Source organism: Saccostrea echinata, unplaced genomic scaffold (assembly GCF_033153115.1).
Source record: "Saccostrea echinata isolate AGI-Se365-2 ecotype Australia unplaced genomic scaffold, CSIRO_AGI_Sech_v1 ptg000012l, whole genome shotgun sequence".
NCBI lineage: Eukaryota > Metazoa > Mollusca > Bivalvia > Ostreida > Ostreidae > Saccostrea > Saccostrea echinata.
In genome coordinates, this window is record NW_026889761.1 from 20971232 (window position 1) to 21212886 (window position 241655).

The 241655-nt window shown below is 33.6% G+C and overlaps 6 protein-coding genes across 19 annotated transcripts; 3 read left to right on the forward strand and 3 right to left on the reverse strand.

Annotated features, from left to right (window-relative positions):
* Nucleotides 1–1731: 1731 nt before the first annotated feature.
* On the forward strand, nt 1732–50889 carry LOC133185519 (excitatory amino acid transporter 2-like). Of its 5 annotated transcripts, none has more exons than XM_061320798.1 (11): nt 1732–1781; nt 12063–12134; nt 28395–28805; nt 32681–32879; nt 33165–33381; nt 41706–41998; nt 42302–42428; nt 44027–44260; nt 47630–47824; nt 48476–48610; nt 49189–50889. In XM_061320798.1, the coding sequence occupies exons 3-11, from the start codon at nt 28662–28664 to the stop codon at nt 49355–49357; spliced, it is 1713 nt and encodes a 570-aa protein (XP_061176782.1). In that variant the 5' UTR covers nt 1732–1781; nt 12063–12134; nt 28395–28661; the 3' UTR covers nt 49358–50889. The 5 variants fall into 5 exon arrangements, with proteins under 5 accessions (XP_061176782.1, XP_061176781.1, XP_061176783.1 ...); XM_061320797.1 differs by lacking the exon at nt 1732–1781 and adding an exon at nt 11721–11859; XM_061320799.1 differs by lacking the exon at nt 1732–1781 and adding an exon at nt 11897–11930.
* On the reverse strand, nt 19722–21831 carry LOC133185119 (mucin-2-like). The gene is made up of 3 exons (XM_061320177.1): nt 21819–21831; nt 21482–21550; nt 19722–21094 (listed from the first exon to the last, which is right to left on the reverse strand). The coding sequence occupies exons 1-3, from the start codon at nt 21829–21831 to the stop codon at nt 19722–19724; spliced, it is 1455 nt and encodes a 484-aa protein (XP_061176161.1).
* On the forward strand, nt 23950–26965 carry LOC133185120 (uncharacterized). Its single transcript, XM_061320178.1, has 2 exons — nt 23950–23977; nt 24255–26965. The coding sequence occupies exons 1-2, from the start codon at nt 23950–23952 to the stop codon at nt 26963–26965; spliced, it is 2739 nt and encodes a 912-aa protein (XP_061176162.1).
* A 3753-nt stretch (nt 50890–54642) lies between the features above and the next one.
* On the forward strand, nt 54643–57692 carry LOC133185520 (basic phospholipase A2 3-like). Of its 2 annotated transcripts, XM_061320802.1 has the most exons (6): nt 54643–54715; nt 54990–55094; nt 55663–55744; nt 55847–56006; nt 56868–56980; nt 57508–57692. In XM_061320802.1, exons 3-6 carry the CDS (start codon nt 55693–55695, stop codon nt 57654–57656), a joined length of 474 nt encoding a protein of 157 aa, XP_061176786.1. In that variant the 5' UTR covers nt 54643–54715; nt 54990–55094; nt 55663–55692; the 3' UTR covers nt 57657–57692. The 2 variants fall into 2 exon arrangements, with proteins under 2 accessions (XP_061176786.1, XP_061176787.1); XM_061320803.1 differs by lacking the exons at nt 54643–54715; nt 54990–55094 and having other exon boundaries at nt 55622–55744.
* A 1028-nt stretch (nt 57693–58720) lies between these two features.
* Nucleotides 58721–154395, reverse strand: LOC133185521 (cGMP-inhibited 3',5'-cyclic phosphodiesterase 3A-like). Of its 7 annotated transcripts, none has more exons than XM_061320807.1 (13): nt 153426–154395; nt 97987–98013; nt 78051–78302; nt 75378–75701; nt 69415–69669; nt 69034–69145; nt 68366–68509; nt 66094–66278; nt 63820–64026; nt 63498–63659; nt 63137–63332; nt 62403–62632; nt 58721–61555 (listed from the first exon to the last, which is right to left on the reverse strand). In XM_061320807.1, the coding sequence occupies exons 1-13, from the start codon at nt 154299–154301 to the stop codon at nt 61436–61438; spliced, it is 3090 nt and encodes a 1029-aa protein (XP_061176791.1). In that variant the 5' UTR covers nt 154302–154395; the 3' UTR covers nt 58721–61435. The 7 variants fall into 7 exon arrangements, with proteins under 7 accessions (XP_061176791.1, XP_061176789.1, XP_061176788.1 ...); XM_061320805.1 differs by having other exon boundaries at nt 68378–68509; nt 75108–75701; XM_061320804.1 differs by having other exon boundaries at nt 75108–75701.
* Nucleotides 154396–164816: 10421 nt separating this feature from the next.
* On the reverse strand, nt 164817–178544 carry LOC133185523 (src substrate cortactin-like). Of its 3 annotated transcripts, XM_061320812.1 has the most exons (16): nt 178453–178544; nt 177865–177985; nt 177078–177281; nt 176579–176689; nt 175648–175702; nt 174994–175104; nt 174587–174697; nt 171537–171647; nt 171148–171258; nt 170362–170528; nt 169684–169750; nt 169145–169293; nt 168705–168836; nt 167502–167646; nt 167358–167413; nt 164817–165742 (listed from the first exon to the last, which is right to left on the reverse strand). In XM_061320812.1, the coding sequence occupies exons 2-16, from the start codon at nt 177955–177957 to the stop codon at nt 165662–165664; spliced, it is 1704 nt and encodes a 567-aa protein (XP_061176796.1). In that variant the 5' UTR covers nt 177958–177985; nt 178453–178544; the 3' UTR covers nt 164817–165661. The 3 variants fall into 3 exon arrangements, with proteins under 3 accessions (XP_061176796.1, XP_061176798.1, XP_061176797.1); XM_061320814.1 differs by lacking the exon at nt 174994–175104 and having other exon boundaries at nt 178453–178542; XM_061320813.1 differs by lacking the exon at nt 171148–171258 and having other exon boundaries at nt 178453–178540.
* Nucleotides 178545–241655: the final 63111 nt, after the last annotated feature.

The following is a 241655-nucleotide window of genomic DNA, read 5'->3' on the forward strand; positions in this document are numbered from 1 at the left end:
CTCAAACTCAATGGGACCAAGAAAACACTTTGACAAATCCAAAGATTTGAGATATCAGGGATGAAATACTTAAAGAATAAGTGGTTGGGACTTCCAAATCACTTTGACATGCATATCCATGGTATTCGAGATATCGGTGTTTGAGATACCGAAGTTCAACTGTAAGTCTACAAAGAGAAGTATGTACTATCTATAGGTAATAACACAGGGTTATATTTATCAGCATGCCTTTTTATCAATCTGCAGAATGAGAATGAAGGGGAGAAAGGGGGGGGGGGGTAAATACTCTTGACATTAAAGATTATAATCAAGATCAATGCACTTTTGAAATTTGACATGCATAACCTTTTACAGTTATCAGCATATAAAAAAATCTCCCTTGAGATGGTGATTATTATGAATCACTACGCCCACTGTTATAGGGAGCTGAATTATTTCCAGTTCTCATTTTGTAGGGTACAGTGTGTTTTGTAATTCAAGAATGAAAATCACAATCATGTGTAATGGGAAAGAAACCAAATATCCTACATAAATACCAGTATTTATAAAATAGATTTGTATTGCCTGTCTTTTCTTCTTTGTTAGATGTACTCATTCTTTACGTGTACAAATGGTCCAATTGTAATCGAAAATAAATAAGAAAACTTATAACAACTATGAAGAGATTTAGGAATAGAGACCCGACTATTTATGTTACTGTTTTCTAGATAAACAGCTAGACTGCTCGATCATAACCAACAAGAAAATGAAATGTTGATTGAAAACCTGAGAAGAATAGTGATATTGACCCAGAAAAGAGGCCTGAATTCATAAGCAATTATTCTAGGCTCAACCTTCTGTGTAAACTTTACCTCATTTTGGACATTGGTATATAATTACAACATAAATATTTTCCTTTTTTCTGTACAATTTATTGTTTTCAAGACATATTTCTTATGAAGTTTAATGTAATTGTTAGTGGATTGTCTAGCTGGTTTTCCCCTTCGGTTAGCAGAACGGTCTGATTTAAACATTTCCTCCTAGTAGTGTTTTATTTTTAATTCATATTCTTTTGAATTTGCAAGGAAATTTTTCATTTAAAAAAAAAAACTTTACTGCAACACTGACTGTGAATGAGATATGGATTTTTTTTTTCAGGTTTACATGGATGATATTTAACACACAAGCTCAATGCGGACATTAATTCTTTGTTTGATTTAGCTTCTAACACTGTAGAGGTAGGTTCCTTTAGTTCACTTTCTGGCCATTTCTTTTTTTTGATTTATTTATTTTTTATTTTAAGCTATATCGGAATTCTTTACTTATTCAATAAAAAGTTCATGGCTGAATTTTCAACAACAAGAACTTATTCAATTATGAATACTGTGGTTAGGCCTTGGCCTGATTGGGATTTTTTTTTTCATTCAGAACTGGAATTTTAATGAACTGATTAACACTTTATTGTAATTGTGACTTCAATAATTAATGAAAGCAGGAGAAAGAGAAATGTCAGAAGTGCTCACTAACTGTGTAAACATTTTTTCTCTCGGTTTATTCTGAGATTGTGTGTTAGATGTCCCCATTTCTATTGTCACAAGCTTCTAATTTCATCATAAAAATCCCTGTACTACTGACATATTGTTGCTGTAACTACTAGAAAATAGGACCCAGCATGTAATGTTAATTTGTTTTCTACTTGTTGTGTAGCTCTCACCTGTCATTTGTTTACCTGTTTAAGTCACCTGTCCTGTGTGTTTACCTTTGGTGAGAGCTGCAGAACTTTTTTCCGAGATCTCGAAGAGGTAAGAGATGACTATCTAAACTTATATATATAAAAAAAATGATAATTTGAGTATGTGTTGTAATGTTTTAGAAAGGAAAAAAAGACTTTGCATGGATGAAAGTTGAATTTGTTCCCTTTGAAATATTGATTTTGCGTGGGTTGTTTTTTTTAAAAAACCTTGGATAATGTCTGCTATTTGATTTGCATAAAACAGATATTTATTTTAATTTAAAAGATAGAACATGGTAAAGCAAACATTGATCTGAATGTGGTTTTTGTATGCCACCAAAAGTTTTACGTGCATTCATGCATTTGGTTGCACTGAGCCGAACATTCTGTTTTTCAAATCTGTTTTTTTAACTTTGGACATTGATAATTATGTAATGACAGTTAACTGAGGAATGCATGAAAAAGGTGGGTTAAGATTAACTTAAATGTACTGCTATCTTTGATATGAAATTTAAAATTTTTAGAAATTGTGCCGGGCTGGGAGTCTTTTCAAAGTGTCTTGCAACTGAAGGTGTATATAATTAAATGGAAAAAGGACATATGGCATAGACTTTAATTTTATGTTTTGCTCCTGTACATGAAAAGTATAAAGGCACCATTTAAACACTCTGCACTCTCTTGTTTGAAATTTATAATTAAACAAGCACCAGTGAAAAGGGGGGGGGGGGTCTAAAGTGTGAGTGTTCTTAAGTTTGATAAAGGGTCTTGTAAAAAAAAAAAAAGAATCTATTTAAAAAAGGCATTGATTAAAGTCTGAGAATCATTATGGGTTATTTCCCTTTGTAGTCCCTCTTCCGCTGTATCAGCTGATTGACATGAAGAACTCATTATTCTTACTGTTTGTTTAGGTTTTCTTTTTTTTTAATTTCAAAACTCTTAGCTTTGAAATTCAAAGTTCAATATTAATGGTAATTCCAACAATAATTTCTTTGTGATATAATAAACTTTTAACTGTAGATAGATATGGTATCATCTGATAAGTTTCAACCCTGTGTTATTTTTGGATTGTGTTACACTCAGTAACCACTGAGACATTCATTGATAATTTGAAGTGAGATTAGTACAGCATTTATCCAAATTGCAGCAAGCACTATTGAAACCTGGTACAAATTGTTATTTATTATATCCCATCATGTCCTAGCTGATATTACAAATTGACAACTGTTCTCATAGAGTCCACAGGATGATCCTATAGCAGTTTCACTCTGGTTTACAGATGAACTTTAATTTAAGGACATACGCAACGTACCTTACCTACTGATAATTTTTCAAGATATTCTTAATTTAAGATTATAGTGCCATCAGATGTTCGTAGACAAAAAATCAGCATGCTTTACCAGGGGTTTTGAAAAGATATCAATTGATGAAAATTCTTGTATAACTCAAAGAAAAATATACAAAAATTACTAAACATATATTCTAGATGTTTTGTTTATCCAAACTTGTTTTAGAAGAAGTGTTCAATAGCATATATAGACATTAAAATGTAGCATGCAGTTCCTTTAAGTATTGGAACTCTTCAACTCCAGGGAAAAAGACAATAAAGTTCAAACTACGTTGCGTATGTCCTTAAGTACACATTTTTCACACTTAAAGAGGCTGGGGGGTTGTGGCCATTTTTAGACTATATTGATCTCCTTTAGAAGAAGAGCTCCATATGAAGATATAGAAAATGATCAAATTTTAAAACTAAAATTTTTGAAATTTTTCTTTGCCAAATGATAGTTGACAGCTTAAGATATCATATCTAAAAAATTAAGTTAAATCTGGTGGTTTAAATTTGTGGTTAATTTGTTGACCCCCCAGCCTCCTTAATTGTCTGTTGTTGTTCCATTGGTTATAAACTTTTGAACATCTTCTCAGAAATTGCTGAACCATTTTCTACCAATTTTGGAATATATCATCTTTCAGTAGATAGGAACAAAAGTGATGTTACTGCCCATCTGGGCCCTCAGGGAGGAGGCAAAAATCCATTAAATTCATTCATTCTTTAAAAATTTTCATGTATGGCTCAGATTGGTCATATGTTAAATTGCAATTGTTATTTTAGGATTTTTTTACTTGTACGTCCAGCAGGCATTTGATGCCTTTGGTTCAAAAGAGCTCTGTGTTTTCTGCTCAAATTGTGAAATGCTGCAGATGAGGGAAGTTGTAATATACTGAAAATGCATTACATTATTAAATTTTTTTTCATTTCCACAACTAGATACCTAGCTGACAATCATTTTGCAAGATTATATCAAGGCACTCCCAAAGCAGTGCATTTCCTTTCAAAGAATACACTTTTTCACACAAATTGAAATAGTGTTCACAACTTGCAATCAGTAGACTTAGGCTAGACACTCTGCATTTCTGTGTGTGACACTAAAGTCAAGTAATTTTTTGAATTGTGTCACAACTTAGTTGAAAGCTATCACATTCTTTGACTTTGAACTTTGATCCTCAAATGTATAGGCCCACTTTCACTGTTCTTTACCACCTCTTAAGCAAGTTTGAGACTGAGGGGTCAATTGTACTCAACATATTCTGCCCACATCACTGTTACAATACTACATGAATTTTGACCTTGTGTGATAACTGAATACTCAAATAGGAATGATTTCTTTAGAATGTTAGATCAAATGGTGCTCTATATTTGATGACCACATATCTTAACATTGACCTTGACCTTTGACCTTTTGATACCCAAAGGAATATGCTTGTACCAATATTCCTACAAGCCTGTCACCTCTGCAGCAAGATTCAGAATAAAAGTTCATATTGTGTCCATATTCTGTTAAGGACTAGGCATTGACATGCACAAACTGATGCACATACCAGTGGCTACTGAATAGATTATCTTGCAACAATGATATGAGAGGATGCTATGCAATGTGCACCCTCTATAGAATTAGTGAATGAGTTCTAGGTTTAGTATTCAGGAACTAAGCCAGGGATAAGTTGGACATTGACTGTTTCAAAAACAATACATGATTGTGGTTTTAATGTCTGATAAGAGAGATATCTTTGTGAAAAGATTATGAAATTTCTATATTTGAAAATGATGATTTTTTTGTATTTTCTTAATGAATTGAATATTCATTGCATACTAGTAATATGTTCTGATACTTTGAGTAAGAATGTAAAAATGATGGGTACTTGTTTCCTTTGAAATGTAAATGGTGCCCTGACCAGGATCATTGGTAAACTGTGTACTATTTACTGCAGTATTTCATAGGTACAGTTCAGAATGGACAGTCCTAAAAAAAGAATGGTTTAATTAACTCATGCCATTTTGACATGAATTGGTTTCCTGAAAGAAAAAAGGGTTGCTTGCAATCGAAGAAAAGTGAGAAATCAATGACAAGGGACTATATAAATCATAATCAACCCACACTAGTTTCCTTTTCCATACACTGCAATGTGTCTAAATGACATAGTGGAGCCATTTGTTATATTGCTGGATGTGTCACTGAGATGGAAAACTGAAGAAAGCATCTGCATGGAGCCAATACAGAGCTCCGAGAGCTTCTAGAGGGAATGTTTGAGATGAAAAATTACTGGTTAAAGAGAAAGATGAATGAGAGGAGACAGTGAGAGCCTGATCCTGAAGAGATGGAGGACCGTGATAGATTACATCAGACACAGTGAAGGTTAGGCAGGTGCACAGGGGGGAGGAGAGGCATCACAGTGCAAGAAAACAAGTATGGGGGAAAGGAAGGGGTGACATCTCAGTGCTGGAAAAAAGTACAGGGGAAGAGGTGGAATTTCAGTGCAGGAAAACATGTACAGGGGGAGGGGTGATATCTCAGTGAGGGAAAAAATTTGCATCACAGGGAGAGGAGCATGTACAGGGGGAGGAGTAGAATCTTAGTGCAGGGAAACAAGTACAGGGGGAGGGATGGAATCTCATTGCAAAAAAATTATACATGTATATAATGGGGGGGGGGCATTTTTTTGCGGGAAAACAAGTACAGGAAGATGTAATCTTAGTGCAGGAAAACAAGTACAGGGGGAGGGGAGGGGCGATATCTCATTGCAGGAAAATTGATACATGTATATATGGGGGGAGTGACATCTTGGTGCAGGAAAACAAGTAAGGGGGAAGGGGGGATGGCAGGAAAATAAATACAGGGGGAGGTGTGGAATCTCAGTGCAGGAAAACAAATACAGGGGAAGCAGTGACATCTCAGTGCAGGAAAACATATGTTTGGGAAGGGGGAGTGGCTTCTCGGTGCAGGAAAACAAGTACAGTAGAGCTTGTCTTATCTTGACACCACTGGTTCCAAAGAATTGGCCAGATTACACAACATTCTAAATTAGATCAGACATTTAAATTTACTGAAAGGGATTTAAAGATTAGATCATATAAGACAAGATTTCAGAAAACACAATATCCAGATTATGCATGCATTACTGTACAGGGGAAGGGATAGAAAAAAAACAAGTTACTAGCATAGAAGGATATTTTAAAAGGGTGTGTGAAATGAAGGGAAAAAAGTAGTCTATTCTGCCAAATCTTTAGTTTTTTCATTTTTCTTCAGGTAGAAATAATTCCACAATTGAGAAGTTAGAGGTATTCTAACAAGACTAAAGAACCAGACTTTTAGTGAGGGATTTCAGTAATTAAACTTATAAAATGTTTTGAACTATTAAAAAAATGATGAAGTCAAATCCTCAGTCTAATACATCTTTTTTTTTTAGCTCACCTCGACAAAGTCCGGATGAGCTTATGCTATACCCCCAGCGGTGTTAGCGTCGGCATCTCGGTTTAAGTTCTAGGAGCAAGTCCATTTCTAAGTAACTATTAGACCTACCTGGACCAAACTTGCATGAATGATGCATCTTAGGCTAGGGATGGACAATAACAGACTTGCTTCGGATGCTGGATCTTACCTAGATTTTCCAGATGAGTGACCAGGTTAATGTTTTGGAGCAGGTCCATTCCCAAGAAACTAAAAGACCTATCTGGACCAAACTTGCATGGTTGATGCATCTAGGGCTGGACACTACCAGACTTGCCTCGGATGCTGGATCTGCCCTAAATTTTCCAGATGAATGACCAGATTAATGTTTTTAAAACAGGTCTATTCTCAGGAAATATAACACGTAACCTGTACCAAACTTGCATGGATGATGCATCTAGGGATACCTAGTCTGCTTCGGATGCTGGGTCTTCAGATGTTGGAATTAACCTACATTTTATGGATGAGTGAAAAGGTAAAAGTTTTTAGAACAGGTTCATTTCTAAGTAATTATATGTCCTACTTAAATCAAACTTGCATGGATATTGATTTCAGGATGCACACAAACTAGGAAAAAAATGGTGTGAGATGTGCCTTACTTATGGATAACATTTGTCGAGGTGAACTTCGTAATCTTTGATTACATATGTTTATTTAAGACATTTAAAAAGCTTTAATCCACCCATTACAGTTAATGTCAGATTACTTGCAAGTGCCTTGTTTCAGAGATACAGCAAGAAATAAGAATTGTTAATGCTTATATTAGTACCAGTGACATTTGAATTTTAAGCCTAGTATTTTAGTATTTAGTTTAATTTTAATATCCCTACACTAATATGTCAGATACTAGGTATATGTCAAAGTGAGTATCTCATCTTAACTTCTGTATCGTGAACCCCTAGATATTCTGGATTTTTAGTTCTGCTGATTTTGAGATATCAAGATTTGACTGTAATAATGAAGTTCACAACCTAGACATCTACGATTGTACTTTAAAAGTAGGTTGTAACAATTCTGGGGTTTTTTTTCATCATGTGTGAATAGTGCTAAAAGATATCTACTCCTAATTCTGCTCTATAATCACCAGACATAAATCGTACACCAATTATTACTGGAGCAGTCTGCCATGATAATATATATCCTCATGTCCTGTCCCCACATAATGGACAGTGAATTTATTCCCGCTGTCAGACTACTGATTTGTCAAATCTAGGAGAAAATGAAGGATAAGGTTCAATAATATAATTAATTTTGATTCAATTATTCCACATTTTGTTCAGTAGGATAATCTGTGTAAGATTTATACCACTTTACCAGTATATAATGTATCAGTATTAATTTTGTGTCTAGTGATATATGAAGACCGAGATATGATTTATGATGATTAGAGTCCCTGTATTATGATTGAATGCTGTGTATGGTTGGTGTATCTCATTTGTACTAGTCACTGACTAGGAAAAGGCTTTCTTCTTGACCAATATTGCTACAATCAAAAGCTGGCATGTCTTACACCATGAACACCTAAGGGCAATTGTGAATTAAAACATTATCAAAATTAAAACATTTTTCAGATTTGAAAGTGGTATATGTATAATCATCATACATAGTTTTTGGCATGTTTATATGAATGGCGGGAGAGGGGGGGTTAACTTTGCATTTTTCAAAAACAACACTTGAAAAAAAAATTGAAGCCTTATAGTTCCCATTTTGATGCAGTACAGAGAGAACATAAGAGATATTTATGCCTTTCGGGAGATAACATCTTGTGAAGTAATTTGCTTTGCTCCAGCAAAAAGGATTGTAATCGCATACTTGTATAATCGCATCTACAGTTTGTTCAGACATGTACATAAGAAACCACAGCAATGTTACCATAATTTAAGACATAAATCTCTCCAATTTTATGGACTGTGTATTTACAACAAAGAGGTCTATTATAAAATGAATGAATGTCATTTTTTTCCTCCTTTCCTTTTTGGACTATTAGAATTTACGCTGACTTTAGCATTGGTAGTTCAAGTATCTACTTTTGCTCTCTTTCATACTTTTAATAATAAGGTCAAATTTTATGTTGTAGAAAGCAATATATGAAGTATGACAATTTACAAATGAGATGCAGAAAAGAATAAGTATTTAATCCTAAGATGTTGATTACTCTGCATGTATAAATTAATTGCACACGTTTTTCTAATGCTGTGTTTTTTGCCAGGTTTTAATCCTCAGGAGTTTGATCCACCAGAATTGTCTATTGTGCTCTTATTAACATGGATATATCCATCGTTTAGGTAAATGACTTGTCTAATTGTGAAATATGGTGACTGACCTTGACCTTCATAACACTGTCCTGTGACAAGGTTAATTAATCTGCTCAGGTTTATATGATCTTTCTGGTATATGAAGATGGATGGAGTAGAAGTAACTGGACAAAAGCTCAAATGTCAGAATTATTTTGACATTTTAATTGTTATAGAATTTTTGATTTGACATTGGTTCATGTAAGCAATGTCAGATTGGATTAGTTTGATGAAGAGCAACATTATTATTGTTTTTGAAAAATATATCAAAATAAATTTTGGGGGTTCTTTTTTTATATTTCTAAGTAGATATAACCACTTCCCTAAATAAAAAATGGATATAATTAGTTTTGGAAATCCTTGAGTGTAAAACTCATTAAATCTAAGCCGATAACTCTATAATAAAGGCGAATTTTGTAAAGCAGTGCGAGATCTGTGCGGATCATACATTATATATAGGAAGCATAGCTAACACTCCATTACTAAGCAAGAGGACACACAAAACTATCGATATTTTTTCTGGAAGAAATAAAAACTCACTTCTCCGTGCCTGAGGGAGAACATTTGGGGACGACTAATCAGATTTGGGCTGTAATAATTCTCCTTACTAGAGATTATTAACTTTGAATTAGTTCCCTCATTTAGTTTGGTCCTAAGAAGTCCCTTCATTCACAGATGGCAGATTCTAGAGTTGGGCATAAAACCTGGACTCTCCATTTGCTTTTTCTGTCAAAGGCTACTGGAGGAGTTTGTTCACCTTTTTCGAGTGATAACCAGGCAGATACCAGCTGTGTTCAGCATTAATCTGGATTGGTTTCCAGAAATAGAATGACAAAAAAAAAAAACAGTTGTGAACATCTACAATGGATGGAGATCATTAAGATCGTTAAGTATTGCATTCTGCAAAATAACAACCAGTAGATTTCATCAGATTGCATTATAGATCTAAAACAGGGTAATGCTGCCTCATGCTGCTACATGCTGTAATGCTGTTTGTTGAGATCATAGATCCAGTATTGCATTCTGCAAAATAACTTAATTTTTTTATCACATATTGCATTAGAGATCAAAAACAGGGTAATACTGCCTAATGCTGCTACATGCTGTTTGTTGAGATCTTAGATCCAGTATTACATTCTGTAAAATAATAGATTTCATCACATTGCATTTAATAGATCAAAAAACAGAATAATGCTGCTACATAATGTGTTGCTGAGGGCAGTATGCACATTGTGGTGAATGGTTCTATTGTTGATTTTGATAGGTTGAAGATGACTGCTTTGTTACTTAAACATACTGGTACAAAGGAGACTATTACTTTCACTTCAAATGGACAATGCAAACACACAGTTGTAAATCTTCCTGCATCAAATTTCTTTTATTTATTTGCATTAATGGAATAATTCAAATGTACGTAAATTGAGATTTTGTTTATATAAAATAATAGATGTTTGCAATATTTTTATTTATATATATTATATATATATATTTTTTAATCTACCCTGCCATGAATATGGCCACGGCATTTATTGTTTGTCATTTCCGTCTTCCATCCTTCCATCTTGCTGTCACCCTTTTTATTTAGCTCAGTTGCAAAGAAACTATTCAAGATATTTTTTTTTTCAAATTTTATATGCTGATAAATATAAATGATAGCTATCAACTGCATAAAAAAGACCTTGACCATCCCATTGATCTTGACCTCACTTTTCTTAAATTTGCATTAAGCTCTGCAGTTTCAGAGGAACTTTTCAAGATATATTTATCAAACTTCATATGCATAAACATTTTGTTGATCAAGAGCTTTTCAATTGCAACATTTTTTGGATCATGACCTTCGATATCACTATGAAATTGACCTTGCTTTTCTTCAATTTGTGAACTCAAGTTCAAAGAAACTATTCACAATATTTTTATCTTAACACACACATATTGGTGAAAACTTTAATATCAACTGTGTCCTTTTTTTTTTACCTTGACCTTCCCTATGACCTTTGACTTTACTATTTGTTGTGTTTAAAACTTAGTTTCAAAGAAACTATTCAAGATATTTTTATCAAACTTCATACACTATTACAAAATGCAATTCAACTGTGCCATAATTTTCTGACCTTAACCTTCCCTATGACCTTGACCTTTCTTTTCCTCATTTACCCTTACCTTTAACAAAGAAGCAAGGTAGATTTCTTTTCATGTTGCATTGCTAATGAACCCAGGGCAGGGCATTCATGTCCCATGGACATATTTCTAGTTTTATATAAAAATGTACCTTGTATCATTTAATGTAACTCATTTAATATAACTCACCTGCTGATCAGAAATATACCTATCATTAATCATTTATATCTGTCTGTTATCTGTCTGTTATTTAGCCATTAATTTTTCACACTTTTGACTGCTTAAGGACCATTTTCAATGTTTAAGGTTGATTCTTGAAAAAATCCTCATCTAATGAACATTTCACCTCAACAAGCAAGATAAGCATCTTCACATAGTGTAGATTCAGGTTACAACTGATTTAGAGATTGCAGTATTATTGTAAGTTCTATTTAGACCCTGATGTAGAAGTTAACTGGATTGATCTCAACTCATTCACCTGAAGTTGATTAAAAGACTTGAATTGTGAATGGGGCATCACAAGTTAAACATGTTTGTTGTAATAAGTATTTTATGGTGCAAAATATCAATTCATTGCTATCAATTAATTCATGGACTTTGATTGATTGACAGTGTGATAATACCTCAATATTACAAAGGGAGCATGCAGCTGTGATATGCATTAGGGCATTGCCTTATCATAACACTATAGTGAGTTTTCTGACAAATGCATCAACAGTTTTATCTCTACAGAAACAATATGAGCAGCTTCCTTAATTCTGTTTACCCTTGTCCTGTCTAATATTTGTTTGCTCCTCACCAGTAGAGGGGGGTGCTTCACTCACATGACTTCCCAACAGAAGCTCTGAGCAAATATTTATCTGGGAAATTTTTTCCTGCATTGTCATGGTCCCCCATTATACCTCCATTATAAATGTGTGAGAGAGGGCGCAATTTCTTCTGGCCACGCATGGTTAGTTTTCCAATTGTAATTGGAGATTTTTCACAAGCTAGTGGTGCAGTTTCATATAGCTTTTTCTCATGGTATAGTGATTTTCTGTTGCATTTTGTGGAGTTTCAGTGATGTGGTATTGATTTTAGAGATCTGCTGCTGATAGACACTGGCACTGCATTTAAAAGAGTTTTGATTTAAATGATTACTTTCATTTTTTTCAGTGTTGGATTAAGACAAGTGGGACCACAAAAACTTTCTGGATCTATTAGCCAGGGATTATTTTCCACAATCAGGTAAACAAAGTCTTACTTTAACAGCCAATTTAACCCAGAAACAAGAGAAGATTGAGATCATTATAAATTGTTTTGATTATTTTCAAATTCAGTGATGCAATCGTTATACACTTGATCATAAATTTTATTCATGACAGGGTTTGTTTTTTTTCAGCAGATGTGCACTCAAAGCATAAATGCATAAATTATCTGACAAATAATCACTGTTTAAAAACACAACAGAAACAACCCAGTCTGTCCCATGTTGTCCATGGATTTTGGAGTCGGGGATGTTACACATTTTGAAGTTATGACTCAGTATTCAATTTTAAATGTTTTTAAGCTTATCAGTTCACTTGTTATGTCCTGCAGGAGATAAAGAGTGATTTTACATTTGAATAATTTTTAAAAATGAATGATTGAGTTAGACAAGTGTATATTGAATTTAGATATTTCAAAATGTAACCAGTTCTGCATTATAAACTTTGAGAAACCCTGTATGTGATCATTTGTCCAGTGGATGCTAAAATGGCTCTCAGTTTACTTACTTCTGTCATTAAAATTCTATATTCTGGCCAGAAGAGGCATTTTTGTCAACAATGGAACAGAGAAACTATAAATATGTTATGTTCTCAATTTTTCTCAGATAAACTGTAGATTATAAACTAATTCTTCATTGAAATGGATATATAATCATTGGTTTTATTTTAATTTTACACAAAATGGTAAGAAGTTAATTTGAGATGAACTAGCTGTGACCTTTTTATAGATTGAAGCTAAATTGCAGACTTCAATCACTTTACATTTATAATTTGTGAGGGTCCCTGGGACCAGAATAAAACTCTCATTGACAATGTCAGATGATTGTAATGCTGACCTTTCCTACAGTTTTAGGAGGGATGTCAGACTTGAAATATTTGGTGCCTTATGGCAACTCCCATGTGGTTTTGTTTAAGCAGAGATAGAAATGGGTTTCCTGAGCATTCAGGATTTAAGCAGTAGTGTCAGAAGTTTTCTAAGTGAAGATCCTGTTTGGAGACTTTGAACAAAGGTCATTGACAGAATGTATTGAAGGAAACATTGTAGACACTGAGAGGTGTTCAGGTCACATTGATGCTCACAGTCTTTTATAAATCAAAGTTGTCAATAAAAACATGAAGTATATTGTAAAGAGAATTAACAAGATTCTATCTGATGATAACAAATCTGAATGAGGGGGATACAGACCGCTAAGTTTGTAAACAGTGGACAGCCATAGTGCTGTCAAATTGTGACTGGTATTCTCTACAGAGAGAGGTGGTGAAAGTTTCAAAGCCCTGTGTACTTAATATACAGTCAAACCTTGTTATCTCAAACTCTATTGGACTAAGAAAAAAACTTCAAGATATCCGTGGGTTCAAGATACTGAGGGTAAAATACTTAAAGAAAAAAGGCTTGGGACTTTCAAATCACTTTGACATATACATGGTATTTGAGATATCCATGTTCAGCTGTATAGTATGGCACTGAACTCAGTCTTATATGTTAGCCACAGTAGGTCAGTCATGCTGCCTTACAACTATATGATGTAAGTTCAAACCCAGAATGGGTCATAACTTCTTATTGTATTTTATACAAGCATCTTCTGTAAGAGGTGGTCTGGGAAAGTAATACACCCCTTGCAGAGTTTTAGACAATTTCACATAACTTTTGAGAAATATCAGATGTGATGCAGTTATTATGCAGATACAATGTTGAAGATTTTATACAGGTATTAACCTCAGTAATCACAGAGTAATCCTAGAGCTGTTCTAGATTAAAACCAGCACACAGCATTTTGACAGGCAGAAAAAAAACATGCTGTTTCCATCAAGAAGGACCCTGCTGTTGTAGATTTTTGAGAGGACCCTCTAAAGCATAAGGCAAAATAACAGTGATAATCTATCATAAAACTCGTAATCTCTCTAGTAATGTATTTGTATGGATATTTTTTTCATGTAAATAAATAAATCAGAATTTTAGAAGATTGTGAGAAAAACTATCAGTGACCTCCAATTGTTATATCTCATCATTGCACTGTGAGATGTATGTTGGTAGTGGAATCTCATTACTAGATTGAGATATATGTTGGTTGTGATATCCCTTTCCCAGATTGTGAGATATATATTGGTAGTGTTATCTCATTACCAGATTGTGAGATGTATGTTGGAAGTGGTGTCCTTTGTTATATCTCATTACGAGATTGTGAGATGTATGTTGGTAGTGTTATCTCATTACCAAATTTTGAGATGTATGTTAACATTGAAAGTGGTGTCCTTTGTTTTATCTCATTACCAAATCGTGAGATGTATGTTGGTAGTGGTGCCCTTTCCTTTATCTCATTACTAGATCATGAGATGTATGTTGGTAGTGTTATCTCATTAACAGATTGTGAGACATATGTTGGTTTTTTATATCTCATTACCATATTGCGATATGTATGTTGGCAGAGTTGTCTTTTGCTTATCTCATTCACACATTGTGAGATATATGTTGGTAGTGGTTTTCTTTGCTAAATCATATATCTCATTTAGCAGGTCTAGGCAGCCTCTGTTTTTGGAGGATAGATTTTATCCTCTGAAAACAGAGGATAGCGGTCTTGCCGCCTACTGGAATTTTCAAAACTAAGGGCAGTTAACTCTAAACCAAACAAATAACAACAACTTTTGCATTTATGAACCATATGCTGATTTCGAAATCAAAACAAATAAAAGGTACAATTTCATATGATGATGATGGATAATTCCAGATATTAAATCAATATAACTATATTTTTGTAATTGCCGTCAATTAGTTATTCAGTATACAGCTTGGAAAACAAATATTGCACTTACCTGCCTGTGACTGAGGTTAATTATACAGTTATAACTACACTGTTTTTCCAGTACCGTAATTATGTGATAAGCAGTTTAGAAATTTTGATAAGCAATTTTTTTTGAAAATATAAGTTTAATCATTTATTATTTCTTTCATTTAATAATTCTTAAGCACATCACTTTGTAATATTTTATTTGTTTATGTATACACATGGCTGTATGAATATATGTTAATTTCTTAGTAAACATGTCAAATTATTTATTTTATTTACTTATGCTATTCAATTTATTTATTTATTTTTATAATTATTCATTCAATCCATTTATACTTTTATTTGCTTAAATTATAAGGCAGAGTATATATTTGCATTTTAAATACGCTTAAAATGCGTTTCCTTTTGTGTTTCCTTTTTTTGAATTAAAAGAAAATATAAAAGAAATATTAAAGTCCTTTTTTTTGTCTAAATAGGGAAAAATCATAAAAAATAAAACAAAATAACAAGAAATATTCAGTAATAATGGAGCGCAAAAAGTGCTAACTTTGAAAATAAATTGCAAAATATCTAGACATAGAATCTCAAATCGCCACATACAATCGATAGTTTAATGTTTGAACTTTCATTTGCATGTACTCTGGTGCTTGCACTTTTTGATTAAAGGTAGGCATGAGGTGTTTGAAAATTACCTGTTTATCCTCTGAAATCGGAGGATAAACTATCCCACAATGCAACGCGGTTTCCATATATGGTAAAAATTTTGGCCGCCATATAGAATTTAGCTATCCTCCAAAAACGGAGGCCGCCCAGACCTGTTTAGATAGATGGTGAACTACATGTTTGCAGATATGCTCTCTTTGATAAATATAGTTTATCTCTAGACCAACCCACCTACTCAACCCGTTTTCATTGAGGTGTTTTAGTTGTTTTCATGCAATTGTGTTTGTTAACTCTGAACTGTTTTATCTCTTTTACCGTAAAGATTTGGTGTGTTGGTGTATCATGGTAAATGATGTGTCCTGTGTCATCATGACCTTTGTAGGACCTTGACCTTTGAATTTAAAAATTTGAAAAAAACATCTCTGAGTATTACTCACACAATATTTGAATTAAAACTGTTTTACTGTATATTGCTCTCAAGCAAGGTTTTAGTGCAGGTGAAGCTGTAGTAGATTACATAGGACACTACAGAAGTCACTGTGTTATTGTTGATAGCACTTCAACAAATCAGACATTTGACACAAATCAAACTTAAACTTTTCTCTTCACACTGGCTAGTAAATGTGTCAATACTTTGGGGATTTGTCCCCAGCAGGTGCCCTGACTTCTGTGCACCAACTCCCAGCAGAGATAATTAACTAATTACAATTTTTCCTCACACCTGGAGATAATGATTAAGGGAGACAGGCCTACAAGACTTCCTGCTTTATTACCCCAGTCTAGCTGTGAATCTGTGAATAACCTACTTCACTGAGACTATCAGCTATTGTAACTAATTTAATCCTGTTGTGATGGCTTTACAACAAATTTTATTATCCCCACTGGGCTGTCAACCAGAGAAACCATTCAGAGTTATTCCCCTTGAACAAGAAAATGTAGTTTCTGTGGTGTGCTATTAGAGACAAGATTAATTTTATCTGCTAAGCCTGACAAGTAAAAACACTGTACAAAGGAACAGGGGAGGTATTCAGAGTATGTCACGTTCAAAATAGTTGACTATAACAATAAAGCATAACACTGGTATGATGCTGGAATGTATCTCGAGGGTTCTATCTCACAACTCGTGTAAACTTCAGATAGTGTGAACTGCAGTCAGGAGAAGTTACTGAGATCAAGAGATTATCGCAGTAGTCTAGAAGTGAATGTAACCTCTGTAAATCACGGAATTCAATGTGGATCTCTCGTCTTAGATTGAGGTGCAATGTAATTCTTTGATTCATAAGTACATCCTTGTCCTTGATTTTAAAGTGCAATATAAAAGTTAATGGTTTAAGTGGTTAAAGGAATGTGTGTTCTTGCAGTTGAAATCTGTGAATCAATTTTATAAGATTTGAGGTACAAAATAAAAATCTGTGAAAAGTACCAGAATTTTTTTATGATATTTCTCTTGGTACGATGTGCAGCATAAAGTGAATCAAGGAATTTTATAAACTATTATCTTGGTTTGTATTTCATTACAATTCTGACAATCCTCAGCATGAGAGAATTTCACCTTCTTAGCAAAATCTAAGCTTGTCTATGGACAGATTTTTTCCTAAATGTACATTTTTCAGAGAAAAGGGACTGTTGGGTGATTGATGGGACTTCATTATGTTGAAGGATCCTCTATAAATCGAAGACCTGCCCTTACCAAAATAAAAGCCTTGTGGCACATAGTTGCAGCAAATTTACTGCAAAGATGCTGCAAGGTTGCGGCAAACGTTTGCGGCAAGCTTGCTGCAAGTAAATTTTTCGTATGCAAATTTTTTTGTGGCACACAGTTTGCTGCACATTTGCGGCAACGTTCTGGCACATATGCGGCAAACAGATCTAATTGTACAGTACAGTTTGCTGCAAGTTTGTGGCACATACTTGTGGTGCATTTCCGGCACAGAGTTAACTGCAACTTTGTGGCACACTTTTGTGGCACATTACTGGCTCACAATGCCATGTTAACATATACAAACTATAAATGATCATATAAATAACTAAACATGGTGACTAGTTAAAAAAAAACAAACACTAAAGTATTTTTAAAAAATTCTTTATGAAATTTTAAGATAAAAGGTAAATTTCACTAACTATAAATCAAAAAGAACAGCACTACAAAAACAAACAAAAACAAAAAAAAAAAAAAAAATTTTTTTATATCAAACAATGTTTCAAAAATGACTAGAACAGCACTACACACAAAAAATTGTTTTTGGAACACTTACATTGTATATATCAAACATGAGACGGACCAAAAATAATATTCACAACCTTTGGTGCATAAAAAATCACCGAGTATAACTAAAATTTAAATTGGTCTTCCTTCAAAAGGAATACACTAGACAACCAAAAATAATATTCACAACCTTTGGTGCATAAAAAATCACCGAGTATAACACAAATTTAAATCGGTCTTCCTTCAAAATGAATACACGAGACAGACCAAAAATAATATTCACAACCTTTGGTGCATGAAAAATCACCGAGTATAACACAGATTTAAATTGGTCTTCCTGCAAAATGAACACAGGGTTTCTGGTAAACAACAACTATTAAACATTTTACAACAAAGAAATTTCACACCTATCAATGAATTTCAACTGCACATATCAATGCAATGTGCTTATGACTATAAAATGGACTGATGTTTATATTTTTTCCAAGAATGTGTGTCATCACAGGTAAATTATTTTCATTAGAGCTATTTAAACAAACTAAATAATGTATTTATGATCATTCAAAAAAGCCATGCTTCCACAGCTTTTAAACAAATCAGACATCTTTTTCTTAGTTATGATGGGAGACCTTAAAAACTGAATTCAAAAATTAAATTTTAGCAATGTTATGACAATGTTAAAATTTTGAACTGACAGACAAAGAGAGAAAATACAGAATAATACATTTACAACCTTTGGATCGACAAAAATTTACTGAGTGTTTTTAAATCAAAATCATTTCAAACATCACATGTTGATGAATTTTCTGGGATTTCACGTCTGCGGAATTTTATTGCCCTCTTTGCTGTTTGTGCTTTCGAGTTAAATGCCATATTAAACTCGGCTTCCCTCATCCCTAACTTCTTGATAGCATAAACTAAAAAAGATCATGAGAAAGAAATGTTTAAACTGCAATCTGTGTGAACCTATTTAAATATTAAGAAAATAAGCAATACTATTTAATTCTTATGCGTGCACATACTTCATCAGGAAAAGATACTGAAGAACCTGTAAGACTGGTAAACTCAAAGTTGTGTAAATAAAGCAATTTTTGCTTACCTTTCAGAGACTGAGCCACTTTGTTCTTGGGAACAAAAGTCACAGCAGTTTTACCGACCAAATCTTCTGGCTCAAAAAATCCATCAATGAATTTCTTAATTGTAAAGGATCTGCCTTTCCCTTTGCATTTCCCTAAAATTCCTGTAAGCCACTGCCTTGGCACCAAAACTTCACCCTCCTCCACTAATCTTTCATAATTAGGAGGGGCCTCCTTTCCAATATCAACAAGAAGCTGTTCAAAAGATAACTTTCATTAGAATTCATTGAAACCAGAATTACTTTAGACTATAATCGTAAGAAAATAAATAAATCAACAAGGGCACCAAAAAGCTTGCAAAGAGCAAATCTTTAAATCAAGGCAACATACGACATCAATCCTGATGCAAATTACGTCACTTCCTTTTTGCACAGGACAATTAACCCACTCACAAACACACACAATTGCGTTACTATATCCCCTCACTCTGTTGATACCTAATTTGGACCTAGAAATCCAATATTTGTATCTATTGTTCTGATAGATGTAAATGTCTTGCTAATGATATAGACATTTTTGAAATAATCTATATTCAATTTCATTTTTTCATCAAATTTACTTACATAGTCTGACCAGTCAACAATGATGCCTCTTTTGGGGGTATAGTGATCCCTCACCTCACTTTCCTTTTCCTCGTGTGCTATAAAATTTGAAAAATAAATTTTCAATTGAAAAACTTTAAAATGAATCTTCTTTTAACATTGCTTTTCATTATTCACATTTCAAAATGATACCCAAGAACAATTTTTACAATGAAATGAAGTTTGGAGCCAAACTCAAAGGTCATAAAAATATTCTTTCTGATAATTACTTGAGCCAGGCTCTCCCCTCTCCCTCTCCAACTCCTGCACCCTTAACAAAAGTTCTCCATTATCTTTGGTGCTTTGGTTGAGAGCTTGCTTTAGACTTTCTATTTGAACATCTCTAACAGAGCACTCATAGCAATCATTATTCAGAGTTATCAACGATCTTCCCAGAACATCTGATGTGTTAGTATGCTGAGAAGAGAAGTCATTAGACAAGGGGGATGGAGATTGATAGACAGTTGGTGGGTGAGATGTATAGCCTGAGGGCAAGTAGAGGGGCTGAGGATGAATAGTGTTAAATGCAGGTGGATAGGAACTGGAAGGAGATGATTTGGCAGCATTAGGTGTAGGTGGGTAGGATGCTGTAAATGAACAGGAAGTAGGAGCAGGAGACTGATCTACAGGCTGGTCAATGAATGAAGGAGAAGAAAGGGGTTGTGCAATGAAAGTTTCTGAAGTGGAATTAGTTGCAGGTGAACAGGAAGGAGGAGTAACACTAGTTACAGGTGGGAAGGAAGATGGAGTAACACTAGTTGCAGGTGAACAGGAAGGAGGAGTAACACTAGTTACAGGTGGGAAGGAAGGTGGAGTAACACTAGCTGCAGGTGAACAGGAAGGAGGAGTAACACTAGTTACAGGTGGGAAGGAAGGTGGAATAACACTAGTTGCAGGTGGGAAGGAAGGTGGAGTAACACTAGATGCAGGTGGGAAGGAAGGTGGAGTAACACTAGATGCAGGTGGGAAGGAAGGTGGAGTAACACTAGTTACAGGTGGGAAGGAAGGTGGAGTAACACTAGTTACAGGTGGGAAGGAAGGTGGAGTAACACTAGTTACAGGTGGGAAGGAAGGTGGAGTAACACTAGTTGCTGGTTGGTAGGAAGAAGGGGTCACACTAGTTGCAGGTGGGTAGGAAGAAGGAGTAATACTGATCACTGGAGGGTTAGCTGAAGGAAGAGCAATGTTAGTTTGTGTAGTATTGGCTGTTGATGGGTAGGAGTTAGTAGGAAGTTGGGCGGCGTTAAGAGTAGATTGGGAGCTAGAAGATATTGGAACTGCTGGTGGGTAGGACTTCAAAGGAGGTTGAGAAGTGTTAGCTGCTAAGGAGTAGAAGGTTGAAGGAATCATGCTAGGTTTAGTTCTAGGTTGAGGGGTAGAATGAGGTTTATCAATGATAGCTGTTGGTGAATTGGAGATGGGAGGTGGTTGCAAGGAGAGAGGAGTAGCTTGGTTACTAGGTGAGGCATTATTATCAAAATTTCTCACATGCTTTAAAATATAGTCCTGGGCATGCAAGAGCGTTTCTGTTCTCGAGTTGTCCCTCGCTTTCTTCTCCTCTAATATTTCTACAAAAGAAATAATAAAGTGAATAACAAACTACATGTATAAATTTTTTTCAACTTTGAGAAATATAATGTTTCTGGCAGTGTTTTCCCAATAGGGCAAATTATGTTATTGTGAGAGAGTCTACGAGAGATATTTTCATTTTAACAGTAACCTTTGATTTATAATTAATACACATGGTGATTTACAGTTCTTCACATTAAAAAAAAAGGGAGGTTACTAAAAATCATAAACAGTGATAGTATTATAATTTCTATTCATTATTATTGACAATGAACAGTTATAGAGGCCAGATAAACCACAATGAAAATGACTGACATGGGGGTCTTTGAAACTTCAATTAAAAAAATTAAGAATCTGTTTAAAGTATTAAAAGCAAATGTACATACCCTTTTTTGTTTTTTTGTTTTCTTGATCTTTGCACTCCTCTGCTTTTGGTCGTTTTGATGACTTCTTCTCTGGAAAAAAAAAAGGACTTGTGGCATATTATTGATATTTATGCACCACACTTTACAATGTAAAACAAGAAATCCTTTAATTTCTGGATATCCTGTAGCCTGTCATATGTTCAGTGTTTAAACTTGAACTCTTTAAAAATTCATTTCACTCAAATTTTGATTTTTTACCCCCATGTTCCTGAATTTTCAAAATTTATTTGAGTTGACTTCTCATTTCTTAAAATATGATTGATACAAGCTTGAATAGTGGCTAAAATTTGTTACGTACCACCCTTTTTCATTCCACTTTTGCTCCCTTTTTTCTCTGCATAGAAGTTAAAAAAAAGGTGACTTTCAAAATGAGTATACTAGAATAATTTATTTATAAGTTTAATGAATACATCATATACTACATATACAGTGTTTTCCCATTACATATATTAAATATATGACACAAAATGTAAATAAGTAGCAGATATTGTTTACTTGTTGTGCAAAAGTCATGCTTCCAAATCTGAAAGATTTTTTTTTCCAACTAAATTAATGGCAACATTATAATTTGATACATACCACGCTCAGGATTGGCTGTCAGTAGAATTTTTCTGTCTTTAAGTGCCTTTTCTTTGTCAGCTGAAAATTCAGTATGAAAGAAAATTTACTAGTCCGAGAATACTATAATTTCTTAACAATTTTGTGTCATAAAATTTGTATTTAATTTATATTTGACCCAGATGATATCAGCAAAACATCTACTGAAATTTTTTTTGAAATTATGTGAGAAAACTACAAAAAAAATCTGCTTTCAAAAATGTTAAATTTAATTTTTTTTAAAAATGAGTAACAAATAATTAATGGTCCTTGCAATTACTTTTTTAAAGGCATTTTTCAACACTTATTTTAATAATTGAAATTAATTAACACTTTTATTTGAAATATTGTAAGTTATACCTGTTCTCAGCAGAATCTTCGCTTTATATAAATGCCCATCTGAATATGGGGCAAGACATATATCCCCCGATTGCAGGTTTGCTTCCATCCCATCCGATCCCGAATTTTCATCGATTACTTTATCTATTCTTAGAGGAGTGCTAAGAATATCATCATCAATAAACCTTACAAGAACCCATTCAACTAAAAATAAAAATTATAAATAATATTTATTATATTACTTAAATCAGTATAAAGAGTATAACGAATTTAATAAATTTATTTAGAATATTGTACTATATGTAAGTCCCTGTTATTACAAATCCTCCGACCCGTGCTCGATCCATGTATCAAACCCTACTATTTCGGCATAGTACACAAAATAACTTTTATAAATAATATTTCACACATATTTGAGCCTCGTTTGATCCTCTTTTTTAAATGAGTTTCTTCGAAACTGGACAGCAGTGTATATTGAAAAAAGTTGGTCAGGGACCGTGGTTTTCAGACACCAATGACCATAATTTACCTACCGGTTTTGAATGGAAGAGTAGCCTTTTTTGTTATATTTACTCAATAGTTATTACTTAAATACAAATACGTACCAGAGTCTGCCTGGACGGCAACTTTTACACGTCTCTTCTCGCTCATCATTCGTATCTCAAGACGGAAATGCGCGCTCTGTGAAATGCCCGGATGGAGTATTATTCATGTGCACTATGATTTGCAGCCACGACGTTTCGATACGATTGAGATATATCAGCTTGGTAATGTTTCTGCATCATAGCATAAAGTGCCTGATTAATATGTTTTGCAAAAAATAAGTAAATAAATTTCTATATAATATTGAAGATGTTGGTAATGAAAGATCAACGTAAACGTCTTTGCTGGTGCCGAATCATCGTGGAGCCGAAACGACTGATACAAAAACGCTTTATTGAATAAGATGGACTTGTATGAGAGTACTAAATCCCCGGATGTACACGTGGTTTTGTTTTGTTTTGTTTCACAAGTAGTATAGAGTACTGAATAGTGTGCATTACCTGATTGGCTGAATTCAGGTATGTAATTTTTTTCATTTTAAAGTAAAAATATTAATATTTGAAATAAATGATGGAATGTAAGAATATTACAGAAAATATAGAAATATCAGGGGAGATTGTAGGAGTGGGGGTTGAAATTTTTTGCAGAGTGTCATTTACTGCCGATCGCTACAAGTTGTAAACAACTGCAATTTTGACCTATTAGGAATATTGCACCACGCGGCCACGAATCATAACATTCGTAGTCTTAGACAGTTTGAGAAGTACCAAATACCAATTATCAAAGGCTGCTGTTCGGGTGGTAAGTTACTATTCTTTTTTTCTCCTTTTTTGGTATTTAACTTTTCTTTCCTGATATATATACATATCATATAACAAGTCAGCACGAATTTACTCTGCAACGTATCACTAGTGAATATTTTTTACTTTTCAGAATATAACAGTTATATAATGCCTCCAAGAAGAAAGAAGCGTTGTGGTAAGAAGCTGAATACTCTTTGATATGCATGTATATTTTTTCTTAATTAAACATGTCATCTAAGCTGGTAGGAAACACCCAACTATGAAAAATTAAATTTATCATTTATGTGTAGTCTGTGCATCTTCTTCTATTTATGAGACTGCATATGCTTTCATCATTAGCTACTGATTTAAATCTGTAGATGAAATACATGTTAGATGTTAAATACATTATCATAAAAAATGAATTTAAGGCAGTTTTTGCAAAATTTATCAGTATTTTTTTTTTCTTTCAGAACAACCAGTGCAATCTGTTAGACCTAAAAGATACAATAAACATCTCCGCCTCTCTACAGCTACATGCAATACATCAGGAGGGACACAAAGTGAAACAGATGAAGACGAAAGAACTGATGATGAAAATTTTGATGTTGAAGATATCGTCAATAGTTTGACATCACAAAACAAGGATAATACAGGTACAAATAATCAGAATAACAAAGAAAGTAGAGATGAAAACAATATTCAAGAAACAGAACAGTCAGAAAATTTCCTAAAATTCACAAAGGATTCTGCAGAAAATTCTGCAACTGACAGTTCCTCTATTGAGGATTTGATTGCTCAGGTTCTTTATCATCATCAAGATGAAAAGGAAGAAAATGACAATAGTGATTATGGTTTGGATTCAGAGTCAGATACAGAAAATGAGCTTGAAAATTCAGGAGAAGACCCATATGATGACCTGAATGATGGAAAAGAAAGTGGCGAGGAACCCATATACTATGGACATTCTATGCCTGTAAAAATCAGCATGTTGTTGATACTTTTGTACTGTGTCACACATGGTGTCTCTGGAAGTCAGTTAGATGATCTTTTGACACTTATAGGAGTCCATTGCCTTGAAGCTCATCCAGGACTGAAAAGCCTTTTTCATTTCAAAAAGTATTTTGCAAATATAAAATCTCCTTTGGTAAAGCACTATTACTGCACACACTGCTTGACATTTTTAGATACAACTATGGAAACATGCCCAAATCAACTTTGCAAGAAGAGTTTAAAGGATATGAAAGCCAGATCATACTTTCTAGAGATACCTATAGAAAGTCAGTTGAGGACTTTTTTTAATCGTCCTGGATTCACTGATCATTTGAAGAGTCGTTTTAAGCGCCAACACAGTGAAAACATTGAAGATATCTATGATGGGAAAATTTATAAAAGGATGTCAGTTGACGGTGGACCCTTATCAGAATCTCATCCATACAATATCTCATTTACTCTAAATACAGATGGGGTTCCAATCTTCAAAAGTTCTAAATTTTCAATATGGCCTGTTTATTTAATGATTAATGAGTTACCATTTAAACTTCGCAAACAGAGTGAAAACATGGTTTTTTGTGGTCTATGGTTTGGTGATGTTAAACCATTCATGGCAACATTCAGTCAGCCATTACATAAAAGTTTGAAGAAACTTGAAGAAGAAGGGATTTTAATAACAAATGGAGAGGAAAACATTACTTGTAAAGCTTTTTTGATTTGTGTGACAGCAGACCTTCCAGCAAGATCCATACTACTTAATATGAATCAATTCAATGGAGCCTTTTGCTGTGTCTACTGTCTAGAAAAAGGCAGAACATTTCAAACAAAGAAAAAAGGATCAGTGCATGTATTTCCATTTAATGCAGAACAGCCTCATGGATATGTACGCACACATGAAGGAAGTATAGCTGATGCTGTCAAAGCTGTTAACACTCGCTCCACTGTACAGGGCATAAAAGGGCCATCATTTTTAATGTGCTTGAACAGCTTTGATTATGTGAGGGGTACATGTATTGATTACATGCATGGAGTACTTTTAGGAATTACAAAGTTGCTGATAAATTTGTGGATTTCTCCATCCTATAGTAAAGAAGACTTCTCAGTAGCCTCTTTCTCTGAGGTGATAGATAGTCGTCTACTTCAAATAAAACCACCATCATTTATTACTCGAGTTCCTCGATCAATTAGCTCACATTTCAAATACTGGAAAGCCTCTGAGCTGAGATCTTGGCTTCTGTTTTATTCTGTACCTGTCTTGCAAGGTATTTTACATGAAAACTATTTGTTTCACTACTCTGCCTTCGTACAAGCTATTCATTGTTTAAGTGGAAACAGTATTACTTTTTGTTCATTAGATGAGGCAGAAAAATTACTAGCATACTTTGTCATGACCTTCCCTGCTTTGTATGGAGAGCGTTATCAAACTTTGAATTTGCATTCTCTTTTGCACCTCTCTGAATGTGTAAGAAATTTGGGACCATTGTGGGCCTATTCTTGTTTTCCCTTTGAGACAAGTAACGGTTATATAACAAAATTGTTTCATGGAACACAGCATGTTGACATGCAGATTCTTAGTTCAGTCAACATAATTCAGATGCTACCTGAATTGATATCATCTGTCCCACAAAAATATCACAGTCTTGTTCAAAAATTTTATCCTATGAGAATTTCAAAGCGTGTTCACAGTTTTCATATTCAGTTTCTAGGAAAAGGCTTCAATGCAGTTTTAACGGAACAAGAATCTGATCAAGTCATGGCACTTCTTAATTTTGAGCCAGCACATTTGATCATGTACAATCGTGTTATTTTAAGAGGTGAACTTTTTCACTCAAAAAACTATAGCAAAGTAAAGAAACGCAATACTTACACTGTAAAATTTTTTTGTCCCTCATCGAATATGTTTTTATATGGATTTGTCAGATATTTTGGAAGTCATACAGGTGTTGTAAATAACAAGGCATTTGCTTTTGTGCATGTTTTGAAGAGGGCTGAATCTACATTGCAGCAGTTTCAGAATAAAGATTTAAACATACTTGGAATATCATTGCCACATATTCACCTTTGTGAGCCTTCAAATGAATTTATGGTTATAGAACTGCATAATCTGATAAGTGTTTGTGTTTGTGTTGAATTTTTGCAGTCCAATTTTGTATATGTATGTGACACACCAAACAAAAATGAAACAGATTAAAACTACAATAAAAATGTTTTCCATATGTTTAATGTTGTGTGTATACTGGTATTGTATTTTACATTTTTGTCTGCCCTTAGATATAGTTTTGATTGTGTAATTTCATCTGAAATATAGATTACAAATAGTACAATGAATGTTAATTATAGATTTGTGCACATTATCTCATATGGTGATGTGTTAGCCATTTAATCTAGTAGTCATTTTCTTTGAATTACCAATTATTTTTCAACTTCATGATTTGACTCTTGATGTACACATACGGTTGCAGTAGTCTATTTTGTGTGCGTGTGTGTGTCCAGACCTTCCTTCTTGTCAACCTTGTCAACTATAGTTCAAACTGGGTTCAAATTGATGTTTTGTCATTCTGTGAAATTGACTACATGATATTTCATAAAAATTGAATCGAAAAACTGTTATGAGTAAAATAGTGTATTTATGTACAAAGTACTATTTTCTATTCAGGAATTCTATACATTGGTAATAGAATTGTTAATTTTCAGAATTGCGTAGAGAATATGTACATGAGTGAACCCATAAAGAATGGACAGTCTACTATTTTTCAGTAGAATATTAATTTTTTTTTTTAATTTTTGTCAAAGAACATGGACTCTACTTGGTTTGATTGTCTTGGAGTATTTTACAAGAAATAATTATAAAAAGCAGACTTAATAAATTCCTGAAACTTAAACTTTGACTTAGTTTTGCTTTTTGTACTTTACCATTCTTTATACTGCCAAGTGTCTGAGTTTAAATACTAGTATTAAAAATGCCAGTTTTCTTAAATTTGATATGTTTATGAAAATTGCAATATATTAGTAGAAGAAAAGTGTAATGTGCCATGTTTTTAAAACAGTTGGTATACAGATACTTCAATAAACATGCAATGTAAGTTAATACTAGTTAATAATGAGTAAGAAATATTTTTGGCACACTTTTGGCACACAGTCTTTTTTAAAGTCTAAAGAAACATTTCTGGTACACTTCTGGCACACTATATAAATGAAAGAAATTTAAGGAATATTTGTGGTGCATTTCTGGCACACATGTTCATCAGATCATTTAATGTGCCACTAGAAATACATAATGTGCCTCTAGCAGCACACACTGAACCGCAAATGGCATACTGTGTGCTGCTAGCTGCATTTACTGCACACTTCTGGCTTACTGCTCTGGTACACACATTTGTTTGCCGCAAACTTGCTGCAAACTTGCCGCAAACTTGCAGCAAACATTTCATTTTGGTAAGGGTGTTTTCTGACTAAATAATTCCCCCTCAGAATTAGTTTGGAATAATGCATTCAAATTGACTGCTTTCTTTTAGTGCACTCTGCAGCTGCTCTGATGAAGACCAGAGATGATTTTTTCTCTTTATATAAAGTCACTATTTTTTAGGGCAATATTGTAATGCTGCTTTTGTACATTTCAGGGTTTGAAAGAGCTAAAGACATTATTGATGGGAAAATAGCTACAAATAGACACCAATACAAATTGAAACGTTTAAATTATGTGATACATCAGTCTCAGAGGACAAATTTCTGCTGGAGACAATTTCTCAGTGTTGTCAGTTAATAGTGGAAGGAACTTAAGAAAAGGAATTGGAATTTTTAACTGATATTGTGTGTGAAAGGCAGCTGTAGAATTTTATAGAATTTTATAAAAAGTGACAAATATTTAAACAAAGACCTCCGACAAAATGTCCGACGTTGAACAGACAAGTCCAATGGTGGAAAAGGAAAAAGAACAAGTGTCTGATGGACCAGACAACAAACCAAGTGATGGCAAAAACAGTCGTCTAGCTCGGCTTAAAAGACTAAAAATGGGGAAGAAAGTCAAATCTGTAAGTTTTTTTTCAGAAGATCATGTTTCTTTTTTTAATCTCAAATTATTTAATTTATGATAAAGAGGGCTTTTTTGATAGATTTTGTCTGCTGTCCTCTTGCTGTCTTATATACAGTTAAACCTGTATTAAGTGACCTATCAAGTGAAATTCTAAAAATTGTCACATATGACAGGTAGCCACTTAAAGCAGGGAATCATATCCTAACAATTTTTGAAGTACATGCATTAATACTAGATAATAATACATTTACTTGTTTTCCTTTCTACATAATAGGTTTGAATCATTTTCACTCTTCTTGATAAGGCTCAGGTGAGCTTTTCTGATGAAAAGTTGTCCATTGTCTGTCATTGTTGTTGTCCTGTCATCATCGTAAAATTTTCACATTTTCTTCTTCTTAAAGTCTCCAGAACCAATGGCCCAATTTCAACCAAACTTGCCACAAAGCATCCTTGAGTGAAGGGAATACAAGGTTATTCAGATGAAGGGCCATACCCTATTTCGAGGGCAGATAATTACGAATTAATGAAAATTGAATGGCATCTTCCAAAAATCTTCTTCTCATAGAACTACTAGGCCAGAAAAAGATGAAACTTATGTGGAAGCTTCATTACATGATGTAGATCCAAGTTTGTTCAAATCATGACCCCCACCCCCATTCCCCAGTGCTAGGGTGGGGCCACAATGGCCAATGAAAGTTTTACATAGGTATATATTGAAAAAAATCTTTAAAAATTTTCTTCTCAATAACAGCAGTCATATTTATATGGAAGCATCTGCAGGGCTGTGGCCCATGGGCCAAAACACTCACCTGAGTCACTATGGCCCTGTTGTTCTTCAACAGCAGATTTTTTTCCAGTATATATTCCTATATATAATACTTTGTAATATATATATAATTTGTAATACTTTGATAACAATTTGGCCCCATGCACCCTTCCCTCCTGGGTCATAATTTATTTGAGTAACCTTGAATCTATCCTTAGGCTAGCTAACTAAAGGTGCTTGTGCATGCATTGAAGAAAACAAATTTTTGATTTTGAAGTAAATCAAAGATCCACAGTTTCTTATGTGTAGAATTCTTGAAAATTCATATCCTGATAAGAATTTCTAAATTGACATTTTGAATATCATTATTTTGCAGAAGCTTAAATAAGAAGTCTTTAGTATGCACTCTACTATGAAGTCCATGAACAGAACTTCATTTTTATACATAATGTACTGCAGAATTATAGTCAAACTTGGGATTTATACAGTCATAAATTTCTGATTGATTGTGGAATAAATGGAAATTTATGCATTTGGTAAAAATTCATGCTGGGAAATTCTCATACCAAGGGAATTAGCTGCTCTATTTATGCATACTGTTACTAGAGTGGGCACTGGAATTAAATTACTAAATCAAGTTTTGCTCTTCAATATATTGAATCAATAATGGTGAATTATCATTTAATAATCTATATTTATGCATGTTATAAGGTTTGGCTAAAAATCAAATGAAGATTTTATAAATCTTTATGAAAGTAACCAAGAAATAAATGAATTATTAAAAGAGAGACTATTTCAATAATCTTAATAAGTTATTTAATAATTGAATACTTTGTTATAATAACTAAATGTGTCATGTTTCCACATTGGAATGCTTTAAAGTGCGACTTAATACTCCGTTACGTAGGTTACACCTTATCAAGTACAAATACTTTAATAGAATTACAAAATGAAAAAGCAAGATAACAAGTTGAAGCAATCCATCATGTTACATGGAGATATCTGCATGCATGTGAACAAATGGAAAAACTAAGCTAATTATTACATCATACATCAGAACCAGAAATCTGTAAAGTTTACTTAACCGTCAATATGTTAATGTGTTCCCACGCATCTATTCTATGAACATGCAATTTTTCAAGGCTTTGCTATAGTCATACATATGTTTTCTCTGAACCAAAACAGGAATCATTCATAGCATATTAATTGTATTTAAAATCTGAAATAATGTGGTGTTTAAACAAATTCTCTTGCAATTATTCCACAAGGGAATAAAATTCTTTCTAAAACAGAGAAAGAAGATATGTGTAGTTTAATACCAGGCTAAAAAAAATATTTTTGAAAAAGTCTTGAATGTCAATTCATGTAATTATATATATAAAAAATCAAATATTATTGAACTTGTAAGTAAGTTTGTATTTGGAATCTAAACTATGTTTCTATGATGTAGACTAAAAATTTAACTTCACAAGTAACAGAAATCTCTGCCTTAATTTCCCTAAATATACCATCCCAGTCAAACTCCCCACCTAACACTGTCTTCAGAGTGGATATCCCCCCCCCCCCCTTGCAAGGTCGGGAACATGCTTTATATGACCTTGATAAAATGTCCTTGAATCAAACTTAAAGCATGTACAATTTACACTGGGTATTGATTAATAATTAAGAAGGGATTAAGTATCTTAATCAATAGTTTAAAATTAACAAGATTTGCATCATAATTATAACATCTTATTTGTTGCCAATTACTTTGAGCTTCAGGATTTATACTTGAAATAAGGTCATGACATACATGTAGGTTATGAAGGTCAGCAGCAGCAACATACTCCAGTTACATTAATTCAACCAAGTAATCCAAAGATATACTCTTGACACAGTTTAAATATCAAACATTACTCCGTGGCCTTGACCTATGAGATTATGACTTTGGGTCAAGATCATGACATACCTTTATCTCATAGGCAACAACACACTAATGCAATAAAGAGACAAGGATTCAAGAGTTAGACCCCAGTCACATTTCCAAAAATGACCAATGGCTGATGGTTTTTAAGGCAAAAATGGGTTTCTTTGGGCAACATTCTGCAGTTCATCTGCCTTTGTGTTGCCCAATTTTTAGCTCACCTCAAGAAGTTGGGGGAGCTTATGTAATACCCTCGGCATCTGTGTCAGCGTTGGTGTCCGCATCGGCATCCCAGGTTAAAGTTTTTGGAGCAGATTTCTTTTCAAGTACTTCTATGCCCTATATTAATCAGAGGTGCTTCTAGTGTGTTTCATTGTACCAGTTAAGGTTTCAGATGCTGTAATTTCAGCTAAAGAATGACCAGATTAATGTTTTTGGAGCAGGTTAAAGTTTTTGGAGCAGGTCTCATTTCCAAGTAACTATAAGCCCTATGTTGACCAAACTTGCATGGATGATACACCTAAGGATGCACATTAACAGGCTTGCTTTGGATGCTGGATCTGACCTACATTTTCGGGATGAGTGACCAGGTTAAAGTTTTTGGAGCAATCTCATTTCCAAGTAACTATAAGCCCTATATTGATCAAACTTGCATGGATGATACATCTAAGAATGCACATTGCTGGATCTGACCTACATTTTTCAGATGAGTGACCAGGTTAAAGTTTTTGGAGCAGATCTCATTTCCAAGTAAATATAAGTCCTATGTTGACCAAACTTGCATGGATGATACATCTAAGGATGCACACTTCTGGAATTGCTTCAGATGCTGGATCTGACCGACATTTTCTAGATGAGTGACCATGTGAAAGCTTTTGGAGCAGGTCCATTGCCAAGAAACTATAAGGCCTATCTGAACCAAACTTGCATGGATGATGCATCAAGGGACGGACACTCTCAAACTTGCTTCGGATTCTGGATTTGACTTAAATTTTCTGGATAAGTGACTAGTTTTAAGTTTTTAGATAAGTCCATTCCCAAGTAACTGCAAGCCCTATCAGACCAAAATTGCATAAATGTTGCATCTAGGGATGCACACTATTAGATTATTAGTTTAGTGTGAGACTTTGCCTTACTTAAAGACAATATTCATTGAGGTGACCTCTGTAATCTCTGATTACCTATGTTGATCTCTTTTTATCAGTGTCACTCCTGGGGGAAGGAGAATCTCCTTCTGGTGCTGACCATTGGAGGGGTGTTTGCCGGGATTATTCTGGGGATCGGGCTACGAGCTGCCGAGCCTTCCAAGGGAGCCATTCGATTGATCGCCTTCCCTGGAGATATACTCATGAGAATGCTCAAAATGATGATTCTACCTCTCATTGTGTCCTGTATGATCACAGGTGAGTGTACTCAACAAATGAACAAATAAAAAAATGTCTGGCTGCAAGTAAACTAGTTTTTATTTTGGTAAAATTCTATAACATGTGAAAGCACTGTGCTTGATATATATCTGCATTTTTCTACAATAAAGGAACTCAGTGTTCTATTTAAAAAAAAAAATTGAAAGAGACATGTTGTAAACTGGTTTATTTTACTTTATAAAGATCTATTTGACAATCAAATATAAAAGGAGCTAGCCTATATCAAATTGACCAAGAACTATTTTGATGTTCTGTTGTGCGTAGGTCTGACCTCCATGGACGTACATTCCAGTGGGAAGATGGGACTGCGAGGTGTCACTTACTACTTTGTGACGACGTTTCTGGCCATCATATTAGGGATTATATTAGTTATAGCAATCCACCCCGGAGACAAATCCAACATGCCGGAGGAGGACGAGGACGCGGAAAAACTAGGAGACGACCGAGTCAGCTCACTCGACGCTTTCCTTGATCTCATTAGGTAACTCGTCACATTGTGAAGTTTGTCAAGAGAGATTGAAATATGCTATTCTTTACAACTTTTGTAAAATACTTGTACGTTACACAATTGCTTGTCTGTCGGGTTTATCTTTAACACGGTATTAGGACCTAAGGTCTGGCTGATTGGTGGCTTAATGAGGTATTAAAGGTGCTTAGCCACAGATGTGAACTTAAAATTTTCTCAAATTTTCTGTATAATATCATGACTTATATATTGCAATAGCATTTCATACGAAAATATAATTAAAAACTTATTTTATCTGGAAATTTTTGGAACTACGAATTCTGGGATGCGTTTGATTAACACATATTTGCACTAACCCATTTTTTAATTTTATCATTAATATTTAAGAAAAGAAGCAATTTTGTTATGTATTAATGAAAAATATTACATCTATAATCCAGAAAATTCAGAATAGAAATGTTCGAAAGCAAAACCAACTCACCGGTATTGTCAGTCTGTGCTCCATGATGTGTACAGAGTTTAACAAATTGAACACACCTGTGAAACATAAACTGTTTTTGTAAACAGGGCACGAGCTCTGTTATTGTTAATGTTTACGATTCACCGAGTGTGTTCAATTGTTAAACTCTGCACACATCACTGAACACGAACTTACAATACTGTGAGTAGGTTCTGCTTTCGAACATTTCTACTCTGAATTTTCTGGGTTATAGTTTTAATATTTTTTCATTAATACACAACAAAACTGCCATTTTTCTTAAGTATTAAGAATAGAAATAAAATGTGTGAAAGCGCAAGGATGTGTCAATCCAACGCGTCCAGAAATTCAAAGTTTTAATAACTTCGAGATGAAATAAGATTTTTATTATATTTTAGTATGAAATGCTATAGCAACATATGAGTTATGAAAATATACAGAAAATTTGAGAAAATATTAACTTCAAATCTGTGTCCAAGCACCTTTAAAGGCTCTTTAAGCCATTTTTAAACATCTTAAGTCCTTAAATGTGATTTGGGGGATATAGATTCTGTCTGTCTGGTGTCCATGTAATCATGTCAGGTCCGTATCTTTGTACTGGAGAGACAGTAGTGTTTTATGATTGTGAGTCAAAGTCATTTTAGATAAATTCAAGTTCACTTGCAGAAAAAAAAGTAGTACACAAAAAATAAAAAGTACATAAAAAATTAGTACACAACTTTTTAATGGAGAAAAACTAAAATCTTGTACCAGAATTATTAGCGAGACGAAAATTTAGTGATTTGTCCTTAAAAGTAATTATTTTATTTTAGCAAGAAGTTATTTTAGCAATTTAATGACGCCTAGAAAAATCTAGAAAAAATTTTGAAATTAAGCCACAACTTAATCTTTAAAATGGAGAAATAATGTGTGATTGAACTTGATACCAAGTTTGTTTTATAAGTCACATATTAAGTGTCTTGTAACAGGAAAGAGAAAAGTTATGGCTGGACCAGGAATCAATCCTGGGACCCCTGCATCACTAGTCAGGTGTTCTACCTGAAAGCCCTGCATTACTAGTCAGGTGCTCCACCTGAAACCCCTGCATCACTAGTCAGGTGCTCTACCTGGGACCTCAGCATTACTAGTCAGGTGCTCCACCTGAAACCCCTGCATCACTAGTCAGGTGCTCTACCTGGGACCTCAGCATTACTAGTCAGGTGCTCTACCTGAAACCCCTGCACTCTACCTGAAACCCCTGCACTCTACCTGAAACCCCTGCATTATTAATTTGCCTTCACCCTCGATGAAACACAACACAGATACTTTAGCCCTTTGACAAGACTTTTGCCTGGAAATTCACGGGTGGTCAATGGCCCAAACTATAACAGAAAAGGAGAAATTTTATGGTTTGACCAGAAATGAAACCAGGACCCCTGCATTACTACCGGTAGTCAGGTGCTCTAACTACCGAGCTACCCAGGCTGATATCCCATAGGCCAAATATTTTAAATATTGTACATCAATGCATTTATTTTAAATGATGGAAAAAGCAATTTTATTGAGTTGGTTCTTTTGTTATGTATTAAAGTAAGGACTAGGGTCTTTTGATCATCCTTTACATTAGATGATTGTTTCAAAAATCTCTGGATCTTTTGGGTGGAGATGCAGGTTTTAATTGCTTAAAAGTTTCAGAGTAACTTTATCATCTTGAGTGTTTTGTCATCATATTTCCACAAGATATCAAAATGTGGGGATCCAGTTCAGCATGATGAAGACGTTTAATGGCTACAGCCAAAAAAAGGCAAACTCCTAATCAATAGGAAAAAAATCTTAAACAAAACTCACTAATGCCAGTCTGAAGATTTATCAGTACATTTAAAACCAACTAATATCATTCAGATTAAGCTGCTAAATTTTGGAACCATTTACTGATTTTTTTCCAATTATTAGTAACCCATTCTGTGGTTGCATGTACAGGCTTTTTACACTAATGTTAGCTAGCCTAGATCAATCTAATATGGAATTCTGTGTTGTACACTACAAAAAGCCTTATTTTTGTCATTTATTATTACAGATGCATCTTTGATTTGTGCCTGTCTGAATTTGTTATTGCAGATCAGACTGAAATGGATTTTGCTATTCAATAAACATCTAGACATTTAAGGAGAAAGCAACATTTCTCAAGGGGCATAACTCTGAAAGAAATATTTGACAATAATAATGAAATTGAAAAAAATTCAAATTATATTTTGTAAAATATCATTGAAAGCCCAGGGGAAAATAATTGATGAAGAGAAGTGCAAGACATATTTATGATGTGATGTGTAGTTCTGGGGTATTTTTTTTTTCCTTTATGGGTTGATGCTCAGTGAAAAGATGGCTGTTTAATGCTGTTTGATGATAATATTGTCACTTTTTAAAATATATGAGCTGTTGTGCAGGCTTTTCTTGAGGGGATTTAATACAGTGAGAATATTGGCTCTGGTTGGACAGTGAAAAAAGCTTTCAAGTTCATAAAACTGCTGGAACCGTGAGCATGAAATGGTGTGCCATTATGGAGATGTATGAGTATTTATTGTGACTCTGTTACATAAAACACTAGGGGGACACCAGACTTAAAACTTGATTGTTGTAGAAATTTTCCAATTATAACTTGTTTATGTATTGCAGCAGGAGGTGTAATAGTTTCAGTGGAGACAATTAAATTATCACTGTGTTCTGTTAATGAAAATTTTTATGGCTATTGATTTTTGTTTGAAAGAAGACAGTTAATTAATTTTGATGACCAAGATATATCTAACATTAAAAATTTTGAACAAGTCTTGAGTCCTTTTCATCAGCTGCTCCTATCATCCTGTTGAAATGGCTTTACGATCCTTTGTAATTTTATCACCAGGAAATTAGTAATTTGTGGGGGAATGGAATATATCATAAAGAATTTTATTTAGTAGGATGTTGTGCCTTTTTTGGAATTAGGTCAAGGACATGCTGTAGAAATGATATGCTCTTGTAGATAATTCTCACCAAATGCAGACCATAAGTTTTTTTATACATTGTAATGTTTAGAAATCTGTGGATATTTTTTTTCCCTTTGAGTAACCATCAGAGATCTGAATGCTAATATTGATAATTTAACCTCTTGTCGCATCTGGGTCTGCTTTGAAGAAAAGCTTTCCCTTCTTCAGAAAAGAACTTCTCCACCATCATCTTATTGTGAACAATGATTTAATTAGCTACAAATGATTTATCCAGAAAAAAAAGATCCATTCTCTACATGGTACACCCATTATAACTGGAGATAGTCACCTCATGGAGAATGTGTGTAATGCACAATGGAGATTTGTAGAAGAGAAAACCGTTTCTCTTTTGTATAGTGAGATTCTGTCTCACTGAAACCTTCCTGAATGGAGACGTGTGATATGGTGTGACAATGTTCAGAACTCGTTATAGTTTATTACAGCTGCTGTCCTTCTTGTTCTTTAAAGACAAGCCAATAAACTGATGAATTTGTTCTGCGGCAGTTTATTGACGATCATTTCATTTGAAAAGGTTTTTCTACCCTGCTAATTGCTTGGTAGACCCATGTGTAATGATACTGTCTCCCACTCTCTCTGTCGCTATTTAAAGCCTGCAGGAACATTTTCTGAGAATTTTATTTCTTTCCATTTGTCTTTGTGTTGTAGCATTTAATGATGTCTGCAATATCAGTAATACATGTCATTTTGTCCTGTTTATGATGTGGGTAGATTTGAAGGTCAAATTGACATGGTAAAGGTCACGGTACATGTATATGTAACATACACATGAGAGATATGCTGGCTATTTCTTTCATATAAAGTTTTCATTTAATTTAGTACCGTAACTATGAATATGTTCTTTACACATACATGTATAGACTGAGATTTTATTATTCAAAAGCTGGATCAATGAAGAACTTTGTATTATATGGTATGTTTTCATAGTTTTTCCATATCCTAAAACTTTATTATTATTTTCTCACCTTATGGGTCTGAGAGAAACTTAATTGATTTTCATGACAAAATTTGGCAATATATGTAAATCTTGGCATTTTATGACTTTCAGTCTTTTGCAAATGCAAAATTCCATTTTTTTTTAATCTCCAAACTTCTCCTCCAATAAATATTGATCACCCTATATTTATAAGAGCCCTGCTTCAAGCAGGTGTCCTTTGCTAATCACTAGTCTGTCTCTCCCTCCATTATTACCCTAACTAGAGTACCTTTGAGCTTACAGACATTATATTTATTACTTAGGTAGAGAACAGTTACTGGGTCATTTGGGCAAAGGTTAAGGTCAACAGTCAAACTAATTGCTATCATCATTGCACATTATGCGATGCAATAACTTACATGTTTATTATCCTGCAGACTTCATACTTACTCAATGAAGAATGGTTAAAGGAAGTCCCTTCATGTGTAGTTCAGGGCTCAACAGGACAAACATCAAGGTCATAGCTCAAGGTTATCATGACTATTGTTACACAGTAACTTGGACATTTTGTAACCATGTAGTTAATAGATGCAGTTATTGAGTGATGCAGTGCAGTAAATCTGGTATTTTTGTTTAAAAAAAAAAATTTTTTACTATATAGCTGAACCGAGGTAAAAGGAAAATGTTTGTAAATTTTGAGTTTATTCAATCAAATGTCAAGGTCAAAATAGCTTATTTTTCCTTGACCACACTTTTATGTAGTATATTTAAGACATCCAGACGTCATATTCACAACACAATGAAGAGAAAATCTTTGTGGCTAATTGTCCGAAGGTCAAGGTCAATACTATTGGCACAGGCATATTGCAGGGCCCAGTATAGGCAGTATACTGGTAAAGACATACTGCAGGGTCTAGTAAAGGCAGTATACTTGTAAAGGCATGCTGAAGGATTCAGTATAGGCAGTATACTGGTGTAGGCATACTGCAGGGTCCAGTATAGGCAGTATACTGGTAAAGGCATGCTGCAGGGTCTAGTATAGGCAGTATACTGGTGTAGGCATGCTGCAGGGCCAAGTATCATCTTTGTCAGTCTCTACTTTGAACTAATTTTGAACCATTGACCTTAGAGAATAAGAGGTAAAGAGACATTAAATACCTTTGAAATCAAGTCTTCACCTTCAAACTCATATAACATATTTGTCTTAAAAGCTTAGCAACAGAAGTGGATTGTTATTACCTTATCATGAACTCATCATGAACCGAGAAGATAAAACATTTTTTATTTGAAAGAAAGATATTGACAATTCCAGAAAAAAAAACAGCTGGGGAGAGAGTAGACCTTTGTGTTGGGGATTTTCTTGATCAATATACCAATTAAAGTGTTAACATAGGACATCTCTTGATTTAATGGCAGGGAAGTTTCTCCACCATATCTTCTATAAATTGCTATCTCTTCAGCTGGTCGATAGATAGATATTGCTGTTTTGTTTTATTGATGAAGTTGTGTTCATGGGTAGATGCACATGCACTTTTTTTAATATCAAAATAACATCCTATCATTAGAAGCAAAGAATTATTTCAGTATCTGGAAATTTGTTTTTGTTCAAAACTGTCAAGAAGCACGTTAACTTTTAAAGATTTTAGCAATAAACAACATTCTATAGTTTAAGTTTGTGGCATTTTTGAAATTTGATGTATTTTGTATGTTACTGTATCAATTAAAGATGCCCATACCAAACCATTCTCACAATTTGCTCATGAGCAGCTCACGTGAGGACTAACCAGATTTCCTCACCTGAGTTGCTCACGTGAGTCTCATGTGCAATTTAACATGCAAATTAGGTGAAATGCTCACGTGAGCAGGGTTCTGCACATTAGCATTTTTTGCTCATGTGAGGAATCATTTTGCTCACCTAGAATATTTGCTCACATGAGTCTCATGAGGCTCATGAGACTCATGTGCAACAAATGCTCACTTGGAACAAGCAACAATAGAACAAAATTCAGATTACAAACATTATATAATTATGTAATTCTAAAATGTGATTCTTCAATTACATTTTAAATACTCTTTAGCAACATGTACATGTAAATAGATGCATGCATAATTATGTTCAGTGAACTTCATCTTTTAAACTTAAAATGAAATAAAAATTTAAATTAAATTATTTTAATTATGTACAGTACACATCAATCAAGGTATTATTATCCAATAGTTCCATTTCCAGTAGATTAACATAAAACATCCATTGTAAATGTCTAGTCAACATTTTTGACTGCACTAGTACTAGATGGTTTTAAGTTGTCTTGGAGGCTAAGTAGATGTTTCTTCCTTTGCTGAATTTATGAGTGGCAGTCATACTTGGGTTTAAAATAATAATCCAGTGGTACGTCATAAGAATCATAATCAATTCATCCTGTTCCATTCTTTTTCCTTGCATTTCCTTTAAATGAGTGCCAACATCAGAACTCCGTCATGTATGCAAGCTCAGCTAGGGTACATGATTAATCTGCAGATCCTTTGATTCCAAATTTTATCTGCAAAAAATTTGAAGTTATAATAAGTTAGTATATTTTCAATGTTCCGTTGGTCATGAAAAGCCAGTCAATAGAAAAATCATATGCATCAATATTTAATTAGCAACTTAAATACTTGTAATTCATAGAATACCACACTGAGACTGTCAATTGTACACTCTGACCTAATCTGTTCTTACCATATTTATAGTTCTTAATTAAACTGTAATTCCTGATAACATTCTGCATTAAATATATCAAACTTAAATACACTGATAATTAACATATAAACATATATTTTTTTTTAATTAGTAATATCTGAAATGAGAGGGGGGATAATAAATTTCAAAGCACTTACCCTATTCTCAGATCAGCATAACTTTGAAATTTTCCTTCATTGTGGCTGCACCATGGTAATATCTAATTGATCTTTATCATTTCCTCATCCAATGGACATACTGGATACATTTGTAACTTTTAAAGGTTAGCATCTAGTTCAATATGGTGATGACATGTATTTCCAAAAGCATATTTCAGTTCTTCACTGTATTAATCCACATACTTTCAATGTCCCTCACAAACATTTTGTATTGAAATTTTGAACTGGTCTTAGAAGGCGCACAAATCCTAACTGGCTCTCCTCATTGGATACTGCCCCACCTTAAGTAACAGTGGGGGACACAACAGGTTGTTTAAGTAGAGGAAAGCATTTTCAAATTGATGGGAGATGAAGATTAGAAGCTCAAGAAATTAAGAATTTATTCCTGCCTGGTCCCCAATCATTTGTGATGCTATCATCAGGAAGTGTTAACACTTAACACATGGTCAATTTGTAATAAAGGCTTGGGAAAGCTTGGACCACATAGAGTGTCAAAGTATTGTATTTCCTCACGTGAGCCTCACGTGAGGAATTGAGACTTGTAAATCTTTGGTTTTGGTTCTACTTGTAATACTGAATTTTGACTATGTCCAATTTCCTCACCTCTTGCTCACCTCTTGCTCACGTGAGAAAACTGAACTTAGAAAAATCACTACCAATGCTATATCTTAAATTAGGCTGTTCTTAGGTGAGCAAATTGAATAGACTTTTGCTCATGAGCATTGAGGTGAGCATAATTTTGCACATGTGCATTTTGGTTAGTATTTTCCTCCCTAACAGAGACTAACAATCTGCACATGAGCAAAATCCAATTCTACCTAATTTGCATACATTTCTTACTAGATTCTCATGTGAGTCTCATGAGCTGCTCATGAGCATTTGTTAGAATGTTTGGTACGGGTGCTGTACGTGATTTAAAACACTTTAGAGAATCATTTGTTTTCTTAGTTCCATAATTCAATTTCCTGGAATTCCATGAAGGCTTAAATCTTGGATTTTACCAAAAGTAATTTTCTAAAATCTCATTTAGAAACATTTTCCCAGACAACATCATCCAAGCTGGTTTCCAACACATCAGAACCACGTACATTGACAAGAAGGCAAAAAACAGGATCTACTTCACAGCAGCTCTCCAGGACGCCCTGGATCTGAACCTGACGGACAAAGTGAACAAGACCCTGGGTCTGGCTCTGAGTGAGAAGTGGCAGGAATTGGTTCGTATGAACAAGTCGGACCAGTTCAACTCTACTAGGCTGTATTACAAGGAACCATATGTTTTCACTACTCAAAAACAGAGCCTCAACAATGGAATTAATGTCCTCGGTAATAATCATAATTATCATTGGTGGTGCTTAATGCAGGCACAGCTAAATCAGTGGTTTACTCTTTTTAATTTGCACTGCTTTGTGATTAAAATTACATCATGTGCAAATGATATGTTAATGATGTCATGAAAATAAACATTAATTGTACATGTATGAACATGCCATGGAGTAAATGATATTGTTTTAAAATTTTAAAACACATATTTATGGTACATATAGGAATTACTGGGTTTTTCTATTTATGGTACATCCATTTGTAGGAACTATTGGGTTTATGTATTTATGGTACATGTATTTGTAGGAATTATTGGGTTTTTCACGGCATTTGGGATGATTCTTAGTAAGATGGGAGAGAAGGGGAAGCCTATGGTGGAATTCTTTGCCATTCTGAACCATATCATCATGGAAATGGTCAACATCATCATGTGGTCAGTCACATGTACAAGATCTGGCCATTTAGTTTGTGTTAAAATTAGTATAGCATTAAGCTAAATATTATCCTGTTTTTATGCCCCCGGATCGAAAGATCCCGGGGGTATATTGTTTTTGTCCTGTCTGTCTGTTTGTCTGTTTATCTGTTTGTCTGTTTGTCTGTCTGTCTGTTGTCAACTTTAACCTTGCCCATAACTTTTGATTGGTTGGAGCTATGACTTTCATATTTCACATGTGTATTCCTTGTGACAAGACCTTTCTTTGGGTACCATCATATTTGACCTTTTGACCTTGACCTTGGAGTTTGACCCACTTTTGCAAAATTTAATGAGACTTTAACCTTGGCCATAACTTCTGAACAGTTGGAGCTTGGGGTTTCAAACTTCACATGTGTATTCTTTGTGACAAGGCCTTCTCTTGGATACCAACCACTTTGACCTTTTGACCTTGACCTTGGACGTTGACCTACTTTTGAAAAACTTTAACCTTGGCCATAACTTTTGAACAGTTGGTGCTTAGGGTTTCAAACTTCACATGTGTATTCCTTGTGACAAGACCTTCCTCTTGATATCAACCACTTTGACCCTTTTGACCTTGACCTATGAGTTTGACCTACTTTTGAAAAACTTTAACTTTGGCCATAACTTTTGAATGATTGGAGCTAGGGCTTTCATACTTCACATATGTAATCCTTGTGACAAGACCTTCCTTTGAATACCAATGACTTTGACCTTGACCTAGGAGTTTGACCTACTTTTGAAAAACTTTAACCTTGGCCATAACTTTTGAATGGTTGATGCTAGGGCTTTCATACTTCACATATGTAATCCTTGTGACGAGACCCTCCTTTGGATACCAACCACTTTGACCCTTTGACCTTGACCTAGGAGTTTGACCTACATTTGAAAAACTTTAACCTTGGCCATAACTTTTGAATGGTTGGTGCTAGGGCTTTCATACTTCACATATGTAATCCTTGTGACGAGATCTTCCTTTGGATACCAACCACTTTGACCTTGACCTTGACGTTTGACTTTTATTTAAAAAACTTTAACCTTCACCATAACTTTTGAACAGTTGTATCTAGGTCTTTCAAATTTCACAGGTGTTTTCCTTGAGACAAGATCTTTCTTTGGGTATCAACATTTTTTATCTTTTGGCCTGGATTTTGACTTGCATTTGAGAAACTTTAACCTTCGACATAAGCTGCCATACGGGGGCATAGTGTTTCACAAACACATCTTGTTGTTCTTTTAACTTTTCCTCATGATCAATAAATAGTTTTAAGCAAAATAAATAGAAGTATGATTTCTAAAATAATATTTCTTTAAAATGTAAAATTTATTGTAAGTCTTTGAATACTGAAAATATATTATATTTGGCTGTGTATTGTATTTATAGTGCCTTTCATGGAAAGCAGCTTCCTCTGAATCAAGTACATCATTAAATGTCTTGTGTATATATATATACTCATATAAAAGCATTTTCAGAAAGCGTTAAATCAAATTTACGCTAACTTTTTGAAAAAAAATTCTGCTAAATGTCATACATGCCAAATAAAGAACATTTACAATAATTGACTTAATATTTTCAGGTACTCCCCAGTTGGTATAATGTTCCTGGTCTGTGGTAAGATTCTGGACATTGAGGACCCGAGCGAGATGATGCAGCGGCTAGGGATGTACATGTTGACGGTCATCCTCGGTCTATTTATCCATGCATTCATTACACTGTCGCTTGTTTATTTTGCTGCTACAAGAAAAAATCCCTTTCACATACTCAGGGGTGTGCTTCAGGCCCTAGTTACAGCCTTTGGTACTGGTTCTAGGTATGTGTTGTTTATATTTCGATTCTCAGAATGTAGCAGTGATAGAGGTGAAATCTTTGTTGTGGTACATAAAAATAAATATACGAAATACTGATTGATTGTTTCTGTATTAGACAGTGTTCGTCCAACTTAGATATTCCTCACAGGCATTTTTGAGTGGTTTACCTATCTTTGAAATTTCCCAGAGTATGACCCATTTTTGTAGGTCATATTCTGGCAAGTTTTATTTTTCCAAACATAAAACAGTTTTGAGCTGATACTTATGAAACATAACTGTTTATGACATCAAGGTCCCAAATATACGATCAATGTCTGGGCTAGGAGTTTAGGACAAAATTAGATCATACAGGTATTAGTGACTAGCTGCTTTTGTGACAGCTGGCTTTTAATGTTGGTACATATTTAGACACATACCAATTGAGCTGTACGAACTCAGGTCCCATGTATCAGTAGGTCCTGGCATAAAAAAGATACCTTACTGCCCAATCCGTACATGTCTATATACATGTACATGTATGCACCCTTCCACCAGCAATTAGTGGCATCCCAACATGAGTGAAAATTTTTTAAAGTTGCATAAAGCAAACAAAAAAATCAACCAACTAGTTCAATTTGCAAAGTCATTGGGTATTAAGACAGAATTTTTTTGTAATATCAATAACTTCTCCATTTAGCAACATTAGAAGCCAACTGCCACAAAAGCAGCCAGTCACTAATACCTGTAGGGTGTATTGTGAATTGGACTCAATTTATAAAAGGGTCATAGAAAGAAATTACTACAGTATAAAAACTTGTCTAATCCGAACACCAGTGGTTCTAAAAAATTGGCCAGATTAGACATTTTGGATTAGACAACATTTTAAACAATTGAATCTATTGAAAGGGACTTAAAGTTTAGATCGTATCAAGCAATATTTCGGAATACACAACACCTGGATTAGACAAGTTTTACTGTGTATGATTTTTCTAGCTATTTATAACAGAGGACTAACTTTGTATAGCAACAATTTGAACACTATTTTTTCATATGAAGGTATATATAGGATCTCATAGGATTGTGGTTGGATATGATTTTTGATCCAATGAGTTGTGTTTTTTTATCCCCGAGTCTTGGCAAGGGAATAAAAACACATGAGTTGGATAGAAAAACATATCCAACCACAGACCATGTGAGATTCTTTTTATCACGTTTATACACATTTCTATTTCATGTTTTAGACTGTTTTATATATGTAGATCCACAATATACGACTTGATCAAATTCACACAAAAAAGCATTGTGACATCACAACCATGGATATGAAAACAATATACCATATAAATAAAGCTATATTCACTGTTACAATTAAAGGAGTAAACATGTGGAAAACTATATTATATACTTTTTTCCAGTAGTATTTTTATAAATTTCACAGTAAAAGCATAGACAAAGTGCAAATTCTGAATCCTGCAAGCATACAAACAATTCTAGTTACACTGGCATGTATTTTTAATATCTTTAAACATCAAGCAAACACAAAGTAAATCATTCTTATGTATACTGTAATTTCCAGCTTTGCTACCCTGCCCATCCCATTATACACAGTGGAGCCTTGTTAATCTAGATGATTGTTTTCCCAACCAAAATGTCTGGATGAAAGAATTATCCAAATTACTGAAACAGACCTTTTATAAGTTATATTTAGAGTACGAGTTTCCTACTGTATCGGAGATACAGGGCGGAGCTTAAGGCGAGAGCGATAGCTCGAGCCGGGCCCCGCCCTGTATCTCCAATACAGTAGGTAACGAGTATTCTAAATGACTTGTGACATGACCTTTCTTATGACCTCGCTAATTTACATGTTTATTTGGGTGTATATCTCTCAACCAATCAGATGATTTTGCAGAAAGATGATTTAGTACCCCATTTTTATCAGTCGCAACTGAAATGCCGAGTGAGGTGGACGTGCAGGTATCTATCAATTTAAATAATTATGATTATGAGATGCATTATGTAATGTGTTTTCCCAAAATTTAATTTATATTTGATTGCGTAGGTTTTTTCCTTTCTATTTAGCTCTTGTTGACTCTTTTTTAAAATCTAAGCTACGAATTTAGTGCAAAACATTTTGATACATAAAAATCATATATGGGAAAAAATGTTTCGGGGAGGTCCGAGGTTGTATTCTGAGAGAAATATCCGACATTGTCATCGACCGGTCATCATACATGTGTATACAAAATTCTTGGCTCCAAATTGAAATAAACAGATGTAAGAAAGGGGGCATTTCTTTCATGATTGAAACAAAATATAGAGGAACCAAAGGCAGCTCCAGCACTCACTCGCGCGTGTCGGTATCCCCCCCCCCTTTTTCCAATTTTTTTTCTTTTTGGCTTTCGTAAATTATGTTTGCTAAACTTGTATACACTTTTAATTTATCAACACGAAACGATCACAAACATTAAGTGTTAGGCCTGATTATGAATCTACCCCCCACGAAACCCCCGATTTTCAAGTTTGGACATTTTTGGGGGGAAGAACTGCCCCCACTCCCTCCTTTCTAAAATTTTTTAATCCGCCACTGGTAACTTTACGTTGTAAAATTCTATTCTTAATTCATTTCAAATTTTGAATAAATACTAACAGCGCTATCATGCAATTTGTTTGATTCTTATGTCTATATTATTTAAGATACGGATTCAGTTTTCCGTCATCGCTAAAAATAAACTGTACTGTATCGTTGATATTTTGCAGATACAGTACAGTTTCTGTTCATTTTGCATAAGAAACGCCCACTAAAAGTGTTCTGTATCGCAGTTATTGTACGACTGACTTCAAAGGAAAACTCGCCGGGTCATGTCACAATTGGTAGATAGAAATATGAATTCTGATTCCCTAAAAGTTTGTCCAGAAAGTGAAGCATTGGGATCATTGGCATCCAAATTAATGAGGCTCCCCTGTATATTGTTATTTCTAGCTTTGCAACCTTGCCCATTACATAATATACTGTATCTTGAATACTAAATATCTCATTTACATTATACCATGGGTATGTCTGTGAACTTCGCAGTGATTTGAAAGTCCCAACCACTTATTCTTTAAGTATTTTACCCTCAACATCTCGAATCCTTGGATATCTCGAAGTTTTTTCTTGGTCCCATTGAGTTTGAGATAATTAGGTTTGACTGTATATAGTTATTTCTAGCTATGCAACCCTCCCCATCACATTACATAAGTTGTAATTTCCAGTTCTGCGACCCTGCCCATCACCTTATACAAGTTGTACATATGTGATTTCCAGTTCTGCTACTTTGGCCATTACATTCTATATATTTTCATTTCAATCTCTGTGACTCGGCCCATCACATTATATATTTTGTCATTTCCAGCTCTGCTACCCTGCCCATCACATTCCGTTGTCTTGAGGAGACTCTCCACATCGACAGTCGAGTGACCCGCTTCATCCTCCCAATCGGAGCCACCATCAATATGGATGGAACAGCCCTGTATGAGGCTGTCGGTCCTATCTTCATAGCTCAGATGAATGATATCAACTTATCCTTTGGACAAATTGTGGTTGTGAGGTAAAGGGCTACATACATGTATTTGGTTAAAAAAATTCTCAGAAGTTGAAGAATTTTAGCACATTTAAATGAATATCAAAACCTATGGTTATAACAGGGACTTACACAAGGGATACAGAATAGGGATTTAGAAAAAAGTTCTTGTTAGAAAGTGAAGTTTCTGATTGTTTTTTATGTTAATAGTGACTTTTTATCCTAAAAGAAGACAATTATTTCATTTTTGAATATTTACATCCACTGAATATTATTTTCTTTATTTCTTATAAAAACCATTGCCGTTAATCAGTCCGTAAACAACACTAAGCAAGCCACCTGCATATTTTTCTTAAGCAACGGCTGTTCCATCAATTATGCATACAATGACATACACATCTATAATACAATATTTAACATATTTAATTTACTTTGAATGTTTTTTTTTAATAAAGATATAAATATAAACAATACAATGTCTTTCTATGTTTGTTAGTACAGGAATTAACGTCACAGCTATTGCAGAAAATATTCAAATAACCTGCTTATGCGGGTTATGTATTTTTTCTGCAACAGCTGCGACATTAATTCCCATACTAAAAACCAAAGAAAGCATTTTATTGTTTAAATGTTGGATTACTGAATGTGTTGATGTTGATTGTGATGTGGTTATTACAGCTTGACAGCGACCTGTGCCAGTATAGGAGCAGCCAGTATCCCTAGTGCTGGCCTCATCACCATGTTAATGGTCCTCACCTCTGTAGGACTGCCCACTGATGACATCAGTCTTATCCTCGCTGTTGATTGGTTCCTGTGAGTATTGTGTGATCTAATTTCCATTTTTCTTCCACATTTCATTTACCATATAGTTTCTTTGCTCTTTGAATTATAATGGGGCCTTCTAACGTATTTGAACTTGGTTCAGTTTAACACCTTTCTTTTAAGTAGTTATGAATATTTTATGAAAGGAATGAATTTAATAGCTACCCAAATTATACTGTATCATAAATTACCTGAGTTAAGACAGTGTATACTTTATAAACCATGAAGTGGTTTATAAAAAAAAATGTAAACTTTTTTAAATCAGCTTATACAAGTATAACTTCAAAAGCTATTAAATTTATCCCTTATAATTTGATTTTCTAACATGTAGTGTAAGATAGAAAACAATTTGTCCTCAAAAATGACTTCAAATTGTAAAAATGCCAAGTGGATTGATATGAATTTGAAGTTAGTCATATTGTGATGTAGGCAACTCAGGTTATACCATATAAACTATTTTTTTTCAGCAAATCAAATGCAGAATTAAATTATTTATAAACTATCCATACACACCATTTTTCCATTGAAAAAAGAATATGCATATAGAGGGTTTATTTTTTTCTTTCCAGTGACAGAATTAGAACAGCCATTAATGTGCTGGGAGACAGCTATGGTGCTGCTATAGTGGCCCACCTCTCTAGGGAGGAGTTGATGGGGCCAGGAGTTTACCCAGGGGACCAGGAACTGGATGTCATTGAAGAGGAACCAGAAAAATCTAATGGAGGAGCCAATGTGTAAAGAGGAACCAGTGAAAACTGGAGAGTGGCACCAAGAAAGATAACTGTGTTCAGAGAATGGGGGGACATATAAACAGGGTTTTTAAAAAAAAGGTTAAAAAAGATTTATACAAGACACATCGAAAGGTCCTCAAGAATGTTCAGTAGAATATGGAGTGTTATAGGTAAAAATGACACAAAAGTGTTGGATTTCTATATTTTTACAACAAATTGTCTATTTTCTTGCTTATATCTGATAAAGCTCATTGTTCATTGTATGAGGTGTTTATTTCACTACGTTGTATTTTTCACTGTCTTGTCTATATATATATTTTACACATATTTCCTCCAAAGTAGACCCCCCACTTCTATTCCCTCCACATGACCTAGTTTTGTTCTGAATGTTTGAATCATGTATAAGGGGACAATGGCTGATTTCCATTGTTTGTGCAGGGCATTTGTATAATTATGACCTTTCAAGTTTTCCATGAAATTTGTCAAAGCAAAAACCTTTATTACTTCCATAGCCAATATGAAAAATTACATGCTTAATAAAAAAAAGTGTCTTCCAGTATATGTATACAACATCCTTTGGATAAACACAACAAGCAGTATTGAAAAAAAACTATATCACATTTCTTTTACAGACTTTTTCATTTGGGTTGCTTCACTGTGTAACAAATTTTGTCTAAGGTTCATTGGCTCAAAATCCATCAACTCGTAGCTGGTATAATAAACCAAAGTCAAGATCTGGGTAAACAATACTGAATATCATTTTGTAAAACTTCATGAAGTTTTTTTCTTTGCATTTTATTTAACTTTTCTCATAAGCTTTTTACTGACATGACACGATAGCATGTAGTCAATTTCTGCATCTCACGCTTGGCGAATCTCAGTTTGGTAGAATGGTGCTACAAATATACAATTAAGTAAACAAGTAAACACACCAACAAATCACTCTTTTCACATCATTGACTTTGAAATATTGTAATGAAACACTTTATTTTTAATGAACTTAATGAATTTTTAATCATTTTTTTTTAGCTACATGTAAATACAGTCTAGCCTTGATAATCAATCGGGAAGCTTCACCTTTCTTAGAAAATTATTTGGGAACAGAATTACCTCATTTAATAAAAAGTATGTTTTAGTAATCTGAACCGTTCATTAATGCGGGCAATTTGCTCTGGAATACAAACATCATTGAGGCTCAACTGTATAAAGGTAAACATTTATCTAATCCTTGTTTCAAAAAAAAAAAAGATACCATCATGATGAAGAAATTTTTACTCACAATTTTTTTATGTGTACATTTTGATATAGAATTTTAGCAATATTATGTATCAGTATTTGGCTACCTACCAAATAGAACATGTGTATATATTTTACGTATGAATTAGCTGTTTAGATGCCCTGTTGGGAATAGGGTGTTATAATGCTTATTTTAGTCATTTTAGTATACACTGTAAATTACAATAGTTTTACTATTTGTTTACATTGGCATTTTTAGAGATGTAATTATTGACATTTTACCAAATAAATAGCTACTGTATATTGGATTTGTCATTTATACGAATGAAAATGGATACAGCTTGAGATAGAGTTGTTGGATAGTGAAGTATTTACAATTTAGCAATATAATAAATATTAAGAATTGATCAACTCCAGTGTAGGTATTCTTTTAAATATATTAAAATATATACAGTTGAACTTCGGTATCTCGAACACGGATATCTTGAATACCATGGATATGTCGAAGTGATTGGGAAGTCCTAACCATGTATTTTTTTTAGGATTTTACTTAAACTTCTATATGAAATATGTGGAGATAACGAACAGTATTCGAGCTCAAAAGTCCATTAAACATTACAAAATAGGAGCAGAAAAAACTCGGACCTCTAAGACATCAGAGGTGGGATCAGGTGCCATGGAGGAGTGAGCATCCCCTGCCAACTGGTCACACCCACTGTGTGCTCCTTGTCATGATCGGGAAATAACGGAAAATCCGTCGACAATTCAGTGTGTAAATAACGGCCTAACAAAAGCCCACCCTATATCTCAAACCCTCGGATATATCGAAGTTTTTTCTCGGTCCCATTGAGTTCGAGATAACGAGGTTTGACTGTAGATTGCTAAATTGTGACTGGATGGGGCATTTTTCCCCCACTTTCGTAAAAGCGAGGGGATATTTTAGTTATCCAGGTCCAATCAAGGGTGTACAGGGATTTACCCTGGGTTTTATTCCATGCACCCTGAGGCCGAAGGTCTTAACTTCGTGAATTTTCAAGAATTAACTTCGTAAATTGGTCATAACTTTTGAATGAGAAGAGATAGGACTTTTATATTATACTCGTATATGTATATTACCTGTGACAAGACCTTTCTAAATATACTATGGCTTCTGACTCTGTGACCTTGACCTTGAAGTTTGACCCACTTTTATCAAATTTAATCTTTGCTTATAACTTTTCATTGAAAAGAGAAAGGTTTTCCTTATTTCACATGTACATAACCTGTGACAAGACCTTTCTAAACATGCTATGATTTTTGACCCTATGACCTTGAAGTTTGACCTACATTTCAAAAATTTTAACATTACTTTAAATTGGTCATAACTTTTGAATGACAAGAGATAGGGCTTTTATATTATACATGTGTATTACCTGTGAAAAGACCTTTCTAAATATACTATAACTTTTGACCCCTTGACCTTGAAGTTTGACCAAGACAGTTACAATATGCCATAAATAATAGCATCCCATCAACTTAGACACCAAAAGCGGGGGACCACAATTGTTTGAATTTGCTTGTACTGTTCTATGTTATGAGACATGATTCATAGGATAGTTAACTAGATGGAGAGTTTTACTGTTCTATGTTATGAGATATTATACATAGGATAGTTAACTAGATGGAGAGTTTTACTGTTCTATGTTATGAGATATTATACATAGGATAGTTAACTAGATGGAGAGTTTTACTGTTCTATGTTATGAGATATTATACATAGGATAGTTAACTAGATGGAGAGTTTTACTGTTCTATGTTATGAGATATTATACATAGGATAGTTAACTAGATGGAGAGTTTTACTGTTCTATGTTATGAGATATTATACATAGGATAGTTAACTAGATGGAGAGTTTTACTGTTCTATGTTATGAGACAGTATACATAGGATAGTTAACTAGATGGAGAGTTTTACTGTTCTATGTTATGAGATATTATACATAGGATAGTTAACTAGATGGAGAGTTTTACTGTTCTATGTTATGAGACATGATTCATAGGATAGTTAACTAGATGGAGAGTTTTACTGTTCTATGTTATGAAATGTTATACATAGGATAGTTCACTAGATGGCCATTGGGGAGTTTTAATGTTGTACATTATTTGACAAGAAACATAGGATAGTTATCGATAACTAGTTTGGGAGTTTTACTTTTATGAGACAGTTATGAAACATGATACGCAGGATAGTTAACTAGATCTTGAGTTTTACTGCTCTATGTTTTGATACATGATACATAGGATGGTTAACTAGATGGAGAGTTTTATTGTTCCATGTTAAAAGACATGATACACAGTATAGTTGACTGTATGCATGGCCGTAGGAACCGGGGGGCACAGGGAGGGCGTGCCCCCCCCCCAATAATTTTGCCGATATATAGAATACTATAGAAAATATAGCTACTATATGCTTGTGCCCCATCAATAATAACGTCGTATGATTTTTTTTTTTTTTTTTTTTTTTTTTTTTTTTTTTGCTTGTCAAGGAATTTTGGTAGTTGATAGTGCCCCCAAATGAAAATGTATAGTTGTGCCCCCTCAAAGTGAAATTGCTTCCTACGGGCCTGTTATGGGAATTTGTACTTGGCTTCATTTATATGAGACATTACTGGAATATAGAGGATAGAAAGTTGGATATGATCTTGTAATTGTCTTTTTTTATGACATCCCAAAATACAGAAAATAGGTAGGTAGAGTCTTTTACTATTCTGTTTTATGTATTGCGCCTAAGATAATAGGATAGATTATATTCAATGGGGCGTTGTTCTGGTCTGTTGTATATATTATGAGATGATAAAAAAAACTGAATATTATACATTTATTGACTGGGTTCGAAAGGCAACATGTGTTTTGTCGACTACTCAAACCAAACTGTTTGCCTGAGGCCTAACGGCCTCAGGCAAATGGTTTGATTCGAGGGGTCGACAAAACGCATTTTGGCGGAGAACACAGTCAATAAATATTTTGTTATTCCTTGAATTTTTTGACAAACGTGTATCTTGTGCTGGCTTCCGTGATGTATAAATTCCTTTTACCTGCACTAAAATTCAGTCTATTCTGTTACTGTCGAACACCAACGAATGCACATAAGGTTTAGCCGATCCCACCCCACAGTGAAACGTAATAAGCAGTCCAACATCTCATTGACAGGTCCAATATCTCACTTAACGTTCAAACATCTTTTTTTATGGCCACTCAGTCAAACATTGTAAATGTTAAATTCTTTTTAGTATATATTTATATGAGAACCAATTTTTAAAGATATTTTTAGAGTGTTTTATTTTATTACTGGTATCTAGGGAGAAAACAATGAATACAATGGTTAAAGATTCGGAGCAACCATAACATTTTGGGAAAGTAATCTTGTTTTATACTGACTATTTTTGCAGAGATCTAAAAAAAAAAAAAAAAACTTGCCACCAACCCTTAGATTTTATCCCGACTTTAACTTTTTTATGAATTATTTGATATATTTTTATTTTCAGCGCCAAATTGATATAACTATGCATACTCCAGATCAATGCTTGTCATTATAATTTTGGTAATTCACACTTAACGTTTCTATGTCGTCATGTAAAGATATTTTTTCAAGTATTCTATACACTAGCTGAAGTTCTGAATAAGGACCAACTGTTTAAGAAAAAAGATGCTGTATTCTAAACACTAGTTACTGGCCTAAAAAATTACAGGACAATCAGTAATTATCAGAATCCACAGTAAAAACGACAGTAAATATCAGTAATTATCAGAACCAATAGCAATTATCAGTAACAACAGTAAAAATATCAGCAAATATCAGAAATTCTCAGTACCAACAGTAAAATATCAGAAATTATCAGTAAAAAGTGGCACTATCAGTAATTTTTTAGGTCAGTAGTGAAACGTCTTGCGCACACATCATCAATTTTGAGCTTTATTCTGTACCCCTCCTGCACCGAAGGACTTCGCAACTAACAAAAGAATGCCACTAGGTATCCGCAATATATTGGTGTATAAAACTCACCTAAGTCAAAGAAGAAGCATTACAGTGTATTGGTAGAACTGAGCGCCAGCGGTGGCTTGTAATTAAGGGTGAGGCCATTTTCTGTGGGTGAGTACATTTTTTTATTCGACAAAGAATAGTACTGACCCAGTTGTAAGATCAAGGAGTGTGTTTATCAACATGCGAAGTGAAATACCAGGGTGCTGTTAAAGGGCTAAATGAGAAAAAAAAATCGTTCATTTGGATGAGTTACAGTTCTCGTAAACAAAACACGTAGACTTTACATAATGGGATCTGCACGATTTTCCGACCCCCATAAGAACTCTTTAACCTTTCAGGGGGAACAAAGCCATCCCCTAATTCACTATTTGTTTTATTTTAGATTGTCAAACCGTTGCTAGATGGATGAACGTCAAAATATTTTACTTTGAGGTATATAACTGACGCATATATTTCAGCAGCACCCATTCCATATATTTTGAGCTAGGTAAGTGTTTTAATTGGAATTCTTTGCCAAAATAATAATATTTTGAATCATAGTTTATCTTATGTAACTTTGCATAATCTTAACATGCCGTATTCTAATTGCACTGAACACTGGCAGTGAGTACGGTTCAGTGACTCGGGCGGTCGTTCACTTTGGGTAACACTTTTTACATTTGCATTCTGCATGCGCAGTTGGTTTGAATTAAATGGCAACAAAAACAGATCTAACGAGGGAAAAAGTTAATTTTATTTGAATATTAACTCTGATCAACTCAAAAATATTTACTGCTGTCGTGTTCTGTGGATTTTTCAAGGTAAATCCGCAGTTATCTAACGAACAGTTACATCCACATGAATGATAGATACTTTGATTGGTAAACTGTTTATCTCCTTTATCTCATAATCAGTCCGAAAGTCCAGACTGTGTCAATAGAAGGGTCCCGTCTGTGTGTAATTAACCTATTGTTAGTTTTCCATGGCTTTCCATGGTGACCCCCATTGATACACTGTGTCTAGTTAAACCAAGACGAGTGACGTATTCGAAGAAGTCTTCTCGTTTTCTCTTCCAGAACCAATAAGAGTGTTACGAGAAAAACAGGATGGCGAATCTCAGACAAATATCCACAACAATTTTTATTGTATTTATCTCAGGTAAATATTTTGTTTATAAATCACATTTTTTTTCATAATTATTGCAAGGAAACCAAAGTGAAAAAAAATCGTGTCGAAAAAAAGTAAATTTTCTTTTACCAGTATACCTCGGGGAAACTAAAAGTGTGCAAAAGCGGAGCGTTTTTCAGATGTGTAACCTGATCCAGTTTTACACCCAGAACTCTTGCTATGACTACAATGATTACGGCTGCTTCTGTGGTTACGGACAAGTCGGTTATAAGGCGGTGGACAGAGTCGATGGGTGAGCACATACTTTTAAGAGGGCTGGGTGGTTGTGGCCATTTTCAGACTATATTGATCTCCTTTGGAAGAAGAGCTCCATATGAAGCTATACAAAAATGATCAAATTTTAAAACTAAAATGCATGAAATTTTTCTTTGCCAAATGATGATTCACAGCTTAAGATATCTTATCTAAAAAATAAGTTATATCTGATGGTTAATTTGTTGACTCCCCAGCCTCCTTAAAGCTATACATTTTTATTTTGTAAATCAGTTGCAAGTTTTGTGCAAAAACAAAATCTGGTCGGAAAGAGAGCGAAAAAAAGCAAAGCACACAGATTGTAATCCAATGTCATTTCAAACCCTGTACACATGTATATAGAGAACGATTATAGGTATTCATACGGTGACATCATACCTGCTGTTTGATTTTATTCATGAGAAAATGAATAAGATTATCTTAAAAAGAAAAACCCTGTATATAAGGACATTTCATTGGTTAAGCAAGAGAGAAGCAACGAGATGAGAAAATTAAGATTTACGCAAAGCTATATTAGTACATAGCTTCTCACATCTTTACAAAGGATACAGGTATACATATATCAGGGCGATGTACCCAAAGTTCAGTCTAACGATGACAGTGTGTAAACGTTAACCCAGACATCAAATGGTCAACAATCAAAGGTTATCAATATGCACTTACCTTTGGAAAGTCATCGTATGCAAAAAAGGTAGCGATTCACTCAACAACAACCCCCCCCCCCCCTTGTAAAATGGGCAACATACACTTTGTTTGTTTCCCACAATTAAACATCATTTTTGTTTCATGCTTCCATTTAAGAAAAAATGAGAGATCTTATACGTTTTTGTTCTGTTGACAGTTGCTGCAAAAAGCATGACTCGTGTTACGGGAGAGTAAATTGCTACTTTGGCGCTCAGTTTGTTCCGTTTGGGTCATCATGCAATTCTACAACACAAGAATGTCAGTGCACTGGTAAGTCTGCAAAAACTTGTCTATTAGTATCTCAAAAAAATGGATTCATCCGTTTGTCATAAACTGTACGTAGGATTTCGCTCACGTCCCTGCTTTTGTGGAATTTTTGTTTCATAAAATATGAAAGTCTGATGTCATGCAGGAAAAAATGTTAACAATGATAGTTCATGAAAATAAAGCATTTTCAATTGTCTAAATGATGGTGTATAAAATCCATGCATTGTGCTCTTACTTTCTTGCTATACAGGCGAGAGAGCGAAGACCCCAGGACAACAATGCTAGGGAGTAAGAAAGCGAAGGCAACAGCGCAATAGAGCAAAGGAGAAAATGACCTGAGGTCAACAGCTCAAAATTTAGGAGGGGGTGCTTATCTCACATTTCTCTTACTCCTTTGCTTTGTTGCCGTCTCATTCTCTCTGTCTCCCCCGCCCAAAAGGTCAGCGAATGCAGCCAAAGGGTTTGTGGACCTTTCAGTTCACCATACTTTATAATTATATATACTAGTAAACTGGACTCTTCTTTGGTAGATTCGCCTGGATCCTGTGCTCGTGATGTGTGCGAGTGCGACCTAGAATTTGCTTCCTGTCTTAGGGGTCAACCTGTACACCCTGTCTTCATCAACTATGATCGGACTCAGTGTAAACTGATCCCACCAAAACTTATTAATCAACACTGACTTTGTAAATTCTTAATAAACACATATCACTCAGCACGGTTAAAATTTTTGTTTTCAAATTTTGTACTTTACAAATCGTGTTTGCAATTAATTAGATCTATTTAATTACGTTGTTTGTAAAAGCCAAAAAAAAGTACCTTCCCTGTGCTCTGTGAAGAACTAGAGTGCAAAGGGTTAAAGGTGAAGATAACAGGCAATTAATTATCAAACAACTCGTAAATTCTATAAACGATATGAATCGTGAACAGGGCAAAAACACAGACGCAGAAACACCAGAGGTGGGATCAGGTGCAGAGGATGAGAAAGCATTTCTTGCTTACCAGTCACACATGACCCTATTGAATTGATCAGGTAAACAAAGTAATCCGTTGTCAAAATTAGTTTTTAAAAAAATGGACTTAGAATTGGCATAAAACATATCAGTCTCAATTCAACCCAAAGATAGGTTGTACTTGAAAACAAGTTTCTTATAATGACCAAAGAACTTGCACAATGCTGACTTGATGCAAGTCTGTTGAATGCCCTACAACATCAACTTATTTGTCAGTAGACTGTCTTGGTAAAAAAAGATGTACTCAGAACATTCTTTTGCCTACCAGGTGATACTGGAGAATTATGACACAATAAGAGAAAAATAACATGAAAAAGTTGGTCATCCCATTTATCATATAATTTAGTTCTCAAGTTTGCCATTATGTCCATAGTTAGTAAAACATCCAAACATGGCAGACTTTTGGTTTCTTTTAGTTTAAGTTCACCAAGGAATTTTATTCTTCTCATGTACAAGTTTTTGAATAAATTCTGCTTCATAAGAATTAAGATATGAACAAGTCGACTCATAAGGGAGAACAATTTGTGCCCACTACAATTCCAACAGATTTTTGGAAGACCTGGTCTCCATAGATATTGTAAACGAGGAACTCCAACATCTTTTCAAAACTTCAGAGTACTTCACTACTTGTGTGTAGAACAAGAATGATCTGAACTTTCTACACTCGTGCTTAAAATGCAGTTTGTAATTGAAATGATAACCATTGAATAAAAAAACACAAACACAACAGAAATAGCAGTTATGACCATTTATTCTTTTATCAGCTATTGTTCAGGAAATAATCCTGTAACAGTTTGTCACAAGATATATATATATTTAACAAAACATTTCATTTGACCTCCAATCACCATGCAAGGTCACCTACATAGTAATTAGGTCATCTAGTATACAGATCAGCAAATCACACACATGGATGATGTGAGCAATTTGTTGGTTGTACAGCAGCTCGGTACTTACAAAAAGTTGATTGGCTTGGGACAGGAGTGAGAGATCCCTGGTGGCAGAATAAACAGAGTCAGCTCAAAGCTATAGAAACAATGTCAACAAATGGAGGTCAGAGGTTATAAATTAAAATAAAAATGGAACCTGAGCAACAAAAAAGTCGTACGGATGACTTTGTAGTGGGCTGACTGAGGCAACACTAGCACTGGGGAATGCCAAATTGGCAAACAGATAATTTAATTTTTTTTTTTTTACAAAATAAAATTTTGGAATGGAAATAAGCAGAAACTGCAGCAACAAAATTTTATCCCAAAGAAAAAATCTCAAATGCAGTTATGAGTTCAGCATGTTTGTTTTCCTGATATGAAAAAGATTAGCACTTGGCAGCCCACTCTTTCCCTATAGAGTTACAAAATAACAATGGATTTTATATATCTATATATAACACATACATATATACACAGACAAAAACAATACATTTCTATCTATCATTAAATTAGGTTATCATGTACATTTTTTATTAACAAGTTGCTATGTACAATACCTACACAAATGGATTAAAAAACAGACACTGACCCTGGAACTAGGTCAAGGACAAAGACACCTGGATTTTTTAAACCTCAGATCTAGCAAGTCTATATATAATATTCTATGAGTATTTTTGTTTCAATTAAAAAAAAAAGGTTTATAGCAGTCAAAAAACTGAAAGCGCCCGACAATATTGTACAAAAAAGCCTTACAATTGTCTGTCATTCAAATTACACCACATAATAAATAAGAGCAAAAATGGCTTCAACTCTGAAAAAAGATGGAGAATTATAACTGAAGCTTTTTCAAAGTATCTGTTGTAAAGTTCAAGCAGTTTTCAGAGACGAAAGCTTTATGAGTGAAGATCATGTTAGATATATATACTTCTGAGGCCTGGGAAGGGGAGAGCATCAAAACAAAGTATTTAATACATCAAGAAACAAATACAACCACACAATTGTAATAACCTAATATCTACAGTTATACAGATTATATTTGCATTGTATGACAATAATATCAGAGTTCTAGATGAAAATGGATGGAGAATGAAGGGAAAAAAATATAAAGACTTTCATTTGACTCTACGACATTATGTATCACAGCTTATAAAAAACAACACAGTTATGTCCCAAAGGTGGGATTTCAACCGTGACGAAAGAAAATCATGCACAGGAAGTGGCTTATTGCTATAGAAACAAGCGTCTGTCATACGACATCCAATCATGTTTAAAACTTTGTTCTCAGCAACTTAAGGCTGAAATGTATTCTTAAGGATTATTTTAAATTTTTATTTCTATTTTTTAATGATTTTTGTACTAGGCCATACTACCTAAAGAAGGAATAAGCTCTCTGTAACTATATGCCTATTTATATACAGAAATAATATATAATTATTATGGAGTCAAAAGAAAGACAGTAAACAGACGAAAGCCTATTTTTATCAGTCCAATGCCGTATGCAGAAAAAGGAATGTACAGACGTCCAACAGAATCACAAAATATTACATACCATTACAGATTATACACTTCCTATCTATCTCAGTACAACTCCAAAATTACAGATCTAGTGTCAATATCTCAGATCTCATCTCTGTATCTCAGTAATATCTCAATATAGCTATAGGGCTGCCTCCTAAAATCTAGCACTTTTTATGTAAAAATCACATCAGATCTACCTCCTCTATCGAGATGATTCCTCTCTACAGAATTCCCTCATTCAAACTTTTTTTTTAATCTTATCTAAGTAAACATCTGCCTATTCTAGAAAAGTCAATATTTAACTGCTGGCATCGATTGATGACTTTCCCACATCTCAAACACATGTGTAGAGACATGTGTAGAGATGTAAATAAGTACACAGAAGTTAAGACTTTGACTAGTACACTAAAAAGCAAGAAAAAACCTCGGATAAAATGCTTCAAGAATAAATACACTTTGCACTGAGTGGAATTGCTAAAAGAAATACTTTGGTCTAAAAAGGAAAAATATATATGTAGTAAAATATTTCAGCTGTTATAAAATAATAAATAAAACTGCATCAATAAAAGAAGTCAATTCTTCACACAGTAAAATTGGAAATACTAAGTACAAGTGGAAAAAGAACAGGTCTAGTGTTGATGTGAAACATGAAGTTGACTATGATTTCCTGTTGGACATTAATTGCTGCTTTGGCTACATCCACTAAAGATTAAATTCTCCACTCTGGAAGAGCTCCACTTTCTCTCCATGTACAAGTGGTGGAAATTTGATTCCACGTCCACCACTTTTGTGTGATGCTGTAGTTCACGCCTGAAATATGATCAGCACAATAAACAACAAACAGGATTGACGTGGGCTCACTTAAGGTGTGTCACACAGAGACAACTTTAGATCCATGCTGTAGATATCATTCTATGGCAAGAGTTTTAGATATCTCTATGATGGCATGAGATCTTAACCACTTTTGAACAAGCCTGTAGAACTAGTGATGGGTGGAGCTGTTACGTGGTTTCTGATTGGCTACAGTCTTTGGTTGGGGTACTGGGTTGGGTACTATTATTAGAAGCTTGAGATTCCACTTCTTCCTTTATGGACTCCATCTCTGTTACCTCTTGTGTTTCCTACAATAAATAAAACACTGTTCATTAAAAGCACTACCTTGGTATATCTTTATAAAAGAACATGTATTTCTATATCTTTTAACCCGATACAGTACCAGTTTTAATGGAATTATCAAGAATTTGAAGAACTACATGTATTTCAATATTGAAACCTCTTTAAGAAAACTTTGGTTTTTACTGGTAGATGAAACTTTTTTCCCAATATGACAATGAAAAAAAAATGCAATTTCAAAATCAAATATGTGAAGCTTGACATGTACATGTAGACTTGTTTTATGATATCTTCATACATTTATTAATTTAACTGACTTCAATGGTTGATTTTTGATATTTTATCACTTGACCTAATGTCTCAATGGTTCATGTACTTGAGAAACATGATATTTGATTCGTTAACTTACTGGTGATATTGCACTGATTGACTTTCTTTGGTTAACTGTGATATTTCACTAGTTGTCTTAATTGTGATATTTGTGTGTTGACTTACTTGTGATATGATTGGTTGACTTACTTGTGATATTTGATTGGTTGACTTACTTGTGATATTTATTTGGTTGACTTACTTGTGCTATTTGTTTGGTTGACTTACTTGTAATATTTGGTTGGTTGACTTACTTGTGATATGATTGGTTGACTTACTTGTGATATTTGATTGGTTGACTTACTTGTGATATTTGATTGGGTGACTTACTTGTGATATTTCATTGGTTGACTTACTTGTGATATTTGATTGGTTGACTTAATTGTGATATTTGATTGGTTGACTTAATTGTGATATTTGATTGGTTGACTTACTTGTGATATTTCATTGGTTGACTTAATTGTGATATTTGATTGGTTGACTTACTTGTGATATTTCATTGGTTGAGTCATTGTTAGCTTTCTGTTTCTCCTCCTCTTGGATTTTTGCCACCCAGTATTCATGGTTCTCTTTTAGGTTTTTGGTCAGTAGACAGTTGATTTTGCGCGGTTTCTTTTTACATTTCTCATGACAGATTGGCCCAGTTTCTCCGTCAGTTTCTGTCTCATCCTCCGAGTCTTTACCAGTGAGGTCAATCTGGTCTGTATCAGAATGGTCTAAGACAAAACAATAGACAAAATCAGATACAATTTTTTTGTTTTACATGTAATAGGAACAAAATTTCAAATGTTTGGTTTACATATTATACTTTCCATGTCTTTTTCCTATTATCATATTAAATCATTTTAGGTAATTTTCTGTGCAGATACAATTTTCACCTATAAAATCTACTTTTTGATAGAATTAAAAAAACATATTTACATCTTTCCTTAATCACTCATTCAGATATACTATTATGCTTTTACAAGTACTGTATACAGGGTTATTTTGGCCTCATGTTATTTTTGCCCTTTCACACTTGCAAATAATTTTGCCCCATCAGAGTTCTGTCTAAGAAATTATACAGTGTTTTTTGAATTCACACCGTTTTAAATTCGCCCACCTGCGAGACAGGCGAAAATAAAATGGGCGCAAAAATTTTCCTGTATACAGTACTTTGATCCTGTGTTTGCTATGTTTTCTATTCCATGTTTAACCCAGTTATAAGGCCCACTTCATACCTTCCCCTTCTTCCTCCTCATCACTGATCTCCTGGTCATCAGCCCATGTCCCCGGCAGGAATCCTGCCGTCACCATTGCATTACACAGTGGTGCCACCAGGTGGTTAATGAAGGTCTCCTGAAGTTTGGCTAGTTGTGGAATTCGCCGGTCCATGTATGGAGATATTGGCATACCTAATCTAGCCTCCTCATCACCCTGAGAGAAGAAAAGGAGAAAAAAATAAACAATTACTTCTCACATAATTATATACAAAATATCTTATAAACAATATGAATGCCTGCTTACTTTTCCTGAACACTTGTATAACAGTAACTGCAGTTCTGGCAATGAAGAATTCTCAAAAAAAAAAAAAATCTTTACCTGTTCATAGAATTCTTCTGAGATTCTTTCTGTCCATCGGACATGAAGGTCATGTTTTTTGGCAGGTCCATTAATGTCAGCTAGTTTGATGACCATTTGCATCATCAGTAGACGGTCAGTTTCAGATGTCCAGTCTATCCCTACAGCATCCTCATCATTTACCTGTCAGGTAGAAAGATCAAAAGATAAAAGTTAGGTATGTCATAGAATGGCCTTAAAAATTAAGAGACTAAGTTAGATCTTTAAAGAAAAAGAATAAAATCCCAGGGTTTTCAAAGGAATTTATGACTTTTAAACTTGCATAAATTAAATTTCATTTTACCTTAGCATTAAATTCTGCTAGAATTTCAAAATGTCTCTTGAGATCAGTGGCTAGGATATTCTCTATAACCAGGAATCGGAATCTCTTGAATTCTGCCGCTTCCAGTCCACACAGGAAGTTGTAGAGGATGGGCTCCTTCATAAAGAGAGACCATGCCTGGGCTGCATGATGGTTCTCCAATACTGACCGATCGTTATATAGCACCGCCTACAAAACGCAAATGTTCACTATATGAAGTATTTACCGACCTATATATATATGTGCAACTCTTAACTGCATATGGGCAATTCAACACCCAATACCTAGTAATTATAGGGATTACCTCCCTTACAATGAGTTCATACATTGTTTGTAACTACATAAACATTGTATGCAGAAAACAATGCCAATACTCAACAAACCATAAGACATAATTATATTTTCCTCCTGACTGAGCAACAAAACAATCAAGGTCACATACAGACAACTGATTAAGAGAATCAAACTTAGAGACTTGTGTTCATTACACATGGAGGTCTTGTTAAGCAATCAAAACTATGTACATTAAAATCTGCAGAATCACTGTGATTGAATGATCAAACAACATTAAAATATTTATCTTCTAAAATATTCTATTGAATTATTGAAATTGATAATAAACATTAATTGTCATCAATCATATCATCTGCTGCAGTGTCATAATAACACAGAAAATTTCATCTCAGATATCATAGCCTTGAAAACTTCCATCGTTTTTCCTAGTTTGGATATATGCTCCACTAACCTTGTGGTAATATGGATATTGACGGATGGGCCTTGAACGCCCCCTCACTGACAGTAACTGATCACATTACAGCAGAGTTTTATAATCAATATCAAATTCGCATTTAAAATGATTGTAATAGGGAATTTTATAAGGATTACGCAGCAGAATGTACATAGCAATTATGTGCTTCTGTTGGCCTCCGAAGATAAAATGACAGAAAGATTGTGTAAAATATGACACATGTGATTAAAGTATTGAACTGAAATACAATTACATTAATTAACCACACAAATTTAATCCCACATATAAACACATATATTTATAGACCAAAATATACAACTCTGTTTACTGTTTATATTTGTAAATTGATGCAGGCTTTAAATGTCTATCAAGACAAAGAGACATCTAGGCCAAAATGTCCATTTGTATGTTAATGGCTTGTCCCAATATCTAGATATAACTTCAGACAATGTGAAGATATCAAATTTGCCATTTTAAATCTGGGGGATTCTCAGCCAACTTGGCACTAAAACTGATTGTTTACCTGGCTTATAAAAAATAACTGCATTTGGATATGATTCAAAATATATTTGAGTGACTTAAATGAGACCCTAAAAACAGCCAGTTTTAAACTTTATTTATTTCTCTGAAGTTTTGAACTTTATAATTTAGTCGTAACTCAAGGATAGTTACAAAATTTTTGTACAATAGCATTGCAGCCTAAGGGTTTAAATTTGTCAATAGATATGTTTTGTGTCAGCTACAAAAACTGCACCTATAACCACTACATTACTTAACCTATTTCAGTAACATGTCACTTCATTCAGAGAGCTAATGTTCTACTGAGTATGTACCTCTTAATTAAGATTTATAACTGCTTGTTTGAAAAGCTTACAGACAATAACTTTTGTGCATCTGTATCTTCTTAACCAAAAGTCATTGAATCCCTCCTTACCAATTAAATTCAATTAAAAACTAGCTGAAATGGTACCATAAAGAAATGTTTAAAAGATGATCAAAATGCCCTCTTATAGTTTTATATACAAGATGCTATGTGGAAAATTTTATTTTAATGTTTTGACCTCTAGGTATAACAATGACCTCACAGTCTGATCCAACCCTGATTAGATATGCAGTATGATATATGTCAGTCCAATAGTTTGGGTCAAAACTGACTGACAAACAAAAAATAATACTAGTATCCCTTTTCTTGGTTAGGTTTTAGCTGCATTAAATTACATAATTATAAACCAAAGATGTTATGTACTAATAAAATTTTTTTGGTTCAACTAGAATAAAAGCCTTAGTACACTTGTACCTGCACATGTTGGAGACAATGTCAACACTACTGATGGTTGACACAATTCACAGAAACAATTACGTGGGTATAATGATTACATCTACGCTCTAATGTAACTATACAGACGCAGTACATTTCCCCAAGCAATTTCCTATATACATATAAAATCTGACACACCCATTTTCTGTGATGGCAAAAACTAAATTTCTTGTTCAGTAAGATGCTTTACCTCTTTAGCATTTGTAGCCACAAGGAAAGCATTGGTGCGACCTGGATGGTCGAAGTCATGCATGGCTGCCGCTGTGTATAATGCCATCAGCTCCAGAGCAGGGAAATTTCCTCCCATGATGCCATAGTCCTCAGAGGCAAAACTGTTGGCTCTATATGTCAGACTCTTTTCTGAATTCTCTACATCTGTGGAGAGGGAATGGGGTTTAAAATTAATCACTACATAATTACAGCAATAACTGATTACATCTCTAAATCTGAGAATATGAAGAGGAAATTTTACACTATTATAAACTGCCAAGTTTCAAGAGCTTAAGTAATTAAAACAATTTTTGAACATTTATTTACTTGCTATGTTTTTCAATTATTTTCTTGCTATGTTTTTATAAATCAATTCATTTTGACAATTTTAATATTATGAATTTGTAAACAGTCCATCCCCTGTAATTCAAGGAGAAAAGATAGACATAATCGGAGATATTTCTAGGAGATACAGACAGCATTTCAAAACTAGGATCCGGGCACTGTACATAACAGATAGTAAGAGTGGAAAAACAGTGTCTGATTTCTCCAACAAATCACTCTGAATGTTTGAAACAGATGCCATCAAGCACGTATGCACTTGCCTATGACATCAAATCTTACACTCAGCTAACAAACCTATATCAAAAGCAAGGACACATGTTTACAAATCAGAGACTTGAGTTCATTAATGACCTCATTAACGTACTTTTTAGTCAAGCTTTTATATCTTGTTTGTGAGGCAGTTAAGTGTGTCATTTGTTGAATGAGTCCATTTCCATAAGAACTGCTATGGCAAGTCAGTAACAATCTACTTGAGACTACGCAATCTACTTAATCACAGTCACTTAATTGTAACCTTCACAAGAACAGCAAGCTGACTTCAATCATTTTTTGTCAATAAATCAATAGATGTAAAGCACCGGGGTCAACGACAGCCAATCAATTAGTTTATAATTGGTCATTCAATCCTGTGAGCCATGATTTTGGGAAGCTGAATTTTCTGTTGAAGGATTGACTAGAAGTATCAGCCAATTTCTTGTGGTCCATGAAAAATGCTGGCATCTAAAATGCTGAAGTAAGGATTGAAAACATTTGCCAAACTATTTGAAATGTGAAGCTACAGAGTGTGATAAGATATTTGGAGGATAAGTTTAGATCTCTTTGTCATCACAATAGGATATTCTCTAATCATCACTCAGTTCATACAAGAATAAATACATAAATATTCCACAGAGGAAAACAGGAAGAACACAGAGAATAGGGCTGGTGCTGAAAATATCAAATCACACAAAAACATCTATAGTTAAACTTGAACATCAATATCTCAGATACCATGTATATTTGTCGAAATGAGTTGGAAGAGAACAAGACTGGTGCTGAGAATCAAACAAAAACATCTTTTCTACTGATAACTAAAGTAAATCACTTTAGGGTACAAAATAAAAAGAATATCTATTGAGAGTTATCTTTGAATTCCTTAATAATCACAGCAAACACTGCTACCTTTGTGGGGAGTGCAGGGGAAGCAGGATTTTGGCAGATAGGAAGGATATATCAGATTATGACAGCTAATTCAGCAAACCACAGAAAAAAATGCCAAACACATATCATTCTTACTGCTTGACAAATCTCAATTTTTTCATTCAATTTTCTCCCAAAACCAACTTCAAAATAAAAACATAACAGCAATGTTTCCATTCATTTTTACAAATAAAAATGTTTCAGAGTTTACATATCACAAAATTGCAAGTAGCCAGTTTAAGAGATAGCTTATCAAGAAGCCATCACAGATGGATTCCAACAAAATAATTGGAATATTTTCTGGGCTACAACACTTCAGATAAAATTTGTCAGACAAAAGGAAATAGCTAAAAGACTACGAAAATAAAGTTGTTGGAAAGACTTTAGGTAAACCTATTGAAGAAATGATACATGTAGAAATGAAAACTGTTCTAGTTACAGGAGGGAATGCCTTAACAGAATGTAGCACCAAAACCTTTTTAAGCTACTGTGGCAATTAAACTGCAGAGCGCAAGATATAACCACTCCTACAACAACTTTCTAGATTAGAGTTATTTCACCATATACACTGATTAAAAAAAAAAACAGTATATGTGACATGTTAATCTTCAATGATTAAAAGAAAAAAATAATGTCCAAGATAATGAGTAACAGTTAAAGCGATGTTTTACCATCTTACAAAATGCCCCCCCCCCTTTTTTTCAATTGTAATAGAGGTTGATCTTCACCTGAGTAAGTACCTGAATCACTCGATGACCCATTACGAGAGAACATGTTTGTACTAGTGTTGACTTGGGTGAAGCCCGGGATGGGCTGGGTGGTGAGGTAGTACACCCCGTGTAACACATCTGTGGCATGTATTCGATTATGATCTGCAAAAATATACATTTATATAAGCATACTGCTCGATCTGTCAAATCAAGTGGAAACTTTTAATTAAAATATAGGCATAGTAAACAATTTCTCCTTTATAGGTTAATAATTTAATTCTAGTTGTAACACGTCATTTGATTGGATAAAGATTTCTTTTATATCGTATAACATAAGTTGTCTACCTCACAATGAGTTACGTCAAAAATGTATTACTCCGCTTGACGTTACTTTTAAAATATGCTCAATTTGAAGCCATTTTTGGAGGAAAAATTGTCTTAATGTCTACACTGAAATTAAATTATAAGGAATGAAGCTTATTTTAACCTATGTTATACGAAATAACATAACTTGGGGCAGTTTACACTTTTTTTTTGTAAACTGCCCCAAGTTATGTTATATCGTATAACATAGGTTGAAATAAGCTTCATTCCTTCAATAAAATTTTGGGTCTCCAATCATCATGAATGTCAAATGCTAACATTTAATCGTGACTGTATTCCACAATCAGCACTAGCGTACTTACATGGTTTATCTCGATATCCTTTTTCTAATGCATGGAAGTAATGTAAAAAGGGTGCGACTGGAATCCGGAATGTCTCAAATAAGCCCACCTCCAGAAATAATTTATACCCAACCTGTCAAATCAAACTTTGCACATTATCAAAACTTCATACAAGTACTGACTTGTGTTGGTAACTATTATAAGAGGCTGAAGTCTGATGGTGATGCTTTTTCTTTTCTGACAGGACTGTTAGCAAATCCAAATTTATGTGTTCACCAAGTCAAAAAACTGCAACTGGTTTGTCAATTTTCAAGACAATTTACAAATTTTAAGATTTTTAAATACATTGACTGATTAACATTTAATGAATCATCAGAAGAATCACTACAAATGAAAACTCACCTTGCTAAGAATAGTATCACTACATTGATTTGCTAAGTCAAAAATGGGGTAATCCCACTCATTAAGTCTGTGTATATGTAAAAGTTCACAATCGTCAATATTTTCAATTTCCCATGGAAGATTGACACTATTGGCAGTTGGTGAAGTGACGGAACTTTTGCCATCTACTTCCTCTGCTGTTAGTTCACTTTCGTCCTCTTCGTCGGCATCTTCGGCCATGTCGACATTTTCCTTCAGACGTCTGTCATGTATAACCTACAAAGATTAAAACAATAAGTCACCACTTGTACAGTGTAGTACCATATAGTGAAGAGGATGACAAGGGGGTCACAGTGTCATAATTCACACGGTGACGTAAAACCACCATTTTTTCATAAATACTTACAAAGTAAAAAAGGAAAAGTACCCTTGTATCAAAGTATCCTCAGAATAAAAATCAATTTCATAACTTTCAGATTCATGAAACATTTTCTCATTTCAAAAAATGAAATACCAGTGTACAGAGTGGCTATTAATTTTCTAGGAATTATAGCAAAACCAATAAATGAATGAATATAAGACGTACTGTTTTTTGTCCATTGTAGGTGACTACATGTGGGAAGTGAAAGTGTTAGAAGAATAACAATGGGTTTTATTAGTTCCTACATCTAACATCTGTAATATCACGTACATTGTGATTCAACGCTAAGTACCATACCACCTAGTGCTGTCAAGTTAGGCAAATTAAACGCAGACAATTTTTTTTCCACTACAGAATTACAGAATTTCTACCTTTTGTTTGCAATAAGCCATAAGAATAAGCTTATTCCAGTTTTCAATAGCTAAATAGCTATATCTGTAGCTAGTGTGCTATTGAACAACTTAGTGTAGCCCATAAACCCCACAAAACCTATTTAAATAGATCAGAAGATTGATTTGATTTTATGAAAATAATATATCCAGAGCCCTCATCCTCCAAGTGAAAGTCTAGAACTGATTCCATTATCACCAAGTACACAACTTTCGTATATGCTGTAGTCAAGCCTCCATCTTCCTGTTATATATACATCACAAGGGACCAAGGAACCACTTCACTTCCCAAGGCCTTTGACATCTTATTTTCTCACAGAATTTTAATTTTCAAATTTTCTTTATCAACAGGAAAAAAGTGTAAATATAAACTTGGGAGACTCTACTACTGAAAATAGACCTAATACATTGCTACGTATACTCTTCATGCAAAACATGCTACTGAATCTATGGACCTGATAGGAAAGCTGAATCAAGACAAAGCAATTATGTGTGCTTAACAAATATAGATAGAAGCCCTGGAAGGTGAATTCACCACCGATTACAGGCAAATCAGAGAAGCTCGACTATGATAAACATATTTTTTTTCTAATCAAAGCACCTGTCTGTTTATTCAAACAAATCTGGGAATGGCCAAGGTGTGAACAACAACGTTCTTATGGAAATAACTGTAAACAAACAACTCATTACAGGTATTCAAAAGGTAACCCCCCCTCTCCTTCAAAAAAATATAGACCCCCCTCCCCCCAAATATACTAAATAAAATCAAAATCTCTTGCATGACATAATAAAAACCTCAGCACTTCTCTTTAGATGTACACTAAAAAAATATTACGACCCCCCCACCCCACCCCCACTCCAGTTTAAGGTCAGTCTCAGAGACTGATGCAACATAACCAGCAACCAACATTGCTCCTATCTACTGAAAAATAGTATGTACCAAATATGTCAACAAGCACTCAAATTCTGACAATGCACACCTAATTTTTCTCTGGTAGCGGAGGTTAATGACCTGCTAGACAGATGACAGTATGGGATGTGACAAATCTGGAGCAACATGGATGTCTCCTTGCCTGTCCTGTCTGAGAAATTTGGACATAATGACAAAGACTGAAGACAAAGATGAGGTGAACATCCTCTCAATGTGTTATGATACAGTGTCAAAGACTGACGTCAGAACTTAAAACCTATCCCTGTAAGATAACTGTAAAAAAAATCCCCCCATGTGTCCATCAACCGCTAAGTTTTTTTTTTTTTCAATCTATCAAATACCAGCAAAAATCTAGCAAAGTTTTACTCAAAAACTGCAACTCTAAATGACAAAACTGACCAATGAGAAAAAAAACTAATTTTTTTCTGCTGCTTTCAGTATACATAATTGATCAAATGTAGTCAGTCACTGATACGACAGAATTTTTTCCTCAATGTGCAACAGCACATAAAACTTTGGGGTAAAGTAAATGCACTTACATTACATTCAAATACAGACAAAAAGAGATGTTGAAGTGATCGTAGCCTGAGTTCACCAACAATAAGGCACTGTTTAAACAAAGAGGAAATGGTTTTTTTTTTTTCTTAACTTTAGAGACCGGAAATAAGTAAAAATATATATATTATATAAAAATCCTTACTTCATTGTTATGAAACAGTAATGCTAGGAAAAGACTGATAATTTCCAACAGCAAATCATTCAATGCTTTAAGTAAACCCAAGTTTGCAATACCTTGTTTCTTTCCTGTTTGCTACAACACCAAAATTTTAGCTTTTTAATCCAGTCACAAAATAGCAACTTTTTCTCTCGTAATTCCATAATTCAATGCATGTATATAAACTGTCAGGGAATGAACAGTCAACATGTATAACACTTTGTTACAAAATTAAAGCAATTAGTTCACAGAAATGTCGCTGGTCTTCTTATTTTAAATCAGCAGGTCCTCAAATTACCAGCTCTTGCGTATGTTGTGGTTAGCTACTTGGACTTCCTATATTTTTGATTTCCGCTTGTTTACTGGAATTAATAACGCTTTATGCATTGTATAAGTCGACAGGTAGGTGACCCTTCACATGAATGAAATCTTTAAACACTTGAAGTTATTTATATAACAAGCAAACACTTCACCAAGTCTTGACAAGTCATCTTAATTTAGTAAGCAGTTAGTGAAATAGGTTGCACAGGGATTGTTTTAATCCATTAATGTTGCAGGGTGATTGCTTTTATTGCTAATTTCTTTGTAAGGGGTCAGACACCTTGTTTGTAGTTTGTGTCGAGTGTGATCTTAGATGACCCCTCTCCACTGAATCATGTCCCCCCTTCAGGATCCAGCACTAGGTCATACAGAATCACTCATTTCTCATGTTCTACACCGGCTGTAATCACTGCCCTAGTCTCATTAATTACTGCACTGTCTCAGCAGATTCACATAACCACTCAGTCCCTGTACACTGTTTTTATTTTATTTTGACAATGCGACTCTCAGACCAGAAAGACTTTAAGTCTGCAGATTAAGACAATGTTTTTTTTGCACTCCGTTTTCCTAGAATACTGACCCCTAAACCACACAACAGAATGAGAACAAATGCCTTAAGGTTTGTCAGTGTCAAATTAAACTGTAAAGCAGAAGATCGTCATCACCATTGACTGAAAGGACAATATCAGATATTGCAGTCGTACTGGAATCATACCATCACAGCGTGTTCTACAAACTACGTAAAAACAGTGTTGAAACTCAGGGGCATTATTCCCATTGGGAGAACTTTCAGTGTAGATTTAAGAGAAATAAACCAATGTTCTTGAGGTTATATGAATCTTTTCTTAAAAATAATGACTATTCTTGCCTGTGACTGTATGCTTTGGAAAATGTTTGTTGTAGTGCCCTCAGCATCTGATAGTAACACCCAGTAATTACCTATCATTAACTTCTACAGAAAAGGGAAGGAGAGGTTTTTTAGGGTAATTTTTCTCTCTATTATTCCATTTCTGCTAGAAAATGGAGCTAAATGTTGAACAACACACAATCCTATAATCTTGGCATCAATACTGGATTACCCTTGGCCAGTACAAATCTAACCTTTAGGTTAGCAACACCACCCCAAAACACGGCATCAGCCCTCAAACAGTATGTGCATACCTGTCATGTGTCTTTCAACTGATCATTTCCGCTTTGCAATAATTTCCGCTCCCAATGGCTACCTTTTATTTTTTGGAGAAATTAATTAACGAGAGCTGATTATTCACCTTACACATTAGTATGGCTTATACCTGCCTTATCTCAGGAAAACATAAATCAGAAGCTAACGGCAGCCACCTCTCTATGTGATGAGATGATTGTATCATTTGGTGTTAAGTCTTCTCTGTCAGATCTCCGCCCACAGATCCCCTATAATCAGCTTTACTAAGCTTAGGTACGAATTCACAAGGACTTAGGAACAGTCATTACATAATCTCATGGTTTATTAAAATTAAACTCTTACAATTGTCAGCAGTTGTTGCATAAAGTATCATTGCTACTCTTTTTCACATTTCATATAAATATCATTTTTTTGTTATGAAGAACTATGTCTATAGATGCAATGTAATGTGCCCAAAACTTCTCCTTTTCTTCCTGTTTTACACATGGTTTCTGTATGTCTGTTTTCTTAAAAACTATCCTCCTTTTTAACCTACCCATAATCGATTATAAAATCATTAAACGCTGTCAGATTTTTTAGGTGTTTGTGTAATCAGATGCTTCTACTGGTACCAACAAACAGATAAACAAAACACTTGACAAAGACACAAACAAACTCTCAGCTGGCTACAGATTCCGTCATCGATTTCCAGAGAAAATCAGTGTGAGGTATGACAACGTTTTATGATGTTTAATCAACTGCTCCTGTTATGTCACTAAGCCTCTCAACATAGATTTACAACAGTAGATGAAGTATTAGGTGTAGGGGGGCTGCACTTGATAATGTGGACCACTGAACCAACCTCAGCAATGTTGGAATATCATTTTATTTAGGATTCTCCTAATTCTTGGTTTGATCACTACATGTTGTGACAACCATTTGCTTGTGTTTATATGACGGTATCTATCAGAGTATGCCAATAATTTTGTTTACATGTTTGGAGGTACATAAACATGTTGTCTTCACAACATGACACCTTTACCACATCAATATCTGACTAACTGAAATTCTTCTAGCACAGCTGACCACTCGACATGCACAAGAATCCCTCTGGCCTTGACATTATCCAAGTATCCTGTTCCCAGGCACCCAAGCAAGCTCTTCTAACACTGACATGCTCTCTTTCTAAATCTACTAGGGACAGCAAGTTTATACTACATTACTACTTATGTACAGCTCTAGCAAGAGATTAAAATAAAGCTAATTGGCTGACCCAATAATGATGCAGAGGGAATGACAGAAAAAGAGGGGTGAGGGTTAGAGACTGGGTGACTGTTACTCAGGATTAAGGAGGACAAACTTCATTCATCTGCATCAGAATTAGTTGTTTCTGCTCCTAAGCTGACAGTTAAAATAGACCAGGTACAAATACACAAGTTCTGTCATTCATTCCACAGCTTGTAGCATTTTACCATGCATTTCCCTTAAAATAATTCATGAGGAAGGGAGGAGAAATAAATTTACTTCCAAAATGAGCCATATTTTTCCATTTTGTATTTTTTCTCTAACTATTCATAAATAGCAATAAAATACAGCTTTTAGCTCTAAATTGTTTATCTTGTGATTTCAAAGTGCTTTTTTTCATTTAATCTCTGGGTTTCCCATGGAAGAGTCAACCTTGGATCCAAACACAAATTATGAGAGTGGAATGAATGTGAACTTGCTCAGCAAGCAGGTAATGCAGAGTGCTCCTGAGTATAGAGACAGAGATACAGTGAACATGGCCACAGACTTACCCATGACTTTTGTGAACTAGATGTAGTCCCATGGCTATAAATAACCTTCTTAGGGGGTGACCCCGCCACTTCATCATAAGCAGTCACATTATCACTATGGTCACTAGAATTAGGAGAGTCATTACTCTCGTAATCTGAAGTCATATTAATTCTGCGAAATGAAGCCGAATTAGTGGACCTTTTGTCCCCCTTTTCCTGAGCATAATCCAGTTCATCTTTAACCAATGGACTTAGTTGTTTGTAATCTGATGATTTGGAGATGCCACTTACTTCAGTCCCCATGTTAGAAGTGACACTCTTCCTTGTGGGTCGCTTGGGATGCGATCCTCCTATTGGTGTGGGAGTGACCAGTGAGAAGGATCTTGATTTGGGAATTGATAGGACCACAGTTGGAGAGCTTGGAGAAGGGGAATTACTGCGACTTCCAACAGGACTGGATCCTGGTGTTCCATCACGGTTGTGACGGAAGCTGGAACTGCGGATCCTACATGGCTCCAGTTCTAATGTGGGCATGCCTGTAGCTGAGGTGGTGGTAGTCCAAGTGCTGGTGGACATTCTGCGGATCAGACTTGGGGGAAGGCTCCGCCTGGACTTCTGCAAAAAACAAATCAATACATCAGTATTTCAGTATCTTCTTACACAGCTTACAATACATAAAACATTTTAACAATGACTTTACATGATAACTTCTACATCTTCTCACACTGAGGTTTCACTTCCTATGTTTTGTCTGCAAAACACTAAACTCTTCAAAAATCAATGCCAAATATTATATAAATGTTTGTGTAACATCCTAAAATCTCAAAATACATAGGAAATTGTAAATACTGAACACAATTTGTCTTACATCATGATAAAGGATCTGCACATAATCATGATAATCTTGAAATGAATCACATTTAAGTAATCTTTCTCTCTTTTCTTTTTTCTTTCTCTCTATATATCTGATTTAAAGGGGGTGATATCAAAATAATATCAAGATTCTGTCATATTTATCATGCCCCCCTTATTAGAGTACAGGGAAACCATCAGACATGTTTTTTACAGATGAAACAGTAATGGTTATCATTCATCAACTTTAAGAACTTCTAGGTCATTGGCATAGTAACATCACCATGGTAATGGAGAGAAGAAATTGAAATGGAACTTCAATGGATAAAGACGTGACTATTAATTAACACAGATCAGATTTAAAGAGAAATGGGAGGGATTTTCGTGTGTGTGGTGGTTGCCAAAAAAATGTTTTTTCCCTTCAGATTTCATAAACTCCTACAGAGCAACAGAAAAAAATATCAATGGAAATTCCATGAAAAGCATTTGCTTAAAGTATTTTACAATTAGCTGATGAGGTGCATTTATGCTATCTCTTCTCCACATCTCATATCAATAATACACTCCAAATGTTTTCACCAATTATCAGAGAGCTTTAACATCACTCAGGTATTACATCAACAATTACAAAATCATTAAAATCTTGTTAATAGTAGTAAAGCATTGGGGAAGATAATTTGAATTTTAATAAGCACTGGAAAATTGTTAAAGATAATTAACCACTACACTAAGTCTGGTTTATTGTCAAGGTACTGGGTAATTTTTTTTTTTTTTTTGGTGACTTGAAAATGTGTCTCCATTACAATAATGTTGTCACACAACACTAAATCAAAGATTTGCAATCAAACAAAAAAACATGACAACTACCGTACACCACTACAAATTCCTGCATGTATTTCATGTTTCCAACCCTTATTAAAATGTACAGTTTGTTAACCTAGAAGAAATTTATGAGAGACATAAATTTTTGACATCATGATATGTCTGGAAATGGGGCTTACTTATTCTGACATAAGCATAATGGGCTGCATCGCCTGTAACAGAGTAAGACATGCAATTACTGAGCTCCTTCAATACCAAACACCATAGCATTTTACAACGTCAAAGCATTAAATGATCTCCACTAAAATTTTATGTGCAAGAATTTTTTTGTTTCGAATTTACAATCCAGTAATTGAAGTGAAGGGTTTGTCATAAAGAAGTTTGGTTTATTGCCCGTACTGATGCAGTATAAAATATCACTATCGATTTTGCTCCTTCCCAGCAGGGTAATACATTTAACTGAAATTTCAATGAGGAAAATTTTTCCTTTTCCCTATTTCTGTGTAACAGCTTGGATCTTAATCAGAGAAATTCTATAACACTCTATTACAGATTCAATCAAAAACTCTATTTATCTTTAAAAAAAAAAAAAATAAGAAGAAATTCATTTTAAACAGATAATGGTTAGCTAATACCTTTAATTGAAAGTTGTAATTTATCTCTTTGTTCTAGTGTTATAAACCTGGGAAAAGTCAAATGTGTATTTACAATGGATTTTCTCTTTATGTTATTGCTTCTCATTATTAATTATTATAGGACTTTGTCAAGAACCTCTTCAGTTTCTTACCCAGAGCAACGATTACTTTGCATCTGATCTATACACAGGGGAATTCAAATTTTGATACCTTTTGCAACAGGTATTAGTGCACATGAACTGTAGCCCTTTTCAGGAAAGAATCTTTTGACAATGAACTCTGTTCATGAATTTCTATGAAACAAAAATGATTATATATTTTTCAAGAGATTATTCACAATATATTATAAGTAATAGAGAATATCATCTATTTATATAACTTACTATAGAATAGATACTTGTTGGAGAAATGGAATTGTTTTTGTCTTTTTGTAAGATATTTTGTGAAAAAGTCTATAATGCATTGATACTTATAGACCTAAGACATGACTGCTCAACCAATTAAAGTGCACAACCTACATCTGCTCTGAATTCCAAACAAAAACCAAACTTGTACTCATACAGTAAAACTGTACATTCTCCAAAGGTTAACAATATCGATGGGATATTACAGTGGGAGTTGACAGGGTAAGTTTGTGATTTGAACATTGCCTGACCTTGGTTGAAGGTCGTTCTCCTGTGTATGGATTCTCCTCCGTGTCAGAACCATAGCTGGTAGATTCCGTCAGAGAGACCAGTGGGCTCACTCTGGTTTTGTGGAAGGATGAATGACTCTCTGGAGGTTTCAGGAGATTGCTGAGAGTACGGAGACCACTGACGATGTTCAGGGGCAGGGACTGATCTGCCAACATGTCTGTAATCAGTCCATGAGCCTCTCCAAGAATAGCAGACTCAAAACTGGATGAGCTCTGAAAAATCAAAAATGAAAATTTTTATTGCTCTGGAGATGGGCTATCAGAAATCAGGTCTAAAATCTGGAAGGATAGTAAAAAATATGTGTAATTTAAACAAGTGGCAATGATATAAAATTTCAAAATTTAAACAAACTAAAATGGAAGGTACAATTCACAGACTTCAAATTTAGAAATAAAAGGTGCACAGCATATTAGTGTTTATATCAATATAAATCAATCAATCAATCTATTATATTCTTCTCAGGTTATACAGTGAAGCAATAGTAACTGTTAAATATTAGAATATAACATAAAAATTCTTCATATTTGGACAAAATTACAATATCTAAGACAAAAAAAGACTAGTTTGGTAGTAAGGAGATGATTCAATAGGTAGGTGATCTTCTTTGAGACTGATTGTCTTACTAGAGGAGGCTACAGATTGATCTTATGGTTGGTTGTTCTGTGACTGAAGTCAAGATGTGACAGACATTACTTTATGTCATATTGTGTCAATGTGTGATGTAAATGAAGTGAGTAGGATTAACAGATTACATCAGTTTAACACTATACACACACTCTCCCTTATCAATACTGTTTCCAGCCCACCAGAAGCAACAGCTGTACCAAATTTTTCATTTCAAGTTTTATCATGATTTACAGGGAGCTGCAAAATAACAGCCCATGTACCAGTAGTGCAATTTTTTAAATAGCCAGAAAGAATGAGATTGATCATACAGTGCAAGAAAAAAAAAGAGCTCTAAGACTCGATCCATGCAGTTACTATTCACTGTTAAAGCACTAGCTTAGCATGTTAGTCACCAGTGCCCCATTGCTACGTCTGAATTTGGTATATATTAAAAAAAATCCTCTACCAAATCTATGGGCTACCATCCTGTTAAATAAGCTCATTATCAGGAGGTCTTGGATAATGTAAATACTAAATTATAGTTGAATGCAGCTTCATCTGAACTTGGAGTAAGGTAATCCTAGTTGGAAACCCTTCTTACCACTTTTTAGCATGATATCCTGAACTAGGACCACCTTAGTTACCCTGAACTCAGAGTAAGCAGGTCTTAGTTGGCAACCCTTCATATCACTTGTTAGCATGGTATCCTGAATTATGACCAGCTTACCCTGAACTCAGAGTAAGCAGTTCCTACTCAGTAGTCAGAAACCCTTCCTACCACTTGTTTCTATAGTGTCCTGAACTAAGACAACCTTACCCTGAACTGAGTAACTTGTCTTAGTTTGATATCATTCTAACAAGTGGTAAAGAGGCCCATGATAAAACCTGGCTGCTGGGTCTTACTGAGCACTAAGAAAATCTCACATGATGTTTTGGTCTATCAATAGAGGACGTTCACAGAAGTGCCCTCTTCAGTCAGTGTACAGGAGGTATCTGGTAGATACCCTGCTAAAACCCTGTACAGTAATTCTCTTTTATTGGAGGCTTGTGTAACTCTAATCCTACTCTACAGTGCAGGCCTGTCACTTTTTAGCTAAGCTTGCAGTAATTGTCATTCCACGGAGATTCCTTTAGAGGACTAGAAATCTAAGCCTTCAATAACACCACTGCTGGTTTCTGTTATGGACTTCCATTTACATTGCTAATGTCCACCTATTAAGACTGAATGTCTTTATCAAAGAAACAAGAACCCTGCATTTCCATACAAATCAATACATGTATCGAGCATATTCTTGGAGGAGCTTACAAGGAATTATGTGTGTTGCTGGTAAGGGTGCAACTATAAACCGTTTGACGGTATATCGCGGTATATTTTTCCACGGTTCAATTCACGATACGCTAAACTGATATCGCGGTTCGGTTCAATCGGTCCAGAATTATCCGTTTTATTTCCTTTTTTACTATTTCAAAATGGCTTCCGCGCAAAACGTGATGTCGCCGATAACGCATTTACGGCAGTTAAACTCATCTCCAGCACCTTACAGACCTCAGATTTAACACGGAGAAGGACTTAATGTGATTATAAGTTATAGGTGTTAAGACAAATGATAAACCCTTTAGATCTAAACATATTCTTGGGTAATACACGATATTTCATCACGGTGTGTATTTCGATGAAAATTCGCTGTCTTGTTGACTAAAACATATTATAACACGAGAAATATGACAACTGGTTTTCTACGTAAATAAAAGGAATAAAAGAATGAATGTCTTCCTTTTTCATTCCAATTTAAAAGGAAGATTATTAAGAAAGGTCCCAGTAGTTCCCTGTAAATGTTCATTATTGGTTTAGAATGTTGTCCCAACTCAAAGATCTACCTAACAATCCAATTCAAGTTAACAAAATGTTATTTTAATTATTATTAAAAAATATGAACATTTTGTATAACTCTGTCAAGTTTAAAAAAATATGATGACAGACTTGAAAGACTTTTTAACCTTGTCATGTATTGTGATACATATCGTATCGTGAACTGAATACCGTGATACGTATCGTATAGTGAAGTTAGTGTATCGTTGCACCCCTAGTTGCTGGCCCTTGTGCTACCAGGGCAAAGAAATCTAAGCACAAGTCACTAACTTAAACCACCTCTGTTTACAGTATTATAACTTTAAATAATCTATAGTTGTCTGCACCATCATGAACTTTGAATTTTAAGTATTTACTTTATTAGGATGATGCACACTCTCAAATTGCATTAGTAACTATGTTATCTGGTTTCATATACGTCATAATTACGATTTAAAAAATAAGACCATTTTTAGATATTTTCTGCTAAACAGTAAGCAAAAAAATACCAGTATATTTTTCAGATAATCATGATTTTAATTTTCATAAAATAAAATGATGGTTGGAATCCCTGACCGATGAATTGACAATTGAGAGGAAAATGTAACACGGAAGACCCAGTACAATTCAGTGACACACAATGTTGAACTCATCTGATTAAAAAATACATATGAAGGGACAAGAGTTAAGGACCTCTTACTTAGGTATATAACCTTATAAGTAATTTTAATGACTGAAGCAATAATGAAAAAAATACTATGAATTATTTTCAGCATCAAGGCATTTTCTTCATCATGAAACTAGGAAACGTCATATTCTATTTTTGTGCAACAAGTAACAAAAAACTTAGATATCAAATTCCCAATACTGTTCAATCTGATCAACTTTTACTTTCCTTATATATTCTCTTTCTCTACTTCACATATATTATTGAAGTTCTTGAGCTGTAAGAATCTCTCTTTTTCTTGCTCTCTCTCTCTCTTTTACAAGTGTAACAATAATTTAACAGATTTTAAAAGACCTTGTGAATACATGATATTACATATTACTACTATATGAATCTTTATAATGTCCAGTACCTGTACTTTATGACCTTGACCTCATGGCCATAATTCCTCTGCTAAATAATTAAATGGGCAGTAATTCAAAAATCAATGCAGTCGGACACCAAAAAAAGAAAGAAAAGAAAAGAAGGATCCATTACTGGTGAAACCTAACTAGCTGATTAAGGGCCGTCACAGACTGTATCGTGACTCTGTCCTCAGATCCACACTAAATAACACCATACTGATCACAAAATATGGCAAACCTCTAATGGCAGATTCTGACCTCAGTTTACTGTATAGGTTTAAAACAAGGCTTTTTACATGATTTATTGTTCATCTGCCTCATGTCATTTCAAATCACATACTCAAAGTTACCTATTTCTTAACATCAAAAGCAGTTCAAATATTTTTTACAATTATATTTGAATGGTGTACTTATGTTCTCCTGAAAAGAACTAAGAGACAGCACTAAGAATAGGTTAGACTGATACATAATCTCCACAAAGAACAGAAGCTTCCTTTGGTACAAAGAAAAATCTCTCAGTGAATGCATTAAAATTATCTACCTCTTGTACAGATTCTTGGCTGCGACTTCGTTTCATTCCTCTGTAAAAAGCATTTGGCACGGCGTAAGTCAATGACGGCCGTAGAGTACATGTAGATATCTATAGCGATTCGCATTTCTGATAGGTGCTTTATTAAATAAAGAATTAAATGAAGAAAGCATGCTTGACTGAGTGAACCGACTTCTGTATACAGACAGGGAACATTGTGCCATGATTCCAAACATTAAATATTTCTAATGACGTAAATACCAATTCATTCTCAAAGGCCTGAGCCCTGCAACATAATAGATATCAATTGAGTGGTAGTAATCGTCTCACATCTCTACCTATCTATTTTGTTCTTTGTTATATGAAGTCTTAGGCTTTTTTCAGCTCTTATAGAATTTCAGAATGAAAGATTCAATGACATTTCAAAGTAAGATTAGACTTATTTGCGAGACATTAACAGAGTGCATGTGATTACCACCTCGCTCTAACGAGGAGAGAAATTTCTACAAATGACAGTAAATTACCAATTAACAAGTCAGAATAACAAAGTAACAAACATACTTAAAGAAACTGTTCTTGAAATTCTTCATTTGGAAAAACCTCATTAAATTGAATCACTATGAAATAGCTTTTGTTCAATCTGTTTATTACCCCCCCCCCCCCCTTTTTTTTCTCAAAAAATTGTTCTTTCACAAATTACATGTATTTGACTGTAGTAAGCACCAGACTCTTTAATGAATTAATTAAAATAAAGCTAATCACAGCTGAGTATGCTGTAAGCAGTGCTACGCCCAAGGTCTTATTATATATATATATATATATATATATGTATATATATATATATATATATATATATATATATATATATATATATACACACACACACAAGAGAAAACTTATAAGAAGAGCAGAAATAACATCTCTGCTCCAAAAGTGACACTTATAAGCTCCTTAGAGGAGATTCATCGACAACCATCACCAATGATGTAAAGACGTCATAATATTAAGAGAGTTTCCTACTCAACCACAACCATTCTTGAGAATTAGAGGCATACAAAGCATATTTTTTGTTTCAATACAAAATAACAAGAACTAAGAAATACATGTAATAGATGAAGTATTCATCAGTCAATCCCTATATAACAAAGAAACTCAAGACTCGGGTCAACACCATACCCTAGAAAACAGAAGCTCCTGAACATAAGTTTTACAATTTCAACAATATTTATGACAAAAAGCAGCACAGCAAATCAAAATTAAAAACTAAACTGAATTTGAGTCTTCATATGCCATTTTAATCTCTGGTCAAAGTATGATTCTGGTTCAAAATCTACAAGATCATTATGGTCAACTTTATCTGCCAAATTGCAATTGATGTTAATTGTGAAGTTTAAATACTGAATTCAAGTCTAGAGCCACTACATACATTACTTATACATTTTTAAAAATCTGTGAAGAAAGTCAGGCAAATTATAATGATGTTCTGTATGTAAAATGGGCTGTATATGATTTTGAATGGAAGACTTGACATCAAATAAATACCAAAACCACAAAAAACAGACTCCAAAGCATAAAATTCAAATACTTATTACACAGTATTAAAACACAGGAAAACTCATTATCAAACACCTTCTGTGACACTTGTCAAATGGTTCTAGGACAGAATGGTTGTACACACTGATACGGGTCTCACACAAGAATTTAATCCGAACACTGGGTTCTCCTGTCATACGACTTCAACAATGGAAATGCACTCACAGCATTCTGTTGGTACAACCACAAGCAAGACTGTTTTAGAATGCATCGCACCTACAACTTTATATGATTTTGTTGTTTTTCACACTATAACAATGAATATGTCAATTAGTGCAAAAAAGAATAGGTACTAAATGGCTGCCATTCGATTCCCACCTTCTGTTGTCTCAGACTGGCAAAGTGTGGTACTCTTACAATACCAGACAGATAATTCTAAGACAACTGCGTTGGCAACACCAAACCTCTTTCAGAAGGTTCAGAGGGTACCAAGGTAAAAAAAAAACAAAACAAAGTACCATCCTTGTGTCTGTTCTTAACAAACTCACATTTTTTGAGACTAAATTATCTAGGAAGAACATATGACAGTGACTGAGAGGCACAAACAAACTGAAAACACTCTAGCCATCCCTTTCTTTAACAAGGAAAACACAAAATAACACATAAAAAATGCCCTTAAGATTTTTATCTCCTCAATAGCTCTAGATCAATATCTATCGAATTTACCTACTCCAAACTTCATTAAATGGCAAGTCAGATAAGAAATCATATACTAAGAATTATTTCAATAAATTGTGTTTCCATGGAGACCTTACCTCACTGTAACATCTCCGAATTTTGTGGTGATCCCTCACCTTCCCCGGCTTCTTGGCAGACATTTCCACTTCCGAATCAAAAATGTCATCCGACTCATAATCATAATCTGTGGGGATTTTCATTGATAAATATGCGATGTCACAACTCAAGGTTATAATTTGTACGGCTAATTCTTCCAATAGTCACAAGCTGTGACGTCAAGTTAACTAACCTTTTCAATTATATCCTTTGGCTCCTGGTGCTTTTTAAAATCATTTTTATTTGACTTAAAATATTTGCTTTCCCATTTGTTGAAAGGTCTTCAACATAAAATGTGAAGTGCTTTGTTCAAGGTTTCCTAACAACAATGCTCTCTAGATAAATATATAATACGTCATAAACAGCCGGGAGAGCCAATTATTTAATCAAAGGAATTCCAAGAAAAAAGGTAGATCTAGTTCAGATAGTAAGTTTCACTGAAGCCTGTCACAGCAATAGTGCAAATTCACTTAACAATGCATTGTAAAATACCTAATATCAGACACATATGCGACATTCTTTGTCCTTCAAACTATATGTATGTTATACTAGAACCTGCACAATTCAGAACTGACGATTACTATCCAGTTACACAGCACACTGGGCGTCCACAAGCTGCTACTGTGGCTCCTCCTCTGGTACTATAACCACTATCACTGAATCCAGGTTTCCTTTACTAGATAAAGGCCAAACAAATGACTTCACACAAAGATTACTAGTTCCTACTTGAGAACCGCCGGAAATACAAATGCAGTACTAGTCTATCCCTGCCAGGAAGTCACAACACTTAGAAATAAATCTCTATGTAAATCCTCTTTCTTCTCAATTCTTAAAAATTTAAAAAAGCAGTTTGTCAAGTTTCAGAAATGTTTGAACATTTTGTAAAGGTCCGCACTGCACTTTGTAGCATATCCCATCTTTCTTTATGGAATTATGAAATTTTACCCAGAAATATTGCTTCTGGGATGGTGTTGTGGCAGTGTTACCTGTGTCACCTGTTGTTACAGATGCTGGCTTATCTTAGGCTCTTGTTGGTCACTGAGGAACTATCAAGATTTTTTACCTGTCACACAGTTCTACCTCCACAAAATCCCTGACACTAACACAGTGTAGCTAGAAATTCCAACACAAAAACCTCAACCTAACGAAAAATCAATGAGATTTGATTGCTTTCATTTCTCTCTATCATATTCAAAGGAGCTCATTTTCTACCTCACAAGCTATTAGTTAATAAGAAAAAAAACTACCTCCTTTGAATAATATTTTTTTCTTAAAGAGAATCCATTAAATTTGTTAGCTTCAAAGAAGGTAAACTGTGCTGATTGTGATATCCGTATTAATTGCACTTTTTCCACTGATCCAATTTTTCTCAATAAAAATTTTCAATGATTCAACATTCTCACCAACAGCTCTTAAAGACTCTCTTGTAGAAAATGCAGGAGTCTTTTAACAAAGATTTGAAAACATCTGTAGAGCATAAACCAATTAAATCATTTGTTACAAGTTTACTGGATGCAGTGTTTGATGGGAACGATTATCAGAAAAATTTCAACAGGGGTTTAAAAGAAAGATATTTATACAGTATACAGCTCCCTTTTTATGTAATTTCTTGGATATTTTTATCTATGTGCGTAACAGTAAGCACTGACAGAGTGGTAAACTAATGTTTCAGGTTTTCAAAAACAAAGTGCTTCCAAGTGTGCACTAGTGAAGTTTGACACTTAAAATATTTCTTTCACAAATGACTGGTGCCAGGGTTAAAAGTGCTCTGAATGTGATGTAAATCAATTTCCATTTCAATGAATTTTGTTTGCTGAAAAAAAAAATTAATGATATATTCCATCACCAATTATTTATCATAAGTACATATGTACCATGCAAAGTTAATTAACTGCATTTTATAATACTTGTAATATAAGACCATGGTAGGCTTTAAATCAACTAATGAATGCATATAGGTAAATCGTGTGTAATCTATATGCATAAGAAATAGAGGCAACAATTTAGAACAATTCTTCTATAAGAGTAAACAGAGGGAGTTTTGTTGGTGTGTATGAATGAAGTTCTTACATATGCTATTCAGTTGATGCTTATACTAAGCAGTAGGCCCACAGTAAGCTCTGTGCCAAATGACAACCAAATGTTGACTTAATCTGTCCTATTTACGTCATTCCTAACACTGCTGCATTATGCCAAGGATCAATGGAAATGCTCCATACTGGTTAACACCTACTGAACACACAAACACAATCCACGGCTTGTGGCCAGCTTCTTGCCGTGAACAAACACCTCAAAGCTGATACCCAGCAGCTGAAGCCAAGCCTCCCCCACAGAATATGAATGGAACAGCAAATTGTCAATGAGGGTGCTAGTACTCTTCAACATTTAGGTCATGGCTGCTGGGTGCAATGGTAGTCATTTAGTTCAGTTCTATAGACACTGGAAATTATAACAGTTGGGGTCTAACATTTCATACACAATTTTCTATCAGAAGTTTGGTTTATTACCCCCTCCTTCATTAAACAAATTACTGTACACTGAAGTCAAGTAAGCAAGAGTTCCAGCCCTTGGATGCTGACAGTATAAAAAATACAGTAAATGTACACCCAAATAATACAACAATCTCTTTCCTTCCTATTCTGACCTGTTTTAATTTCATATATCACACTGAAATGCTCTTGACAGAAAAACCTAATAATATGGTCAGATATATCAAAAATGAATACAAATGAATAAACTATTAATAACTATAGAACTAATAAACTAAAGATTTATAGTATGTGTTCTCAATCCCAAAAAAAAGAAGGATCGAAAACTTAAAAACATACCAGGAATATTCTGAATCACCTGATTGAACTAATACAAGATTAAAATATTTTTTTTAATCAGTGCACTAAATATGAAATGCCAAATATTAGTCAATCAATGCAGAACAAGAGAGGTAACTCTGAAATCAAAATAATTACCAATTCCCAAGAAATTTTATGTGCTCCTTAATAAAACTGTCAAATGCAACTTTCCAGCAATTAAAATCAATGACAAATAATACAGATGATGACTTCTTTACATGAGCAAGTCTGAGTGCCTGTATTTCCTGCTCCTTAATTAACACACAGGCACACCTTGCTTAGTTAATGTTCATTACCTAAAAAGATGCAAATTGTTTTGATTTATGTCAACAGGAAGCTCTATTTACTTGACTAGGTCAAGGCCGCTCATCACCACGGTGACATACAAGTACCTTGTGGTTTTGTAAATGTTAATGAATCTTATGTTCACAAATGGATTTTGTGTACAGGAACTAGCAAAGGAGCAAAGGTCCAAACTTGTTAATGTAGAAATAATAAGCATTTTTTGTTTCAAATTAACCAATCTGTTCCCTGCATATGCCCCACACAGAAAGAAGCTTCCATTTTCAGAAATTTCTACTGGAGTGCTAAAACAGCTAGCCTACAATTATGACTCAAATCTAGGTTCCTTTTCCTATTTCCGTGTCTGCTTAGAATCTTAGTTTGTTTAAGGTTATGGAGAGTCCTAATAGAATTTTTTTCAAAATACTGAAGGAAATATGGTAGATAATTGTGTTTATAAAGATGGCAGAGTAGATAGAAATTCAGTGCAAAAAGGTCAAACAAGTGATCAAAGGCTGCACTCTCTAATTGCAGAAAAGTGCAAACATTTTACAATTTGTTATTAAAAACAGATTTCCTGGGAAATCAACCTGGAAATGCACTGCTTGGGGATTTACAAAAATTCAACTTGGCAGTGTCGCAACATTTCACAGCTGATAGGAAGGAAGACAAATGAATGTTTCTCCGTTAATAAAGATTAATACATGATATTCAATGAAAAAGTCTACAAGTCAAACTTTACAACACTTTGCTCTTGTGATGAAGAATGTAACCCTGGTATTAAGTCTACAGTACTTTATCTACTTCAGGGGTTGCAATATACGGTAGCCTGACGCCCCAGGGCCAGTCATTTTAAGGCTCGGGCTAGCTAATTTAATAATTCTTTATTGCATAATACACCCATATGGGTCAAGCAATACAATTCGTAATTTAAAAAAAGAGAGAACATTTAAATGTAACAATAGTCCCTCGGACTAGCAGAATGGAAACAAAATAATTCTCATCAGTTCACTTCCGCTTATCTATGTAGACTGGTTTCTTCTATAATTTTGACTGATAACTAATTTAATTTATTTCTGTCACCAAAGTGTTTGAAACTTTAAACTTGTTATGTTTACATTTTGCATAAAAAATTATTGGGCTGGTTACAGGTATGGGTTAGTAATTTTTTACTGATCAGTAGCCCTTGGGCTAGTGAGATTTCCAGGAAAATTTCAACCCCTGCACATCACAGTCTAGATCAATACCACTTCTAACTTTTGAGTGAAAGAGGGCATGGAAGTATGTTTTTGAATTATATTCAACTGGATTCAGAATATCATTTCTATAAGATTTCAAGCTTGAGTGATGAGCAAAAGTGGAACTTGAATACTGTATGCTGCAAATCATGTTTAAAAATTCAATTCATCCTCTGATTTCCACGTGTAGACGAGAGAGGATATATCCTTCCTGTATAAGTATTATCTATACAAATTTAACTCTTATGTAACACTGATACACCTACATCAAAATATTAAGCAAAACTCTTTAGGTAGTTAACAAGGAAACGAGGAAGTCAAAAAGGGCATATGGCAATTAATTGTTTCCTTGCATGTCTAGTATTCCTTAGGTTTTGCAAAAATTTTATGATGCCTTTGTAGTGCAAAGGATCACACAAAGTAATTTTGTAAACCAATCAAAATGCAAATCTCGACAAGAATCATTTCTGTAAATTATTGTCATCAAATGAATCGGATATATATGTTAAGACTATAACTATTTTGATAGAAAATTTTTTCTTCTAAATTCAGGATGACATTCCTGTGCTCATTTGAAAATTTTAAACACAAGGAATTCACAGGAAAGAAACATTTAACCCATTTTTCACTTATACAAAGCTATGAAAATGGCACATTTTAAAAAAAATTTTAACAAACATATGGAATACTACTGCATGACATCTAGCATGATCACAACATGACAGAAGGCCACTGGAACACCCCAAAAATGTGAACATTTTCTGCAAGTCTGTGACCTAGAATGTCTACCAATTAAATAAAGCACCTCTTTTTCAGTCAGAACCATAAATCACAAGCGTGAAAACGACAGACTTTTTTTTCTAAATATCATTTTGACGAGATTTTACAGTGATGTTTCATCTTCATATATGATCTATCCAAGCTGTCAGCATATTTACATTGCTGAAATCACAAATGCCATTAACTGATGGCTATCATCCATTATTCTGAGAGGGTTATAGAGAATTGTGGGGGACAGTCAGAACTGTAATTAGATGGACTTCAATTTCTGTCTGGTATTTGAACTCTGTGAGCACAGTGCCAAATTTTATAGGTACTGATTAGCACTGCTGCACCTACTTACACTTTAGGTAGGTACTTAGTCAATATAGACATAGCATTAACAAAACACTAAAATTGAGAACATCTACAAACAGACGAGGAAAACTTGGAGGGTTATAATAATAAGTGAGATAAATAGTGGAGTCTATCAAACGATTAAAGGACAGATAAGTCACCTAAGTACAAGGCAAACATTTATACACCAAAACTTCTGAACCCTTTCAATTTTGGCCCAAATTATCAAATCTATCTGAGTGGTAAAGCCCAAAAAAAAAAAAAAAGACAAAAAACCCTCCAAAAAACGTGAAATTCAATTTCAAAAATCTGAAATGTACAAGTTTAAATTAATCCTTCATATAATATTCATAGAAGTTTTTAACACTTAAGTTAAATTTTCTCTAGATAGAGAAAAATGTAGCCTAAAATATTGATTAAAGCCTGTATCTTATGAGTATATGAATCTTCTTTATACCCAGTAGGAGATATAATTGCCAGATTATGCTCTGTCTTATCATTCTATGACCTTGAGGGAAGAGTTCTGCTCTATAGTCTTACCATGTAATAGGCCACCTCATCATCAATGAAGCAGCAGTGGTGATCTGTAGTCTGGGTAGCCTTGTCCTTGCGGAACATCATTGTGACTTATATCATCCACATATCAAAAAAAAAATAATAATCCAATTTCTTAAGGAAAAAAATTGCAAATCCCAAAGCTCTTTCACAAAATCAATATTTCACACGGCTGCTACCAAAAAAAAAATTTCATCTAAACATCCTCTTCATTATCTGAAGAAAAAAATCAGGAGAAATTCTTGTTAGCACTACGGCATCTGAATAGGCTTTTTTTCCCATTCCTCAGAGAGTCAGAATAACTTCTGGCATGAAGTCAGGGATCTCTGTGATAAAAGATGGGTTCGTTTACTCAGGTGAGCTCTGGCAAGACTCTTCAAACTACAGGTGATTCAATCTTGTTTGTCATTATAAAGGTGACCACTAACAACAGGCCAGTCTCTCACAGCTCATCCTACTCAATATAAATACAGGTTTTGTTTTGGTTGTTATGAGGAAGTGTACATAGAAAGGTTTTGCTGGGACATCTTGGTTAGGTCACAGACAGCTCTATGTTCTAATCCCACGCTGACCTCTGAACCATAACTGATGGACATAATAAATATTACAACTCCATAAGCCAATGGTAAATGACCAGTTTGTTATGCCCATCTAGGTATATACATCACAGCATGTTCGTCAGAAACCTAAGTGACATGCATCGAAATCAATCCCAATGCTTTCCACCAATCACAGTTAAGCCTCTCCTCAAGAAGGTTTAAACACCCTTAATGTTTTCTGCAGAAGTTAATTCACAAAGCAAGAGATATGTAATTAGGTTTTCAATGACAGATATTTTATGGAAAAACTACATCTGCACAGAATGCCAATTGATTTTGAAGTGTCCTTGAGGAAATTTAAACCGTTAATGCTTACACATCTACTGAATTGATGAACACATTCTATATCCAATACATCCCCAAAATGGTAGAACTTTTAAAAAAATAATATCAAACATCTTTTCTTTTAAATGTAAGATAATGTTAAAATAAAAATTTACTGGGCAAGAAACCAAGAAAAAGTCCCACATAGGAAGAATAAAGCACCTGTTACGGAAAATCTGCAATGCACCATAAAACGCTCACTTTTCATGCTGCATTTAATGTGGTTGGGAAGATTCCATCCATTGTAAATGTCCTTTTCTATTGGTTTGGAACAATACGCATATTTTAAATTATCAATAATACAACCGAAATCATCTCATTCTAAAATCGATCTTCACTACTCGAAGCTCAAACTGGCAACTCATTTTATCTCTAATTATCTCAAAGCTGTACACCGCTAAGACAATGGAACCGGTTAATTGGAATTAATATGTAAAATAGCCAGAGGCTCTTGTTAGTAAATAAAGTGATTATGAACATTTGTAATGAATATGACTTCTGGCAATAGTTCAAGGGTAGCAGTTAGACAGTGCTGTAAACATCAGGTCTGGTTAGTGTTTCTATTTACCGAGATCTGCATGTATAGACAACATAAACTCCATCGTCTCACACCATTTGACTGCAATACCAAATCAACATAGCAATCCAAATATGACAAATATCAAATGTCTTGAGAGTGCACCTCAACTGGATGTGGTGGGATTTAATATTGTTCAAAGGTTTTTTCCAAACGATTGTCACTTAAAACCATTCATAATCAGAATGCATGAATATTATCTACTAGAACAAATTATTCACAGTCTCTGACCCTTCACAAGATATTGAAAAAATTAAATGTAAAATAAATTCAGTCTAATAACTGCACAAAAGCCTCCAGTCCAGATGTGTATTCAATGCCTAAACCCTCGTCCCTGAGAGAGAGAGATACCATCACACAGCAGTGATGGGGTCCACTGATGACTTGTGTTGGTACCAGTCGACTGTAGCCTACACAATAATCAGTATGGGATTGTACAAGTGTTCCCAGGCATTCTCTACTTATGTGGTATGGTTAGAGGAAGGACACTGCCTGTTATATCCTGTGTTTATACATGCTGAGGAAACAACACAATGGATCAAGTGATAAACCAAAACATATAGTACCTGTAATAGATTCACTACTCATGTACATGTAGTCCCTACAAAGTCATATACAAACAGTATAACCTTAACAGCCCAAAGACCACTGACTGTTCACAGATGTCACTGCAGAGACTTAAGTAATTAATTTCTGTCATTAGGGGATAAAAGCTTTAGTGTGACAAGGACAGAACAGGGCTAGATTAAATCAAAATGTGCATCTAGTGTACAACTGATGTCAATACAATGTTTAATGACCTTTGCTCCAATAAATTCTACCTGTAACTATTAAGAATCTGAGAAGATAAATTCATCTACAACTTGAACTCCCCAACTGTGGTATACGAATAAAAAAATAATAATTCCACTACAAGGATGTTTAACACACAAAAGCAAATATTTATGCCAAAAAATCTTCCTGTGAAAATTCTGGTAAAATAAAAAACAAAACCCCCTTTTGTTTGTAAAAGCACCTATAATTTTTTTTAAAATTTTATATAGAATTCAATAAAAGATGGGGAATTTCATTTCAAAAATTTCCATGGTTCCTTGTTTACGTACACTAAGGAAACATTTTAAAAGCCCATGAAGGTGTGATTTTTTTCAGAGATGATTTTTATTGATGAAAATAAGTTATTTTGATTTTAGGAAAAAATAGAAGCATAATATCCTTAAACACATCAAAGAATTTAACAATGGGATAGGAGCTAGTAAACAAACATTGAATGAAGATTTTGAGGGGATAGTTGTATTTCAAAGACAGCTTTTTTATTGGCCAAAAGCAGCAGAATACATTTTTAACAGAGTTCTAGTGTTGGTTTGGGACCAGATTAATTAATTAACCTTTCACTAAAAATGAAAACAAGAGAACTGATATGTTGACAGCAGGGCTGACTCATATTTTTTTACTCCAAAATTAAGAATTGCTTCTCTTTTATTAATAGTTTTTCTTCCTGCAAATGTTTGCAGTTCGCTGATCAACACAACTCAACATTAGAACTGTCCAAAATGGACAAATACCCTGCGATGAGTTTCTCAAAAAAAAAAAAAAAGTACCAATTAAGTCACTAAAAGTATTTTATGGATCTAGAGTGTGTTTGCAAAAACCATGCCTACAAACAAACATGCGGAGTCCAATATTATAAACCCCCCCCCCTCCCTTTTAAAACTTTGTTTGTATATCAAATATTGCAAGAATATTGCAAGAAACATTTCTCCTTTTTTTCCATTAAGTGTGATCTTCTTAGTGAAACAGATTTTCAACTTGTTGAGTTTTAGTTTAAGTCCGTTTCTAATGGTAAAAATATAAAAAGTCACAAAAAACTCCTTCAAAGTTGGGAAATTATATTCAGTTCATTTATGAATTTCAATTGCTTATTAATTAAAAATGTGTGTGTGCATGGTTTCTGAGATAGCTGTGTTTGACCTTCATTTTTTTCAAAATCTGACAGAAACAAAACCATTATATGATGGATAACATCGTATGTATTATATAATCTGCAAGATAACCAGAAAACCATACAAACACGCTGTTTTCCTATATCATGTGATGTTTATTTTGTTATCTTTGTTCGCAAAATATCATTTTCCTTTCTTTCAAAATCTCCCGTGTTATCACAAATATGACAAAATTAAGAGCCAGTTGCACTGATACAAAGATAACTTTATTGTCTAGAATTCAAAAAGTATGTCAAGAATAGGGCTGGGATGATACAACTTTTTCTATATCGATACGTATCACAATATCTGAGCCACGATAGGATATGTATCACGATATGTGTAATTCGATAAAAAATCTTCTTCTTTTTTTTTTTGTATTGAAATGAACAAAACATTTCTTCACAAATAAGAATCATTTATTCATAGAAGTTGTATATCTATTGTAAAACAAAATTATTTTACATATTAAAGTGGTGTTAATTATTATGTATTTCATATTTATATTTATTTTTAGCATATTTCTTTATATATTAAACCCAAAATGTTAAGTAAACAAAGAATTTTTTTTTACGATATTTCGATATTTCTTTATTCATATCGATATGCGTATCATCCTCACACCGAATCGAAATTATCGATATCTCGATATATCATCCCAGCCCTAGTCAAGAACCTTTGTGCACTAAGGTGATTAATGACCTAAGCCAAAAGAAATGGAAATTACAATTCTAATGACCAGAAAATTCTATGTCACCTTAATTTTCATTTTAACTTCAAACTCTGAATCTTATTTCAAAAGAAAATACATGACTGTTAGCTAATTAAATTTAAATTCTAAGCCCAAAATATAAAAGTTTTGTTTTTCATTTATATAAAGATCAAATAACACACAATAGACAAATACTATTAAATAATTTACATAAAAATTTCATTCAAAATATTGCTGTAGCACAAGCGACAAATTTTCTTCTTTTCCAATACGATGAATTAGGCTGACATTGTTTTTCTTTTCAGTTCTTCTTTTTTCAATGATTTATGGTACATAAAAAATTGAAGAAAAAAAATTGTTCAAGCAGCCTTATATTCTTATTTAGATCACCCTAAAAATGTTCCTTTACTCAACACAAAAACAAAACCAAACCAAAAAAAACAAACTTTGAAGTATATACGCTTATGGTCTTCAAGGTCCATTATGGTTAATCCCTGAAATGGAAGTTTTGACTCTTTCCAGATATGTAGGCGACAAGCTACATTCTAAAACAAGTTAAAGACAGCAACTCTGAGATAGCTAGTGTATGTAAATGTTTTGAATATATTATTTAGATCCTTTTTGAATAACTTTTCTTCAACTTCATTTTCAGACAAACTGACTGACATGTTCTTCAAATTAGGGTAAATCTGACAGTGATAAGTGTTTCTGGCTGTAGGCTTGATACAGTGAAGATGAGAAACCATGTAGACACTAGGAAGACCTAGACGGACTGACTATTATGTGTATCAGGCCACAGAAAAGTGGTGAAGTTTGCATTGGTACTTTCTGAGTTTTTCTAATACTGCTCAGTATTAGTATAATACTCATCAATATGTATGATATGAGTGATTGTTGTCCTTGGGCCTCTGCGGGGAATTGCGTTTGGCTGGCACTTCGTCAACTCTGACAACACCAGATCTACGTCCCTAAAGGCCACAGTTATTGAACAGCACAACAACTTAGAATATATTATCCTCTATACTTAATTTATCAGGGTCTCCCTTTGAAACTAAGTGGGTCAACTAATTCATCATTTATAAAAGAAATTTAAGATTTTAATGACACCGGGTCTGTAAGATATACCAATATTATAAAACATGAAGAATGGTACGGTTCCTCTATTTCACCCCTAACCAGAATTTCTTTATCTCTGAATTCCAATGTCCCTACCAATTAAAGCAATCAGGGCTTTTACAGAATAAATTAAAATTGAAATCCTGAGCTCAGGTTTGAACTCTGGACTTTGTTTACAGATGTCAGTACATATGTACTGTGAGATCATTGTATATCTAATACCTTCAATCATCAAAATTTAAAAAAAAAATAACTGCATAATAAATATCTTATTGATCCACTTGATTACTAATTCATATTTGAAAAAAGGACAAGAGAACAGGAAATATATCAATATCACTAAAGAGCAATAATAAAAAAAAAAGGTTGTATAAGCACACAATTTAAAAAAATAAATATCAATGTAGGAGCAGTGACACATAATAAGGCTAAACACACAGTAACTTGTCAGACCTTCAAGATTGAAATTGATTTCAGTTAATCTTCTTTCATTCTTTTTAAAATCTTTGATAAACAAATATGCATCCAATGATGGGTAATTTCACGTTCAAGTTTTTTTTTTATTAAAAAACTTGCGGATCAAATAGCAGCTTAGTTTATCAAATGACTTATTTTAAATATTTCTTTACCTGACAAAAATAATTCAACTCTTTCAATGATGCTTATCATAAATCATGTGTAAAAAAAAAAAAAAAAAAAAAAAAAAAAAAAAAAAAAACTTTGAAAATTTTTTTTTATCAACCCAATAAAACACAAAACACTGTAAACTTAATTTGCTTTCCAAAAGGTCTTAATTCCATGGAATCACAATTTCTTTTTTAATTCATATGGGTAAAAAATTCTGTGCATTTGTATGTCTTATTTAATGCACTCTTAAGTAGGCTAAGACAAATTTCCACAGAAAATTTCTGACCACATACACACTGTTAATTATTCCCATGCAGAAAAAGTATGTCTATACAGTATGGTGTAGAATGTATGAAACTTTGACTAGTGCACTAAAAAGATACAAGTTGCTCTTCATTAATCTTTAAAGCAAATCACTGATGTTTCCAAAACCAACAAACACACACACACAAAAATATTCAAAACAGAGAATATGATAATAATCACTCATTTACGTTAAAAAATTACTCTAGCAAGACTTTATTAAAAATTGCCTGTATTAATAGGAGTTTGGGATTACACATTGAAAACACCACTGATTTCACTAACTCCTAAAGGTATATATGTACCACCGTTTGAAGGAAAGGGGATGAAGAATTTTTACCAATTTGTTACCTAAGACAATGACATAGAAAGAAGGTAAAAATAAACTAATTCTTAACTTAATTATTTTCAACAAGTTAACTTAAATTTTTTTTTCAAATATGTAAACTACATGCATGGAGTAGGTACATATATATGTCCTGAGCTTACAAACACAATCTGGGACTTGGTTTTTAAAATGTTGATCAAGAGACAAGTTGTTTCTAGATAAATAAAATTTAAAATCTCAGCTATATAACACTTCTAGGTCAATGTAAATGGAACTGGTTGTCCGCCAACAAAAAACTTCCTCTAAAAACATCTTAAACTAAATTCTTTCCAATAAATATTTGAAATTCGGTTCTGTAAACATTTAAATTTTTAGAATGACAGCATATGAAAATTTATTGTAACTATGCATGATAATTCAGAAATGGTGAAATCAATTAAAGCAGAATAATTTTGACACAAATATCTTATTAATATTTAAATAAACAAAAGGATACAGAAAACAAAGCAATGTTAGCAAGACGAGCAACAACAGTCAAGACATTGAAATTATCATAAATTTCAATAAGATAAATGGATATGACTTTGTCTTTAACACAAATTAAATTTTTTCTAACCTACTTCTGGAGATAATGTTCATTAATATTCATGCTTTATTGTTTATTGAATGAATGATAATAAATTGCTACGTGTGGTTATAGGTTCACGTTTAACATACAGGTGAGTGCTGTTACAACACAAAAATTAAACATCACACACAACGTGTTAGGAGGGCATACATATCAACAGACATGAAAAGAAAGGGACCACCACTAAATAAAGCAGTGTTGTGTAAGCAGGCAAACTAAAAACTGTCTCAGCTTAATTTACCTTATTTGGATAGCGCAAAAAGTCAATCTGAAATTAATAAAGTAAAAAGTTCTGAACATACATTAAGAATTGTAATAATTCAGGCAGCTCTAAAGAGTTCTGAATAAAAATTGGACTAATTGATTATTCAGTGCCCTAACATGATCAATACCCCCTGCAGGGCCACTAAAGAAAGAGCATACATTAAGACATTAAAAAAGAACTCTACCATCTTAAAAAAGAAAATACTGCAAACTCCCATGGTCTGAATATTGCTAAAATGTAACTGGTTGAAATTTTTCACACTCTGCTATTTTACAAGCAACATTATACCTAGTATAATTTGAAATCCTCTGATTTTTTTTTCTCGGTTTCAAAGTTAACTGGCCAAGTATACCCACAAGTCACTAGCAACTTTTGGCTCAAGTATAAGCTACTTTTTTTAAGTTGTAGCTAGAACTTTTGTATCCTGTGACCTTGACCTCATCCAAATTGACTGTGGTACAGGATCAAGAAACACTATGGTGTCATAAGCCACTTGTGTATTCAGTACGATTCTCTGAATTCATTCTTCTAATTTCTGTCACAAAAATTATGCACATTAAAAGCTTTCAAAGCCAGATTTTTTTTTGACATACCAGCTACATATGTTCAGATTGTATTTATTATCTCTACAAACTTATTAAAATATCATTTAATTTAGCAAATTTTAGATACATGAAGTCTTTTCAAAATAAATTTGCCTTTCTGAGTACATTTTTTTCCTTCTATTTAAAAGGAATATATTCTGTTAATTGACAATATCTGCCCCCCAAAATTAAACTTTGACGGAGAAATTTCTAATTATGCTCTAAACCAGGGAGATATTTGCAGACTTCAAAGCAATAAGTAATGTCATTAACTATGACATCATAAGTTATAGACATGATGTCAAGAAAATGAAACAAATTCAATAATTTTGGAAGGAAATAATGTACTATTTTATGCCAATATTTTGATTGGAAAATATCAAGCACAGGTCTTCTCTGACTTAATCTTTAATATTATATATATTATATATAATAAATTATGGATTCTTTACTAAACTACAATAAATCACGCTTTTTAATTACACAGTACTGTATACCCTACTTCAAATTCTGTTGATTACAAGAATTAATTCAGACAGAATTTTTAATTCTCCCGTTCAGACGTAAATTATTATGTAACATGACCATTTGATTAAATTACTAGAATTATGACGGTCACAGTATCCAGTTCAGTAAGGATTCACGTCACTAACATTTACCGCCATTCAATATGCTTGATCATGCTTCACTAATGCCAGGCAATAAGATGCCTATCAATGCAATATTTCATTGACTTTCTCTTACTAAACCATTACCTAATCAAGCAAAACTTAGTGTTATTACATAATAACGACCACAGAATTACAACTAGTACCCAATGAGGAACTAAGTCAGCCTTGTCTGATTACAATCCTGTGCGATCACCACCCTGTATCAAAAGCATCATATTCATACTGACGTCAGTGCCCACTTCCTGCAATTTCTCTGGCATGACCTCAGTGAAGTCTAAAATAATGCAGCAAAAAACTCTTGCCAGACAGGTCCTCTAATTATACTTCCATTTCTTCTTCAGAAATGTGTCCAGAATAAAAATATTGAAATACTATCCAAAGCAGAAAATAGCCAAGCTTTTTGAACAGTCAAAAAAAAAAAAAGAATTTTACAATACTGTAATGGAAAATTAATTTTTGTTATGTAAGACAATTATACTTTTTGCCCTCCTCAGATAAATGTTTTTAATTGGAAGGTCAGACATAGACTCTATCTCTGGCCCTCTTTCAAATCTCATCCACAGTCTGATTAAACCCTCCATTTTCTCTAAACAGAAGCATCCAAAAGTATTCAATTTATGTTAGGAAAAAAACCTCATACAAACAAGATTCTAAGATAGTTAAACTTCTGTAGCAGCTACAGATGTGCAAAATAAGTACACTTTAGCAATGTACATTGAGTAAGGCTTCTAATTTGTTCAGATGTGTCCCCAAGGTATATAAATCTGACAGATTCAAATAAATTTTTAATCAGAACTTTCACTATTGGATGATTGACAATGGACAAAATTAAATAGGTTTTGAGGTAACAGTTAATATCATGATGTAATCAGATAAAAATCAAACTGAAGCCTCTTCTCAGCACTGGATAAAAAAAAAACCCTTGATGGCAGTCTAATTGCAAAGACCATCCAGCACAACCCAGTGGTGTAATACCCAGAGTTACTGAAGCATGACCATTGACGTCAATAAACAGAATGAAATGTCATTTTTGCTCCGTGCTGAATTACTGGTATTAAACTGTGTGGTTACTCAATCATTATACTGTAATATAAAACTATCATCAAAATGTCTGCCATTGGAGAAAGTCCTAAATAAATGATTAGACCAAATAACCAGGCTTTGCAGGTCTATACATTGAATCTCTATATAAATGATGAATTTTGTACCAGCACATTGTATATCTGCTCAATTTTAAAACAATAATTATAGATCTCTTTTAAGCTGACAGTATCTTAGTCAGATGAGGTCAGATGTTGGGGTGAGATTGTGGCAGCAAAAATTGACAGCACTTAGTGTGACGAGTATCTAATATTTCCAATCTCAAGGTCATTTATTATAATAATAAAATTTGCTGATGCATAGCCATTACTATATTGGAGATGCATTGGTACATGTAAGTACCACTTTTAGGGAAACTGACTTTACACACGGAAACTTAAGCATTTTGTCACCACAACAAGGAATTATCTGAAGGATTCTAGGCTCTGAGCTGACACATGCCCCCAAAGTTTATTTCTGGGACTCACTCCGAAGATCTGTGTTATATCTCTGAATTATGCCTGGTTTTCAGTTCTGGATATATCTATGCCTCAACCATTCCATAAATACTTCTACACTTCAAGGTCACAATCAGTTATAGAGGGTTTCTCTGACTCTGCAGACCCTCACTAAGGTTACAAAACAATCAAAAAATTCTCTTATTTTTAATGAGGCTTTCTCACAACCAAGAAACAGTCAAGTGCATTCCTTCATTACATTAACCAGTTTTTGTTTGCAATTTATGAACAAAAAAAAAAAAAAATACCACAGTAACTTAAATGGATGCAATTTCACAGATCTCTTTACTGATAAAATTTACTTATGATCAAATTCACTCACTTCCAAGAGTCAACTATGAAGTAAAACAACAAATGTACATGAAATAACTGCTGGAGTTTATCTCCGGGGCTGTCAGATAGAGAAAAAGTCTCTCAATAACTTAAAGTATTACACATCTTTTTCTAACTTCTCTCTTTGTTAATTTAAATACATTGAAAATGATATAGCATTAATTTAGATCATCAATTGTCTTTAGAATTCCTTCATTTCCATACTCAGAATGCCCTTCCTTAAAGAAATGGTACCCTATCAGCACCTTTAGTAGTGTTTTGGAAAACTCAGTGCACTTTTCCCTCTTTTAGTAAGACAGACAGCCAAAAATAAGCAATAGTGGAATTAGCAGAAGACTGCATTCTGATTGAAGTATGACTTTTTTATTGTGTCTTATAGATGCAAATGCACAACTGTACTTGTAGCAGTAATTGCACTGCAGCAGTATAAAATTCTATGACCGAATGACTATTTAAGATTAACATGCATTAGTCTGCAACCTTTATAGATCCAAGGAAGAAGAATGGCTATACATCAGTGCTCACCAATCCTAGAAAACCATCAAACTCCTGTGTTTTGTTCATTGGTTGCTTCTCTCTTTATCATACAGTGTTAGCTTTCAAATTTACTTTCAATGTCAACCCAAAAAATGGCCATCAAATCAAATATCAATGGTAAATAGTTATTCTGGAACATGAATGTGCAACATATAAAACAGGAATATTATGATAAATCATATACATTTATACCGGACAGTTTGGGATACAGGTTTTATTACCTCAGCTAATGACCTTTATAATCTATCTTTTATATGTTTCACGTAAAATGTGTCTTACAAAGAAACAGATATTGGATTTTCTTTACAAGTGTTCATCTGATAGAGAACATAACATTGTTGCAAATTGTTATAAGGTAGAGTTCTTGTAGGAGATCAAATAAACTTGGATACCAGCAGAAATTTGGTAACACTGATGAACTTCAAACTGTGTGGTAATCTAAATATCTGATAAAATTCACATCACCCACAACTTACCCAAGTTGCACCATGTTTGAGGTGGGTGGCATTCATCTCAAACACTTATTACTGATATATAGTTCAGAGAGAAGATAGCCTTTGGTATCCTGTTCAAGAGACCCATAAAGGTACAGTGGTACATAGTGAAATTAAATCATGGATTCTTGTATGGTTGTTAAACAAGTTATTATCAGACTTGCTTATTTAGTGACTCCTTTTGATGGTGACACAATGCAAATACTTTGTGGGGTGGGAAAATAAGTTCCGAATCACTGGGTCATTTCCTGATTAATTCCAAGACTTACTTCCTGAAACTTCAAAGACATGAGGTCAATGTCTTGTGGAAAAGAAGTCAAATTCTAATAAGCATTTGAAAGAGGGGGAGAGGAAAACAAGAATGGGAAATTCTGTATTTTTATATTGTAGATTTATCATGAAAGCAAATACAGGAAAGCAAATACATGAAATCAAAGACATATTACATAACAGTTACTGCTTGAGACTTCCTTAAATATTAATTGCTCTGTTCATAAAAAACAGAGAGCAATTTCGATGGTGAAGCAAAAATGACTTGCGTCATGGGGCCTATTGTCTCTGTGGTCCAGACCCATTTTATGTGATCTTAGTGTAATATACATTAACACTAGAAAAAAAATCTCAAACCAGAGTTCTCATAAAAGAATTGAATGATCTCATTTTGTGTTTTACTGGGTCAGTAATACGGGAGTAGGTTAGTGCGTCATCCGCAATCAATGGGACCGACACATGACATCAGGAAACCCACAAGTCTCTGCCAGTTCTATGACTTGGAGTGTATAGCATTTCAAAAGAACGGCATGTGCAAGAAGAATTCCATTGTTAACAAATCTGTCCTCAAAATCGTGACTGTCGGAACAAAAGATGCATTCAAGGCAGGAAAAAAGTCTGTTTGAAAACTACTGGAATTGCGTATGGATTATTCCCTTACCAAAATGAAATGTTTGCTGCAAGTTTGCGGCAAGTTTGCAGCAAGTTTGCGGCAAACAAATGTGTGTACCAGAGCAGTAAGCCAGAAGTGTGCAGTAAATGCAGCTAGCAGCACACAGTATGCCATTTGCGGTTCAGTGTGTGCTGCTAGAGGCACATTATGTATTTCTAGTGGCACATTAAATGATCTGATGAACATGTGTGCCAGAAATGCACCACAAATATTCCTTAAATTTCTTTCATTTATATAGTGTGCCAGAAGTGTACCAGAAATGTTTCTTTAGACTTTAAAAAAGACTGTGTGCCAAAAGTGTGCCAAAAATATTTCTTACTCATTATTAACTAGTATTAACTTACATTGCATGTTTATTGAAGTATCTGTATACCAACTGTTTTAAAAACATGGCACATTACACTTTTCTTCTACTAATATATTGCAATTTTCATAAACATATCAAATTTAAGAAAACTGGCATTTTTAATACTAGTATTTAAACTCAGACACTTGGCAGTATAAAGAATGGTAAAGTACAAAAAGCAAAACTAAGTCAAAGTTTAAGTTTCAGGAATTTATTAAGTCTGCTTTTTATAATTATTTCTTGTAAAATACTCCAAGACAATCAAACCAAGTAGAGTCCATGTTCTTTGACAAAAATTAAAAAAAAAAATTAATATTCTACTGAAAAATAGTAGACTGTCCATTCTTTATGGGTTCACTCATGTACATATTCTCTACGCAATTCTGAAAATTAACAATTCTATTACCAATGTATAGAATTCCTGAATAGAAAATAGTACTTTGTACATAAATACACTATTTTACTCATAACAGTTTTTCGATTCAATTTTTATGAAATATCATGTAGTCAATTTCACAGAATGACAAAACATCAATTTGAACCCAGTTTGAACTATAGTTGACAAGGTTGACAAGAAGGAAGGTCTGGACACACACACGCACACAAAATAGACTACTGCAACCGTATGTGTACATCAAGAGTCAAATCATGAAGTTGAAAAATAATTGGTAATTCAAAGAAAATGACTACTAGATTAAATGGCTAACACATCACCATATGAGATAATGTGCACAAATCTATAATTAACATTCATTGTACTATTTGTAATCTATATTTCAGATGAAATTACACAATCAAAACTATATCTAAGGGCAGACAAAAATGTAAAATACAATACCAGTATACACACAACATTAAACATATGGAAAACATTTTTATTGTAGTTTTAATCTGTTTCATTTTTGTTTGGTGTGTCACATACATATACAAAATTGGACTGCAAAAATTCAACACAAACACAAACACTTATCAGATTATGCAGTTCTATAACCATAAATTCATTTGAAGGCTCACAAAGGTGAATATGTGGCAATGATATTCCAAGTATGTTTAAATCTTTATTCTGAAACTGCTGCAATGTAGATTCAGCCCTCTTCAAAACATGCACAAAAGCAAATGCCTTGTTATTTACAACACCTGTATGACTTCCAAAATATCTGACAAATCCATATAAAAACATATTCGATGAGGGACAAAAAAATTTTACAGTGTAAGTATTGCGTTTCTTTACTTTGCTATAGTTTTTTGAGTGAAAAAGTTCACCTCTTAAAATAACACGATTGTACATGATCAAATGTGCTGGCTCAAAATTAAGAAGTGCCATGACTTGATCAGATTCTTGTTCCGTTAAAACTGCATTGAAGCCTTTTCCTAGAAACTGAATATGAAAACTGTGAACACGCTTTGAAATTCTCATAGGATAAAATTTTTGAACAAGACTGTGATATTTTTGTGGGACAGATGATATCAATTCAGGTAGCATCTGAATTATGTTGACTGAACTAAGAATCTGCATGTCAACATGCTGTGTTCCATGAAACAATTTTGTTATATAACCGTTACTTGTCTCAAAGGGAAAACAAGAATAGGCCCACAATGGTCCCAAATTTCTTACACATTCAGAGAGGTGCAAAAGAGAATGCAAATTCAAAGTTTGATAACGCTCTCCATACAAAGCAGGGAAGGTCATGACAAAGTATGCTAGTAATTTTTCTGCCTCATCTAATGAACAAAAAGTAATACTGTTTCCACTTAAACAATGAATAGCTTGTACGAAGGCAGAGTAGTGAAACAAATAGTTTTCATGTAAAATACCTTGCAAGACAGGTACAGAATAAAACAGAAGCCAAGATCTCAGCTCAGAGGCTTTCCAGTATTTGAAATGTGAGCTAATTGATCGAGGAACTCGAGTAATAAATGATGGTGGTTTTATTTGAAGTAGACGACTATCTATCACCTCAGAGAAAGAGGCTACTGAGAAGTCTTCTTTACTATAGGATGGAGAAATCCACAAATTTATCAGCAACTTTGTAATTCCTAAAAGTACTCCATGCATGTAATCAATACATGTACCCCTCACATAATCAAAGCTGTTCAAGCACATTAAAAATGATGGCCCTTTTATGCCCTGTACAGTGGAGCGAGTGTTAACAGCTTTGACAGCATCAGCTATACTTCCTTCATGTGTGCGTACATATCCATGAGGCTGTTCTGCATTAAATGGAAATACATGCACTGATCCTTTTTTCTTTGTTTGAAATGTTCTGCCTTTTTCTAGACAGTAGACACAGCAAAAGGCTCCATTGAATTGATTCATATTAAGTAGTATGGATCTTGCTGGAAGGTCTGCTGTCACACAAATCAAAAAAGCTTTACAAGTAATGTTTTCCTCTCCATTTGTTATTAAAATCCCTTCTTCTTCAAGTTTCTTCAAACTTTTATGTAATGGCTGACTGAATGTTGCCATGAATGGTTTAACATCACCAAACCATAGACCACAAAAAACCATGTTTTCACTCTGTTTGCGAAGTTTAAATGGTAACTCATTAATCATTAAATAAACAGGCCATATTGAAAATTTAGAACTTTTGAAGATTGGAACCCCATCTGTATTTAGAGTAAATGAGATATTGTATGGATGAGATTCTGATAAGGGTCCACCGTCAACTGACATCCTTTTATAAATTTTCCCATCATAGATATCTTCAATGTTTTCACTGTGTTGGCGCTTAAAACGACTCTTCAAATGATCAGTGAATCCAGGACGATTAAAAAAAGTCCTCAACTGACTTTCTATAGGTATCTCTAGAAAGTATGATCTGGCTTTCATATCCTTTAAACTCTTCTTGCAAAGTTGATTTGGGCATGTTTCCATAGTTGTATCTAAAAATGTCAAGCAGTGTGTGCAGTAATAGTGCTTTACCAAAGGAGATTTTATATTTGCAAAATACTTTTTGAAATGAAAAAGGCTTTTCAGTCCTGGATGAGCTTCAAGGCAATGGACTCCTATAAGTGTCAAAAGATCATCTAACTGACTTCCAGAGACACCATGTGTGACACAGTACAAAAGTATCAACAACATGCTGATTTTTACAGGCATAGAATGTCCATAGTATATGGGTTCCTCGCCACTTTCTTTTCCATCATTCAGGTCATCATATGGGTCTTCTCCTGAATTTTCAAGCTCATTTTCTGTATCTGACTCTGAATCCAAACCATAATCACTATTGTCATTTTCTTCCTTTTCATCTTGATGATGATAAAGAACCTGAGCAATCAAATCCTCAATAGAGGAACTGTCAGTTGCAGAATTTTCTGCAGAATCCTTTGTGAATTTTAGGAAATTTTCTGACTGTTCTGTTTCTTGAATATTGTTTTCATCTCTACTTTCTTTGTTATTCTGATTATTTGTACCTGTATTATCCTTGTTTTGTGATGTCAAACTATTGACGATATCTTCAACATCAAAATTTTCATCATCAGTTCTTTCGTCTTCATCTGTTTCACTTTGTGTCCCTCCTGATGTATTGCATGTAGCTGTAGAGAGGCGGAGATGTTTATTGTATCTTTTAGGTCTAACAGATTGCACTGGTTGTTCTGAAAGAAAAAAAAAATACTGATAAATTTTGCAAAAACTGCCTTAAATTCATTTTTTATGATAATGTATTTAACATCTAACATGTATTTCATCTACAGATTTAAATCAGTAGCTAATGATGAAAGCATATGCAGTCTCATAAATAGAAGAAGATGCACAGACTACACATAAATGATAAATTTAATTTTTCATAGTTGGGTGTTTCCTACCAGCTTAGATGACATGTTTAATTAAGAAAAAATATACATGCATATCAAAGAGTATTCAGCTTCTTACCACAACGCTTCTTTCTTCTTGGAGGCATTATATAACTGTTATATTCTGAAAAGTAAAAAATATTCACTAGTGATACGTTGCAGAGTAAATTCGTGCTGACTTGTTATATGATATGTATATATATCAGGAAAGAAAAGTTAAATACCAAAAAAGGAGAAAAAAAGAATAGTAACTTACCACCCGAACAGCAGCCTTTGATAATTGGTATTTGGTACTTCTCAAACTGTCTAAGACTACGAATGTTATGATTCGTGGCCGCGTGGTGCAATATTCCTAATAGGTCAAAATTGCAGTTGTTTACAACTTGTAGCGATCGGCAGTAAATGACACTCTGCAAAAAATTTCAACCCCCACTCCTACAATCTCCCCTGATATTTCTATATTTTCTGTAATATTCTTACATTCCATCATTTATTTCAAATATTAATATTTTTACTTTAAAATGAAAAAAATTACATACCTGAATTCAGCCAATCAGGTAATGCACACTATTCAGTACTCTATACTACTTGTGAAACAAAACAAAACAAAACCACGTGTACATCCGGGGATTTAGTACTCTCATACAAGTCCATCTTATTCAATAAAGCGTTTTTGTATCAGTCGTTTCGGCTCCACGATGATTCGGCACCAGCAAAGACGTTTACGTTGATCTTTCATTACCAACATCTTCAATATTATATAGAAATTTATTTACTTATTTTTTGCAAAACATATTAATCAGGCACTTTATGCTATGATGCAGAAACATTACCAAGCTGATATATCTCAATCGTATCGAAACGTCGTGGCTGCAAATCATAGTGCACATGAATAATACTCCATCCGGGCATTTCACAGAGCGCGCATTTCCGTCTTGAGATACGAATGATGAGCGAGAAGAGACGTGTAAAAGTTGCCGTCCAGGCAGACTCTGGTACGTATTTGTATTTAAGTAATAACTATTGAGTAAATATAACAAAAAAGGCTACTCTTCCATTCAAAACCGGTAGGTAAATTATGGTCATTGGTGTCTGAAAACCACGGTCCCTGACCAACTTTTTTCAATATACACTGCTGTCCAGTTTCGAAGAAACTCATTTAAAAAAGAGGATCAAACGAGGCTCAAATATGTGTGAAATATTATTTATAAAAGTTATTTTGTGTACTATGCCGAAATAGTAGGGTTTGATACATGGATCGAGCACGGGTCGGAGGATTTGTAATAACAGGGACTTACATATAGTACAATATTCTAAATAAATTTATTAAATTCGTTATACTCTTTATACTGATTTAAGTAATATAATAAATATTATTTATAATTTTTATTTTTAGTTGAATGGGTTCTTGTAAGGTTTATTGATGATGATATTCTTAGCACTCCTCTAAGAATAGATAAAGTAATCGATGAAAATTCGGGATCGGATGGGATGGAAGCAAACCTGCAATCGGGGGATATATGTCTTGCCCCATATTCAGATGGGCATTTATATAAAGCGAAGATTCTGCTGAGAACAGGTATAACTTACAATATTTCAAATAAAAGTGTTAATTAATTTCAATTATTAAAATAAGTGTTGAAAAATGCCTTTAAAAAAGTAATTGCAAGGACCATTAATTATTTGTTACTCATTTTTAAAAAAAATTAAATTTAACATTTTTGAAAGCAGATTTTTTTTGTAGTTTTCTCACATAATTTCAAAAAAAATTTCAGTAGATGTTTTGCTGATATCATCTGGGTCAAATATAAATTAAATACAAATTTTATGACACAAAATTGTTAAGAAATTATAGTATTCTCGGACTAGTAAATTTTCTTTCATACTGAATTTTCAGCTGACAAAGAAAAGGCACTTAAAGACAGAAAAATTCTACTGACAGCCAATCCTGAGCGTGGTATGTATCAAATTATAATGTTGCCATTAATTTAGTTGGAAAAAAAAATCTTTCAGATTTGGAAGCATGACTTTTGCACAACAAGTAAACAATATCTGCTACTTATTTACATTTTGTGTCATATATTTAATATATGTAATGGGAAAACACTGTATATGTAGTATATGATGTATTCATTAAACTTATAAATAAATTATTCTAGTATACTCATTTTGAAAGTCACCTTTTTTTTAACTTCTATGCAGAGAAAAAAGGGAGCAAAAGTGGAATGAAAAAGGGTGGTACGTAACAAATTTTAGCCACTATTCAAGCTTGTATCAATCATATTTTAAGAAATGAGAAGTCAACTCAAATAAATTTTGAAAATTCAGGAACATGGGGGTAAAAAATCAAAATTTGAGTGAAATGAATTTTTAAAGAGTTCAAGTTTAAACACTGAACATATGACAGGCTACAGGATATCCAGAAATTAAAGGATTTCTTGTTTTACATTGTAAAGTGTGGTGCATAAATATCAATAATATGCCACAAGTCCTTTTTTTTTTCCAGAGAAGAAGTCATCAAAACGACCAAAAGCAGAGGAGTGCAAAGATCAAGAAAACAAAAAAACAAAAAAGGGTATGTACATTTGCTTTTAATACTTTAAACAGATTCTTAATTTTTTTAATTGAAGTTTCAAAGACCCCCATGTCAGTCATTTTCATTGTGGTTTATCTGGCCTCTATAACTGTTCATTGTCAATAATAATGAATAGAAATTATAATACTATCACTGTTTATGATTTTTAGTAACCTCCCTTTTTTTTTAATGTGAAGAACTGTAAATCACCATGTGTATTAATTATAAATCAAAGGTTACTGTTAAAATGAAAATATCTCTCGTAGACTCTCTCACAATAACATAATTTGCCCTATTGGGAAAACACTGCCAGAAACATTATATTTCTCAAAGTTGAAAAAAATTTATACATGTAGTTTGTTATTCACTTTATTATTTCTTTTGTAGAAATATTAGAGGAGAAGAAAGCGAGGGACAACTCGAGAACAGAAACGCTCTTGCATGCCCAGGACTATATTTTAAAGCATGTGAGAAATTTTGATAATAATGCCTCACCTAGTAACCAAGCTACTCCTCTCTCCTTGCAACCACCTCCCATCTCCAATTCACCAACAGCTATCATTGATAAACCTCATTCTACCCCTCAACCTAGAACTAAACCTAGCATGATTCCTTCAACCTTCTACTCCTTAGCAGCTAACACTTCTCAACCTCCTTTGAAGTCCTACCCACCAGCAGTTCCAATATCTTCTAGCTCCCAATCTACTCTTAACGCCGCCCAACTTCCTACTAACTCCTACCCATCAACAGCCAATACTACACAAACTAACATTGCTCTTCCTTCAGCTAACCCTCCAGTGATCAGTATTACTCCTTCTTCCTACCCACCTGCAACTAGTGTGACCCCTTCTTCCTACCAACCAGCAACTAGTGTTACTCCACCTTCCTTCCCACCTGTAACTAGTGTTACTCCACCTTCCTTCCCACCTGTAACTAGTGTTACTCCACCTTCCTTCCCACCTGTAACTAGTGTTACTCCACCTTCCTTCCCACCTGCATCTAGTGTTACTCCACCTTCCTTCCCACCTGCATCTAGTGTTACTCCACCTTCCTTCCCACCTGCAACTAGTGTTATTCCACCTTCCTTCCCACCTGTAACTAGTGTTACTCCTCCTTCCTGTTCACCTGCAGCTAGTGTTACTCCACCTTCCTTCCCACCTGTAACTAGTGTTACTCCTCCTTCCTGTTCACCTGCAACTAGTGTTACTCCATCTTCCTTCCCACCTGTAACTAGTGTTACTCCTCCTTCCTGTTCACCTGCAACTAATTCCACTTCAGAAACTTTCATTGCACAACCCCTTTCTTCTCCTTCATTCATTGACCAGCCTGTAGATCAGTCTCCTGCTCCTACTTCCTGTTCATTTACAGCATCCTACCCACCTACACCTAATGCTGCCAAATCATCTCCTTCCAGTTCCTATCCACCTGCATTTAACACTATTCATCCTCAGCCCCTCTACTTGCCCTCAGGCTATACATCTCACCCACCAACTGTCTATCAATCTCCATCCCCCTTGTCTAATGACTTCTCTTCTCAGCATACTAACACATCAGATGTTCTGGGAAGATCGTTGATAACTCTGAATAATGATTGCTATGAGTGCTCTGTTAGAGATGTTCAAATAGAAAGTCTAAAGCAAGCTCTCAACCAAAGCACCAAAGATAATGGAGAACTTTTGTTAAGGGTGCAGGAGTTGGAGAGGGAGAGGGGAGAGCCTGGCTCAAGTAATTATCAGAAAGAATATTTTTATGACCTTTGAGTTTGGCTCCAAACTTCATTTCATTGTAAAAATTGTTCTTGGGTATCATTTTGAAATGTGAATAATGAAAAGCAATGTTAAAAGAAGATTCATTTTAAAGTTTTTCAATTGAAAATTTATTTTTCAAATTTTATAGCACACGAGGAAAAGGAAAGTGAGGTGAGGGATCACTATACCCCCAAAAGAGGCATCATTGTTGACTGGTCAGACTATGTAAGTAAATTTGATGAAAAAATGAAATTGAATATAGATTATTTCAAAAATGTCTATATCATTAGCAAGACATTTACATCTATCAGAACAATAGATACAAATATTGGATTTCTAGGTCCAAATTAGGTATCAACAGAGTGAGGGGATATAGTAACGCAATTGTGTGTGTTTGTGAGTGGGTTAATTGTCCTGTGCAAAAAGGAAGTGACGTAATTTGCATCAGGATTGATGTCGTATGTTGCCTTGATTTAAAGATTTGCTCTTTGCAAGCTTTTTGGTGCCCTTGTTGATTTATTTATTTTCTTACGATTATAGTCTAAAGTAATTCTGGTTTCAATGAATTCTAATGAAAGTTATCTTTTGAACAGCTTCTTGTTGATATTGGAAAGGAGGCCCCTCCTAATTATGAAAGATTAGTGGAGGAGGGTGAAGTTTTGGTGCCAAGGCAGTGGCTTACAGGAATTTTAGGGAAATGCAAAGGGAAAGGCAGATCCTTTACAATTAAGAAATTCATTGATGGATTTTTTGAGCCAGAAGATTTGGTCGGTAAAACTGCTGTGACTTTTGTTCCCAAGAACAAAGTGGCTCAGTCTCTGAAAGGTAAGCAAAAATTGCTTTATTTACACAACTTTGAGTTTACCAGTCTTACAGGTTCTTCAGTATCTTTTCCTGATGAAGTATGTGCACGCATAAGAATTAAATAGTATTGCTTATTTTCTTAATATTTAAATAGGTTCACACAGATTGCAGTTTAAACATTTCTTTCTCATGATCTTTTTTAGTTTATGCTATCAAGAAGTTAGGGATGAGGGAAGCCGAGTTTAATATGGCATTTAACTCGAAAGCACAAACAGCAAAGAGGGCAATAAAATTCCGCAGACGTGAAATCCCAGAAAATTCATCAACATGTGATGTTTGAAATGATTTTGATTTAAAAACACTCAGTAAATTTTTGTCGATCCAAAGGTTGTAAATGTATTATTCTGTATTTTCTCTCTTTGTCTGTCAGTTCAAAATTTTAACATTGTCATAACATTGCTAAAATTTAATTTTTGAATTCAGTTTTTAAGGTCTCCCATCATAACTAAGAAAAAGATGTCTGATTTGTTTAAAAGCTGTGGAAGCATGGCTTTTTTGAATGATCATAAATACATTATTTAGTTTGTTTAAATAGCTCTAATGAAAATAATTTACCTGTGATGACACACATTCTTGGAAAAAATATAAACATCAGTCCATTTTATAGTCATAAGCACATTGCATTGATATGTGCAGTTGAAATTCATTGATAGGTGTGAAATTTCTTTGTTGTAAAATGTTTAATAGTTGTTGTTTACCAGAAACCCTGTGTTCATTTTGCAGGAAGACCAATTTAAATCTGTGTTATACTCGGTGATTTTTCATGCACCAAAGGTTGTGAATATTATTTTTGGTCTGTCTCGTGTATTCATTTTGAAGGAAGACCGATTTAAATTTGTGTTATACTCGGTGATTTTTTATGCACCAAAGGTTGTGAATATTATTTTTGGTTGTCTAGTGTATTCCTTTTGAAGGAAGACCAATTTAAATTTTAGTTATACTCGGTGATTTTTTATGCACCAAAGGTTGTGAATATTATTTTTGGTCCGTCTCATGTTTGATATATACAATGTAAGTGTTCCAAAAACAATTTTTTGTGTGTAGTGCTGTTCTAGTCATTTTTGAAACATTGTTTGATATAAAAAAATTTTTTTTTTTTTTTTTGTTTTTGTTTGTTTTTGTAGTGCTGTTCTTTTTGATTTATAGTTAGTGAAATTTACCTTTTATCTTAAAATTTCATAAAGAATTTTTTAAAAATACTTTAGTGTTTGTTTTTTTTTAACTAGTCACCATGTTTAGTTATTTATATGATCATTTATAGTTTGTATATGTTAACATGGCATTGTGAGCCAGTAATGTGCCACAAAAGTGTGCCACAAAGTTGCAGTTAACTCTGTGCCGGAAATGCACCACAAGTATGTGCCACAAACTTGCAGCAAACTGTACTGTACAATTAGATCTGTTTGCCGCATATGTGCCAGAACGTTGCCGCAAATGTGCAGCAAACTGTGTGCCACAAAAAAATTTGCATACGAAAAATTTACTTGCAGCAAGCTTGCCGCAAACGTTTGCCGCAACCTTGCAGCATCTTTGCAGTAAATTTGCTGCAACTATGTGCCACAAGGCTTTTATTTTGGTAAGGGTTGTTGTATTTACCTATCTTTTTACACCTTTTCTATTGATCCCAGATGATCAATTCCCTGCACTTTATTCAATCATCCTTACTGGCCCAATAATGAACTGAGTTTGTGGAACCAAAGTTCTTGCTGTAGAAACAGTTCCCCCCCCTAGCTATACAGCAAAAGTTACAAACTAGGACTGATATAAAGATGAAATTCAATCAATCACTGTCATATAATACTGTATTTACTTGTGCTTTTATGTCAGAAGCTGATGTCTCACAGAGAATGAATGTATACTTTTCAACAAGAGGTCATGTTATCATGTGTTTCCTTAAGTTTTCATTTCATGACAATTTTCTAATTGCTCTTTCTCTCTCTCTCTCTCTCTCTCTCTCTCTCCATGTTTGTTTTTACGAAAATTCAAATTCTATTTCAACTGCATTACTGGGCATTTGCTGTCTTTCTTTAACTTCATCTGTGAAGTAACACTTCCTCAAAAGGTCCACGACCCCATCCCCCCCCCCCCCCTCCTCAATAACTTCACCTCACTATTAATTCAGCAAAATATCTAAAGGCCACTAACTTAAATTGGTATTAGTGCATAGAATACGGTAGTATACATTGAGAAAAATTACATGGACATTAATTAACAACACACTATGAAAGCCCATATTACATGAACTAAGAAAGATAACTCTTTATCTGACTACTTCATATCACATTAGCATTTTGAGTTAACTCTCTTTGACAGATAAACTTGAATCATGCAGTTGCAGTTCATTAAATTTTATGAGTAAATTTGTTCCTATTTTTTATTAAAGTTCAAGACTTGGTAAATAAACAGTGTGAAGTGTAAACACTCTGCCAAGACCTCAGTGCAGTTGGACCCATATCAAGTCTCTTTCTGGCATTAATGGTCGCTTGCTGAGCTGAATAATAGGACTACTGTGTGTGAAATAAACTTACACTCGCTCACATTCTGTAATTTTTCCAAAAGACTTTTTTTTATATATATATACAGATCACTGCACTTTGCACAAAATATTGAAAAAGAGCAACAACAATGAAAAAACCCTCAAAATACTTTTTAAAAATATCACAAGGGAAAATGACCTTCTGCACATTGATGATTGTACATATAATAGTTACACAGAAATGTATCCATGTTTCAAAGTTGTCTAAAAAAATTTTATCTGATTAAAAAAATGTCATGAAATAGATACACAGATGGCACAGTGCGATACCACTGGGTGTCTACCTCTCCCTTTCCAATATGTCACTTACATCCCATTTAATTTGCATTTTATCTCGATGCACAATCTCTGAAATCAATTAAATGTTATAAAACCCTGAATGCAAGTGTGTACTCGTATTGTAGTTTGTGCGTATTTTCTATTGAGGAGAATTCAGCTGGTCTATCTTAATTTGCACACGAAATTTCATTATTCCTACACAACTGCGCTGGTGAGACAATTTGACAAAAGCTTGCATTGTGTAAAAGTGCAAAATCAACTCTATAAAGTGACTGCATTATAATGTACCCTTATCATCATTAACTTCCCGCAAGACAACACCAGACAAGGGCATTTAATTTGCGATCTATCGACAGGAAGTTATGTAACAGTCGCCACATAGCACAATAAAATATTATCATTTGGAAATTTGATTCCTCCCTGAATGCATTAAACAACCATCAGTTGCCTCAAATTACAAAGGGTCCACTATATGCTACATAATAACATCTTACTTTCCACATCAATAAGTTTCAAGAAGCTAATTTGTGAGCTTATCACCAATTTTTTTTTTTTTAAACATACAACTAACCTTCTCGGTAATGCTTCCCTCCCCCTCAAGTTCAAATATTTTCTGATAACTTAAGAAAGATAACTCTTAAGTACACCTAAATGGTGCACGTGAAGACAGGACTTTACGCAAACAGATGAAAAAGACACATGTACATGGTGAATAGCTGCAGATCTGTAGCTCGCTGGTCTGAAAAAAATTGGGATGGATGACCAGAGAGCTACAGTGCTACCCATTGAAAAAAGTGGATATATTTATTGCATACAAAAAATGCAATGTATCTTGATTTTTTTCAGATCTGACCAAAGAGCTACAGATCTGCAGCTACATGGTGAATTGCTGATTAATGTATATCAAGTATTTCCTTAGAGATGTTTTCCTGCTAAATGAATTCGTGAAATTTGTTGGGGACCTTGAGGCTTATATGTCTAAAGATTCCAATGACAACTTTTTCAATCAGTGCCCCATCTGCTGCCTAAAATCCCCATGTCACCTCTTGTAACTCAATCTACAAGCCAGCAGGTGATCTGATCAACCCATCAGTAACAAAAAATCTTGGTTAATTACAACTGTCGTCAAACCACAGAATCATGCAACCAATTTGTGGAATGATGGGATACCATCAGATCGCTAGAGAAGAGTTTTGTGTTACATTAGTATAGAATATACTATGTAATGGTGGCAGATAGGGTGTGACGTTAATACCCATGTCAGATTGATAGAGTGACCTACCAGAAGAAGAAGAATGTGTCAGATTTACACAATCTACCAGGAACATTCAGCTGGATTGGTATTAATACTAGCTTTTCTGGAGTTAGAAGGCCAAGACTAAAACAAAAGATAAGGCCAAATCATAGAGTATTTACAATTCCATTAAATTAAATGTGGATTGAGAAAATATGCCACTGCAAATCACTTATCAAAATAATCCTATAGATGAAAGTCAACACACACACTGCTGTATTTAAAAAATTGCAGCCCATCTTATCTATACAAAAACATGTGGTAGGCTACCTACAACACTATTGACAATCACTTTCCAAATGCAAGGACAAAGAACTAGGTCAAGGTTATAGCCAATGGCAGTACTGAAAACATTTCATTATCATTTACTTAATTTAAATCAAAAGATGGTACACAGGTCACACAAATCAGATAACAATGTACTGATGTGGTCAAATGACAATACCAAGGTTAAAAGGTGCAACATTTCATCCCGCTTGATTGACGAGATATATAGGTTTTACACCAATGTCAAGGTAAAAGGTCAATGCCAGTTCTTATATTGGTAATTGCAAACTTACCTGAAGATTAAAATCAGAATGGGTCATCCTAAAAAAATTATTTTTAAGCAACTTCAAGGTCAAAGGTCAAGGCCAAGATCAACTCTTATAATAGCATTCCAAAACTATTCTTATTTACCAATGTGTGGTGTCAGAAGATAATTCTGAGAATTGTATTTAACAGAAAAGAATGTTTTTCATTATTTAGGACATAGCCATAAATCAAGGCCAAGGTCAAGTTTGATGACAAAATTAAGGGGGCTATCCCTTTGATAAAAAAACATAACTCCAAAGTAAGTGATTCTAAAATGTCCAATAATTTTCATCAGAGTTTAGTAACAGAGACCTGTATATAGTCAATTCAGTCAAAACCATGTAAGATGCAAACAGTAACTTGTATTTTCTTTTGCCAATATTTCTAATAGATTGATGACATCTGACCAGAAAACATTTGCATCTCATTTTTTTCTTAACTATTACATATTGATTGAGTTCTATAAATAATTTTAAAACTGCAGTAATGTATCATGTACCATATAAAATTTTTTTCCCCTTAAAAAAAAATACATTAAAGAAAGATAACTCTTGCTGATGAATGCATTTTTTTTCCTGCAAGTAGATAATAATGTGAGATTCTGATTTAAAAAGCAGTGCTTCATGACATGTTTTCAAAAATGAATTTAATATGTATGACACTATATATTATTTTCATATATATCTCAGGCCAACTTTTAAAAAAATGTTTGTGTTTCCTCTCCCAAATGGCCTGACTCAATGATTCAAAACTTTTTTGAACCTCCAGGAAACAATTAGGACTATTTTTTCTTTTTTAAAATTTCATTTCAGAATTTTTTGAAAATTATACATGGGGGGGGGGGGGGATAATTTCCCACCTATCTAATGACCCAGTTTTTTCTGAGTTGGAAGACGGCAAACATTATTTTAAAGATGGTCTCATATTTTTTTTATTTTACGCTGTGATATAATAAACTATTGCTCTTTCTATTCTCTGTGTGACTGTCAAACTTTTTCTTCAGTAAGCTCCGCTTCTTACTTCACAATACGCAACGTAATTAATGCTACAGTTGATGATGAAAATAATAACTCTTATTACAGTAACCATCATATTACAGTTACCAACAAGTTGACATGGACAGGCATACAGGCACCATAAACTCACAACCTGCTCAATTATCTGAGGAATTAAACTATACCCTTTACTGGCGATCCTGTGTGAAAGGTCAAATTTGCAATTTTAGAAGAAATCTTGCAACATTTAAGATTTTTTTTATGGGATCTAGATTGTTATATAATCTGTGATAAACTACAAACTAAAAATATGCTGCAAAGAATTCTGTTTACAGAGATTATAATCCTTCACTGTAGATGAAATCATCCACCAATTCAAGGTACATCACCATGTAAAAAACATTTCCACATATGCATAGACAACAAGCAACAAACAAACTGTTTTGTATGCATGATTTTGTAGTGAAAAAATATAAAGTGGTTATAATAAGCTAATTTAACTAAATAGCACATCACTGACGTACATCACAGTACAATGTATCATTTTTAATCTCCTATGTATACAGTTTCCTGCTTGACCTTGACCCATACAGTTTCCTGCTTGACCTTGACATTCAACTATAAGTCCTGGCACTGTTTAACACAGGAACTCTGTAATAGCTAGTAACAAAATACAATCAGCTCTTATCCAATACTCTTCTGTCCACACCTAAAAACCAACATTTCCTAATCGTTTTAGAAGAGGCAGGAAGTTTTTTTCTAATTTGTAAATTACATCAAAATCTTATTTAATGCAAAACGTTTTGTTTATGATGTAGAAAAACAATCTTGAACAAAAAATAAAAATGTTTTCTGCATCACTCACTTAAAGGATGACTTGATACCAAGAAAAAAGAAATACACATTTAATATGGTATCTAACCAACATAAGCATAGATCAACATGTTAATGATATTCTGATCAACTGAGCAGATAATATGTGATAAATGTAATTGTTATTTTTATAAGAGATATATAGAATTCTCATAAAATGCATATGAAGGACATTTTTTGTAAAACAAATCCATGTATACTATATTAAACAGCTCAACATCCTCTGTCAGATTCCTTCCTCTGTATACAAAAACACCTGGATATGTATATCATGAATAGAGAGCACCAGAGATAATTAACTGTTACAAATGGCATTGGAAAGTCCATGAACTTTGCAGTTTAATTAATCTAGTGAATTAGTTTGTACACTCTGTACTTATATTCAAATCGGTCAAAATCATTTATGGATGAATTATAACAGGACAGGTGCACTTTTGTTGAAGAATTGATAGAACACATGTCCAAACACTTGAGATCAAAACAGGGATTTTTCACCATCATTTGGAATTTACACCAATACCTATGTGACCCCCCCCCCCCCAAAAAAAATCAAATTGATAATTTTTCATAGTTTATTAAGTGAATGTGACCCAGCTACATCAACTTATGCATTCCATGGTTTTAGAAATGAAGAATATATAAGTTTCCCCCTATAAGGAAAGGCACTTTTTATGGGCACTAGTTGTATGAAATAATTTTTTTAAAAAATCAGAAGGCATGGTTTTTACAAAGTAACCTTAAGTTTATTGCAGTGACTATTACACCTCAGATATTACTGGTATAAATATTTCCAATTTACCAAACTTCAATTAGTTGACCTTACAATATTTCAGCTACTCATTTACCACACAGGGCCATTTTTGTTCATTTTCATGCAGGCCAAGCTTTTTTTTCTTGTTTGAGCAACACATCATTAAAAAAGATTACAAAAATAGATTCCCTCTCATACAGAATAATAGTCTATCATCATTTATCAAAATGGTGTTGACTTTTAGGGTAGAGCATACATGGTGTATTATTGAATCCGTTCTTAATCCTGTCAGAATTCTATCACAGACAAAAAGTCACTCGGAACAGAAAAGGCCCTGTATTTCTACAGTAATTATCAAAGTGTGTTCCATCAACATAGTCAATTGACAGCCAAATTAAACCTGCCAAGACTCTATACCTATACAGTGCAATGTCCTTGGCAGTTCTATTTACTTCTTGTATCTAAATACATATAAAGAACTTTAATACCTTTGCCACTTGCCAGTTAAAACTTATAAAACACCTTTAATACTATTGATCACAACTGGATTACCACACTAACCTACACAATTTCAATTAAGTTTAGAAAATTGAATAGCATTATATAAACACTTAAAGTTAAAAGCTTCAATATCTTCTAAGCCCACTGTCAAATTTCATGCTGTGAAAAAGGGAACCTCAATTAAGCCATAACTTTGGTATTAAATCACAGCCTTTTGTAACCCTGTTAATGTGTCAGAGAAATATCATAAAAGTAACCAATAAGCTCGGAGCCTCCATAAATAATAATAATTTAAAAATATGATAATAAATCAGGTGTTCAAATGAAATGATTAAATGTCTAATTTTAATACAGTATTAGGGTAGGAATTCTAGAGCTACACCAAAGACACTGCATTTCTTGAGAACTTGGATAGAACCTTAGAGACTGGCAGAATCACAAAACCTGGAACTATCTGACACCATGTGTGGCTTTTTGGCAAGCTCCATAAACACATACTGACCAGCATATATATATCTAAATATTTACTCAAGTTTTCCACCTATTTCTCACATTTTTAAAGAGTTTTTATCAACATTTTGGAGTTGATAAGAAAGACAGTGACTGAAACCAATTTCCTGACCCTGAGATTGAAAACAATACATTTACTGTCTATCAGCCTTGAATTAAAAAAAATGGCCTAATCAGAAAAATCATAAAGCAATATATTCCACAATAAAAATGTGCACAAAATCATAAAGATGAAATTTTGCAGTGCAAGAATTCTTAAGAAGCCAAGGAATAGACATAGCCTGACGTAAATAGTGACCCAATTTCTTTTTTAAGAGGTTACCCATAAGTCATTTAACAGGTGAAACGAAATACTCTGTCATGATTGATCCCCATCTACCACCCTCAAGGTCTAATCAGTTGAATGAAATCATCCCCATTAATTAATATAAGACATCAGTGAAACATACATTTAATAATCATATTTTTTTTGCTAAAAATAAAAACACACCTCCATCCCCACCCTCCTTTAAAAAATAAACCATATACTGTAGATCACCAAATTTTTGCGACATCTTATTTTCGCAGAAATGTATATTTGGAATTGGCATTTATAAGCAAGACAAAATTTTCACGAATGCTGGTTTTTGCCTATATATTCTATGCTAATAAAAATATACACGAGAATAAAATTTTTGCAAGCAATTCGTCTTGCGTAATTATGCGAAAATAAAGTTCTCGCGAATAAAAAGTGATTTACAGTACTTGTTGCGAGAGTGGAGTAATATGGTTTGTCAAAATTGTGGGCTGTGGTTTTTTTAAGGGTCCCCAATTTATGTGTTTTTCTCAATAAGCCTCACTATCTTTTTCTTTTGTGTTTCAGCTAAAGATTCATCTGTGTTTGTTGTTGTGCTCACACAAAAAAGCTATTCACCTGTAAAAAAAAAAAAAAAAAAATCAAACACCAAACAGCTTGAGAAATCAACAGACGCAAAGTTTATACCATTTCATTATGTTCTGTTTCTGTCATCAAACATATAATCTGCGTGATTCGTTTCCACCACCCACCTCACATAATGCAAGGTCACTTCAAGCTGCTTCCTATCTCAGCAACATATTCATCCTGGGAGAGACCTACATTGCCCACAAATGAGATTTTCTTGTTTTTCAATTGGAGATCTATATGATTGCTGGCCAATGTAAATGTATTATGTCACTGGTCTAATGTTAACAGTGAGTCAGAGGATGCTGGGAAGGGAAAATGGACTTGTATTTCTATTTTGTTATGCAGATTTCTCTGGATTTGGTATAGTGCAAGAGGTGATTTAAATAATGAATAACCTCTTCCCTTCCTCTAACTTGAATATGCAAAAACAGAGTTGCATTCAATAGTATCTAATGCTGACCATATGGAAAAGAAGGATTGGGAAATGAACACCATCTACATAGCATCCAACTTAAAAGCACAGTAACTGAACTTAATTTAAAAAAACAAAAAAGAAAACTATACTATCCATTTAATGAGTACATGCAGATTAACTGTTACTTCTCCATAGCTGCATATAAAACTTGAGGTAATTCAAAGAAAGGATCCTCAGTTTTGAGTGAGAAATTCCCCATATTTTCAGTTTCCTGTCTTTACCAATGCTTCTTGTCAATCATTTTAACAAGAAGAGCCTTAATCATATCTACACCAAAATAAAAATGCACCAATAAAATATCAAGAGTTAAATGTGTTACTGCCAACACTCAGGAATTCTCTTTCCGATAGCTTGCTGTTATGACAAGGGACCAGAAAGGAATGGAATTCCTTGTAGAACAATGTGATCAGACAGAGATACGGCATGTGTATTTAGGATTACCGGTCCTTCATACATCACTCATCTGTTGAATTCGATCCCATCAATTATCACTCAGCAAAAAATTTTCTGCAGTGAGGGATTATAAACAGTTAAACACAATTGTTTCAACATTTTTTTTTTCTTGCAAACTTTATCAACTGCAAAAGACTCTTACAGGATACCAATGTGAATAATAAGTATTTGTATGTAACTAACGGTTATAAGGATACAACTCTTCCAGTCTGCTTGACCAATAAGTATTTTTATCATTCCAAACAACAAAGATTCTCTCGTTTTCTTCATAGGTATAATGAATTGTATAAATTTGTTAAGATATCTTATGAGAAGTGTTTTTATTACTTACATTGAAGAATAGTACATGTATAGACCTTCAAAGTACAGTTAAACTTTAGTGTATTGAACACCAATATCTCAAATACCATGGATATGTTAAAGTGAGCTGGAAGTGCAATCCACTTTTTCTTTATATGTATTTTAACCTCAACTTCTTGAATCCTCAAATATCTTGAAGTTTTACTTAGCCTTAGATATGATGAGGTTTAACTGTATTAGTATAAAGGTAAAAGTCATAGCATTACTTTCATAAAATGGCTTTTGTACCTTAGGCTAGATTTTTAAAATTCTTACCAAACATCGCTTTCTTTAAAACAACCAGGTTTTAGTCTTTTTTTTTTTTAAACAAACTAACATGAAAAAAATGCATCTCTTTCACTAAAACTTATTAAAATCAGTTGTGTAATTGCAACATTAGAATCCTCTTTCTTCTAGAAAATAAGCTGGTTTATACATTGGGTAGGTATTTAGTAATACTCTATTATAATGCCTCTTCTTGTATGTTGTATGGTGGTGGGATGATGGTCTTATCATCTCATAATATGCCCCTACCTTACTATTGATGAATTCACTGATTACATTTCATGGCAGACACCTACCTATAAAAGATAAAAACAAAGAAACTATTAAATGAAAGTTCAAATGATACAAAAACATTCTTCAACGTCTATTTTTTAAGCATTAAATCATGTATCAAAACATGAAGGCATTCCAAAGCCATCTATCTAAATGGTGTTATCAGACAGATAGATTCAGGGGAAGTTAATACCCCTGAAAATTCTTAAATAAACATTACAATTTAATCATTCTATCAGGTTTATAGCTCTAATGTAAAACCTCACAGTATCTGCAAAATGTTAAATTATAAAATATTTAAATACAGTTCAGTTATTTTTTATAACAACCATTTGTACAAGCTGCAGCAAATTCTTTTATAGCTAGTATGCAATATGCCAAGATCAAGAAATTAATGTGAGAAATTCAATTTCTTATTTAATATTTAGAATGACTCAGTTCTTCAGTGACTGTGAATCCAAAATCAATCTGCCCGTCAAATTGTTATACTGCCTTTCAATTCTGCAACAGTATTTGAAGTGTCAAGAAGTTTCCTTCATCTAATACAACACCATTTTGCTAATGACCATGCAGACTTTCATACAATGTCAATGCTGGCATTAACTCTCAGCAATATTTCCTCTCTCTACATGATTAAGATTAGAGATTGTGAGTGGTATATCAGTGATTGACCACTGAATGCTGTGATTGATGTTCCGAGTTCTGAGGCAGAGGATGAATGGTGAGCTATGGGAGGCTGATGAATTGTTAATGACACTGTAAAGGTCATCCCCAGATGCTGTGTCAATACATTACTCTCTAGTAAAGGGACACCCTCCTCCAGTATAATAAACAGATTATGTACATGTCAAACATTTCACATCTGTTCACTCTGATGTACGTGGGCATACTTTGGGACAGACAGCTGGTAGAATATCCATGAGATTTGACAAAGTTTGAAGTTTTTAATTCCTACTTTGTGTGCTGTAGCTTAACAATACAGTCATCACATTTCCAGATCTATTCATAGCAGAAAAAATGGTCACGATGTCTAATCTGTAGAGTCTTTGTCATGTAGCCCTAAAACATTCCGAAGTTGTACAAGTATTCATGGACATAAACTAAGCTACTGTTTGAACCCCACAAGTTTCTTTCATCCAAATTCTTTATAGTGGTATATGGAAGTTTACTGTTGTACTGAACAGACAATAACACCCCAGAGATATATATTAGTGTTGGTCAGTATAATTTATGTATTATAAAGAAAATACAATTACAGGGCTTAACTTTTTTCTAACATCAATTTCCTAGGAAGAATAAGTGCAGGTGAACTGAGTGTTATAGTCTCCAGTGTTCACATTTTACTCATAGGAAACAGTAATTCGAAAATAACTTGAATGTAATCCCACAGGGCAATCTCATGCAAAGACAGGGAAATATACTGTACACATATATTTTTCCATGTGAGATTCATGTTATGTATACAGTCACAAATTTCCCGCAAAAATTTGTCAAGGCTTATTTTAAGTGCATTTAAGACGTACAATGGCAATCCAAAATAATATTCATAATTTTCTACCCGCAGATTTAACAGAAATCGTGATTCTGCAGAATTATGACCCTGTGGAAAAAGTACATTTACAGTATAGGAAAAATGCTGAAACTGATATTCCACAATGTAGCACCAAAAAGCTCTTTAGTAATTTTATGTAACTTCACAGAAAAGTCCCTGTACTTATATAGTACCTCTGTCTGAAAACACTATTAAAGACTAATTAATCAGAACACTCTTTATTGTCAATTTATATAACCCATGAATTGCTAAGTTTACACCACAATCTTATTAATATATAACGGTTATCTAGTGAAATATTAATGGTAAATTAATTGATGACATAAATTAAATAAGCGGTATATTTGCATAAATCAAAGTCTAACATTCAATTCTTCAGTGTAATAAGTAAGATGTTCAGTAATTATTATCTGCTCATTACTCTTGAGCCTTCCTTTCTGTAAGCATTTACATGTAAACAACTTGAAACTGCAAGCATTAACATGTAAAAGATAATATACCACTGTATTATTTGTCATCAAGCAGAGTAAAAAAAAAAAAAATTAATTCACTTTAAAAAACGGATACATAACTATAAGGCTTGACAGCATCATAACTTTGACAATTTTGACTAGGAATGATCCCCACAGGGAATTGAGCAAACTGGATTGTCTTGTCAGAAGGAAACATCCAAATAATAAAAGCAAACTTTATAATCTTTTCTATAGGTGTCAACTTAACGGAAGCTCATTAAAAAAGAGATGATATTGATTTGTAAAAAGCAAGGGTGAGCATATATCAATAACAAGAGGCCCATGGGCCACAATGCTCACCTGAGAAACTTTGGCCTTGCTGTTTTTCACCTGATCCCCCTTGTAGTACTTATTGTGGCCCCGCCCTACCCCCAGGGGTCATGATTTAAAAAATTAGAATCTACACTACCCCAGGATGCTTCCACATAAGTTTAAGCTTTTCTGGCCCAGTGGTTCTTGCGAAGAAGATTTTTAAAGATTTTTTTTCTGCATATTTCAATGTAAAACTTGGATTCCCTATTGTGGCCCCACCCTACCCCCGGGGGTCATGATTTGAATAATGTAGAATCTACACAACCCCAAGATGCTTCCACATAAGTTTAAGCTTTTCTGGCCCAGTGGTTCTAGAGAAGAAGATTTTTAAAGATTTTTACTACATATTACAATGTAAAATTTGGATTCCCTATTTTGGCCCCGCCCTATCCCCGGGGGTCATGATTTGAACAATTTAGAATCTACACTACCCCAGGATGCTTGCACATAAGTGTCAGCTTTTCTGGCCCAGTGGTTCTTGAGAAGAAGATTTTTTAATGACCCCACCCATATTTTGTCTTTTCTAGATTATTTCCCCTTTGGAGGGGACTTGGCCCTTCATTTTAACAATTTAAACTCCCCTTCATCCAAGGATGCTTTGTACCACGTTTGGTTAAAATTGGCCCAGTGGTTCTTTAGAAGAAGTTGAAAATGCGAAAAGTTTACAGACGGACGGACAGACGGATGGACGGACAACGGGTGATCAGAAAAGCTCACTTGAGCTTTCAGCTCAGGTGAGCTAAAAAGTCTCCATTTACTGTCACCAAGGCAAGTTTATGAAAATTAAGGCAAAGAAAAAACTATTGGACTTTTGAGCTTGTTTATTTGCTGTCTGAGTAAGGGCCGGTACACACCGTAAGGCTTGCCTTATAAGTCATGGAACTTAGGTTCTAGCCTTACCATGTGTACACCTATAACACGTTTTTTCGAGCCTTATAAGTCTGACTTACGAATAGAGCACTGCTCTATTTCCTAATACCAGATTTAGCTGACATTTTCTTCTAAATCAATGAAAAACCCTTCACCCCAATGTCAATCTATTTTTTGCAAACCATACACATGCATGGGTAGATTGAAAAGACACAAAATAAATTTGAATAAGATAATGAAAATCTGTTCAACTACCTCCCTTTTTTAAAAAAGTGTGAATGCAATGGTCGGTAAAACTATTTCAAAGTCCTAGCAAGTAATCTATTCTTCTGTTTTAATGATGTGCATTGTCTATGTCTCAAAAAGATGTGGAATTTATGGAAATGCTGTTTATAACCTTGTAAGTCTTGCCTTGAGCGTGTGGACACGAGAGCCATACGTCCTGCAAAACATGAAGTTTTAGACTTATAAGGCAAGCCTTACCGTGTGTACCGACCATAAATGTTGAAGTCAACTATGCTAGTTATTGTATGAATTCTCTATTAAAAAGAAAGTAAATTCTGGCAGATGCTCATTTCCTATTCTAAGATCCGAGTCCTCATTGTATGATATTAATCTTGACCTTGACTTTTATCATCGCCAAATATGAAATCTCATATGCCTCTAAAGAGATGTTTACGTAAACTAACTGTTGTTTGTATCAAACAATTGCCTCAGACTGGTAAATGCTTGTTGTCATGGCCAGAGCCTTCCTCTGGGAAAAACATAAAACATTTCTGATTAATACTATTTTTTTTTCATCAGTGATTTACAAATAAAAAGTATCACAAATAACATGGTTGGTTTTCTATGTATACATATGGATGAGATGTCAAGTTTGAGACAGTTTACTCTTTCCTATGTCAGGTTTGCTTCACACCCACTAGTTTACCAATATAAGTTTTCTGTGCTGCTTGACAAGATAGATTTTTACCACATAATTAATAAATACCCACAATTATTAAATTTCTTTCTTAAAACTTAAAAATTTGTTGCATTTTTCATAAAGCTTGGTAAAATCTTTGAAAAATCAAACTAAGTCAAAATACCTTTTTAGCACAAACAATAAAAACAAGAGGCTCATGGGCCACAATGCTCACCTGAGTTACTTTGGCCCTTGGAATCCCTATTGTGGCCCCACCCTACCCCTGGGGGTCATGATTTGAACAATTTAGAATCTACACTACTCCAGGATGCTTCTATATAAGTTTCAGCTTGTCTGACCCAGTGGTTCTTAAGAAGAAGATCTTTTAATGACTCCACCCTATTTTTATCTTTTATTGATTATCTACCCTTGTAAGGGGGCTAGGCCCTTCATTTTATCAAATTAAACTCCCCTTCACCAAAGGATGCTTTGTACCAACTTTGGTTAAAATTGCCCCAGTTGCTCTTGAGAAGAAGTTCAAAATGTGAAAAGTTTACAGACAGATAGACAGCTGGACAGACGACAAACAAGGGGGGGGGGGGGGTCAGAAAAACTCACTTGAGCTTTCAGCTAAGGTGAGCTAAAGAAAAAACAGAGGTTGCAACAATACAGGGGAATTGCTCCCTCTACAAAAGCACTATGTCATTTATCACAAAAACCCAGGCCCAATCAATTCACCTGTCTATTAGTACTTCAAGAAAGCCATCAAATTGTTTACTTGGTGCACATTATCAGGAAAGAAATGAGAACCAATCTCAGCCAGGTTAAACTTGAGCCCCATTTAGTGTAATTTGAAAGTGTGTGCCACAATAATTTTGATGTGAAATATGAGACTGAATCAATGAAAACCTAATTCATCTTCATTAATTTTTTTTCTATTCTGTAATCAACTATGTTCATGTTCACCTGCAGTGCATTACAGCTTTCGGAGTTCCATAGACAATGATATATACATTACTTTGAAAAATCAATAGAATAGCAAGACATAGATGACAGGGAGTGATTTCCTACAACATGCAACTTCTTAATTCCAGTTACACCATAAATTAAGTCAATCAAAAGCCCACACTAAACAAGTATTTACAGAACCAAATCATCAGGAACATTTCTTAGAATTTACTGACAATTTATACCCATTAAGATTACCCTTTAGATAAAAATCGTTCACCCTGGTTGCAAAATTATGTATGCCCTCCATGGTACACTCCAGAAAAGTCTTCACTGATTTCTTTATTTTAAAGTTGTATTTGATTCCAAAAGACCTAAGACTTGCTCTGGAAAACCAATGCTTCCCTTTTTGTTCTGTTGGTGTTTGTGTGTTGGAGTTTTTCTTTGCTTTTTTAATGTAACACACAGAGTCTATGTAATCAGTACTTTCCACGGACAGCTAACTCTCCTTATCTTTAATTTAGTCAATGAAATCCCTTTGGATTAATGGAATAAAGCATACAACATGTACCTTAATTACTGCAGAATGAAAACAATATCTTTGAACAAAGATAAATGTTGGTATTTTTCAAATCAATTTCTGTTTGCTCAACTCAAAGCAATAAAACTGTTTTACTGAAATAAAATTTTCCTTTTTTTCTACAAAATTTCAATCTATGATAATCATAGATGTGTTGGTACCTTAATTAATATATTCAGAAGTGATCTTAAATAGCTCTTTTAAAATGACTCAAACCGTACAGAATAGCACTATTACACCATGACAGTACATGTTACCCCCTCCTCTAATCAACACTTCATTGCATATACTCCCATGTTCATTCCAAATAAATCATTTCTATCTAACTTATAACGTCTGACTAAATTACTCTTTTGATGAAACAACCTTTTTACTTGTTACAAAACTGACAGTACATCATTTTTTGTTGCACATTATGAAGTACAAAATGTCAGAAAAACTCCATTCTCCCAGGAGTTTGGAAACAGAAAATCAAGCAGAGACAAACCATTTGGGAGGGAGACGAGACTACACCAGGGGTTAACAATGGAAGAAAGCTGTGAACAAAATCAAGCCAAGCTGGTCTGGGGATTATCTAGATAGGTAATTCCAGACAATGTGGTGTGGAGGACCGGCAACCCATTACCAGGACATAATGGATCTGGTCTAGCAAAATGCAGGAATTTACTGGAAATACATTTTTAACAAATATTCTTGACACAGTATATGATCAGTTTGTTATGAAGAGAGGGAAAGTATCTTAATATATAAATCAATATCAGTGCAATTCTAGAGTACAGTGGTTGTCTGGCAAATTTACTCAAGGGGAATGCACTATATTTTGAATTTGTTAAAAAGAAAAGATATAAATTCATCTGAAAAAAGCCTAGAAAAAAATGTACGATAACAAGGTAAAAATAAAAATGCATGTTTGAACATATCAGCTTATCTTAATATCTCTCTCTAGATACAAAGAAAAAAAAAGCTTCTCGGAGCCCTGAACAGATTCTAGACCCTGTGGTGCAGTATCAAAGCAGATCAGAAAGAGCTATCAACAGAGCTTCAGACAAACACAAAATAACAACCCAACACAAATCTTTACCATTTTCTGACAAATTTTTATTGCTGGTTAATTTATTTCTGACTAGTGTTTAACAGTCCCCTGCAGTTTTGAATTACAGTATTTTGTGGCTCCTATGGAACCCCCCAATCTGACTCACAGAGAATTAAACCCCCAGTCTCGGCATCCAGTGCCTTGTGGAGAGGAATGCTGGATCTAACACTACCTCAGACTCTGACAATGTATTGTTAACAGTGAAGTCTTGCCCATAGAAGATCCCAACCACTGCCAAGAATGTGAAATCACTTCCACATTATCTGTGTAATCATGGTAATTACTGATTTAGGTCTACATATCACACTGAGAGTGCTGCACTTCTACATACCAGAGACAAACTTCTGAAGTTAACTAAGCTAATGGCTGGTTTGCATGTTGATGTATACTCAAGCAAACAGTCTTAACTTATTCAGTCCAAATTTAACCAATTCTTCTCTGACATAACTAATACCCTGTAACTTTATCAATTCAATATACAGGTACTTTCTGCCACTGTCGTATAATCTACTGTATGTGTACATAAATTGACGGATTCAAAATTTAGCGTAATCAGTGGATATGAGTGGTTGGCGTAATCATGAATTAGCGCTACATACGTCCGTGCCTTATATTGTATTTATAAATGTTTTATTAAGTAAACGGTATTCATGAATTAGTGCACTGCTCTCCGCGCCAAAGCCATAAAATATGAAGCCCACTTTTTTAAGTACACATACAGTATATTCAAAGTTTGAATGGGTTGAGTTTTTTTCCCCCCATAGTACTATCTAATCAATGAATATACCATAGATACAGGCAAACCTGCATATCTCATACTGACAGAAAACTTGAAGATACCAAATGTTTGAGAATGAGAATTCACTGTATAGTCACAATGACACATTCTTGGTTTTCAATATCAAGATACTCAATCTTGGGCTGAAAAAGGTGGAAAAAATGTTGGACGAAAAAAGAAGACAAGTTGACAACACAACATTATGACTACAAGTGTTTTTGGCAAGACATGTCTTGTTAATATGCATGCTAACAACTTATTTAACTAATCTGATAGCAAATTCCTAGAATAATTGTTATCCAGTAGTAATGACGCTGTTCCAGATAAACTGAATATATATCCTTTCTATATATGATATAAATTAGAACAACTTGGAGAAAACATCACACAGGGAAACATCCAAATGAGAATATATATATTTATATACAATATACAGGTAACTCTCGATACCTCGAAGTCCGCGGGACCGAGGAAAAACTTCGAGAGATCAAGAGTTCGAGTTTTCAAGAGTCCGGAATTTTCCGGGTTTGCTGACAGGTTTTAAAATTAGTCTTACCGGATGTAAAGATTTTCATGCCGTGCTAACCTTTCATACATGGTATTTATATAACAACGATATTTTTTCGTAATTTAGATGAATATTTCATTAAACTGAGTAAAGCAAAAAATGTATATCGTCATTTCATGTAAATTTATTTATTCTTTGTAATACGGACATCATACTTCGCATTCGAAACATGAAAACGACATTTTACAGCGTCGTACATGTATAGATACATAGCAATGACTATTCCAAACATGATCATTGAACGCAGTTCTGTAAGTATTTGTCCAATAATAGTCGTCATATTGACATTGAGGCTGTTTCTGCTTTTTCATATTTTGTTTAACTTTGACACTGACTCAAAATAAAAATTAAATTAATGTTTCGTCTTTTAATCAGTTACTACTTTTCACTGACACTGCGTCTCTTAATTATCGTTAATTAATTATTAATTATTGTCAATGATAATTATTTTAATAGCATATAGGCAAAATATGATTAATTATAAATCAATTGTCACCTTGCAGCATAAGTGTCACCTGAATAAACATACCGTTCCTCGAGATCCATGTCTTCTGCCTGGGACCATTTAAATGTCCAGGTAAAAGTGCTAATTATATAACCTTGTATACACATAGCCACTTCCAGGTATCGAGGGTAAATTCTAATAGAATATGCATGGCGGGACTGCAATTTGACTTCGAGGGATCAAGGGTTTCGAGAGATCAAGAGTTCGAGAAATCAAGAGTAAATTTGCTTAGTTATATAGCGTGAAAATTTGGGACCGGAGACTCACTTCGAACGATCAAGAACTTCAAGAGATCGAAGTTTGAGCCATCAAGAGTTACCTGTATATGATTATCTACTAACAATATTTCCACTATACAGTTTGTCGCCCGCATGGCGCAGTGGTTAGAGCATCTGCTCTAGAGTCGCGGAGTAAGGAGTTGATCCTTACATCACAGGTTCGAATCCCACCGTGGGACGTGGAGACCAGTCTTTTGGGTGAGACCGTATAAACCGAGGTTCCCTGTCGCAGTAGGTGCTGGCACAAAAAAGATCCCTTACTGCTCAATGGCCCTGAGTTCCGAGCATAGGTCAAAAATTTCCAGCTCTCCACTGGCAACAGGGGTTGAAATATACGGTAAGCCCGACGCCCGGGGCTAGTCAATTTAAAAGTCGGGCTAGCTAATTTAAATGTAACAAAAGTCCGTCGGACGAGCTGAATGGAAAAAAAGTTCTTGTCAGTATACTTTCTCTTTCTAGTAATATATACATGTGTTGAAAGGGCAGTCCAGTTTTAACACAGCATATATGTGCTGTCATGGGCACAATGCAAAATAGCTTACATGAGCTATCAACGGCACTTTGCAACATCCTGTCAAAGACACTCAAGGGAATCTGCAACAGGCATACACATGCTGTCAAAGATACCCTGCAACACAGCACACATGTGCTGTAATGGGCACCATGCACCAATACAGCTTACCTGAGCTATCAAGGGCACTTTGCAACACCCTGTCAAAGACACTCTGCAACACAGCATACATATGCCGTCAAGGTCATAAAGTGACATAAGCCCACATCTGCTGCCATGGATATCCTGTACCAAAAACATACTATGCTGTCTAGAACCAAAAACATACTGTCTAAAACCAAAAACATACTAAGCTGTCTAAAACCAAAAACATACTTCTAAAACCAAAAAACATACTAAGCTGTCTAGAACCAAAAACATACTAAGCTGCCTAGAACCAAATGCAGTACAGCATACAACTGGTTTCAAAAGCAGGTGGGACAAGAATATCTAGTAACTTTTCGATGGCAATATATTTCTACATCTGCTGAAAAAGTTCTTATTTTTCATCACTTGCCCAATTAGGAATTATCCTACATGTATATTGTAGATATTTTTAAATGTAAGAATTTCATTATTTATCAAAAAAGAAAAATTTTAATGTAAAAAATTATGTAGGATATATATCTAGTGGTGTAATCAGATATTACACACAGTAAAAAATTCTTGGACATATATTGACAATGATGCAGCTGAGCTGAAGTGATGTGGTATTATCTGTATCTTCTACAAAGAGGAACTACCTCTGAATCAGTAATGAGACATTGCTTTAGACACAAATGAGATATTGATTTAGTAATTGCTAAACTGTGTTACTCCATCTTAATTTACATCTGGCATTCACACCCATTTATACCTCATTCAACATTTGCTGATGGTTTCATTTTGAACATGCTTTCTTTTATTTCAGTACAAATGTGGTCAGTAACTTCAGATGAATTAGTTTCACCTCTCATGTTTTGTTATATCACTTATATGGCCATCTATGTTTAATAATATATAATGTAATGGTCTATGGAGTGCAAATAATTATTCAATATTGATACCCAACGTACCAATGACGTTATTACATAAATAATTTGTTGTTCAATGCTCATTTTTGCATTCTCTGACATTACACCAAGCACTGCAGAACAATTGAAAAGCAGAGAGCTGTACTCCAGTGTACAGAAAATTCTTTACAAAACTTGAATGCTTAAACTTGAAATCTTGAAGGACTTATCTCTATTCCTTTGTTTGACAATTTCATGACTTATTTATTAAACTCAGCAAGCCAGAAATAACCTGACTGACGCACATCCCAGAATCTTGTTCCTGAATGAGGGGGGATTCCATGTTTCCTCCTTCAGACTACAAAGCATATCTCACCCCGCTGACCAGACATACAAGGACCATTTTCCTCCACTGGGGGACATTGCCACTTTGTTTGAAGTTAACTACCTTAAATTAGCCCTAATTCTACTCCAAGATAAACCTTTGTAGACAGTATCATAACTTATAATATCTTTTACATTTATAAATAGGGCAGGTGAACCATATCCGGACTTGTTAGCTTTAAAGTTTTAAAAATAGTATGGAAGTTGCATCATTTTGACATCCTGCTTTTTTAATACCACAAACCTGTTGCTGTAACTTGCCAAGATTTGAATTTTCTGAGTTAATAACACACGTTTATATATATATATATATTGTATAAAGATACATATTTCACATCAATGGCTGAAATTTATTTGGCACATCTCCTTGCTTTCTGTTTCAATGAAAAAAAATTCTTTTGTGAACTAGAACTTTCAGAGATACAGAAAGTAATTCGTCCCCTCTTCCACACACTTAAAAAAAACTGTCTTTTTAACATAACTTCAGCTAGCTACAAAGTGCTTCTTAAGACTATTGTCATTAAAACCCATGATGAGCTAAGACATACACACAACAATAGACATGATAGAGTAATAAACAATAGACATCTCCCCAGATCCTTGGATCTCTACAAGGCCAGTCAGCATTATTAATGAGTTGTGTATGGTCTTGATGTGGATATTATGAACTGATCTCAGTCTCAGCTACTGAAAGGTTTCCAGCGACAAGTAAAGCAAGCCTAGCTCAGCTGGACTGATTGATCACCTTGAATGCAATTAATCAAATCCCATACATACTGACCATCATGAAAGTAAGGCTCGTCATTGGTCAATCTTCATTAGAAGATCTGAATGTTCCCAATTTTTATTGACAGTAAGCAACTTTTTTAACCATCCTTCTACAAAGGTCAAAGGTTTATCTACTTCCATCAGTATAAAGGGCATTTAAAGGTCAGATTATATCCAATATAAATTGGCAAAGTATATGCAATGATGCCTTATTCTGATATAGAAACTATAAACACAACTCACCTTTCAAAAATCTGATATAGTTAAGTCAAATGATATATATATTAAAATGAACAGCAAGAGGTATATCTGAGTCTACCCATACTGTTTCACTTATTAGTTAAAGATGTCCTTGTCATGACCTGAAGCTAAAATTTAACCAATGAAAAATTTCCTTTAACATCAACTTATCATGGTCATGGTATGATCTGCAGCTGGAACCAAAGTTGAGCTGAGAACTGGGACTTTTGTTGACACCAATCATGTTCAGTAGGTTGTTTATGCTCAGATCTTTGTCCAGCTGCTGCAGAAAGCACAGCCTCTGGAGATAATCATTTTATTATCTCCTGTTCTTTTTTCTAATACAATAATCTATCAAAACAAGGACAACAATAAAATAATCAAGCACTACCAAAACGTCGTATTTCTTTTTTATAGTGTTGTTAAATTGAAATGGAATAATTCATGGATTCAAGGTTTTTTTTAATGCCTTTGTTATAGATAAAACATTCACACATGTGTTGGAACAGAGATATATGTCAATCTCCTTTCAAACTGTATTTCATACACCTCAAACATCTTGTCATTTTTTGTCAATATTATTTTCTTCACAACAGTCATAAAATGTCAACATTGAAAAGTTTTATGGTTGTTTATTATTTTGGTAATGTATTCCACAGTAATGACTTCAATCCAATCAAATAAGAATGGCTCACTCTGAACTCAATTTGGCTTCTTCATTTCATTTAGATATTTCTAAATGTGACAAGGAAAGCTGGGATTATTGAGTCATGCCCTTATAAAGTTCAACAAAGTCCATCAGTATCTAAGAATTCTTGGGAGCACTAATTAGAATCTGTACACATAATCCCTTATAAGTCTGTCCCTCTGTCATTCAATTTTCATTTTATCCTTATTTGTGGCACAAACTGTCAAATAAAATTTGTGGGAGAAATCCTTGCAATCAATACCTTTACTTAAGGCTTGTTTGACATCTAAGATATTCAATATCTCAGCGTTTAATCATCTCAATAGTTCAATATTCGTATGTACACTAAAACCTGTCTCTTGAAATTTATTTAATTAATACTTGCTTTTTTAATTTTTTTTAAACCTGACCCTCTAATTTATTAAATTAAAAACTTAAAAAACTTCTCAACATTTTCCCTATCTGATGTCAAATTTGCATTGAAATTGAGACTTAAAATAAATTTAAAACCACTCTTTGTAACACATGGCAGTCAGCATGCTCATGTAAAACATAAAACCCTATGCAACAGCATTTTTCAAAGAAAAAAAATTGTAGGGCATATTTTTAGACAAAGATTTTGTCAGTTAAAAAGAGAAACAACTTGCAGGTGAATTTGTCTTCATGTGTCACCCAAATTGAATATGTTTATCTGAATTTGAAGGGTTTTGCTGTCAACTTTTAACATGAAATTCAATGATTTATACTGACATAAATTGTCTCCCATATGATAGGAAACAACTGGTATTGACAGGGATGTCTGTTTTGGTCTGTTACAAACATGTCCTAGTGGTAACCGTCCCAGCCATAACTCTAAAAATCTTGATTAGAATTGGTTTAATAGTCTCATTGTATGCTATAGATCTACCTAAATATTGTGTCATGATCTTGACTCAAGGTCATATTTCCAACAGTCAAGGCCAATGGGCAATGAAATGGCATCTTGGCAAAAACTCTTGAAACCCTCGATTGGAATGTATTCATAAACTGAATTATGTTGTTGCTGATGGCTGGGGTTTGACTCAAGGTTTTATCGTATAGGTCAAGGTCATTGGGCAATTAGACAGTAAAATCTTGTCTGTGCCATAGCTTTTGAATGTCTGGAATGAATTCAAAGGTTTGTATAATGTGCTATTGACATTCATCAATGTCACACCTCAAAGGTCAAGGTGAAGGCTGAAAGGGAATCCCTTTTTTCTACATCAAACATTAGTTTTATATCTAGATTAATTCAGAGTTGAGTTCCCTTGTAAATCAAGCTGGAAGTCATGATACAACAGAATGACTGTGACATCAGGGACTCTTTATACGCATATATATTATATTTTTATGGTCACCCCAGGGGTATTCTACATTGACAAAGGATGGAAAAGGAATGGGGAACAATATTTAAGATTGTTCTAAGGAGGAGCCAGGAAAAAATTAGTATTTACTTATAAAACTTATATATAAACTGTAAACTGCAAATAACTTTAGATCTCTAAAGATATAAAGTCATTGGGATTTTAAAATGTTTGTCTAAGTTGCAAGTGTATTGTCATAATGGTAAGGTAACTGAACCTAATATTCCAGTAGAGGTCTTTTCAGTCCTCCGAAACAAACCACATAGGTACAAACTTCCTCCAAAATCTTGATGTTGTTACACAGTAATTCACATGTGCAAATCATCTTTGGTTCTACAAGTTATCCTGTCAGACACACTCTGTGTAATCCTATTGTATATGTACAGGGCCCTCATTCATGTTGGTATAAAGCTTTTTACATAATCTTCCTTCAAACTTCTGGATTAAGCCACAAAGTATATCAAGTTTAACAAAGACTTACCCGCCTTATGCGAGACACTGCACACTTGACAACCTCAAGTAAATGAGAACACTTGAAGCCCTTCTGTAATTGTGTCTCTTATGAACTAGCTAAATCTACTAGGATATATTTAAAAAAAATAGAAATATGTAGGGATGAAACGATACACCTCCTTCACGGTTCGATACGTATTGTATAATTTTGTCTCGGTTCGGTTATTTTCGATACGATACATTTTGATAGAAGGAAACAAATTCAATGTTGTTTTATGCTTTCTTTTTCTAAATCTAGTCACATATTTTACAAACTTTATTTGCAAACTGACTAGAAGAAATTGATTAAAATTATTTGACTGTCAAAAATTATTTTACAAGCTATTAGTCATAAAAAAATTACGTTTTCAATACTTATTTATACTGAGTAACGTGTTTTACCTTATGCCAAACCCGACTGAATAACGATCCCGACCGAAAAATGAACCGAACCGAAAATTAGAGATTTTGCACCATGTATCAAAATGAGAAAAAATACCGCAGTGAATCGATACCGCGGTGAACCGTTTCCCTCCTAGAAATATGAATGCCCTGCCCAGGGTTCATTTAATAGTAACACAAATGAAATGTACCCTGCTCCTTTAAGATTAGGGAAAATGAGGAAAAAAGAGGTCAAGGTCATAGGGAAGGTTAATTAAGGTCAAAAAATTATGACACAGTTGAATAGCTCTTACCATTTTGTATTAGTGTATGATGTTTGATGAAAACTCAACAATTCTTCATCCATCAAATCAAATCCAGACAAATCCATATTTTTTCCTAAACCTTGAAAATTTGACCTCATGAAAATGTGCTTTTACATTAATTAGTAAAGTCAAAGGTAAGCTTTATTTAGCTTCTTTAAAACCGAGCTAAACACAATTCTAAGAAAAGTAAGCTTAAGCTCAAAGGGAAGGTCAAGGTAAAAAAATTCTGTTGCAGTTGAATATCCCTCACCAATAAGCATCAGCATACGAAATTAAATAAAAATATCTTGAATAATTTCTTTGAAACTGTGCTAAATGCAGAGTGCTATGAATGGTTAGAAGGACAGAAGATAGACATGACAAACACAATATGCCCCAGCCATATTTATGGTGGAACATTAAAATTATTATTCAAAGCCCAGATTATGTACGAAACTAACTCAAAAGAACATGACTGTATGGGACTCAATGCAGAACGCTGGGGGAATGAAAGCTAGAAAGCACACAAACTGGTGTAATATCAACTTTAATAACCAGATGACAATCCATTACTGTCTTCTGAACTTAAGATTTAAAAATGTGCATATATAAATACGTGTAACACGATGAATGGGGAAAACATAATCTTTTATTTAGATATCTTTTGTCAGTTTTGGATAATCTGACTGTAGAATGAAATTCATTCCTCCAAAGCTTGCTTTGAAATTCATTGCATGAAATGTTGTGTTTTTGTTTTAGTGTGTCATAATGACTTTTCTTATTCCCAATCTCAACTCTGTAAAAATTCCTAACTTCTTGGCAGATGAAACATGCTCTAGTAGGTCAGTAATCCAAAAGCTAATCAAAATAATTAAACTATTAAAGGTCACACTTTGGCCAAAAGAAAATGTGTGTCACTTCAATATCAAACAAAACATTGATAAAACAGACAAATCATAAACTGTGGATAAGTAGTCTGAAATCAATATGAGCTTTGTAACGAGAGTCTGCTGACGTCAGAGAGCCCATCTGAAAACATGTGGAACGGGATCCATGTTTACACTACTCCTTAAAAATATTACCCCCTGGTCTACCAACACAAAAGCTTATCACATTTCTAGCACCAAGAAGATTCCTCCCAATTCCCTGCTCACTGACATCCAAATCTTTGATAGGAATCCCTAGAGTCTTCAGAAGATCATTAGAGCTTTGATTTATTGTTTTTCTAATTTTATGCATAAAAATTTGCATAAAATTGATAGTTCATATGGTTGATTATCACCTGTACTGTCATAAAGCACAGATATGTCAGGAGTGATTGTCATTTACAATCATTATCTATGACTAGAAATCAATCTGTAATTTGTCATTTCTTGTTAATATGCAGCTACCAGTCCATTAAAAGAATATGCAATTAAAAATTAAAAAGAATCAAGGGAAATAATGATAAATGTTGGTGACAGAAACATTAGTGAAGTCTGTAAACAGATTATGTTAACAATTCATAAATCATACAATGCATTATTCACTTCTTCAGAACTTAATTGAAGGATCTTCATGTACTGCAGACAAAAAGGTACTTAACAAGTTTACTTCTGAGCATTCATATCCCCGTTATTCTGTATTAACTGGAATTTCCTCTAATTCAGGAACAAACTCCTATACACGTATGTTGATTGCAGATTAATATTGTTGCAAATATATGAACTTCCATTTCCAAATATATATGGTAATAGCACAGTGTAACGTGACAAAATTTATCACATCCTACACCAACTCTTGAGGTTTTATATTAAGCCCAGTGTGTTGATGAAGCAAGTTATACAGATTTCTCATAATTATTATATAATATTCTCTACAAATATTTTTCCTTCTTTTGCATTAATATGCATTCTCTTACTGTTGTAAGGAAAACCACTAAGCACAACAATTTGTATTTTTGATGGAAGTTTATCCTAATCAGGATCCTTTATTTTCTGTAATTGGTGGAACTGAAAGGCCCCATAATCTCAATTAAAACATAAAAGGTACTTTCTTCCCAATTCAGTGAATGTGTTGATTTTCTCAAATGTTATTACCTCCCAAAATTAAACAACACCTCTGGAATATGATAGTGAAAATTGTTTAATCCAACACCTGTGGAATCCATTTCACTGTGTTTAAATACCAATTTTACTGCTTTCTTTGTGCTTCACACTCTACAATCCAACACCCTGTCTATTTTGACACAAATTTTGTCTCTCAATGCATGTCAGATTAGACAGGTTTCACTGTAACTAGATTAAACTTCTCTTATTCCTGTCAAAACTGCAAAAGACAAATTGATAACAAGACACTAGAAACCCAAAATATGATGCTTTTTAATGTGTAGTGATTTTCTCGATATTCCTAAAACCATATCCAATTTCCCCAAATTTAACAGCCCTGGCCTCAGTACCAAAGAGTGATATGAGAGCCGGGGCTGTAACTGCACCCACACAAACAGAAAATCTATACAGTTGAACCTTTGGTATCTCGAATACTGATATCTCGAATACCATGGACATGTCAAACTGATTTGGAAGTCCAAAGTATTTTTATTTATCTTTAAGTATTTTACCGATATCTCGAATCGAAAGATATCTCAAAGTTTTTTCTAGGCCCCATCGAGTTCGAGATAACAAGGTTTGACTGTATTTAGACTTCCCATCCTTCCACCCATTTTACTACAGCTTTCCTTTGGGTCTAAATTCCAAAGAAACTCTACATTACTAAATTATCAGTCATTATGAATATTCAGAGCAAAATTGGTAACCTGTTAGATCCATTCCAGTATCACTATAAACTCATGCATCAAGTGACTCACTGAACATATTTACTGATTGTTGTAAACAGTGAGAGTTAGCAACTTACATCATTTCATCCACTGCAACTGACCTAATTAATCATGTTACATCATCAACAAGATATTGACAGTCCAAAGTATGGGATGGGGAATCAATCCTCCATATACTACACCCCCCTCAACCCAGGGCTGTTAGATTTGGAGGAAATGGCGACATAAGAGTAAAGGTACATGAACACCCTTTCAACTTGTAACTAAAAACTGTGGTACTTTACATAGAAAAAAGCTTAGTCCCCCTTCTTTTAAAGGCTGAAAAACATAACCTTATTGATAAAAAGATCATTACACTCTCTCTCTCAAGATGATCATGAAATACATGTAGGGGAGTTCATGAACCCTTTACTCATTTGGTAGTGTCCATGAGTTTAATAGGTATATCAAACTTTGTTGTGTTTGACATCTTCATTCTTTAATTTCAACAGCCTAGACTGGAGATATGACAAGATGACTGCTAACTAAAATAAGGGAGTAACTGGGTTGCTGTGTTTGTTTGTGGTGATGCTAAAATGACTTTAATTATTTCATCACCAGATCCTGACACTACTGACGTCTTCTCATTAAGCTGAAACTCAAAACGTCTTGTCTTTCAGACGTAATTATTACAAATTACAATCAGACTTAACTCAGTACGTCACTTCTGACAACAATTAATCTTTAGGCCTATTGTTACTCACAGTGCACAATTTAAATCTCGTGCCAAAAATCTCCAAAGAATAGAATGGTATCAGATTCTTTGATGTTCTGCCCAGTTTGTAAATTAAAAAAAAAAAGATAATATGATTAATGAAGTTCAACAACATTTGTGACAGTGCCCCAATATAAACAACATGTACGACAGTGCCTCAATAGACTATTTTAATGATTAATGTGAAAGAAATATATTTATATCTCTATGAGAGATGTGTTATCAAGTTCAATGTAACTATTAAATACCAAAAAATAGGACTCGTACTATTTGCAGTATGTTACAGAGTATATCATAATGTGTATACAAATCTTCACTTTTTACAGCACCTTGGAGATGCATTTTTATATCATAATGATAAAATATAATACAATAAATCGCAGTATACATTAATTTCAACTTGACTGTATAGGGTCTTTCAATAATCCATGTATATATGCTGTAAGTAAATATAACGTGTCTTCAAAATCTAAATCTGGTTTAAGACTAATGAATAATATTTTTCATAAGAATTTTTTAAAAGGTAAATATATAAATATGCCGACAGTTGTTTTTTCAGCACAGATTTTATTTATATACAGCTGTTTATAAAGATTTCACACTGATACCCTTGATATAGGTAAATGCCTTTCTCTAGGTTTTCAATCAATACAAGCCTCAAATAATGTTTCCATTGCAATGCTCCCAAATTTCTTTCATGTATTGGTTTTTAGAAGAAGAAAAAGTTGAAATAAAGGTGAAGGGTGACACTACTCTTTACCTATGTTGGTATATGGTCTATAAAGCATTCAAAATGAGAGCTAGTTTTCTATCGCATATGTATCTAATATTTTAATAATAGAGTATCTTAGATTTTTTGGCTATATTTTTAGTGTCCTAAAAGCTCACTATACAACAACTAATAATATTTACACTTCCTTGCAAATTAAAACAGATCATTTTTCACAAATTACCATGGATGTAACAAGAATGTCTGAATGTGACATCATAATACCATACTTGACGTCAAGACAATAGCGCACACTGTTTTATATAAAATATGATTGTTGAATAACAAAGAATCAGACAAATATAAAGGTACATGATTTACAAATGCTTCACGCCTGAAGTACTAAGTAAACACTCTTCATGAAATATGCCAGCATGATCGAAGCATCATAGTTCATGTCCTCATGAAAAGCCCTCATGAATTCTCAAAATTTAAATTCATTTCATAAATATTTCATTACCAGTCAGAGTCTTCTTTTATCATTACTAACAAAACAGCAGACTCTGCATGTTTTTGTTTTTTTCAAAATTGATCACAGTAAGACACGAGTTTGCTTACTGGATAAAATTTTCGTAACTTAACCATCTTCATAATGCCATGTTCAAGCATTTTGTTCAATTTAGGAGACTGTTTGACCACTGCATTTAGGAGACTGTTCCACCACTGCTCTCCGTCTCTTATGCCCAAATACCATCAAAATCAATGATTTTCCATAATTTTTAATATGCATTGACAAAGTTCCATTTTTATTAGTTATTCACTGTGCATGTGCAGCAGCATCAGTTTTTTTTTTACTTCTTGTGAACTAACTTTTATGACAATCACTGCAGAACTGTAGTGTTATGGTTTTACATTTTAGTCTTTGACAATAACGCTACAGATCCCATAATGTAAAAAAAGTGCAATTTACGTCGCAAGATTTTCTGCACATTTCTCCACTTTCCAGCATTGGTCAATCAACTACACATTTTATTCCTTAATTCTAGACATATTCTGTTACCAACCTGTATATTTTATCCACATCCTAACCCTTTAGAGTCTTCTCTAAAGACCAATAAATTCACTTGTTTTGAATTTTCTGTCTTCTTACTGAAGATATCTCGCTAAAGATGTCTGTAGTTTGAAGGGGTATAATATGAAAACCAAGTGATAAACCCAGAAGAATGAGTTGCTAAGAACAAAAATATCATTGGGAAAAATGATATAATAAAACATTAAAGAGTGCCATCCTGAATATTAAAATGGACAATAAAACCCTCAGATTATTTAATTAAACATTTTAATTTTAAGAGCCCAAGTAGTCCCTTACTTAAGAAAGTTACTTTGCATCACTGCCATCAAAGTGTTCTAATAAATAATAAATATTATACTGTGTTAATGTTAATACATCCAGGAAATATAATCAATGTCCTCCCTTTATATTTCATTCATTAAAACAGTCAACTTTCAATTTTATGCTCTGCCACTAAAATCCATCTGAAAATTTTCACACTGGCTAATAAATGTTATCTTTGCTTTTGGCTCTCATAAGAATTTGGAATTCCAGGGAAATCAACATGCACATCATTCTTAGGTATCAAATTAAGCTGGAGGTATAATCAGGCAGGATTATAGATTGCTCTGAGTTTCTAACACCAAATGAATGGATCTAAACACTCCATTTCATTCTGAAAGCCATATTTCCAGACAACCCAGGAATTCAAAAGAGCACTACCTCATTATATTAGTGAATTGCTTCCTCTCCCTCTCTTCAGATGAAAATATTTCTGAAAACTGCAAACTGATAGCAAGTCTAAGTGTTAAAAAACAATGCTAATCCCCTAGTTATCACCAAGATAATAATTTTAGCAAGCATGCTGATTAATAGCACAAGGAAAAGATTAACACATTTTCTACTTAACATGTCCAAAGAATTTTCTAAAGCACTAAATCTAACAACTAGATGGTTTATTGTAGGTTGGTTTATTAACATACAATAACTGGTACATTTTTTTCAGCTCAAAACTAAGAGAATATTCAGAAAATCAATTCTAAAGAACACTTCCATCAAAATACAAGAACTCTTGTCAATGTGTATAAAACCTTTTTAAAATCTGAAATGTCTCCTTGATATATCACCTTTTTTGGTACTTGTATCTGACGCTTCACATGTAAGTAATGGTCAATGGTCAAGCTGGCATCAATCTCAAGATCCAAAAAAGATCAAATGTACAGTAAAAATTTTAAAGTGAAATACTCGCTACTTTCATGATTGTACTAGCTGAAAAATTTGATGGCGAAAAATTTGATTCTTTGAAACTTGAACTAGAAATATGTCCATAGGACATGAATGCCCCGCCAAGGGTATATTAGTAATGCAACATTTTAACACAAATTGAGAAAAGTGAGGTCATGGTCAAAGGAAAGGTCAAGGTGAAAAAATATTGATGCAGTTGAATAGCTTACATTAGTATGTATCAGCATATGAAGTTTGACACAAATTTAAGAAAAGTGAGGTCAAGGTCAAATGAAAGGTCAAGGTCAGAAAAAAATTGTTTATGCAGTTGAAAGGTTACATCGGTATGTATTAGCATATGAAGTTTGATAAAAATATTATGAATGGTTTTAAAACTAAGCTAAACGCTAATTAAAGAAAAGTTAGGTCAAGGTCAAAGGAAAGGTCAAAGTCAAAAAATGTTGATGCAGTTGAATAGCTCTCATCAGTATGTATCAGCATATGAAGTTTGATAACACTATCTTGAATGCTGTCTTTAAAACTGAGCTAAAAACTTATTTAAGAAAAGTGAGGTCAAGGTCAAAGGAAAGGTCAAGGTAAAAAATATTGATGCAGTTGAATAGCTCTCATCAGTATGTATCAGCATATGTAGTTTGTTAAAAATATCTTGAATGGTTTCATTAAAACTGAGCTAAACACTAATTTAAGAAAAGTGAGGTCAAGGTCAAAAGAAAGTTCAATGTCAAAAAATGTTGATGCAGTTGAATAACTTACATCAGTATGCATCAACATATGAAGTTTGATTACACTATCTTGAATGGTATCTTTAAAAATGAGCTAAACACTAATTTAAGAAAAGTGAGGTCAAGGTCAAGAGAAAGGTCAAGGTCAAAAAATGTTGATGCAGTTGAATAGCTCTCATCAGTATGTATCAGCATATGAAGTTTGATAACACTATCTTGAATGGTATCTTTAAAACTGAGCTAAACACTAATTTAAAAAAAGTGAGGTCAAGGTCAAAAGAAAGGTCAAGGTCAAAAAATGTTGATGCAGTTGAATAACTTACATCAGTATGTATCAACATATGAAGTTTGATTACACTATCTTGAATGATATCTTTAAAACTGAGCTAAACACTAATTTAAGAAAATTGAGGTCAAGGTCAAAAGAAAGGTCAAGGTCAAAAAATGTTGATGCAGTTGAATAGCTCTCATCAGTTTGTATCAGCATATGAAGTTTGATAAAAATATATTGGATAGTTTCTTTGAAACTGAGCTTTGAATAGAGCTAAACGCAAAGTGTGACGGAAGGACAGACAGAAGGACGGAAGGACGGAAGGACAGAAGGATGGAAGACGGACATGACAAACACTATATGCCCCGGCCATATTCATGGCGGGGCATAAAAATTGTGAAAGATTTGCTTCCACAAGGTACCTCCTATTTTTGTAAAAGTACTACCTGTTTGTAATCTTTTTCAAAAGCCCTGTTTAAGGGAAAACAATTGTAAAACTTATTTCACATAGTTTCGTGTATAATTTGGACTTTTGGGTGTTGACATTGTGGCTGACAAAAATGTGATGATGTAAGCCTAGGCTAACCTTTTGAAACAGCTATACTCCAAAATTTAGTATCCAATTTTCTAGCACTATCACCTATATACAGCATTTGGGATGGGTATCGCCAAAAATTTTGTATCGCGATATAACACTATTTTTTCCTAAAATATCAGGATAATATCATGATATTTTTACAAGCAATTTTTACAATGATTTTAAATGAATATTAATAATTTTTTCCTAAAAATATGCTGGCATAAACATAACTTCACTTTTTTCATTTTTTATTTACATAATTTAAAGCATGTTTGGATGCTTAGATGCTGTTCTTTTACCGTTTTCAACATTTTTTACACTTCCTGTAATTGTATTTAAACAGTTGAAAATAAATGAATAATTTCTGGAATTTCTAATTATGTTCCTTAAACAAATGTTAAATACCAGTATTTTAGTCTTCGTAACATACATATATACGATACGTATCATGCAATTAAAAATCACAATATACCGGTATATTGACAAAATTGCACATCGCTATACAGCATACATCACTGTTTGTCAATGCTATCCACTGCAACCAACCCACTATTTATATATCAAATACATAATGATCTTACAGATGAGATACAATCAATCAATCTTACGGACAAACACAGAGGTTCCATTAAAAAGAAGAGCCTGTTTACACCAACTGAATATTTCTTCACATTAACAAAACTGTTAGGACCCAAGGTGCTAAAGAACCTGTGTTATGCAGGTGAAAGTGAAAAACACTGAATTTCAGTGGATAAAGAGCACATTTTAAAATCATTTCTTACGTGTTCCAACAAGGTAAATGTCTTTTCTTCTATTCAGTTGTACTATCTTTCAACTCTATACAGTATCTTCATCATCCACAAGTGTAGTGTATCAATAGTATTCATGGTAATGTTTATAATTAAACCCCTTTTCATTCCACTGCTAATGAATGTGTGTTCAGGTGTATTACACAACTGTGAACATACATGTTGTATGTATATATATAAACTCTTCTTCAACTTTTCCCCATCTTCTTGTTGACATTTGTTCACTGTTGACATTTTGAAACACAGAATGAAGGATAAATGACAAAGAAAATAATATATCAATTTGATGTAGACAAGACCCTGTCTCTGCAACTTATATAAATAGATGTACATTTATGGTATTACCCTGAAATAGTGTTGTTGTGTGAAGCAATCAGCGCTGGAGACTACACAACTGACCTAGAACATAAAGTATTTGAGTTCAGAATTATCTGAAAGTGTACAATTTTTCTTGCTGTATCTCACTGATTATGCTTTTCTTTTCCTGAGCTAAGTTTATAAATCTTCAACTTCCTAGAAATTTATAATGTTTATACAGTAGAGCCTATCTATAAAATACATTCCTCACATTTATTTTCATCGAGTTAAATACTACAAATATTGATCAACAAAATAAAATGCACAGGTACTAGTGCTTCATACCACTAGAAGACATGTTGATGCTATGAGATTCACATCCAACACAGTTTTCCTGGGTAAATCAAAGCAGTGTCAATACTTAACTCTGATTTTCATTCATTTACAATTTGACTTTGAAAGGCGAGATCAGCTAAATCATGTAGGAAAATCTGCTGAAATACAATATAAACTGGATGTTACAATGACAGAGCTTTTAACCATTAACGAGACTGACTTAAGTGAATCTTGGTCCATAAACGGTTTCATTTCACATCCAAATACCTACTACTTCAAACTGTTTGAAACCTGATGCAAAAATGTATGAAATTGAGTGAATTTCCTGGGCTGTTAATCGACATTGATTTTCGGGGCCAGCTATCAGGATAATGGATCAGATTGATCTGTACAGCAGCCTAACTAAGCCCTGTAGTGTGGACCGAAATATCAACGGAAGTTGTATTTTGACCCTAAACAACTTCACAATCCTAAATGTCATAAAACATATCTCTAGTCATATTTCATTGTGGATTCCTAAGTCAGACCCTCTGTAGGCTCCGAGGTCACAGATTAAAACATCTAGTGATTTTCCTTCTGAAGCCTGTTATGGGGTTAGATAATGTGCCTGTAGGTTCAGATGCACTAACAGACCAATAAAGTTCTTTTAAAAACAACCCTTTCAAATGACCTCATGTGAAAATTAATCTTGTATAATCCTTAAACGTGTTCTGCCTTAGGTTAGAAGGTACATGTAATATATATATATATATATACCAGGTATATACTTTTTTTGAACTGAGCAAATTCTCATAAAGATTAAATGATTAGAATCATTGCAGTGTATCACATATAAAACCACTGTACTGCAAACTTTGCATTTCAAATTCAAAGGTAGTACACCACAATAAATGTTCTCTGAATTACACAAGTCTGGAAAAGAACAAGTACCACTTTTCCTCACTCAAAACTTTAAATTAAATCAATCAATTTTTAGTTTACGTTCAATCACTAAATTGATAACTTGATCAGTTCATTCAGGGTGTTAACAACAACCCCCCCCCCCCTTTATATCTACCAGTATCCTAATATGCTGTGAAAAACAATGCATTTTATTACAAAAGATCAGAAAACTACAATACTTACAATACACAGATTAATTCAATTACAACCTTTCCTTGCCTGAAGCATTTTTTTTAAAAGTTGTATTGACATTATTCTTTACTTTACTATATTATATAATGATAATGGTGATAGCTCTCAAGCGAAAAGTATTGAAGTAGCTGTGAAGTTAAAGATAAAGGGCTTGTCATATACTTCGTCAATCAATGGTTATCATCAGGTCATCTTAGGTATATATTTAAAACAAGTCATAAAGATGATAAAATTATGCTGCATTGCAGTCTTTTTGACATCAATATATGCATATAAGTGTGCATTAATTATGACTCTCATGTCACTATGATTTTAATTGACTTGAATTAACTACATCTTTCCCCTCATTCCAATATTCGACCATATATATATATATATATATATATATAATTACAATTTTCAAAGAAGAAACACAAAAACGCATTTAGTAAAGTTTTAGCATTAGCTTTAGATTGTAAAGCTTCTGAAGATTTAAAATGAAAGCACTAATTAGCTTTACTAAATGTTTTTGAGTTTCTTTTTGAAAATTGTAATTATAATATACCAAGCACTGTGGATTCATATTTGTATTTCAATATATATACATCATTCAACAGATTGGGGGGGAAAAAAGGCATCTTTTGAACTTGGTATGATGTTGAGGGGAGATAACTATTATTAAACTGGGAATACCATAATAAAACTTCTTTTGATGTTCTCCTTAGTTTCAGTGTTTTTATGGAGATTATCTACAAGATGCAGAAGTGATGACAGTGACTCCGGGCTATGATGTGTTTGGTGTATTGAGATAATGATAACACTGTGAGGACAATACAGCTACCTGACAATTCTAATTCATCTATATATTGAGGTGTGACAATCATAAAGAAGCAGTAGGCATTTCATACAATGAGAACCCAAGTATCTTATGAAGGAGACTTGAACCTGTAATAAACAACCGATTCACCACAGGTGAATTACCTGGGCCCCCTTTGTTTCAGCAATGTATAACAGCACCTTACGTCACAGTAGGTGACAAGAGTCAACACAATCCAACAGCTAAGTCAACAAATTGTAGATAGGGTCTTCACTGCCTTTGCCGACATGATAAATCACACATAGCTCCCCAACAGCTGAAGAAATCTACGCTTAATTGAGAAAAACTGATACATTTAGTTTAATTGTCCACATTTGCATCATAATCGAATGTCAAAGCTTCATTACACCTCAACAAAACATCAGTTCTATAGCCGATTCTTATCATCTCACTTCTGTTTTTGTGGAGGAAATTGACATTTTCTCAAACTGAAAAAAACCATAAAGGGAACATTGTGCAGATATAGATAAAAATGGTGATTCAGAGAAAATTGTAAAGACATTCAGCTGTTAGGGAAAAGGCGTAATGTCAATATCACAATTCTCAACTATTATGTAAAAACATACAAAAAAATTATTTTAATGAAAGGTCCTTGGATAGAAATAAAATTGCAATTTTTCTTTTTTCTTTGGATCAATTATGGTATCATTGAATAAATAAATGTTCATGCAGTGGTTGTATATAGATTTAATGCTCAGGTTAATTAATCATACATCTAGACCACTGGGTAATTAAGAAATACTCTGATAATAGCTACACACACCTGCAAAGTGACTTAATATATTTATTGTGCACCATGAAACCCTCTTACACAGCCTTATAACTATATTCTTCTTAGCCAGATAATGCACTAGTAAACTAAACGGTCATTTAAATTTCCAAGGTAAATGCCTGTTAGCTTTTGTTCTTCGTAATCAGTGTTATTGTACATATTCAGTGAAACATAAACCTTTCTACCAATAAAAACCTGTGAGATGTACCAACACGTTTGCTTTTTTTTTTACCACTCTAGCTTGTTTTTAAAATTTTCAAATAACATGGAGATTTAATAACTGATGATACATGCATGAGACAGAATGTGTACATTAATTTGTAGAATAATATTAACTTAGTTGTTAATACTTTAATTAAACAAAATTATTGTGTATTTTTCCTTGAAAACAATGCCTTGAACTCACAGACATACACATATGTACATCAAATTGTTTTCCGTGAAATTTCTCTTGTCAGTTTTTTGGATATGTGACATAGTATACGTCTTTAACATGAAATCCAGAATGAAGCTAGTTTACAAACTGCGGTTTAATCTTTTATGCAGATACTACTAGTGAGGTTTTAATTTTGATTTATTTTAATGCAAAACTGTCTTATGACAGGTCTAATGTGGGTAATAAATGCAGATTTATGCTATAAAATACAAATGAATTAAATATATATGTCTTTAATTCTTATTTTTCATTTTAGGTCGGCATTCCTGTATGTAAATATTGATGTAGGAATTCATATAACTGGATACCTTATCAACAAATGGTACATCTTCTCATTACATCACACGTCTCGAAGATAAATATTGAAGTTCAAAATATGTCAATTATGCTCTCCTTTACATTTATGTGATTTTTTTTTAAACATTTCAAAGCCATGCAACCTGACGCTACCATGCAATTATGAACGTAGCTGTCTACCAAAACCATTGCATCCTTGACATTGTTCAGCAACATTGTCATGTATGAGAAGAATCTCTGAAAATAGCAGGCATTCATCAAAATTGATGTTCACAAGCCAAATTAATTACAACAGAGGCTATTCTTAGCTGTGGGGGTTGACACATTTGTTATGCACTGCAATGTAGGTAATCTGAGTAATTGAGGTTAACTTCTCAACTGCATAACAGGAAATGTTTCAACACTTTTTTACGTTTCATTCAAAATGTTCTTACTATCTAAGTATGTTGAAAAGTTTAAAGTAAAGTACATGTACAAAAATATCTGTACAAAATATATTTTCATGCAAGTGACTTTCTTAATAATTTCAATATCTCAACACGGATGTCTTCTTGGACTAGGTATTAATTGTACAGCATAATCATAATTTATTTCAAGTAAAAAAAAATATCAAGGACAGTATAAGAAAAAAACATTACCAAGCACTTATGATTTCTGATTAATTTTTATTTCTGTATTAATTGACACAGTGTTTATGTGTGTTTTCAGTATTCGATCAGTACTAATAGGATCAAAAATGACATGGCATTTATCTGAATCATTTCTATTAAAAATCTGCAGCATCATATATATTGATTTATTAATATTGCATTATTATTATCATCTTAATACAGAATATCATAATGAAATTCAAACAAAAACCCCTGCTTAATAATTCCCCTTCCTGTGAGTTATTCACCTAATTTATCTTCATTTAAATAGTTCAAAACTTCCAAATTCAAAAAGGATGCTTTGGAAAGTTTACTCATTGATTTCAGAACTCAGTTTTTGTAGCAGGTAATTTTTTTTTTTTTTTTTTTTTTTTTTTTGTGATTAGTAGGGCAAATAAATATTGAATATTAAAAAAAATTATAATACTAAACATACTATTTGCTTATAAGGGTGAAACGTTTATCAAAATTTGTAAACATTTAGACGAACAGTAATAAACAAATGATTCCATTTAAAATGGGAGAGCACATACTGTCCTGAATTTTAGAGATAAATTAACTCATGACATGATGAAATAGTAATAGTTTATGAAAATAAAGAATAAAACCTGTCAATTCACTGAATTCAGTGACTCCATTGACTACATTAGGTACATACTGCAACTTAAGCATGGATCGAGATGGGATTATTCATTATGATAGCATCATCAAATCACTGATTATAAAGTTTAATTCAACACTGACCCATGATAAACTATGACTGTCTTAATAATAAAATATCATCTGTTTTGAAAATTTCTTCATAAATTATAATTACTATGGGAATTGGGATTAAATATGTTATATTGTTTCTTGGACAGTGGACGTTTTCCCCTGATGATATGACTAGAGGCAAAACAGCATGATTGTAACAAGAAATAAATTCAGTTTTATTCGTGACAGTAATTTTGTGCATGTTTACTCATTTTGTAAATGCTTAATTAATATAAACGTATCCGTTTACAGGTATATAAACGTTTCACCCTTATTTGCTTAAAATTTCCCCCTACCTGTGATTTTCCAAGAGCAGGTAAAGAGACTCTCCGATCCCTTGTGTGATTTGCAGTAGCTCTTGTTGCAGGAAACCCTCCTTGGGAACTAGAACTAGATCGCCTCTTGTAAGCTGGAATTTTTCCATCTTGTGTCATAAAATTATTTATTTGGGGCTTAAAAATTGTTTCCATATATTTTGATATGAATATTCCAGTTAACCCACACAAGTATGACAAATATGGTCTGACGCTCTGGGGAATGTCCCCCAAAGTAGAACATGCTAAAAATCGGGTGAAGCTGACCAAGAATATGACAACAACGCTATGCTGAGTTTCTAATGTTGAAAACACACTAGCTGAGCATACAGCAAAAAGAACAACAAACACCACCAGGGGCTGGGTGATTTGACTGTAATTCCCCACCCCCTCAACCCCGGCTGCAGGGGAAGGGGTTTCCCCCTCACTCCATGACTGAATTAAAACTTGAGCTATGGTTTCCCCTACAAAACATGACGCAAATAGAAGATACACGCTCGTGCAGCTCCATGTTTTTCGCAGGCCTATTGACAGCCAGAAAAAGCTCTGGACTATCGTAAACATTGGCACAAGGATCCCACAAAGTCGGTGAAATACTGATCCAATATCACATCTTAGTAACTGATAAGATACCACAAGAGACACTGCTACAATTACTCCATATACTGCACCTAGATGCTGACAAGAAATTTGACTGGCTGTTCTTCCTAACCAGTTCAGTATCAGTGACAAGTTGCCTTGCTCCAAGGGCTTCACGAGCACCTGAACGTAGCCGTTATTTTCCGAATCGTCGTCATCTTTTTGCGAATCATTTTTCGACCCCCTTCTCGCTGAAAGGGGGGAACGGTGCAGGGCCATTTTAAATTACATTGAGATTCTCTTTCATGTAAACCGACCTGCCACTCAAACACACACAACTTCTGCAATACACAAGAGGAATTATGGGTAGTAATTTATGCGCTGCCCTCTAGCGGTAAAGAATTCGTAAACAAGGAAGCGAGAGGATTCTACTTTCACATTGTCTTCATGTTTTGTATACTCTGGAATACTTCTGCTGGATCCTATTGTCGTGGATTTGATGTGTCATCTGCGTCGTTTTTTCAGAAGCAGTAATACACAAGGGTAAACACTAATCAATAAAAGGGTCGCTTTCCACAGCAGCGAATGACGTTCCAGTTTTGACACTGATGCATGCTGGCGCTAAAAAAAAGAGCATCAATGATAGACGTATACCTTGTTTAAACAATAAAGGGTCCAAATGCATCTGCACGAATTATTATTGACTGTATTCAGCATCATTCAAAGCTCCTCCTGTCCTGTAGACGAGAAACATTTATTTATTTATTTATTTATTTATTTATTTATTTATTTATTTATTTATTTATTTATTTATTTATTTTATTTATTTATTTATTTATTTATTTTATTTATTTTATTTATTTATTTATTTATTTATTTATTCATCTTTCATTCATTCATTCCTTTATTTCTCCCGCTTGTGCGAAAGTGAGGGGAACGTGATCTCATTCGTCTGTTTGTTTGTCTGTCAGTCTGTCACAAACACTTTAACATTGGTCATCACTTTTGAATGAGAAAAGAGAGGATTTTCATATTTCACTGGTGAATTTCCCGTGTCAATACCTTTCCAAATGTACTATGATTTTGACCCCGTATAACCTCACGTCGTTTGTCATAACTTTTGAATGACTTTTGGTTATAACTTTTGAATGAAAAAAAAGTCGGCGTTCATATTTCAAATTTGCTTCACATGTGGCAAGACCTTTCCGAATGCCCTATGGTTTTTTGACTTCAAGACCTGTCCTTGAAGTTTAACTTACTTTTAACAGTGACAATACCTTCTGAATGAGAGAAGATAGGACTTTCATATCTTACATGTATACTACCAGAATTTGTCCCCATTGCAATTAAGAGAAATCGGAGATGAATTTCATTAAAGTGCAGTTCACTTCAAGAAGACAGAAGGTTATGTTTAGCACACAAGCAAATATTATTCAAGAACATAATTAGTTTTAAAGTCATTAGAAATAGTAATAGCACTTCTGTCTAAGAAAATTATGTTCATTTATAAAGAAAATAAATAAAATGTGCTACTTTTATAACTTTGGACGTAAGAAACAGTGCTTTCACATTGTTTCACATATACATAAAGTACATTTCTTAAAGAACATAATCTAATTCACCAATCTCAAATGGGTTTTACCAAAGATGCAAGAACATCTGATCATCTATTTGTGCTAAGGTGTTTAATTGATAAATACTGTAGCTTAAAAGAAGGAAGACTATATGCTTGTTTTATTGACTTTCATAAAGCTTTTGACAGTGTTATCCACACAGGATTAAAGCTCAAATTACTTCACATGAATGTTGGATCTAAATTTTATAATATTATAAGTAATATATATAAGAATAGTCAGGCATGTGTGAAAATTGGAATGTTCTTCTCGGATCCATTTCCAATAGCTATAGGTGTCCGTCAAGGGGATAACTTGAGCCCTTCTTTATTTAAAATATTTATAAATGATTTTCCATCATATTTAGATTCATGTATTGATGAAGTATCACTTCAGACAAAAACTGTTAACTGTTTAATGTATGCAGATGACATTGTTATTTTATCAGCATCAGCTCAAGGTATACAAGCAAGACTTTCTAAACTTGAAAAGTATTGCTCTGATTGGTGTTTAAAGGTAAACATTCAAAAAACTAAAGTCATGATCTTTAATAAAGCTGGTCGTAATTTCACGCAAAAACTAATGTTTCAAAATAATAGGATAGACTGTGTATCTAGGTACAAATATCTTGGAGTTCACCTAACTGCATCTGGAAGTTTTCATGTAGCAAGATCAGAGCTTTATAAAAAGGCGTTAAAAGCATATTATAAACTGAGAAATGATTTTATTAATTTGAATCCTGGGATTAAAACGAGTATACATGTATTTGACTCTACTATTAAACCAATTCTTTTGTATAATGCAGAGGTGTGGGGTGCAAGTAATATCAATACTAAAAGATTCCTAAAATGCCAAAAGTTAGAAGTTGAAGACTGTTTCAGAAATCTACTTTGTGAAAGAATACACCTTAAATTCTGTAAATATATTCTTGGTGTTCATAAGAAAAGTACAAATTTTGCAGTATTGTCTGAATTGGGAAGGTTCCCCCTGCATTATGATATTGTCAAATTGTTAATCAAAAGTTGGTATAGATTTGAAAATTTGTCCACAGAATTTCCTTTACTTAAAGATGCATATGAATGTAGTAAAAATCTTTATGTACATGGAAAGAACTCATGGTTCGCATTTGTACAGAAATTAAGAAATATACTGAATATCAAAGATGAAGTAATTTGTTATGGGAAGCATAAATTTAAGTCACTCTGTCATAAAACCATATTAGATTATTATATAAAAAATTGGTATACAAGTCAACAAAGTTATACTGATGGTAAATTAAGCACATATGTAAAACTCAAACAAAATTGGGGTTATGAGAATTATTTATCAGTAGTTAAAAATTTTCATCACAGAAAATCTCTATGTAAATTAAGAATTTCTTGTCACAGATTGCAAATTGAAGTGGGAAGATTTACCAACATCCCTCGTGAAGATCGATTATGCAATAGATGTAACTCTAACAGTGTAGATGATGAAACTCATTTTCTCATAACATGTAAAAAATATGATCATCAAAGAAAAGAAATTTTTCAATCAATTAAAAGTAAATTTCCCAATTTCTCGGCATTAGATGATGAACAAAAACTTTTTTGGTTACTCAATACTGAAGACAAAGAAACTCTTAATTCTGTGGGCAAATTCATAAATGATAACATGTAGTAGTCATACAGTTTTATATATAGTATTCCCTTTAACTGAAATAGTACAATATTATTGTTGAAATGAGTAATGTCATTTACAAGTTGTTATACTATCCATTGGCATATCTTTTCTTTATTATTGTAATAATTTCATACTTGTCTGTTATGGGCTCTAAATTAGAAATAAATGTTCTATACATTACATATGGCAAGATCTTTCGGAATGTACTTATGACCATGAAGTTTGATACAGTTTTCTGAAACTTTAATCTTGGCCCTAGCTTTTATTTATTCAAACAATTAATCTTTTTTTGTTTGTTTGTTTTTTTTGTTTTTTTTTGTATGATTGGCAAACAAGACAGTCTGACAAAACAGTAACAATATACCATGAATTAGACCCGAAAGAGGGGGACCCCATGCAATTTCTCTGAATTTATTTAATTATTTATTTATTTATTTGTGTATTCATTCCCTCGTTCGTTTATTCTCTTTTATCATTATAAAGAGGGACCTATTCATTATAAGTCCCTCTTGGAAGTCGTAGTAGTAATGTTTTGTTCCCCTTTGTTTTTGTTTTATTTCATTTGGGGGGGGGGGGGGCTTGAGAACTTGAATCGAAAATACACGATAATTCATGACGCCCCCTCCCATTATGTAATTGATACCCATATAAGGTCCCAGCCAAAACGCCAGAAGGTAGATTTTTTTTTCACATAGTGACACCCCCCATAAAAAGATATCATTCCGATATTTTTACAGATATGCAGGGAAACTATTCTTTATTCTGAAAGATCATACAAATACATGTAATCATTTAATTGATGTTTGATTAAGTACAAATATTCACTCAATAAATTAATTTTCCCAGTTTAATTTCCTTTGTGATATTTGAATAATGAAGCCCCCCCCCCCCCCCGGCCGAGTTTTGATCAAAAAGCTCTCCCCGGGCCGGCCTCTCTCTCTCTCTCTCTCTCTCTGAGAGAAAGAGAGGAAAATGAGGTGCAATTCATATACAAGACACCTAGTCTTCTGGACCACTTTTGGGAGACTGGCGTTGAATCACAGACAGTTCGTGCTTATTACAGATGGGATTAAAAAAACATGAAAATCAGGGGATTAAACACAAATACATATAGTGTAGTCTTCTTTTTTGTAAAATGACTTTTAGACAACTATGTACATTTCTCAACAGTGTACTTGAAATCTTTTTGCAGATTCCAAGAAGTCTATTTGGGGTAAATTCCTGTACACGTCATTGTAGGGTTCATTGAAAAATGAATTAAGAACTAATGGGTTTTAAATGAGAACACGGAATCTTTGTAATTATTTATTGATTGTCTCTGGAAACCCTGAAGGAATTGGATCTTGTTAATTTACTCCAAACACATGGGATAAAAACTCTCTCACTTTCTCTCTTTTTCAGTGCACACACTCCTAAACTGAATGAAACAAAAATAATTTTGTCTTCATTATTATTCTTTTGAGGCACATTTGACACCCGAGTAAAGAAAAGCTATACAGATTTATTGAAGGATAAGATAAATATTTCACGAAGCATCAACATTCACAAAATATGGCCATTTTCTGGTATGCTGGTCCATGATCATTTCTTATAATCTCAATAGTATTTTCAGTCCGAGTTATCAAGCCAGGTATATAATGTAGCTGCCATGTTCTTAAAGCATAAAGGATTATCAAAGACGTCAGACAAGGATTAACCGATTAAAACACTTTCTGTCAGGTATTACCTCCGCTGAATGCTGTGCATTGTTAGGACGTATTTTGATTAACGAGTTTCTCTTGTCGCTAGGCTTCAGTCTGAAATATTGCACTGTTTACTTTTTGATCTTGTCATTTAAATCAGGAAAATCTTTTTGCGAAACCATAGGACGAGGCCTGCAAATGTTTCATATAGAAACAGTGTCAAATCTGTTATGGATTAGGGTGAATCGCCAGCTTCTGAGGCTCGGTCCATGCAGTCCAAATTTAAATAACTTTACAGAAGCTATAGGTACATGTCTTCCAGAACAGGGTTCTCTCACTCCTACACTTGCCTGGTATCGCTGAAACAGTTAGTAAATTGTTAACCTAGCTGTGTAGAGAATTATGAATGACAACCAGCAGTGTTCTCTTCCCCCTCCTCATTTCCTCCCCTACAAAATGAAACTTTGAATTATGAATAGGCTTGTGGTTTTCAACAGTTTTTTTCTTACATACTTGAAGAGGTATTCCGTGAAACTAAGATGTAACGGACCAAAAAATAAAAAAATTTCGCTGAATTTCAGTTTATTCACTCAAGCTAAAAGAAGGCACTTGCGCTAATACATAGAGCACAATACGTCAAGAAAACAAATTAACAAAATCACTAATTTTGTGGGGTCAAATTTTTGTGGTTTGAGGAAAAATTACTGGTCCCAGGGGATTTTATTTCATGGTTAAAAGAGAATCATCATACTGCAGTATGAAAATTTAGCATTTCGTGAGGGATATGAATTCGCAGGTCACTTTACACCACGAAAGCAACGAAAAACCCCACGTAAATTAATTATAATTACTTCACAGTAAGACAGTTTTTGGTAAAGTTTATATTAAATCATATTTGCTTGCAAAATTTTTCATTGGAAGACACACTTTTTTTTTTAATAAATAACGTAGTTCACCTTGAAAACATAAATTCTATAGTCCTTCCATCGTACTTGTTTTTTAAATACAACTCTCATTTAATACACATATAATTCTGTGACACCCTAAAGTGGTAGATGTTTCATATTCCAGTGAATGTATTCTATAAAACCAGACATCATTGGGAAAAACGATAAAGCGAAGGACAAAAAGTAACAAATGAGAGAGAGGGAGAACGAGAGAGAGAGAGAGAGAGATTATGTGGTCTGGAAGGGAACGGTGTTAGCTGCAAATCTCCAGTGACGTCAATTATATTTATAAAAAAAATGTCAGGGTCAACGAACTTATTATTGACAAATCTATAACACAGTGCTGTGTCTGTCGAAGTGTTGCATGCAAACAATTACTCAGTACATTTATTAGTATCAGAACTGCGGATTTATATTACGCATTATAAGCTACAAAATAGTCATGTTTATGACGTATAATATTAGAGCTACCCCTCAAAAAGCATACATGCAGCATAGATGTATATATATATGTGTCTCAATTTCCCCATTTCTCACAATCCCATTGGAATTCAATATATTTTCTTGGACAGCTTCGGATAATTCAGAAATCTGATCAGTTCGGAAGGGGTACATCAAGATATAGATTATTGCTCAAAATTTAGGATAATTTGAGAGAGAGAGAGAGAGGGAGAGATAATGCATTTTCTTTTCTTCTTTTCTTTGTCGCCTCGATAAGCGCAAGAACGAACCACACTTAAAAAATCCCATCTCATTCTTCCTGTTTTAATTATATTACTGGGATGTACGTTGTAGTACTTAAATAATCAAAGTTTTTTTTACGGAAATATTGAAAAAAAAATTATTGACGTCATTGTTGGCAAAGCAACGGGTTCACATTTGTTGTTATTTTAGCTCGGGGACAATTCGGAAACTGCTGCGGAAAACGTGGTTTTTCTCCTGTGTAGACTTATAATGTCAGCTTTATCCTTTAATCAGCTTTAGTACATTGTATGCACAATTTTAAAAGCACCTTTAGGTGATACTGGATAAAGAAGAAAAAACAAAATAATTATCACATCCTGGTTATTTCTCGAAGTCCTTTCTTAGAAAATAAAATATATTCAACGAGGGTATGGAAAGTTATACCATTTCTGTCATAGTGGCAATGCTGTCAAAAAAATACATAATACGGCCACAAAGTTAACTGAAATTATGACTATTTTTTATGATACGCTTAGGAAGTATTCCTATAGAAAAATCGAAACAATACCCTAATACTAACCTTATATGAAAATCATACTTTTTTCATATACATGTATAGTAAAAGTCAGTGTTATTTTTATAACAGGTTAGTTTTAAGATTTTTTCTGAAAATTTTCAATTGGAAAATTTCTTTAATATGTCGTAGAAAAATAACTTATGAAAAAAAATCATTAAAAAATTAAGTCGATCAGTCCATAATTCAGAACGTTAATTTCATATTTTTGTTACTGCGTCTCCATCAACTTTTTAAAATGTCTTTCCTTTTTTTTTTTTAAATTTTTATTTTTGACGGCTATACATGAAATTATTTAAAAGAATAAAGAACAAAAGAAGAAGAAAAACCGAATATGACATCAAAAGCGTCCTCATAACCTGATTGTGGAGTTTTATGGCAATTCACAAGGCTTCGTCATCATGCGAGAGACTTTGACGGGTATCACGACAAAATCAGACCAACTATAACTTGTTAATTTATTCCATTTTCCCCAGATCTCTGATCTCTTTTTTAAAAATTCAAAATGTTAGAATATTTTCACTATATTTCGCTCAAATTAAGTTGTTAGAAGCGTTTAAATTTATAATATGCGGACATAAAACGGAGGATAAATATGTGCAAATAGGCCCCTGCATGGGAACAACATACATTGTATACAAAAACAAAAAAATCTAATTCACTGTAACGGTTCTGTTCCATCAACAATACCGTATTCATCATTATCATGTTTTTTTACATAATTTTTTGCATGTCAAGTAATTTCTGTTTGGTTTGGGCAAAGACGGGCTTCCAGTGAGCTAGCGACACGTTGTGCAAATCTGTAGCTCGCTGCTTTGAAAAAATGGAATGGACGGGACGTCCATCTCATTTTTGTTTTATTTTAGACCAGTGAGCTACAGATCTACGACCACCAGTTAGCATGTTCAGATGGTACACGGTTAAAATTATTTTATGGGGAAGCTTATGCGTACATCGCTTGTTATAATCGGGTTCAGATTTATTGAAAATTTTTACTAATGTAAAAATTTATTGTCTTTTTAACTCACCTGAGCCGAAGGCTCAAGTGAGCTTTGTCCGATCCGTTGTCTCTCGTTGTTGTCGGCGTTGTTGTCGTAAACTTTTTACATTTTCATCTTCTCCAGAACAACTGGGCCAATTTCAACCAAACGTGGCACAGAGTATTGTTGGGTAAAGGGGATTCAAGTTTGTTCAAATGAAGGGCATCACCCTCTTACAAGAGGAGATAATTAAGAAAAGTATTAAAAATCATCTTCTCAAGAACAACAGGGCTAGAAAAGATGAAAGAACCACGCACGCTAACTCTCGATTCCCGCCTACATTTTGCGTCCTGTGATACATTGCACCAACTGGTGATAAAGTTTTACATGAGAATACATGTTTAGGGAAACGAATCTATTAGTATGTAGATCAAGAAGGGCCATTAGTAACTCAGGTGAGCTTTGTGGCCCATTGGCCTCTAGTTATTAAAAGATTTCGCCTATTTTAGGCACTTTTCAGGAGGGGTGTCAATTATTGCCGGGTTTTTTTTCAGTCAAAACGATGATTTAGCAACCCTCGAGGTACAATATTCACCTCGTCATTCGGGCTTGGTAAACATTGTACTCCTCGGGTTGCTAAATTTTCGTATTGACCTCAAAAATGCAATAAAAGATTGTATAGTGTTATAAGTTATGCCCATTTGGACCATGATTTGGTAATAAATACTTTATATACTATTCCATTTCCTGAACTAAAGATGTCTTTCATCTACACACAGGAGACTGCCTGGCGACCATAGACGGTCAGTTTACATCAAGTCTTATTATAAAACGCGTCATTCCACCAAGTTCGATTTTTCATTTCGTGTCTGGTCCTAGAAATTGGTTAATGTATGTGTGTGTGTGCGTTTTTTTTTCTTTTGTGATAAAAAATTACTTGTCTTCGTTCCAAAATTGGTGCTTTTCTCCCATCTCACTGGTGTACACGATAAATGACCATTTCCATCAAATGTTGACTAATGCGCGCGCAATGAAATTGATTTTACGAGGTGTATAATCTGTCTTCCTTTGATACATTTCCCAATTTACAGAAAACAATAAAGTCTATATGTCACTCACGCAACACCTCTCTTTCTCTGCTTCCGGATCCAAGCAGACGATCGTCACGCACGTGGCTGTTGATGACGTAAATAGCAGACGACAAATTATGTAAATTTGAAATAAACTCATTCTAGATCACATCTCTGACGACCTCCCATTAATGATACTTTTATAATTTCTCAAATTCGTGATAATTTCTAATAACTAGACCAAGAAATTAATTGTCGACTTAAGAAGCCCTCATCCACTTTCTGTATTAATGCTGTCATAGTTTCAAAATGGTTTGATCAATACATCTTTAAAAAAATTCTAATGAAGAGTTGGTGAACTTCATACTGTTATCCCTATCAATAAGAAAATTACTTTAGGTATGATTTCAGATCATTGATTCTTGTCTTTGATGTAGGCCTATACAGGCTTATAATTTTTTCAGTTTCACAAAGGAAATTGTGAGAGTATCATGATTAAAAAAAAAAAAAATAGCTGTTTAGACACAGAGCCGGAAAAAAAAAAACAATTAAAATTTAAAAAAAAAAATACACCTATACATTTTGGGTACATTATAATGAATAGCACTTTCTATGCAGCAACAGTATCTCTAACAGGAGCTTTAACATTGAAATAAAAGTGATTCCATTATTTACGTATGAAAACAATTTTGATGATGTAAAATACAACCCTGATTAAGTAACATATATTCTGTTTCATTTCACTGGAAGCTGGACTTCATTAGGCGGTGACAAGCTTGAGCTCACATAAAACCATCTAAGGATATATTCTGATATGTTTCACATTAGTGGATTTGTTAGCCTTTTCAAAAGTTGATAAATTTCAAACTTTGATTCCGAGGCAAAAGTGATGCTCATATCAATTCTTTGACATAAACACCCAACAGTTCAAACCATCAGTCAAAATGTCCCACAATATAGTTTTTACGGGAATAATAAATCCAATAGGATGAAATACACTTCATTTACCATTATCAAGGTCAAAGCAAGGATTAAATTAATGTTTGGTTTTTAAAACATCTCATCTTGATTTACCTGTTATTAAATTTAGAAGGTGATGATCACCAACATTAATTCTCAGCAACAATAGAATTCCTCATTTATTCAAATTCAAAGGTCAAGGTAAACCCCAATGGTAGCCATACAAGAAATCTCATCCTGTTTTATTTATGTGTGATCTAAGACAAAAATAATCAGAAAAGGTCATTTTTACCACAGATTAATGTTTTTTTTCCCTCCATATACCAATTCCAAAGACAAAGGGGAGAAGCTAAGTAAGCAGACAAATGGATGGACAGAACATTCTTATCCATAGACCAGACTGCTTTGCACCCAACCACTAAATCAAAATTTTAAACATAAATTGTGAGTTAAAAAATGTGATTTCATTATCAAATGTTCAGAAAACATAAAATTGAAAGTATCAGATTACATATAATGAAATCTGGTCAGATGATAAATTGTTGTAATTAAGCCAAGGGGTTGCAGGAGTGACAGCAAATTAAAACCAGTGGCTACATTTAGCAATGAGGAACAATGAAAATTAAAGTAAATTTTCTTTTATTTCAAAATTTTATTTAAAAAAAAAAGAAAACTTTTCATGTATCATATTTTCCATATAGATATGTAAGCAGACAAAGAAAACCCCACTGTTAAGGGTTATAATCACAATTATATTGGAATGCAGTATCCACAGAGGTGTCTGAAAATTGTCCCAATCTACGCTACCTACATATAATTAAAAATATATCTCCTTAACGAGGATTCTTAATAAAATATAAAGATACAAATGAATCAGATTTTGCTTTTTGATCACTTTCTTCAGTGTAAAAGTTTGTTAACTTTACTGACACTTTGCAATTAATAACAATTTCTTTTTTGTTCAACTTAAAATTGATACAAATGCTAATGTGAATACAGCAGTAATAATAAATATTCATACATACAAATTATCACGTTTACCATGATCAGTAAATATAGAACAATTTTTAAAATTCTGTTACACAATGAATATACATCATAACATGTATTTCATGCTCCTGGCATTCAAAACTCTCAAAAAACATACAATCAGTTTCAGAAACAATTAAAGGAAGACAATATATCAAATATTTAAATTCGTTAGAAAATGGTAAATAATTATCTTAAACTTATATAAAGAAAAGAACCAACGCTGATTTTGATAAGAACATTGTAATGACTTTTTCAAAATATCATTAAATGTTTACATGATAATGTGAATTTTACGGTAATTGTTTACATGATAATGTGATTTTTACGGTAATTGTTAACATGATGTGATTTTTACGGTATTTGTTTACATGACGATATTATTGTAATGTGTACGTCTGACTTGAACTGCAATCGGTGAGGTCCCTATCACAAGATTTACTGCTGGAGTTCTACGTAGTTGGCTGGGAAAAGTCCGTTCTTACCACGACATGAACCCCTCCACCATCCCTCATCCACCTGCAAACAAGTGCAAAAAGGTCAATTTATAAAGATCATTTTTTTGCAGAAGAACAAGTTGTATACAGCATTGGTGACAATTGCCTTCTTTGTTAACATTTTCTAAGCTGAGTGGACAGCTGACCAAGAATTAGACAAACAGCTGGATGGATGACAGACACCTAATCAATGCACAAATAAGTCTAGTCTTTGACTAGTACAGCTAAAAATCCATTCTTTGTATTAATTTGAAGAAAAATTCTAACATGATGTTCCTTGTATGGGACCCACACTGATAAAATGATATATCCTACTGGTTTTAATTTACATTTTGATGTTCTCATTAACTTTTATGTGTTATAGTGCTATCAGCTTAGTGAGGAATACACTTCTACAATCTGAGGTTATAAAGATATTCAGCTCTCTGACAAATGCAGATCTGTTTGTAATTGGAAACCTTTTTCAGTGAAATAATTCCTGTGTGAGAAAACCGAAACAACATCACAAAAGTGAAAGTCACTTGGACTGCAAAATTACATTAAAAAAGAGAAGCAATACTAAGACCTTTTCTGATGGCCTCCCAATGGAAAACACAAGATTACATTTTCCCACCATTTAAAAGTGTGAAGAGAGGGGTCAATGGATGCAGTGGTTAACTTACATCAGTCCATTAATAATAGTCCTATACAGGGCATAGCTATTGTAGATAGTGTGACCTTGTGTCAATTCCTTTATTGTTCAAAACCTTAGTTTATTCTAATAAAACAACAGGTCTAATGGCCTTAATGGTCACCTAAGTAAAATACAACAGAGATAATTTTCAAAGAAATCACTATAAAATCAGTAGAGTCCCCATCACCAAAACCCTGACCCTGAGGCCACTGTTTTCATAAATTTGGAAGAAGCATCCTTCCTCACCATATCTATGCACTTATTTTGTTTGTTTAATACCCATGAGCAGAGTAGAAGATTTTCATAGAAATAATGCATTTTCACCCATTTTGATGGTTTTGGCCCATTCCTCAGGCCCAAGAAGGGCAGGGACCATGAAATTCACAATTTTTGTACCCATTCATCCAATGATGCCATAAGTCTAAATCGATTGAAATTGGTTCAGCGGTTCAAGAGAATAAGTTGAAAATGTTCATATGTTTATGACCGATGGACAAACAGGTAGCTATAGGTCACCTGAGTCACTCAGGTGACCTTCAAACTCTTAAAATATCAGTTTACCAGTGTTCAAATGACTGCAAAATAACATTATAACTCATTACTAAATAGAAGGTTCTGCAGAAGGTATTTCTTAACATGAGAATTATGACATTTGCTGTAGAAGTAATAATTTCTAACATCAATCAGACATCCTTGGAAAAATTCTGATTTTGTGATCACATATCAGTAATTTTATTTTATATATCCCTTATTAAGTCATCTTTATGTTTGCCATGTTATTTACAACCATTTCTCTTGTTATCCCATATTCTGTAATTTCATTTTATATATTCCTTTATTAAAGGTCATCTTTATGTTTGCTTTGTTGTTATCAACCATTTCTCTCATTACTGCGTAATTGGAGATACTGAGTGACATTCAGAGAAATCCAACAAACTTGCTATTAAATGCAACTATCAATTACCTGTTCAATATCTGTAATGATGTCATCTGGGTCAAAAGAAATCTCATCATCATCAGCTGCAATAAAAATGTTTATCATTTTAGACTTCATTTCTGTGTAGCATAAGAGGAGTAACTCTTATCTCTATTTACTGAACACATATACCAGCTTGGTAGTCGTAGACTGCCACAGCAGTTAGTCCCCCTGCCGCACTAGGTGGCGCTGCTGGAGGTTCCTGCACATCCTCATAATCGTCTTGAGGAGTAGTGTCCTCGTACAGTTCCTCTGGTTCCTCAACAGGAGGCACTTCCTGTAATACACAGATTCCAGTCAATGTATACACAGAAGTAGAACTTATCACCCAAAACCTTCAGAACAATATTATGGATATAAAACCTTATTTCTATGATCCTCCTTTTCTATTTATTTTGGGCTGCCAGTAGGCAGTTTCATTGTTTAAATGAGTGTTTCTGTAGAAATGCATCTTTGATTTATCACAGACCAATGTCTTTTGACAACTTGTATTAAAAAAATTTATAACAAATCACTAAGGCATATGTAGAGGTTTGCTTGCATGTTTCTTCATTACAAGGGGTCATCCATGCTCTTGTCTCATTAGAACTTCATTAGTTTAAAAAACTCTCTGTTTCGAGTTCATCATCTGGATTTTACCTCAATGTGTTGGTAAGAGTAATGTGTGGATGACATTTTACCTCTTTGTGTACTTGCTGATAAGAGTAATGTGTGGATGACATTTTACCTCTTTGAGTTGATAAGAGTAATGTATGGATGACATCTGATTTTACCTCTTTGTGTTGATAAGAGTAATGTGCAGATGTCCTCTGGATTTTACCTCTTGGTGTTGATAAGAGTAATGTGTAGATGACATCTGGATTTTACCTCTTTGTGTTGATAAGAGTAATATGTGGATGACATCTGGAATTTTACCTTTTTGTTTGATAAGAGTAATGTGTGGATGACATCTGATTTTACCTCATTGTGTTGATAAGAGTAATGTGTGGATGACACCTGGATTTTACCTTTTTGTGTTGATAGGAGTAATATGTGGATGACATCTGATTTTACCTCTTTGTGTTGATAAGAGTAATATGTGGATGACATCTGGAATTTTACCTTTTTGTGTTGATAAGAGTAATGTGTGGATGACATCTGATTTTACCTCATTGTGTTGATAAGAGTAATATGTGGATGACATCTGGAATTTTACCTTTTTGTGTTGATAAGAGTAATGTGTGGATGACATCTGGATTTTACTTTTTTGTGTTGATAAGAGTAATATGTGGATGACATCTGATTTTACCTCTTTGTGTTGATAAGAGTAATATGTGAATGACATCTGGATTTTACCTCTTTGTGAACTTGTTGATATGACACGTCTCCATATTCCTCCTGTTGTGGCTCAGGCTCGGGTTCTGGTTCAGGTTCTGGTTGACTTGCTGCTCTCTGCTCCTCCTCCCATCTCTCTCTATTTAATCTCTCCTACACATATTGGAGAGACATCATAAAAAAAATTTTTCAAAGCTTTTTCTTATCCATGCAAATTAGTTATGCATTAATTAACTTGATTAATATATTTTTATTTTAAAAACCAGTTACTCTCTACAATAAAATCTATGACCCATTTCTGCAAACTGAGTTTGTTAATTAAAACTCCTGCCCAAGATTTTTTTTGAGTAAATATTAAGATCCATCCCTCAGACAGACAGTTTTTTTTCAAAGGAAAACCTTTTGATCCACCCCTCAAATAGACATTTTTTTTGTGGAAATCTTTATGATCCACCCCTCACCTCCTGCTGCCTCCTCTGCTCTTCTCGTTCCCTCTCCTCACGGGCTTCCCTCCTCTTCCTCTCCTCCTCTGCCCTTTTCTTGGCCTCCTCTTCCCCTGACTTTGCCATGTTTTCAAAGCGAGCTTTGATGTTTTTAGCTCCCTCAGAACCTGTAGTTAAAATCAAACCTATCATTTTTTACACTAAAAGGAACAGAATGGCAATATAAATCTATAGGAATATCATTTTGGATTTGAGGTATCAATCAGTAGTTTTAAGGCTTCTGCGATAATTAAACTATAATTGATTTTTGGCATGACAGTAAAAAATGTTCCATCTGACGTAATATATATTAAAAGAGACCTCTCCAAATGTAAAACTCAAGAATCTTAATGTTGCATCATCATAAAATGCAAAAATGTCTATTTTCTGTATAAATTGTGGAATATTTTAAAACAATTATTGAGAATTTTTTCAGAAATACAATAAGAGTATTTTTTTTCATACAAGAAGTAATTGAATGAATAACATTCATTGAAGGACTAAAAGCTGCTACTCACTTGCATCTGCCTGTGTTCTGGTGTATGATGATGATACTCCCTGCATATCATTATATGACCCTGCAGACTGAGGAATAGAAATCAGAAACAACATCAGGAAATAATCCCTCTCAGTCATAAATATACTGCACAATTATTTCTTCAACCCACACATCAAAATTAATGATTATTTTTAATGGACTACATGTACTTTACTATAATATGAATAATTTCTGTAGTACATGTATGTAGTATTTCTAACATCAAGCCAGTATATTGGGCTGTCTGATATTAATTCTGCCTTTGACATCACCAAAGAATTCAAAACCTACGAGGGAGGGAGAAAAAATTTAAACAAACAAAAATTTCAAACAAAATTTCATTAATCAACATTTTGAAACTATTTCAGTAACATGTACAGGTTTATTTTTGAAATTAAATATGTCAGTTTAAAAGATATAATCACAGTATGCCATATATACATGTACTTCACAAAGGGCCCCAAATATTGCCTATTCCTATGGAATGCAGCTTTTAGTTGCTAAAAGTAAAACCTAACTGGAATATTTTTTTTTTTTTTTTTTATAAAATAGAGATTTCTTTGTTTTAATAGCAATAATTTCTCTTAAACCTTCTGCAATAAACATTAAATTCACTTTGGACAGCCTTAGTAAAGAGCAGTGGAAGTGATATCCTCACCTTGTCTTTGTTTTCAGAATCCACACCAAACTTTCCCCCGAATCCTTTACTCATGTCTGTCTGGGAGGGGTGGAGGGGGACTTTCTCCTGACTACTGTACCCCACTGCTGACTTGTCCTGTCTGTCTGTCTGTACACCATACTTACCACCAAAACCACGGGAGTAGTCTAAAAAAGTACACCAAAAACACAGTCAGAAATAGTCACTATAGGAGATTGCACAAGTCTTATAAACTTTATAACAATAATACATAAAAGTACATAATCACAACAGTCAATAATTAAAGATCTAAATGACAAAAGAATTCCTCTTAATTTAAATTGAAATGTGCTTGACAAACTTTGATGCAAAGGTGCATTAAAAAAAGAAGAAAAAAAACCGGACAAACAAATAAAAAACTTAAAACCTGGTCTTGCTGTTATTTCAGTACAAAGAAAAAAAAAAATAGATAATGTCATTTTTAGATTCATGTAAAACAATCCATTCATTATTTTCTAATCATGCTTTTAGTAACCTGTAGATAATCAATGTACAGTATATCTCAAAATCATGCTACATATTGGAACTGGATATCATAAAATTCTAACATTGGTCATGTTCAGGATTTCATGGGACAAATAAAAACTGATAAATTTTTATATCACTATTCTTACTGAATCCTCCCCCCTCCTTCTTACTGAAAACTAAACTTCATATAATGGTAAATATATCATGTACTTCTTATTTTCGGTGCTGAAACACAGAAATGTGGATATCACAACACTCATGCAGGTCACACAGACAAACCTGTCTGAGACTCATGTTTGAGAACTTTTTCTATGTGATCAAAGCCAACAGCTGATTTATCCACTCTATCTCTCTGTATCCCAAACTTTCCTCCAAAACCCTTAGAGTAATCTGACAGGAAATACTCATGTATTCAAAGACTTATACAAAATATACACATTGTCCTCTTAATATGACCTTTTCTAGTAAGTCATCTCATGAAAATCTTATATTTCAACAAGAATACTATGTTTAAAAATGTCTTCATGCATCTTTGTTTTATTCATATCAAAGAAGAGATCCTAATATATCAATGAGGAAAAATAGAATATAAATTTTTACATAAAGTTAGTCACAGTGATTCTACAATGGAAAAACAAGTACTTGAAGCATGATAACAGAATAGCTACCTTTTTGGGACTCGTGTTTATCTACTTGTTCATGGTGCTCCCAGCCAACCGCTGATTTATCCTGTCTGTCTTTCTGCACCCCATATTTCCCTCCAAAACCTTTGGAATAATCTAAAAAAATTGAAAGCAGAGATGAATTAAAATTACTTCAAAAAAAAAAAAAAAAAAAAAAAAAATTAAATGTACTTCAACAGACTAGCAGTAATACAGTAAAACAAGCTTATAGCAAACACTCTTATAACAAATTGAAGCTTAAAGCAAAGTGATTTTCATTCCCCACAGCTTTAAAATATATTGTAAACTTAGTGGATATAATGAATTACATTTACAGCGAAGCAAATGTGCCTGTCCCTGGCACTTCGTTATAAGCATGTTTTACTGTAATTAATGTTGTATAGAAGACTATAACATTTTCAATAGTTTTTGTTGGTATGGGATATTCACAGAGATTTCACAACTCCTAATAGAATTTTTCATTCAAAACAAAGGTAAAAATTTCTGTTCACTACCTTACATTCATTTATGGTACTTGATGTTTTAAACATATGTTCTTTATAATTAAAAAAAAATATATACTACATGTCTAATTGCTATTACTGTAAAAGTAGAAATATTCATTGGGGATTAAATTTTGTTTATTTCGTTGATTACTTTAATGAACAAACAAGGTAATCAGAGATTACAGAGCTCACCTCAACAAATTGACTTAAAGTAAGGCAAAGTCCCACACTTAACTAATAATCTAGTAGTGTGCATCCCTAGATGCAAGATTTATGCTATTTTGGCCTGATAGGGCTTGCAGTTACTTTGGAATGGACTTATTTAAAAACTTATACTAGTCACTCATCCAGAAAATGTAAGTCAAATCCAGCATCTGAAGCAAGTTTGAGAGCGTTTGTCCCTTGATACATCATCCATGCAAGTTTGGTTCAGATAGGTCTTATAGTTTCTTGGCAATAGTTGGACCTGCTCCAAAAACTTTCACCTGGTCACTCATCCAAAAAATGTAGGTCAGACCCAGCATCTGAAGCAAGTCCAATATTGTGCAGCCTTAGATGTATCATCCACGCAAGTTTGGTCAACATAGGACTTATAGTTACTTGGAAACGAGATCTGCTTCAAAAACTTTAACCTGGTCACTCATCCAGAAAATGTAGGTCAGATCCAGCATCTGAAGCAAGCCTGGTAGTGTGCATCCTTAGATGTATCATCCATGCAAGTTTGGTCAACAAAGGGCTTACAGTTACTTGGAAATGAGACCTACTCCAAAAACTTTAACCTGCTCTAAAAACTTTAACCTGCTCCAAAACATTAACCTGGTCATTCTTTAGCTGAAATTGCAGCATCTGAATCCTTGACTGGTACAATGAAACACACTAGAAGCATCCTTCATGCACCTCTGATTAATATAGGGCATAGAAGTACTTGAAAAGAAATCTGCTCCAAAAACTTTAACCTGGGATACCGAGGGTATTACATAAGCTCCTGCAACTTCGTTGAGGTGAGCTAAAAATTAATCCCTAATGAAATTTTAACTAATCCATTGTTATGTTTAAGCTTGAAACAATGAAATTAAGTCCCTATGAAATAATTTTTGACCATAAATCTATGAAATATTATCCCCACAAAAATTTCTGCTTTTACATATTTGAGCATGGAATTTTAAATGTTTAAAATGTCAAGTACCTGTGCATTCATAATCAAGAAAATACATAAGCTCTGATTTAATCAATCATTTATATCTAGGGATGTCAACGAATATTCGAGTACTCGACTATCGTTCGATCATACCGACTATCGACTAAAATTTTTTTAGTCGGTTATTCGTTAAAAATGTGTTACCTGAAAGTAATTTTAAATTCAAGGTAATAAACTTGGATTCACCCATTTCATTTATATACAATTCAATATTCTCGTAAGTAAAACTCGGGGTATGGTTTAACTGTTCAAAAAAATTAATTGGATGTCGATCTATGATTGGCAAATATGCCTCCAAAATCTACAGTTTTGGAATACTTCAAAAGATTTCAGGATGGAAAAACAGTGAAAAGTATGTTTTCAAGGTTATGTGAAACTGAACTTGTATTCTGCAGTGAAACATCAAATATGATGTATCATATGCCGAATTCGTCAAACATACATGTAGTAAACACAGTTTTCAAGTGAAACTTTTCTTAAATAAGTTCTCCGCAAAATGCCCAAAATAACATAGCCGGAAAGAAAAATTTTGTTATCACAAACATGATTATCAAGGATTGCCTACCATTTATTGTTGTAAATGGAGAGGACGTACAAGAATTGTTTGGTTTCGTAGATTCAAATTATAAAATTTCAACCTGCAATTCCACAAGATCTGACGTAATGCAACTATTCATAAAGAATAAACAGCTGTTACAAAATTGTAAATACATGTAAATTGGGGGACAGTTATGAGCGTAATTAAATGGTGTTTCTTTCTGATATTAATATCACGCAGTCTTTTAAGGTTGTATTGATTATTTGCACAAAATCTCATAATTAAACTTAATCGCAAGCTCTCTCTGTTTTTATAAGAGGCACGCTTTAATTGTTTACCACTCAAAGGTCACTAACACGACACGTAGAAATGGCTTCAATTAACGGGTACATGTACTATCCTTTATATGAAAAGAAAGGAAAAATGCAAGCATTTGATATCCTGCATTTAGATAAAATGTGCAGTAAATATTATATTAATTTTGAAATCAAATGCACCATTTGGATAAATGTAGATGTACAGTATTTATTGTACTACGTAAATGTTTACGATTCAGAAATTTGTTGTATAATGCCGATAGCGTAGGTTAAATATTGTACAACTAGTCTAGAAAAGACAAATACTGAAAATGACATGAAAAATTAATTTAAATTTCAACGAATATTCGACTATCGTTCGACTAAAGCCTCCGACTATTCGACTAAGCTGTCCGAATAAAATTGACATCCCTATTTATATCTAAATGATAATCAGTCACGAATGACTTTGTTTTCATTTTTTACTTATATTTTAACATCATCCCTAGCTCCTTTACCTTTTTGTGACTCGTGCTTGTCGACTTGTTCATGGTGTTCCCACCCCACGGCAGCCTTGTCCTGTCGGTCCTTCTGTACCCCGTATTTACCTCCAAACCCCTTGGAGTAATCTACAATAATCAGAATTCACTATGAATTTGTTATCTTTATGCTACAGAGTGACACGTACATAATCAAAGAACAACATAAAGAGTTAAATGACCTGACATAAGACAATGAAACTGAGAGTTAAATCATTCACAAACACTCAGGAAAAAAAAAATCAATTTCATACTCATCATGCTTAAATGCAAGAATGAAATGTCATAAAGTAAACAAGCACACATACAAAATCATACATTTATTTAAAAAACTTTGTATTTCATTTACATACAAAATGTTAATATAATTTTTCGTGTTCCCAAACCTTGTTGTGACTCATGTTTTGCGACTTTTTCTTGATGTTCCCATCCAACGGCAGACTTATCCTTACGATCAGACTGAACTCCGTACTTCCCTCCAAAACCCGTAGAATAATCTACATTCACATCAAAGAGATGTACAGGCAAGAAGAGCATGACATCAAAACATGCAACAGCTCCCTCTAGCATTCATTTTGTATTTTTAGGTTAATATGAATTATGATACCATGATTTGTAAGTATGAAATTATTTTCAGTACACACTGCCATGATTTGAAATTTGACAATTTCATACAATTTGTTGAAGACATTCTCAGGTAAAGATGTTAACATGCAAAAAAATATTTCTTGCTCGAACAATGAGATTATAAAATTGGGTGCCCTCCCAATAGATTCTATAATTATATAGAAATTGACACAATGTCTGTTATTAGTCAATCTTGTTGTTAGTTACAACAGATGTACATGGAGTACGCATTCACACATTTTCCGAAATATCATTTATCAGAAATATATAAAACCTGACAGTATAAGAACTGTTCCATGCAAAACTTTTCTTGACACTATAATATATTGAGACCATTTTCTCCACTTGGAAGTAATTTAAAATCACAGTGCACTTGCTAAAAAATCTGTAAAATTTTTCATGAACTGTCAAACCTGTTTGAGATTGATGTTTCTCAGTTTTACCAGCATAGTCAAACCCAACTGCAGCCTGCAAAGACAATTAAACATTGATTCAACAAAGGAAATATAAATGATTCAAGGTCTCTAGATGCCCAAAGTGATAATAGTAAAGTACAAAGTAAAATCTAAATACATTTATATACAAGGAAGCGCAATTCAATTGACATAAGGAAATCATTTACACATGTTTAAATTTTTAAATGCAACATTCAAAAATATAGATTTGTTATGAAAACAAGATGCCCATGGGCCACAATGCTCACCTGAGTCACTATGGCCTTGCTGTTCTCTCTTAGCTGATATTTTCCCTATGTCAAACTTTGTTCACATATTGTGGCCCCATCCACCCCCTGGGGTATTTGAACAATGCACTTGCTGAGTCAATCTAAACTTCCCAAGGATGCTTCCGAATCAATGACTGATCATAGCCTTGCTGTTCTTGAGAAGATTTTTAAAGATTTTTCTTATATATTCCTATGTAAAACTTTGACCCCCTATTATAGCCACACCCTATCCCCGGTTTTGAACAAATTTGAATCTACACTATGTAAAGAAGGTTTCCTATAAGTTTCAACTTTTATGGCCCAGTGGTTCATGAGAAGATTTTTAAAAGATGCCACCAAATTTTCATAAATTCTTAATTATCTACCCTTAAAAGAAGGCATGGCTCTTCAGTTCAAAAAAACTTGAATTCTCTTCACCCAAAGATACTTAGTGGCAAGTTTGGTTAAAACTGGCCTGGTCTGAGCTCTCAGCTCAGGTGAGCTAAAAATGTGGGGAAAATGTACCTCCGTAGAAACACATAAAGATGACTTAAATACTTGGACATATGCAATTGCCTGTACAATTCTAACTGATTAAACAGACCTAATGATTATATGTAAAGAACACACAAGTCACATACCTTATCTTGCCTGTCTTTCTGCACACCAAACTTTCCCCCAAATCCCCTGGAAGCATCTGTCTGACTGCTGTGTTTTCCTACTTCAGCCACATAATCTGCTCCCATAGCTGACTGGAATTAAAGAAAATAAAATCGTTCAATGATCATTCTCCCAATATGAAACCTTGGAGATAATTCTTTCTGTATTTTATTCTACATGTATCAGCATGTTCAGGTACATGTATTTAATCATTGAAAATTTTCCTGTGTATCATTTTCATATTAAATCTGCTTTAAACCTGTTTATTTTCAGGATTATTATTTCATCCCTTGAGAAATTAATATTTCTAATCAATTTATTTCATTATTACTTATATTTGATTTAAAAAAAAAATAAGTGAATGATTCAATTTTCATTTGAAACATATCTAAAATCAAAAAAAAAAATTAAATTCTAAACAAATTTATACAAAAATTTGATTCAGCAGTTCCAAAGCATTTCTTTATTGGTAGTATATACCTTGTCCATTCTGTCTTTCTGCACTCCAAACTTCCCTCCGTAACCATATGAAGCTTTAGGCCCCTCCTCCATCTGCTTCTGTTTGACGGTTTTGTCGTCCTGTGATACATCTTGTCTGAGTTGGGCGAGGCTGAGGGACCCCTGGTGACCTGACCCCTCTATGGTCTTTGCTCCCCATCTTTGTTCCTGTTCACTCACATCATTCTGTAAATATGCATTATATATGGAGATACATATACTGAATTGATGGCTTTACATATCCTGTAGCTACATGTATATTTATTTGGTCATGTCCAGTTCTCAACAAATTCATGAGCTCTTGGCTCGCAATCTGCATTTCAATCTTTGATGTAAATTAGGAATGCATAAGCAAAATAATTGTTAGATACACCAAGTAATTGTATGATTGTAAGGGGGTTAAAATTATCCTCTCTCTCTCCTTCAAACTGATGTTATGCATTACTCAGTCCTAAATACAGTTGAACCTTCTTTACCTCAAACACTGATATCTTGAATATGTCAAAGTAAGTTTGAAGTCCCAACAACCTTTTCTTTGTGTAATTTAACCTCGATATTTTGAATCCTTGGATATCTCTCTGTTTTTTGGTCCCATCAAATTTGAGAAAATGAGGTTTGACTGTTTTAAAATATTACTGAGTATTTCTTTTCCTAAACAAGTTATAGTTACAGAAAGAAAATTCATGTGTTTAATAAAGATTTAATTCTACCTCTGCTATAATCCCCATAATTTCACAATCCCTGTATTGCCTGTAACTAACTCCCTTACCACAAAATCTGCCTCTGTCTCCCAGTCATCATCATCATCATTAGTCTGGGGAATGCCTGGCTTCACATTGTGTCCAGCTGATGCCTTCCACATGCTGATGTTGATTACTTGTGATTAAAACCTGAAAGAAAGCAGACAGCTTGTCTTAAAAACATAAGACTTGTTATCAAAAACACACAACCAAGATGGATCAACCGTACAGTACAAATATAGTGGAGGGATATGCTGTGCATGGATTTATATAATTTTTACACAATACACTGGAACCTGGAAAACATGACTCATTAACCATGCTAACTCACTAAGTCATGGATTTGAATTAGAATTAGAATTAGAATTCTCAAAAATTATGGCATATGCTTAAAATAAGATCTTCCATCATAGTGTCTGAAATTTCAATACCTTATGTAAATGACAATATACTATCTTAGTACTAAAACATGTTCAAAGTATATCAAAAAACAAAAACAAGCACACTGTATACAACTCAGCCGGCAAATCTGACTCATCGGGTGACGCAGGATCGCAAAATGTCCATGTGCACAGTTTCTGTCAGTTTTTCCAGTCGATAGTTAATCATTCACTTACCTGTTAATGCTGGATAAATTATTTTTTTGTTCAATTCCTCGTCCTTCCTTGTCAAAATATTGTCTGTAGCAGCTCTTCCCACTTCCGCAATGCCAGTTCAGTTCCGCGGAACATCGAACCCGATCTTTTTTTTCTTAATGCAATCAAATTTTATTATAAATCTTGTACAATCATTATAAAGCAGATATGAAATGTTACATTTTCCCATTTTATTATGAATGTGTACAAGCATTAATAACCCTGTCATCTTTCACTTAAATTTTTACACACTTTTCCAAATATTGTTTCTGTCGGGTAAATTTTTAAAATAGGGTTCATTTCTTACCCCTATGGAATTCCATATACGACAGCCAACTGCTTACTGCCAACTGCTCACTGCTTACTGCCAACTGCCACTGCTCATAGATGATATTGCCTGTTTTATTATCTTTAAAATCTTTAATACGCATGCTTAATTGAATAAACTCTATGATAGATTACAAAAAAAACCCAAAAATTGGCGGATTCAGGAATTTTTAAACGGTGAAGGCAAGGAAGGAATAAATAGGAGGAAAGAGTATTCTCTCTTAAATACAATACATCTAATTTCCACATTTCCTTGCAGGCAAATAATTCAATTTATTATATGATTGAATAATTCCCATCTCTCTGATTGGCTGAGATCCAACAATGTTAGAAAAATACTACGTTATATTGACCTGCACGTGATCTTCCAGGTCAATATAAGGAATTATTTATTCTACATTGGACCAAAAATAGATAGGGAAATTCCAAATTGATGCAAATAGTTTTGGAAAGTTATTTCACTTGCACCTGACATCCACTCATATGAACATAGCATTAAGGCACATAGATTCTTGGGTGAGGGGTCGGGTTGCATGGGTATAATGAGCAATTAGCCTTCAACCAAATTTGTGAAATCCATGACCCTTGGTAGAGGTGTCTGGTATCGGAGAAAGACAAAGATGGTTTAACATTGAAAATACATTACACATTTAAAAATCGTTTTTTCCTGGAAATCTAATTTCAATATGTTTAAATTATTTTTGAAGAAAGTAGCCTTATATTTCATTGTGAAATTCATGTCCCGAGGGTAAGATTTTAGCCCCCGGATTGGGGCTAAGTTAGTCATGTTTTGAAAATAAAAGGCGTAATAACGCCTTTTGGAGAGGCGTAATAACACCTTTTGACAAGGCGTAATAATGCCTTTTGAAAAGGCGTAATAACGCCTTTTGAAAAGGAGTAATAACGCCTTTTGGAATGGCGTAATAATGCATTTTGGAAAGGCGTAATAACGCCTTTTGAGAAGGCGTAATAATGCCTTTTTAAAAAGGCGTAATAACGCCTTTTGACAAGGCGTAATAACACCCTTTGGAAAGGCGTAATAACGCCTTTTGAGAAGGCGTAATAACGTCTTTTGAAAAGGCGTAATAACGCCTTTTGAAAAGGCGTAATAGCGCCTTTTTCGCGTTATTACGCTTTTTTTTTTAGCGTTATTAAGCCTTTTCGAAAGGCGTCATAATGCCTTTCAAATTTTTTTTTCTCCTTAGATTGATCCTAATAAGCTTTCGTAGGAAAGGACATTGCAGATGCAGATTTGAAAATAATTCAAAAATTCTAATCACTTCATAATGCATTTATAAAAAAAAATACTAAAACATGCATGTCATGGTACAAGTAAAAAGCCAAAAAATTGAAGTATGATAAAATATACTTGTATGTCAGTGTCAATTAAACGAACAATCATCGGATCATACTAGCGGTCAGTGGATTTACAAAGAATGCAAGCGGTAGGAACTGATTTTTTTTTCTATTAGTCACCCCTTATTTTTGGGGGGGGGGGGGGCGGATTGTTACATGTGGATTTGGCGAAGTGAGCTTTTGTACTTTCGGCAAGATTGTGTGCTAATACTACATGTACATGCATTTGGTTTTATAAATTCGTTTATGTTACCCTGAGCAATACAGATAGGAAATAAGGTTTAAGGCCTAATATCTGTAGGAGTTCAACAGCTACCTATTTATATGGATACGTGTATGTAAAACATAATCCACTGAACATTATTAAAAAAAAAGGAATGCAAAAATACCGGGTATATTATCGTAATATGCTGCATATTTATTAGCATTGCGGGGTCTAGTAAAGTAGTTTATTATCGAAGTACGTATTCTTTTCTTATGAACATATAAGCAATGAGTATTGATGACTGCATGTTTTGAAGACGAAAGATAAGTTTTCAGCCAGATTATTTCTTTCACGCTTACCCCCGCCTCCGAAACATCACGATATCGGAAAAAAGTTTTTAAAAATTGGATTAACATGTAATTTTAGCTACAATTTAATAATCAGTTTAAAAATATTCTTTACAGACCTGATCTTATTTGTTGACCCGAGAGTTAAAAAAAAAGAAAAAAAAGCGCATTTGTCTATACATGTACTTCCGGTAGCACATGAGCAGCGTGCCATGAACAGTCAGTACAATGGCGGGCAATTCTTTTCTAGATATTTCTATAATTTCAGTTTTCCTTAAGAGTTCCTGAAACGGATGACATATAAAGAGGAGAAACATTGTTTCTTTGTGAGTAATTATGATATAAAACGTTGCTTTTGCATATAATATGTATTGTAACAAGGAGAGGATTTTTTTTTCATTTTGTGGGTTCAATGGCAAAGTTAAACGAACAATCGTACAGTTGCCCAGTGTATGTCTTTGCAATTGTGTGAATGGTTTAACAAAGAAAGAGTTAGAATTGCCTTTTCCCAATTTTTCTTTTCTCTCGGCTTCCGTAGATTTTCGGGTATATTAAAATTTGGGTCTTGGTGAGCTAAGTTCATGAAGTTCGATATCTGAGAGTGATTCATTTAATAACACTGATAATAATGTGAGATACATGAGTTTAAACCTGTCTATATATGAAGAATATAAAATCTATTGAGTAGGACAGTTTCTACAGGGTTTATGTTAATGTGTATTGGTTAACAATCAACAGCTGATCAAGTTTTTTAAAAATACAAGTGTTAAGCTTAACTAAGTTATGTACAGATGTAGCCCCCCCCCCCAAAAAAAAAGAAAAAAGATCACTATATCCCCCCCCCAAAAAAAAAACAAAAAAAAAAAATCAATAAAAAATGCAGGACCATCACTGGGTTTCTGAAAGGAAGTTTCATGGGACTGGGGGGGGGGGGGGGGTACATGTATCATTGAGGGGGAAAAGATTTTTTTTTTTGGTTAAACAGGTACAATTTTTAATTGTTCTATTGGATTCTAGAATTCATTATTTTTTATGCCCCACCATGAATAATGGCTGGAGCTATATTGTTTTTATGTCTATCTTCCATCCTTCTGATCTAACATCCTTCTGTCCTTCCATCACACTTGGCATTTAGCCCAGTTTCAAAGGAACTATTCAAAATATTTCAATCAAACTTGATTAGAGTTATTCAACTGCATCAACATTTTTTATCTTAACTTCCCTTTGACCTTGACCTCATTAAATAATTGTTTAGCTCACTAAGAAACTTTTCAAGATATTTTTATCAAACCATATATGCTGATACATACTGTTAAGAACTATTCAACTTCATTTAACATGTTTGACCTTTCCCTTGACCTTGACTTCACATTTCTTAAATCTGTGGTTAGCTATGTTTCAATGAAAAATATTCAAGATATTTTTATCAAACTTCATATGCTGATACATATTGATAAAACTATTCAACTGTATCAACATTTTTTACCTTGACCTTTTCTTTGACATTGATGTCACTTTTCTTAAATAAGTGATTATCTCAATTAAGAAACTTAAGATATTTTTATCAAATGTTATATGCTTATATATACTGATGAGAGATGTTCAACATCAACGTTTTTTTTTTTCTTTGACCTTGACCTCATTTTTCTTAAAATAGTGTAAAGCTCAGTTTCAAAGAAACTATTCAAGATATTTTAATCAAACCTTGTATGCTGATACATATTGGTGAGAGCTATTCAACTGCATCAACTCTTTTGACCTTGGCTTTTCTTTTGACCTTGACATCAATTCTGTGTTTAGCTAAATTTCAAAGAAACTATTCAATATATTTTTATCAAACTTTATATACTTTATATACTTATGCATATTGATAAGATTTGTTTAATTACATCAACATGCTTGACCTTTTCTTTGACCTTGACTTCAAATTTGTGTTTAGCTAAATTTTAAAGAAAGTATTCAAGATATTTTTATCAAACTTCATATGCTTATACATAATGAGAGCTATTCAATGGCATCAACATTGGCCTTGACCTTTCCTTTTACCTTGATCTCGCTTTTCTCAAATTTTTGTTTAGCTAAGTTTCAAAGAAACAAACCAAGATTTTTTTTATTAATCAGCATATGCTGATACATATTGAGGAGAGCTATCCAACTTCAGCAATTTTTTTGTCCTTGGCCTCTCCTTTGATTTAACTTTTTTTTTCAAATTTGTGTTTAGCTTGGTTTCAGAGAAACTTTTTCTAGATATTTTTTTATGTAAGCTTATGCACTGATACATTATTTGATGAGAATTTATCAACTGTGTCCATTTTTTTTTTACGTTGATCTTTCCAATGACCTTTTCATCTTAAATTTTTTGTATAAAACTCAGTTTTAAAGAAACTATTCCAGATATTTTCACCAAACTTCATGCACAAATACAAATCCATGTTTCATTACTGATGAATCCTGGGCGGGGCTTTCATGTCCTATGAACATATTTCTAGCTTTTTTCTTTCAAAAAAATCTTTTTTCACTTTGAAATATTTGATAAATCAAGTCAAAGCTATATTTATATGAACAGATAAATTGATGCAAAGCATCAAATCGGCCACAAAAATATATTTCATTTTGAAGAATTTCCACAAGAAAGAGTCCAAAGAAAAAATCCAAATAGAAAAAGTATATGATACATTTTTAAACTTGCTTTACCATACTTTTCTGCGCATTTTTACACTAGTTTTCAGTGATCAATTGTTAAATAATTATTAAAACAAAAATAAATTCATTAATATGAAAATCAGACTGCAATAATGGATAGGAACGATTATCATCAAATTATTTGATTCAAGGACAAATGCAACAAATATCTGAAATAATTTATTATGAATGTCTGAATGCTGAGAAAAAGGACACAAGCTTCACGTGCTGATACCCTGGATTTTTGTCACGTGATAAGTTGTGATAGATATGTATGTGAAGTGCAGAAAAAATTTCATTGTGTCACTTGCAACTGCAGTGTAAATTCAAAACCAAATTCAGTTCTTATTCCAATTTATTAATTATTTTAGGCACTCTAATTCATATCCGGAAACTCAATACATTTTCTTTTTATATTTTACGCACACCCATGTTAGGGAGCAGTTCATGATATAACTTCTTGTAAAATCATTAAATTAATATATATCTGAGGAGAAATAAAAAACAAATTAAAACATAATTACTATTTAGACTTAGTTTTAAGCAAATTTTTAAGGCTTTTATTTATAACTTTTTTGTTTGTTATCAGTAAGGAATTATTCCTATGAAGCAATAAAAAATAATGTCTCGTTTTCCCATGTGCACATTCTAACACAACCACAAATAGATCGGCCACGGCTGATAATGATTGACCCATGAAATGCATATAACTATTGCAGGGTAGAAAAATAGAAGAACCCTGAGGTTGCAGCGTAATGAATCAAAAAACTCGTTACATCTAAGCTTTTCATACTGTAGATTCCCAAAATATACGTGAGGAATTAATTATCGCATAAATTTTGCAAGAAGCACCACTCGCAAAATAAAATTACTTTTATTTTTTATTGTGCTGAAATGCATATAAAATCATCTACTCGTGAATTATTGTTCTCGCTATTTGACGTCTAAGGACCATTTCGCCATATTTAAAAGTACTTGTGTGAAACAAGGTATCTACAGTAAGTCTAGGTGGAAAAAAAGAACATTTTGCATCTTTTAGTGATTTTAAATTTTTTTCTTACCTTCACCAAAGAATTTTTAAAGTGAGATCTACTCGGACATGGAAATCAAATTCATATAACCTCTTATATTTTGTATGAGGCCAAAAAAAATAATAGTCTTGTTTCCTGCTACCAGCCTGAAAAAAATAGGGTAGGTAGGTAGGAAAATTATTTTATATTTTTATTTTTTTTTTCCGACAACATTTTTTGGATATGAACTAATAAAAGATAAAATTAAACACATCAGAGGTCAATATTGTCTTTCAAAATTAAATTTCTTGTCTTTTTATGCACAACTCAAGTGGTAATTTATGAAAGTCCATATTTAAAACAAGAATTTCATGAAATGCTTGTTTTGTGTTAACACAGAAAACAATTACCATGACAGAACAAAGAAATTCCGGAAATTCTTGATTTTTTTTCTTCCAAAACTTAAAAAAAACTTTAGGGTCGGGTGCAAAAAATAGGGTAGGTCGGGTAGCAGGAAACAAGACTATTATTTTTTTTGGCCTAAGCAGATTGACTTGTATAATTGCTGGGGGATTAAAAAGTTTGTTACATCTGTCTTTCATCCTTCTGTCCTTGTTCTTTAATCCTTCCATCTGTCACACTGCATTTTACCTTGACCGTTACACTTTCCACATTATTCTTTCATTTTTATCTCACCTGAGCTGAAAGCTCAAGTGAGCTTTTCTGATCACATTTTGTCTGTAGTCCGTCTGTCCGTCCATCTGTCTGCAAACTTTTCACATTTTCGACTTCTTCTCCAGAACCACTGGGCCAATTTCAACCAAACTGTCACAAAGCATCCTTGAGTTAAGGGGTTCAAGTTTATTCAAATGAAGGGTCACACCCTATTCCAAGGGGAGATAATTAAGAATTAGTGAAAAATTAATAGCATCTTTTAAAAATCTTCTTCTCAAGAACCACAGGGCCTGGAAAGATGAAACTCACGTGGAAACATCCTCAGGTAGTGTAGATTCAAATTTGTTCAAATCATGACCCCCAGGGGTAGGGCGGGGCCACAATGGACAATCAAAGTTTTACATAGAAACATAGGGGGAAAATCATTTAAAATCTTCTCAAGAAAAGCAAAGCCATGATTGGTCATATTTATATTGAAACATCCTCAGTAAGTGTAGATTCAAGTTTGTTCAAATCTTGACCTTATGGGGTAGGGAGGGGTCACAATGGACGATCGAAGTTTTACATAGAAATATATAGGAAATTTTTTAAAAAATCTTCTTCTCAGGAACAGCAAAGCCCTGATTGGTCATATTTATGTGGAAGCATCCTCAGGTAGTGAAGATTCAAGTTTGTTCAGATCATGACCCCCTGGGGGTAGGGTGGGGCCACAATGGAGGATCAAAGTTTTAGATAGAAATATATAGGAAAAATCTTTCAAAATCTTCTCAGGAACAGCAAAGCCCTGATTGGTCATATATATATATATGGAAGCATCCTCAGGTAGTGTAGATTCAAGTTTGCTCAAATGATGACCCCTGGGAGGGTGAGGAGCCACAATGGGGGATCAAATTTTTACAAAGGAATATATAGGAAATTTTTTTAAAAAAATTTTGTCAAGTACAACAAAGCCTTTTTTTGTTATATTGACATGGAAGCATCATCAGGTAGTTTAAAAATCTTGGATGAATCTACATGATATATCATCCTTTAAAAAAAACAACAGTACATTTAAGGGGATGAAGGACACATGGTCACATGACTCTGTTTAACTACGTCATAGTCTCCGTTTATATAAGTGCAAAATGTGTAAAGCATCAGTTCTTCTTTAATTTTTGACAATTTTTTAACTTTAATGACCATCTTATATAAAAAAAAAAATTAAAAAGTTTTAACATTCTTGTAAATATTTACAAATTATGAAAAAGATTGATCCACTCCTCTGTTTCCCTAAACTGCGCGTCCAACAAGTCGGTGACGTCATACACGATCTGTTAGTACAGCAAGATCATACTCGGTGAACACAGGGGCGGTATTATTATGTAAAAACAGGTCATAATCAGTATATGATGAAATATTTTGAGAAACGGGGAACACAAAAATTAATTTTGCATGGCTGATGAAATCTTATGTAGGTATATGTAGGTATATCTTATTTCGCTTATTTAGCCTACGTGTGACATCATAGTTGATTTTTCCCGTACTTGAGAAATGTAACATGACCCGTTTTTGTCATGCTTATGTCCTCTTTAACGATGTCCTGTGAAATAATGAGGTCAGCTTCATCATTCGAAATTTTTACAGTTAATCAATAATTTGAAGGATTTGCATTTCAACATAAATTAAAAAATATTGAATGATAGAATTTTTTGTAAATTACGTTTTTTATTGTTTAAGTTGTTTTAAAAAGTGCGTAATTTTCCCTATCCAGATGCAGTGTAATAGACAAATTTTGCTTTTTCGAATTTTAAATCCTAGTTATACTCTGAAATATTTTAAAAGATACATGTCCACTTTGATAATTTTTATATATGCTTTAAAAATTCCATTATGGACAGAGTAATGAGCCCGGAAACATGGAGAATTAAAACTCCACTTAGATACGGTAGGGCATAGTATTTGTCAATCAATATCTCCAGAATAAAGTAAGAAACCTAATGATATAACTACTTTAAGACATGTGGGACATACTTAATTAGAAATATACAAAATATGAAAAAAATTGAATGACAAGTATTTTTTCAGCCCAAGGTCCTTCTCCTCCTTAAGATAAATGTGAAATAATTATTAAAAATGTCAGTGTAAACTTTCATCAGCTCACACTAAGAAACAAGCTACATACATGTACATTTCATGTTGCAGAACAAACATACAATTGTCAGGGTATTCATTTCTTATGGACGTATTTCTTATATTGATAGATGGAACTAGAAGGTTACCATTAGGATGTAACTATAATTTTATCCATTAAGTCCTATGAAATCTAAGAATTTTTAGCTCACCTCAATGAAGTTGGGCAGAGCTTATGTAATACCCTTGGCATCCCAGGCTAAAGTTTTTGGAGCACATTTCTTTTCAAGTACTTTCATGCCCTATTTTAATCATAGATGCATGGACAATGCTTCTAGTATGTCTCATTGTACCAGTCAAGGTTTCAGATGCTGCAATTTCAGCTAAAAAATGACCTGGTTAATGTTTTTGGAGCAGGCTAAAGTTTTTGGAGCAGGTCTCATTCCCATGCCCTATATGGGCCAAACTTACATGGATGATAAAACTAAGATGCAGACTACCAGGCTTGCTTCAGATGCTGGATCTGACCTTTATTTTCTTGATGAGTGACCAGGTTAAAGTTTTTGGAGCAGGTTCTTCTAAAGTAACTATAAGTCCGATGTTGACCAAACTTGCATGGATGATACATCTAAGCATGCACACTACTGGACTTATTTGGGATGCTGGATCTAACCTACATTTTTTGGATGAGTGACCAGGTTAAAGTTTTTGGAGCTGTCCATTACCAAGAAACTATAAGGCCGACCTGAACTAAACATACATGGATGATGCATCAAGGGAATAGGATGCACACTCCCAAAGCTGCTTCAGATGCTGGATTTGACCTACATTTTGCAGATGATTGACTAGGTTAAAGTTTTTGGATCAGGTCCATTACCAAGAAACTATAAGGTCTATCTGAACCAAACTTGCATAGATATTGCATCAAGGGATTCACACTTAACCAGCAGAGTTGCTTCAGATGCTGCATTTGACCTACATTTTTCAGGTTTGTTACCAGGTTAGAGTTTTTGGATTCATTCCAGTGTAAATTCAAGCTCTACCTATACCAAACTTGCATGGATAAATGCATCACGAGATGAACACTCTCAAACTTGCTTCTGATGCTGGATTTGACTTAACATTTTCTGGATGAGTGACTAGATCAAAGTTTTAAAATAAATTAATTCCCATGTAACTGCAATTCCTGTTAGATCAAAATTGCATAAATGTTGCATCAAGCAATGCACACTACTAGATTATTAGATTAGTGGGAGACTTTGCCTACTCAAAGATAATATTCATTGAGGTGAGCTCTGTAGTCTTTGATTACCTATGTTTAATTATTCTTTCTCATTTGATATAAAGTCTTAGTAATCCGTCGATGTCTTGGTTATCTTTATAAGCAAAATGAGGTTTAGACTGACCTGTATCCCATAGAAAAGAGTGTCTTTACCATTCAACTGCAGCCACCATTGGAAGTTTGTTAAAATTTAGGCTCTACTTGCTATACAATTTCCTGCTTTTTACATTTTGTCAGTTGATGTTGACCCAGTTGGGTTTTGATTTCTTGATTTCCCACTGACAGGATTCAAAGGTGCAGGACCTATCATGAGAGCAACAGAAGGAGCCTATTAGAAGTGAGGGAGCCTGACAGAGAAGTTTCAAGGAAAAGGTTTGGGTTTTCTTCTTTGAGAAACCAGAAAAAAAGGTGAGATGTAATTTTTTTCCGTTGTATTTATTTCTGTTTCCATTCCCTTCCCTTCTATTAATATTACTAACCCTATCCCCTCTCCGCTTTATGCCCCTACCCCAACTAACTGTCCCTATTTTGTTAACTTATTTTTCAACTAATTTTGATGTACAATGATTTCATTTGTTTGAATTTCTGTGATTTATTGAATTGTTTTGAATCATTTCTAGTCTTATATCAATTGTGTATTTTCAGGGACTTTGACAATGGACACAGACAAACATTGGCCAAAAGGTTAATTAACAAGCTCTATTTGTTGCACATTTGATTTCTCTCTGAAACCATAGCATTGAAAACTAATTATCTTTTTTTGTCATCAGGAAGATGGATAATCTGATGTCAATTTGAGATGAGACCGACGTGTGGAGGAAGAGTCGTCACTGGAGGGATCAACTGTGGCGTACTCCTGAAATGATGGTAAGATTCCATCTTCATTTACTCTTTGCAGAAATTTTTCAGTATTTCTCATTTGATATTTATTTGTAATATTTATTTGATATCTTTATTTTCTGTTTGCAGAAGGAAGATCAGCTGATTCCTGTAGTATCAAGGAGTGTCTTGCCCATTCAACTGCAGCCATCATTGGAAGATGTGGTAACTTTTGGGCTATACATGCTACTCAAATTCCCTATGTCTTACTCATCAATTACTAAGTGAGTTGGATTTTGACCTCTTGACTTGCCCTTGACAGATTCAAAGCTGCAGGACCTATCATAAGGAGCAACAGAAGGAGCCCATTAACAATCAGGGGGCCTGATGTTTCAAGGAAGAGGTTTGGTTTTCTTCTAAAAGAAATCAGAAAAAGGTGAGATGTATTTATTCCATTGTATTTATTTCTGTTTCCATTCCCTTCCCTTCTATTAACATGTCTAACCATATCCCCACCCCTCTTCATGTCTCTACCTTAACTTTCTATCCCCATTTGCTAATTTCTCTTCAAAATCATGTTGATGTACAATGATTTTATATGTGAATTTCTGTAAAAAGTTAAATTGTTTTCAATTATTTCTAATCTTCTGTCAGTTTTATATTTTTATTGACTTTGAAAAAGGACACAGACAAACTGAGGCAAGGCACAAGAAGAAGAGAAGTTCACTGCCCAGATATGTGGCAAACATTGGCCAAAATGGTAAGTAACAAACTAGTATTTTAGAACCTTTGGATCCCTGTTCTTGCACTCTGTAGCCTTTTGTTACTCTCTGAAGACTCAGCAATTAATTGAACATTTGTCTTTTTTCTTCAACAGGAAGAGGGCTTATCTGATGTCAGTCCTGAGGTGGAAGGGACTAACATGTGGAGGAAGAGTTATATCAGTGGAGCAATCAACTGCAGCCAACTCCTGAAATGAGGGTAAGATTCAATCTTGTTTGCACTTTGTGGAATTTTTTAGCATTTTGCATTTGATATGAAGTTATTAGTATTCAGTTGACATCTTTGTTTTCTGTTTGCAGACGAAGGATTAGACTGCACTGGATCCTGAAGTGGCAAGGAGTGTCTCTTCCATTCAACTGCAGTCATCACTGGAAGATGTGCAGAGATTCAGGCTCTACATGCTGCTTGACAGAATGCAAAGCAGCAGAACTGATTTGAAGGAGCAACATAATGAGCCACATCTGCAACCAGGGAACTTGACAGAGAAGTTTAAAGGAAGAGGTTTGGGTATTCTTCTGAAAGAAACCAGAAAAAAAGGTGAGATGTATTTATTCCTTTGTATTTAATTCTGTTTTGATTCCCTTTCCCTTCTATTAACATTACTAACCTCCTTATATGCCTCTACCCTAACTGTCCCCATTTTGTTAACTTATTTTCCAACTGATTTTGATATGCAATGAATTTGCTTTATGTGAATTCTTTTTGATTTCTTGAATTGATTTCAATCACTTCTAATCTTCTGTCAGTTTATTTCAGTGACTTTGACAAGGGACACAGACAAACTGAGGCAAGCCAAAAGAACAAGAGAAGTCCATTGCCCAAATATATGATGAACATTGGCCAGAAATGGTAAGTAACAAGCTGCATTTATGCACATAGCATCCTTGTTCTTCCACTTTATTACCTTTTTTACTCTCTTAATTTTTAGCAATTGATCATTTGTCTTTTTTTTTGTCAGCTGGAAGAGGGTTAAGTTGATTTCAGTATTGAGGTGAAGATGGGACTGAAATATGAAGGAAGAGTTGTCACTGGAGCTGGGATCAACTGCAGCCTACTCCTGAAATGATGGTTAGATTCCATATTCATTTTGCTCTTTGCAGAAATTTTCAGTATATCTTCTTTGGTATGAAGTGTCACTATTCAGTTGACATCTTTGTTTTCTGCTTGCAGAAGGAGAAGTAGGCTGATCTGGATCCAATAGTGGCAAGGAGTGTCTCTCCCATTCAACTATAGTCATCAATGGAAGATGTGGGGAGACTTAGGCTTTACATGCTGCTTGACAGGATTCAAAGCAGCAGAAATGATTTGAAGGAGCAACACAAGGAACCACATCTGCAACCAGGGAGCCTGACAGAGAAGTTTCAAGGAAGAGGTTTGGGTTTTCTTCTTAAGGAAACCAAAAAAAAAGGTGAGATGTATTTATTCCTTTGTATTTAATTCTGTTTTGATTCCCTTTCCCTTCTATTAACATTACTAACCATATACCCTCCTCCTTTTATGCCTCTACCCTAACTAACTGTCCCAATTTTCTTAACTTTTTTAAAACAAATTTTGATGTACAATATATCTGCTTACCGAATTTCTGTGATTTGTTAAATTGTTTTGAATCATATCTAATCTTTTGTCAGCTGTTTATTCACAGGGACTATGACGAAGGACTCGGAAAAACCACAGCAAGCCAAAAGAAAAAGAGAAGTTCATTGCCCGGGTGAAGATGGGACTGACAAGTGGAGGAAGAGTCAATGTAGGGATCAACTGTAGCCTTCACAATAAATGAGGGTAAGATTCAATCTTGTTTGCTCTTTGTGAAAATTTTTAGCATTTGCACTTGACATGAAGTTCTTAGTATTTAATTGACATCTTTGTTTTCTGTTTGCAGAAAAAGATTTAGGCAGCACTGGATCCTGAGGTGGCAAGGAGTGTCTCTTCCATTCAACTGCAGTCATCACATTGGAAGATGTGCAGAGATTCAGGCTCTACATGCTGCTTGACAGACTGCAAAGCAGCAGAACTGATTTGAAGGAGCAACACTAGGAACCACATCTGCAACCAGGGAGCCTGACAGAGAAGTTTAAAGGAAGAGGTTTGGTTTTCTTCTTAAAGAAACCAGAAAAAAGGTGAGATGTATTTATTCCATCGTATTTATTTCTATTTCCTTTCCCTTCCCCTCCATTAACATCATTAATCATATCCCCTCTCCTCTTTATGCCTCTACCCTAACTAACTGTCCCAATTTTCTTAACTTATTTTTTTTTTCAACTAATTTTGATGTGCATTAAATTTGCTTACTGAATTTCTATGATTTGTTGAAATTTTTGGAATCATTTCTAATCTTCTGTCAGTTGTTTATTTGCAGGGACTTTGAAGAAGTACACAAACTCCAGCAAGCCAAAAGAAAAGTGAAGTCCATTGCCCGGATACCTGGTCCACATTGACCAAAAATGGTAAGTTACAAGCTGTATTTGTTGCATCTTGGGATTCCTGTTCTCGAAATCTTTTGACTTTTATTATTCTCTGAAGACTTAGCAATAAATTGATCATTTGTCTAATTTATCAACAGGAAGAGAGCTTAGCTGATGTCAATCTTGAGGTGAAGATGGGACTGACATGTGGAGGAAGAGTCGATATAGAGATCAGATACGGCCTACACCATAAATGAGGGTAAGATTCTAGTTTGCCCTTGGCAGAAATTTTTAGCATTTTGCACTTGACATGAATTTCTTGGTATTCAATTGACATCTTTGTCTTCTGTTTGCAGATGAAGCATTAGGCTGCACCGGATCCTGTTGTGGCAAAGAGTGTCTCTCCCATTCAACTGCAGCCATCTTGCTTGACAGGATTCAAAGCAGCAGGATTGATTTGAAGGAGCAACACAAGGAACCAAATCTGCAACCAGGGAGCCTGACAGAGAAGTTTCAAGGAAGAGGTTTGGGTATTCTTCTTAAAGAAACAAGAAAAAAGGTGAGGTGTATTTATTCCTTTGTATTTATTTCTGTCCCATTCCCTTCCCCTGCATTAACATTACTATCATATCCCCTCTCCCCTTTATGCCTCTATCCTAACTAATTGTCTGCATTTTCTTAACTTATTCTTCAATTTCTTTTGATGTGCAATAATTTTGCTCATGTGAATTTCTGTGATTTGCTGAATTGTTTTGAATTATTTCTAATCTTCTGTCAGTTATATATTTTCAGGGATTTTGAGGAAGGACACAGACAAACTAAGACAAGCCAAAAGAAAAAGAGAAGTCCATTGCCCAGGTATCTGGCCCACATTGGCCAAAAATGGTTAGCAACAAGCTGTATTTGTTGACCTTTGGATTCCTGTTCTTGCACTCTATGGCCTTTTATTACTCTCTGAAGCCTCAGTAAGCAATTAATTGATCATTTGTATATTTTCTCAACAAGAAGAGGACTAAGCTGATGTCAATCTTGAGGTGAAGATGGGACTGACAGTGGAGGAAGAGTCCATGTAGGGATCAACTGTGGCCTACACCAGAAATGAGAGTAAGATTCAATCTTGTTTGCCCTTTGTGAAAATGTTAAGCATTTTGCATTTAACTTGAAGTTTTTAGTATTTAATTGATAACTTTTTTTCTGTTTGCAAACAAAGGAATAGGCTGCACTGGATCCTGTTGTAGCAAGGAGTGTCCAATTCAACTGCAGTCATCACATTGGAAGATGTGCAGAGATTCAGGCTTTACATGCTGCTTGACAGAATGCAAAGCAGCAGAACTGATTTGAAGGAGCAACACAAGGAGCCACATTTGCAACCAGGAAGCCTGACAGAGAATTTTGAAGGAAGAGGTTTGGATATTCTTCTTAAAGAAAAAAGGTGAGATGTATTTATTCCTTTGTATTTATTTCTGTTTCCTTTCCCTTCCCCTCCATTAATATTACTAACCATATCCCCTCTACCCTAACTAACTGTCCCAATTTTCTTAACTTATTTTTCCACTAATTTTAATGCAATGATTTTCCTTACGTGAATTTTGTAGTTTGTTGAATTGTTTTGAATCATTTCTAATCTTCTGTCAGTTGTATATTTTCAGGGACTTTGAAGAAGGACACAGACAAACTGAGGCAAGCCATTAACAGAGAAGTCCATTGCCTAGATATCTGGCCCACATTAGTCAAAAATGGTTTGTAACAAGCTGTATGTGTTGAATCTTTGGATTCCTGTTCTTGAAATCTTTTGACTTTTATTATTCTTTGAAGACTTAGCAATAAATTGATCATTTGTCTTATTTATCAACAGGAAGAGGGCTTAGCTGATGTCAATCTTGAGGTGAAGATGGGACTGACATTTGGAGGAAGAGTCGATGTAGGGATCAACTGTGGCCTGCACCAGAAATGAGGGTAAGATTCAATCTTGTTTGGTCTTGGCAAAAATGTTTAGCATTTTGCATTTAACTTGGAAGTTTTTAGTATTTAATTGATAACTTTTTTTCTGTTTGCAAACAAAGGAATAGGCTGCACTGGATCCTGTTGTAGCAAGGAGTGTCCAATTCAACTGCAGTCATCACATTGGAAGATGTGCAGAGATTCAGGCTTCACATGCTGCTTGACAGAATGCAAAGCAGCAGAACTGATTTGAAGGAGCAACACAAGGAACCACATCTGCAACCAGGGAGCCTGACAGAGAAGTTTAAAGGAAGAGGTTTGGTTTTCTTCTGAAAGAAACCAGAAAAAAAGGTGAGATGTTTTTATTCCTTTGTATTTAATTCTGTTTTGATTCCCTTTCCCTTCTATTAACATTACTAACCATATACCCTCCTCCTTTTATGCCTCTACCCTAACTGTCCCCATTTTGTTAACTTATTTTCCAACTGATTTTGATATGCAGTGAATTTGCTTTATGTGAATTTTTTTTGATTTCTTGAATTGATTTCAATCACTTCTAATCTTCTGTCAGTTTATTTCAGTGACTTTGACAAGGGACACAGACAAACTGAGGCAAGCCAAAAGAACAAGAGAAGTCCATTGCCTAAATATATGATGAACATTGGCCAGAAATGGTAAGTAACAAGCTGCATTTTTGCACATAGCATCCTTGTTCTTCCACTTTATTACCTTTTTTACTCTCTTAATTTTTAGCAATTGATCATTTGTCTTTTTTTTTTGTCAACTGGAAGAGGGTTAAGTTGATTTCAGTATTGAGGTGAAGATGGGACTGAAATATGAAGGAAGAGTTGTCACTGGAGCTGGGATCAACTGCAGCCTACTCCTGAAATGATGGTTAGATTCCATATTCATTTTGCTCTTTGCAGAAATTTTCAGTATATCTTCTTTGGTATGAAGTGTCACTATTCAGTTGACATCTTTGTTTTCTGCTTGCAGAAGGAGAAGTAGGCTGATCTGGATCCAATAGTGGCAAGGAGTGTCTCTCCCATTCAACTATAGTCATCAATGGAAGATGTGGGGAGACTTAGGCTTTACATGCTGCTTGACAGGATTCAAAGCAGCAGAAATGATTTGAAGGAGCAACACAAGGAACCACATCTGCAACCAGGGAGCCTGACAGAGAAGTTTCAAGGAAGAGGTTTGGGTTTTCTTCTTAAGGAAACCAAAAAAAAAGGTGAGATGTATTTATTCCTTTGTATTTAATTCTGTTTTGATTCCCTTTCCCTTCTATTAACATTACTAACCATATACCCTCCTCCTTTTATGCCTCTACCCTAACTAACTGTCCCAATTTTCTTAACTTTTTTAAAACAAATTTTGATGTACAATATATCTGCTTACCGAATTTCTGTGATTTGTTAAATTGTTTTGAATCATTTTTAATCTTTTGTCAGCTGTTTATTCACAGGGACTATGACGAAGGACTCGGAAAAACCACAGCAAGCCAAAAGAAAAAGAGAAGTTCATTGCCCGGGTGAAGATGGGACTGACACGTGGAGGAAGAGTCAATGTAGGGATCAACTGTAGCCTTCACAATAAATGAGGGTAAGATTCAATCTTGTTTGCTCTTTGTGAAAATTTTTAGCATTTGCACTTGACATGAAGTTCTTAGTATTTAATTGACATCTTTGTTTTCTGTTTGCAGAAAAAGATTTAGGCAGCACTGGATCCTGAGGTGGCAAGGAGTGTCTCTTCCATTCAACTGCAGTCATCACATTGGAAGATGTGCAGAGATTCAGGCTCTACATGCTGCTTGACAGGATTCAAAGCAGCAGGATTGATTTGAAGGAGCAACACAAGGAACCAAATCTGCAACCAGGGAGCCTGACAGAGAAGTTTCAAGGAAGAGGTTTGGGTATTCTTCTTAAAGAAACAAGAAAAAAGGTGAGGTGTATTTATTCCTTTGTATTTATTTTTGTCCCATTCCCTTCCCCTGCATTAACATTACTATCATATCCCCTCTCCCCTTTATGCCTCTATCCTAACTAATTGTCTGCATTTTCTTAACTTATTCTTCAATTTCTTTTGATGTGCAATAATTTTGCTCAAGTGAATTTCTGTGATTTGCTGAATTGTTTTGAATTATTTCTAATCTTCTGTCAGTTATATATTTTCAGGGATTTTGAGGAAGGACACAGACAAACTAAGACAAGCCAAAAGAAAAAGAGAAGTCCATTGCCCAGATATCTGGCCCACATTGGCCAAAAAATGGTTAGCAACAAGCTGTATTTGTTGACCTTTGGATTCCTGTTCTTGCACTCTATGGCCTTTTATTACTCTCTGAAGCCTCAGTAAGCAATTAATTGATCATTTGTATATTTTCTCAACAAGAAGAGGACTAAGCTGATGTCAATCTTGAGGTGAAGATGGGACTGACAGTGGAGGAAGAGTCCATGTAGGGATCAGATGCAGCCTACACCAGAAATTAGGGTAAGATTCAATCTTGTTTGCCCTTTGTGAAAATGTTTAGCATTTTGCATTTAACTTGGAAGTTTTTAGTATTTAATTGATAACTTTTTTTCTGTTTGCAAACAAAAGGAATAGGCTGCACTGGATCCTGTTGTAGCAAGGAGTGTCCCGTTCAACTGCAGTCATCACTGGAAGATGTGCAGAGATTCAGGCTCTACATGCTGCTTGACAGACTGCAAAGCAGCAGAACTGATTTGAAGGAGCAACACTAGGAACCACATCTGCAACCAGGGAGCCTGACAGAGAAGTTTAAAGGAAGAGGTTTTGGTATTCTTCTTAAAGAAACCAGAAAAAAGGTGAGATGTATTTATTCCTTTGTATTTATTTCTGTTTCCTTTCCCATCCCCTCCATTAATATTACTAACCATATCCCCACTACCTTAACTAACTGTCCCAATTTTCTTAACTTATTTTTCCACTAATTTTGATGCAATGATTTTCCTTATTTGAATTTTGTAGTTTGTTGAATTGTTTTGAATTATTTCTAATCTTCTGTCAGTTGTATATTTTCAGGGACTTTGAAGAAGGACACAGACAAACTGAGGCAAGCCATTAACAGAGAAGTCCATTGCCTAGATATCTGGCCCACATTAGTCAAAAATGGTTTGTAACAAGCTGTATTTGTTGAATCTTTGGATGCCTGTTCTTGAAATCTTTTGACTTTTATTATTCTTTGAAGACTTAGCAATAAATTGATCATTTGTCTTATTTATCAACAGGAAGAGGGCTTAGCTGATGTCAATCTTGAGGTGAAGATGGGACTGACATTTGGAGGAAGAGTCGATGTAGGGATCAACTGTGCCCTACACCAGAAATGAGGGTAAGATTCAATCTTGTTTGGTCTTGGCAAAAATGTTTAGCATTTTGCATTTAACTTGGAAGTTTTTAGTATTTAATTGATAACTTTTTTTTCTGTTTGCAGACAAAGGAATAGGCTGCACTGGATCCTGTTGTAGCAAGGAGTGTCCAATTCAACTGCAGTCATCACATTGGAAGATGTGCAGAGATTCAGGCTTCACATGCTGCTTGACAGAATGCAAAGCAGCAGAACTGATTTGAAGGAGCAACACAAGGAACCACATCTGCAACCAGGGAGCCTGACAGAGAAGTTTAAAGGAAGAGGTTTTGGTATTCTTCTTAAAGAAACCAGAAAAAAGGTGAGATGTATTTATTCCATTGTATTAATTTCTATTTCCTTTCCCTTCCCCTCCATTAACATCATTAATCATATACCCTCTACCCTAACTAACTGTCCCAATTTTCTTAACTTATTTTTCCACTAATTTTAATGCAATGATTTTCCTTATGTGAATTTTGTAGTTTGTTGAATTGTTTTGAATCATTTCTAATCTTCTGTCAGTTGTATATTTTCAGGGACTTTGAAGAAGGACACAGACAAACTGAGGCAAGCCATTAACAGAGAAGTCCATTGCCTAGATATCTGGCCCACATTAGTCAAAAATGGTTTGTAACAAGCTGTATTTGTTGAATCTTTGGATTCCTGTTCTTGAAATCTTTTGACTTTTATTATTCTATGAAGACTTAAAAATAAATTGATCATTTGTCCTATTATACCCCACGCAACTAGTTGCGGGGGGTATAATGTTTTTGACCCGTCCGTCAGTCAGTCAGTCTGTCAGTCCTGTTTTTTTTGTCATCGCAACTCCTCCTAAACCGCTGCACAGAATTTCGTCAAACTTTGCAGATATTTAGGACACAATGTTTAGATGTGCATATTACCAGGAAATTCTGATTCCTTTATTTTTCTGGGAATTTCGGCACTTTTCAACTTGGATCTTTGGCCATATCTTGAATATAGAGATGAACAGTTTGTCAGCGCAACTCCTCTTAAACTGCTGCACAGAATTTCGACAAACTTTGTAGATATTTAGGAGACAGTGTGTAGATGTGCATATTACCAGGAAATTCTAATTCCATTATTTTTGCCCTAAGAGTTTTGCCTGTTATTGAAGAAACTTTCCAGCTAGGTAATAAGGAAATCCACTGGAAACAGCCTTTGTAATGACATTTTATGTGAAATATTTTATGACCTTAAAAGACCCCTACTGATTTTGAGATCAAAATATTAATGGTTTAACACACACACAAAATCTTGAATCTTGGATAGTTCTCACCCCCCCCCCCCAAATTGGTGCTTTGTCTTTAATTTCATAAGTACAGTATATAAACAAATTCATATGACTACATCATAATTTTGTTTCCATCAATTACTAGTATTTAAATGTGTAAGTTGTCATGTGTTGGACATGGACTTACACTCATTAACAAATCGAAATCACCGAGGAATTTATTAAATTTGTAACATACAAAGATTTGCAAGAAGTTTTGATGTGATGATTTTTTTGCAAGTAATGCCCCTTTTTGAATTATACTGTGTATTTAAAATGCACTGTGCCATTCCGTACGTGTTGCATTGTCGAGTTTTGGGGGAGCGTGGGGTATGTGAGCTTGCTCACTTTTTCTTTCATTTATCAACAGGAAGAGGGCTTAGCTGATGTCAATCTTGAGGTGAAGATGGGACTGACATTTGGAGGAAGAGTCGATGTAGGGATCAACTGTGGCCTACACCATAAATGAAGGTAAGATTCTAGTTTGCACTTGGCAGAAATTTTTAGCATTTTGCATTTGACATGAAGTTCTTAGTGTTCAATTGACATCTTTGTTTTCCATTTGAAGACAAGGCATTAGACTGCACTGGATCCTGTAGTGGCAAGGAGTGTCCTTCCCATTCAACTGCAGCCATCCTGCTTGACAGGATTCAAAACAGCAGGACTGATTTGAAGGAGCAACACAAGGAGCCACATCTGCAACCAGGGAGCCTGACAGAGAAGTTTATAGGAAGAGGTTTGGGTTTTCTGTTTAAAGAAACCAGTAAAAAGGTGAGATGTATTTATTCCTTTGTATTTGCTTCTGTTTCCATTAGTTCCCCTTCTATTAACATTACTACCATATCTCCTCCCTCCTTTATGCCTCTACTAAGTGTACCCGTTATGTGAACAAATTTTTCAACTTGTTGATATACAATGATTTTGCTTGAATATTTTGAATCATTTCTAATGTTCTGTCAGTTGTATATTTTCAGGAACTTTAACAAAGGACACAGACAAACTGGGGCAAGCTAAAGAAGAAGACAAGTCCATTGCCGAGAGATGAGCAGTAACCAACACTGGCCAAAATGGTCAGTAACAAGCTGCATTAGTTACACCTTTGCATTCTTGTACTCGTACTATATGGCCTTTTATCACTCTTTGAAGCCTTATCAATTAGTTCATTAGGTCCTTTTTCTTTTTTGTCAACAGGAAAAAAGGGCTTAACTGATGTCAGTCTTGAGGTGAAGATTGGGCTGACGTATGGAGGAGGAGGAGTCAACAAAGGGATCAACTACAGCCAACTCCTGAAATTAGAGTAAGATTCCTTTTTGTTTGCTCTTTGCAGAAATTGATATGATATTTTTGAGTATTGATATGAAGTCAGTTTTCATTTGACGTCTTTATTTTCTGTTTGCAGAAGGAAGATTAGGCTGTCCTAGTTCTTGTAGTATTAAGGTATCTCTCCCATTCAGCTGCAGCCATCACTGGAAGAAATGGTAACACTTGCTGCCCAATTTTTTTACATGTCAATTGATGCGAACTGGGCTTGGTTTTGACCTCTTGACTTCCCCTTGACAGGATTCAAAGGTGAGTGACCTAATCATACGGAGCGATGGAAGGAGCATTTAGAGGTCAGGAAGTTTCAAGGAAGAGGTTTAAGTTTTCTTCTTAAAGAAACCAGTAAAGAGGTGAGATGTATATATTTCTTTGTATTTATTTCTTTTCATTCCTTTCCCTTCTATTAACATGACTAACCATATTCCCTTCCCCCTTTATGTCTCTACCCTTACTGATTGTTCCAGTTTTGTTAACTTATTTTACAACTCATTTTGATGTACAATGATTTTGGATCATTTCTAATCTTCTGTCAGTTGTATATTTTCAGGGACTTTGATGATGGATACAGATAAACTGAGGCAAGCCACAAGAAAAAATGTCCATTGTCTGATATGACCATTGGCCAACATTGTCCAGAATGGTAAGTAACAAGCTGCCTTTGTTGTACCTTTGGATTCCTGATCTTGAGCTTTTCTTTCTTATATTTTTGCCTTTTCTTACTTTCTGAAGTCTAAGCAATTAATTGATCATTTGTCATTTTTGTTCAAAGAAAGAGGGCTAAGCTGATTTCAATCTTGAGGTGAAGATGAAACAGACATATGGAGGAAGAGTCTTCAGTGGAGGGATCAACTGCAGCCTTACCCTGAAATGACAGTAAGATTCAATCTTTGCTTTTAACAGATATTTTTAGCATTTCTCATTGCATCTGAAGTCTTAGTATTCATTTGACATCATTGTTTTCTGTTTGCAGAAAGAAGATTAGGCTGAGCTGGTTCCTGTAGTATCAAGGAGTGTCTCTCCCATTCAACTGCAACCATCATTTGAAGACATGGTAATATATAGGCTCTACTTGTTGCCCAAATCTCCCTTTTTTTTTTTTTTTTTTTTTTTACATGTGAGTTAATACTGACTGAGTTGGGACTTGACCTCTTGACTTTCCCTTGACAGGATTAAGAGATCACCTTTCATGAAGAGCAACAGAAGAAGCCCAATAGCAATCAGGGAGCCTGAAAGAGAAGTTTCAAGGAAGAGGTTTGGGTTTTCTTTTTAAAGAAACCAAAAAAAGGTGAGATACATTTATTCCATTGTAATTTTGCTTTTGTCCTACCTAACTGTCCCCATATTGTTGACTTACAATGATTTAACTTAAATGACTTTCTGTGACTAGTTAAATTGTTTGAATCTTTTGTAATCTTCTGTCAGTTGTATATTTTCAGATTCTTTTACAAAGAACACAGACAAACTAGGCAAGCTAAAAAAGAAGAGAAGTCCGTTGTCCAGATATGACCAGTGGCCAACATTGTCCAAAATGGTACGTAACACGCGGCCTTTGTTGTACCTTTGGATTTCTGATCTTGAGCTTTTTTTTTCTTTTCTTTTCTTTTTTTTTGCCCTTTCCTACTTTTGAAGCTTTAGCAATTAATTGATCATGTGTCTTTTTTGTTCAAAGAAAGAGGGCTAAGCTGATTTCAATCTTAAGGTGAAGATGGGACAGACATATGGAGGAAGAGTCTTCAGTGGAGGGATCAACTGCAGTCTTACCTTATATGATGGTAAGATTCAATCTTTGTTTGCTCTTGGCAGATATTTTTAGCATTTCTTTTTGCATCTGAAGTCTTAGTATTCATTTGACATCTCTGGTTTTGTTTGCAGAAAGAAGATTAGGCTGAGCTGGTTCCTGTAGTCTCCTCCATTAAACTGCAACCATCATTTGAAGACATGGTAATATATAGGTTCTACTCGCTGCCAAATTTCCCAATTTTTTACACCCCAATTGATGCTGACTGAGTTGGGATTTGACCTCTTGAATTTCCCTTGACAGGATTTAAAGCAAGAGATCACCTTTCATGAAGAGCAACAGAAGAAGCCCATTAGCAATCAGGGAGCCTGAAAGAGAAGTTTCAAGGAAGAGGTTTGGGTGTTCATTTTAAAGAAATCAAAAAAAAGGTGAGATGCATTTATTCCTCTGCAGTTATGCTTTTGCCCTACCTAACTGTCCCCATATTGTTGACTTATTTTTCGACTTTTTTCTACAATGATTTAACTTGAAAGCTAAAGAAGAAGAGAAGTTCATAGTCCAGATATGACCAGTGACCAACATTTTCCAAAAAAAGGTAAGTAACAAGCAGTATTTGTTGCATATTTTAGATTCCAATCTTGCATTAATTCTTTTGCATTTTGTTACTCTCTTAAGGACAGATGATACAAACAAACTTTTGTAAAAAAAAAAAAAATAAATAAAAAATAACAACTTAAGTCATGATTTAATTAGTAAAATGAACAACTTTCACCACGTAGTTTTTAATTTTTCATTCAAAATTTCACAAAAATTGGATTTGAAGTGAAAAATATTTGTATAGATTATTAAGAATGGTTGCAGACAGGTAGAATTTTGAACATCATAAAAGGTTTACAATTTTCTTAATATTTTTGGATTTTATTATTTGCATCATTTGCAACAAAAATAGGCCCAGAAATATATACCAATCCAGGAATCGATTTTTTTGTTTGTATCATCTGTCCTCAAGTCTAAGCAGTAAATTGATCATTTGTCTTTTTTGTTCAAAGGAAGAGGGCTAAGCTGATTTCAATCTTGAGGTGAAGATGGGACTGACGTGGAGGAAGAGTCTTCAGTGGAGGGACCAACTGCAGTCTTACCCTGAAATGAGGGTAAGATTCAATCTTTGTTTGCTCTTGGCAGAAAGGATGACTGCCGGTTTTGGGGTCTTTTTTGGTCACTTCTATTGTTTTGGTCACTTCTATTGCTTTAATACCTTAACCTGATATCACTTTTTTATATCTATTTAGGAATCCTGTCAAATTGGAACCAAATTTAAATGTTACATTGATTTTAAACTGTAAAACAATAAAATAATTCTAATGTGTTTTGCCCTTACTGCTTTCCAATACAAAGAGTTTAGACTTGCCTTCCCTTGATTGTATATTATGTATGCATGAGAGTTGGAGCTAACATTGCAAGAATGGTCTAATATTAGACTAGATAAATAACAATGACATGTATTTAAATAAAAATGTGATCACTCATTCCCATCTCCCCCTCTATTCTGTATGGCACAAGTACACTATTTACACAGGTTTCAAAACAGAATTAACAATAGGAACACATTCATGTCGGTAGATTTTTAATCAATATCAGACAATTTATAGTGTTCAAACACTGTGTCCTATTTCCTATTTAGCAAAACATGCTACCTTACAAGTCACATGATGGAATTTAGTATTCACAGAGTTACCTGAGGTAAGAAATCACGTGGTGAATTATAATATTCAACAAGTCACAACCTTTAGTTACAACACAGAGAACGATCAAATGTTAGAAGAAGCAGTTTTTTCTCTTTTAACTATTAGCACATGCTTGTGTATTAGTCTCCTTTTGACACAATATTATTAATGCAAATATACAACCGCTGTTAAACGTAGAACAATAGACAAACATGTGCTGACTATGTATGAAGTCAGTAAAAAAGTGGGCATCCTCATTATCGTAAGCAGATTCAAGAAATTGTTATGATCCCTGCCTTTGAAAACAGATCAGTACTTCCTAAATATATACTTTTATTTAGTGTAATTACGTAAAGTTATAGATTGGATGTTGAGCATTCCTGCAATTACAAAAAAATGCTTGTTTGGAAAGTTTATTCTATCGCAAATTTTGCATGTCCTTAAGTGCAGTCATCCTTTTAGAATTTCTCATTTGATCTGAAGTCTTAGTATTCACTTGACATCTTTGTTTTTTGTTTGCAGAAAGAAGATTAAGCTGAGCAGTTCCCAGTAGTATCAAGGAGTGTCTCTCCCATTCAACTGCAGCCATCATTGGTAGACATGGTAACATTCAGGTTCTACTTGCTGCCCAATTTCCCAAATTTTTACATGTCAGTTGATGCTGACCAAGTTGGGTTTTGATCTCTTGACATCCCCTTTGACAGGATTTTAAGCAAGAGATTACCTTTCATGAGGTGCAACAGAAGGAGCCCATTAGCAATCAGGGAGCTTATCAGAGAAGTTTCAAGGAAGAGGTTTTGGTATCCTTTTTTAAAGAAATAAGAAGAAAGGTGAGATGCTTTTATTTCTTTGTTGTTATGCCTCTGCCGTAATTAACTGTCCCCGTATTGTTAACTTATTTATCAACTCCTTTTGATCTACAATTATTTTACTTAATTTTTGCAAAGAGTTGAATAGGTTTGAATCATTTCTAATCTTCTGTCAGTTGTATATTTTCAGTTCTTTTACAAAGGACACAGACAAACTGGGGCAAGCTAAAGAAAAAGAGAAGTCATTGTCCAGATACGACCAGTGACCAACATTGTCCAGAATGGTAAGTAACAAGCTGCCTTTGTTGTACCTTTGGATTCCTGATCTTGAGCTTTTTTTTTTTTTTTTGCCTTTTCTTACTTTTGAAGCCTTAGCAATTAATTGATCATTTGTCTTTTTGTTTAAAGGAAGAGGGCTATGCTGATTTCAATCTTGAAATGAAGATGGGACAGACATGTGGAAAAAGAGAATTCAGTGGAGGGATCAACTGCAGTCTTACCCTGATATGATGGTAAGATTCAATCTTTTTTTGCTCTTGGCAGATATTTTTAGCATTTCTCATTGCATCTGAAGTCTTAGTATTCATTTGACATCTTTGGTTTTGTTTGCAGAAAGAAGATTAAGCTGAGCAGTTCCCAGTAGTATCAAGGAGTGTCTCTCCCATTCAACTGCAGCCATCATTGGTAGACATGGTAACATTCAGGTTCTACTTGCTGCCCAATTTCCAAATTTTTTACATGTGAATTGATGCTGACTGAGTTGAGTTTTTACCTATTTACTTTCCCTTGACAGGATTTTAAGCAAGAGATCCCCTTGACAGGAATCAGAACTGCAGGACCTAATCATAAGGAGCAAAAGGAGCTCCATTAGCAGTCAGGGAGCCTGACAGAGAAGTTTCAAGAAAGAGGTATGGGTTTTCTTTTTGAAGAAACCAGAAAAAGGGTAAGATGTAGTTATACCTCTACCCTAATAAAATGTCCCCATATTGTTTTAACTTATATTTCAACTCCTTATTATCTACAATGATTTTACTTGTATGAATTTCTATGAAAAGTTGAAGTGTTTTGAATCATTCCTTATCTTCTATCAGTTGTATATTTTCAAGGACTTTGGCAATGGGCACAATCTGAGGCAAGCCAACAAAAGAAGAAAAGGCAATAGTCCAGATATGACCAGTTGCCTACATTGTCAAATATGGTAAGTAACAAGCTGCATTTGTTGCACCATTGAATTCCTGATCTTGCACCTTTTTGCCTTTTTCTTTCTTTCTGAAGCCTTAGCAATTAATTAAGCATTTGTCTTTTTTGTGAACAGGAAGAGGGTTAGGCTGATCTTGAGGTAAAGGTGGGACTGACATATGGAGGAAGATTCTTTAGTCGAGGGATCAACAGCTGCCATCTCCTGATTCCTGAAATGATGGTAAGATTCAATCTTTGTTTGCTCTTGGCAGAAATTTTTTAGCATTTTCCTTTTGATCTGAAGTCTTGGTATTCATTTGACATCTTTGTTTTCTGTATAAAACAATTACTCAATGTGTTTGGATTAAAAAGACTATTTTAAGTTAATAGTTTTATTATAAAGTCACAGCAAAGGCAAAAACAATGGTACATAAAAAAAGTTCAATGGCTGCAGGTCTCAAACCCAAGATGGTGAAAGCTATTGATACTCAGTGTACACATCTTTTTTTAAGAGGGGAATCACATATTTGGTCATAGCAATTACTTAGTTAAAGTGTCACTTCATTAAGAGCCCTCTATACACTGCACACTAGAGAGTTCTGATTTTTTGGTATTTTTATGCAAATAGAGTGATCTGCCCTTTGATCAAGAATAAAATAAATTGAAATGTACAATTTATTACTTAATTTGTGATCAAATCAAGCATTCTTAACACTTTGATAGGCCAAGATGAATAGATACTAACACTTTATTTGCAGGTATTTTGCCCACTTAAGTAAACAACAGTGATTTATGTTCATCAGTACTTCATTGTCTTTGAACATTTTTCCTGGGGTAAATGCAAGGCACCCTATGTTGAAAATGTGATAGATAAGCTCAATACTTACACCTTTACACACTATAATTTTCTCAATGTCCAAAAAATATTTTCCTCTAGTGTATAGAGGGTCCTTAATACACTGATATAGTCCGCCCCTCACGAAAGTTCTGTATCCCATCTCCTTATAGGATACGACAATGTCCTTTGTTTATGTGAACATTGGAGAACTTGTACATTCTTTGGTAAATTAGATCGGTGCATCTTTACCCAAAGTCTGATTGGAAAGTTTCAATGTTTGTGAACAACACATCTAAAAAAAAACAAGTTGTCCGTTAAATGAAGACCTTCTCCTTATTATAACCAATCTCCCAGAGTTTGTAATCAAGTTCATAATTAAGGGTAAATGTCCGTTGCTTTACACACTGATAGTATCAATTATAATTCATAATACAGTGCCCACTGACAATTGTGCAATCCGACAAATGTGCAATCCGGCACACTGGACTTTCTGACCTCATATTTTATTTCCAAAAATTTCTTTATAATTTATGTAGAATAAAACACTCTATATTCCGACCACTGTACATTCCGAATTCCGGCGCTTTTTTGTCATCGAAAGTAGATAATTACATTAGATTTCACCTGGGTAATCCGACATAATTACTTGGGTGTACCGTAATTAGCCGCTGGCCAGGTAACATGAAATTGTCCCCTTTGGTCACAAGAGAGTTGATAATTACATGTACGAGTTTGAAAGTGTTTATGTAAGCAATAAATGAACAGTTTTTGAATTTAAAAATTAGGCAATCAATTCTCTTTGTTATCAATTTTATTCTCACATTGACAAAACAGCATCCACGCAACAGAAAATAAAGAATATACATGATATTTATATCGCCTTCACCTTACAAAATAAATACGCAGTCAGACTCTTAATAAAGCCATAAATTTAAAATATTTCGTCTGTTTGATTTAAATTCAATCGAAATCACTATGTTTTAGAGTTACGTCCCGTTTGTATGAAAATTCACGTGACAGTATTAGTAGCACAGGCTATGATAAGAAGTAAACAATGGAGAAAAAATTGGAGAAAAATGTAGTGTAGAAAAAAAAATACCACTATGCAGAAAAGGTAGATGAAATATTTACTTTAATATCTACAGTCAGTGATTAAAATGCTAACAATTAAATTGTAACATCAGTATTGGCACTTCCATCTATTTCGAAAAATCGTTGTATATTACAATATAGTTTACTAGTTAATGTTAACAAAAACGCTTAATTTTTCTCAAAGAAACTTTTCAGCCGAAGGTATGTGTATACAACAAAGAAACACACAATTATGCAAACACTTTGACAATTAAATACTCGTGCACTCAAAACCTAATGAATTTTTTTTTTTTTGGTATGAAGTCATCTGACACAAATTATAATGCTAAGAAATATTCAACACTGGGTAATCCGACACACTGTCTAATCCGACATTGATTTTATTTCCCGCAGCATGTTGGATAAGACAGGTTTCACTGTACAATAATAAAATACACTATAAATGAGTACATTGTACAAAATTAATATATCAATTAAAATTTATAATTTACTCGCTCATTGTGTTACAACTGTTTGCAGAAAGAAGATTAGGCTGAGGTGGTTCCTGTACTGACCTGTAGTATCAAGGAGTGTCTCTGCCTTTCAACTACAGCCATCATTGGAATACATGGTAAAATTCAGGTTCTACTTGATGTCCAATTCCTGATTTTTTACATGTCGGAAGTTGCTGAGTTGGGTTTTCACCTCTTGACTTCCCCTTTGACAGGATTTTAAGCAAGAGATTACCTTTCACGAGATGCAACAGAAGAAGTCCATTAGCAATCAGGGAGCTTATCAGAGAAGTTTCAAGGAAGATGTGTAGTTTTCTTTTTAAAGAAACCAGAAAAAAGGTGAGGTGCATTTATTTTTTTGTAGTTATGCCTCTGCCTTAACTAACTGTCCCCAAATTGTAAACTTATTTATCAACTTCCTTTGATCTACAGTGATTTTATTTACATGACTTTCTGTAAATATTGGAATTGTTTTGAATCATTTCTAATCTTCTGCCAGTTTTATATTTTCAGGAACTTTGACAATGGACACAAACTGAGGCAAGCTAAAGAAGAAGAGAAGTCCATTGTACAGATGTGACCAGTGGCCAACATTGTCGAAAAATCGTAAGTAACATAAGCTACATTTCTTGTACCTTTGGATTCCTGATCTTACACTCTTTTGCCTTTTCTTTCTTTCTGAAGTTTTGGCAATTAATTGATCATTTGGTCGTTTTTGTTCAAAGGAAGAGGGCTAGGCTGATGTCAGTCTTGAAGTGAAGATGGAACTGACATGTTGATCTTGAGGTGAAGATGGTACTGACATATGGAGGAAGGGTCTTCAGTGGAGGGATCAACTGCAGCCTACTCCTGAAATGATGGTAAGATTCAATCTTTCTTTGCTCTTAGCAGAATTTTTTTAGCATTATTCATTTGATCTGAAGTTATAGTATTCATTTGACATCTTTGTTTTCTGTTTACAGAAAGAAGATTAGGCAGAGCTGTCCCCTGTATTATTAAGGAGTGTGTGTCCAATTCAACTGCAACCATCATTGGAAGATTCGAAAACATTCAGGCTCTCCTTGCTGCTCAATTTTCCCATTTTTTACTCATCAATTGATGCTGACAGAGTTGAGTTTTGATCTCTTGACTTCTCCTTGACAGGATTTAAAGCAGGAGATTACCTTTCATCAGGTGCAACAGAAGAAGCCCATTAGCAATCAGGGAGCCAGACAGAGAAGTTGAAAGGAAGAGGTCTGGGTATTCTCTTTAAAGAAACCAGAAAAAAGGTGAGATGCATTTATTCATTTGTAGATATGCCTCTGCCTTAACTAAACTGCCCCCATATTGTTGACTTATTTTTCAACTCCTTTTTATCTGCAATGATTTTACTTATATGAATTTCTGCAAATAGTTGGATTGGTTTAAATCATTATTAATCTTCTGTCAGTTGTATATTTTCATGGACTTTGACAATGGACACAAACTGAGGCAAGCTAAAGAAGAGGAGAAGTCCATTGTCCAGATATGACCAGTGGCCAACATTGTCCAAAAATAGTAAGCAATGAGCTGCATTTGCTGCACTTTTAGATTCCTGATCTTGCGCTCTTTTGCTTTTTCTTACTTTCTGAAGTCTAAGCAATTAATTGATCATGTGTTTTTTTTTTTTTGTTCAAAGAAAGAGGGCTAGGCTGAAGTCAATCTTCAGTGAAGATGAGACCGACATACGAAGGGAAAAGAGTCTTCAGTGGAGGGATCAACTGCGGCCATCTCCTGAAATGATATGACCAGTGGCCAACATTGTCCAATAGTGGTAAGTAACAAACTGCATTTGCTGCACCTTTAGATTCCTGAACTTGCAATCCTTTGCCTTTTTAGCTCACCTGAGCTTAAAGCTCAAGTGAGCTTTTCTGATCACCCGTCATCCGTCTGTCCATCCATCCGTCTGTAAACTTTTCACATTTTCAACTTCTTCTCAATCTTCTCAAGAACCACGGGCCTATTTTCAGGGATAAACATTAACTTTCAGATTTACTTGCCCTACGGGCAAGTGATCTCAAACTTTGACTTGTCCAAATGCAAAACTTGGTTGCCCAATATAAGGAGAGAACTTCAGAAGAATTTTTTTTTTATTACTGTAAATGTTATGACAAGAAAAAATGTGACCAAATACACTAGTGTGAATTTGGCAAGGTGAGGCACCTGCAAAAAATTTCGATGCTGCGTTTGTACATAAATGTATACCACTGTCCTTGTAAATTTAACCTGTTAACACACACACTGCCATAGAGCAATAACCCTCCGTTTTGATAAAATTCATATTTTTAAAAATTATTTTCAGTAGGATTCTTTTGTGAATCGTGATTTTCTGAGATAACTGTGAAACAACGCTGAGGGAAGATAGTTGCTATGTAACATACATCGATCTTTACCTTGATCAGGATGCATCGTGTTACACTGTACTTATATTCTGTGAGTGAATAAATAATCTAATTTTCAAGTAAGAATTAAACAAAGATGTTAGAACGGAATAACGAACCCGATTTTCAAATGAAAAGTATAATATAATCCAAAAATGCAGACAAGGAATTCCGAATGCAAGAACAATGTCCGTCAGGTACCTGGTGGAAATCAAGTCTTCAATTTATTGTTTTTTATATTAATTAATGTAAACTAAATAAATATGTACATTTCTATGAGAAAAATTCACTTGCCCGATCGGACAAGTGCGTCTTAAGATTCACTTGCCCGAATTGTGAATTTACTTGTCCCGGGCAATCGGTCAACCATTATTGTCGATCCCTGATTTTAACCAAAGTTGGTACAAAGTATCCTTAGGTGAAGGGGAGTTTTAATTGTTAAAATGAAGGAACAAGCTTCCTTAGAAGGGTAGATAATTAAAACAGAAATAGGGTTTGTCATTTAAAAATCTTCTCAAGAAACACTAGGCCAGAAAAGCAAAAAACTTATGTGGAATCATTCTGGGGTAGTGTAGATTCTATATTTTGCGAGCGCCGAAGACGCGAGCCTGCTAGGGGGGTCCGGAAAATTTTTGAAAATAAGAAGCCATTTGGAGCCATTTCGGAATCCAATATTTCAGACACAAAAGTGTAGCATGAAGCTAATGTGAAAAAAAAGAACAAAAAGTGTCTAAGAAGTGATAATTCTGAACATTTTGCCTTATCATTTTATTGAGGAGGCACGCAAGAACAGTTAATATCATTGATTTTATATGGCAAATATTTAGGTTTTGGGGGGAGGTTTATTGCAATGTTGCAACATGTTCTTGTGCAAGTTTCTGTTACTCCTCATGTGAAGATCTAATTCAACCATACACAATAACCAATGAAAAGGAACCAACTTTAATGACATCTTAAGAAATTTAAAGCCTTTTAATAGTTTCGTTGGCAACACACTGTTCGCTTCACATAATCAATATAATGCAACGTCGAAATTCATGCAAATTCGAAATTCGTGTTAATTTAATTAAACAAAAAGAGTAATTTGAATTCAACATAATTTATTACAACTTCAAATTCATTTAAATAACACCCAAACTTACCTAATCTTTGCTTTTTAGCGAAGTAGCCTGTTATTTTCTTATTCATTGTTTGAAAATGAAAGTAAGTTTTCGCTGATTTTCGATCCCGATTTCGTTTTGGTCCAAAATCATTTCGGGATCGATATACTGAAAAAATAGTAACACTCATCGTCTCTGGAATATCGTAACAATTCGTTATATATAATTCTTTATGAAAGAAAATCCTTAGTGTTAAAAACTTTTTTTTTTGATTTACAGTTAAAAGTAGGCAGCGAATTTGCCACAAGTAGGGGGCGAGAAATCGCCGGGTGCCGGCTCTTAAGGAGAACCCTGACTTCAAAGTTGCAGCTCATATTGCTTTAAGATACGACCAGTTGTGAACATTGTTCAAAATGGTAAGTAACAAGGTACATTTGGTGCACTCTTATCCATTCTAACTTGATCAAGGCAGGATTATTCTCTGTCCTTCTGACTCTCTTTCGTAACAGAACAATATTTTGGGTATCAACCTTTCACTTTGAGATGTAACTTTCCTTTTTCAGCAGGAGTCCTGAGAGCAGAGATTGATCATGGCCAACCAAGGAAGAAACTAAGATTCAAGTTCTCACATCTTCATCAGCTGGAAATGAGGATTTCTACGTTTTATCTTTTATCATCTGTATCTGGAAGAAGCAGTTTAAAGCAGCCTTTATCCCAAGAGGGTGACGATAAAGGACTCCTGAAAGCAAGAGTGCTGAGAGTTCATTGATATCAACTGTGGCCAGGATTGACGGTAATATATATTATATATATTAGGGATGGCAATTTGTAACCAGTTAACTGATTACTCGGTCAGAACGATGGCAATGACGATTAGAAAATCTGTAATCAGTTGTCGGAAAAAATAAAATATTTGTTAAATTGAACACATTTTTAAAAAATTTATTTTTTAAAAAAGAAATCTCTGCACAAAGTATGATCATTTAGGACTTAAGGGATCTAATTTGGACGTATATATAATATTGTGAATCTCCAGACTGAGACCGTTGCGTAATTGGTCAGTTTATGAAGTGTTAATTACTGTGAAAACACCATGTTGTTACCCGACTGTCCTGTTATTCTTTAATGATAATAATTGAATCATCGAGCACTGTGAATTGGTGTGTTTGTGGTTTTCAGTTTTCAATCCAATTTACGTTATTATTAAACAAACATTGTGAATTAAGGGCTATAGAGTTCACATGTAGTTTTGATTATCATAGTGAAAATGCAGAAAGAACCTTTGTGACATCTGCTCTGGAAAATTATCAAAGATTTCTTAGGCTTTTTTTTTCATGGTTTTCACATTTTTTTCTTGTCTAGACTACTGAAATTTAAATGAAAAATATGTACCCGTATTTTTCTGATCCAGAATCAAGACTAATGGAATTATTTAACTTCTATCATCTTATTTGGGTCTATTTTTGAGTATGGACAGAGCTACTTGAAAAACAATTGTCAAGAAAACGTGCATTTTAATACGATGAACCTGTTAATCAGTCGGAACGTCTTGCGGTTAACTGATTAGCAATTTGGTAATCGATTGCCATCCCTAATATATATATATATATATATATATATATATATATATATATATATATATATATATATATATATATATATATATATATATATATATATATATGTAATTTGCAGGTCTCACCCTATTTTGACTCCATCATTTTTTTTGGGTTTCACCCAAGCAGCTCTTTTGACATTCTTTAATAGGTGAGAGCTGCCTGCATGGGCTCTCAATCCAAAGTTAAAGTTTGGACTGTCTTCAGCCAGAGAAAGTCCAAAAAGTTCAGATATCCAATGCGGTCAACCAAGGAATTGACAGTAAGATATACCAATTTACACATTTAATCTGTGGAACTTTATCACACTTTCTGTTTTGAGGAAGCCTTACTTTTCTTTTGATCTCTTGATATTCTTTGTAACATGCTTGTCTAGATTCTGTCCGACTGTTACACTTTCATTTCTGTATGATATCACCAAAGTCTTTTAGCTTTTGCAAAGAAAAAATTTAATATCATTATTTCTTATGACATAAAAAGACCCATTGATTTGAGGTCAAAAGCTAAGGTAAGTAATTTATATATGGCATAAAATGGTTTCCAGATGACAACTTAAGTTCTCATTAAGCTTTTGTGATGAATTGATTAACTTAACAAAGACCCCTTACTGATTTGAGGCCAAAAGTTGATATATGGAATAATTCACTTCTACACTCTCTAATAATAAAACATAATCTCTGTTAATTTTGAAGTTTTTAAGAGTCAAAGGTCAAACTAACAAACTTGTACTGTAAATCACTTTTTGTTCATGAAAACTATTTTTGCATAATTACGCGAGATTGTTGTTCATGAAAATTTCTATTTCGCGTATATTAGTATTATAAAAGATTATATAGAACAATGACCAAAATTCGTGAAAATTTTGTCTTGCCTACAAATACCAAATAACAATCTTGCGAAAATAAGGTGTCGTGAAATTTAAGTGATCTACAGTATATTGTAATAAATTCTTTCTGAAGGGTATCTCAATCTTCCTTCCTTAATGCTGACTTACATGTCTCATAAAGGGAAGAAATTTATCTTTGTCTGCCATAGTTCTCTTCATTTACCTTATATTTAAGGCCCATGTATAAGCCTTTGGCTTTGTCCAGGTTCGGTGTAATGGACTTTTCAGATTTCATTCTTGTGGACATATCCTACATTGCCTTTGTGAAAATTTCTATTCAGAAGCCATAAAAATTACTACTGTATGCCTAGGGTTGGATACCGGTACTCGGTACCGATACCGTACAGAATAGTTACTTCAAAAATACCGGTAAAATACCGTTTCATTTAATACCGGTACTAATAATGGTATTTCTTAATCTTTGAAACATTTTGATACATTCAAAATCATTTAAATAAAATGATTCCAGATGCGCTAAAATCAAATATTCTCTGCACATTCAAAGGATAGGCTAATTATAACAAAATAGATGCCTCCCTAAAAAAAATATTATAGTTAACTATGGTTTAGTATAGTTAACTATACATGTAGTATCAAAGTAAAAACTTTTGAACTTTTGAACTTTGATTTACCATAGTGAAAACTTTGGAACTTTATTTTCCTATAGTAAAAACTTTGGACCTTTGATTTACTATATTTAACTATAGTAAACTATTGTTAACTATAGTTTACTATAGTATTTTTTAGGGTTAGTATGATACTTGCTTTCCACTGCCGATATTGGAGGTGAATCAATTGGTCTATTTTTTTTTAAAATACATCCACATTAATCATGTTTTAATTTTATTAATAAAAACTGATAAATGTAAATTAAACAGGCAAAATGTCGCAAAAATATGATGTGCATCTCTATCCATTGTCTAATGTTGCATCATTTAGTGCGACCAAACAAAATGGGTCCTGGCAACCTGGTGAAGCGGTCAGCCGATTTGGGCAAATTAATTTGTGTGGGATTCAATTTATTTGTTTTGTTGATCATTTTCAAAAGGTTGAAATACATACATAGTTTACAACATTGAAAGGTTAGTGATTGGTGAAAGCACTTTTTTTTTTAAAAATGAACCCTCATTCTCATTCATCAAGGTGTATAGTACTGTATTGTTAAAAATATCGTATCATTTCAAAAATACCGGTATGGTATTGTACCATTTCATCCTTAACGGTATCCAACCCTATGTATGCCCCTGTCACATCATGAAAAAAAATTACCAAAGAAATCTTGCAATAATCGCACAAGTCAGTGCAATACAATCAAACACAAATATGCATAAAATAAAGTAAACAAAGGCAATGTAAGATGAATACATGTTCGCTCTTGAGTTAGCTTGCAGCAGCCAGAAGAGCAGTCGGCATAATAAATTCAAAGGATATCTCCCAGTGCTTATATTGGACATTGCGAAACTAATATGGAGTATAGCTAATGATGAGTCATGTTCACCTTTAAGTGGGGACAATATTCCCTGATTTAGCTAATTCGCTCACCTCAACGAAGTTGTGATAAGAATATGCTATACCCCCCGGCATGGTGTTGGCATTGGCATACTGGATAAAGATTTAGGAAAGAGTCCATTCCCAAGTACAGTTAAACAGGCTAATAGCAAACATGCTTGTTTGTCCCTTGACCCTTCATCATGAGCATGTTTAACTGTAACTTTAAGCCCTATCTGAACCAGTCTTGCATGGATGATGTATCTAGGGACAGACTTGTTCAGATGTTGGAACTGACTTGCATTTTCTGCATAAGTGACCAGGTTAAAGGTTTCTGAGCAGGTCCATTCCCAAGGTACAATAAACCCTACCTGGACCAAACTTGCATGGATGATGTGTCAAGGGATGAATATTACCCTTCCTGCTTCAGATGCTGAATCTGGCATTTATATATAATTATTTCCCAGGTGAGTGAATATTAGCCCTACCAGAACCAAACTAGCATGATGTTGTATCTAGGAATAGAGACTACCAGACTTGCTTTGAATGTTTAATCTGACCTGAATTTTTCAGAAGAGAAACCGGGGTAATATTTTTGGAGTATCTTTATAACTAAATGGCCTGTTCTGATTAAACTTGAAAGAATGATGCAAGTAGGGATGGACACGACCAGACTTGCTGCGGATGCTAGAACTGATCTACATTTTCTGCATGAGTGAACAGGTTATGTTTTTGGAGCAGGTCCATTCCTAAGTAACTATATGTCCTACTCAAATCAGACTTGCATGGATATTGATTTCAGGTTTTAGTGTGATATTTGCCTTACTTATCGATTACATTTGTCAAAGTGAGCTTTGCAATCTTTGATTACCTATGTTTTCTCTATCCTTCTGTGTAGAGGAAATCTTAGCAATATATTTCTTTGTCAACAGGAAAAGGATTGTGCTCTCAATTATCAAGAGATGAAGAGGAAACTGCCATGCAGAAGATGCACAATTGTGTTGCCTACTCTGGAAATGATAGTAAGGTTCAGCACTCTTGTGTGGTTTTAGCTCACCTGAGCTGAAAACCTTTCTGGTCACCCCATGTCCGTTGGTCTATCTGTGTCCATCTGTCATTCTGTCTGTACACTTTTCACATTTTCGACTTCTTCTCAAGAACCAATGAGCCAATTCTGACCAAAGTTGGTGCAAAGTATTTTTGGGTATAAAGGAAATTCTAAATTGTTCAAATAAAGGGCTAAGTCCCCTTCCAAGGGGAGATAATCAAGAAAAGGTCAAAATTACAGGAGTCATTAAAAATCTCTTCAAGAACCACTGGGCCAGAAAAGATGAAACTTCTATGGAAGCTTCCTGAGTTAGTGTAGATTGAAAATTCAAAGTTTAACATTGAAATATGAAGGGATAAATTTTTAAAAGTCCTCTTCTCAAGAACTGATGGGATAGAAAAGATTGAATTTATATGAAAGCTTTCTGAGCTAGTATAAATTGTAAATTGTTTAAATCATGGCCCCAGGGATAGGGTGGGGCAATAGACAAAAGTTTTACAAAGATATATACGTATATGAAGAAAAATTCTCTAAAACTCCTCATCGCCCGCGTGGCGCAGTGTTTAGAGCGTCTGCTCTAGAGTCGCGAAGTAAGGAGTTGATCCTTACATCGTGGGTTCAAATCCCACTGTGGGATGTGGAGACCAGTCCTTTGGATGAGACTGTATAAACCGAGGTCCCGTGTCGCAGTAGGTGCTGGCACGAAAAAGACGCCTCACTGCTCAATGGCCGTAAGTGCCGAGTATAGGACAAAATTTGAAGCTCTCCACCGGCAAGTGGTGGCGTCTCCATATGAGTGAAAAATTCTCAAGAGTTACGTTAAACAACATACAATCATTCAATCAATCTACAACTCCTCAATAACATCAATGCTATGATAAATTATTTTAATGTGGAAGCATCCTCAGGTGGCATAGATTCAAGGTTGTTGAAATCTTGAACCACAGGGATAGGTTAGGGCCACAATAGATGATCATGTTTTTATAGAGGAATTTATAGGAAAAGATTTTAAAAACCATCTCAAGAACAGCAAAGCTATGATTAGTCATATTTATATGGAGGCATCCTCTAGTAGTTTAGATTCAATTTTGTTCTAATCATGGCCTCTGGGTGTAGGGTGGGGCCACAAAATGCAATCATAAGAATACATGTAATAAATATTAGGGGGGGGGGGGGATCTGCTGATGGAGAACAGATGGGCCAAGTGACTCAGTTGTGTATTTTGACTCATGGGCCTCTTGTTTTTATTATTCTTTCTCTCACCAGATATGAAGTCTTTGTATTCCTTTGATGTCTTCTTATTATACCCCTCGCAACAAGTTGCAGAGGTATAATGTTTTTGGCCCATCCATCAGTCAGTCCGTCAGTCCTGTTTTTTTGTCAGCGTAACTCCTCATAAACCGCTGCACAGAATTTCGTCAAACTTTGCAGATATTTAGGACACAATGTGTAGATGTGCATATTACCAGGAAATTCCGATTCCTTTATTTTTTCTGGGAATTTTGGCACTTTTCAACTTAGATTTTTAGCCATATCTTGAATATAGAGATGAACAGATTGTCAGTGCAACTCCTCCTAAACCGCTGCACAGAATTTCGTCAAACTTTGCAGATATTTAGGACACTGTGTAGATGTGCATATTACCAGGAAATTCCGATTCCGTTATTTTTTCTGGGAATTTCAGCACTTTTCAACTTAGATTTTTGGCCATATCTTGAATATAGAGATGAACAGTTTGTCAGCACAACTCCTCTTAAACTGCTGCACAGAAATTCGTCAAACTTTGCAGATATTTAGTACATAGTGTGTAGATGTGCATATTACAAGGAAATTCCGATTCCTTTATTTTTTATGGGAATTTTGGCCCTTTTCAACTTAGATTTTTGGCCATATCTTGAATATAGAGATGAACAGTTTGTCAGTGCAACTCCTCTTAAACCGCTGCACAGAATTTGGTCAAACTTTGCAGATATTTAGTACACTGTGTGTAGAAGAAATTTTCCAGCTAGGTAATAAGGAAATCCACTGGAATCAGCTTTTGTAATGAAATTTTATGTGAAATGTTTTATGACCTTAAAAGACCCCTATTGATTTTGAGATCAAAATATTAATAGCGATTCTCTGTAACCACTTAAACTTCTTTGCCACGCATGGTCACCGATTTTGATGAAACTTTGCCCATTATTACAACTTGACACCAGAAACATATATCAAATAAAATTTCGTTGCTATGTGTCTTGGTTGCCATGGTAACAGCCAGAAAAGTTGGAAAAATTGAGATTTTCAGCTACTTTGAATCTTTATTAAGCCTTAATAAAAACTAAGAATAACAAAGAAACAATTCTCACAAAAACCTGACACCTTGTTGCCACTTATGCTATAAAGAAACTATTTAGAATTTATCTCTAAGTAAGTGGTAACCATGGGTACATTTGGAATACATTTTAGATGCTGAAAAATGCAGAAAAATGCTCAATATTCACTAATGATAGGTGTTAAATGATCAAACTGAATCAACAAGCTAAGAAAAAACAATAAAAATATTTGACCTTAAGTAATTAGGTATTGGCAATATTATTCTAAAAATAACTTTCATGGTTGCCATGGTAACACAGTGTTACCATGCAAAATGTGTTGCTAAGATTGGGTTAATGTTACTATCTTCAGGAAAAACAATAAATTTCACGACTGGCACATATACATCCATAGGATCTTGCAACACCGACAACATAAGAAAAATTGGGATTAATTGTTACTTTGCAGTGTAACCATGGAAACAATGTACCAGTTGTTTAAAGTGATATTTTTTTGCTGCCTTAGGAATTTGCTTACTTTTTATTCAAGAAACATATTATTTGACTCACCTTGAATAGTAATTATCTGGTAGAACCAAAGTTGAATATCATATATTGATAATGTTTGTTGAAAAATACAACACTGTTGCTATGGTAACCAAGAAGGGAAAATGTTCGATTTTGTTAATTTTATATCAATATCAAACCCTTTGTCCCAGCTTTTTGCATCCAGTTAGAGATTGGGTGGCAGTCAAAATTGAAAGTCAGGTTAGTTGTTCATAATTATCAATCATAAAAGTTTTGGGAATCTACATACAAGGGTACGTATCCAAGGAAACAGAATATTTTTCAGATTTTTAGGCATATTTTTTCGGCTTATTTCCATAGCAATGCTCTATTTAAAGAATTGAATTTGAATTTTTTGAAATGTGAAAATTAGGGTCACATGAACATCTTTAAAAATTGATTATTAATCATATAGAAATATGCTATTTAAAAAGATAGGATTAGATTTAAACACTAAGAGAGTAAAATTAAAATCCCTTCTTGATATTAAAACCATGGCAACCATTGCCAACCTATAAGAAATATCATATTTCTTCCTTGGTATATGTCACAAAGATCTTTTTTCTGTTATTTGCTTGCATTTCAACCTAAAATTCTTTTTTATTCTTAAGTGTATGATTATATAAAATTAGATGAGCAAAATTATTACTTTTGAATACTTTGTTTCCATAGTAACGTATTTAATAGTTGATTTACCAAACATGTTTATCATGCATTTAAGACATCAGGCCTTCAACTTTCAGAAACAATCATTGCCAGTTGTTGGCTTTGCTGCAAACGTTAACTGTGGGACTCTGAATATGTTGAAAAATACCATTTTTCAAACTTTATGACATGTTGCCATGGTAACCATGACACCTAGCAACCAATTTCTGCCTGATTTGAGTTGAGGATGAAATGGTACGATATCATACCGGTATTTTTGAAACGATACGGTATTTTTAACGATATGGTACTTTACCTTGATGAATGAGAATGATGGTTCATCTTAAAACAAATGTGTTTTCACCAATCACCAATCCTTCAATGTTATGATCTAAATAATGAGCTTATAAACTATGTTTATATTTTAACTTTTTAATAAATGATGAACAAAACAAATAAATTGAATTTCAAACAAATTAATTTGACTGGATACATAATCACAAATGGGCTCACCGATTCAATCGATTGCCAGGACCTATTTTGTTTGGTCGCTCTAAATGATGACGCATTAGAAAATGGATAGAGATGCACATCATATTTTTTGCCCTTTTACATTTATTATCAGTTTTAATAAATCTAAAACACGATTAATGTGAATGTATTTTAATTTTTTTTTTAAATATACGTATTAATTTACCTTGAATATCGACTGTCGAAAGCAAGAATGGTACTAAGCATCCATTTCTTTAATTAGTCTAGCCTTTCAATGCGTGGAGAATTCGATTTTAGCAAGTCTGGATTGTTTTTTTAAAATCATATTGAATGTATTAAAATGTTTATAAGATTAAGAAATACCGTTACAAGTACCAGTATTAAATGAAGCGGTATTTTACCGGTATTTTTAAAGTAACTATTTGGTATGGTATTGGTACCGAGTACCGGTATCCAACCCTACACAAAATCTTGGATAGTTCTCATCCCCCCCCCCCCACCCCCCTTCAAATTGGTGCTTTGCCTTAAATAATTTCATAAGGACAGTATATAAACAAATTCATTTGACTACATCATAATTTTGTTTCCATCAATTATTTAAATGTGTAAATTGTCATGTGTTGTACATGGACTTACACTCACTAACAAATTGAAATCACTGAGGAATTTAAATAACAGTTTTTCAGCATAACTCCTGCACTGAATTTCCTGAAACTTTGTAGGTATTTCAGACATAATGTATAGAAATTTTGATTCCATTATTTATCTAGAAACTTCAGCCCAATTAAATTTGTAACATACAAAGATTTGAATGTCCTTATATGCAAGAAGTTGATGTGATGATTTTTTACAAGTAATGCCCCTTTTTGAATTATACTGTGTATTTAGAATGCACTGTGCCATTCATTAATTACGTGTTGCATTGTCGAGTTTTGGGGGAGTGTGGGGTATATGTGAGCTTGCTCACTTTTTCTTTCATTCTTTGATAGTAGAGAGAGGTTTTTGCTGACCAGGAGCCAGTGACAAGGAGGAGTCTGTCTGCCATTCACCTACAGCCATCATTGGAAGATTAGTAAGATTTAGACTCTACATTCATGATATACTGGCCCGGAATCATGAAACAGACTTAGACTAAGTCAGAATTTCAGTTGTCTTTAAAATATTTATTACTTTTGAGCTAAAATATTTATTACTTTTGACCTCTATCAATTAAATTTGCTTTATTATGTTGGCCAAAGGGGACAAAAATAAATCTTAATGCACTAGAATGTGAGAGATGGGTAAATAATAGAAAATTTCTGCAAACTTTTTTATTGTCTTAAGAGATATAGGTAGCTTTCCTTTTGACAACAATTTCTCTGATTTCAGGAGTTATCTCCCCTGTTGAAGAATAAACAGTGCAGTTTGGTCTTCGATAGAGAGATTTGACACCCAAACAACCATATTTCTACCAATCACCTCTGTAACCTTTGTCTTGTTCATCAGACAGGTAAGGAAAAAAGATGATGGATTTAAATTAATTTTAATACAAATAATAAAAAGGACATATCTGTACATGTATGAACACAAATATTGCATACAATCTAAGGATATATACTGACCACAACCAAAGGTCATTTCAGGAAGTTCAAGGTCACTGGCAAAAGAAATTTATTCGTGTCTTGTCTATAACTCTCAAATGGAGGACAATTTGTAGTTAATAATTAATGCAAAGATTGCTTATGATGTATGGATGTTTCATGATCTAACATGAGGTAATTTTTGCATATTCAAGGTCATCGGCAGAAAAAATGTTTAATTTGTGTCTGGTCTGAAATTTTCTCACGGATAAACATTGGAAGTTTGTACGTCACACAAATATTTCTTATGTCTGAACGTATTTCATTACCTTGATCCAAGATCATTCTGGCAAGTTCAAGGTCAATGGCAGAAAGAATGTTTTGTTGGAAGTTGATGCTTCAAACAGAAATTATTTGTGAGCTAAACATATGTCATAACCTTGACTGGCAGAAAAAGTGTAAAATTCATGTCAGATCCGTAATTTTGTAAAGAAACTTTGGATGTCCATATATCACTCATGATCAGAGAATATGTCATTTTTATAGGTCATTTCGGCAATTTGAAGGTTACACTTACATAATTGCAAATGAGGACTTTAAACAAATTGTAGTAGGGATATTATTTTGTGAACTTGATCACAGTACCTCTAGTAACTGTTGACCTATTTTTCATTCCAATTTCAAGAATAGAACTGAGAAGGTAAAAAAAAATAAAATCTGTACACTTTATATAATTTTGATAAGAATCCTGAACTGCATCAAAGTTAAAATTATAATATGATGAATTACCCATGGGCTTCCCTAGCTTTTTTAGAGTAACATGTAACATTGTATTGCTCTGACATCTTTAATTTTTATTTGCATGGTTATTATTACTAGATGAATAGAGCCGTTAATTAGGAGCCTGACAGCCTGTTAGACAAACTATTCCAAAATGTGGAAGACATTCATGCAGGTATTGACAACTTTCTTCAGTTACTTTTATTATAATTCTTTTCAGTGTTTGCTGGGTTGATTCTAAAATTTACTTCTTTTCATGATCAGAAAATTGAAAGAGGAACTTTGGAAGCATTCCTTCTGGAATAAAGGGGATGCATTGTCTTATTAAACAACTCTGAGAATCCAGTCGACAAGGCGGAACACAAAGTTGCTCATTGTCACGAACAAAATGTCATCTGTCCTTCATGGCTGAATATGTGTAACATTCATTGCTCAGATCCCAGAATTGTCCAACCAGCACACCACCAGATGGAGATATCATGCATTAACTAACTGAAATAAGAGAAACCTCAGGGCTTCAGTTCCAATTTTTCCATATGGAATATGTGTAGGTGAAGCTAATAACAACGAAAACCAGATATGTAATATACTTTTCAACAGTTTGAAATAAGAATGATGGATAAATTCATGATGGATTTACATTGTTAAACTATTTGTAAAGGAATGACAGTTAATCAACTTGACACAATTTTTACTGATAATGGGGATGTGATGTGAAAACTTGAGCAAACAGTTCCTATTACTATCTATGATTTTTGATGGATTTGCTCGTGAAGGAACAGACTGAGACACAAAAGATTGCTCAAGGCATCAACAGAAGTACATTTAGAGTAAAAGATCTACTATTGACTGAGCTCGCAGATAACTTAGGTTCACTGTTATATCTATTATTGAGACCACCTGTGTTAATAAGTATCATTACAGAGAATATATTCAATCATTTTTTACACCAACTTAGGCCAAAATAAAAAATAGGTTTGTTTCCCCTAACACGACCGACCCACTTAAATCGTGCTGACTGAAAAGTTTTTTTAATAAGATTATTCAAATATTTATTTTTATTGTTTATCAACTTTATAAAACACAATTTCTTCAAAATTCGTTTTTTATCAGAATGGCGGCTTTTGTTTTACTCTCATTTGGCGCCCACAACATGTGGCCACAGAGGGTTATTTAGTGTTATAAAACAACGGCGATGTATCAATCTTAATATACATCTTTAACTTATTAGAATCCTACACTTTTTAAACATTTCGTGAATTAAATATACCATGACTAAGGAGTGTTAAGATGGTATTTACAAATGTGTCTTCTAAAATTAACGTACGTAGTAAGCATGACAAAGCCTGCCTCATGAGCAGATGAGGGGCCCACTTTGTGTATGCCTATCAATAAATCTTACTGCATTTCATTCGTTTTGATCTAAAAAACACTTCATGTACGATTCTATTTTTACTATATAGGACTATAGCATTTGTAAATTCGGATGTCGTTTCTTCATTCCTTATAATTATGGGTAAACTTCGTGACTAAATATTAGATATATGAAACTTTAATCATTTTAGATATGGTTTGGTTGAATTAAATATTGTTTATAAAGGTACTCTCTTTTCAAATAGTGTTGAAATCTTTAAAGCTGGCTTATGGTACGGCTTCCTGAGACGTCCAGTGTATTTTTCTTTTCTTTAGTTGGGCCCTTGAAAATAAGTTGTTTCTTTGCTTTAAAATACCTTTGAAAATTGCTGGGTCGACAACATTTGAACACCTGCCTGGTGGTGGGCTCCTAATTTAGACTTTTTTTCGGCACTTATGGCCATTGACCATACATGTAAAGCATCAGTAAGGGATCTTAATCGTGCCAACATCTACATGTATATTGTGACACTGCATGGCCCTAAGTTTTTTACAGTCACATTTGACTGACCAGTTTCCACGCCTCACGTCGGGACCTGGGTCTTAGAATAAGCTACTGAATTACGTCGTGACTCCAAAACGAAACACTAGAATTACTGCGCCACGCGAGTCCCTTGACATTTTATCTGTGTAAGCACTCGAAGATGATAGTAGGTTTAAAAAAATATACTCGGATGGCCGATGGTTGAGTATTTGCGAATCTTGTCTTTTTGTAAAAATTCAATTTCAATAAAATAATATTTGTGAATTAATTTACCATACATGTTAAATTTCATTTGTATGATATTTGGTTTAAAAATCGGTTTCTTTTGTTCTTTCTTATTTATACAGATATTATTCAATTTTCAGAATGTATTTTCAAAACTGCTGGCAGAAAAAAAAAAAATAATTTACCTACCTACCTACTTAACTTGAAATTTTAGGGTCGGGTTAGGGGAAACAAAGATATTTTTAATGATGGCCTTATTATTCACTTTTTCATTTTTTAATTAAGTTTATTGAATTCCTAATATGACCTAAGATTGTTTCCACTCTTATGAATGTCTGTTTCTAAATGTTTTTCTTTGTTTTGAATATTTTTTTTATACATGTATTAAGATTTTTTAAGAGATAAGTTATTGAAGCTTTAATGCAAGGGAGGTATTTTGACCAGTGGTTGTCTTAATATTTTTGCTTAAAAGAAATTTTTATTTTAGTTTATTGAATTTCTAAGATAACTTTAGATTGTTTCTGTACTTAGGTATGTCTTTTTAACTTTGCTTTTTTTTTATTTTATAAACATATATTACAATTTTTAAGATATGTTATTTAAGCTTAAAAGCAAGGGAGGTAATTTAATAAGCACTTGTCTTAGTATTAAAGCTTAAAAGCAAAGGATATATTTCGATCAGTGCTGATCTGAATATTTAAGCTTAAAAGTGAAGGAGGTAATTTAGTCAGTGTTTTTTTCTGAATATTTAAGCTTGAAAACTTGGGAGGTTTTTTTAAATCAACATGTATAAATATTTAAGATTTTAAAGAAGATAAGTGTTTAATGCTTGCCTGAATATTCATATGTAAGTTGAAATGTGAGGGAGGTATTTAGTGCTTGCCTAAATTAATATTTAAAATTAAAATCTAAGGAGGTATTTTGTGCTTGCCCAAATATTTAAGCTTAATAGTGAGGGAGTTATATTGTCTGAATATTTAATGTTAAAAGCTAGGGAGGCATTCAGTGCTTGTCTGAATATTTAAGATTAAAAATGAGGGAGGTTTTTTAGTGCTTGTCTGTATATTCAAGTTAAAAAATGAGGGAGATGTTTAGTGCTTGCCTGAATATTTAATTTTAGTTTAAATGCAGTAGAGGTATTGAGTGCTTATCTGAATTTTGAAGATTAAAAACGAGGGAGATTTTTTAATGCTTGCTTGAATATTTAAGCTTAAACGCAAGGGAAGTATTTAGTGCTGGTCTGAATATTAAAGCATAAAGGCTAGGAAAGCATTTAGTGCTCACCTGAATATTTAAGTTTTAAAAATGAGGGAGGTTTTTTAGTGCTTGCCTGCATGAGTGTAAATACAATGTAGGTAATTTAATAGTGCTGAATATTTAAGTTTAGTTTAAATGCAGTAGAGGTGTTAAGTGCTTGTCTGAATGTTTAAAAATGAGGGAGGTTTTTTAGTGCTTGCCTGAATATTTAAGTTTAAAAATAAGAAAGGTATATAGTGCTTGCCTGAATATTTACATGTTAGTTTAAATGCAGTGGAGGTATTAAGTGCTTTTCTGAATATTTAAGATTAAAAATGAGGGAGGTTTTTTTAGTGCTGGTCTGAATATTAAAGTATAAAAGCTAGGGAAGCATTTAGTGCTTGCCTGGATATTTAAGTTTAAAAAATGAGGGAGGTTTTTCAGTGCTTGCCTGCATGAGTGTAAATACAATATAGGTAATTATTGCTTGTCTAAATATTTAAGCTTAAAAGCAAAAAAAAAATTTTTTTAATCAGTGCTCTTAGGAATATTTAACCTTCAAAACAAGGGAGTTGATCATGCTTTTCTGAATATTCACTCTAAGTTTAAAATGAAGGGAGGTATTTTGTGCTTGCCTGGATATAAAAGCTAGGGGAGGCTTTTAGTAATTGTTTGAATATCTAATTTTTGAATTGAGGGAGGTATTTTTTGCTTGCCTGAATATTCAAATGTTAGTTTAAATGCAGTGGAGGTATTTAGTCCTTGTCTGAATATTTAAGCTCAAAAGCAAGAGAGGTTTCTATTGCTTATCTGATTAGTGAAGCCAATATGCAAGGAGGTATTAAGTGATTGCCTGAATATTTGAACTTAAAAGTGAGGGAGATATTTTTTTCTTGCTTTGATATTTAAACATAAAAGCTAGTGAAGCATTTAGTGCTTGTCTGAATATTTAAGCTCATATGCAAGTGAAGTATTTAGAGGTTGGCTGAACATTACTTGACAAATTACTTGAAATGTTGACATTTAATATTGAAGACCAATTTACAAGATATACTAAAAGTTTGAGTAGTTTAGACTTTATAATTACCATTTTTACCATGGGATCTTGATGTTAAGTAATTAACTGAATAGGGAAAAAAAGGATTTTTCTCTCTCTTTTTTTTTTACTATCCATTTTTAATTATTTTTTTCCTTTCAAAGGATGGTTTAATTAAAAATGAACTGATTAGTCCCTTCCTCTATTTTTTTTCAGAGGAACAAGATAACAGGAGATATCTCAATGGCTTTGAAAACCTCCCTCTATACATGTACCTCATTTTAGCTATGAACATTGAAATGTTTGACTTCTTTCTGAATCACAAGAAGTAACCATCAAATTTTATTTAAAGAGCATGCCTTTTCTTCTTTTTTTTTTTAAGTATAATCGTATAATGGGTAATTTCTGTGGCTTTTTTTTTTTCATTTTTGCTGCATTATCAGTTCTATCTCAACGACAATATGTTTGCTGTTTTATTTTGGTCCAAAATTGCAAATTGTTACAAAAATTGAGAAGAAAAAAATAATATTAAGGTAGCGAACAGTGATTAATCTTTTTAAAAAAAGACCACTGGAAATTCCAAAGGTGGGATCAGGTGCCTAGGAGAAGTGAGCATCCCCTGTCGAGCAGTCACAACTGACGCGAGCCACATGCATTGGTCAGATAGATGGAATATTCTGTAGTCAAATTATGTGTAAAAACACAGGCCTTACAATTGGTATGAAATATGTCAGTCAAAATAAACACAGAATTTACCCAATATATGGTATTTTTTTTAAGTTAGGAATTCTATCTTCCTTCTCTCTTTCTCTTATTGTGTTTTTTTTTTAAAGCTAAACCAAGCATTCCTTTCTTCTCTTCTGACTTTTTTTTTAAATTAGGAATTTTTTTTTTATTTTCTTAATTAAGACAATTGTTCTTTTTATTTCAATGATGATTTGTTAAATATTCTATCTTTCTTCTTTCTTTCTCTTATTAAATAATTATTCTTTCATTTTCATTCTAATTTTTAATTTTTTTTAAGGCTAATTAAAACATTTTTTCTCTTCTGTCTTTATTATTATTTTTTTATTATATAAATTAAGATGGAACATTTTCCCTTTTTATATAAATGAAATGATTTGTTTTCCCTTTTTTTTCTCTCTCTCTCTTTTATTGTAGTTTTATTTATTCTTTCAAAGATGTTAAATTAAAAAAAAAAGGACTGATCAGTCCCTTCCTCTATTTTTTTTTTTTTTTACAGAGGAACAAGATAACTGGAGATATCTCAATGGCTGTAAAAACCTCCCTCTATACCTCATTTTAGCTATGAACATTGAAAAGTTTGACTTCTTTCTGATTCACAAGAAGTAACTATCGCATATTTGTTTGATAGAGAGCATGCCATTTTTGTTATTTTTTTTTTTAAAAAGTTTCATCGTATAATGGGTAATTTCTGTGGATATTTTTTTCTGCATTTTCAGTTCTATCTGAACGGCAATACATTGCTTTTTTTTATTTCTTTGTCAAAAACTGCAAAATTCTACAAAAATTAAACAAAAATGGCAAAGGTAACGAACAGTGATTGATCTTTAAAAAAAGATCACTGGAAATTCCAAAGGTGGGATCAGGTACCTAGGAGGAGTGAGCATCCCCTGTCGACCGGTCACAACTGCTGTGAGCCCCATGCATAGGTCAGATAGACGGAATATTCCGTTGTCAAATTATGTGTAAAAACACAGGCCTAACAATTGGTATGAAATTTGTCAGTCAAATAAACACAGAAATTACCCAATATATGGTATTTTTTATATTAGAAATTCTGTCTTCCTTCTTTCTTTCTCTTATTGTGTTTTTTTTAGCTAACTCAACATTCCTTTTTTTCTCTTCTGACTATTCTTTTTTTTTTTTTAAATTATGATTTTTTTAAAAAAATCTTCTTTATTAAGACAAATGTTCTTTTTATTTCAATCATTATTTATTAATTATTCTATCTTTCTTCTTTCTTTCTCTTATTTAATAATTTATTCTTTCATTTTCATTCTAAATTTAATTTTTTTTAAAGGTAAATGAAACATTTTTTTTCTTCTGTCTTTATTATAATTATTTTTTTTTCATATAAATTAAGATAGTACGTTTTCCCTTTCTATATAAATGAATAGTTCTTTTTTCTCTCTCTCTTTAAAAGTTTTATTTATTCTTTCAAGAATCTTTAATTTAAAAAGAAAAGGACTGATCAGTCCCTTCTTTTATTTTTCAGAGGAACAAGATAACTGGAGATATCTCAATGGCAATAAAAACCTCCCTCTATACCTCATTGTAGTTATGAACATTGAAAAGTTTTGACTTCTTTCTGAGTCACAAGAAGTAACCATCGCTTAAGTCTTTTTAAAGAGAGCACTTCTTTTCTTGTTAAATTTTTAAGAGTATAATCGTATAATGGGTAATTTCTGTGGCTTATATTTTTTTTGCATTTTTATCTGCAATTTCAATTCTATCTGAATGGCAATACATTGCTTTTTTTTATTTCTTTGTCAAATACTGCAAAATTCTGCAAAAAATGAACAAATTAAAATGGTAAAGGTAACGAACAGTGATTGATCTTTAAAAAAAGATCACTGGAAATTTCAAAGGTGGGATCAGGTACCTAGGAGGAGTGAGCATCCCCTGTTGACCGGTCACACCTGCTGTGAGCCCCATGCATTGGTCAGATAGACGGAATATTCTGTTGTCAAATTATCTGTAAAAACACAGGCCTAACAATTGGTATGAAATTTGTCAAAAATTACCAATATATGGTATTTTTTATGTTAGAAATTCTGTCTTCCTTCTTTCTTTCTCTTATTGTGTTTTTTTTTATATAGCTAAACCAACATTCCTTTTTTTCTCTTCTGACTATTCTTTTTTTTTTTTTTTTTTAAATTATGAATTTTTTTTAATTAAGACAGTTCTTTCTATTTCAATCATGATTTATTAATTACTCTATCTCTCTTATTCAATAATTTATTCTTTCATTTTCATTCTAATTTTCTTTTTTTTTTTTTTAAAGCTAAATGAAACTTTTTTTCTCTTGTCTTTATTATTATTTTTTTTATATAAATTAAGATAGAATAATTTCCTTTCTTATATAAATGAAAAGTTCTGTTTTCCCTTTTTCTCTCTTTTATTGTAGTTTTATTTATTATTTCAAAGATATTAGAATTAAAAAAAAAAGGGCTGATCAGTCCCTTCCTCTATTTTTTTTCAGAGGAACAAGATAACATGAGATATCTCAGTGGCTCTAAAAACCTCTCTCTATACCTCATTTTAGCTATGAACATTGAAAAGTTTGACTTCTTTCTGAATCACAAGAAGTAACCATAGCATATTTTTTTAGAGAGCATGCCTTTTTATTGTTATTTATTTTTGTTACAAGTATTATCGTATAATGGGTAATTTCTGTGGCATATATTTTTTGCATTTTTTTCCCTGCATTTTCAGTTCTATCTGAACGGCAATACATTGCTTTTTTATTTTTTGTCAAAAAATGCAAAATTCTACAAAAATTGAGCAAATTCAAATGGTAAAGGTAACGAACAGTGATTGATCTTTAAAAAAAGATCACTGGAAATTCCAAAGGTGGGATCAGGTACCTAGGAGGAGTGAGCATCCCCTGTCGACCGGTCACACCTGCCGCAAGCCCCATGCATTGGTCAGATACACGGTATATTCTGTAGTCAAATTATGTGTAAAAACACAGGCCTAACAATTGGTTTGAAATATGTCAGTCAAAATAAACACAGAAATTACAAATATATGGTATTTTTTTATGTTAGGAATTCTATCTTCCTTCTTTCTTTCTCTTATTGTGTTTTTTTTATAGCTAAACCAACATTCCTTTTATTTCTCTTCTGACTATTCCTTTTTTTTTTATAATTTGGAATTCTTTTTTTTATTTCCTTTATTAAGACAACTGTCCTTTTTTTCAATGATGATTTGTTAATTATTCTATCTTTCTTCTTTCTTTAATCTTATTTAATAATTTATTCTTTCATTTTCATTTTCATTTTTTTTTAAGCTAAATGAATCATTTTTTCCCTCTATACCTCATTTTAGATATGAACATTGAAATGTTTGACAAGTTTTTTACAAGTATAATCGTATAATGGGTGATTTCTGTGGCATAAATTTTTTGCATCTTTTGTGCATTTTCAGTTCTATGGTATATTTTAAGTTAGGAATTCTATCTTCCTTCTTTCTTTCTCTTATTGTGTTTTTTTTTAAAGCTAAACAAAGCATTCCTTTTTTTCTCTTCTTACTATTCTTATTTTTTAAATTAGGAATTTTTTTTTTCTTTATTAAGACAATTGTTCTTTTTTTTTTTTCTCTTATTGTAGCTTATTCTTTCAAGAATGTTAAATTTAAAAAAGGACTGATCAGTCCCTTCCTCTATTTTTTTTCAGAGGAACAAGATAACAGGAGATATCTCAATGGCAATAAAAACCTCCCTCTATACCTCATTTTAGATATGAACATTGTAAAGTTTGACTTCTTTCTGAGTCACAAGAAGTAACCATCGCTTAAGTCTTTTTAAAGAGAGCACTTCTTTTTTTTTGTTATATTTTTAAGGGGTATAATGGGTAATTTCTGTGGCATATATTTTTTTTGCATTTTCAGTTCTATCTGAACGGCAATACATTGCTTTTATATTTTTTGTCAAAAACTGCAAAATTCTACAAAAATTGAACAAAAATGGCAAAGGTAATGGACAGTGAATGATCTTTTAAAAAGATCACTGGAAATTCCAAAGGTGGGATCAGGTGCCTAGGAGGAGTGAGCATCCCCTGTTGACTGGTCACACCTGCTGCAAGCCCCATGCATTGGTCAGATAGAAGGAATATTTTGTTGTCAAGTTATGTCTAAAAACACAGGCCTAACAATTTGTATAAAATATGTCAGTCAAAATAAACACAGAAATTACCCAATATATGGTATTTTTTATGTTAGGAATTCTATCTTACTTCTTTCTTTCTCTTATTGTGTTTTTTTTATAGCTAAACCAAGCATTCCTTTTTTTCTCTTCTGACTACTCTTTTTTTTTTAATTAGGAATTCTTTTTTTTTTTTTAATTTTCTTAATTAAGACAGTTGTTCTTTTTATTTCAATGATGATTTGTTAATTATTCTATCTTTCTTCTTTCTTTCTCTTATTTAATAATTTATTCTTTCATTTTCATTCCTATTTTTAAATTTTTTTTAAAGCATAATGAAACATTTTTTTCTCTTCTTTCTTTATTATTTTTATTTTATATAAATTAAGAGTTCTGTTTCCCCTTTTTCTCTCTTTTATTTTAGTTAGTTTTTTTTTTATTCTTTCAAGGATGTTAAAATTAAAAAAAGGACTGATCAGTCCCTTCCTCTATTTTTTTCAGAGGAACAAGATAACAGGAGATATCTCAGTGGCTCTAAAAACCTCCCTCTATACCTTATTTTAACTATGAACATTGAAAAGTTTGACTTCTTTCTGAGTCCCAAGAAGTAACCATCGCATAAATCTTTTTAAAGAGAGCACTTCTTTTGTTGTTATATTTTTTAAAGAGTATAATGGGTAATTTCTGTGGCATATATTTTTTTCTGCATTTTCAATTCTATCTGAACGGCAATACATTGCTTTTTTATTTCTTTGTCAAAAACTGCAAAATTCTACAAAAATTGAACAAATGCAAATGGTAAAGGTAACGAAAGTGAGTGATCTTTAAAAAAAGATCACTGGAAATTCCAAAGGTGGGATCAGGTACCTAGGAGGAGTGAGCATCCTCTGTTGACCGGTCACACCTGCCGCAAGCCCCATGCATTGGTCAGATACACAGTATATTCTGTAGTCAAATTATGTGTAAAAACACAGGCCTAACAATTGGTTTGAAATATGTCAGTCAAAATAAACACAGAAATTACCCAATATATGGTATTTTTTATATTAGGAATTCTATCTTCCTTCTTTCTTTCTCTTATTGTGTTTTTTTTTTATAGCTTAACCAACATTAACATTCCTTTTTTTCTCTTCTGACTATTTTTTTTTTAATTTGGAATATTTTTTTTTTATTATTATTTTCTATATTAAGACAATTGTTGTTTTTTTCAGTGATGATTTGTTAATTATTCTATCTTTCTTCTTTCTTTAATCTTATTTAATAATTTATTCTTTCATTTTCATTCTCATTTTCATTTTTTTAAGCTAAATGAATCATTTTTTTCTCTTCTGTCTTTATGATTATTATTTTTTTTATATATAAATTAAGACAGAATGATTTCCCCTTTTTATATTAATGTAAAGTTCTGTTTTCCCTTTTTCTCTCTTTTATTGTAGTTTTATTTATTCTTTCAAAGATGTTAAATTAAGAAAAAAAAAAAGGACTGATCAGTCCATTCCTCTTTTTTTTTTTTTTTTTTTACAGAGGAACAAGATAACTGGAGATATCTCAATGGCTGTAAAAACCTTCCTCTATACCTCATTTTAGATATGAACATTGAAATGTTTGACAAGTTTTTTACAAATATAATCGTATAATGGGTGATTTCTGTGGCATAAATTTTTTGCATCTTTTGTGCATTTTCAGTTCTATGGTATATTTAAGTTAGGAATTCTATCTTCCTTCTTTCTTTCTCTTATTGTGTTTTTTTTAAAGCTAAACAAAGCATTCCTTTTTTTCTCTTCTTACTATTCTTTTTTTTTAAATTAGGAATTTTTTTTCTTTATTAAGACAATTGTTCTTTTTTTTTCTCTTATTGTAGTTTTATTCTCTCAAGAATGTTAAATTTAAAAAAGGACTGATCAGTCCCTTCCTCTATTTTTTTTCAGAGGAACAAGATAACAGGAGATATCTCAATGGCAATAAAAACCTCCCTCTATACCTCATTTTAGATATGAACATTGTAAAGTTTGACTTCTTTCTGAGTCACAAGAAGTAACCATCGCTTAAGTCTTTTTAAAGAGAGCACTTCTTTTTTTTTGTTATATTTTTAAGGGGTATAATGGGTAATTTCTGTGCATATATTTTTTTGCATTTTCAGTTCTATCTGAACGGCAATACATTGCTTTTATATTTTTTGTCAAAAACTGCAAAATTCTACAAAAATTGAACAAAAATGGCAAAGGTAATGGACAGTGAATGATCTTTTAAAAAGATCACTGGAAATTCCAAAGGTGGGATCAGGTGCCTAGGAGGAGTGAGCATCCCCTGTTGACTGGTCACACCTGCTGCAAGCCCCATGCATTGGTCAGATAGAAGGAATATTTTGTTGTCAAGTTATGTCTAAAAACACAGGCCTTACAATTTGTATGAAATATGTCAGTCAAAATAAACACAGAAATTACCCAATATATGGTATTTTTTATGTTAGGAATTCTATCTTACTTCTTTCTTTCTCTTATTGTGTTTTTTTTATAGCTAAACCAAGCATTCCTTTTTTTCTCTTCTGACTATTTTTTTTTTTTAATTAGGAATTCTTTTTTTTTTTTTTTTTATTTTCTTAATTAAGACAGTTGTTCTTTTTATTTCAATGATGATTTGTTAATTATTCTATCTTTCTTCTTTCTTTCTCTTATTTAATAATTTATTCTTTCATTTTCATTCCTATTTTTAAATTTTTTTTTAAGCATAATGAAGCATTTTTTTCTCTTCTTTCTTTATTATTTTTATTTTATATAAATTAAGAGTTCTGTTTCCCCTTTTTCTCTCTTTTATTTTAGTTAGTTTTTTTTTATTCTCTTAAGGATGTTAAAATTAAAAAAAAGGACTGATCAGTCCCTTCCTCTATTTTTTTCAGAGGAACAAGATAACAGGAGATATCTCAGTGGCTCTAAAAACCTCCCTCTATACCTTATTTTGACTATGAACATTGAAAAGTTTGACTTCTTTCTGAGTCCCAAGAAGTAACCATCGCATAAATCTTTTTAAAGAGAGCACTTCTTTTGTTGTTATATTTTTTAAAGAGTATAATGGGTAATTTCTGTGGCATATATTTTTTTCTGCATTTTCAATTCTATCTGAACGGCAATACATTGCTTTTTTATTTCTTTGTCAAAAACTGCAAAATTCTACAAAAATTGAACAAATGCAAATGGTAAAGGTAACGAACAGTGACTGATCTTTTAATAAAAAAGACCACTGGAAATTCCAAAGGTGGGATCAGGTGCCTAGGAGGAGTGAGCATCCCCTGTCGACCGGTCACACCTGCTGTGAGCCCCATGCATTAGTCAGATAGACGGAATATTCTGTAGTCAAATTATGTGTAAAAACACAGGCCTAACAATTGGTTTGAAATATGTCAGTCAAAATAAACACAGAAATTACCCAATATATGGTATATTTTTAAGTTAGGAATTCTATCTTCCTTCTTTTTTCTCTCATTGTTATTTTTTTTTTCAATAAAGGTAAACCAAGCATTCTTTTTTTTTGACTACTTTTTTTAATTAGATTTTTTTTAAATTTTCTTAATTAAGGTAATTGTTCTTTTTCTTTCAAAGATGTTTTGTTAAATATTCTATCCCTCTTCTTTTTTTCTCTTATTTTAACCATTTACTCTTTAATTATTTATTGTATATTCTATTTTTTTTCTTCAGAAGAACAAGATGTCAGAACAAATCTCATCAGTTATAATAATCTCCCTCTATACCTCATTATAGCATTGAGCATTGAAAACTTAATTGTTTTTGAAAGTAACCTATATCTGTTGCTTAAACTGTTTGCAATATCACTTCCTTTTCCTCCAATTTTCAATTCTTTTCAAACAACACTACTACTTTGCTTTTTTTTTAATTGCAGAATTTGCAAAAATTGTATAGCACTGAAATTACACCTTACTTTTTTATGTTAGATATTTTATTTTAATTCTTTATTATTATTATTATTATTATTATTATTTTAGTGTACTGATTATCATTATTTGTTTAGCAAACTGAAACACGCAATTTTTTCTCTCTCTTTTTTTTCAAAGTTGTATCTTTTTTTTTAGTTTCTCTCTTAATTAAGTTTGTTTTTTTAACTCAAGTTTTTTTTAAATATGCTATCTTTTCTTCTTTCTTTCTCTTTTTTTTCTTTTGGAAAAGCTTATGAAGCATTTTTTTCTTTCTTCTGTTTTTATTTTCAATTTTCAAAGGCTATAAAAACCTCCCTGTATACTTTCTTTTTTGATTTACAACTATAAACATTATATTAATAACTGTAAATATTATATTGATTTATAATTATGATCATTATACTGATTTATAACTATAAACATGGAAAAGTTTTACTTCCATCTAAATGAAAAGGAAGCAGCCCTTAATTCTCTTTTCTGAACTTGTATTTAAGCAAATCACTGTCGTTCACTTTCATACTTTAGGAATATAATTTTTTTTTTTTAAATACATCCCTCCATCTGCTTATTTCTTTATATATTAAGATACAACACTTTTTTGTTATGGTAGTAAAATTTATGAATTCATAATATAATTCCATCTTCAAAAATATAACATGTATTATTCTCTGGCAAATAAAAAAAAATTGTTAGCTATTTGACATTGATGATTGTATGATGGCATCAAATGGAAATGTGACAGTTAAGTCCACATGATTACCACTAGACATCCATTATGTGTATAAAAAAAATAATAAGCAATTTTTTTTTTCTTGTCCATGAGTTTAATTTTTTTTTTATTGATCAGTATAATGAAGATAGGACTAAGACTTCTATGTGTAATATATTTCATAATTACTTATTTTAGGACTAAGACTTCTATATGTAATATATTTCATAATTACTTTTTTTTTCATTTCAAAGACTTGCATTTTTAAATGCATGTTTCTATCTCTTTTTGTCTCAGTTTTGCAGAATAGCTGAAATGCAAATACATGTACTTTTAGATGCATAGTTGCTGGAAAATATGATCACTGTATATGGCTTATTCTTTCAATAGTGGAAGATGTATATGTATAGATACGTGGGTTTTTATGAAAAAAAAAATGTGGAAAAAATGGGAAAAAATGCAATATTACCATTGTATATCTTAGTTTTCTTTTGAGGGAAAGTTATGCAGACACCTATATTTTTGAATGCATAATTGCTGAAAAATATCATTACTGTAAGTTACTTTCTAAATAGGGAATAGAGGAAAAACATTTCTTTTTGACAAATTTAAGGTTCATAAACCCTCTGCTTACTCATCAAATAAAATTTTGCTTAAGCTTTTATTTTTTTTCAAAAGAAATGTATTTTATTAGTAAAGTACAAACAACTATAGCATAGATTGGAAGGCAACATTAAACAAAAGAATCATTTCCACTTGATAAATTTACAAAGGAATAATAGACATTTAGTTCATAAAGTTATCTCTCTTATTAGAGTATCAATAAACCTTAATGCATCATTGCAGAAAAAAAATCAATCTTCTCTTTCTTCTTCTTATTGTTATTATTCTAAATTAACAGAAAGACATTCCTATAAAATCATTTTTAACAAAGAACAATTTGTTTTTGTTAGAAAAATTATGGAAACACTATACTCGGTAAATATTTTTTTTAATACTGGAAGAGATTTGCCAATACATACCTTTTTTTTTAATTTTATGCACTGAAAAAATATAGTGATCATATTGTAACATCATAATCTTTATGGTATTTTATCAAGCAATCTAATATAACTAATGCATATTCTATATTTTTGTCCTTTTCTATTTAATTTTGCTTAGTAAGATCTTAAATTTTAATTTACTATTTATTTTGTTGTTTTTTATGCAACCAATTCTCATTTTACTGAATGTTCTTAGCAATATAATATTTTTAAATAATTTTTTTAGAAAAAAAAATATAATGTAAAAATAAAGTAAAATGCATAAATAATAATAAGAACACTTTATTTAGTACATTTTAATGTTACACACCTTGTGCTAATAAATAACACTTTCTAGTACATAGAGGCTTTCTAGAGATTCTTTTTCTTTTCTCTATCTTTCTATTTTTACCTTTCTGAAAAACATGAAAAGGAATGTAATTGTAAGGTGTCTTTTTCATAGGTTTTTTCTCTAGTTTTTCCTTTCTGAAAAACATGTAAAGGGTTGGAATTGTAAGGTGTCTTTTTCATAGTTTTTTTCTCTAGTTTTTCCTTTCTAAAAAACATGAAAAGGGATGTAAATGTAAGATGTCTTTTTCATAGGTTTTTTTCTCTAGTTTTTCCTTTCTGAAAAACATGTAAAGGGTTGAAATTGTAAGGTGTCTTTTTTCATAGTTTTTTTTTCTCTAATTTTTCCTTTCTAAAAAACATGAAAAGGGATGTAATTGTAAGGTGTCTTTTTCATAGTTTTTTTTCTCTAGTTTTACCTTTCTGAAAAACATGAAAAGGGATGTAATTGTAAAGTGTTTTCCATAGATTTTCTAGTTTCTTTTTTTCTCTCTAGTTTTTCCTTTCTGAGAAGTATGAAATGTGATATGATTGTAAAGTGTCTTTTTTGTAGGTTTTTTTAAAGTTTCTTTTTTTTCCTTTCGTAAAAGCATGAAAGGTGTGTAATTTTTAAAGTATCTTTTTACATAAGTTTTCTAGAATTTCTTTTTCTCTCTAGTTTCTCTCATGAAATGTGATACGATTGTAAATTGTCTTTTTTCGTAGGTTTTCTAAAGTTTTTTCCCTTTCTGAAAAGCATGATGAGTAATGCAATTGTAATTTTTTTCACTACATTTACATGTTGATATGTTCTCGGTATAATTTTTAATTCATCAAAATAATTTTTGATAAATTATTTATTATTTCTTTTAATTTCATTATCCATTTGATGGTTGGGGAACCATATTTCAAGATCGTAGCCGCCAGGGTTGGGGTCAATTACTTGAAAATGTAATTAAGTACTTTCAAATACATTGATAATTTTGTCAATTACTTGCAATTACAATTTCTTTAATTTTAACAAATGTAATTAATTACTCTCAATTACTTTGAAGAATGTAATTAAATACATTTCAATTACTTTAATACGTTTTAATTCCAAAACTTTTGAAGAACAAATACATGAATATTTTGAAGCAGCGATATTATTAAATTTGACCTTTCCTATTGCCCTGGGCAGTGTGTTTATGCTGTATTAAGGCTATTAGGCATTTAATTCTTGAATAAACATAAGCTCATGTCAAACAGTGCTGGTATGCATCATAATTAAAAACACCTTTTTTAATATTTTACTAAAAATAAAGTAATTGAAATTTAATTGAAAAATACATGTCATTTTTGGAATGTATTTAAATACATTCAGTTACTTGTAATTAAAAGCAAACTCGATTACAAATACTTTAGATTACTTTGAAAATATGTATTTAAATACGGTTTATTACAATTACTCATTTCAGTAACCCCATCCCTGGTAGCCGCTACGATCCTGAACGATGTGTTCGCCTAGCCATAGCAAGCATTATAGCTGCTACGATCTTTAACGCAGTCCAGGGCATTGTCCAACAATAAAACACATAACACAGGGCTGGTCCTAGCATTAAAACACCTACATCACAAAAGGCATGATTGAAGTGCTCAGTCAAATACCAGCATAACCCACGGCATGGTCGCAGCAGTAAAACGCCTACATAACCGCATGATCACAGCAGTAAATCAGCTACATAGCCCAGGGCATGGTTGCTGTGCAGTCAAACACGTTACACCTAACGTTACATAACACAGGGCATGGTTGAAGCAGTCAAACACCTACATAAAGAAATAGGTGAAGATAATGATCAGTGGCGTATATTCCATACAGGCAAAAAGACATAGCTTACACAACATTTTCTCAGGGATAAAAATTTGGTTGAAAATTTTGAAGAAAAGTTGATAATAAATCTTATCTATTAATTTTATTCTGCTGCAAATGCCAAAAAGCATTCTTAGCAATCCGCACATGTATACCTATCCAACGTTTACAATTTTACAAAATTAATTACTCAAAATATTTTTGGTTAGTAGGAAATTAAACCTAGTGTTCGTAATTGGATTATTCAGTAAGGAGTCTCCAAATTTTCTAAGCAGAGTAGAAGAATAAGTTGAGTTCTCAATTTTGTTCAGTGGTCTTCATATCATGATATAAACTGAAAATATGTTTATAATATTATTTTCACTGGTCAATTGACAATCGTAGATGTCTTCGAGTTCGCAAAAATGCTCCCTCCGACCCCCCCCCCCCTCAATCCTATCCCCATCGAGAGGAGGCGACCTGCTCCTTGCTTACCCATGCTTTGCGCCTCAGGTTAAATCTGTGACTTCACACTACCAGAAAAGAAAAATATTTCAAAAGGCGTTATTATAACGCCTTTTTAATTTTTTCTTCTTCATAGATTGATCCTTTTAGGCTTTCGTAGAAAACATCATTATACTTGTAAAAAAAAACATCACCATTTTCAAATACTCATGAAAATGAAAATGGATAAATGACTATTAAATCTCACCGTATACTTTAAAGGTGCTTAGACACAGATATGAAGTTAATATTTTCTCAAATTTTCTGTATAATATCACGATTTATATATTGCAATAGCATTTCACACGAAAATATAATTAAAAACTATATGACTGAGCACTTCAATCATGCCCTTTGTGATGTAGGAGTTTTAATGCTAGGACCAGCCCAAAAGCGGATCCGTGTTAAGTTGATATGAAAAGTCATAGATATGAAGCATAAGATGTCAACACCCCCCCCCCCCCCCCCACCCCCGCCGAAATAGGTTTTTCACGTTTAGGAAAGGAGTTTACGTTTTTTTTTTCTGTTTTTTTTTCTTGTCAAGAAATTTCTGGGTTGGATTTTTTTTTTACTGGGGTGGGCCCCTCCTGTAAAAAATTCCTGGATTCGCGCCTTGTTTTATGAAAATTCACAAAAATATCAATATAAAAATTTATTCAAATATGTGTGGCAGTTGGCAGTGAGCAGTTGGCAGTGAGCAGTTGGCAGTAAGCAGTGAGCAGTTGGCTGTCGTATATGGAATTCCATATACCCCTCCTTTTTTTTTTTTTTTTTTTTTAAAATAGATAATTTATTTTATAATTTACAAATCACTTTAAGGACTTAAAAATGAAAACTGTAATTTGGGGTATACATCAGGATACTTAATCACGAGACACTTGATTCTGTAATATTTTTAAACCCATTCTGATTGTATAAAAACAC

What these genes read in the sequence shown, in the direction of transcription:
- LOC133185523 (XM_061320812.1), bottom strand. Translation starts at nt 177,957, where the DNA reads ATGTGGAAGGCATCAGCTGGACACAATGTGAAGCCAGGCATTCCCCAG. An exon ending in CAGAACACAGGCAGATGCAA is followed by an intron (nt 169,294 to 169,683) that starts GTGAGTAGCAGC and finishes TTTTAACTACAG; the next exon opens with GTTCTGAGGGAGCTAAAAAC. An exon ending in ATCAACAAGTTCACAAAGAG is followed by an intron (nt 167,647 to 168,704) that starts GTAAAATCCAGA and finishes TGTGTATTACAG; the next exon opens with GAAGTGCCTCCTGTTGAGGA.
- LOC133185119 (XM_061320177.1), bottom strand. An exon ending in AAACAAAAAAACAAAAAAGG is followed by an intron (nt 21,095 to 21,481) that starts GTATGTACATTT and finishes TTTCTTTTGTAG; the next exon opens with AAATATTAGAGGAGAAGAAA.
- LOC133185521 (XM_061320804.1), bottom strand. Translation starts at nt 154,301, where the DNA reads ATGGCCCTGCACCGTTCCCCCCTTTCAGCGAGAAGGGGGTCGAAAAAT. An exon ending in TTTTGCGCTATCCAAATAAG is followed by an intron (nt 78,303 to 97,986) that starts GTAAATTAAGCT and finishes TTGATTTTTCAG; the next exon opens with AGCTCATCCAGTTTTGAGTC. An exon ending in TGAGGAGGAAGAAGGGGAAG is followed by an intron (nt 62,633 to 63,136) that starts GTATGAAGTGGG and finishes GTTTTGTCTTAG; the next exon opens with ACCATTCTGATACAGACCAG.
- LOC133185519 (XM_061320798.1), top strand. Translation starts at nt 28,662, where the DNA reads ATGTCCGACGTTGAACAGACAAGTCCAATGGTGGAAAAGGAAAAAGAA. An exon ending in CAATGGAATTAATGTCCTCG is followed by an intron (nt 41,999 to 42,301) that starts GTAATAATCATA and finishes ATGTATTTGTAG; the next exon opens with GAATTATTGGGTTTTTCACG. An exon ending in GGACAAATTGTGGTTGTGAG is followed by an intron (nt 47,825 to 48,475) that starts GTAAAGGGCTAC and finishes TGGTTATTACAG; the next exon opens with CTTGACAGCGACCTGTGCCA.
- LOC133185120 (XM_061320178.1), top strand. Translation starts at nt 23,950, where the DNA reads ATGCCTCCAAGAAGAAAGAAGCGTTGTG. An exon ending in AAGAAGAAAGAAGCGTTGTG is followed by an intron (nt 23,978 to 24,254) that starts GTAAGAAGCTGA and finishes TTTTTCTTTCAG; the next exon opens with AACAACCAGTGCAATCTGTT.
- LOC133185520 (XM_061320802.1), top strand. Translation starts at nt 55,693, where the DNA reads ATGGCGAATCTCAGACAAATATCCACAACAATTTTTATTGTATTTATC. An exon ending in GCGGTGGACAGAGTCGATGG is followed by an intron (nt 56,007 to 56,867) that starts GTGAGCACATAC and finishes TTCTGTTGACAG; the next exon opens with TTGCTGCAAAAAGCATGACT. An exon ending in ACAAGAATGTCAGTGCACTG is followed by an intron (nt 56,981 to 57,507) that starts GTAAGTCTGCAA and finishes CTTCTTTGGTAG; the next exon opens with ATTCGCCTGGATCCTGTGCT.